Source organism: Carcharodon carcharias, chromosome 5, assembly GCF_017639515.1.
Source record: "Carcharodon carcharias isolate sCarCar2 chromosome 5, sCarCar2.pri, whole genome shotgun sequence".
Taxonomy (NCBI): Eukaryota; Metazoa; Chordata; class Chondrichthyes; order Lamniformes; family Lamnidae; genus Carcharodon; species Carcharodon carcharias.
In genome coordinates, this window is record NC_054471.1 from 180,179,273 (window position 1) to 180,467,630 (window position 288,358).

General features: G+C 42.9%; 2 protein-coding genes across 3 annotated transcripts; one reads left to right on the forward strand and one right to left on the reverse strand.

Moving 5' to 3' along the window:
- Positions 1-26,302: 26,302 nt before the first annotated feature.
- LOC121278106 (structural maintenance of chromosomes protein 6-like) lies at positions 26,303-114,589 on the reverse strand. 2 transcript variants are annotated; one of them, XM_041188179.1, is made up of 28 exons: positions 114,492-114,589; positions 102,466-102,558; positions 95,875-96,040; positions 93,521-93,638; positions 92,939-93,044; positions 92,022-92,158; positions 91,462-91,523; positions 82,421-82,501; positions 82,172-82,273; positions 76,449-76,568; positions 73,891-73,989; positions 73,402-73,548; positions 68,719-68,807; positions 67,717-67,881; positions 65,482-65,660; positions 59,510-59,711; positions 57,963-58,077; positions 50,974-51,134; positions 49,937-50,072; positions 49,755-49,835; positions 49,382-49,552; positions 49,150-49,287; positions 48,007-48,152; positions 44,524-44,649; positions 39,045-39,150; positions 34,776-34,928; positions 32,258-32,355; positions 26,303-26,905 (listed from the first exon to the last, which is right to left on the reverse strand). In XM_041188179.1, exons 3-28 carry the CDS (start codon positions 96,037-96,039, stop codon positions 26,794-26,796), a joined length of 3,315 nt encoding a protein of 1,104 aa, XP_041044113.1. In that variant the 5' UTR covers position 96,040; positions 102,466-102,558; positions 114,492-114,589; the 3' UTR covers positions 26,303-26,793. The 2 variants fall into 2 exon arrangements, with proteins under 2 accessions (XP_041044113.1, XP_041044114.1); XM_041188180.1 differs by lacking the exons at positions 91,462-91,523; positions 92,022-92,158; positions 92,939-93,044; ... (2 more) ...; positions 102,466-102,558; positions 114,492-114,589 and adding an exon at positions 87,649-87,719.
- Positions 114,590-114,796: 207 nt separating this feature from the next.
- LOC121278130 (flap endonuclease GEN homolog 1) lies at positions 114,797-145,606 on the forward strand. Its single transcript, XM_041188222.1, has 14 exons — positions 114,797-114,849; positions 116,662-116,863; positions 118,241-118,433; positions 125,518-125,694; positions 127,666-127,776; positions 128,539-128,612; positions 129,168-129,259; positions 130,737-130,887; positions 132,241-132,277; positions 137,290-137,370; positions 138,247-138,377; positions 138,833-138,894; positions 141,159-141,308; positions 143,828-145,606. Exons 2-14 carry the CDS (start codon positions 116,703-116,705, stop codon positions 145,414-145,416), a joined length of 3,009 nt encoding a protein of 1,002 aa, XP_041044156.1. The 5' UTR covers positions 114,797-114,849; positions 116,662-116,702; the 3' UTR covers positions 145,417-145,606.
- Positions 145,607-288,358: the final 142,752 nt, after the last annotated feature.

Below are 288,358 nucleotides of genomic sequence, written 5' to 3' on the forward strand. Positions count from 1 at the left end.
ATCCTCATTCATCCAACCATGTCATGGCATTGCGCAAAATCTCCCACAAGGAACTTGATTTTCGGCATTGTTTTACATTTGAAAATTACTGTAGGCCTTTAACTTTGTTCCGTCAGTCATGCAGGTTAGCACCAGTGTGAATCTTGAATTTTCATGTCCTGTGGTTTTCGCTAGAACAGTTTTCAAACCTTTCCACTCTGCAGTTTGATTGCTAGGCATATCGAAATTCAGAGCGTATCACCCATGTTGCGGATGCGACTAATGTTTATGGTGCTGTCTGATGATGAATTGCTGGAAGTGGGTAAGTTTGGCATCAAGGTCTTTTGATAGCCTCTGAGTAATTTTGGTCTTCGGCTGAAACACTAAGGCTGTTTTGTTCCATAAAGCGGCTACGCCAACTAGCTGTTGATCTGAAACCTTTGCTGGACTCAGGCTTGGACTTGGCCAGCTTAAGTGTAGATATACATGTTGTATTCCTGGTGGCTATGTAACCACTCTGATGATTTTCGAGGACATTTAAGAGAAAAGATTAGCACTAGTCAAATGAAGAGAAAGTAATTTGACGCAGCTAAAATTGGATTTCAGGAAGAAATATCATGCTTGGCCAACTTGACGTTTAAACAAGATGACTCCTGTGCTGACAGCTCATTGCTCTCCATCATTTTTGCTCCACCTTCATAACACTGCCCTTACAAGGCTGGGAGCCAATTAGGCTCATTAAGAGCCTTGTTAACCAGAAGGAGGCTGACTGAGAAAGGAGGCAGTTTACCTACTTGCAGTGACAGGCAGGTGGGCTAGAGTTTGAAGCAGGTCTACATGCCTGGGTGTGCACTGTAGAGGATAGTGGCCTGACTGCTTTTTCTGTTTTGTATTTAATTTTTTTTTTAAAGTGGATGACAGGGCAATTCCATGTTTAAGGGATCCATCTCAGTTACTTACCCTCTACTGTAGCCTGCTCCTCCTCTCAAGCCGAATGGCCTTCTAGCTTTGAGAGCCCTTTGGTCATCCTTAATTGGACAGGGAACCTGTCTCCATGCCAATTAAGAGGCCGCCTCCTTGAAAATCCCAAAGAGTGACTGTTTCCCTCCAGGAACAATTCCAATCTGTGCTTCCCACCTCCACCCCCCCCCCCTCCCAAGGGGGAAAACCTAGCCCATTGCCTTTCAGAAATCCTTTGACCACCTGCCTCACCAATTGATGAACTAAATTAAAATCCCTCCACCGCAGCCTTAATAATTTATAATAAGTGCAAGAATGTTAATTAGAAACAGGTCGTGCTAGCGTTTATGTTCCACATAAGCCTACTCCCACTCCATTCCATCTACCCCTATCAGCATATCCTTCTATTCCTTTCTCCCTCATGTGTTTATCTAGCTTGGCCTAAAAGCATCTGCACTATTTGCCTCAACAGCTCCTGGTGATAGTGAGTGCTGCATTCTAACCACGCTCTGGGCAAAGAAGTTTCTCTTGAATACTCTATTCGATTTATTGTTGACTAGCTTATATTTATGACCCCTAGTTTCAGGAATGGTATTGCAGAATCAAACATGCTGCAGAATCTGTGGAATTCATGAGTTGTTGTGAGTCACATTTCCAAGTGTCAAACTTCGCGAAAATAAATCACTTGCTGCCCATGGTAGCTGTGCAAGTCTCATCACGTTTGAATACTTCAAAGCTGACATATAGCATGCTACAAGGTATCTGAGAATCCATCCACCTCAATACAATTACATGTAAATGCTACTTCTCATGCTTTGTGAATCTCAAAGTTAACAGATTATAGCTTCAGACACACACGCGTGGCTTCCCTGCAGTAATCTTTGAACAGAGGTGAGTGTCTTTAGATAGTTGTGTGTCTAATTGTACATCTGCTGATCTAGATTTTGTTTAGTTTTTCATGGTTGAGCATCCCCATGAGAAGCATCCATGTTGCAGCATCCTTGCCAAGCCCAGTCCTGCCTCAGCAGTGCTGACCTCCCCCCGCCCCCCCCCCCCCCCCCCCCCCCCCCCCCCCCCCCCACCCCCTCCACCTCCCCCCCCCGGGTGGGGCTGCCGAGACCGAGCTGCCGGCCTCTGACTGGGCCTTCAGGAGCGAGAGTCTGTCTCCTGCCCTTAATAGGAAGATTGCTGGGCCGTTCTCCGCACCGGCAAATGTGGGCTCACAACCCTCATCTGGGCCCAATATCGGGGTTCCGAAGCCTGTGGCAAAATCTAGCCTTAACCCTCTACCCATTTTCAGTGGACAGCGATTGTTATCAGCAGCAATGTAATCCAGGAATTGATGCGGCCGCATTTTGTAAATTACCCCATCTACTGCAAAGTGCACTCAGATTTGCAGCAGGTTAGAATCGAATGCATGTTTTCAGCCGTGTTTTTATGTGATTCTGAGCTAAACTGCTTTAAAAATTTGGATTAATTCAAATTTTCAACTGTATTTTTAAATAGTGTTCTAGACAAATGAGAAGGAAAACACCCAGGTACTGGAGACCTCAAGCCGGACAAAATATGAAAAGGAAGCACTTTATTAGTAATAAAATATGCCCTCAAGTGCTAGGGTACAGAAATAAGTCCTCCAGTTTTCATAATATTTAAAGAAACAAAATCCCTTTGAGCTTTAGTATCTCAGTGGTGTGTAGACTTGGCGTCAGGCACATGGATTGATTTAAGGTGGTATTTAGCTAGTAATGATTTCTATCCACATAACAGTTATTGTAGCAGATACAAAAATCACAGAAACCATGAACATAAGTGGTTTTGGGTGTAACTCACTAATGTTTAAAGTTTTGCGACCTTCTGTGCTAGTTTGGCTGATTCTATCTGAATTGTGGAAATTAGAAATATGATATATATAGATATGTATATATGGAAACTGATCAAAGTTTCGTTTCTCTAGAAACAAATCAGTGGAATGGTTATTTTTAGATGATGACAGCTGAACCTAAAGGGATAGTGGGAGGGTGAAGTACTGCAATAGTGAGAGATGAACAGACAGGTACATAAAACAAACAACCACATTACAAAAATCATGTTAGGCTTTTCATTCAATCTTGCTTAATTAGGGCTCTAATGGAACACTAGTTTATTAGAGTGTAGAAGTAGAACAGAAGTTGCATAATTGGACAACTCCATGGTTCAGTTTGATATATAAAAAAAGAATCAACTCATTAGAAGGCCTTATGAATGGCTTTGGCCATAAATAAATGGTGATTGGATAGGTACAAAGTAATGAAACTTCTGAAAGTTAGCTTTGAAGGTCAGAGATGGAATGTTTCTTAGCAATATGAAACTGGTCATGCAGAACAACCTAGGGTGTGATAAAGAAACTATGATGTAAGGCCTAGGCTTGATTGATCAAGGGCAGAAGATATGTGGGAAGGCTCAAAAGCTAACGGCAGGTGAATGGCATTAAAAGCAGACTTTTCAACCTAACATTTAGACAAAGAACTTGACATTTAATAGGGTATTGCATTTTAATATATATCTTAATAGGGTGAAAAGGCCTTGCAAATAATCCATCCATATGACATGGGTAAGGGACTTTGAGAGGCCTCAGTGTGGTAGGCAGTGGGGAGAAACTCCAAAGAATAGATCCATGCTAACACTCTTGGGTTGTTTGAGAAGTTGCAAATACATAAGCACCAAGAACAAAAGGGAAAGAAGAAGAAAGAGCTGCTTGTGCATGTCAGGCATCCTGCTAAACTTAAACCAGTACTGTCTACTTGTTATGGTGGTATGTTTTTGCTGTATAAGTCATGAGCTATATCCCAAACATTGATTTAATTCAACATCCCACCACATTAGTTGCGGTCAATCTTTCAAACGATTAAAATCACTACAAAACTCGACCCCAATGACTTCTTGTTCTTGTCTATGTCTCAGGTACAGACTGATGCTAAGGTCAGCTTGACCTTGCAGAATATAGTTTGGGAAAATGTACAAATCAAGGACTCATATTTAACCATGCTACAGACGTGTGATCATTTTCTTTTTGATTAGCAACACATTTTGTCCCATTTATTTCTCTAAGATAGATATTAAATGTTAAAAAATGATTCATTTACCAATTTACATATTTAATTTACAAGAAGTTCTTTAAAAGGAAGGAAGGAAAATATATTATCAAAGCATCTGACTTTAGACCATATCTCACAAATTCTTTTGTGGGATATCCTCTGTTTGTGGCAGTAGCTTTCCCTCTAAGCCCAATTATAAGAGCAGTCAGTAAGGCACTCTTTCCACCTAGAGCCAGGTGAAAACAAGAAGTCACTGGAATAGAGTTTTCACATCAGCACAATTCAGGTGTAATCAGTTAAACCAACACAGAAGATGGCAGAGCTTTAAATATAAGTGAGTTGCACACCAAACCATTTACGTTCGTGGTTTCCATGATCTTTTATGCTGGCTCAAGATACAAATTTCCTGAATAAGGCCCCTCTCTCACAAAACTGGCCATGCACCACTCCCCCACCGCCCTCCCCCCACCCACCACCCCAATCGAAATCACGAGATTCCACCAAATGCACTGATTCAGGAAGACTCTACAAATTGTGCTCATATTCCTAGGTGCATAGGCACAAGTACTCATATTTTAAAAGCTTTGTAAGGTCAAGAAAAGTTTAATTTACTATGGAACTGACAAGTGTACAAAAATGTGCCTGTTAAGTTGTTCAGAATAGCTTTTTTTAAAGTCATTTTCAATGATTTTAAATCAGATTACTCACAGGTTGAGAACACGGACACCCTTCCTAACATTGCTTCTTTGTGGTGATGAACCCATTTTCAGCTGTATTAATAAAACTGTGGTTTTCACTCAAATACATCAAGGAATGCATTTTAATGGAACAGAAAAATGCTTATGTTCTATTAGGCTGTCAATTGGTCTGGCTCATGGAAGATTTTATACTTGTGATTATGCAAATGAGTGTTAGCGGACGCTTGAAGCATACCATAGTAACAGAATTGTAGAATGATACAGCACAGAAGGAGGCCATTCAAGCCACAGCCAGTGTCAGCTCTTTTGAAAGGAGATATCCAATTAGTCCGATTCCTTGGTTTTTTCCTCCCTAGCCATGCAAATTTTCCCTTACATCTGAAATAAAATAAGGCTTGAAATACATGACAAAACCATCAGCATCAGAAGGTGAACATCTGCATATTTCCAACATTTGCAGAGTTAACTTTGTAAAAAGCAGCTGGCCAGAGTTGGATAGTGGAATCTGAGGCTTGATCAAGTGAAAATTTCTTTTTGAAATTTGCATCTCATCGTATCTCAGAAATGATCCACATCATCCCACATAACTAATTACTTTGAAGTACAGTCACTGTTATTTTATAGGTGAATGCAATTGCTATTTCGCATGCAAGGTGCCACAATTAGAAATGATATGAATGGCCAGTTCATCTTTTTTGTGATGTTATATGAGGGAAGAATATTGGTCAACTAGCAGAAGAATGTCATGTTCTTCTTTAAATTGTACTACAAAATATTTAATGTGCATCGGAAAGCCAGATATTTCTGGAGAACTGCTTGATTCTCTATATGACTTGGGCAAGGGGGAAATTGTGCAGAATACAAAAGAATGCACTTTAATGTGGATACATTCAATATTAAAATTGTTATAATGTTCGAACATTTGACTTTCAATTCATCGCAACTGATAACCAGGCTGGTTTTCTGGGGTAGTTTGGAAGAGTTACAGTTACAGCTGATATAGGTAGGGGAGGAAAGGCCAGCAGAGTTATCAGTGTGTTACTCCATAGGCCTTATGAAACAACAACTCAAAGAAATAAGTAGCCTGACTTATAGAAGGAATCGTCTGGTCAACAAAATTTGTGAATTGAGGGCTGAATGCAGGGAAGCAAACTCATTGGAACACCACCACCTGCAATTTCGCCTGCAATTCACACACCATCCTGACTTGGAACTATCAGCGGGATTTTCTGCACCCTCCCGCCGCCTCAATCTTCCTATCCGACTGCAAGTCAACGCGCTTCTGGCTGAGGCACTGCCTCGCTCACGGCAGGTCCCACCCATGACAGGGCTGGAAAATCCCGGCTTTTTTTACTGTTCCTTCAATGTCGCTTGGTCAAAATCCTGGAACTCCCTTGCTATCAGCATTATAAGTTTTTTCAACACACGAACTGCAGGAGGTCAAGGAGGCATTTCGCCATGTCCGTCACAGCTCAGTTGATAACACTCTCACCTCTGAATCAAAAAGTTCTGCATTCAAGTTCCGCTCCCAGGCTGACACTCCAGTGCAGTAATGAGGGGGTACTGCACTGTCAGAGGTGCCATCTTTCAGATGAGATGTTAAACAAGGCCCATTTGCCTTCTTGGGGGAATGCAAAAGATCCCGTGGTACTAATTCGAAGAAGAGTTGGGGGGGTTATCCTTGGTGTCTTGGCCAATATTCGTCCCTCAGTCAACATCACAAAAATCATGTTATCTGGTCACTATTGCATTGCAGCATGTGGGAGTTTGCTGAGTGCATATTGGCTGCGCTTTTCCTACATTTGCAACAGTGACTACACTTCAAAAGTACTTAATTTGCCAAAAAGCACTTTGAGATGTCCGGTGCTCATTCAAAGTTCCATGTAAATGCAAATCTTTCTAAAAGGCAGTTCACCAAGGCCAGTGGTGGAGAGGCAATAAATGCTCTCATTGTCAGTGACGCCAGAATCCCCAGAATAGAATAAAAAGAAATTCAATTAAATATATCAATTACTGAACAGTCCGGGAAAAATTGCCTTTATGTAAGCAAAACATGACAGATTAGCATTACCTTAAACTTATCACGAATAGCAAGTGCATTATGCAGAAAGTGCTTAATATACAGTTAGGAAATGGCACAGCTTAAAATTCATTACATAGATCCTATCAAAATTTACAACCCTAGGTTTACAGATCAAAACTGCCTGTGTGAAGATGCAACTTATTGCATCAATAGTTGAAAGGAAAAACATCACAGGACTGCAGCTGATCATTTTAAAAGACTTTTACACTTACTACCATCATTTCCAGTCACAAAGTTCAAATGGGGCCCAAATGTAATTGGTCCAAGGCAAGCATGGCACTGAAGATTTCCAATTAAATACTTTCAATGATTCCCAATTGACTTGCATTCTGAAATAGAGAAACTTATATTAGATGAATCCATGAGTATACATAAGTAAATAAGAGAACACCATTACTCCATGAAGTTGCCATAATATCAACATGTCCGAACAAAGATTTTTCTGTTAAAATCTTTCTTCATTTTCTATCATCCAAACAATGAACATCAAGTTTAGAATAACATTCTGAAAATCACTGTCATTAAGCACGCAGCTAGACTAAAAAACCTCCAAACTTTGTTAAGTACTGCCAGCTGCTGTAACTTTACCTACAGGGGCCTATTGAAAAATGTTCTCCCCCAAAATGACAAGTTCTGTGTAGCTTTTTTTAAGCTACACATCCATAGTATTTGAAATGTATATACAAACCATAGGAAGATCATGGAATAGATGAATGAATAACATAAAGAACAGGTACCAATCAGGCTGACAGTACAAATACATAATAGGCAGGATTTGCACAAGTGGGGCCGAATGGCCTACTTCTGCTTCTATTTCGCAAGATGGTGTTCAGGTCCATCATTCTCACATATCTGAAGCGTACAACACAGTAATATACAGCATGTATTACTGCACTGCTGATGCAATCAATCAGAAGTTATTTAGCATCAACACAATACAAAAAATTCAGAATTTAATTAAATCCATCAATACGAAAAGTTGTGTACTTTACATGTACCTTCATGCATTTATTTTATTCATTCATGGGATATGGCATCACTGACAAGGCCAGCATTTATTACCCATCCTTAATTGCCTATGAGAAGGTGGTTGTGAGCTGTCTTTTTGAACCACTGCAGTCCATGTGGTGTAAGTACACCCACAGTGCTGTTAGGGAGGGAGTTCCAGGATTTTGATCTAGCCGTAGTGAAGGAACAGTGATGTATTTCCAAGTCAGGATGGTGAGTGGCTTGGAGAGGAACTTCCAGGTGGTGGTGGTGTTCCCATCTATTTGCTGCCCTTGTTCTTCTAGATGGTAGCAGTCATGGGTTTGGAAGGTGCTGCCTAAGGAGCCTTGGTGAGTTCCTGGAGTGCGTCTTGTAAATGGTACACACTGCTGCCACTGTGCATTCGTAGTAGAGGCAGTGAATATTTGTGGATGGGATGCATGTGTTATCCTGTTGTCCTGGATGGTGTCAACCTTCTTGAGTGTTGTGGGAGCTGCACTTCTCCAGGCAAGTGGAGAGTATTCCATTGCACTCCTGACTTGTGTCTTGTAGAAGGTGGAGAGGCTCTGGGGAGTCAGGAGGTGAGTTACACACTGCAGGATTCCTAGCCTCTAACCTGCTCTTGTAGCCACAATATTTATATGGCTAGTTCAATTCAGTTTCTGGTCAATGGTAACCCCCAGGATTTGATAGTGGGGGATTCAGCGATGGCAATGCCATTGAACATCAAGGGATGATGGTCATTGCCTGGCACTTGCATGATACAAATGTTACTTGCCACTTGTCAGCCCAAGCCTGGATATTGTCCAGGTCTTGCTGCATTTGGACATAAACTGCTTCAGTATCTGAGGAGTCACGAATGGTGCTGAACATTGTGCAATCATCAGCAAACATCCCCACTGCTGACCTTATGATGGAAGGAAGGTCATTGATGAAACAGCTGAAGATGGTTGGGCCAAGAACACTACTCTGAGGAACTCCTGCAGTGATGTCCTGGAGCTGAGATGATTGACCTCCAAAAACCACAACCACCTTTCTTTGTGCTAGGTATGACTCCAACCAGTGGAGAGTTTTCCTCCTGATTCCCATTGACTGCAGTTTTGCTAGGGATCTTTGATGTCACACTCAGTCAAATGCTGCCTTGATTTCAACGGCAGTCACTTGTAGCTCATATCATCCCATACCCAGGTCTCAACAGATTCAAATATGTCATCTGCCAAGACATCTAGATTTCTTGCTTTTATATTTTATTTAGAAATGTTTCCCCCTTTTGGATTTCCTCCATTTCCTAACATAAACCTTTTCAATTGTGGCTCTGAAATCAGAGACCATGAAGGGTGTAAAAACAATGCGGTACTTCCTATTTCCTACTGAGAAGTGTCCCACCTAGACAGCCTGACCTAAATCAGTGATAAATGTTCACCCAGTGTAAACTTGGATTCTTGCCATTTTGACCACAGGTTGCAGTTTTCTCATTTCTCCTGCTGGCTTCTGTTGTATTAAATTCTTCTATGCTTCCATTTTCTTTGTAGGTACAGTTCCTTCACAAAGATCTTTTGCTCATTTAGACGTAGTGAAGGGCAGGCCCTGAAAATGCAGAAAAGTTGCCAGGTTATTGGATTGGAGGTCGGTTTACATCAATAAGTTGAATTTCTGCATCAATTCAGGTAGGTTTTAAGACCAGGCCTACTTTGAGTTTTCACAGAATCACAGAATTGTTGCAGAAAAGAAGGAGGCCAGTCAGCCCATCGTGTCTGCACCAGCTCTCTGAGCATTTTAACTGAGTGCCAATCTCCTGCCTTTTCCTCGTAACCCTGCACATTGGTTCTATTTAAATAATCATCCAATGCCCTCTTGAACTCTTCAGTTGAACCTGCCTCCACCACAGTTCCAGGCAGTGCATTCCAAACCCTAACTACTCACTGTGTGAAAAAGCTTTTTCTCACCTCACATTTGCTTCTTTTGCAAAAAGCTTTAAAACTGTGCCCTACAGTTCTCGATCCGTTTACAAGTGGGAACAGTTTCTCCCGATCTGCTCTGTCCAGATTTTGGAAACTTCTATCAAGTCTCCTCTTAGCCTTCTCTCCAAGGAAAACAATCACAACTTCTCCAATTTTTCCTCATAACTGAAGTATCTCATCCCTGGAACCATTCTCGTAAACCTCTTCTGCACTCTCACCAATGCGTTCACATCCTTCCTATAATGTGGTGCCCAGAACTGTACACAATGCTCCAGCTGAGGTCTAGCCAGATAATGTCATCATAACCTCCCTGCTCTTGTACTCTATGCCCCTATTAATGAAGCCTAGAATACTATATGCTTTAGTAACAGCTCTATCTCTCTGTCCTGCCACCTTTAATTACTTATGTACATATACACCCAGGTCTCTCTGCTCCTGCACATCCTTTAGAATAGTATCATTTATTTCATGCTGTCTCTCCACGTTCTTTGTACCAAAGTGAATCACCTCACACTTCTCCACATTGAACTTCATCTGCCACCTCTCTGCCCACTCCACCAATGTGTCAATGTCCTTTTGAGGTCCTCCTCACAGTTTACAATTCTCCCAAGTTTTGTGTCATCTGCAAACTTTGAAGTTTTCCCCTGCACAGCAAGATCTAGATCATTTATATATTTCAGGAAAAGCAAGGGTTCCAATACCGACCCCTAGGGAACTCCACTGCAAACTTTCTTCCAGCCCGAAAAATACCCATTAACCATTACTCTCTGGTTGCTATTCCTCAGCCAATTTTATATCCACGTTGCTATTGTCCCTTTTATTCCATGACCTATAACTTTTCTCACAAGTCTGTTATGTAGCACTGTGTTGAATGCCTTTTGGAAGCCTATATACACCACATCAACAGCCTTGCCCTCATCAACCATCTCTGTTACCTTTTCAAAAAACTCCAGCAAGTTAGTTAGACATGGGGCAGAATTCTATGTTCAGTGTGCGGGCACACGCCCGAATATAATATGACACATGATGACATGGAGCATGTGTCCTGACATCATCGCGCACTTGCACGATATTTCATTCGGCAGGAACGTGCTGGAGTCGGCTGCGCACCGACTGATAATTGAAAGGCTTATGAAGACCATTAACCAGCTCATTAAAAATCAAATTTATGCTGCCCATCCAACTTTACGGTTGGCGGGCAGGTGAAAAGACCAAGCGGCCTTTAGGTTTTTTAGGAAGTCTCATCCACGAGCAAATAAACATTAACCGAAAACATTATTTTTGAATTAAAAACATGTCCCAGCTCATGCGACAGAGTCACTAGAGGGGACATGTTTTTTAAATTTTTACTGTCCTCGTTAATTTTTTAAAAAGTGCTTCAATCTCCCTGAGGCAGCTCCGTGCTTCCCGTTCTTCCCCCCTCACCCCCGCCTGCACAGGTAGCGCTCAGCGCTGCTGCTTGTGATCCACGCAGGGTGGGCCTTAATTGGCCCGCCCACATGAAATCGCAGAGCGGAGCCAATCACGGGCGGCAGTCGGCTTCCCGCCCACCCCCCCACCCGCTCCCGCTGAGCCCACCCAACGAGGGAAAAATTCTGGCCATGATTTTCCTTTAACAAATCCATGCTGACTCTTCCGAATCAATTCACATTTTTCCATGTGACCATTAATTCTATCCCGAATAATTGTTTCCAGAAGTTTCCCCACCACCGAAGTTAACCTGACTGGTCTGTAATTGCAGGGCAGATCTTTACAACCTTTTTTGAACAAGGGCATAATGTTTGCAATTCTCCAGTCCTCCGGCACCTCCCCAAAATCCAGGGAACGTTGAAAGATTATTGCCAGTGCGTCCGCAATTTCCACCCTCACTTCCTTCAATATTTTTGGATGCATCCCATTCGGTCCCAGTGCCTTATTAATCTTAAGTACGGACAGCTTATCCAATATCTCCTTCTTATCAATTTTAAATTCTTCTAGTGACTGAGTTTCCTCCTCTGTCACCATGCCCTGGGCAGCATCTGCCTCATAGGTAAAGACAGATGCAAAGTTTTCATTTAACACCTCAGCCATGCCTCTTGCCTCTATGTATAAATCCCCTTTTTGGTCCCTAATCGGCTCTATTCCTCCTTTTACCACCCTTTTATTATTGATGTGCTTATAGAATACTTTGGGATTTCCTTTCATGTTAGCTGCTAGTCCTTATTCATAATCCTTCTTTGCTTCTTGTATTTGCTTTTTCATATCCCTTCTGAATCTTCTGTATTCAGGCTGGTTCTCAATTGTATACACTACCTGACACCTGTCATAAGCACACCACACTTTTTCTTTAACTTAATTTCTATCTCCTTTGTTACCCAGGGAGCTCTGGATTTGTTTGTCCTACCCTTCCCTTTTGAGGGAACATACATTGACTGTGCCCAAACCATCTCCTCTTTGAAGATAGCCCATTGTTCAGCTACTGTTTTTCCCGCCAATCTTTAGTTCCAGTCTATCCAGCCCAGCTCCGTTCTTACCCCGTTGAAGTCCGCTTTCTGCCAGTTGATTATTCTTAATCTGGATTGACAAATGTCATTTTCCACTGTCATCCTAAACCTTATGATACAATACTCACTGTCCCCTAAATTTTCCTCCACTGTGGCTTGATCTCCTTGGCCCATCTCATTCCCAAGAACCAGGTTTAGCAGTCCCTCCTTTCTCGTTGGACTGGACACATACTGCTGTAGGAAATGTTCCTGAACACAATCTAGGAACACTTGTCCCTCGCTGCCCCTTACACTACCACTATCCCAGTCTATATACGGGTAATTAAAGTCCCCCATTATAACTACCATGTGATGTTTACACCTCTCTGTAGTTTCCTTGCAGATTTGTTCCTCTATATCCTTCCCACTAGTTGGTGGTTTATACGTCACACCAAGCAATGCAATTGCACCCTTCTTATTCCTTAGCTCTAGCCAAATCGATTCTGTCCTTGAATCCTCTGACATATCCTCTTTTTCCAGTACTGCAATACTCTCCTTAACCAAAAACACCATCCCTCCTCCATTTTTTCCCTTTCCTATCTTTTCTGAATGCCTTGTAACCAGGAATATTTAACACCTAGATCTGCCCTTCCTTAAGCCAGGTCTCCGCTATCGCCACAACATCATAATCCCAGAAGGCAATCTGTGCCTGTAACTCCCCAATTTTATTAACTATACTCCCTGCATTCATATACATGCAATGTAAAACAAAAATAAAAATACGTGGAAAAACTCAGAAGGTCTGGCAGCATCTGCAGAGAGGGATACAGTTCCTCCACAGATGCTGCCAGACCTGCTGAGTTTTTCCAGATATTTTTATTTTTGTTTTGGATTCCCAGCATCCACAGCTTTTTGCTTTTACATGCAATGTAACCCTGATTTAGACTTCATTACTTGCTCCCTACTCCGACTCCATCTATTAACCAACTATTCTCTATTTTAATGCTATGTGCCTCTCCCCTGCACCCTGGTATTACATTCTAATATTCTCTCCTGGTTCCCACACCTCTGCCGAGTTTTACCATCTTTCAGAGATGTTTTTCCCGAGATTTGGATTGTCAGACCAATCACTCAGACCTGTTTTTAAATTCTACAAGACAACAAAATAATTAATTGAAAGCAGCCGAACTGCTTGATATTCCATCTCATTTGCCAACGCATGAACCTGCCTGTACTTTCCATAATGAAAAAAAAGTTGGCTTGAATTTTAGGGTCATCGGGTGAGCATGATCGGCAGGACCGGAAGAGGCTGTGAAATCCGCTCCTGTCCGCGATTAGCTCTTGACAGCGATTATGCACTGGCTGGCCAGTTAACCGCTGGGTGGGTGCAGGAGGAGAGTGGGTGTCAGAATAAATATAACTGTGGGCAGGGGGGTTTAAAAGCAGCTCCCTGAAGGCTGCAATATATGGAGGAACTGTCATAGAGTCATGAATGTTTCAGAGTGGTTCTGTAATCTTTAAAGGGACAGGCAACTGTACTGCTGTACTGTGCGGGTGAGCATAGCTGCGACACAAGCAATGACTTCTGGAAGCAGAACCTATGCCAGGCGTAGTGGACATGGGCAGAACCTCTCAGTCCCCTGCTTTCTAGATGACTGTTTGCAGGACTTACAGAGGCTGTGAGTGCACGTTGGGAGATATTGCATCCTCGAGATGAAAAAAGGAGGCCTCCACACAACGAAGAAGGCACAGTTGGCGATGGCAACTCTGGTCAGCGGCCATGATGTAGTCAGAGGGACCTGGATGTGCAGGAAGTGGTTCACTGACCTTCTATACTCTGCCAGGGTGAGTATTGAGCCTTCATGCAACCATGGAGAGAGATGTGTCTGTGTGCAACTGCACTTGCTAGGGCTCCCGGATGTGAAACCCTGAGCTTAAACTGGCACATTTTCCTGTGCCCTTAAAGACTGCATAAGAGTATACAGGATGGCTGGCATGTATGGAAGGGTGAAGTACCGCAATGTGAAGGGCACCTAAACCTGCGATTCTGGGGAGGACAATGGAATGTTCTGGCATGTAGAGGGGAGTCTAATGAAAGCGCTATTGTACTTACAGGAAGAAAGGAGTCACAACGCACAGGATCGAGGACAGACAGGTGGTGATATCCCTAATCTGTTGCCGTTAAGTCAGGCGGAGGAGCAGATCCTGGAGATGGCTTGAGCGAGGTCCACTGGTTGCAGAGAGGCAGGGGTTTCAGAAGAGTGTAAGAGTCCAGTGGACAAGGAAGAGACTGGGTGGAGGGGATGAGAGATGTATGTCAGCATTTTGTAAGACTGACATGTGAAATCCACTGATTCTTGTTGCTCATCCATTCAGAAGTCTTTGCTCAACCAGAGGTCCATTCTGAGAATCTACCAGGATGAATGCACTCTGAGTTCTTAAAGCTGTTCAAGACTTGCATATGTGTTCCCTTCCTCAGATGGACCATCCACCAGACCACAAAAAGACCCGGAAGACCCTCCATTGATATCAGAGGATGATCTGTAACCAGATGCCCTCACGACACATCCTCTCTCTGCACCATGCGCCAGCACAGATACATGCACGTCAGCAGGCATGATTGTTCTGGAGCAGATGGTAGTGCACACTGGGGAAGGCAAACTGGCTTGAGGAGCTGGCGGAAGCAGAGAGTCCAGTTAGAAGACTGCTGGAGACCTGAGCCTGAGGCAGATGATGAGCCTCTGGAATTGTCTGTTAAGTAACAAATGCTGGATGTCCAGTGGGATGCATGTGAAAATTTGACAGAAATCCCTAAGGTTTTGTGTGCCATGTCTTTGTATCGAACGAGTCCATGTGGAGCGTGAGCATTGTATTAATCCACAGCTCTGAATGCACAGCATCCTCCATAGAGAGAGAGTGGCAACTGTCGTGGAACGGAAGCAGGTCACTGTCAGTGTGAGACATGGATGAGGCACCTAGTGACTCTACTGGAATCCTGTCCATCGAGGGTGAGCAGGGAGGTTCAACCAGGCCTCATGTTGGTGGACGACCTGGAGCTCACATCTGGGGGCTCCTCTTAGGGCTCTCCTGATGATGGCAGCAGCTCCTCTGGCCCTTTGCCAGTGTTCGTCACATCTGGGGAGACTGTGACAACTGAGGAGTGCGCAGCCAGGGCGCTGGACTCTCCTGCCCAGTCGGGGCCCACACAGGTCCCAGTGACCAGAGGACGGCCACCAAAGCCATCAAGGCTGACAGGGCATCAGAGTCAGCAGCCTGCCTCCAATGCAGCTGCCGGCGAGTGGAAGCACCAAGACGTAGCACACGTAAAGGGAAATTTAAATCACTATGGTCACAGGAGGGGTTTCACAAGTGAACCGTTTCTCAATGTCACTTGTGTAACGGTGTGTGTATATGTCACAAATCACTATTAAAATGTGATGTCATGTCAAATGGCAACATTGTGCTGCTTTATGAAATAGTCAGAGAAGAGGCCTGGGACTCACCTGTAGCATTTCGATTGGGCTGTAATGTTTATGTAAAAGGGAGGGACAGAGAGGATGGTACCAGCCTCGCCGAAAAGTTTGACATCATTTTCAGTCAACAGTGTTCATTTGTACTCATTTGACATCAGTTACACTCGAAAGCAATCGTTTCACTATCATTTAACATTACAAGTAACTGACATCTACTTTTATGTTTCTCTTTACCTCCCCCCCACCTCCCCAACACCACACCATGCCCACCCACTACCATGGCAACGCTGGAAAATCCCGGCAGGAAGGTCTTTCAGTCTTTTGGATTTATCTTGATAAGTGTAAAACTCCAAACCAGAAAAAAACACCCATTTCCTACCCCACAGATTGTAGCAGTTCTCTTCCTCCCTCCCTGATCACAAACTCTCCCTCTCTCTCTCCCATCCCCGTGGCACCCCCCGATCGCCCCCTTGCACACCTCCCTCACACACCCCTCCCCATTTTCCCACCCCTTACTTCCCTCCTTTTCCCACCCCTCACCCCCTCCCCTTTTTCCCACCCCTCACTCCCCTCCCCCCTTTTCTCACCCCCCCCCCACTTTTACCACCCCTCACGCCCTCTCCCTTTTTCCCACCCCTCACCCGCTCCCCCCACCCCTTCCCCCCTTTTCCTTCCCCCACCCTATTTTTCCCTCAGCCACCAATGGGAGAATTCCATTCACAGGACCAGCTAGAAACCAGAAGTGATGGTTTCTGTCCGGCCCTGTTGCAGATTTGAAGCCAGAGCAGGAGCAGCGGGGACTGTTAGGGCGAGGTAAGTGTTGGGGAAATCGGGGTGGGGGAGAGAGGCCCTGTAATAACGGAGAGAGGTCAGGAATTTGGCAGCTCCCAACTCCTGGAGACAGGAGAGAGGGGTGTTGGAGAGAGAGAATCGGGATTGGAAGTGGAGGGAGAGGGAGAGTTTAGACACTGAGACTGGGGTTGGGCAGTGGCTGGGGATAGAGATTAGATCCTGAGATTGGGGAGAGGGGAGAGTTTACAGCCTGAGACCTGGGGGATGGGTGGATGGAAGATATAGACCCTGAGACTAAAATGGATTAAGAAGGGGATCAGGTGGTGCTCTCAAGCATGTACACTATAGCAGAAAAAATTTTTTGGACTAAGTGAGAAACTCAGATAATATTTAAGTAATTAATTTCCTTCAATGCAGCCTCCTAAGCACATTGGGTAGCTTAGAGAATATTGGATAGCGCCAAAAAATGCCATTGGTTCGAGGTGTTCTAGGCTATTTCAGTGGGGTTGGGGGAAACTGTTTCTCTTGTTCAAAAGACCAAACAATGCAAATGTTTTAAAAAATCAAAAAGATTAAAATAAGGCACAGGTAGGGAGAAAATCCAGTAGAGCAAAGATCATGGCTTAAAAATATTTAGTGTACATTGATCCTAGACGAATAATGCAAACAGTTTTGTCATCTTTGGTTTGTTCCTTAGAAGGAGAAAGGTAGGACAAATAAATCTAGAACACCCTAGATGATGAGCGAAATAGAGGTGAAGATGAAAAGGAAGAAATGCGCATATGACAGATGTCAGGTAGAAAATACAATGGAGAATCAGACTAAATATAAAAGGACCAGAGGGGAAGTGAAAAAACTAATCAGAATAGTAAGGAGGGAGCATGAAAAGTGATTTGCTGCCAACATGAAAGGGAATCCCAAGGTCTTCTATAAGCATCTAAATAATAAAAGGGCAGTAAAAGAAAGAGTATGACCAATTAGAGATTAAAAAAGGAGACTTGCATGTGAGTGAAAGGAGGATAAGTGTGAGAGAGAGGGTGGATGTGAGAGAGGGAAAGAGACTTGAGAGTGTGTATATGTGAGGAAAGAGAGAGAGTGTGAGTGTGTTGTGTGTGTGAGAGAGGGTGTTTGACTACGAGAGAGAGAGAGTGGGGGTAATTGTGTGTGAGGGAATGGGTGAGTGAGAGAAATAGAGAGTGGGTGAGAGAGAGGGTGTATGTGAGAGAGAGAGGGTGAGTGTAAGACAGAAGTGAGTGTCTGAGAGAGAGGGAGGTGAGTATGAGAGAAAAGGTAAGTGTCTGAGAGAGAAAGGGTGAGTGTGTGTGTGAGAGAGATAGGGATCGTGTGTGTGTGCATGAGCAAGAGAGTGGATGTGTCTGTGTGAAAGGGAGGGTGTGTGTGTGAGAGAGGGAGAGGGTGTGTGTGAGAGAGAGAGGGTGAATGTGCATGTGAGAGAGAGGGAGAGGGGGTGCGTGTGAGTGAGAGAGTGTATGTGTGAGAGAGTGGGTAAGTGTGTGTGAGAGCGAGGGGTGTCTGTGAGATGGTGGGTGAGTGTGTGTGATAGAGACAGATGGCGTGTGCATGTGTGAGTGAGAGACAGTGTTTGTGCGTGTGTGAGTGAGAGAGAGTGAGCGAGTGTGTGAGAGAGAGGGTGGTTGGGTGTGAGAGATAGGATGAGTGTGTGGGAGAGATAGGGTGTGGGTGTGGGTGTGCCATGAAGATGCAAAGGTATATAATGTTATTGAAAATTATTTTAAATTGGACTTGTAGTAGGGTCTGTGTCAATGGGTGTGAGTGTGTGTGTTTTAATTGGATTAAAGCCAGCTAGTCTGGGTGCTTTAATGTTTAGCAGTTTTCAGATGTAAACAATAAAGTAAAGGGGACATTTGTATTTTGTTGAATAAACCATTCAAAGACTGGGGGTGAATTCTTGCACCTAGCTGGGAGAAACCAAGCAATATGTTTATATTACTAATAAAACTGGTACTATGAAAGGGGTTTTATTGTCAGAAGAGGCAGAGTTCAAAGGGCCTGGTGATACAATGAGAGTTTACATTCAAAGGGAAGGCTAGGTATATACAGGAGAGTTTTGTGTGTGGAAGGCAGAGGCATGTAAGATCCAAGCCTGTAGGCCTACAACTGTGCCTGAGAAGGAACAACTTGAAAGGGACCTCATTTTTGAATTTATAAAATAAAATGTGCTTTGCCTGGTGTCTGTTTAAGCCTATGGGTTATTGTTGTCTTGGGGAAGATTTACTTGGGAGTGATTAGTTTAATAGTTATTATGGTAGTAATTTGTAGATTTGTATATGTTTAATGCCTTGTAAAATTAATAAATGTTTAATTTAATTTATATAAAAAACCTCTGGAGGCTTGGTGGTTTCATTTCTGAATTCAGAGTTACATATCAAACATACCTTGATGTTCAATGGCATTACCATCACTGAATCCCCCACTATCAACATCCTGGGGGGTTACCATTGACCAGAAACTGAAATGGACTAGCCATATAAGTACTGTGGCTACAGTAGCAGGTCAGAGGCTAGGAATTGTGTGACGAGAAACTCACCTTCTGACTCCCCAAAGGCTGTCCACCATCAACAAGGCACAAGTCAGAAGTGTGATAGAATACTCCCCACTTGCCTGGATGAGTGCAGCTCCCATAACACTGAAGAAGCTTGATACCATCCAGGACAAAGCAGCCTGCTTGATTGGCACCACATCCACCAACATTCACTCCCTCCACTACTAACGCACAGTAGCTGCAGTGTGTATCATCTACAAGATGCACTGCAGGAATTCACCAAGGCTCCTTCGACAGCATCATTCAAACCCACGACTGTTACCACCCAAAAGGACAAGGGCAGCAGGTAGATGGGAACACCGCAACCTGGAGGTTCCCTTCCAAGTAACTCACCATCCTGATTTGGAAATATATCACCGTTCCTTCACTGTCGCTGGGTCAAAATCCTAGAACACTCTTCCTAACAGCACTGTGAGTGTACCTACACCACATTGACTGCAGCGGTTCAAGAAGGCAGCTCACCACCACCTTCTCAAGGGCAACTAGGGATGGGCAATAAATGCTGGTCCAGCCAGCGAAGCTCACATCCCATAAATAAATTTTAAAAATACCAATTGAAAATATAGGTTATGATATTTAGTTAAAGGTTCCCTTTGGGATTTTAAACAACTCAGTCTTTACCAACTGCTGTGTCATAACAGTGTGCATGAGAGAGAGAGAGGATGTCTGTGAGAGAGGGTGTTTCTGAGAGAGACAGAGGGTGTGTGTATAAGAGAGAGAGTGAGCATGTGTGTATGAGATATGGTGAGTGTGTGAAAGGGAGAGTGAGAGCACGTGTGTGAGAGAGAGATAGTGTGTGTGGGGAGAGAGATTTTGTGTGGGGGAGAGTGTGTGTGTGTGTCTGAGAGAGAGATGGGCAGAGTGTGTGTGCATGAGCAAACAGATGAATGTGTGTGTGTGAGAGGCAGGGTGTGTGTGTGTATGAGTGAGCGAGAGTGTATGTGTGAGAGAGGGTGTGTGTGCGTGAGAGAGAGTGCGAGGGGTTGTGTGTGTGAGAGAGAGGGTGAGTGGTGAGTGTGTGAGATAGAGTGTGTGTGTGAACGTGTGTGAAAGAGACAGTGAATGTGTGTGAGAAATGAGGTGAGTGCGTGTGAAAGGGAGAGAAAGGAAGTGTGTGTGTGTGTGTGTGTGTGTGTGTGTGTGCAAGAGAGAGGGCGATTGTGTGTGTGTGAGAGAGGGTGTGTGTGAGGGAGGGTGAGAGAGAGAGAGGGAGGGTGAGTGTTTCTTTGTGAGAGAGAGAGGGTGAATGTGTGTGAGAGACAGAGGGTGTGTGTGTGCGTGTGTGAGATATGGTGAGTGTGCGCATGAAAAGGGGAGAGGGGGTGTCTGTGTATGAGAGAGAATGTGCGTGTGAGTGAGACAGAGAGAGGCTGTGTGTGAGAGAGAGAGAGTTTGTTTTTGAGAGAGATGGGGGGAGGGTGAGTGTGTGAGAGACAGGATGTGTGTGTTTGTCAGAGAGAGAGAGGGGGGTGTGTTTGTGAGAGAGGGTGCTGTGCATGCATGAGAGAGAGAGGGTGTGCGTGAGAGATAGGGTGAGGATGTGCATGAGCGGGAGAGAGAGGGTGTGCTTGTGTGAGAGATAGGGTGAGGGTGTGCATGAGAGGGAGAGAAAGGGTGTGTGTGTTCTTTTTTATCCATTCACAGGGTGTGGACTTCGCTGGCTGGGTCAGTGTTTATTGCCCATCCCTAGCTGCCCTTGAGAAGGTGGCAGAAGCAACTGAGTGGCATTTTCAGAGTCAGCCACATTGTTATGGGCCTGGAGGCAGTCCAGGTAAGGATGGAAGGATATCTCTTGGTGAGCTACATTCGTTTTTACAACAAATGTTTCACGGTCATCATCACGGTCAGATTTTTTATTGAATTCAAATTCCACCACCTGCCCTGGTGGGACTTGAACCCCGGTCCCCAGGATCTCTGGATTACCAGTCCAGCAACAATATCAGTACGCCATCACCTTCCCAACTTTTGTGTGTGTGTCCATAAAACGTAGGAGCAGAAGTAGGCCATTCAGCCCATCGAGTCTGCTCCGCCATTCAATGAGATCATGGCTAATCTGATAATCAACTCCACTTTCCTGACTTTTCCCCATAACCTTTGATTCCTTTCCTGATTAAAAATCTGTCTATCTCAGCCTTGAATATATTTAACGACCCAGCAGTCTGCAGTAAAGAATTCCACAGATTCACTACCTTCTGAGAGAAGAAATTCCTCCTCATCTCTGTCTTAAATGGGCAACCCCTTACTCTGAGATTTTGCGCTCTGGTCCTAGACTCTCCCAGAAGGGGAAACAGCCTCTCAGCATCTACCCTGTCAAGTCCCTTAAGAATCTTATATGTTTCAATAAGGTCGCCTCTCATTCTACTAAACTCCAATGAGTACAGGCCCAACCTACTTGACCTCTCCTCATAAGAAAACTCCTCCATACCTGGGATCAACTTAGTGAACCTTCTCTGGACTGCCTCCAATGCCAGTTTATCTTTCCTTAGATAAAGGGACCAAAATTGTTCATAGTCTTCTAGGTGTGGTCTAACTAGTGCCTTGCATAGTTTTAGCAAAACTTCCCTAGTTTTAGACTCCATTCACTTTGAAATAAAGGCCAACATTCCATTTGCCTTCCCTATTTCCTGCTGAACTTGTATGCTAGCTTTTTGGCATTCATGCATGAGGACACTCAAAACCCTCTATGCTATATTTCTGCAGTCTTTCTCCATTTAAATAACATTCAGCTCCTCTATTCTTCCTGCCAAATAACTAGGACTTGTAGCAGAATCTGAAGTAGTGTCTAATGCAGATGAATGTGAGATGATTTCAACTTCAGTCAAGTTAGACTGAGGAGGTAAGACTGGAGTCGACATTCCTTGACTTGGAGGTAACTCACTCGAAGTGGTGAGATCAGGCTCTTCCACAAGAGATGTATCCTTAGATGGTGCTTGGCTTAGCAACAATTGGTCAACACCTCTCTGGCGGGTGAGACTAGGAAGTTCAGGGAAAAGTTGCCATGCATCACCATGACAATGGACAATGTTGGGTCCACTCGTTTTGGAGTGAAGCAATGGGTGTGTTCTCCACGTGTTCAAAGTAGATGTCTTCGTGAGCAGTATCCACAAGGCTGACTGGCTGTGGCAGCCTTGAAAGACCATCCGCATTGCCATGCAAAGTCGAGTTTTGATATTTGATGTCATATGTGTGAGCAGCCAACATCAGCCCTAAGAACAAGTGAAGCTGGCTGGTACTCTGAGGAGCTGGAGCATCCACAATAGCCTTGAACTTGGAGGGTGCTTTTTGAAGCCCAGCAGCTTCAATGATGTACCCCAAATATTCCAACAGAGGGCTGAAAAAGCTCATTTGTCTTTGCGAACCCATAGGCCATACTCTTCTAGACTTTGTAGGGTGGCATCCAAATTCTCGAGATGATCCTCATCAGTCCTGCCCATTACCAAGATGTCATCAAGGTAGCACTGAACTCCAGGCAAGCCACTCAGGATCTGGTCCATAGCCCTCTGAAACAAGGCTGGAGCTGATGTTATTCGAAAAGGCAAGCGGCAATATCGGTACAGTCCCTTGTGTGTTGTGATGGTGAGATATCCTTGACTTCTCATCAATGTGCATTTAGAAGTAGGCCTGGTATAGATCTACTTTGCTGAATTTCTGTCCACCAGCCAGGCCAAAAAAGCCCTCAATATGGGGAAGTGGATAGTGTTCAGCACACAACACGGGGTTAACAGTAACCTTGAAACCTCCACATATGCGTGTGGAGCTGTCTTTCTTGAGCACTGGATTGATGGGTGTTGCTCATTCACTATGGGAAACTGGTACCAAGACACCTATCTTGACTAGACGCTCCAGGTCAGCTTTGATTTTTGGTCATATGGTATAAAGAATGGTTCCAGCTTTCAGAAATATTGGTTGAGAATCAGCTTTGATATTCAATTTTATGGTAATTCCCTTCATGCTTCCCAAATCTTCTTTGAAAACAACAGCATGTTCTTTTTATAACAGCTGTCAGACCAGTTTCTTCTTTTTGTAATGCTGTGTAATTCTGCCCGGTTTAACCGGTCCTTCTCAAGCCATGACTGTCCACCTAAAGCTGGGTAGTTGCCCATCACCACAAACAGTGGTAGCTTAGCAGTCTGTCCATTTAGTTCCACTTTAACTTCCGTTCTGCCCATCATAGGTACCGATTCCCCTGCATATATTTTCAGAACAATTTTTGCAGGCGTCAAGGGAGGATTTTTATGCTTCTCCCTATACACAGCATCTGGGACCAGAGAAACTGCTGCCTCTGTGTCCAGTTCCATACGTATCAGTTGGCCCTCCAGCAGCGGTGTTACCCAGTCAACCACCTGCCACTGACAAGATGCAGTGGGGCACTTCTCCTTCGGACTCTGTCAATCTGGTCCTCCTGTCCCTGCTGTAAGACATGCAGATTTTTCTTCTTGTTACGCCAGACCGCAGGTTTCTTATCCTCTAGTTTCTTCCTCTGATTCACTGCTACTTTTCTCTTTTTACAGGCAAGCTCAATATGTCCCTTCTTGCCAACTGATGGCATTCAAAGTCTCTGCACCAACATTCAGATGGACGGTGACCAGGCTTTCCACAGCAGTGACATTCTGGGCTGCTTGCTATTTTGTGCGCACGCCCAGCTGTCACATTACGCACTCGAGTTGATGCACTCAGCGGTTGAGCTTCTTTTGCAGCCAGCTCCATGGAGACTTCAATCTCAACGGCTTTCTGCAAAGTGAGGTTAGCCTCTGTCAGGAGGTGCTTCTAGATTGCTTCAATATGAAGGTCACACACCAACCTGTCACTGAGAGTTTCATTCAGTGCATCACTGAATTCACAATGTTCAGTGAATGTTTTAAGTACTGCAACATGCCGTGCAATTGTTTTCCCCTCTTCCTGGTTTCTTTTGTGAAACCTAAATCTCTCTGCTATGACAAGTGGCTTAGAGGGAAAATGTGTCTCCAGGACTTTTGCAATGCCCTCAAACAATTGTTTTTAAACCAGATTTGTCAGGCTGCACCAAGCTTCTTAATAATCCAAAAGTTTTAGCTCCCATCACATTTAAGGAAGTTACCACCTTTCTATCATTTTCAATTCCATTTCCAAGGACAAAAAACACAAAGCATTCAGTGTAGGAGCTCCAATGTTCAACCATCTCATCAAAATGTCCCATAGGTCTGGTAAGTGTTGTCATTTCCTGCTTTAAATGTGTTGCTGCTTTAAGAGCTGCAACTCTTGCTTCAGGCTTTCTCTTCAACTGTCAGCTTTCTGTCTTTCAGTTTCCTGCAAGTTTCTTGTTTTGTCAGGCTCCTAGCAAATATCTGCGTTCTTTTTCTAAACCCTTGAAGAATCAATGTAGGAACCTCTTTGACGTCAAGGTTTTTTTTTGTTTTGCTTTTAATCTGCAGGTGTTGCTTTTTTTTTTGAACTTTGGGGGCTGTCTGCAGCTGGCCGGTCCTCTCCCAGTAATTTTCCTGCGCTTTTCGAGCTCAAATGGATCCTTGTAGTTGTGGACATTTTTTTCTTTTAAAACCATCAAAACATTTAAATCTGCAGCAACTCCTTTCTGGGTGATTCTTTTTCTTTTAACTCTGCAGGGCCTTGTTTTTGAACTTTGCGTTTCAGGACTATTGCCGGGTGGGCATTTTTTACGAGTAATTTCCTTTTGCTAGATCTTTCACTTTAGTTTTGCTTTGAGTGGCATTATTGCAAAGGTCTGTTGTCCTTATCACTGTCATGAAGCTGTTAATGTATATATTTTGGAAAATATTTTTCTTTTAAAGCAGAGGTTTAGTCTGCGGGTATGTCTTAATTAGATTAAAGCCAGCCAGTCTGGGTGCTTTGATGGATCCTAGTTTTGATATGGAATAGAGATAGCGTGCATTTGCATTTTTTGAATACAGCATTCAAGAAATGGGGTGAAAACCTGACGCCTATCTAGCAGATACCAAAGTATATGTTCATATTACTAATAAAATTGGTACTATGAAAGAGGTTTCATTGTTAAAAGGTAAAGTTCAAAGAGACTGGTGAGACAATGAGAATTTGAATTGTGGTGGTTGGTATAACTTCAGTAGTTTTCAGGTGTGCAGGGCAGAGGCAATGTAAGATCAAAAGGCAGCTGCAAGCCTCCAACTGACTCCACAGTGAAAATAACCTAATTTTGAATTCGTAAGATGAAAATACTTTGCCTGGTGTTTGGTTAAGTCTGTGGGTTGCTGTTGCCTTAATGGAGATTAGTTTGAGAATTTGTTAAAAGTTATGATAGTAGTAATTTGTAGCCATGTGTATATATATTTTAACCTGTGTAAATTAATAAAATGTTTCAATTAGTTTAATGTAAAGCCTTGAGAACTGGTAGTCTGATTCCTGAATTTAGAGTCGCATCTCAAACATAACACTTAAAATTATAGGTTATGACAGTTGTTTAAAGTTTCCCTCTGGGAATTTTAAATAACTCCGCTTTACCAACTGCATTGGTCACCAATTTATGATGTTTCAATACCGGCACTGCTGATAACTTTTCAAAGATTAATCAATGCACACATAGGCGCGGAGGTGATTGAACATTGCAGCTTCCATTTTTATTTTACTTCAGCAACCAAATTAACAAGATGGATTCTGTGATGCCATAATGCACTGACTTGCAAAATACAGCAAGCTAAACAAGACATACAGTACATACCAACCACTACTCTCTGCTTTCAGTCCCATTAATTTTGCTAACAAGTATGTTATGTGGCATTTTCAAAATGCCTTTTGAAAGAACATCAAGCGCACTACCCTCATCAATTCTCTCCATTATTTCAAAAAATTTGATCAAGTTTGTCAGACATGATGTGCCATTAACAAATCTGTGCTGATTTTCTTTTATTAGCCTGTATGCTTCCAAATGCTAATTGGTTTAAGTCCCAGGTTACTCTCTGAAAATTACCTCACCAATGATATTAGGCTGCCTGGCCAGCAGTTCCTTGGTTTATTACTCATGGCTTTTTTAAGCAGAGGTGTAATATTTACAATCCTCCAAAAAGGACAAGTTTTACACAGTGTCTCCTTTCACCCACTGAAAAAAATCGAAATCTTGAAAAGAGATGACTGCAAAAGCAAGTGTGCACACTTCTCTTCTAAATATATTTTGACCTATATGAAATTAGAAATCATTTTAAAAGATCATTTATTCATTGGCTATTTAAAACTTTGAGCTCAACATTTTTATATTTTGCAATTAATACACAGAAGTTAAAACTTTAAAAATGACAATTATCTTTTATTGTACATTTAATATTGAAGGGTTGAAACTTACAAATGTTATATTTTCCATAGGCTTGACCATGAAGACATTAGTTTATCTGTTCAGGCAGAAGATAATAAAGCTTACCAAACCCTTCCCTTCATGCAGACAATGTATAAAAATTGCTGGTAAAAGTGTGTTCGGTGCAATACCTATGCATTTGTTATGGCTTTTACAAATATCATGAATTAATACACAAGTCATCATTATAAATTAAAAGGTGCTACAAACTGAACCCAAAACAGTTAAAATGAGATTGGGCTAATCTATGAAACAAACAGTGGCAAGGACATATTTCAACATGAAAACTATTCTGGTAGTTTATTTCCACCTTCAAAATATACTACTTCATTATTAAAAGAACAAGTACACATCTACACTTTTAAATAAATGTTCATTCACATAAAAACCACTTAACTATATTTATAATGCATGTTAATAGCTATTTAATCATCTGAATCTTCAGCTTGATCTCGTGAGCGGAAAGGTAGTGTGGTCTGTCCTCTTTCAGGGTCATGCATACGAAGGATTCTGATTAGGCGACTGGAAGGCAAAGAACTGAAACAAAATATTTGTAAGACATGTAGTTATTTAAACAGCATTCCAGCAACCACAAAGCAATGTTTCCTTTTAATTAATGCTAGCGTTGTCATCTTCAGACTCCACCATCCCAATGCTCTCCTAGGTAGCTTCCCATCCTTCACCCGCCATAAACTCAATCTCATCCACTGCTTTGTTGCCAATATCCTATCCTATACCAAGTCCCACTCACTCGTCATCCCTGTCCTCATAGAGCTACATTATTTTCTGGTGGCCCAATTTTAAAATTCTCTGCCATCCCAAAAGGTGTCCCATTGGTTCTTTTCTCCAGGCGCTATACAGAACTCATATCGGCCATGGTGTTAAAAAAATTCAGACGCAAAGAAATATTGAGAGATGAATACAAGTCTGAATCAAAGGTTTGATAAAACTGTAATGGCTTGATGTTTGCACTAAGCATACAGTATTTACACATCATCTATTTTTGATATTTTATGAGGGATGATTTTGTATGGCGTCTTGGCTGACATGAGTAATCTTCTTTGTTTTCTCTATGAAATATTAGAAGAAATCAAGAGGAGTGAATTAATTTAAACTGTTTCCTCCAGAAGCTTGAGAAATTACAGATCTATGGTGATAGTACAATAAGTTGCTAAGAGCTTCAGGATGTTGACAAATACACAAGATATCTAACTTGGGAAAGGATTCTCAAGAATGAAAAAGGTCCATACTTGAGGATATACAGCTATTGTAATCAAAGGAAATTTGACTGGAAGCAAACATGCACAGTATCTGACCATCCGCTTTTCTACATTCTTCTTTATTTGAAGTTGAAGATCTATCAACTGTTAAACCAATTGTTAGCACTCTATGTACAAAGGAACGGTGTTTTTTGCATTATTGCTCATGACGTGGGGAGTTTAGGCTAGGGTCACCTGTGCCAAAAGATGTGGCATTATCTGTTAGTGCAGTGACAAAGAACTGGATTCACATCAGGAAAGCCCACAAGAAACAATTCATGTGGAAGTGAAATCAAAGGCTTCTTTCTAGAAGAACTTCATATCAAAGTGATTCCATCTTCAACACCTACGAGAATGCAGCAAAGCTCACAGCTGGATCTGCAAACTGAAGAAGGGAGGTCAACAAATTGGACAACTAGTTCAGCATTCAGGTAGTTCAGTAAGGTGTCGATTTTCAACTGAATGGAGTTTGTGTCAACCATTGTGGTTATTTTCATAACTGTCTGCCAAAGCTAGAGCTCAAAATAGTTGCAACTGTCTCACACATTTTCACTCAAGGATGCAATGTGCAGCATGACTTAGCTGGTTATTTGGGTAGTCATGCCTGACCTATAACAACTGTGTGACAGTAGAGTCTATTTTTAAATTCCAAGAAACTAAAATTTACAATGGACCCGTTTATTTAATTTCAAACAGGTATATGCTTCAAAGTCACATGTCATGAGATAGTACACTTAAGAGCTGTCACTGAACAGTATCATGGTTCTTGAATCAGCGGAAACTGAGGCAAAGTGATGTAAGGACACTAGTCAATCCATAATTTGATCAATGATTGTAAATTTAAAAACACATTAGAGACTGGAAATTGATACCAATGATTTGAAGAACAATGAATTCATTAGGCACCAGGGAAGAAAATTTTTTTTTGCGTCCACAACATTTCACATTTTAACAGCCAAATCATTTGTTAACACAAATTGATATCTCTGGTCTTCTGAACATCACAATCACAGAATGCGTTTAACACAGGAGGCCATTCAGCCCGTTGTGTCAGTGTCCACTCCCTACAAAAGTAATCAGCTAGTCCCACTCCCTTGCCTCTTCCTTGTAGCCCTGCAATTTTTTTCTTTTCAGATTATTACCAATTCTCTTTTGAAAGCCATGGTTGTACATGCCTCCTCCACACACTCAGGCAGTTCATTCCAGACCCTAACCACTCGCTGTGTAAAATAGCTGCTCTTCATGTCGCCCATGGTTCTTTTACCATTCATCTTAAAACGCTGTCCTCAGGTTCTCAGCCTTTCCAACAATGGGGACAGGTTCTCAGCCTTTCCAACAATGGGGACAGTTTCTCTGTAAACTCTGTCCAGACCTCTGGTGATTTTGAACACCGTTATCAAATCTCCTCTCGACCTTGTCTTTGCTGAGGAGAACAACCCCAGCTTCTCCATCTATTCACATAACTGAAGTCCCTCATCCCTGGAACCACTCTTGCCAATCTTTTCTGCATCTTCCATTGCCTTCACAGATGTTTCCTAAAGTGTGGTGCCCAGAATTGGACACAATACTCCAACTGAGGTCAAATCAGTATTTTTTAAAGGTTCACCATAACTTCATTTGTTTCATTATTCTATGCCTCTATTTATAAAGCAGAAAATCCCACAGGCCTTATTAATCACTTTCATAATCTGCCCTGCCACCTTCAGTAATTTTTGCACATATACTCCCAGGCCCTTCTGTTCCAGCAACCCCTTTAAAACTGTATCCTTTATTTTATATCACTTTTCCTAGTTTTTCCTACCAAAATGATCACTGTCCACTAAATGTTCCCTTATTGACCCTTAACTCACCTCATTCCTCAGAACCAGATCCAGCAATGCCTCCTCCATCCTTGGACTGGAAACATTAATCTAGAAAATTTTCCAGAACACACTTCTGGACCTCTTCCTCCATCATTACGATCCTAATCCCTATAAGTATCCTCCATTTAAAACCCATTCTAATTGCGTGTTTCCATTTTAGCATGGTTTGTAAATAACAGAACTTATTTGAATAGCGCTGCCTCCATTTTCGTTATAATGCAGTTACCATGCCTGCCCGGCCACTTCGCTCACTGCCTATCCTGATCCCCTCACTCCCTCTCATTCACCACTTCCCACTGCCAACCCTCCCACTCACTACTTCCCTCTCCCAACAACTTCCAACTCACTCCCTCCTGCTCACCGCTTCCCTTCCCCGAACCTCCCGCTCGCTGCTTCCCCTCCCGACCCTCTGCTGCCCCCTTCTCCCAAGTCCTCGCTCTGAATAATGAGTTAGTAAGAGCAGCAAATTAGTAAAGAAGTAGAAAGTAGAAAGAGGATTTTTGGACCAGGTTCAAGGTAGCCAACAGAATTTTAATGTAAAAATTTCAGGTCAGGAGTGTAACTCACCGTTATTACATTTTTTTTTAGGAAAGTGATTTTTGTTTAGCATGTTTTCATTTAGCATGCCAGTTTTTAGGAGCAAATTATGAATGCTAAACTAAATATAGCTGTATTAGGATGGTTAAAGCTCTCCATTATAACGACTCTACTGTTTTTGTACCTCTCTAATTTCCTTGCAAATTTGTTCCTCTATACCTTTCCTACTAGTTGATGACCTATAGAATACACCCAAGTAGTATGTTGGTACCCCTTCTTAGCTCTAAACAGATTCTGCCCTTGGCCCCCTCTTGAATTTTTTCCTCTCCCTCCAGCACTGTAATATTATCTGTAATCAACTGTACTACCTTCCTCCCTTCATTCCTTCCCCAAGTTTCCTGAACAGCTCATATCCAAGAACATTTCGTACCCAGTCCTGCCCTATTAGAGCCAGGCCTCATTATCTCCACATCATATTCACGTGTCTATCTGCACTTGCAGCTCACACATTTTATTTACTACACTCCATACATTTACATATGTGCACAAGGAACCTAAATTAGATCTTATTGTTTTCCCTATTACTCTGACCCCAACTTTATACCTGAACTTTAATGCTGTTTTACCCAATTCTTTGTGCACCTTAATTTCCTCTTTAATGTTACCCTCTGGTTTCCACGCCCCTGCCAAGTTAGCTTAACACCCCCAACAGCACTAGCAAACCACCCTGCAAGGACATTGGTCCCGGCTCAGTTTAGGTACAACCTGCCTGGCCTGTACAGGTCCCATCACCCTAGAACAAGTTCCAATGCCTTCTCTCTTGCACCATCGCTCCAGGCACACATTCATCTGCTCTGTCCTCCTATTTCTACATTCACTAGCCGGTGGGACCAGGGGTAATCCGGAGATCACAAACTTTGGAGGTCATGCTTGCTAGTTTCTTCCCCAGCTTCATAATACTGTTGTCTAATTTTCATTTTGGATCACTTGGTAACAATGCAAAATGGCAAGATGCCAAAGGGCATGAAGTGTTGGTCTGAGGTGCAGGAGAAAAAATAGAAGGGAAAACAACTTCAGCCATAAATATTATGAGAAAATATGTATAACCTAGCAGCAGTTTCAACTTAAATGCTATATTAATGCTGGTGGAAATAGAAAAACATAAAAGCTGAAGTGAAGGCAGATTACTGATTTGGTAAGGAAACTGACTGAGGTAGTAGGAGAGTAGGAATCATGGATAGGTATTCAAGTTGGCAGGATGTGAATAGTGGTGCTCATCAAGGACCTCCATTGGTGCCTCAACTATTCACCATATTTATTAATGACTTGGATGATGGGATAAAAGTCTGCTGATGACACAAAGATAGACAGTAATTCAGATGGAAGCATAGCATGTAGATAGCTTAAGTAAATAGGTAAAGCTGTGGACTGGATTTCAATGCAGACAAATATGAGGTCATCCACTTTCGATCTAAAAAGGATAGAGTAGGGTACTTCCAAAAGGTGAAAAGTTAGAAGGAATGGAGGTCCTCAGGGGTCCAGGTACACAGATCATTAAAATGTCATGAACAGGTACAGAAAATAATCAGTAAGACTAATGTACTCTACAAAGACCAGCATTCCAAGTGGGTAGAAGTCATGCTTCAGCTATACAAAGCCCTGGTTAGACCACATCCTGGAGTACTGAGAGCAGCTCTGGAACTATTCCTTAGGAAGGATATATTGGCTTTGCGGGGGGAAGTACAGCATAGTCTACAAGAATTTTACCTGGATTCCAAGGGTTAAGTTACAAGCAGCGATTACATAAACTAGGGTTGTACTCCTTGGAATTGAGAAGATAAGGAATAATTTAATTGAAGCCTGGGACTAGGGGTCATAGTCTAAGAATTAGAGCCAGACCTTCCAGGAGTGAAATTAGGGGACACTTCTACACACGAAGGGTGGTAAGAGTTTGGAATGCTCTCCCACAACGCATAACTGATGCAAGGTCAATTGTAAGTTTTAAGTCTGAGATTTTTGTTCTCCTAAGATATTGAGGGGCAAGGGGATATGGAGTTAGGTCACAGACTAGTCACAGTCTCAATGAATGACGGACCAGACCTGAGGGACTAAATGATGTTTAGTCCTACCCCTAAGCTACAGTAAAATATAATCAAATGACTACTTTTAATATACATAGCCACTTTAGATGGAAGGAAGTATGCAAGTTCATGCAAGAAAAGAGTACATACCTCATGTTCTGTGGAGTAAGAAAGATGAACTGACGATAACGTTGGGAATTTGCCACCTTTAACATCATGTCCATAGAAATCCTACGGTTAACCATATCCTGCAATTGAACAGGAATATAAATGCTAATGTAAAAGTAGATTCACAAGAGCAAAATTCGGAGAAGGCTCCAGATTTAGGCATTTAATACTGAAATAAATCCATAAGAGCAAGTAACTTAGCAGGAAAGCTGTGAAGTGGTGGAGTGCCTTCATATGTAGAAAACAAATTCTCCAATGAATGACTAAACTGGGTTCTCAGCCACTTTTTTTTTTAAAAGCTTTGTTAAAGGAATGTATGGCTTACACATCAAAAAGATATACATGTGTATAAATACAGTACATAATAAATACTTTCTATATATATTATTATATACAGCACACACTGATTATCCCTTTGGTCAAAGGTATTTAATTCTCAGACTTTCCTGAAGACTGAATGAAGTAACACATTTGCTATAGTAACTAGTTAAAATTCAAAGAACACACCATACATCATGGATAAGGTAGATTTTTCAATTGTTTAAAAAAGTCAGAAGTCTGTTTTTTTAAACTTTGTAGCTAGAACTCATGTAAGAAATTTTGCATGTGTACTTTATCACTGAATTTTACAGGTAGTTATTTCTGTTTGGTATTATCTTAAAAAATACTGTTGATCATGATGCCACAAGGTGGTTACAACAGAAGGTAGAAACCACTATACAGTTTAGGTTGGCTGAAAAGCCAAATCGACAACCAAGAGGATTCTTTTGCCCTGGACCCATCTCAACTCCATAGCATTTTAAAATCTTTTTAAATTAAGAACATAACTCACACTTACTCTATCAAATAAGTGCCTGCTCCTACATACAATAGAACAAACCACATTAAGGAGGCAAGTCATGGATCTGATTGAAAACTTCACTGGTTGGTGCCAAAACTGTCTAACATCAGTCACTTTCACCACCTCTCCAAGGAATACTTAACCAGCAAGTTGCATATGCATAATAATATAGAAGCCTGAAAATGTGACCGAACTATGTCTGCAGAGCAAGATTCCCAGGGCTGCAGGACTTCAGGTGAAGAGTGTCGAATGCATCTCAATCCATGGATCCTGGAGCAGTCTGTATAGTGTTCAGTGACAAGGGAGAGGTTCAGGAGTTGACAGACTAACATGCACCACTTGTTCACAAGTCACAATCCTCATTTGGATTGTGATGTGTGTGCACGCATTTTCTTCCCTCATAAGTCAAGTTGATTGAGCTGTTATTGCTAAGGGGAGGGGGTCATTTTCTGGATAAATGATTTGTTACATTTCATCTAGAATATCACAGGGCAAATTTTTACCCTGAAACAAAAAGCTCTTCTTCTAGTAGGTTCTGACAATTTATCAAGACACAGTTCAAGGCAGGCAGCTCATGAGAGTGATGGCAAAATTTTGGAATTATTTATTTCGACAAAAAAACTTGTCCAAGACCCAGGATGTAAGGTACACAATCTTCTTTGTGCATTTTTCCATAAGGCTCAATAAAGTAGCTCAACAGAAATAGTTCAGAAACAAAAGTCACTTGTGTTGACCAAGCAGAGACATGTAGTCTCAGCTGCTTGCTGGATGCATCCCTGACACACTCTTGTTGAGTCACTTCCATGTGCAAACAGTAGTCAGTAAGTCTTTCTAAAGGGATAAAGTCAAGTAAACACCCAAAACTGGGTGATAAATCCATGATAAATCAATTAGCTGATATATAGTCAGGGCACTTGGCATTTAAGCAAACACAGGGAAATCTGGCAGTGCAGGCGCTTAGAGCTGTGAAAATGGAATGTCACATGCGGTCCAACCAAAATCAGTCAGTTCTAATGTTCCCACTCAATATCTGTAATCCATGTGGAATATAATATTAGTTGTATGCTTGTATTATAGATACTCAAGTAATTTCATCAAGCAGTCATTTTGCTCTTTTTTAAAATAAAAGCTAAGTTATGGGAAATTTCACAATAAGAGTTAATAATAATATAGAGTATTAATGGCTGAACATGATGCAATCTTTACCCCAATGGTTTTATACCCACCACTGAAGCACAAGAAAACACAACCAACTTTTTAAAAAAATCTAAAACATGTCAACGTACCACCCTACTTAGCCAGAAGGCTGTTAACTTCCTTGTATTTTAACCAATGCTAGATGACAAATATATTACGGGAAAAAAAACATGCTGTTTTAGAGCTAAAGTAACTTCTATGCATCAGCATTACAGATAGTTAGCAGGAGACCATAATATTAAAAATAAACTTAACAAATACAATTTACAAATGTACATTTAGTTTAATATAATGCTTTAAGGCTTCAGCCCAAAATAATTGCACGCTTGAAATAGAAAAACTCTAGTATTTTCATGCTCTAGGGCTGGATTGTGACCAAGTTAAAAGCTACAAGTTGCAATAAAAGTTACCGTTTTTACTTCTATTAGCTGAAAGATTAACTGAGCCTAAACATAAACGTACCATGTAAACATCAAACTCATCTAGACAACGGAAAGGAGATTCCATGGTGTCCCACAGCGAAAGGATGAAACACACAGTTGAAAACGAACGCTCACCACCAGAAAGGGATCGCATGTCACTGAGTGCTGCCTTGTCGCCCTCTCCAGGCTGAACCTTCAATAAGTAAGAAATTTTCGAGAGTGAAATACAAATAAATCCAGCCAAAATAATAGAAGAGAAAACAATTAAATACTAAACAAACTCTTGCAAGCAGCTCAAATCTGTAGCAAAATGGATTTCAAAATGTATGCCAAGCAACATAACCCTTGTTGGGAAAAAGAAACTGATGTAAAGGTAACATTCCTCTTCCATACAAAAGAAACTTCAATTTGCTTGGCATTTCAAGGATCCCTGTTCAATTAACAGGATCTATTTTTTTTTGAAAACTCTGCAGGATAGTAGCAAAATGCAAATCGGCACAAACAACTAACAAAAATTATAAAGCATGGCTTTCAGATGCATTATATTAATTGTGTTATGTGGCATTTCAAAGGTCATTTTCTTCACTGCTGCAAATACTTAAATATCCAGAATGTTAGCAGGTGACTTTTAGGTGTTGCTGTTCTCAGTTTATTGAAATGGTTTGTAGTTGGGTAAGCTTTTAACTTTCAAGAAAATGATTTCCTCCTGCTCAACTTTCTCGATTATTTTTAATTTGCTACTTTTTGTTCTTCCTTTGTTTTGTCAATTTTCCTACAAAAGTGTTCAAAAGCAGAAATATTTGCAGATCTATTTACATTTGGGGTCTGTATTGCATTCAGTACTTTGCACTGTCAAATATCTTACCCATGCTTTGTCTCAGTTAAGGCTTCCTAATGACTAAAAAGTCCTCAAGAATTCATCTATGGCATTCCTTTATTTTTAAAGGTTAGAAACATCAGGTTTAATAATGGTAGAATGGAACTATAAGATGACACCCATAAGACTCTAAAGTAAACACTGGCCTATCAGTCCAAATACCCATCAGTGTGGTTTCTTCTTTTTCCCCCCTGTGTTATGCTTCCAAAGAGCCAGTTTGGCTATTAACCAACATTAATTACTTCCTACACTCCAGTGGACGAAAGGAGAAAAGCAATGGTCTCATGTCTGATGAGGCATTTCACTAGTTCAGGCCCAAAACAAAGGATGTTTGGAATTTTTCTCTGGTATAAAACCCCTGTCAATAGCTATGGCAATCAACCATTTAGTAAATCTGCCACGCACATGCAGGTGGAAGCTATCTACATGTCCCCAGGGCAATGGACAAAGAAAATCTTATAAATAGGCATTTTTTCCTCATTGCTCAGTTGAAATTTAAACAAAAAGATATTAATATAAATAGTTGTAACATAACGGGATGCAACAAACATTTGTCACACCTCCCACTTCAAATTTCTCAATGCCAGGCTAAATCATAAGTTTGCTTTATGAATCATCCTGAAATAATTCATAGCAAATAAAAACTTCCAAAATAACATTTTAAAATTCCATCAATTAATATAGTATCCAGTGTTGCTTTGGCGCCCTCTGCTGTCTTGAGCTCATCTCTTTTAAACATTAAGTCACACCATATTCCTTAGTTTAAGGCATAGGGGAGTTTGTTTATATGCCATGTGGTTTCGCTTCCCAACTTTATAGATTTACATGGGTAAAATTAGTCCAAAACTACAAAATAATGACTTATGTTAATGCCCAATGACAGTTAGTGGAACTCAAGGAACTAATTTCATAACAACAGGAAGAATTGAATCAGAGGACAAAAGTTAGCCCGACATGTTTTTTAATAAATTATATTGACTGCGTGAAGACTGGAAGAAACTAGTGCACTACATATTTAGTAGCCAACTCTAGCTGAAGCTTTCACACTTTCCTTTGGGTAAAGACCAATATGTAATCAAAGACTGAGCTCTACTAGAGATAAGAACTTTAGACTTTAAAGGAAAATAAAACATTTTTCATCAAGAAATAGAGAAAAACAAAATTAGAAATAACAAGGGGAAAAAAGCATATCAAGATAGTTGAAACAAATTAAAGTAAAACTGACTTCACTGCCCATTCTGTTGCTCTGACCCAACCCAATGAACTTAAAATTTGCATCTCTAGTGTCAGCCAGTAGCTCAGTGGTTAGCACTCTTACCCAAGTCAGAAGGTTGTGGATTTAAGTTCCACACCAGGGCATGAGCACAACAATCTAAGCTGACACTCCAGTGCAGCACTGAGGGGGTTCTGCATTGCCAGAGGTGTCAGATGCAATGTTAAATTTGGGCCACGCCTGCCCTCTCACATGTAAAAGGTCCTATGGCATTATTTTGAAGAATAAAAAGGAGAGTTATCTCTCCAATGTCCTGGCCAATATTTATCCCTCAATCAACACCACAAAAACAGATTATCTGGTTATTATCACGTTGCTTGTTTGCAGTGTGCAAATTACAGCTGGAGTGAATTCATGTATTTGAGAGGTTGCGAATAAGTAGAAAACTACAGGGTTTTAATAAAGAAAACTTTGGGCAGAATCTTTTTGGCGTGTGAGGGCGGGCCTTGCACACCGATGCATAAAATAACACGCGGTGACGTTGGGCGTGTCCCCCGATGTCACCGCGCGTGATTCCAATCTTCAGTTCAGCAGGCATGCGCTGGAGTCAGCCGCGCGCCTGCTGAACTGTCAAAGGCCTGTTAAGTCCGTTAATCAACTAATTAAAGGTTGCGGCCTTCACATTTTTCATGGAACCTCATCCACGGGCAGGATGAGGTTTCATGAAGGGTTTATTAATTCAATAAAATGTTTCATGAAAATTCATAAACATGTTCCAGCTCATGTGACAATGTCACATGAGGGGACATGTCTGAATAACTTCAAAAATTTTTCTTTATATAAATTTTTCATTCTAAACTTAATCTCTCTGAGGCAGTGCATGCGTGAAAGAGCACAGGCTCCAATTCTCCTTCTTCCCCCCCACCCCAGCCCGCACAGGTAGCGCTGAGCGCTTCCGGGTGCACATCACGCTGGGCGGATCTTAATTGGCCTGCCCACGTAACATGGCGGTGTGCGGCCAATCGCGGGTGGCTTTTGGCTCTGTGCCTGCTCCCGATTGGCCCGTCTGACGGAAAGAAAATTCTCCCCTTTGTTTAGAGATTTATGGGTCATCGGTAAAAGAGCAACAGGTTTAGTCAATATGTCAGCACGTGCTACACATTGAGCATGATTTTACTTTTACGGCTCAAGCATAAAGGGTTACAGCTGATGCTTCACAAAGTTCCTAACAAAGGTATGGGGGGACAAAATTTATTACTGCTTGAATCATTAATGGGGATTGTCGTATTAATAAAGAACAACAGAACTTTGCTTTTATTAATAGAGCCACTTCATTTAAATCAGAAGTCAATCTTCACCAGCAGGAAGAATAGTGAAAGCAGGTACTTGCATTTATGTAACACCTTTCATGTCCTAAGGACACCTCAAAGCGCTTCAAAGCCAATGAAGCATTTTTAAAATGTAGTCACTGTTTTGACATGCAAGCAATTTGCACATAAGGTCCCACAAATCGTATCGGGATAAAATGAATAGATCACCTATTGTAGTGCTGTTGATTGAGGGATCAATATAGGCCAGCACAGGAAAAAAGCCTCTGCACTTCTTTTGGTGCCTTGGAATATTTCACACGCACTTGCAGCACAGTCTTAGAACTGTACTGAAGTGTCAGCCTAGATTGTGTGTTTACGGATTGGAGCTTGAGCATACACTTGTCGCCTCATGTAAAGTTTCATCACTGAGTTAAAGTGGTGCCAGTGAAGCCAAATTCACATGGCCACCATGGTCTCCATTCTGCTGTTATACTGTTTGCTCTTTAAGCATTTTCAGTGAACTCCTCCATCAGAAGAGTGACGGACAACTCCCTTATATATGGTGCTAACACTATTGACACATAAATCTCGGTCATCTTTGCCACAGATCCGTGAAACCTATTTTCTGCACAAGTGTAAATAATAAAATTTAATTCAAGATTTTTTTGATGGCAGTTCAGTACTCCATTCTTCCAGCTTTCTAATTATAAGCTCACAATTTAATCGCAGTGTTGTCCAATGTTTGTTCATCCCTTGATAAAAATCCTGAAGGATTTTGCAAAACTAAAAACGAACTGCAACCGTCAATATTTCTGAACACTGCATTTCTGCTTTTGCTCTGGATTTGTGGAGTTAGCTCCTTCATATTTGTTTAAAAAAAGCCACAGAATAAGTTTTAAATAAACTCACTGCAATTGAAAGTGTTGCATTCTTATGATCGAAGCTCATTTTCCCATGGTAACCTCGCTGGGAAAGCATAGAATCAAAATAATACTTGCAACGAAGAGAAATGTATCTATTTAATTCAAGCACAAAATGAAAATAAATGTTACTGACATTTCCATCATACAGCAGACACAAAACATATGCAGCCCTTCAATCATTCCCTTAAGGAGCTCATTAACTGATTGCTAGAATTAGTTAAAAGTTTCAAAATGTGATGGCATCAGGATTTTGCAGGAGCCATCAACATACTATCACAAGGCATTCATCTCTGGATTCTCTCATTTTCTCCACCCTCCTCTCAGTTTCAGCAAGCAATTGCCTTTAGGAGCTGCGACAAGAATGTGGGAAATGAAAAATCAAGCCAAAAGGAACCGTAGATACAATAAGTGAAAACATGAGCCTATAATATTGTATACAATCTATGAGACAGGCAGTTAAAAAAAGCTAATACAGAAATATATCAGAAATACATTTAATAACTGTGCCAAGTGGATTATTTTTAAGTAATCTAGTGTAATACATGATTTTCTAAAGTCATATCATTTCATATGTTTACATCTCATGTGAATGTGTGCACATGAGCATAACAAAAGCAAAGCAATTGTCTGGTTTTTCCCTCTTGCGATTCAGTGAAGTTGTTGCAGAATTAATTTGGTATTAATTTCCTCAATTGTCACAGTAAGTAGACCACTTTAACCCACAAATCATGTTTGCTGCATTATTTCAAATATTATTCAGCCTCTTGTGGTGGTTAAATGAACGGAGCTAAACCACTTGATTCAAGTACAAATACAATGTTTAGATGTGTGCCTGATCAACAGCTTTTCAACATTATGCATTTATATAGCAGCTTTAAATGTAGGAAAATGTCCCAAGGCATTTTGCAGAGACATAGTCAAAAGCTTAACGCTAAGTCACGGGTGATAATCAGGAGGGATGACCAAAGGTTTGGTCAGTGCTAGGTTTTAAGGTATCTTAAAGGAAAATAGGAAGCTGGAGGCGCTTGGGAGGGCTTTCCAGAGTGTGCAGCCTAACTGGGTGGGGAGCTATAGTGAGGGGCAGAGGATGCGCTAGAGAGCAAAGGAACAGATAATCCAGAGACAGGTAATCGCAGAACTGGAGGAAATTATAGAAAAGAGACGCGCAATACCATAAATACAAGGATGATAAATTCTAAATTTGAGATATTGGGGGTGCTGGGAAGTATTTAAGTCAGCAAAACAAGGAATAGCAGGCAAGCTGGACTCATGAGCGATAGAATTCAGGCTACAGAGAAAGGTGTAGGTTGGAAACTGGGCAGGAGAGCATTTCATTAATCTAGTCTAGAAGTGACAAAGATATGGAAAAGGATTTCAGGTGCACTGAGGCAGCAAAGAGATAGGTAATGTTTATAGATGGAACTAGGCAGTGTTTGAAATGCAAAGAATATGGAATTTGATATACAGTTCAAGGTAAAATACATCAAGTTTTTAGTAGTCTGCATTAATCTGAGATAGTGGCTGGGGTGGGGACTTGAGTTGGTATCAAGCATGTAGAGTTGATGCCAGAGGCTGACAGCTTTGATCTTCCAAAACTGAGCTGGAAGAAATTGCAGCTCATCCAAGACTGATGCTTGACAAGTTGTCTGGCAGCAAAGACAGTGGAAGTGATGGGTAGCAGAAGGTGATGGATGCACAGATCTTTAATTGAAAGTTTGTAGATGGGGGAGAAACCCATTAAAAGAAAAAAATGAGATTCTGAATTTTACATACATTAGTAATGAATACAAAAGTAAAGAGCAAATGTGGACAAAGCAATAGTTAGGCCAGTCATAAACTGCATATATTTCTAGGCACAGCCGTACAGAAAGAATACTAGAGGCAGAACATATGTAGTGCATCATAGGGATGGTGTCAAAGATTGGATATTATAGTTATAATAGACTTGAAAAATTAGACTATTAATCAGTGACTGGAGATCTGCTTTCAACATGCAGAATGCTAGAAACAGTGGGTCAGTCCTATTTGTATCACATCTTCCCAGACCTTGTAAACACTATTAAACTTTAATTGAGAATCCATTTCATGAATAAACTGGTTCAATACATTTCATACGAAAACACAAGAACATGTTTTTGAAGAATGCTCTAATGTGGGATTAAAAGGATTCATAAATAAAAACACACTTTGAAGAATGAGGTGTTTCACATGCTGTTGGGAACATGTGCTGCCTGAAATGCAACTGATCAGAGCCACAAGTGTAGGCTGCAGGGCTGCATTAATATTATGAAATTTTGTTTAAATGTGATGAATGGGAAATTTCACAAAGCTTTATCCATGATGCTCCTGAGGGACAGAAGCAATAAATTTGACATAGAGTCAGTAATAGGTATTATTGCACTTAGAATTGTAGGACAGTTGCAGCAAAGGAGGAGGCTGTTCAGCCCTTATGGCTGTGCCAGTTCACTGCAAAAACAACTCAACTAGTCCCAATTTCCTGCCTTTTTTCCCCCATAGTCCTACAAATTTATCTCTTCAATGCTCACCCAATTCCTTTTTGAAAATCACGATTGAATTTTCCTCCACCACACTGAGGCAGTGCATTCCGGATCCTAAGCACTCACCACACAAAATACGTTTTCATCATTATGGCGATGGTTCCTTTGTGCGGTAGCGATTGTGAAAATCCTACTAGTTGGGTTTTCACACCATATTGTCCTCGTCCCACCTCATTAATTATGTATCCTTGTGAAACCCACCGGATTGCTGGTGGGCGGCCTCCTGTTTGCGTGCCCCTATGTGACCTTACCATTTTCTCACTCCAGGCGCCATATTTAAACAGCCACAGTGCGCACAGTTTCAATGCTTGCGGCCTAGGGCAGCTCCCTTGAAGAGGCCCCAAAACCTAAGAAGAGTGCTGCACCCAGGTTTAATAATGATGACTCACTTGAGCGTCTGCTGAACCCCATGGAGGTCTGCCTTGATGTCTTCTACTCTTGCTCTGGCTGCAAGAGGGGGCAGTAATATCATTAATCCAGCTTGGGAGATGGTGGCAGTGGTGGTCAGTGCAAATGCTGCCCAGAAGGTCGGCCATCCGTTCTGCTTGGGTAAGTCAACCGCCTAATCACTCAACTCGAGGCCATCACACATCCACGGGAATCTTACTCACTGCCAGCTCAATGGGCAACACCACACTCACATCTTCATATGGCCTCATCCCCTTTGATCTTGTCCTCATTACTCCCATGGCTCCACAAACTACTCACAAATGCCAGCCATCCTTCTCATCTGCCCTGCCATGCATAACGCTCACACCCTTTCCATTGATCTTTATGCAGGACAAGATCACACAATAAAAGGGAGAGGTCCCAGACTGGGGGGTGATGTGCTGGAACTCAAGGTTCTCCATAATTTCGAGAAGAGCTATCGTGCAGGCGGGAGATGGTGTTAACCATTCCTGCGGCGATGGTGAGGTCGGCGGCAAGCATCCACTTGAGGATCCTGCACCAGACCATCCCTCTGTCAACGCTACTGCGAGTGCATTGTGATGTGTGTTACTCGGATGCTAATGCACTAGTAATCTCCACTTTCTCTCCTAGGCACATCTGCCACGCACCTGGTACCCTCAGGCAACCAGGACCCTGGCTCCAGCCCCAAGAGCACCTCTGATGAGGACCGTCACAGTGCTCACCCACACCATCCAACAGTGCAGAGACATACACCTTGGTGGGGCCTAGATCTAGAGCAGGCTCAGGATCACAACCTGGTGAGCACAGCAAACAATCTGGTTCACAGCAGGTGGATGCAGAGGCATCTGAGGTCGGCGGTACTCAAAGGACTGTGGAGAAAATTCTGCTGAGTCCGAGTCCAATGACTAGCCTCCAGACTTGGTCCTAAATTAGTTTCTGGAGCTCTTGCAACAAGGATGGAAACATTACGTAGGGATTTCAACTGCACTCCTCAAATTGCAATGAACGATGAGGGAGTCCGCCTGCATTCAGTCCGAGGTGATCATGCTGTCATGCCAACACACTGGGGTCAACACTGGCAGGATGGCGGCTGTCATGGAGACCTTGGTCTAGGCCATTAGTCCTGCACTGCTGCGTGGGCTGAACTCCATTGATGAAGCTACAGTTGGCCTCCAACAGTGTCAATGTGGGGGTGGTGCAGGACAGCTTGATCTCACAGGGGAGTTGGTGGTGTAGTGGTATTGTCACAGGACGAGTAATCCAGATACCCAGGGTGTGCTCTGGGGACACAGGTTTGAATCCCACCACGGCAGATGGTGAAATTTGAGTTCAATAATGATGACCATAAAACTATTGTCGATTGTCATAAAAACCCATTTGGTTCACTAATGCCCTTTGGCGGGGGGGGGGTAGAATCTGTCATCGTCACCTGGTCTGGCCTACATGTGACACCAGACCTACAGTAATGTGGTTGACTCTTAAATGCCCTCTGAAATGACCTAGCAAGCCACTCGGTTCTCAAGGGCAACAATTAGGGATAGGCAATAAATGCAGGCCTAGCCAGTATCGCCCACATCCCACGATTGAATAAAAACAAAGTTGCCCTTTCTCAAGGAGTCAGCCAGGGTCCCTCAGGCACCCATAGGGGAGAGCAGCTGCTAACCCTGAGGCGATCCACCCAGTTGACTCTAGGAATGTCAGATTTTTGGTAACATTAGGGGATATATGACCAAAGTGGGAAAATGGAGTTGACATACAGATCCACCATGATCTAATTGAATGATGGGACAAACTTGAGAAGCTGCAAGGCCTATTGTTCATATGCTCCCAAATACACATCAAGACAAGAAATCAATATGAAATACACAAAACAACTAAAGCACTTCAGCTCAGATACTCTACTTTCAGCACGACAAACCAAACAGCGGAAAAAGAACTTCAACTGTTGAATATCTGAAATAAGAACAGCAACCATGGAAATACATAGCAGGTTTACAATGAAATATCAACCTATCGTTTCTCTGTACAAATGTTGACAGACCTGGAGTGTATTGTCAGAACATTAAGACCAAATGCTGGAAAGACTCAGTTTTAAATGCAATACAGCTGAAACTAGTCTTTGTCAAATTTAGGTTGCTCAAATGTCCCATCAACTTACTTAACGCCAGTCTTGTGCCCTGCACCTCCCTGAGCTTGTAGACCAAAATTAGTAAATACTGTTAAGTATAATCAGATAACAAGCATCACACATAAGATCCAGTTTTTATACTCAGTTTTTTCCAAGACCCAGGCCATCACTATGCACCAAAAAGATAATGAATTTGTGCAGAAGTGCCAATTCAGATGAGGGAAACTATAGCATGACTGAGTAGAGCAAGTATAACTCTGCAGGCCTTATGAGAATAACGCAAGTGAAAAGATATTTCATTAAGGAACGAAATGCACCAACAGTTATCACACTCAAAATAAATAGATCAAATTAAATGAATCTGTTACCTCCTAAATATTTTGTATGCTTTGTGCCTTTCCTCCATTATTTTATCAAGCAGCTGCATAAACTTCTTCAGGTTCTTGATCTGGCTTTTGACATTCTTATATGTTTCCAAAACATCAAAGTACTGCCTGATGGAAAAAAAATCAACGAAAAGTTGAATCAATGCAAACAAAATATGAAGTCTCAAGAACACATGTTCATTTGAACAAGAGTTAGAACACACAAGCTTGTTCTCGAGTCTGATACAAACTGGAAATCAATCTATAAAAGAGCATGTGTTACATGTAAACTCATGAATGTTCAAAATTTGCCAAAATGCTCTCTTAATTAGAATAGACACTGCATCTTAAGATTCAAAACATCCACTGGTAAATATTTGTTAACATTAATTTTGGTTTTGCATTATAGAAATGCTGGTGTTGATTTAATTTCATGACCTACTAAAATTCTGCAAAAAACATTATTTTCCCACTGCAATTTTTCAATAATTTTCTGACTTTCAAGTCCCTAACAAACAAGCAGGCAATCTGGCCCTGGGCTTTTGTTGACTGAATTCAGTGGAAACTGCCCACAATTTTCTCTTCGAAGATACTCAACTATTAACAAACCACTTCTCCCAGAAGGTTGCCACCAAGATCAAATTGGCATGCAATTCTATAATTTTTGCACTTATGTCCATAAACACTTGTATTGTCTGAAATACAACAGCCAAGTTGCACACAGCAAGGTCTGACAAATAGCAATGAGATAATGGCTAGGTAATCTGCTCTCACCGCTTGAGAAATAAGTATTGGTCAGGACACTGAAGGGAACTCCATTATTGGTCTTTGAACTGTGCCACAGAATCTTATGTCCACCTGAGAAGGGAGATGGAGCCTAGATTTAACACCTCATCCAAAAACAACGCGTGCAAAAGTGCAGAATTCGTTTGGTATTGCAGTGAAGTGCCAAGTCTCTGGAATGGAACTTCAGACCATAACCTTCTGACATAGAGGCGCGAGTTTTATTAATGAACCACAGCTGACACAACATCTAAAGGGTAAGCATCACCTTTAGATTGAATGAAACAGATTTGGTTGGGGGGGGGTGGGGGGTGGGTGGAGGTGGCAGAACATTGTACATATGAAGAAGATATTTATCTCTATACCAATGTTTATGCTAAAGGCACCTTACAGCTTAATCATCTGCAAAAAAAAAAATAGAAATTGTAATGCTGTGTTCAACTATATCAATTTAAGGAATATGTTGCATATAGAACCACAAAAGGAAACCAATGTCATCTAACATTCGCCAGGATATTTGAGATTCTGAGCTTATGCTATGTTGAAAAGTTACTTGACATAGCTGCCCAAGAATTTATACCTAGTGAGAAGGCACCTTGACAGAGGGTGAAAAACATTTTGAATTTGGAGGAATACTGGATGAGAATACAAATCTTTAGCTTTCTAACATTTAGAAAGTCAAACTAAGCAACATTAACCAAAAAAACAGGGTCTTTTGGAGGGTTATACAAGAAATATCATGACCAATATATCCATGGGATAAAAGCAAAATGCTGTGGATGCTGGAAATCTGAAACAAAAACAAAAATAGCTGGAAAAACTCAGCAGGTCGGACAGCATCTGCGGAGAGGAACACAACTGACCTTTCAAGTCCGTATGACTCTTCATTAGGGCTAAAGAAATAGAGAAATGAGGTGAAATATAAGCTGGTAGATGGGGGTGGGACAGGTAGAGCTGGATAGAGGGCCAGTGATAGGTGGAGGCAAAGATTGCCAAAAATGTCACAGACAAAAGGACAAAGAGGTGTTGAGGGTGGTGACATTATCTAAGGAATGTGCTAATGGGGACATTATGGGTAGCAAGCAGGACAAGCAAGTGGCAGATGGTCCTAATGGGGGTGGGGTCGGGGGAAGGAATCGAGATGGGCTAAAAGGCGGAGATAAAGCAATAGGTCGAAATAAATTTAAAAATAGGTGGGAAAAGAAAAAATACTTTTTTTAAAAATTAGAATTGGAAAAAGGGGGATCGGAAAGGGGGTGGGGACGGAAGAGAGAGTTCACGATCTAAAATTGTTGAACTCAATATTCAGTCCGGAAGGCTGTAAAGTGCCTAGTCGGAAGATGAGGTGCAGTTCCTCCAGTTTGCGTTGAGCTTCACTGGAACATTGCAGCAGGCCAAGGATGGACATGTGGGCATGAGAGCAGGGTGGAGTGTTGAAATGGCAAGTGACAGGGAGATCTGGGTCATGCTTGCAAACAGACCAAAGGTGTTCAGCAAAGTGCTCACCCAGTCTGCGTTTGGTCTCTCCAATGTGGAGGAAACTACATTGGGAGCAGCGAATGCAGTAGACTAAATTGAGGGAAGTGCAAGTGAAATGCTGCTTCACTTGAAAGGAGAGTTTGGGCCCTTGGACGGTGAGGAGGGGGGAAGTAAAGGGGCAGGTGTTGCACCTTCTGCGGTTGCATGGGAAGGTGCCGTGGGAAGGGGTTTAGGTGCCAGGGGTGACGGAGGAGTGGAGCAGGGTGTCCTGGAGGGAACGGTCCCTGCGGAAAGCCTCCGGGGGGGTGGGGGGGGGGGTGGTGAAGGGAAGACGTGTTTGGTGGTGGCATCATGCTGGAGTTTGCGGAAATGGTGGAGGATGATCCTTTGTATGCAGAGGCTGGTGGGGTGATAAGTGAGGACAAGGGGGACCCTATCATGGTTCTGGGAGGGAGAGGAAGGTGTGAGGGTGGATGCGCAGGAGATGGGCCGGACAGGGTTGAAGGCCCTGTTAACGACCGTGGGTGGAAAACCTCAGTTAAGGAAGAAGGAAGACATGTCAGAGGAACTGTTTTAGAAAGTGGCATCATCAGAACAGATGCGACAGAGGCAAAGGAAGAATGAAAGAATGGGATGGAGTCCTTACGGGAAGCGGGGTGTGAGGAGCTGTAGTCGAGGTAGCTGTGGGAGTCGGTAGGTTTTATGGTTTCATGGTTTTATGCATGAGATAAAACTAGTTAACAAAATAACAATGCTGCAACAACCCACATCACTGCAGCAGACAAGCAGAAACCCCACAGTTATCATAAAATATATATATAAAAAAACAAACCTTGAGTGATTAGTCTTGTACTTTTAAAAGGAAAGCCTTGAACAAACAGTAATTCCTCTTCCTTCCTCTAAGTTCTAAGCTCTCAATCAGTTCAATCTATTCTGACTCTGCACTACAGTAACATAAAGCAAGTATGTTCTATATACAATCTCCCAAACAACATAACTAAAAAATCTGGTATCTATCCCATTGTTTGTAGAATCCTGCTGTGTACAAACTAAATTATAATATTGGCTACACTGCAGAAGTAATTGACTGGCTAGCACGCATTTTGGGATATTCTGAGACCACAAAGGGCATCAAGAAATGAATGTTCTTTTCTTATTTGCAAGACTAAAAAAATAGCAATGGGATTGAGAATTTGTTATGCGCATTACATATAGGGTAAACACCTTGTAATTTCTTCTTTGTTCCCATGGCGTACTTGTTCTGTGCTGATTCTCTCTCTTAGTCGATTGATCTCCACATCAATGCTTTTGGGAGTTCTAACAACCTCCAGTCGCTCTGCATAAATCTGCTTGGCTTTAGCAGTATTTTCCTAGGATAAACAAGAACATAAGGAGTTGAGAAAGGAAAATAGGGCACTTGGCACAACAATCTCATCCCAACTACCAATGTATTTCATGCAGCAACACCATGTATAATTTCTGTTACCACATGTACGAGCACGCAAGATGGTAAATTTAAGTCTCTCTACAGCTGTCTCCAACAAAGACAGTCTAACATACAAGTCCGAACCACCCTAATTCCCTTGTTAGTTGAACAATTTCGCCAGAAGATGGTAAATGCAGCATCACATTATTAGCATATTCCATTCAACTAGTGTCCACTTGGTTGTGACATTTAAATGGTCAATAGAAGATCAAACAGAAATTTTTCAAATCACGAGGAGTTTTGATAGCGAATAGGGAAAGCTTATTTTCTCCGGTTAGGGAGGCCATGAAAGGGGGTTCAGTTCTGTTTTGAAACAGAGTTGTAAGAACATGAAATTATTTACTATAAGCTGAGGCAAAGACGACTGCTTTAAGTGAAAATTGGATAAATATTTGGAGCAGTGAATAATTCAAGACTATTGATACAAAGCAAGGCAGCAAGATTAGTTTTGGGTTGCTGCAACAAAGAGCTGATGAACCGAATGGCCTCCTTCTGGGCTCTCAACATCTATGGCAACTTGCCCTCCAGAGAGCTGTCTATGCTCAGGCTAATGATTGCAAATTTCATCTCCATGCCTACTATGCTGGGCTATCGCCTATCCAACAGAAGAACTCTAGGCAGCACCATTTAAATATTTTAGTGTTAAGGGAGTCGTACATTCCAACCTGCGTTCGGAATGCTGGGACTAAATCAGGTTGGAGTGCGCTGTGAAACAATGCAGCCTCAAAGAATCAGGGCAAAGCAAAATTGCTTAAAACAATTAAGGATACAAGTTAAAATTTTCCACATTAATATTTCTGCAATGCTATGACTTTCCTTTATAAAGCTTATAATGATGCATTATCAGATGATCACTGGTAAAAAGAAAAATTTGTATATACCTCCAAAACTTTTTCTTTACTTTCCAGGTTCTCTCTCAGTTTACCTATCCCATCCAAGTGTTCTTTTCTTTTCTCTTCATAATGTCTTTTATGATGTTTACACTTTCCAACTTCTGTGTCAATCTTACTTAGGTCATCCTATTATGAAGAAATGCAGGTCATTTTTAAGATGATAATGCAATTCTGAAACAAACTAAGAAAAGTTGGAAAACTTTACACAATCAATTTGCACCTTTATTGGATCAGCTCCTTCAGCTATTGAATTGATCTTTTCCTTTATCTCTTTATACTTTTGTTCAGCCTCATTCACTATCTTGCGGTGCTCATCCATATCCTTCCTTGCCTGCTCCAACTTATCCTTGCCAGATTCAATTCTGTGCCAGATATCTTGCACTTCTTCTTCCTAGTTTTTTTTTTAAATGAGAAGTTGAGTCTACTAGAAAGGAATCAGTTATCATCCAAACTGATATGAATGACTTATCTTGAAGCAATCACAAGTCACCAAAAAATAACATGAAAAGAAAATTCAGAAGTCTATTTTGTGCACAATTTGAAATTGTAACATAAGAGGTATGAGCTTATTCAAAAAAGATGAAGGCACTCACCAGCGTGGAAATATCCACGGACTGGGGCTCGTCCACATTTTCCAAATCTGTAATTTCTAGCTTTGTCTTTGTCATATTTTCCTGAAGCAAAAAAGTTTTTTAAAGTATATGGGAAGATTATTTCCCTTTTTTTATGTAAAAATACAGTAAAGCATGTTTCTTTCCCATTTTTAAATACACACCTGGATTTTCCTCTTTTGCATTTGTTTCGATTTCACCTGAGATTCATTTATCTGAATTTCTTCTACTATTGACCGCAATCGTTGTTGAAAATGTGATATTTTCGCCATCTTATTGCTCACTTCCATTTCCAGCCGACTGCAATACAAAAAAAAAAGCATACTGACCAAAGTGCTTATATTGCTGGAAAACAAAAAGGTACTTAATATACATTTCCTCGTTTAGTAATAATGCTTTTCTGAACTCTCACAAATGGGCAGGCACCCATTAAATAGCAGACCAGAGTGCAGATTTGTTCCTAATGCTGAATCTGCATACTAGAATTGCATATTCAGTTGCACCAACTCCTTGCATTGATATTTACTGGACAATGTGCATACTTCCTAACGAAAGACTAAATAAACAACAGAATTCTAACAACTTAGCAATATTATATTCTTAAAGAATGGCATTATAAATGGATTGGAATTAACAGGGAACATACAGGAGTTATTATTCAACACTAATATGGCACTCGAGGATGTCATCATTTACACTTTGTTGATTATGATCAGTTTTTCATAAAAAGGGCATAATTTAGTTCACAAGACAAACAAACAAGATGAAATTTCAGTGGGGTGATATGCTGGCATTTTACTTCTCTGTAGTTTACAATTTGTAATGCTAGTGTGCTGCACGACAACATTGCTAAATTCTTTATTCTTTAATGTTTTAGCAAAACTAGCATTACAAACTTTTCATATCAGGTTATAGAACAACCTATTCAATTCAGTTTCTTCATTTGTTACGCCAACCTCTCTCAACCATTAGCACAATTATCACCTAACGATTCAGAATCATACTTGAACATACACCAAGACAGAAGGGAACACTGACAAGGAGGGGGGAAGGAAAGTGACAGGGTGTGGAGGGAGGAGGGAAAAAGGTGAAGCATGTACAGGACTGAATCCCAAGAATATCTTTAAAGACTTACTGCTCCAGCCTGCAAATTTTTGGTAAAGTTGCAATATTAAGATGGTTGACAGAAAAATTTACAAACCTGATTTCTGATTCCACATCACCACCCAAGTATCTTGCCCTGTCTGTTTCTGAGGAGTAATAGCGGTTGAAAAAGACCTGGTCACCTGCTGCAGTAAAGGCTTCTCTACAGTTTGCGGGTGGTTTTTGCTGTTGCATAATTTCACGAGCCCTGCTGTTGCTCTAGAAATGAAACAGCAAATACTTAGTTTCTTGCTAGAATTTGTTTATGATTAAAGTGTTTGAGACAAATTCCAGTACACAGCTACTCAAGATATTACTCATTGTTCTATGAAGGGCAATTAAATAATCTGTTGGCTATATTACCCTCTGGTTACTGTAATAAAAATCACACAATGCAGCCATGTTTATGTGGTGAGTTAGCATTCTGCACACCACTTGCAATTATAGAGACAAAATAGCAATGAACCAGGTTTCCGATTGCAACGAAACCAACTCTCGCTAGACAATGAAATCAAAGCATGAAGTTAGAATATATAAACAGAAATCTGCCTCAAATTAAGTAAAATTATATTATAACATTTATTTTCTAGTAATTTCTACTTTTAACAAATGAATGTTTAGTTTAGAATTTTAAAAGTCTGGTCCTGGTGGGAGGGAAATTCCCCTGACAAGATACAGAACCTGCTTATGATTTTTCAAAACTCCCTAGGTTCTAGAATGGTTTAAGCAGATTGGAAGTTAGTAAATGTAACACCACTATTCAAGAAAGGGGGGGGAAGAGAGAAAATAGGGAACAACAGGCTAGTTAATCTAATGTCAGTTGTCAGGAAAATGCAGCAATCTATTAAGGAAACCTTAGTAATGCTCTTAGAAAATCATAGTATGATCAAAGTCAACATAGTTTTATAAAATGGAAATCATGTTTCATAAATCTACTGAAACTTTGAGGGTGTAACTGGTAGGGTAGATAAAGGAGAACCAGTGGATGTAGTATACTTGGATTTCCAAAAGGTATTCAATTAGGTGTATTGACTTTTTTTGCGGTACAAGATAAGTGCTGATGGAATTGGGGGTAATATATTAACATGGATAAAAAGTTTGTTAACAGACCGGAAGCAGAGAGGGTGTTATCAAGTTGTCAGGCTGTGACTGGTGGAGTGTCACAAGGATTAATGCTGGGGCTTCAGCTATTTATAATCTATAGTTATGACTTAAACGAAGAGACAGAAAGAGTAATGTATCTAGGATTGCTGATGAAACAAAGCTTGGGGGAGATGCAAGCTGAGATGAGGACACAAGGAGGCTGCAAAGAGATATAGATAGCTTAAATGAGTGGGCAACAAGGTGGCAGATGGAATATAATGTGGGGAAGTGAGATCATTCAACATGGTAGTAATGGAAAAGCATAATATTTTTAAAAGACATGAAACTTGTAAATGTTGATGTTCAGAGGAACTTGGGTGTACTCATACAAGGAACACAGAAAATTAGCATGCAGGTACAGCAAGTAATTAGGAAGGCAAGTGGCATGTTGACCTTTATTGCCAGGGGATTGGAGTACAAGAGTAAGGAAACCTTGCTATAATTGTATAAGGCTTTGGTGAGACCACACCTGGAGTAGTATGCAGCTTTGGTTTCTGTACTTAAGGAAGGATATACTTGCATTGGAGGTGACACAGCAAAGGCTCACTAAGTTCGTCCCAAGGATGAGAGGGTTTTCCCACGATGAGAACCCAAGTAAATTATATTTGTACTCTCATAGGCTTAGAAGAGTGAAAGGTGATCTTATTGAAGTACACAGGATTCTGGAGGGATTCATAGGGTAGACACCGAGAAGTTATTTTCCCTGGCTAGAGAATCTAGAACACAATCGCCGGATAAGCAGCCGAACATTTAGGGCTGAGATGAGCAATTTTTTCAAAAGGTTGTGTATTTTTGGAATTCTCTACCACAAAGTGCTATGGATGCTCCATTGCTGAAAAGATTTAAGGCTGAAATAGACAGATATTTGGTATCTCCTGGAATCAAGGGATATGGGGAGCAGTGGGAAGTGGGGTTGAGGCTGAGGGTCAGCTATGATCATATTGAATGGCGGGGCAGCCGCAAGGGGTTATATTGTCTATTACTGCCCCTATTTCATAAGAATGGCTCCGGGGGTGAAAGGCTTCAGTTTCAACAACAGATCGGGGAAGCTGCGTCTGTTTTCTCCAAAGACAAGGTCAAGAGAGATTGAATCACGCTCTTGACTTGTAGATGGTAACAGGCTTGGAAAGTTAAGATGCATTTTATCCACCACAGAATTGCTAGCCTCTGACCTACACCACTCAAAGTGGTGTGTGTGGAATGAGCTGCCATCTGACATGGTAAATGTGGGCTCACTCTTAAGTTTTAAGAATAAATTGGATAGATACATGGATGGGAGAGGTCTGGAGGGTTATGGACTGGGTGCAGGTCAATGGGATTAGTGGAATAATATTTCGGCACAGACTAGAAGGGCCAAATGGCCTGTTTTCTGTGCTGTAGTGTTCTATGGATCTACTCTTGTAGCCACAGTATTTATATGGTTGGTCCAGTTAAATCTCTGGTCAATGGTAACTCCTAAGGTGTTGATGATGGGAATTCAGCGATGGTAACACTGTTGAATGTCAAGGGGAGATGGTTAGACTATTTGTTGGAGATAATCATAGCCTGGCAAATGTTACTCGCCACTTATCAGCCCAAGCCCAAATGTTGCTCAGGTCTTGCTGCATGCAGGCACGGAATGTTTCAGTATCTGAAGTGTTGCAAACAGTACTAAACACTGCGCAATCATAAGCAAACATCCCCACTTCTGACCTTATGATGGAGGGAGGTCATTGAAGAAACAGCTAAAATGGCTAGGCCTAGACACTAACACGAGGAACTCCTGCAGCAATGTCCTGGGGCTGAGATGATTGGTTTCTAACAAATACAAGAATCTACCTTTGCGCTAGGTATGACTCCAAACAGTGGAGGGTTTTTCCACCAATTTTCATGGACTTCAATTTTGCTAGGATTCATTGATGTTATACTCTCTCAAATGCTGCCTCGATGTCAAGGGCAGTCTCTCGAACCTCACCTTCTGCATTCAGCTCTTTTCTTCATGTTTGTAATGAGATCAGGGGCCGAATGGTCCCAGCAGAACCCAAACTGAGCATTGGTGAGCAGGTTATTGCTGAGACAGTGTCTCTTGATAGCACTGCTGACAACACCCTTCACCACTTTACTGATGATTTAGAGTAAACTGTTTGGATAATTGGCCGGATTGGATTTGTGCTGCTTTTTGTAGTCAGGGTATATCTGGGCAATTTTCTACTTTGCTGGGTAGATATCAGTGTTGTATTTGCAGAACAACTTGGTTAGAGATACAGCTAGTTCTGGAGCCCGAGTCTTCAGTATTACAGCTGGTATGTTGTCAGGACCCAAACCTTTGCTGTATCCGGTGCCTTCTGGCACTTCTTGACATCATGTGGAGTGAAATGAATTGTTGAAGACTGACAAGCATCATACTGGGGACCTCAGGACATGGCCGAGATGGAACATTTCATTGGTACTTCTGGCCGAAAATGGTTGCAAATGCTTCAGCCTCGCATCTTGCACTGAAGTGCTGGAATCGAACAGCATTTTGGATGGCGATGGATGTGGAGCCTCTTCCTCCTCTTAGTTGTTTAGGGCAGGAAAAGGCAGAACTACACAGTTTTGATCGGATCTGTTGGCTGTGGGATCGTTCAACTGTTTATCTTGCATTATTCTTATGTTGTCGTCAGGCTGGCACCTCATTTTTAAGTAAGCCTGGTATTCAGCGCATTCTTCCCTGCACTCCTCATTGAGCCAGGATTAATCTCCCAGCTTCATGGCAGTGGTGAAATGAGGGAAACGTTAAGCCATGAGGTGTGGTTGAATACAATTCTGCTGTTACCAATGGCCCGCCTCATGGATGTCCAGTTTGGAGCTGTTAGATTTGTTCTTTCTCTATCCCATCTGGCACGTTAGTAGTGCCACACAACCTGATGGAGGGTGTCCTCAGTATTAAGATGGGAAACTTTGCTTCCACAAGAACTGTGCGGTGGTCACTATTACCATCATTGCCATGGACAGATGCAGCTCTGATGGCTAGGTGGTGAGTGTGAGGTCAAGTAGGTTTTTCTCCTGTTGGTCCTCTCACCACTTCCCACAAACCCAGTCTGGCAACTACGTTCTTCAGGACTTGGTCACCTCAATCAGTAGTGGTGCAGTCTGAGTCACTCTTGGTGATGGACATTGAAGTCCTCCATCCAGAGTACATTCTGTGCCCTCAGTGATTCTTCCAAGTGGTGTTCATTATGGAGGAGTACTAATTCATCAGCTTTTCTTCAGCTGAGGGAGGGTGGTAGGTGGTAATCGACAGGTGGTTTCCCTGTCCATGTTTGACCTGATGCCATGAGACTTCATGGGGTGCAAAGTCAATGTTGAGGACCCCTACAGCCACTCCCTTCCAACCGCCTACCATTTTGCCACCACTTCTGGTGGGTCTGTGCTGCCAATGGGACAGAATATATATATAGGGATGATAATGGAGGTGTCAGCGACAATGGCTGTAAGATTTATAGACTTAGGCGTTTATAGCACAGGAGGCCGCCATTTGGCCCATCGTGTCTGCACTGGTCAACAAAGATCTGACTACACTAATCCCATTTTCTAGTGGTTGGCCCTTAGCCCTGGAAGCTATGGCAACACATGTGAATATCTGAATACCTCTTAAATGTTACAAACGTTTCTGTCTCAAACATAAGATGTACGAGCAGAAATTAGGCCATTCGGCCCATCGAGTCTGCTCCGCCATTCAATCATGGCTGATAAGTTTCTCAACCCCATTCTCCCGCCTTCTCCCCATAACCTTTAATCCCCATACCAATCAAGAACCTATCTATCTCGGTCTTAAATACACTCAATGGCCTGACCGCCACAGCCTTCTGTGGCAATGAATTCCATAGATTCACCACTCTCTGGCTAAAGAAATTTCTCCTCATCTCTGCTCTAAAAGGTCTTCCCTTTACTCTGAGTCTGTGCCCACAGGTCCTAGTCTCTCCTACTAATGGAAACATCTTCCCCACGTCCACTCTATCCAGGCCTTTCAGTATTCTGTAAGTTTCAATCAGATCCCCCCTCATCCTTCTAATCTCCATCGAGTATAGACCCAGAGTCCTCAAACATTCCTTCCTTTCAGGCAAAGAGTTCCAGACTCCCACCAACCTCTGGGTGAAAAAAATTCTCATCAACACCTCTCTTAACCTTCTATCTCTTACCTTAAATCTATGCCCCCTGGTTATTGAGCCCTCTACTAATGGAAAAGGTGCCTTCCTATCCATCCTATCTATGCCCCTCATAATCTTATACATCTCCATCAAATTCCCTCTCAACCTTCGCTGTTCCAAGGAAAACAACCCCAGCCTATCCAATCTTTCCTCATAGCTCAGACCCTCCAGCTCAGGCAACATTCTGGTAAATTTCCTCTGCAGCCTCTCCAGTGCAATCACATCCTTCCTATAATGTGGTGACCAGAACTGCACACAGTACTCCAGCTGTGGCCTAACCAGCGTTTTATACAATTCCAGCATAACCTCCCTGCTCATGTATTCTACGCCTTAGCTAATAAAGGCAAGTATCCCATATGCCTTCTTAACCACCTTATCTACTGCCCTGCTACCTTCAGGGATCTGTGGATATGCACACCAAGGTCCCGCTGATCTTCGGTACTTTCCAGCGTCATACCATTTATAGTGTAATCCCTTCCCTTGTTAGCCCTCCCCAAGTATATTACCTCATAGTTTTCCGGGTTGAATTCCATTTGTCACTGCTCTGCCCACCTGACCAGTCCATTGATATCCTCCTGCAGTTTACGGCTATCCTCCTCACTATTTGCCACCCTACCAATTTTTGTATCATCCATGAACTTCTTAATCATACCCCCTACATTTATTTAAGTTCAAATCATTTATGCACATCAGAAACAGCAAGGTCCCCAGCACAAAGTATGACTATGCCATGCTGTTCCTCGACTAGTCTGTGGAGCAGCAACACCCCCCCCCAATTTTGGCATAAGACCCCAGATGTTCATGTAATATTCTCTAAGGAGGGTAAAGGATTTTTCCACAAGTTGACTGGATAATGATCAAGATTTAAAATAAACACCAGTTTTCCTCTGCCTACAATAGAATTGTTAAGAGCAAACTGTACCACCCCCAGTTCAATTTAGCTAATTTAGCCCAGACTAGGAATTGGAATGATTTAAGTACTACGCCACATGATGCATTTATCTATAAACCTTGTTTTGCAGCTGGCTATCTCTTGCCACACTGACATTCATGTTGAAAACAAGAAATTCAATTATTTAATGACAGAACTAAAAATTAAATAAGCTTCTAAATTTAAGCACGTGTTCTGAATTAAATAAGCAATTCTTCTTCTCAAATGATGCTTGAAAGATTTATGCTAATTGGTTGGCATTTCAATTATGCTAATTACAACCCATTTACAAATTCAAATTGATTCCATGTTACCAATGTCCTATTCTTACTGAGTCTGAAGGGAATGTATTATTTTATTCTGGCATACAAAGTTATTTCTTTTAACGTAATTTAAGAGATTAGGTGGATAGCAAGGCAGGCTCTTGTAATCTGAATATAATGGATTTGAAATTGTTAAGACTCAACCACAATATGTAAGCCTTCAAACAATTCACTCAGCAGACCACTGAAGAAAAGATGAAATTTGCAAATGAATTCTTAGATTATAGATTAATATGATGAAAAAATCAAAGTTTTGATAAGCACACAACTGGTGAAACATAATACTCTAACCACAAGTTACATCGTTGGAATCACAGTGAAGTAATGCACTACATATTTGATTAAACAAGCTTTTTAACAAATATAAAGGCTCAGGTTCAATATGCTGCATGATGCAGGCCAACTCATTCAATTTCCAACTTTTAAACCACGACAGCCACGTGAAATTCTATGAAACTAAAACTGGTAAAGAAGGACTTACACTGATTAGCAGGATTTTTTCTATGCCCCTCATGTCAATCAAACAGTTTGCCACCACTGGGTTACCTATTTCTAAGGCATCAAGAACTGTTGGGAAATCTGGATGATGAACAGCTCTTCAAAGAGAAAATATAAATTTTTAATTATTTCAGTACTGTCTCCCTAATGAAATATCAAACTTTTACAGATTAAGGCAGCTGTAAAATGTTGTTTTCTATTAAAGACAATATAATCATGCAGTTTTTGAAGAATCAAAACAAGAACATTTGCACTTATTTTGACAATTAATCGTTTGGTAGTACAGAACTTGAGTATTGCTGAAAACAAACATGTTATGGAAGCTTTTCATCTTGCACTCATCAGGACAGCTCACAAGAAATTACCAATAGTAAAGGGAACAACAATTTATACTTAATGAAAAGGGAGTGCTGATTGGTTGGTAAGTGGACTCTGATTGGTGGAGGCATTGCCAAGAATACAGCATGGAACAGTTAACTACTCATCTTTGTTCAAATTCAAAGTGGCAGGTTAACTCTGATTGGTCAACAATGGAGAATGAACCAGGGTGTGACTATTCCCCAAGCTTTTGTTTAGTTGAAAAAGGTGCAATGTGTGGACATGTTTCTTGTGTCTGCAAAGGACAGGGCCCTGTGTGTGAATAGATGTGGCTTCTAGAATGTACAAGTGAGCCCCACTGTGAGCCCGACTGACAATCTTAAATTGGTTTTCAGTGTAATTCTTAGCACAATCAAGATTGTTTAGCAGGTACTGTCCAATCGCAGAATCACATCTAATGTTGGACACTACATTTTGAATAGTTGGGTATGGTCAGTACTTTGCCTGTTGCAAACAGCCGAACGAAGAGCTGTAGAGCTGTTTGATAAGATCCGCCAGTTGTTGACCTATATATCTGGCATCACACCAGCACTGAAATTCATATACTCATTTGTGAGATAGGTAGAACACTTTTTTTGGCATGACAGCAACATCCTGTTAGTGGAGAATACCACTCGTGTTGCTCCTGCATAGCAACAGCATGCAACGGTTAGCTTCACCTTTTGTTCAAATTTTGAGCAAAGCTCAAAGCTTTGATAGAATGGCTCTTTTTCAGCAATATTTTGACAATGTTATAAATTTTGCCATAATTTTGTCTGTAACCACATAACTGAATTGCATTATTAATAACAAGTATCTGCACAAAAAATCTTTTCCTGCAGGCTTATCTGTGTGGACAACAGTTTAATAGACAGATGTGTAGCCTGTGGAATAGAGTGAAGGCTGCAGCATAATTCTTTCCTCTGAAATTTATACCAGAGACTCAAGTGGGACTAGCCACAGCTATGGCACGATACCATGATAATAATACCATGAGACAATATGGCTTTTTTAAAAAAATCTTGCTGACAAAAGTAGACATGCACATATATTATACAGGGAACTTAACATTATATTTAGTTCATATTGTTTATCCGATGCTTTTCTGTACAACTTTTTTGTGTGAAAATCTCTTAACGAAAGATTAAACATTTGAGAATTTTGAAAACATACCTGTCTTTTACATTGTATACTTGATTTGCAAACTCACACACATTAATTTGGGGTCGTCTTCCTGAACCGAAATATCGAGACATCAAAGATTGGAGCACCTGCTCATCTCTGTAATTATCGCAGCAAAATGAAAGCAGTAGTCCTTTCAAACAACTTTCAACTGCCAAAGCCAGTTCAGGATATTTCAGTCTGAAGCAAGCACCTAAACAAATAAGTAAAACTTTTACACAGTAATTAACATTCACTATTTCTAAGTTTATACGGCTAAGTCTCTTTTCTACTAAAAACATGTTCCCAAGCAAACTCATCCCAGCCATGACTGTTGTATTGCCCAATGGACAATTTAGTTTGTCAACCACTTAACTCAAGCAGTCATGTCTAAAGCTCCTTAATGGCTCAATGCATTGCATTGTACAACACTGAACATCACACAATGGAAATGTTTCAAATCCAATTTTTGGTCTGTGCTTTTAGCTTGCAATTGGATTGTAATAGGAACCCTATAATTCGCCTCAGCATCCTAAATTAGCTAGTGAAAAATCAATCAGGGTTTTTTCACTGATTATTAAGCAGCAACATATGAAAACATCACGTGAAGCAAGGGTCAGAGTTACTTGCACTACTCCCAATGCCAAATAACCTTACATTCCCAAGCCAAGCACCTGGGCAAGATACCAAAGTGATATCAATGCCCGCAAAAAAAATACTGATGCATTAATCCAAGCCTTTGAAAGGCAAAAAAAATGGATATTAAAAGGAAACAAGAGGGAATCCTGGCCATACACACTTATGAACTGACCATTGTTAGTAATCATAGTTAGAAGCATCAACATAATTTTAAAGTCAGTTAAATAAGCCATTTCAAATGTATTGGCAAATATGTGCTTTTGACCAAAGTGGTAGAGAAGTAAGTGTGTCTAAGCAGGGTAGTAGTGGAAGAAACATTAGTTACATTCAAAATTCAGATAGTAAAAGCTTGGGCATGAGGGGTTAAGTTTGATTAGCTTAATAACTCTTAACCTGTCCAATTGTTAACTAGAAAGCATCTTCAGAAGGACTACAGATCAGCATGCAGGTTTGCTCAAATAAAGGAATAGGTTTCACAGTATTCAAGCTGCATTTCCACCATAGTAAAAGTAAACACTATTTGAAATATGGAAACAGGTCATTAAACTGAATTAGTCTATTACTGCTATCATCTAAATGAGTAGTAGCACTAATCCTACATGCCTGCCTGTTCCCATAACCTTTTATTTCCCTTTCTTTCAACTGGTTGTCTAACCATTCTTAAAAAATTCTTTACCTTAATTAGGAACTCAATGGAAGTTGGCCCTTTGAAGTAGTACATCTGAATACAAGCTTACGGCATTAGTTTACATTAAATATAAACAAATAATGGTCACCATTTTTGTTTTATTCATTCACGGGATGTGGGCTTCGCTGGCTGGGCCATTTATTGCCCATCCCTATTTGCTCTTGAGATGGTGGTGGTGAGCTGCCTTCTTGAACTGCTGCAGTCCATGCAGTGTAGGTATAGGGAATTCTAGGATTTTGACCCAATGACAATGAAGGAACAGCAATATATTTCCAAGGCAGGGTGGTGAGTGACTTGGAGGGGAACTTCCAGGTGGTGGTGTTCCCATCTATCTGTTGCCCTTGTCTTTCGAGACGGCCGTAGTCATGAGTTTGGAAGGAGCGGTCTAAGGAGCCTTGGTGAATTCCTGCAGTGCATCTTGTAGATGATACACACTGCTGCTACTGCATGTCGGTGGTGGAGGGAGTGAAGGTTTGTGGATGGGGAACCAATCAAGCGGGCTGCTTTGTCCTGGATGGTGTCAAGCTTCATGAGTGTTGTGGGAGCTGCACTTATTCAGGCAAGTGGGGAGTATTCCATCACACTTCTGATTTGCACCTTGTAGATGGTGGACAGGCTTTGGGAAGTCAGGAGGCGAGTTACCCGTCGCAGGATTCCTAGCCTCTGACCTACTCATGTAGCCACAGTATTTATATAGCTAGTCCGGTTCAGTTTCTGGTTAATGGTAGCCTCCCAGGATGTTGATAGTGGGGGACTCAGTGATGGTAACGCCGTTGAATGTCATGGGGGCGATGGTTAGATTCTCTCTTGTTGAAGGTGATCATTGCCTGGTACTTGTGGGGCGTGAATATTACTTGCTGCTTGTCAGTCCAAGCCTGGATATTGTCCAAGCCTTGCTGCATTTGAACATGAACTGCTTCGGTATCTGAGTTGTGGTGAATGGTGCAGAAAATTGTGCAATCATCACCGAACATCCCCACTTCTGACCTTATGATGGAAGGAAGGTAATTGATAAAGCAGTTGAAGATGGTTGGGCCTAGGACACTACCCTGACGAACTCCTGCAGTGATGTCCTGCATTCCTGCATCTGAGATAACTGACTTCCAACAACGTCAACCATCTTCCTTTGTGCTAGGTATGACTCCTACCAGTGGCAAGTTTTCCCTGATTCCTATTGACACCAGTTTTGCTAGGGCTCCTTGATGCCACACTCACTCAAATGCTGCCTTGATGTCAATGGCAGTCACTCTCACCTTGCCTCGGGAGTTCAGCTCTTTTGTCCATGTTTAAACCAAGGCTGTAATGAGATCGGGAGCTGAGTGGCCCTGGCAGAACCCAAACTGGGCATCAGTGAACACATTACTGCTAAGCAAGTGCTGCTTGATAGCACTGTTGGTGACCTCTTCCATTACTTTACTGATGATTGAGAGGAGACTGACTGGGCAGTAATTGGCCAGGTTGGATTTGTCCTGCTTTTTGTGTACAGGACATACCTGGGCAATTTTCCACATAGCCGGGTAGATGCCAGTTTTGCAGCTGTACTGAAACAGCTTGGCTGGGGGGGGTGGAAAGTTTCTCGAGCATAAGTTTTCGGTACTACTGCCAAAATATTGTCAGGGCCCATAGCCTTTGCACTATCCAGCACCTTCAGCTGTTTCTTGATGTCACCTGGAGTGAATCGAACTGGCATTTGTGATGCTGGGGACCTCCAGAGGAGCCCGAGATGGGTCATCCACTTGGCATCACTGGCTGAAGTTGTAACAAGTACTTCAGCCTTATCTTTTGCACTGATGTGCTGGACTCCTCCATCATTGAGGATGGGGATATTTGTGGAGCCTCCTCAGTGAATTGTTTAATTGTCCACCACCATTCACAACTGGATGTGGCAGGACTGCGGAGCTTTGATCTGATCCGTTGGTTGTGGGATTGCTTAACTCTGTCTATCACTTGCTGCTTTTGCTGTTTGGCATGCATGTAGTCCTGTGTTATAGCTTCACCTGGTTGACACCTCATTTTTAGGTATGCCTGGTGCTGCTCCAGGCATGCCCTCCTGCACTCTTCATTGAACCAAGGCTGATCCCCTGGCTTGGTGGTAATGGTAGAGTGGGGGATATGCCAGGCCCCAGGCCATGAGGTTACAGATTGTGTTTAAGTACAATTCTGCTGCTGCTGATGGTCCACAGCGCCTCATGGATGCCCAGAGTTGCTAGATCTGTTCGAAATTTATCCCATTTAGCATGGTGATAGTGTCATACAACACGATGGAGGGTATCCTCAATGTGAAAATGGAACTTTGTCTCCACAACGACTGTGTGGTGGTCACTCTTGATGATACTGTCATGGACAGATACATCCGTGGCAAGCAGGTGGGTGAGGACAAGGTCAAGTATGTTTTTCCCTCTTGTTGGTTCCCTCACCACCTGCCATAGACCCAGTCTGGCAGCTATGTCCTTTAGGACTCAGCCAGCTCAGTCAGTATTGGTGCTACCGAGCCACTCTTGGTGATGAACATCGAAGTCCCCCATCCAGAGTACATCCTGCACCCTTGCCACCCTCAGTGCTTCCTCCAGGTGGTGTTCAACCTGGAGTATTGATTCATCAGTAGAGGGAGGACAATATGTGGCAAGAGTTTTCCTTGCCCAAGAGTCGATTTTGAGAACTTCCAGGGCAACTCCCTCCCAACTGCATACCACTGTTCCGCCACCTCTGCTGGGTCTGTCCTGCCAGTGGGACAGGACATACCCAGAGGTGGAGATGTCTGGGACATTATCTGTAAGATATGATTCAGTGAGGATGACTATGTCAGGCTGTTGCTTGACTAATCTGTGAGACAGCTCTCCCAATTTTGGCACTAGCCCCCAAATGTTAATAAGGAGGACTTTGCAGGATCAACAAGGCTGAGTTTGCCATTGTCATTTCTGGTGTCTAGGTCAATGCCGGGTGGTCCGTCTGGTTTCATTCTTTTTTTGAGACCTTGTAGCGGTTTTGATTTCTTAGGGGCATCATGACTTGCATCCCTAGAATGACATCTGGATCACACACCATGATAAAATTCAGGTCTTGACTTGATAATTTGACATTCCTAACAAAGTCAAAATGCATTGCATTTACTAAATCAGGTTCTAGACTAATTGAGCCTTCCCAGGCTACATCTAATATCTTTGTTTCCTTTTCACTATATACTACTACTAACCAAATTAGCTAGTTTGGAAACTTATCACGTAGTATCCAGTCTACCTGCCATCTAGGTGTTCCCGGCAGAACTTACCATTTACCCTACCTACTTTTCCCTCCATAAACATATTAAACCTACATCATCATTCTTGGAGGCTTATCCTGTTCAAGGGTTCGAGCTGCCCAAACAGTCTTGCTATCAGTCATATCCCAAATCTCTCGAGCTTTTCTTTGTATGCATCTCAATAGTTTAACAGTCAGAACATGTCTTATCTTATTTGACCATTCTGGTATTGATGTCATTAATTGACTCTCATTTTTGTCTGTTGGTTTTCAATTCTCTCCATTACCACCTTAAACCCAAACACATTGTCTGACAACCCATCCATGAAACACTGTTATGAAAAAGGTAAAAGAACATAGCATGCCCTATTATTTCCTTCGTTCCAATTCTGTAACTCTTTTTTGTTGCAAAAGTGCCCTACATAATTAAAAACATTCATTCGCCATTTGGATTTCTTACCAGTCTAATTTAACAACACCATGATCAACCTGGCATCTTAACAGACTCAAAGTACATCAAACATTATAAGAGCTGTGTAGAACCTCAGTCATAAATTCCCCCTTTTGAAGTCAAAACATCCATGGGAATGATAAAATATGAAGTCTAAATATTCTGCAATGTTCACAGTCAAAATCTTATCTCAATTAAAGCAGTAATCATGTTGCTGTTTGTCAATTTCTGTTGCTGCAAACCACATTTCTATATTTTGGTATCTGAAAATTATTCTGTAACAAACAGATGGAACTGAATTTGAAGGTGCTTTAAAGGAAACTGAGTACAAACCCAAATATTCTCCAACATTAACAAGCTTGAAATTTACAGTATCTAATTTTAGCTATCATTCATCAAACAAGAATAGACATTGTAGTAGGAGCAAAATAAAGTGGAAACACATAGTAGATATCTAAAAGAATCTAAGTAAATTGGAATACCTTTTCCTTGAGGTGAAAAGGGACAGAAACCAACATTTTAAAATAGCAGAAGTGGACGTTAGGGAATTGATAAACACTTGAAGGGAATAAATTCGCAGGCCTATGGGGAAAGAGTAAGGAAATGAGGCTAATTGTATAGGTCTACCAAAGGTCTGGTAAAAGTGCCATGGGCTGAATGGCCTCCTTCTATGCTTTATCATTCTATGCTTCTATGCTTGAATCAAAATGTACCCAAACCTAAATTTCTAAATTATGCACCTGAACATTCCACCACAATTAAAAACGTATTAGGCTTTAAGACAACTACAATCACCTAAATGTTGTGGCAAAGAAGTTCATCACTAAAATCTAATCAACTTAAAAGTAGAGAGAGGACACAAGACATTAAATCTTGATCATTTACATTAACATATTACAAAGGACACAAAGCAAATCAGTTATGCTTTATTTGGCTTAAATAACCAGGTTATAAACGATTGAAATTTACCTAAAGGACCAACTGGTTTATGCCTGAAACGACCTTGTTTATGTGCTTCTTCTATTCCATCAAGTAATGCAGGCATATTTTCTCCAAATCTTTTCAATTGGTTTGTCCTACTGGCTTTCAGTTCTTCGAGCCGCTCCTTCTTGGATTCAGCAGACTGTTTCACATCTTTTTCTTCTTCGCTATGGATATATAATAGAGCTAATTGCAACTGGCTTATATATAAACTGAATACAAAATTAATAGTTTCAAAGAAAAACTATTTTATTGAAAAAGATTCTAAACTTTAAATTCACCTAATAAAATGGTTGCTTCATTATTGAACATGCACATTTCTATTCATATTAGTATATTGAACTCAAACAAATTGTCTGTTTTCTATCAGGTTTAGAGTATAGATTCGTTGGGATTCAAAGCTTAGCATATTGAGTCAAGGCAATACAGTGGAATTCTTACAGAACATGGGGAAATGTATATTTCAAAAACAGAAGTAAAGAAAACACACCATTCCGGTATTTCTTTAACATAGAAAACGAAGATCACTCAGTCTGTTTTCAGCTGATCAGACAGAACAAGCATGGACATGGAAAAGGTAGGCCTGTGTTGTGGCTTCAACTGTTCACTATATTTATTAACAACTTAGATGATGGGATAGAAGACCACACACCCAAATTTGCCAGTGACACAAAGATAGGTGGCATTGTCAGCATTGTATCTGGAAGCATAAAATTAACCAGATATATTGACAGATTAAGTGAATGGGCAAAAATAAGGCAAATAAATTTCAATATGACCAAAAGTGAGGTCATCCACTTTGGACCAATATTCTAAATGGTGAAAAGCTAGTGGTGGTCCAAAGAGACTAGAGGTTCAGGTACCTTGATCATTAAAATGTCATGAACAGGTCCAGAAAAATCATCGAAAAAGTTTAATGGAATGCTGGCCTTTATGTCTAGAAATTATGAGAAGCGGAGGTGGGGCAGAAGCCATTCTACAGCTACGTAAAGCCCTGCTTATATCACATCAGAGATATGGTAAGTATTTCTGCTACCACTCCTTAGTAAGGATGCACTGGCCTTGGAGGGAGTGCAACATAGATTTTCCAAAATTGTATCTCAATGTTAAGGGTTAAATTACGGGACAAGATTACAATAGCAAGGGTTTATTCCCCGTAATTTAGAAGGCCAAGGAGCAATTTGGTCAAAGTTTCAAGATATCAAGGTGAAAGAATAGGCTACAGAGAGACAAACTACTTCTGCTGCTTGGGCAGTCTAGGACAAGGGGACATAATCAAACAATTATAGCCAAACTTCGTAGGAAATTAGGGGCACTTTACACAAAAAGTGGAACTCTCTTTTGCAAATGGCAATTGATCCTAAATTAAATGTTAATTTTAAATCGGAGATTGATAAAATTTATAACCAAAAGGTGGCATAGGCGAGCATATGAAATTAGGTCACAGATCAGCTATGAACTCACTGAATTGTGGAATAGGTTCGAGGGTCTGAATGGCATACTCCTGCTCCTACTTGCAAGGTATCCTCTTGGAACTTTATTCCTGCCTCAAAACCATATACTTCGTCCCCAGATAACATGCAACATTGAGAAAATTTTTCTATTAATTTAGAAAACAGGTTTCTGCCGGATAGCATCACAGTGACTGACATCAACATCTTAATGATAATGTGCTAACAAGTCTTCAAGCGGAAACGCTTGCAAGGTAATTAAAAGACCAGTGAGAATTTTGTGGAATGAAATATAAACAATTTATGAGTTTCAGCCCTAAAACTAAAAAATTGACGTCTATCCTTGTTGATCAGATTACACTTTTCTTTTTGCTTCCAAGTTTAGTCATTTTCTGTGATTTCAGCTCTACTAAAGGCTACAATGGAAATCTAGAGTGATTTTCTGTTAGTTCATCAGCACAAATTCAATTATCAATGTTGCCACTTAACATTACCCTTTTTACAGTACATTTTCATTTGTGGGTTTAAAATGTACTAAAGCTTCCTAGTTTCATAAATCCAAACATTTTTTGTACTGTCTACACTGATAAGTCATCAATTGTATGTCTGAATTATAGATACAATAATGCAAAAAATATAACCTTAGTTATCAGTTATATAAGATCTACTGAACATATCTTCTTTTTGCCTAAGTTATTACAGGCTCTGATAGCATTACAGCTGAGCAGTTATTATCTATACCGGTGACTTAGCTCTATTTTTAGTTACCAACCCAAGCTTATCCTGTTCATCTCTAGATTTTTTGATTGCATATTGAAACTGTGCCAGCTGCTGGGAGGTTGTGGCCTCTTGGTCCTCCAGTGCTTTCAGCTGTTTTTGCAGACTACTAATTCTTTCTTGCCGCTCTCTGAGGTCAGCCTCCGAACTTTGATTTACACTATTTTGAAATAAAATTGAAGAAAAAGATTACAGGTGACAATATATTTGATTGGGAGAGAACAGTTAAAGTAAAAAAAAAAGTGCTTAGTGTCAAGTACAGAGTTTTTGGCTAAAGTTTGAAATATATAACATGGAAAATAAATTGAAGTCAAAACAAGGTTGGATTTATAGCTCAAAGTTAAAACAACTAACATTTTGTAACATCTTTAATGTGGCAAAATATCCCAGGGTGCTTCAGTATTATCAGATAAAATTTGACACTGATCCACACAAGGCGGTATTAGGACTGGTAACCAAAAGCTTAAGTCAAAGAGGTAGGTTTTAAGGAATATCCTCAAGGAGGAGTCAGCTGTGAGGAGGCAGGGAGGATTAGGGAGGGAGAGGGCTAGACCATGGAGGGAGTTGAAAAAAAGGTGAGAATTTTAAAATTGAAGAATTGGATCAAATGAGAGTCAAGATAGGTCAGCAAGCACCATGGGGGAACAATATTGTGCAAGTTAGGATAAGGGCAGCAGAGATTGGATAAGCCCATGTTTACAGAGGGTGTAATGTGGGATGCCAGCCAGGAGAGCATGGAATAGTTAAAACTGGAGATAACAAAGGGGTAGGTGAGGGTTTCAACAGCAGATAAGTTGATGTTGGCAGTGTTATGGGGAAGTAGGTGGGCATAATGAAGAAGAAGAAAATGGGTCGGAAGATCAGCTCAGGGTCAAATGGGACTCCAAGAAAATAAAAGGCAAACATCTGATTTACTCTTTTTGAAAATCACAATGTCTATTCCTCAGAACGAAACTTGTTGATAATTCTTCCAAAGCGATACAAATAATATTCTGACCTATTTCGCAGTTCTTCAATTCGTCTCTGTAACTGATCATGGTCTTTTTCAAGTTGTTTCAACTGGGTCCTGTAGCGGTGGAATGTTGCCTGCAAGTAATTTCAAACAAATTTGGCTTAAAAACCTAACTCTGTTAGTTGGAAACCTAGGTATGCAAACACAGGCAGAGAGGGAATGGGTGACCACCAGCGTATCTAAGTGAAATAGGCAGGGAGTGCAGGAATTCCCTGAGGCTATCTCACTCTCTAACTGCTTTTCCATTTTGGATTCTGGTAAGCGAGATGGTTCCTCAGAGGACTGTAGTAAGAACCAAGTTCATGTCACCACAGGTGGCTCAGCTGTGCAGGAGGCGAGGAGGAAGAGTGGGAGTGTAATAGTAGTAGAGGGTTCCACAGTTAGGGGAGCAGAAAGGCGTTTCTGTGGCATAGACTTGTGCCAGGATGGTATGTTGCCACCCTGGTGCCAGGGTCAAGGATGTCACCGAGCGGCTACAAGACATTCTTTTGGAGGAGTGTGAGCAGCCAGAGATCGTGGTCTACAATGGGACCAGTGACATAGTTAGGAAAAGGGAAGAGGTCCTGGCAGCAGATTTTAGGGAGTTAGAAAGGGAATTAAAAAAGACATCAAGAGCAGTAATCTCAGGATTACTCCCAGTGCCACATGCTAGAGAGCACAAGAATGGGAAGGTTGAACAGTTCAACATGTGGCTGGAGAAATGGAATAGGACTTTAGATTTCTGAGGCATGAGGGCCAGTTCAGGGGGCAGGTGGGACCTGTACAAGGACAACAGGTTACACCTTAACAGGACTGGGACTCGTCCTCGCAGGGAGGTTTGCTAATGTGGTTGGGAAGGGTTTAAACTAGATTGGCAGGGGGATGGAAACCTGAAGGGAAATTCAGAGTGGAGAGAAGAAAAGCTGGCAGTGTAAAGTAGCGAGTATCAATTGATAATGAGGATATATCAGAGAGTAGTATCAAGGTAGACAGAATATTGGAGGGTTTGATAGAATTAGAGTTGGCAATAGTAAGTCATTAGGGGCCAGAATAAGGGGTGGGGGGGGGGGGGGGGTAAAAAAAGTTTAAATCAGGGCTAATGTGCATGTATGTGAATGCAAGGAGTGTCGATAATAAGATTGGTGAACTGCAGGCAAAGGTTGACAAATGGAATTATATTATTCCTTTAACATTGGCCTGGCTTAAAGAAAGGTAGGACTGGGCATTAAATATTCCTGGGTACATGGTGTTCAGGAGAGACAGGAAAGGAAGAAAAGGAGCAGGGGGTTTGCGGGGAGTGGTAGTATTGATTAAAGATGGCATTACAGTACTTGAGGGAGAGGATGTTCCAGAGGGGTCAAGAACAGAATCTCTCTGGCTAAAGGTAAGGAATGAAAAAGGTGCAATAGCATTGATTGGTGTAGTATATAGACCACCAACTAGTGGAAGGGATGTGGAGAAAGACATTTGCAAAGAAACTATAGAGAGGTGCAAGAATTTTAGAGTAATCATTATGGGGGACTTTAATTACCCACATATAGGCTGGAGTAGGAATAATACAAAGGGACAAGAGGGCAAGGGTTCCTGGAATGAGTTCAGGATAATTTTTCGCAGCAGTATGCTTCCAGTCCAACGAGAGGACATGCACTTTTGGCCCTGGTTCTGCGTAATGAGTTGGCCCAAGTGGATCAAATATCAGTAGGAGAGCCACTAGGGGACAGTGACCATTGTATCATAAGGTTTAGGTTGGCCATGGAAAAGGACAGGGGACAATGCAAAGTGGGGGTAATTAATTGGGGGAAAGCCAACTTCGAAGGGATGAAAATGCATCTGTGTCAAGTGAGTTGGAATCAAATTTTGGCAGAAAAGATGGTGGCTAAACCATGGGCCAACTTCAAAGAAAAAGTATTGTAGGCAAAGAAGGGGAAAGGTAGGACAAATAAATCCAGAGCACCCTGGGATGACAAATGAGACAGAGGTGAAGATGAAAAGGAAGAAGTGCTCGTACGACAGATGTCAGATAGAAAATACAATGGGGAATCAGGCTGAATATAGAAGGACCAGAGCGGAAATGAAGAAGTGAAGAAACTAATAAGAAAAGCAAGGAGAGAGCATGAAAAGAGGTTGGCAGGGAACATAAAAGGGAATCCCAAGGTCTTCTATAAGCATGTGAATAATAAAAGGGTGGTAAAAGAAACATTAGGGCCAATTAGAGACAAAAAAGGGGACTTGCACGTGGAGGCTAGAGGAATAACAGAGGTATTGAACAAGTACTTTGCATCTGTCTTTATAAAGGAAAAAGTTGCTACCCAGGTCAAGGTGAGAAAGGAGGTAACTGGTACACTAGAAGAATTTACAATTGAGAAGGGGGTGCTAGACACGCTATCTTTTCTTAAAATAGGAAGGTATCAGGACCAGATGAGATGTATCCAAGGGTACTGAGGGAAGTGAGAGTGGAAATTACAGAGGCACTAGCCATAATCTTCCAGTCTTCCTTAAACACAGGGGAGGTGCCAGAGGACTGAAGAATTGTGAACGTTACACCCTTGTTCAGAAAGGGGTGCAAGGATAAAGCTGGCAACTACAGACCAGTCAGTTTGACCTCAGTGGCAGAGAAAATTCTGGAAACTACAGTTTGGGATAAAATCAATAGTCACTTAGACAGGTGCAGGATAATTAAGTTCAAGACCATATTCCAATAATTAAGGAAAGCCAGCATGAATTCATTAAGGGAAAATCATGTTTAACTAACTTGCTCGAGTTTTTTGAGGAGGTAACACAGAAGGTTGATAAGGAAACTCTGTTCGTGTATATGGATTTTCAAAAGGCATTTGATACAGTGCCACAAAACGGATTTAAGAACAAAAATTCTAACTCATGGAACAAAAGGGAAAGTAGGCATTTGGATAAGAAATTGGCTGAGTGACGGCAAACAGGAGTTTTTCGTTTTTCAGATTGGAGGAAGGTTTATAGTGGAGTTCCCCAGGGGTAAGTGCTCTTCCTGATATATATTAAATGGCCTAGACTGTGGTGTGCAGCACATAATTTCAAAATTTGCACATGATATGAAGATTGGAAATGTGGTCAACTGTGATGGGGAAAGTCTTGAACTTCAAAAAGACATAGACATGTTGGTGGATTCGGCAGACATGTGTCAGATGAAGTTCAATGCAGAGAAGTGTGAGGTGATTCATTTTGGCAGGAAGAATATGGAGAGACAGTATGAAATAAAGGGAGAAACTCTAAAGGAGGTTCAGGAACAGAGGGACCTCAGTGTATATGTGCATAGGTCATTGAAGATGGAGGGCATGTTGAGAGAGCAGTTAATAAAGCATACAGTATCTCAGGCTTTATTAATATGGCTATGGAGTACAAGAGTAAGGAGGTCATATTGAACTTGTATAAGATACTAGTTAGACCTCATCAAAGTACTGCATTCAGTTCTGGGTGCCCACGTTTGAGGAATGATGTGAAGACATTGGAGAGAGCACAGAGGAGATTCACAAGAATGATTCCAGGGATGAAGAACTGTAGCTATGATGATAGATTGGAGAGGTTGGGACTGTTTTCCTTGGAGAAAAGGCAACTGAGAGGAGACTTTATAGAGGTATTCAAGATCCTGAGGAGTATGGACAGGGTAAATAATGAGAAACTGTTCCCACTCAAGAAAGCATCAAGAACTAGAGGGCACAGATTCAAAATAATTGGCAAAAGGAGTAAATGTGATGAGAGGAAAATTTTTTTCCACCCAGAGGGTGGTTGGAGTCTGAACGAACTTCCTGAAAGGGTGATGGAGGCAGGTTTGATCAAGGTATTCAAAAGGGAATTGGATTGCTACCTGAAAAGAAATAATATGCAAGGTTACAGGGAGAAGGAAGGGAGTGGGAACTAGATGGAATGCTTTTTCAGAGAGCCAATGCAGACCTGATGGGCTGAATAGCCTCCTTCTGCACATGAAGATTCTGTGAATACTAAAATTGAAAACTAAAACAAGTGACATCTGAAATAGGCAGTAACAACAAAAGAACAACGTTCCTCTATTATGCTTTCCCAAGAATAAAGAATTTATTGCCTCTTTCTAGCTGGGTTTCGTGATTTTTTTGAGGGGGTAGTGGGGGAGCAAAGGAAAAAATAGAAGAAATCTTTGTATTCTTTTGCAAGTTTTGACACTGGTTACATCAAGACATTTAAAGCCAGTCACTAGTCTTTTGCCTTTGGGACTTGCTTCCGTGCATTAATACTGCTTGTGAACATGAAACTATCCTGTATAAGATCATTTACTTTGAAGTATTACAATCTATTCCAAAGAACCATCTGAACTCCTGGATCTTCTTAAAGAGGTTGTGAAGTAAACAGGGAAGGTTAGTTGCTCCAACTGTGAGTAATGGCTCAATGCGATCCTTCCTCTTAAGAATTCTAAGGCCAAGGTGAGGGCAAGGGAAAGATTAGAAGCCAGGCCAACAATACACACAGTAAAATTAGAGAGTACAAACTTTTTTATCTATTTCCTAGCTCAATCACTGAAAGTTGATTCAGTGCATCACAGTCTGGACCTGTTCCAATGTACTAAACCTAGATTTGAGATGAAGCTGAAGTTATATCATTTGAATTTTCCTAACATACTGTACATTTATCAAATATAGACACAAAGCATCTACAGTTTTACTGTGCTCCATTAAATCTACTGACCTCAGTCTCTTTGCATGCTTTGTTTTTTCTTTGTACATCTTCTTTTAAAGTCGTACACTGTGGTCGTAATACTTGAGCCTCCTCTGTAATGTTCTGTAACTGATTCTGAATTGCCTTAAATTGTTCTTCTGCTTCATTGACTTTAACCTGCAGTGCAGGAGAATGAAACAGTGGTTTAATTTTACCTTAAAAGAAAAAAATTTAAATTTCTATACTCCAGTAGCAGTAATGCCTAAATGTAGAAATTGATTGTGGAGCATAGAATGAAAAAGCACATGAGGTGGCCATTCAGCCCACTGCATTTGCACTGGCTCTTTGGTAGAGCTATGCAATTAGTCTCACTTCTCCGCCCTTTCCCTATACCTCTGCGAATTTATCACCTTCAAGTATTGATCTAATTTCCTTGGACCCAAGTGTAAAATTAGTCAGTAACACGGAAAAACAAAGTAACTGCCCAAGGAAAAGAATGAATCCAAAAGGCCTACCCACCTGCCATTCCTCTACTTTCTGATCATATTTGACATTGCGGCTTTCTTCGGCTTTCATACGATCTTTTATCGGTTGCAGCTGCTTTTCAATTTCAATGACCTTACAATACAAAATTTAAAAATGTACTTTTTTCCAGTTATAATTTCTAATTAAATTCCATAGGTCACATTTTCTACTGTGCAAAGACCGTTGACAAGCTAAGAAAATTGTCACATGATAGATATTCAAATCCCTGGAACCTATTAATTGTAAATATAACAAGCACTTAATTTTAAGTATATTTAATATGCCCAAAATATGTGTATTTATTCCAAAGCAAAATGTGAGACTGTGAAAGAAAATGCATCTTTAATACAATCAATTGTGGAGACCAGATTTATATTTTGGCTTTCACGTTTGAGGATCAGCACTCAATTCATCTCTAATGGAATAATTTTTATTATTGCCTTATATACAGCACACTCAAATCATTAGGAAAAAATACTTGGTAGTGCTCTTTGACCCTTCATTTCAACCGTTTGCATTTGAGCTAAACCATAGTGAAGTGCATAGCACATACTGGTCAAAGATTGCTCACCCTCTGGTAAGGAAGTCACAGGCACCCAGGTTGCAGAACAATGAAATAAATGCAACAAATTCTGATCTTCCTTGACAAAATCTGTTCTTGAAGAATCTTGGCGAAAGTAATGAGCGTTATGAACAGTGAGAATCACCCCTTGTCTCTGTTGGTTGTGTTCAGGGAAAAGGCTACAATCCCTCAGGATGGAGGACAAATTGGTTCTTGAACTCATTTGTGCCCTTCTCTATAAGAAATTTTATAAGGAGTTGCATAAATGGATGAGGGTGTTCACTCATGACAGGACCCATTTATTTTAATGAACTAGATTTTTTTTCATATATCTTAATTAGAGTTTTGTGATAGGGTATTAACTTTTTAACGAATGAACATTGTACCAAAAACATTGTATCTGTACAGACAATAAACTGAAATCGAGTTGAATATTTCACACTTGTGCATCACATATGCTTGAACTACCCAACCATTATGATGATCACCATTAAAAGTTACAAGTCCCATCATTTGTCAGGTATAAACAATTATGAACAGACATTATGAACAGACATATGAAAACTAAGTCAAACAGTATATATACACAATGAAAATCCATGGTTCAATCGAGGCATTCAAAAGGAAATTAGACTGTTATCTGAAAAGGGTTATAGGGAGAAGGCAGGAGAATGGCATGAAGTGAACTGTTCATTCGGAGAGCCAGTGCAGACATGATGGGATGAATGGGCTCCTCCTGCACTGTAACAATTCTGTGATATGATTTATTTATTTTAAATAGCACAAAATTTAATGATTAAAAGGCACTACTTGATTCGACAAGTTTATAAGGCAAGAAATGGTTACAAGGACATGGCTGCAATGCTTTTGCCAAATTTGCAGATAATCCAACACAAATTCTACGTTGATACATTAAATATAAAATTTCACCTGAAAACAAATAGACATCATCCACTATCAGTATAAGTTTCAATATTTTGTTTATATTAGTGTACAACAGGGAAAGACTTTCAATATTGCCTAATATTGAAAATCATTGGTCTTTATAACAGATTTAAACAGATCTGAGCAGTCTGTGTTTTATTGTTGCCTTGTAACTGGGAGTTAGGTTAATCAGGGGAACTAGAAGGTATTATAGTAATAATTTGTAAACCTGTGTATGTGCATAAAATCATTTTTATTAATAAAGGTTTAATTTAGTTTTGTAAGGAACCGAAAAGACTTGGTGGTCTTATTACTACTGAATTAAAGGCACGCATCTCAAAATATATACAAATTGCAAAACAGTTGTAACAGTTGTTTCAAGTTTCCCTTTGGGAGTTGAGCAGCTCAGCGTTTACCATCAGCTGTGCCATTAGAAAATCACCCTCTCACAAATTCAAGTCTGCGCTGGTGTTTTTCTCCAATTCAGTCACTTATCTGTTCAATACCTGTAATATTAGTTTTTTTTCAAGCATTTAAGTAATTTTCTTTTGTAATACTTCAAGCCATGGTTGAATTTTTGCTTAAAGCTTATAGAACTTGACTCAAATCCACTTCATTAAAGCAAAAGCAGTCATCCACTACCATTGCTACACTAGTGTTACTAGTTGCCATTAATTGTAGCACAGTTGTCCCATGACAGACTAAATGGGCATCATGAATTAGACTGCTTGAAGAAAGTCACTGGATCAAATGATCATCAATCCATCAACACATCAGTAGTATCAGGCCTTTGCAAGGGTCTCATGCAGACATGAAAAAGGCAAATTTATTTCCCAAACCCTACAGAGATAAGTGTCCAACTAATAATGGGCCCAAAAAAGGTAGGAAGCATGAAGTTGGTCCATTAAGGAACAAATACATTTCAATGACTTGCCCCCACCAATATCATTATCATCTGCCATCTTTGCATGACAATTTATAGCAGCCATTTATACAAGATAAGTTGAAGTATAATTCCGATTCTGAGACATTTCTCCAAGACAAAATGTTATTTTATAGTGCTCACCAATGCCCAAGCCATCTGATTCCTAAGTTGCTCCAGCTTGTCCTGTAGTTCATTCAGTGAAGAAAGGCTTTTATAACGGTCTTCCTTTTGCTTAACTTGATCCTTTAGCTCCGATAGATTCTTTTTAAAAGATTGAAATCATACATGATACAAATTACAAAAACTATTTCCTGAAGCATATACATTGAGGGTGCATTTCCAATTCATCATACCCCAGACCACTACTATTGAACTCAAGCATGAATCAAAATGTATACATGTAGGACCAAAACCAATCTGCAGTGGTGTGTAAAGCAATGAAACATGGTGGTGTGAATGTCCTTAGGAACTGCAAATGCAAAGCTGATTTTATTGCTATACCAAACATTAAATCTGACAGAATTTTGGTACGTGGTATTATATCATTCTACATATTTTATTCTATTTTTCTCAATAAGATATTTTATTGGAATATGAAAAACAAAATCAGGCAGATTTAAACAAATTAAAAGTAACCTTTGACAACAAAGTTAATTTTTATTAGTAGGAGAAACATTTGAAATTATTTAGATGGGCGATTACGAAAACATAGCTTATTAAAAAGGACAACTGACATGGATTCAGAAAAGGAAGCATCTCATGCCTGACATCAACCAAGTGCATTTACTTCCAAGGCTCTGCAGAAGCAACTAATAAATTATCCAAAAGCAAATAGCATGAAGTAGGTGGCATTAAGGAAAATACATTTGAATTATTCCTTCTCCAATGTAGGATTTTCAATATCAACTACAGCTGGGATAAAAAGATAGTCCACATTGTCTATTATTAGATTTTTAGGGAACTTTTGGCAATGTTACATGAGCAATTAGCATCTAAGGTAAGGATACACAGAATGAGGCAAAGGATAAATAAGTATAAACAACTGACTTTAAAATAGAGGGAAAAGAGTGTAGCGATGTACAAGATTTTACTTGGTTGAAATACAGCATGAAGACGGTATTGCTGAGAAAAAGACATGTCAAAGCTTTTTGTCTTGCACTCACCAGGACACTTCACAGGAATACCAATACAAGGGGGAAGCAACAATTTATACTGTATGTGAATAGAGTGCTGACTCTATTGGCAAGTGCAGGATAAAGGCTACCCTGATCAGATCATTTTGCGCTCTACATCATGTAAACACATGAACGGGCCTAAGGCCATCACTTTTGGCCCTGAAAACTGCCCAATCTACCTCAGATTACCTGGAAGTGCAAGGTATCTCAAAAATTTGAGCAACAGGTGAAGCTAGCTGTTTCATGCTGCTATGCAGTAGCAACACGAGTGGTATTCACCAGTAACAGGATGCTGCTGTCAAGCAAAAAGGCTTTCTGCCTATCACTCAAATGAGTTATGTGGTATGTGAATTTCGGTGCCAGTGTGATGTTAGGTATGTAGGCTGTACGTCCCAAAGACTGACGGATCGTACTAAACAGCATGTCCCAGCTGCTATTGGCGATGGGCAAGGTACAGAATGTATCCAACCAGCCTGTGCCTGCAAAACTCAAAACAGCGTCCATCATTAGATGTGATTCCACGATTGGACAACATTTGCTAAATAATCCTCTGTGTGCTAAGAATTACCCTGGCAGCCAATTTAAGATCATCAGTTGGCCTCGCAGTATGTCACATGTGCGTGTACTGGAAACTATGTATATTAATACACAGGGTTCTGTTCTTTGCAGACAAAAAACAGCGCCTGTCTCAGCTAAACAAAACAAGTGACAGCCATTCACTGACTCATTCCTCAGGGCAATGCCTTGGCAAATCAGGGTCAAGCCTGGTTTAAATTTCAAACAATGAATGGATGTTAATTGTCAGTCACCATCACTGGTGCATTCTCCATGGCAACGCCTCCAATTGTGTCTGATCAGGGTAACCATTATCCTGCACTTGCCAACAAATCAGCATATTCTTCACATACAGTATAAATTGTTTCCCTTTATGTTGGTATTCTTGCAAAGTGCTCTGATGAGTGCAAGATGAAAAGCTTCGACATGTCCCTTTTCTCAGCAATACTTAAGTTCTGTACTACCAAACAATGATGAAGAGGGTACTTAAGGGAGATCCTTTTGATCCTCAATGATGCCAAGAATATTTTGATCCAAAATTTGATGTTTGACAGCTAAATTTTTAATTTTGAAGAATATCACTATAGGATGCAATATTAATACTACAACCAGAGTCAGCAGGATTAAACTTGTGGTTGACTGTGTCAAAAAGTGCCAAATGCAACTCTTGTGTGTAAATGTCAGGTAATTATGATAAGCACAAATGACTAATATGTTCAAAGAAACAGCGACACAACAAACTGAACAGAAAGAAAGCAATTGATCGGGTTGTGGTGGATAAGTATATGAAAAGCTACCACAACAACTATCACAGGGTTGAAAATAAGACAAGATGACTTTGAGCTATTTTACTGCTGCTTTATTTAAGGGAATACATTCTTTAGGAGTATTACAAGATTAATCTCTATATTTTTCAAACATAGGAGAATGAAACTAACTGAGTAGCTCTCACAGACAGCCGGCATGGACACAAAGGCCAAAGTGATGTAACCACTCTATGACAACAGCTTCCAAACCCACGACCACTACCATCTAGAAGGACAAGGGCAGCAGATAGATGGGAACACCACCACCTGGAAGTCCCCTCCAAGCCACTCACCATCCTGACTTGGAAATATATCATCGTTCCTTCACTGTCGCTGGGTCAAAATCCTGGAACTCCTTCCTAACAGTAGTGTGCGTGTACCTATACCACATGGACTGCAACGGTTCAAGAAGGCAGCTCACCACCATCTTCTCAAAGGCAACTAGGGATGGGCAATAAAAGCTGGCCCAGCCAGCGAAGCCCAAATCTCGTGAATGAATAATAAAAAAGATTCAACTATATTAGGTGAACAATTCCCAGTTTATTACCTGGCAATCTGCCAAGTGTTCAAAGCAGACATTTTCTCATAAAGTGGATGGACAGGTTATCTCAACAAGTTATATCATGTAAGGTACTACAAACAATTCTAGCCAAACAAAGCACACAGTCTTGCAAACGTTACTGGCAGGTGAGAGGACTGGACAGAATATAAAACACAGCAAAGAATGACTAAAAAAATAAGGAAGAAGGAATTAGAGTATGAGAGAAAGCTAGCTAGAAATGTAAAAACATAGTAAGAGTTTCTACAGGTATTTAAAATGGAAAGAATGAATAAAGTGAACGTTGTCCTCTACAGAGTGCATCTGGGGAATTAACAATGGAAAATAAAGAAATGGCAGATTAATTGAACAGGTATTTTGCATCTGTCTTCACTGTAGAGGAGACAAATCCCAGAAATAAGTGCATCAAAATATGAAAGGGAGGGGGAATGCAAAATAATTACAATCACCAGGGAAAGGGTGCTGAGAAAATTATTAGAACTAAAAGCTGACAAGTCCCCAGGTCCTGATGGACTTCTACCTAGGGCCTTAAAAGAAGTGGCTGCTGAGATAGTAGATGTATTTGTTTTAATTTTCCAAAACTCCCTAGATTCTGGGAAGGTCCCTTCAGATTGGAAAATACCAAATGTTAAAGAAAGGAGGGAGACAGAAAGCAGGAAACAACAGGCCAGTTAGCTTAACATATGTCATAAGGAAAATGCTGGAATCTATTATTAAGGAGGTTATAGCTGGACACTTAGAAAATCTCAGGAAATCAGGCAAAGCCAAATAGTTTTATGAAAGGAAAATAGTGTTTGACTAATTTATTAGAGTTCTTTGAGGAACTAACAAGCAACATGGAGAAAGGGGAATCTGTGGACGGAATGTACTTAGATTTCCAGAAGGCATTTGATAAAGTGACACATCAAAGGTTACCATGCAAAATAAGAGTTCATGGTCTAAGTGGTAACACATTAGCATGGATACAGTATTGGTTAGCTAACAGTAAAGAGGGAAGGCATAAATGGGTCATTATTGGGTCAGCAAGATGTAACAAGTGGAGTGCCTCAGGGATCAATGCTGGAGCCCCAACTATTTACAACCTATATTAATGACTTGGATAATGAGATCGAAGGTATGGTTACTAAATTTGCTGATGACACAAAGGTAGATAGGAAACTAAGTTGTGAGGAGCTCATAAGGAATCTGCAATCGGATACAGATAGGTTTAAGTGAGTGGGCAAAAATATGGCACATGGAGTATAATGTGGGAAAATGCGAAATTTGTCACTTCGACAGGAAGAATAAAAAAGCAGCATATTATTTAAATGTGGAGAGATTGCAGAGCTTGGAGATACAGAGGGATCTGGCTCTGATACATCACAAAAAAATAGTATGCAGGTACAGCAAGTGATTAGGAAGCCAAGTGGAATATTGTTATTTATTGCAAGGGGAATGGAATAGTAGGGAAGTTTTGCTATAGTTATGTAGGGTATTGGTGAGACTACTTGTATAGTACCATGGACAGTTTTGGTCTCCTTATTTAAGATAGGACGTAACTGCATTAGAAACAATTCAGAGAAGGTTCACTCGACTGATTCCTGGAATGAGGGGTTTATCCTATGAGGAAAGATTGGACAGGTTGGGCCTGTGCCCATTGGAGTTTAGATGAATGAAGGTGATCTTATTGAAACATATAATTTCCTGAGGGACATTTCCCCTTGTGGGAGAAACTAGAACTAGGGGACAGTGTTTAGAAATAAGGGATCTCCTGTTTAAGACAGAGATGAGGAGAGGGTCATGAGTCTGTGGAACTGTCTTCTCCAGAGAGTCACTGAATATTTTAAGGCTGAGATAGATAAGATTCTTGATTGACAAAGGAGTCAAAGGGTATAGGGAAATAGAGTTAAGGTCACAATCAGGTCAGTTTCAGTCACGATTTTATCGAATGATGGGTCAGGTTTGAGTAGTGATATGGCCTACTCCTGCTCTTAATTTGTATGTCATAATTCTGTTTTATTAAGTACATGGCTTAATTACCGTGTAGAAATTAAGAGGAATCCATGCTACTTTAGTTACCCAAGTTAAGACCAGAAACAAAATCAAAAACACTGGAAACACTCAGCCAGTCAAAAGCAAATGACATGGCAGATGACATTTCAAGTATAAATCATTATGCAGCTGAGTCAACAGGCTTGCGTTTTCTTGACAGATGCTATCTGACCTGCTGTCTCCTGCATTTCCTGCTTTAAGTTGATTTTGACTGTACAATCAGAAAGCTTGAAATAAAAGTCAGTAGCATCATGAGCTTATCTGTGCAGACCAGGTGAACCTTCCCTATATTTTTTTTTATTTCTCCTCCTCCCCAACCTTTCCCCAAACACTACAGGGATACACTTTCAATGTTCTTGTAAAGCTCATCAAGATTTCGAATATTTCTCACTCAAATTAAATCAAATTTGATTTTAAAAAGTACCAATTATACTTCATAGAGTTTGCTTAGCCACTTGTACTGGCAGCATAATTACTTAAAATTGCAGGAGTAAAACAAATAGACAGGATCCATACTAACAAAATATAATTCTAGACCAATAGAAAGAAACTCATTAAAAAGAAAATCATAAATTGAATTATTGGATGGAGTAGAGGCATGAAATACCTTGCAATCATTTAAGACATAATTACCAGAAAGGTGAAAGGAATAATTAAGAGCCAGATGGAAAATGCAGTTATATTTGAGTCACACAACATTTAATAGAACAAAAAGGAGCTATACACACTTTTACTTACTTCATCCTGTTTTTCAATTTTCTCATTTGTTAGTGCCTTCCTCTCCATGATATAGGAATAATCGTCTCGCATTTGTTCTAGCTGAGTAGCTTTCATAAAGAACTTCAAAAAAAATAATATGGTTGGTTTCTTCAAATTAAATTAATGCTTTGATTGATCGCTGAAAATGTTTAGGCTAGGCAGGAGAAAAAAAAGCTTGTTTTGTATTTTCAGCTATCACATTATCTCCACACACTCAACGCAACTTACCTTATATTTATCTGCTTCACTTTTTGATTGCAAAAAATGTTTGCTCATTTCTTGCGTTAAGATTGACACTGGATTGTCTACCTGTACAGAAATAGGATTGTATTACTAAAGTGGTCATCTACACCTCATTATTAAGTTTGCCAAGTACTGTATTTGTGCTTTGCAAAGTCCAACTCCTTACAAAATGTATTTAGTTTTGAGTCTACAGCACGAATTAGAAACCACTGGGAAAATACACATAGCATAACCCTGCTACAGTAATGAATATAATTTTCTTGGTGTTGTTTTAGATGCATTAACACTATGGCCTGTAACTTCCGTGTTCCCCAGCGTTGAATTTGGGGGTACCCCAAAAATGTGCTGGGGGATCCTTCTGAAAAGTTCCCAAATAAGGGTTTGCATGGCAATTGCCCAGAAGTGCACACTTTCTCTGGACAACTGCGCTGGAAACCATCCGAAAATTCACCCCACCCAACCCCCGGACACCAGCACCAGCACCAGGCCTCCTCCAACCCCCCAACACCACCCCCTGCCCCCCACCAAACGCACCAACGCCAACCCCCAGGCACCACCTGCCCACACCCCACCAGCCCCCGGACCTCCCCCCACCGCCAACCCCCAGGCACCACTCCCCCGCACCCAGCCAACCCCCAGGTACCAGCCCCACGCGTCCACTCCCGGGCAACTCGCCTACCCCCCCGTCATGTGGCCCCACCACCAAACCCTGTACACGCGGACCCCATCGCCAACCCCCAGACACGCGGCCCCACTGCCAACACCAGGACACGTGCCCCCCGCCAACCCCCGGACCTATTACCCTTCTTTCTGCCACCTAATCTGTCTAACTATATTATTATTTAAAATCGAATGTAGCATGCGTCGCAAAGTTACTTCAAAAGAATGTTGGCCAGGACAAAAAAACTGCCATTAGCTAAAATGATCAAGTTATAAATATCTGTGCCTTGAGGGTAAAATGATACAAAAATGACAATTGTAGGGTTCATAACACAGTAGAGAGCCAAGCTGCATATGGAAATTAAAGAGGAGGTCTACAAGGGGGAATAATAGAGGGAGGCGGTGGCATAGTGGTATTGTCACTGGACTGGTAACCAGAGACCCAGGATAATGTTCTCGAATCCAGCCATGGCATATGGTGGAATCTGAATTCAATAAAAATCTGGAATTAAGTCTAATGATGACCATGAAACCACTGCCGATTGTCGTAAAAACCCATCTAGTTGACTTAATGTCCTTTAGGGAAGGAAATCTGCTGTCCTTACCTGGTCTGGCCTACAGGTGACTCCAGGTCCGCAATAATGTGGTTAACTCTTAAATGCCCTCTGAACAAGGGCAATTAGGGATGGGCAATAAATACTAGCTGAGCCAACGACACCCACATCCCGTGAACGAATAAAAAAAGTGGGACAAAAAGCAAGTATCAGAATAGTTTGGCAGTAAACATAAAAAGGGGCCCTCTTATTCCATGAGCCTCAATTTTGTTAACGAGTCCATTTATGTGATGCTTTGTCAAACAGTTTGTTAAAATCCAAATAGACAGCATCCATTGCATTCCCTTCAACTAGCTTCTCTGTTACCTCCTCAAAAAAATTCAATTGGATTTGTTGAACATGATTTGCTTTTTACAGGTCCATGCTGGCTGTCCTTAATTAATTCAAACTGCTGAGTTCCCCGATTATTGCTTCTAAAATCTTACCCAGAACTGATGTTAAACTGACTGGTCTGTAGTTACAAAAATGTCCTTATAGACTTTCTTGAAAAAGGGTGTTACATTTGCCATTCTCCAATTTTCTACCCAGTATCCAGGAAAGATTGGAACTTTATGGCAAATCCTTCCACTATCTCCACCCCTACTTCTTTAATCAACCTGGGCTGCAATCCATTCGGAACAGGCAATCTATGTAGCCTGCCTTTCCAATACATCTTGCCCATCAGTTTTCACCACGTCCATTACCCCTGGCATCTCTGTTTCTACTGATATTTTGGCAGCATCCTCTTCCTTAGTAAACAAAGAAACAAAGTACTCATTAAGTGCTCAAGCATATGTCACTCTCTTTGTCCCTAAAAGGACCTGCCCCTTCTCTTATTGCCCACTTACTATTTACATACAAGAAGATTTTTGGGTTCTCTTTTGTTAAAAGTCATTTTATTCTTCATATTCTCTTTTTGCCAGTTTAATTTTCCACTTCAGTTCCCCTCTCGACTTATTATCTCTGGCCTGGTTCTTGCTTTAAGAATTCACCTGACACGCACCATAAAATCATAAGAAACAGTACAATTAGGCCATTCAGCCCATCAAGCCTGCTCCACCATTCAATATCATGGTTGATCATATTGGAGGCCTTAACTTCACTTTCCTGCCTGTCCCCCATAACCCTCAACTCCCTTGTAGATCAAAAATGTGTCTAACTCAGCCTTGAATATATTCATTGACCCAGCCTCTGCTCTATGCGGAAGCAAATTTCAAAGGGTAACAACAGAGAAAAATACTCACCCCCATCTTAAAAGGAAGGCCTCTTATTTTTAAACTGTGTCCTCTAGTTCTAGTCTTCTCCCACAAGAGGAAACATCCTCCCAGTATCTACCCTATCAAGTCCTCTCAGGATCTTATGTTTCATTAAGATCATCTATCATTCTTCATGAAACTCTTTAATGAAGTAAAGTGGGGTGGCAGGGAGAGGTGGATGAGGGTAGTGCAGTTGATTTTGTGCATATGCCTTTCAACAGCAGATTAAAGAGGCAGCATTAATACAAATGGGGAAGCAATGGCGTAGTGGTATTGTCACTGGACTAGTAATCCAGAGACCCAGGTTTGAATTCCACCACCGCACTTTGTAGAATTTGAAATCAATTTTAAAAAATCTGGAAATAAATTCTAATGACGACCATGAAACCAGTGTCAATTTTCTGTAAAAACCCATCTGGTTCACTAATTTCCTTGAGGGAAGGAAATCCACTGGTCTGGCATACATGTGACTCCAGATCCACAGCAATGTGGTTGACTCTAAAAAAAAATGTCCTCTGAACTAATGCTGGCCAGCCAGTGACACTCACATGAGCGAATAAAAAAAAATTGGCTCAGGGACAAAAAGCATTATTCGTGAACAGCAAGACTGCGGGGGGAGGTATACAGTAATATTCACCAATGTTGCCAGTATTTGCCACTACTGCTCTTGGATGCATAATTTCAAAGTTTGTAGATAATACAAAACTTGGAAATGCAGTAAACAATGTGCAATTTAATGCATTTTGGTACTAAGATTGAGACGAAATAAGAACAAGATGGTAACATTTTACTACAAGAGCAGGAACAAAGATAAGAGAGTGAGGTGAATGCACAAAAATCTCTGCAGGTCGCAGGACAAGTTGAGAAGATTGTTAAAGGTGTATAAGGATCTTTAGTTTTACAAACAGAGGAACAGAGCACAAAGTCAAGGAAGTTATTATTCTAATCCAGAAAGCCAGTCAGTGAAAGATGATACTGGTACCAATCATTGCTGAGTCTTATATTTATTAATAGAGAAAACAAACATACAACTCCTAACTTAACCACCCCACATTAATTAAAAGCACAATTAACATCCTTCACCTGCATATAATTAAACACAATTGACTACGATTAAGTTATGCTAAACTGTTATCAAAAAAGGGAGAGGGGGTTAAACCTGGCAACTACAAACCAATTGGAGAAAAACTCGAACTCAAGTTCTGTCGAAGGGTCATGAGGACTCGAAACGTCAACTCTTTTCTTCTCCGCCGAAGCTGCCAGACCTGCTGAGTTTTTCCAGGTAATTCTGTTTTTGTTTTTGTTTTAGAGAAAAACTGTCCCCACTGGTGGCATAATCAAGAAGAGGGTACAGATTTAAGGTAATTGGCAAAGGAAGCAAAGGAGACAGGAGGAAAAACTTTTTCACATAGAGTGTGGTTGGGATCTGGAATGCACTACCTGAGTGTGTGGTGGAGGCAGGTTCAATTGAGGCATTTAAGAGGGAATTAGAATATCTGAAAAGGAAAAATAATCAGGTCTAGGGGGAGAAGGCTAGGAAGTCGCACTTAGTAAATAGCTCCTTCAGAGTCAGCACAGACATGACAGGTAGGTAGCAATAAGAAACAAGGAACCAACATAAAAATTAGGGATAACAAGCTAACATTCCAGCAAACTACACAGTTAAATGGTTCAAAACATTTTTGTTTCAGCCATTACCTTGACTTATTCACCTAATTTTTCCCTCAGCTAGACATCTCTTCACATGCTCATATAAAACACATTCCAAACACTGCCAGCTTCAGTCACCCCATTTCTCCTTTCCTGCCTTAAGGCCAAATCATTTCCCACTTTATTTCATTGGGAAAAAGACATGCATTTATATAATGCTTTCTACGACCACTAGATGTCTCAAAGTGCTTTACAGCCAACAAAATATTTTTGAATTACTGTTATAATGTAGGAAACGCAGCAGCCAATTGTGCAGAGCAAGCTCCTACAAACAGCAATGTTATGCTGACCAGACAATTTATTTTTGTGACGTTGATTGAGATATATATATATATTGGTCAGGTCACCAGGGATAATTCCCCTACTCTTCTGTGAAATAGTGCCATGGGACATTTTACATCCACCTGAGGGGGAAGACAGGGCCTTGGTTTAGTGTCGCATCCAAAAGGCAGCACCTCCAACAGTGCAGTACTCCCTCAGTATTGCACTGTGTCAGGTCCTAGAGTAGGACTTCAACTCAGAACCATTTGATTCAGAGATGAGAAAGCTACCAACTGAGCCATAACTGACACTTAGTGTTGTGAACAGCATCTCCTCCTTTGATTTCTAGCTCATTCTCAACCCAGTACATGTTGACCATTTTGCTCTCCAACCTTCCGACAATATGTTTGAATTCCTTAGTATAACAAAATAAGTCATAACCAGTGTGTAAAACTAACTGAAAGGCAGAGAGAACACAGAAGCTATTAAAAGCAAGGAAGAACAAGACAGAATTGCAGCAGGCAAAAAAAATCAATTGACTAATATAAAAGAATTATTACACCATTTAAGGTGTGTGCGTGTGTGCGCTTAACAGCAAATGTTGTATTTTGGTTCTGCAGTATTTTGTGACTTCATGTAAAGCTAGTACAATACATTGAAATAAAAGCCACTGGGCCCATTTTAAGGTTGCAAAATATACAGCAAAAGAAGCTCTTGTAAGTTATCCCATTACCTTTAATCTGTAAAAAGAACATCGCATCCAATGACTGTCAAGTTGGAGACAGTGTGGACAAAGTGGCGTACCTTTAGTTAAAAGACAATGGCATGGCAATAATCGCTGAGTTAAAACAAAATTTAATTGGAACTGTTCATCAATTCATTTGGGACAATTAGCTTCATCAGGAGGAAACAGGAGACATCTGGGGTACATCCTCCAACATTTTGAATTTAATTAGCCAAGCCCAGCTGTTACCAGTCTTGAAACAATAAGCAGTAATTTGAATTGCCTATTTGTACTTAACTGCTTAATATTTACATGACTTCAAAGCAGCCTTTCCTGTTGTGTTCATATTATATTTATACAACCAGTTCATGCAGCAGCAATTCTTAGGCTGTGAAAGGTATCCTTTTCATAATACAGATTTCAGAGCAGTGGAACAACATGTATGCAAAGCTTGCAGAGTTTTATATTCTGCGCACTATAGCTTCCCCAAATGGCTGTAGACTGTGTGGACTGAATCGTGAGGAAGGAGGGTTCAAGAGGAGAAATTAAATAGAATTACTCCCTCACTTCCAATGCTTCCAGCTAATGAACAAAACCATATTAAAACAGTCCTCTTCCCACCCATTTTGCACCTTTGACTTATTGGAACACCCTAAGGCACATCACAGGAGCATTTAAAATTTGACACTGAGCCACAAAAGGAGATATTGGGGATAGGTGACCAAAATGTTGATTAAAGCTATGGGTTTTAATGAATGACTTAAAGGAGATGAGAGAGGTTTCAAAAACAACTTGTATTTATAATAACACCTGTAAAGCAGAAAAACATCCCAAGTCACTACACAGGAATGTTATCAAACAAAATCTGAAAATGAACCACATAGCAAGGCATTACAGCAAATGATTGGAAACTTGTTTTAAGGAACATCTTGGATGAGAAAGAGGTAGAGAGGCAGAGAGGTTTATGGAGGGAACTCCAGATCTGTGGCCTTAGCAACTGAAGGCACAGCCGTTACCAGTGGAGCAATTAAAATCAGTAATGTTCAACAGGCTAGGTGTGGAGGAGTGCTGAACTCATAGAGGATTCTACAGCTGGGGAGGTTAGAGAGAAAGGGATGTCAAAAGACCATGAAGGGATGAGAATTTTAAAATTGTGATGTGGCTCAACTGGGAGCCAATACAGGTTAGCAAGCACAGGGGTGAAGGATGAACGGAACTCGGAGCAAGTTGGGATATAGGCAGCAGTGTTTGGATGAGCTCAAGTTTATGGAGAGTAGAAAATTGGAGGTCAGTCGAGAGAGCATTCCAAAGTTAAGTCTAAAGGTAAAAAAAGGCATGGATGAGTGTTCTTTACGCAGGTGGGAATAAGCAGCCTGGGTAACAGCAGATTTTATGCTCAGAAGTTCAAACAGGACACCAAGGCAGCAAACAATCTCGTTCATCCTCAGACAATTAACAGGGAGAGAGATGGAGTCAGTGGCTAGGGAGTGGAGTTTATGGTGGGCAATGATTTTAGTCTTTCCGATATTTGGTTGAAGGAAATTTCTGCTCGGCTACTACTGTACGCTATGACAAAACATTAACTGTGGAGGGTTTCAGAGAGGTGGTAGTGAGGTAGAGATGGATATTATCAGCATAAATGTGGAACCTGACTATCTCCAGATGATGTCACCAAGGGACAGCATGTAGATAAGGAATACAGTAAGTAATCAAGGCATTGTGTGCAAAAAAAGATGCATACATTTCACAGAAAACTCAGATTTTTGATGTCAAATGTCACACCTCGCAAATAGAGCAAGATGAACATTAGTTCAGAATGGAATTGTAAAATTCAATGCATCCTGGTTAAGTTTGGAATTCTATCAGCATAGATTGGCAAGTAATTCTTATTCCACTGGCTATCCAATGAATGTCGTGATCAATAAAAAGAAATATATTTACAAATTCCTATTACTTCTGTAGAATGATAATGATTTGTCCCAGGGTCCATGAGAATATTATCCAAATTCTCATATTGGCCTGTCAAACACCTGTCAATGGAATATGCAACAATGCTGTGAAATTGGCTAGGCTTATACTACTCAACTTTGAGGAGTGCCGAGTGGATGATCCCTCTCGGTCTCCTCCAGAAGTCCCCAGCATCAAAGATACCAGTCTTCAGCCATTCGATTCATTCCATGTGATATCAAGAAACACCTGAAGGCACTGGATACAGCAAAGACTATGGGCCCTGACAATATTCCAGCAATAGTACTGAAGATGTGCTCCAGAACTTGCCACGCCCCTAGCCAAGCTGTTCCACTACAGCTACAACACTGGCATCTACCTGGCAATGTGGAAAATTGCCCAGGGTATGTCCTATACACAAAAAGCAGGACAAATCCAATTATCACCCATCAGTCTCCATCAGCAGTAAAGCGGTGAAAGGGGCCATCAACTATGCAATCAAGTGGTACTTGCTGAGCAATAACTTGCTCACTGACACTCAGTTTGTGTTCTGCCAGGGGTAATTCAGCTTCTGACCTCATTATAGCCTTGGGTCAAACACGCACAAAAGAGCTGAATTCCCGAGGTGAGGTGAGAGTGACTGCCCTTGACATCAAGGCAGCATTTGACAGTGTGTGGAATCAAGGAGCCCAAGCAAAACTGGAATCAATGGGATGCAGGGGCAAAATTCTCCACTGGCTGGAGTCATACCTAGCAGAAAGGACGATGGTTGTGGCTGCTGGGAGGTCAATCATCGCAGTTCCAGGACATCACTGCAGGAATTCCTCAGGGTAGTGTCCTAGGCCCAACCATCTTCAACTGCTTCATCAATGACCTCCCTTCCATCATGAGGTCAGAAGGGTTGATGTTTACTGATGATCGCACAATGTTCAGCACCATTCACAACTCCTCAGATACTGAAGCAGTCCATGTCCAAATATAGCAACACCTGAACCATATCCAGACTAAGGCTGACAAGCCACAAGTAACATTCGCGCCACACAATTGACCATCTCCAACAAGAGAATCTGACCATCGCCCCTTGTCATTCAATAGCATTACCATCGCTGAATCCCCCACTATCAACATCCTGGGAGTTAGCATTAACCAGAAACTGGACTAGCCATATAAATACTGTGGCTAAAAGAGGTCAGAGGCTAGGAATCCTGCACGTAACTCACTTACTATCCCCCAGAGCCTGTCCACCATCTACAGGGCACAAGTTAGGAGAGTATTCCATCACATGTGATGGAATACTCTCTGCTTGCCTAGATGAATGCAGCTCCAACAACACTGAATAAGCTTGACATCATCCAGGGTAAAGCAGCCTGCTTGATTGGCACCTCTTCACAAACATTCATTCCCTGCACCACCGACGAGCAGTGGCAGCAGTGTGTGTCATCTACAAGATGCACTGCAGAAACGCACCAAGGCTCCTTAGACAGCACCTTCCAAACCCACGACCACCACCATCAAGAAGGACAAGGGCAGCAGGTACATGGGAACACCACCACCTGGAAGTTCCCCTCCAAGTCCCCCACCATCCTGAGTTGGAAATACATCGCCGTTCCTTCACCGTTATTGGGTCAAAATCCTGGAACTCCCTCCCTAACAGCACTGTGGGTGTATCTACATGACATGGACTGCAGCAGTTCAAGGCAGCAGCTCATCGCCACCTTCTCAAGGGCAGTTTGGGTTGGGCAATAAATGCTGGCCTAGCCAGCGATGCCCACATCCCGTAAATTAATTTTAAAAACTAACAAACCACCGAATTACATTTCAGTACACATAAAAAGCCATGTGTTCATTTATCAAAAGTTGATGAGAAAAACATGCCTGAATATTGAATTGGTCCAATATTATATTGAGTTCTTCTTTCTTCGTGGAAACTAGATGCCCTACAAAAACAGACATAATAGTGAACATGATGGCCCATTGAAACGGCATAATGAGCATATATAGTTTTTCACTTAAAGCTAGTATGTAAATTAGTATATTTCTTGACAAGTACAAAGCTCAACATCTCTACCAATTAATCCACTGATGCAAAGGAGCTGATAAAATGACTATGCAACATCCTACTGCGAATGTATTCTGTAATCTACTTTGAACGTCACCTTATTAAAAAATTACTTGATCAAAAAAGCATTTACATTTCTCCTAATTTTGTCTTATTCTTCCTATTCAACACTCCTATTTTATTCTATTACCCATCTTCCAAATAAGAAATATCCCAGCTGTATAATGAATTAGAAATTAAAGAATCACAATTATTCAAAGTATCTAAATACATTCTACTGCACTAATTTGTTCCAATGGTTGATTTTTCTACTATTGTAAAACAAGCATTATCACAAATAGCAGTTTTGCAGCAACAGTCAGGCTATCTATTTTACCTGATTGACTTTTCAATCTGTACTGTCTTATTCCATCCCCAGAAATACGTTGTTCCACAATGACAGCCTCCCCATATTTATCAGGTTTAAAAGCATCGGGTCCTCTGTTTCTCAAGGTTATTGAAATATCTGCAGAACTATAAATTCAGAATGTTGGGAATTTAGATTAATAATCCTATTAATCACCATTGCTTAAATACTCTTATGACACCAAACCAATTTATTTAATGGGCAATTCAGGTACCACCATCATTTTAAATAGGGTTCCAGAGAATTTATTTTCAATTTTATTTTCACCAAGTGGATCATGTGTAGCATTCCATATAAGCCAGACAAACTAAGAGCAAAGCAAAGGGCCTTACTAATGATAAAATAGAAGCACCCATGTATTACATTCCAAAAATGAACTTTACAATCTTCATAACGTTTGAACCAGAGAATCTCTGGCAGAGATCCTCAATGCCATTCCCCAAACATTACCAAAAATTGTGCTCACTGATGTGGATTTTGGGTGATGTCATATGTAGGGTTTTAGCTGTTGCAGATTTACCTGCTCTCTCCCCTGCAAAGTACACATGCCTGAGGCATGCTGTACAACATACACCTGTTTGGTTGAAGAGTAAAGATTAGGCATCCCTATATTGCACTTCAGGATGCAGAGATTCCCTTGCGTGCAGGAAGCCTTAGGAGGTGCGTGGTGAATGGTGATGTAGTTTGGAAATAAACACAAGAGGGCTTTCACTTGGACATATTGCAGAGTCCTGATTTCATTTGAATTATTTTTTGATCAGATTGGTTTCCATTCCTCTTAGAAAGGAAAATGTTAAATGTGAAAATTAAATATTTCAGTAATCAACTACTACATTCAATCTACAGAAAACTGATCAAAAAGACGAGTAAAATTAATTAAACCTTACTTTTGACCATCTTTTACAAATCCTTTTATAGAATATCCCCTATTCGTGGCAGTAGCTTTTCCACCAAGCCCTACAATGAGGGCTGTCAGTACAGCACTCTTTCCACCTACAGACAGATGGGAACAAGATTTTAGTTAATTTTTGCATCAATTCTGCGCTAATCTATTTCAGAAAGATAATTTCACAACTTCCGTGAGTATACTGCTGTAGAAAATAGCCTGCAAGAGGCAAATGCAAGCAGATATGAGATCAGCAGATTCCTGCCAGTTGCCAGAGGAGCAATCTTATCTTTGATGATCAGTATCACTATTGGAATAGTGCAATATTGCTAAGCATGAGAAGAACCTTAAAATGCTGGAAAATTGAAACAAAAAAAAGGGAACAACACAGCAGTTCATCAGAAAAATAGACTGATGTTTATCGTGAAGATTCGTTGTTACCAAGAATTTAAGCAGGTTATGTCATAAGGCAGTATTGTGTATGGGCAACCGGGAAAATTGGACTTGCGTTATGCAGGTAAAATTTGTTACCCATTTAAAGGCAGAAATATAATTATAACAGAAGCTAACAGTTGACACTTACTTCCATTGTTTCCAACGACAAAATTCACATTAGGTCCAAACTTAAATGGTCCAAGGCAAGCATGGCACATAAAATTTTTCAATGAAATACTTTCAATTATTCCAACATCACCTTCATTCTGAAACAAGAAAACCCAGATCAGATCTCTATAAATTAAACAGCTGGCAGAAATTAATAGAATATTGCTATTACTCAAGATAAGAAATCTACTTTGTGAAGCATGCAGAATACCAATATCGCCTCACAAAATTGCTACAGATCCAGTTTCATCTTCCCTCGAACAATACAAGTTCCACATATCAAACAGAATTTTGAATAGTATTCCATCAACCATTTATTAAAGACAGCAGCTCTGATCATGAAGCATGACAAATTCTGCTGCTGATTAGGGCTTCTTTAATTACTGTCATCTTCCTCAGCCACCAAGTGACCTTGTATTCTTGGCAGCTGGTGGATACTAGTATTACAATGCTGAGGAGTCACGTGTGATTTGAGAAGAAAGAAAGAAAAACACAATTCTCATGTTTCCCCAATTTAACACTTCATTCTCCTGCCAAAGTATGAACTACAATTTGAACTATACCAGTACAATAATAACAGCATCATTGATTCCTTTTCCCCCAAGGCAGAAAACATTAAAGGGTCACTAACTGAATTAGCCAGAACAGCAATGTCAAACAGATTTAGCTCATAATTCTGGATTAAATCTATGTTGCACTTGAAATTGATTTACAAAATATTTTAATACCTGAAGGCAAATCTTTTGCACACAATACCACATGCATCATCAGTACTATTTATCTCCTTCAGACACATTATTAGCACACACAAATGAAAATGAGAATATTCCTGTATATGTATTCTGTATAAAATCTGCCCACGCTTGGAAAGTGCTGTATGTGTCTGTTTCAAGACTAGAAAGTTTTTCCTTTAAATAAGAAAAATGCAGGGATATATAACCAAAGGGAAGATGGCTACTGCCTAGGCAAGATAATAATGATGGAAGAAATGAAAAGGTTAAAGACTCAAGTCAAGACCAAGGAAAGCATAAGTGAATCATTTAAGAAATCAGGCAATATTATCAATTAGACTGAAAGTATTACCACCACATAACAGGCAACATTGGCAAAGGGCTGTAAACACAGCTATCCAATCCTGTCACGAAAAATACACAAAGCATGGTTACGAGACAACAGTTCAATAAAGCGGAGTTATTTAAAAATCTCAGGGGAAAACTTTAAACAACTGTCATAACCTATATTTTTTAAGTGATATGTTTGAGATGCAATTCTAAATTCAGGAATCAGACCTCCAGTTCTCGAGAGGTTTTTAGATCAAACTAAATGAAACAATTTATTAAGTTACCAAACATTAAACATATACACATGGCTACAAATTACTACTATCATAACTTGTTAATTCCCACACTAATCTCCACTAAGGCAACAGCAACCCTTAGATTTTTAAGCAGACACCAGGCAAAGCATTTTCACCTTACAAATGTAAAATGAGGTTCCTTTGTTTCCTGTGGAGACAGTTGTGAGCTTACAGCTACTTTGATCTGACATTACCTCTGCCCTGCACACACAAAACTGCTGTCTGTTATACCAAACAGCCCATCAAATTTAAATTCTCATAGTATCACCAGCCCCTTTGAACGCCACCTCTTCTAACAATAAAACCCCTTTCATAGTATCAATTTTATTAATAATATAAACATTGCTTGGTCTCTGCTAGGTAGGTGCCAGATTTCACCCCAGTTCTTGAATGTTATATTCAAAAAAATGCAAATGCAACTCTACTTCTCTATTTACATCTCAAAATTAGTATACATCAAAGCACCCAGACTAGCTGATTTTAATCCAATTAAGATGCAACCACAGTCTAAACCGCTATTTTAAAAGAAAAATGTTTTCTAATAATATTATATACATTATTAGCTTCATGACAAGCATACAACGCAGTATTAGTAACGCTGAAGTACCACACATTTGCTCATAGCATGTTTCAGAAACAAGCTAATCAGGATTTTTATACCAACTGCTTCTTTCACAAATAGTGCAAATTTGCTCATCCAACATTATACTATATATTTTTATCTCTGGATCTTGATGAACTCCAAACTGAAGCAGCCCACTATATTTGGTTTTACTGCTCTTAAAAATGTCTTTTAGATCACCTCCCCTCTTTATTCAGAGAAAGTAACAAACAAAATGGTAAATCTATCTGGAGTATTGTTCTATTCAGACACCAAGGGATGCACAAAAACAATGCACCTTTACTGACTATCTTGCTTCCTTATGAGGAAGCGTCCCTCTTACACATCTAACCTCTAATAATGATAAATAATTTACCGAGAGTGAATTTGGAGGTAGGCTGTCTCCACTTTGTCCATTAGTTGTCACAGCTTTCCCATTGCTCCTGGTGGCTTCTCCTGTATCATAATCCTTAACGTTCTCAGTTTTGATTCTCTTTAGGGGCACTGTTCCCTCAGAAAGGTCTTCTTTTCGTTTTGACATACTAAATATTCAGAATGCAAAAATATAAAAATGGTGGTAAATCATTAATGTTGTGAACTTCAATGTTAGGTATTGTCTTGGCCCTGTTATAACAAATACTGATTAGATCCAACAGAGGGTGCTGGTGAGAAGTGACTGAAGCATTCTGGGAGAAGTCACTGCAGCCACCACGACTCAGGAGGGAATCGAGGAGAAGGACTCTTGCACGCAACAGGAGGAAGAGCATCCAGCAGAGGGCGCTGGTGAGAAGTGACTGAAGCATTCTGGAAGAAGTTACCACAGCCACTGCGACTCAGGCACCGTGACTCAGGAGAGAATTGAGGAGAAGGACTCTTGCACTCAACAGGAGGGAGAGCATCCAACAGAGGGCGCTGGTGAGAAGTGACTGAAGTTTTGTGTGCAGCTGCATCAAGCTGTGCGTAGACCCTCAGTATGCAAACACCAAGTGTCACCACGTGCTGAGGTTCTACCTGTCCCCGGTGTTGCGAAGGATGGGTCTGGCCACGCTGCCGCAGAACGCTCCAAGTAGTTGGACTATGCCGTACCACCTGTCCCTCGTGGAAAAATTTATGCAGAGAAATACCTTTGACCACAAGTCCATTAGGCAGTGGTCGGCACGTAACGTCTTAGAGGCCCTGCGAGAAAAGGAGAGGGTGGATCCTGTGGGATGGTTCCCCGAGCAGACTGTCAAAGTCATTTGGCAGAATGCCTCATTGCCAGAACTTTCCAACAAGCACTAAGACATAACTTGGCTGGTGGTGAGAAAGGCCCTCCCCGTCAGATCCTTCCTACATGCCAGGAGTCTCACCCCCTCTGCACGTTGCCCTCGACATGGCTGTGGTAGGGACGAGGCCGTTGTTCACCTCCTTGTTGATTTGCCTTTGCAAAGAAGGTCTGGAGAGAGAGATGCAGTGGTTTCTGTCGAGGTTCATCCCGAGCAGTCCTGTGACACAGGACTCTGCGCTCTACGGGCTGTTCCCAGGGACACACACCGAGACAAACATCAACTGCAGCTGGAGGATCATCAACTCGGTGAAAGACGCTCTTTGGTCTGCCCAAAACCTGTTGGTCTTCCAGCGCAAAAAGTTGTCCCCGACCGAGTGTTGCAGACTGGCACATTCCAAAGTCCAGGACTATGTGCTGAGGGACACACTAAAACTTGGGGCAGCCGCCGCAAAGGGGAAAGGTCGCTGTCTAAGACCTTCCTGCCACAGCGCACCGAGAGGCTGGGAACAGTTTAGAGCCCCTCGGGTTGTACAGCTCAAAATGAATGTCTGCATTGAATACTAAGTGTATTATAATTGTATTGAAGCACCTCAGAATGCAACATGATGTATGTTGATAACTCCAATACCTTTGTCTGATTGTCTGCATTGACCATATTGAAATGATTGTAATATGCATTAATTGTATTAATGCACCTTGTGATACATGTGTAAAAGTTGAACCTGATTGTACTTTTGTAATGATAATTTTGAAATGGTTTGGAATGTTCTTCCAGATATTTTATGAATAAAGTATATCTTTCAAAAAAACAACAAAAAAAATTTTGGGAGAAGTCAACGCAGACACCGCGACTCAGGAGAGAATTGAGGAGGACCCACTGTCAAAGAACGGAATAGCCCTAAACATTACATTGCTGTAGTGTTTCTATCCCTCCCTCCTCCTCAAACCTAAAAAAAAAGAGGGAGAGGGAGAGGCAGTGCCTTCAGGAGTGCACCAGACCTGCGAGGGACACTCTTCTGAAAGTGAATTTTAAATAAAAATCAGCTGATTGGTGAGTAAATCTTGGGAGCAGACTCGGAGAGAGGAGCACCGGAGTGGTGAGTATAAATCTAGCTTACCTCGGGGATTCGCGGCCTTATCTCCAGGGAGCAGACTAGGAGGGAGGAGCACTGGAGTACTGACCTTGGGGCACAGAGTAACTGAAGCCAAAACTGAAAAAGTGGCATCACAGGAAAGCTGTGACCTGATTAGTTGGTAGGAAATCTGCACCGAATTTGGAAAAAAAATACTGCAAAGCTAATTAATAAATTAATTATCTAAGTCAAGATGGCTGGGCAAGTGATGTGCTGTAGCTGTATGATGTGGGAGCTGGCAGATCCCATTGCAAGATGCAGTGACCACATCTGCAGTAAGTGTTGGTTGCTGGAGCAACTCCGGCTCAGAATTGACGAGCTGGAGTCTGAGCTCTGGATGCTGCGGCACATCCGGGTGGGGGGGGAGAGTTACCTGGACGCTTTGTTTCAGGAGGCAGTCACACCCGGTACACTAAGTACCTCAAGTTCGGTCAGTGGTCAAGGTCAGCAGGGTGTGACTGCAATTGAGGCAGGTAGAGGGATCCTATGTTCAGGAACAGAGGAGCCTCAGCTCTTGACCTTGTCTAACAGTTACGAGGTACTTGCTCCCTGTTTGGATGAGGAACAGGGCTGTAGGGAGAATGAGCCAGCTGACCATGGCACCGTGGCACAGGAGACCATTCAAGAGGGGTGAGCAAAAAGACAAGTGGTAGTTGTAGGGGATTCTATAATTAGGGGAATTGATAGCATCCTTTGTAAGCAGGATCAAGAGTCCCGCATTGTATGTTGCCTGCCTGGTGCCAGGGTGAGGGACATCCCTGACCGGCTTAAAAGGATATTGGAGAGGGAGGGGGAGGTTCCAGTTGTTGTGGTCCATGTCGGGACAAATAACATAGGTAAGACTAGGAAAGAGGACCTGTTTGGGGATTATCAGGAACTAGGAACTAAATTAAAGAACAGGTCCTCAAGGGTTATAATCTTTGGATTACTACCCGAGCCACGTGCAAATTGGCATAGGGACGCGAGAATAAGGGAAGTAAACACGTGGCTAAAGGAGTGGTGTAGGAAAGAGGGGTTCCATTTCGTGAGGCACTGGCATCAGTATTGGAACAGGAGGGATCCATACCGTTGGGACGGTCTCCACCTGAACCAATCTGGGACCAATGTTCTAGCGAAAAGGGTAAATAGGGTGGTCAACAGGACTTTAAACTAGAAAGGGGGTGGGGTGGGGTGGAGGGAAGGGTAAAACTCCAGGAAGTATGACTAATAGGAAACAAAGCAACAGGTTAGCATGTGGCGGGGGGAGGGGGGTGTGGATTCAACTTCATGGAAAGTTTTGTAAAAACTGAAAAGAAAGGAGAGCCCAGGAGAGGCTATTAAAGTCCCCAGAACACAAAATAGGACAGAGTGTTTGGAAAGGGCTAGGAATCTAACTTCAAACATATCAGATAAAGGGACGACAATGAGAAAGGGGACGGGAAATACAGGATGAAGGTGTTGTATCTGAATGCACGCAGTATACAAAATAAAGTAAATGAGCTTGTGGCGCAGATTGAAATTGGCAGGTATGATGTGGTGGGCATCATGGAGACATGGCTGCAAGGGGATCAGGACTGGGAGCTAAATAGCCAAGGATATACATCTTATCGAAAAGATAGGCAGGTTGGCAGAGGGGGTGGGGTTGCTTTGTTAGTAAGAAATGAAATTAAGTCAATAGCTGGAAATGACGTAGGGTCAGATGATGTAGAATCTGTGTGGGTAGAGTTGAGGAACCGCAAAGGTAAAAAAACCATAATGGGAGTTATGTACAGGCCTCCAAACAGTAGTCAGGATGTGGGGCACAAGATACACCAGGAGATAGAAAAGGCACCTAAGAAAGGCAAGGTTACAGTGATCATGGGGGATTTCAATATGCAGGTAGACTGGGAAAATCAGGTTGGTAATGGATCCCAAAAAAAGGAATTTGTGGAATGTCTAAAAGATGGCTTTTTGGAGCAGCTTGTGGTGGAGCCCACTAGGGAACAGGCAATTCTAGATTTAGTGATGTGTAATGAGGCAGATTTGATAAGGGAGCTTAAGGTGAAGGAACCCTTAGGAGGAAGTGACCATAATATGATAGAATTTACCCTGCAATTTGAGAGGAAAAAGCTGGAATCAGATATAACGGTATTACAGTTAAATAAAGGCAACTACAGAGGCATGAGGGAGGAGCTGGCCAGAATTGACTGGGAGATGAGCCTAGCAGGAATGACAGTGGAACAGCAATGGCAGGAGTTTCTGGGAGTAATTTGGGAGACACAGCAAAAATTCATCCCTAAGAAGAAGCAGCATACTAAAGGGAGGACGAGGCAACCATGGCTGACAAGGGAAGTCAGGGACAGCATAAAAGCTAAAGGGAAAGCATACAATGTGGCGAAAAGCAGTGGGAAACCAGGGGATTGGGAAGCCTACAAAGACCAACAGAGGACAACTGAAAAAGAAATAAGGAGGGAGAAAATTATGAGGGTAAACTAGCCATTAATATATAAGATTGCAAGAGTTTTTTTTAGATATATAAAGGGTAAGAGAGAGGCAAAAGTGGACATTAAGCTGCTGGAAAATGACACTGGAGAAGTAGTAGTGGGGAACAAAGAAATGGCGGAGGAACTGAATAGGTACTTTGCGTCAGTCTTCACGGTGGAAGACACGAGTACCATCCCCAAAGTTCAAGAGAGTTGGGGGACAGAGGTGAGTATGGTGGCCACTACCAAGGAGAAGGTGCTAGGAAAACTGAAAGGTCTGAAGCTGGATAAAGGAAGGTGGTATTACACCCCAGAGTTCTGAAGAAGATAGCTGAAGAGATAGTGGAGGCGTTAGTGGTGATCTTTCAGGAATCACTGGAGTCAGGGAGGGTCCCAGAAGTCTGGAAAATCGCTAATGTAGGCCCCTGTTTAAGAAGGGAGTGAAGCAAAAGACGGGAAATTACAGGCCCATTAGCCTGACCTCGGTTGTTGGTAAGATTTTAGAGTCCATTATTAAGGATAAGATTTCAGAATACTTGGAGGTGCATGATAAAATAGGGCAAAGTCAGCATGGGTTCATCAAGGGGAGGTAATGCCTGACAAATCTGTTAGAATTCTTTGAGGAGGTAACGAGTAGGTTAGACAAAGGAGAGCCAATAGATGTTATCTACTTGGACTTCCGAAAGGCCTTTGACAAGGTGCTGCACAGGAGGCTGCTCAGTAAGATAAGAGCCCATGGTGTTAGAGGCAAGGTACTGGCATGGATAGAAGACTAGCTGTCTGGCAGGAGGCAAAGAGTGGGGATAAGGGGGTCCTTCTCAGGATGGCAGCCGGTGACTAGTGGAGTCCCGCAGGGGTCAGTGTTGGGACCACAACTTTTCACTTTATACATTAATGATCTAGATGAAGGAACTGAGGGCATCCTGGCTAATTTTGCAGATGATACAAAGATAGGTGGAGGGACAGGTAGTATTGAGGAGGCAGAGAGGCTGCAGAAGGATTTGGACAGGTTAAGAGAATGGGCAAAGAAGTAGCAGATGGAATACAACGTGGGGAAGTGTGAGTTCATGCATTTTGGCAGGAAGAATAGAGACATAGACTATTTTCTAAATGGGGAGAGAATTCAGAAATCTGGAGTGCAAAGGGACTTGGCAGTCCTAGTCCAGGATTCTCTCAAGGTTAACTTGCAGGTTGAGTCGGTAGTTAGGAAGGCAAATGCAATGTTGGCATTTATTTCGAGGGGACTAGAATATAAAAGCAGGGATGTGCTGCTGAGATTTTATAAGGAATATTGTGAGCAATTTTGGGCCCCGTATCTCAGGAAGGATGTTCTGGCCCTGGAGAGGGTCCAGAGGAGGTTCGCAAGAACGATCCCAGGAATGAAAGGCTTAACATATGAGGAACGTTTGAGGATTCTGGGTCTATACTCTATGGAGTTTAGAAGGATAAGGGGGGATCGGATTGAAACTTACAGAATACTGAAAGGCCTGGATAGAGTGGACGTGGGGAGGATGTTTCCATTAGTAGGAGAGACTAGGACCCGAGGGCACAGCCTCAGAGTAAAGGGAAGACCTTTTAGAACAGAGATGAGGAGAAACTTCTTTAGCCAGAGAGTGGTGAATCTATGGAATTCATTGCCACAGAAGGCTGTGGAGGCCAGGCCATTGAGTGTATTTAAGACCGAGACAGATAGGTTCTTGATTGGTAAGGGGATCAAAGGTTACGGGGAGAAGGGGGCTGAGAAACTTATCAGCCATGATTGAATGGCGGAGCAGACTCGATGGGCCGAAGGGCCTAATTTCTGCTCCAATGTCTTATGGTCTGTCAACTCAGCTCTTCTAGTTTCCATCAATAGTTATATTGACTTACGCTATAAATTGCATTGCAAAAGCTTCAACTTTTCTCATATTGGAAAGACATCTAGTGGCGCTGCCTTTTTGCTCTTTTAGTTATCAATCGGGCTGAGCTGGAGAACTGAACATGGATGCATAATGCTAAAGATTTCGAGTAACAAGCAGATGCTGGCAAGTATTTCCAAGCAGACACCAAAACAAAAGACATCAAACACACAAATACTACACATATGTTTTAAAAAATCATGTCTACGAATAGTTACTCCAACATACCTTTAGCCTAGTTGGCTCATGAAAAATCATTGATTGCGCTGTATTCAAAGAAGCAGTTGGTGAGCTTGCCAGAAGAGGCAAGTTTAATGAAGCCTGGGAAAAGAACAAAATATGGTTAGGTGTGGAATAAGTTAGAGCAATAAATCAAAATATAAAAGACAAATGCGGCTGAATATGCATCTCAGTTTTGAACTTCAGCAAGCAGTTCCGTTGCTGAAGCCAACATTCTTCCCTAAAGTATCATCAAAACAAATTAAACAGACATGACAGTTGGCATGGGGAGGCAATGGCATAGTGGTATTGTCACTGGACTAATAATCCAGAGACCCAGGATAATGCCAGATGATGGAATTTGAATTCAATGAAAAAAAATTGGAATTAAAAGTCTAATGATGACCATGAAACCATCGTCGATTGTTGTAAAAACCCATCTGGTTCACTAATGCCCTTTAGGGAAGGAAATCTGGCCTACATGACTCCAGACCCACAGCAATTTGGTTGACTTTTAAAATACCCTCTGATGATCAGAAATTTACCTTAGCTGTACAATATCTAATGATAAAAGCAAAATATGTGGATGCTGGAAACCTGGAACAAAAACTGCTGGAAAAACTCAGCAGGTCTGACAGCATCCGTGGAGGGAAAGACAGAGTTAACGTTTCGAGTCCATATGACTCTTCTTCAGAACTAAAGGGAAGTAGAAATGTGGTGAAATTTCAAACACCACCCTGCTCTCGTGCCCATATGTCCGTCCTTGGCCTGCTTCAATGTGCCAGTGAAGCTCAACGCAAACCGGGGGAACAGCACCTCATCTTCCGATTAAGCACTTTACAGCCTTCCGGACTTAACATTGAGTTCAACAACTTCAGATCATGAACTTTCTCCTCCATCCCCGCCCCTTTTTGATCCCCTTTTTTCAAATATTTATTTTTATTTATATATATATATATATATATATATATTTTCCCACCTGTTTCTATTATTATTTTTAAAATTTATTTCCATTCATTGTTTTATCCCGACCTTTTAGCCTATTTTGATCTTTTCTCCCACACCATCCCCTCCCCCCACCAGGGCCATCTGTCACTTGCTCATCCTGCTTTCTACTCTTAATGTCACTATAGCACCTCCTTTAGCTAATATCACTACCATCAACATTGACCTTTTGTGTGTGACATCTTTTGCAATCTCTCCTTCGCCTCCACCTATCACTGGCCTTCTATCCAGCTTCATCTGTCCCATTCCCCTTAAACAATATATATTTCACCACAACAAAAACAGAATTACCTGGAAAAACTCAGCAGGTCTGGCAGCATCGGCGGAGAAGAAAAGAGTTGACGTTTCGAGTCCTCATGACCCTTCGACAGAACTTGAGTTCGAGTCCAAGAAAGAGTTGAAATATAAGCTGGTTTAAGGTGTGGGGGGGGGGGGGGGGGGGGGGGGGAGAGAGAGAGAGAGAGAGAGAGAAGTGGAGGGGGTTGGTGTGGTTGTAGGGACAAACAAGCAGTGATAGAAGCAGATCATCAAAAGATGTCAACAACAATAGAACAAAAGAACACATAGGTGTTAAAGTTGATGATATTATCTAAACGAATGTGCTAATTAAGAATGGATGGCAGGGCACTCAAGGTATAGCTCTAGTGGGGGTGGGGAGAGCATAAAAGATTTTAAGATATTTAAAAATAATGGAAATAGGTGGGAAAAGAAAAATCTATATAATTTATTGGAAAAAAAAGGAAGAAGGAAACAGAAAGGGGGTGGGGATGGGGGAGGGAGCTCACGACCTAAAGTTGTTGAATTCAATATTCAGTCCGGAAGGCTGTAAAGTCCCTAGTCGGAAGATGAGGTGTTGTTCCTCCAGTTTGCGTTGGGCTTCACTGGAACAATGCAGCAAGCCAAGGACAGACATGTGGGCAAGAGAGCAGGGTGGAGTGTTAAAATGGCAAGCGACAGGGAGGTTTGGGTCATTCTTGCGGACAGACCGCAGGTGTTCTGCAAAGCGGTCGCCCAGTTTACGTTTGGTCTCTCCAATGTAGAGGAGACCACATTGGGAGCAACGAATGCAGTAGACTAAGTTGGGGGAAATGCAAGTGAAATGCTGCTTCACTTGAAAGGAGTGTTTGGGCCCTTGGATGGTGAGGAAAGAGGAAGTGAAGGGGCAGGTGTTGCATCTTTTGCGTGGGCATGGGGTGGTGCCATAGGAGGGGGTTGAGGAGTAGGGGGTGATGGAGGAGTGGACCAGGGTGTCCCGGAGGGAGCGGTCCCTACGGAATGCCGATAGGGGGGGGTGAAGGGAAGATGTGTTTGGTGGTGGCATCATGCTGGAGTTGGCGGAAATGGCAGAGGATGATCCTTTGAATGAGGAGGCTGGTGGGGTGATAAGTGAGGACAAGGGGGACCCTATCATGTTTCTGGGAGGGAGGAGAAGGCGTGAGGGCGGATGCGCGGGAGATGGGCCGGACACGGTTGAGGGCCCTGTCAACGACCGTGGGTGGACCGTGGATTTTTCTTATCCTACCTATTTCCATTATTTTTAAATATCTTAAAATCTCTTATGCTCTCCCCACCCCCACTAGAGCTATACCTTGAGTGCCCTACCATCCATTCTTAATTAGCACATTCGCTTAGATAATATCACCAACTTTAACACCTATGTGTTCTTTTGTTCTATTGTTGTTGACATCTTTTGATGATCTGCTTCTATCACTGCTTGTTTGTCCCTACAACCACACCAACCCCCTCCACTTCTCTCTCTCTCTCTCTCTCTCTCTCTCCCCCCCCACCCCCCCCACACACACACACCTTAAACCAGCTTATATTTCAACTCTTTCTTGGACTCGAACTCAAGTTCTGTCGAAGGGTCATGAGGACTCGAAACGTCAACTCTTTTCTTCTCCGCCGATGCTGCCAGACCTGCTGAGATTTTCCAGGTAATTCTGTTTTTGTTTTGGATTTCCAGCATCCGCAGTTTTTTTGTTTTTATATCTATATATTTCACCACATTCTACTTCTCTTAAGTTCTGAAGAAGAGTCATACAGACTCAAAACGTTAACTCTGTCTTTCTTTCGCCACAGATTGTCAGATCTGCTGAATATCTAATGATATACTTGTGTGACCCCAAAGTTCTGAAAATGGGACCCCTTGTTACGTGCACTCTGTCATGTTTTTATAATAATTTCTTTTTAATTAATTCATGGAATATGAGCTGCCTTCTTGAACCACTGCAGTACATGTGGTGTAGGTACAGCCAAAGCATTGTTAAGGAGGGAGTTCCAGGATTTTGACACAGCAATAGTGAAGGTACAGTGATATATTTCCAAGTAGGGATGGTGAGTGGCTTAGAGGGAAACTTCCAGGAGGTGGTGCTCCCATCCATCTGCTGCCCTTGTCCTTCTAGATGGTAATGGTCGTGGGTTTGGAAGATGCTGGAAGTGGCCTTGGTGAGTTCCTGCAGCGCATCTTGTAGATGGTACACACAGACATTGTAAGGTGATGGTGGAGAGAGTGAATGTTTGGGGATGGGGAACCAATCAAGCAGGCTGCTTTGTCCTGGGTGGTGTCAAGCTTCTTGAGTGTTGTTGGAGCTGCACTCATCCAAGCAAGTGGGGAGTATTCCATCACACTTCTGACTTGTGCCTTGTGGACAGGCTTTGGGAGTCAGTGGTGAGTTACTCGCCACATCGTTCCTGCCTGTGACCTGCTCTTGTAGCCACAGCATTTAAATAGTTGGTCCAGTTCAGCTTCCGGTCAATGGTAACCTCCAGGATGTTGTTAGCGGGAGATTCAATAATGGTAATTGAATGGCATGGGGCGATGGTTAGATTCTCTCCTGATGGAGATGGCATTTGTGTGGCATGAATATTACTTGCCACTTGACAGCCGAAGTTTAGAGGTTGTCCTAGATCTTACTGCATTTAGACATGGACTGCTTCAGTATCTGACAAGTTGCAAATGGTGCTGATCAATCATCAGCCAACATCCCCACTTCTGACCTTATAATGGATAGAAGGTGATGAAGCAGCTGAAGGGGATTGGGCCTAGGACGCTACATTGAGTAACTTCTGCAGTGATACCCTGGAACTGAGATGATCAACCCCCAAAAACCCCAACTACCTTCCTTTGTGCTAGGTTTGACTCCAACTAGTGGAGAGTGTTCCCCTTGAGGCCACACTCGGTCAAATGCTGCCTTGATGTCAAGGGCAGTCACTCCCACCTCACCTCTGGAGTTCAGCACTTTTGTGCATGTTTGAACCAAGCCTATAATAAGGGCAGGAGCCGAGTGGCCATGGTGGAACCCAAACTTAGCATCAGCGAGCAGGTTATTGCTAAGCAAGTGCTGCTTGATAGCAGAGTTGATGACCCCTTCCATCACTTCACTGATGATGGAGAGTAGACTGATGGGGCAGTAATTGGCCGAGTTGGATTTATCATGCTTTTGTGTACAGGACATATCTAGGCATTTTTCCATATTGCTGAGTAGATGCCAGTGTTTTAGCTGTACTGGAACAGCTCGTCTAGGGGCACTGCAAGTTCTGGAGCACAAGTCTTCAGTACTATTGCCGGAATATTGTCAGGGCCCATAGTTTTTGCAGTATCCAGTGCTTTCAGCTGTTTCTTGATATTATGAAGTGAATCAAATTGGCTGAAGACTGGTATCTGTAATGCTGGGACCCCCCCCCCCCCCCCCCCCCCCCCCCCCCCACCGATATGGATGCCACTCGGCACCAATACCAATCACTCATAAGGGATTGAATATAGACTCTGGGGTTCATTTAGAGGTTAGGCACGTGAGAAAAAGGTACATGTGTATAAAGCTTGAAGACGCATCAGCAGAGCCATGTGTGTGCGCTCATGTCTAAGCAAAAGTTAACCTAAAAATGGTTTGCATGACACACTTTCTTTCTAGTGATGTCATGCTCCTATTCCCTAAAGGCTTATTACAACACATTCAATACTGCAATATCACATGTGCCCAAACATACAGTGCTCCTACTTTCCAGAAGTTGGACTGGTTACCATCCCATCTCCAATCTCCAATCTCCTTTTCCTGTTCCAAGTCCTTGAATATGCTGGCATCTCCCAGAAAGATGCCCATTTTTCCCCGAACTCCATGTTTGAAACCCTTCAATTAGGTTTCCACCCCACCACAGTGTTGAGTCAGATCTCACTAAAGTCACAAATGACCGCCCGTGTGACTGCGACAATGGTAAACTATCCCTTCTCAACAAGTCTGCAGCCTTTGACTGCCTAACATGTCACCACTCTGGGTGGGACTGCACTCACCTGGTGCCATTCTTTTCTATCCCATTTTAGCCAAAGAATCACCTGCAATGATTTCTCTTCCTGCGCCAATGCCTCTGATGGGGTGGGGCGGTGGGGGTTGCACACCAGAGATTCCCTGGCTTCCTCTTATTTTTCAACTACATATTGTCCCTGGGGGTTTCATCTGAAAACAAGCATCAGCTTTCACATATACATGAATGACACCAGTCCCACCTCTCACCACCTCTCTTGAACACTCCCCCACCCCACTGTCTCTAAATGGTTTGACTAGTGGTCTGACATTCAACAATCATCAGAAATTTCATCCAACCAGAATTGGGGGAGTGCAAATTCAACCTCAAAATCTCAAAGCCCATGAAAAATCAAAAGACAGGGGCATAAAATTTGAAATATTGAAAGAACGGTTGCCCCCATACAAACACTGTAACCTCTCCAATCTAGAACTCTGAACTTTGGAAACGCCAGTGCTCCCGAATTTTTTTTCAGCCAGCCCCGCATTTCTCAGACTCACCACTTGCAGCCCTGGACCCACTGGATTCATGCCAGGGAGATGAGTGACAGCTTGAGACTTTGCTGTGTCGCAGCACTTTGCACTTTGTGTCCAATCCAACTTATCCAGCGTTGGATCTTCTGGGGAACCTCTGCAGTCTCGCAACCGGGTGGCTTACTGTGGCGCTGCTTCTGCATCTTTATGCATTACCTTCCTCCCTTAGTCTGGGCTGTTTGTTGCTGCTCATGTTATTTTTCATTTCATTCTGAGCTGCTGATGGCTCTCTGTCAGGTTTGTTGCCGGGGTCTTGTAGCTTACAGATGAAATTAACATCAGCCGGCAATCAAAGTGCTGTTCATTGCACCCCTCCCTGCCCCCACCAAAGACAATGTGAATGGAGAGAGAACACACACTTCGAAATCTTAAGAATTTGTGTTTGTGTCCAGGGTTTTCTCTCACTCTTTCCAGGATTGCAAGGAAAGTACTGATCTGTAAGTATGTTTGATCGCAGAGGTCTGCTTGCTGTTGGGGGAAGGGAGGTGGGGCACGATTTTTAATTTTTAAAAGAGGCACATCAAAAGACATTGGGAAAGCAGGCAAAGTGAAACAGAGCACAGGTCCGCCTAAAGGAATCGCAACTAGTGGTTCAGGATACCTAAAATCCTGACTTATTTATCTCCCAACCAACATAATTCATGTTACAACATGTGCTGATCCCACAGGCACAAATATAAGAGCAAAATACTGCGGATGCTGGAAATCTGGAATAAAAACAGAAAATGCTGGAAAAACTCAGGTCTGGCAGCGTCTGTGGAAAGAGAAACAGAGTTAACATTTTGAGTCCGTATGACTCATCTTCAAGAAGGACCTCTTCAGACCTGAGTATTTCCAGCATTTTCTGTTTTTATTTCAGACACAAATGTATGGGGTCCCTTCCCTATTGGGAATTACATGGCTTCCTTCCAACAAGCCAAGTTCAAACCCATGCCTAAATCTCTGATACAAAACATAAGCATGGGTGGAAAACTAATTGCAAATTAGTTTTTCCTGAAGCTGGTGCAACATAATTGCCAGGAAACATAGCAGTTTGTACATATTCAACCAATAATAGGTTGTAGGTGCTTCCTGCTGTGCTACCACTAAGTTATAATTAGTAACTAAGCAGCAATATCTTTTGCTATGATGACGAGACAGATCAATCATGCATAATGATTTGTCAAACACATACATTTCCTGTATTTCGAATAAAACCAACTAAAAGCAATCATGAAAACATTCTCCTAGCCAGCCTCCCACCTTCCATAAACCTAAGCTTGCCTGAACTCTGCTGGCCATATCCAAACTCGCACTAAGACCCATTCCTCCATCGCCCTTGTGTTCAATGGCCTATGTTGGCTGCAAAGTTCAAAATGCATGAGGGCTGCAGGCAAATTTGCCCCCGAAACATCACAAGTAGCTCACAAGAAAAAGAGAAAAATTCCAGGCAGGTCACCCCATATAATTACATTATGGCTCCTTGATGGTCCAAGCGGGGCTGAACAATTGAAGGCGTAGGCACTGAGCCTATGCGTCTCATTGGGAGCACTGTTTTCAAGACAGAATTTAAGCGGGGGAGTAGCAAACACAGGAGGGACAGAATTTGAGTAGCTGCTCCTCCAGATTCCTTCCCCCTCACTCATGCTGCTTTTCCAGAGATAGAACATACTATTGTATCTATGGCAAGAGAGGGGTAAAATATCAAAAACGATTCCTGTTGGAAAGGTCCAAGTTAAAGCGAGCACACTGACCCCATAGAGCTTGAATCTTTAGGTAGTGATAGGCCTCAAGTCTACGATGGCAGTAGATCAACACCTCTTGTCTGAATCTCACCAACAAAGCCAAAGATAAAAGTTGATGCAAAGTGTCGCATTGCTGAAAAAGGCTTTTGTCTTGGCACGTTTATCATGGAAGCGAGGCAAACCATCAACGAAATTTGCATCCACAGGTACAGTGTCTCAAAAACGGCAACCTCATGACCAAGGCCATGCCAGATGTCAGGCTGGGCGGTTCAGACCAAGCCAGGTCTGGTGGGGTCAAGAGTCGCTCGGAGCACAGGAACAGACCAGCAAAGCAGATAACTAGCCAAGCGCCACAATGTACCAATGCAGCGCCTAGCTCAATTGTTCAAGTAAGTTTTTTAAAATTTTACTCAATTAAAATTGATGCATGGGACGTTCTAATAATGCCCAGTTTTCAGGCAACTCCAGTGTTTGGACAGCGAGATTTGAGACCGCGTCTGTAGTAATGTTTCAGTTATGCAAAAATCTTCTCAGAACAAACAGTGCAATGTCACTTCAATACCACAGTTATGTTAAAAGTTTCCAATAAATTACAGGCAATTATCTCTGCATAATAAAAAATAAATCCTAAAACAGCCACATCAACCAATTGCTTGAAATCAAAAAGAGAAGTGGAGTTGCCCTGTCTTGAAACACTGCTGCCCAAAAAGATTGTCAGGAAATCGGCACAACAGCTGAATGATTTTATCACCCTCCTTAGCTCACAGCAATAGTTAAAATACAATTGGTCTATAATTTACCAAGGACAACATATTACAATCCTTCAAATCAAACATGTGCACTGTGCCCATGATATTCACAAATTAGCCATCTTTATAACTTCTCAGTCTATCATTTATACATAATCAGACAATTCTGTGAAAGTAGAACAACTGTACTCAATCTCTAAGATAATAGCAAAATACTGCGGATGCTGGAAATCTAGAACAAAAACAAAAATACATAGAAAAATTCAGCAGGTCTGACAGCATCTGCAGAGGAATACAGTTAACGTTTCGAGTCTGAATGACTCTTCATCAGAACTAAGGAAAAATAGAAAAGAGGTGAAATATAAGCTGGTTTAAGGGGGTGGGACAGGTAGAGCTGGATAGAGGGCCAGTGATAGGCAAAGAAGAGATTGCCAATGATGTCATAGACAAAAGGACAAAGCATGATGCCACCGCCAAACACACCTTCCCTTCACCATCCCTGGCAGCATTTCGAAGGGATCGTTCCCTCTGGGACACCCTGGTCCACTCCTCCATTACCCCCTACACCTCAACTCCTTCCCATGGCACCTTTCCATGCAACCGCAGAAGGTGCAACACCTGCCCCTTTACCTGCCCCTTTACTTCCCCTCTCCTCACCGTCCAAGGGCCCAAACACTCCTTTCAAGTGAAGCAGCTTTTCACTTGCACTTCCCTCAATTTAGTCTACTGCATTCGCTGCTCCCAATGTAGTTTCCTCCACATTGGACAGACCAAACGCAGATTGGGTGACTGCCTTGCGGAACACCTTCGGTCTGTCCGCAAACATGACCCAGACCTCCCTGTCACTTGCCATTTCAACACACCACCCTGCTCTCATGCCCATCCTTGGCCTGCTGCAATATTCCAGTGAAGCTCAATGCAAACTGGAGGAACAGCACCTCATCTTCCAACTAGGCACTTTACAGCCTTCCGGACTGAATATTGAGTTCAACAACTTTAGATCATGAACTCTCTCCTCCTTCCCCACCCCCTTTCCAATCCTCCTTTTTCCAGTAATTTATATATATTTTGCATTTCGCACCAATTTCCATTATTTTGAAATGTATTTACATCCATTGTTTTATCTCTACCTTTTATCCTATTTCGATTCCCCCTTACCGCACCCCCACTAGGGCTATCTGTCCCTTGCTCATCCTGCTTTCCACCCTTAATGTCCCCATTAGCACATTTCTTAGCTAATATCACCACCGTCAACACCTCTTTGTCCTTTTGTCTATGACATCTTTTGGCAATCTCCACCTATCAATGGCCCTCTATCAAGCTCTACCTGTCCCACCCCCATTAAGCCAGCTTACATTTTACCTCTTTTCTATTTTTCCTTAGTTCTGATGAAGAGGCATTTGGACTTGAAACGGTAACTGTATTCCTCTCCACAGATGCTGTCAGACCTGCTGAGTTTTTCCAGGTATTTTTGTTTTTGTACTCAACCTCTACCTGGCACTCTCTTCTCTTCCTGGTTTTTATTTCTGTACTCTGGTTACTACTGTGAAAGAACTTTCGCAATATTCTGCAAACATGCACCCATCTTACTCATTTCAAATGCTAACTGACCTCTTTATTTTTAAGATTTTCTTTCACCAGTTTGAGAGTTCTATCATTGTTTTTAACTTTTAATCCGCTGCAAATTAAATAATAACCTGCAGACAGTGTTTTATCGGGTACTTATACACACAAGAAACAGGATTGGCAATACTCAAGCTCATAGGACAACTCAGATAAATGACAAATCCTGGTTTGGAAACCTGTCAACATACACAATAGTGACAGTACTAAGGCAGTTGATTTATTCAACATTATTTGAAAAGGAACAGCGAAGGTCTACACGCCCTATCTTTTTATATTACAAATACTGAGTGATCTCTTAATGTATTTCCAGTGCTTTTTTTTGTTTACACTTCAAGTACAGATTTTGGGCTAAATGTTTTTCAATATTTATAGGTATGCACACTAGAAACAGTAAAAGCTAGACAGAGGTTTCCAAGTTTCATGAATTCGCTCATTTAGCTAGGGTTGACAGAAGTACTATGAGGGGGAACAAATAGGGTAACTAGAGGGAACATATTTCTGCTGGCCGGGGAGTCTAAGACAAGAGACACTAGTCTAAAAAAAAGTCAGATCTTTCAGGGGTGAAATCAGGAAACACTTCTAAACACAAAAGGCAGTAGAAGTTTGGAACACTATTCCACAAATGGCAATTGATGCAAGATCAATTGTAAATTTTAATTCTAAGATTGATAGATTTTGTTGCCCAAAAGTCTTATGGAGCTGGGTAACATAATCAGGCATGATTTCACTGAATGGCAAAATAGGCTTGATGGATTAAATAGCCAACTCCTATTCCTATGTTCCTAATTGGGTCTCAGTGTCCCATGTAAAGTAATGGATCAACTCCCATTCCCACCTTTGAACTGTACAGTGAGTCATGCACATACAGAGCTTGAATGGGAAGAGTTAACCTTAGCTGAGGCACCATCTGCATCTGTTTAAACAGCTTGCAGACACACTCTACAAAAGCTCACACATGAAGCTCATCAGCCACAAGGATGAGAGAGCTCAATGCACCAATAGTCCAGCTACAAGTCAACATCTTCAAAAGGAGGCATGCTGATAAACAGCTGAAACCAATACAAGTAGTCACTGTTGGTGAATGAAATAAAATCCTAAACAAAAGCAGAATTACCTGGAAAAACTCAGCAGGTCTGGCAGCATCGGCGGTGAAGAAAAGAATTGACGTTTCGAGTCCTCATGACCCTTCAGCAGAACTAAAAAAAATCCTGTTTGTATTTAATGGGTTATGAGGATATGCTCAGTATTACACTTTAAGATTTCATCTCTTTGTACCATGGAAACTACAATCCAGGGGGCCAAGATTTTGCGTCCGCTCCGCCTCTGGTCAAATCAGGCCAAGGCACAAATTTAGCCCTCACAGTTGGAACACTGCACAGTTCTAGTAAACATGTTCCAGAAAGGATACACAGGGACTGGTGGGGTAGTTTTAAGACAAAATTTACAGGGGTGACACCTGAATCAAGATTGTATCTATCTCTGGAAAGAAAGAATGACCAAATAGAGATAAATTATAAAAAGATTAGGTCAGGTAAATGTTACACTTGCAGGAGAGTTCAAAACCAGAGGTCAGACAAGATAGACCAGCTTAAATGTAAGACAGTCACCAAGAGAGAATTCAGGAGAAACATTTCTAGCTGGAGTGATGAGACTATGGAACTCGTAATCACAGGGAGTAATTAAGGTGAATCTGGATAAGCACATGGGGGAGAAGGGGCTAGAGGGTCATGTTGATGGGGGTTAGATAAGGAAGCACCTGTGCAGCATAAACAGCAACACCGACCCACTGAGCCAAATGGGATGATTCTGTGCTGTGAATACGATGCAATTCTCCTTCCCGCCTCCAGTTAGCAGCCCCGGAGCCCGCTTTCTGCCAGGTTATTTGCTGGGGCCCGGGGACCAGGACAATTCGGGGCGAACACCTAGCGCCTACCACCAGGGCTGCGTTTCAAATGATACTCAACGCCAGCTCGGGGGGGGGGGGGGGGGGGGGGGGGGCGGCGGGGGGGTTGGTGCCAGGAGAGAACAAAATCCACAGCAACGGTACAACAAACGCCCGCCCATTTGGCCGGAGTGGGGATAGCCAAGACACTACTCACCGCTCCGGCTGCGATCCTCCTCGACTCCAATCCGCCCAAACTCAGTTCAAACTTCGCTACGGCTGTGCGCACGCGCATCCTCAAACGGCTAGCTCTCGCTTCACTTCCGGCTAGAGCTAACGGGCATGCGCGCTGAGGCCTACTCCCTCAGTGACTGACAGTAGGTCTAACTCCGGCGTTTCTTTGCCTCTTGCACATTACGTATACTCAGTCCATCTCGGGGCGGGGGAAGAATGTACCTACTGCGCATGTCCGAGGTAGCCACTGCAATGCGCATGTGTAGAAGCCGTTCCCGGCTGTTAGGCTGTGCGCATGCGTATTTCTTGACTGTCGGATTTTTTTTTCCGTCTCACTTCAGGTTTGTGCTTTTCATTCAAATGCTGCGATGTTTCTTATTGCGACCTGTACCAATTAAATAACCACACTATTTTATGTCCGCCAACTCGTTGTGATTTAATCTCGGGACCAGCGCTCGGATCACATGGAAAATGTAAATAAATACCTTGGAAGCCGAGAACGCGAAATTTGAATGAACAGAAATGGCGGAGAAGATATAAGGACTAAAGAGAGAGAGGAAACTACCCAGGGAGAGAAGGGGGGAGAGTATACCCAGGGAGAGAAGGGGGGAGAGTATACCCAGGGAGAGAAGGGGGGAGAGTATACCCAGGGAGAGAAGGGGGGAGAGTATACCCAGGGAGAGAAGGGGGGAGAGTATACCCAGGGAGAGAAGGGGGGAGAGTATACCCAGGGAGAGAAGGGGGGAGAGTATACCCAGGGAGAGAAGGGGGGAGAGTATACCCAGGGAGAGAAGGGGGGAGAGTATACCCAGGGAGAGAAGGGGGGAGAGGATACCCAGGGAGAGAAGGGGGGAGAGGATACCGGGGGAGAGTATACCCAGGGAGAGAATGCCCAGGGAGAGAAGGGGGGAGAGTATACCCAGGGAGAGAAGGGGGGAGAGTATACCCAGGGAGAGAAGGGGGGAGAGTATACCCAGGGAGAGAAGGGGGAGAGTATACCCAGGGGGAGAGCATACCCAGGGAGAGAAGGGGGGAGAGTATACCCAGGGAGAGAAGGGGGAGGGCATACCCAGGGAGAGAAGGGGGAGAGTATACCCAGGGAGAGAAGGGGGAGAGTATACCCAGGGAGAGAAGGGGGAGAGTATACCCAGGAAGAGAAGGGGGAGAGTATACCCAGGGGGAGAGTATACCTGGGGAGAGAAGGGGGAGAGTATGCCCAGGGAGAGAAGGGGGAGAGTATGCCCAGGGAGAGAAGGGGGGAGAGTATGCCCAGGGAGAGAAGGGGGGAGAGTATGCCCAGGGAGCGAAAGGGGAGAGCATGCCCAGGGAGAGAAGGGGGAGAGCATGCCCAGGGAGCGAAGGGGGAGAGCATGCCCAGGGAGCGAAGGGGGAGAGCATACCCAGGGAGAGAAGGGGGAGAGCATACCCAGGGAGAGAAGGGGGAGAGCATACCCAGGGAGAGAAAGGGAGAGTATACTCAGGGAGAGAAGGAGCTGCAGCCAAAAGAATGACTAGCCTGGGGGAAAGGAATAAAAATAGAAAATGCTGGAAGTGCTCAGCAGGTCTGGCAACATCTGTAGAGAGTCTGTATGACTCTTCTTCAGGTAGAGGAAGTGGGACGACTGTAGCCAGGGAGAGAGGGAGTTGGATGACTAGCTAAGGGGAGAGAGAGTGATAACTAGCTAGGGAGGGAGAGGGATGACCAACCAAGGGGAAAGGGAGAGGGAAGGATGATTGTAGCCTGGGAGAGAGATGGAATCATAGAGAGAGAGAACAGCTCCTAGTGAAAAGACAGAACTGTGCCCAGGAAAAGAGAGAGAGCTGTACCTAGACAGAAAGGAGGAACTGCCCAGAGGGAAGGATGTTTTGCCAGAGCGGAAGAAGGAGTAGTGCCAGAGACTGAAGTAGAGGTAATTGTCAGTGGGTCGGGTATAGGGCTGTAAATGTTGCTGAAAAACAAGAGTTTGGAGTTGTCCTTTAGGATGACCTTGAACCCATGACTTTCTGACCTAGGCAAGAATGCTACCAAACTGAGCCACACTGATCGTGCCTTAAGCATTTCAAAGAAAATCTCCTGTATTTTTAACTATCTGATTATATATTCTTTAAAGTTCAATTTAAGAGCAAGGTTTATATTTTTGCCTTTTTTGTAGGAAGACCTATCAGCCAGTATCCTGAAATAAAAACTGAAATCATGGGAGTGAATGACTTGTGGCAGATTTTAGAGCCTGTTAAAGAATATGTTCCATTACAAAATCTTAAAGGGAAAACCTTGGCTGTGGACATGAGCTTATGGGTTTGTGAGGCTCAAACTGTGAAAGGCATGATGGGAACTGTTATCAAACCGCACCTCAGGTAACATAGAATATTAAGTACTATATATTTTATTCTTTCATGGGATGTAGGTGTTGCTGGCAAGGCCAGCGTTTGTTGCCCACTCCTAATTGCCTTTAAACTGAGTGGTTTGCTAGACCATTTCAGAGGGCAGTTAAGAGTCAACCACATTGCTGTGGATCTGGAGTCACAAAAAGGCCAGACCAGGTAAGGATCGCACATTTCCTTCCCTAAAGGGCATTAGTGAACCAGATGGGTTTTTACAGGAATCATTGATAATTGTCATGGTCACTATTACTGAGATTAGCTTTATATTCCAGATTAATTAATTGAATTTAAATTCCACAAGCTGCCGATGTGGGATTTGAATCCATGTCCCCAGGGCATTTGCCTGGGCTTCTGGATTACTAGCCCAATCACATTACCACTACGTTACCATCTCCCCATTTGGTATATGATGCACACCAATATACACTTTAGGACCATGTTTCAAGGTATGGTTGCTGAGAGTATTGGACCACCTGTGCTACAAAGTAATAACAAGCATGCTTTTGTTGATTTCTTACATGAATAGATTTTGATCTCAGTGTATTATTGGACAGACCTGATGCTTCACAAGGGGAAGGAAAATAAAGAGTCGCCCCCAGGGTATTCTCGATCTCCTAGTGACTGGTTCAAGACAGGAGTTAACATGCACAGAACTTGCTCCATTTGCAGGCAATAATATGGAGATGTGGAAAGAAAAGAAAGTGCTTTTTCTCTTTACTTGCAAGGATAGGCTATTACATAGAAATTGGTCTCCATTAAATTAGGAGAGAAGAGAAACAAAGAATTAGATGAGGGTTAATGGTGCCAGAGAAAAATCAGATTATAGATAGTAAGTAAGGCTGAAACTTTGGTGAGACAGAGGCTGTGGTGTCACTTTAATAAAGCAAAATAGCATAAGAGTAAAACAATTAAGAAACAAATGCAAAAAAGAGAATGGATATCCAATTATTTCCTCCTGCCAATTGCAGTATTCCTTATCAAAGCAACATACTATTGAGATTTCTCATTTCAAAGCAAAAGTTCCTACACAGCCAGGGACTTCAGACTTGATATCATAATAGTAAACATATCATTCTTTACAATAGTTTATATTTGCAGCTTATTTCTAGATCAGAAACTGTTAAGGTACGTATGCCATATTGGTATTATTATTGATGTTGAGTCAAAAACAGAAAACATTGGAAATACATAGATCAGTCATCAGTAAAGGAAAAGGCAAGTTTGCACTTTAAGTTTAACCCTTAATCAGAACTTTTCTGGTTTGATTTGATATTCAGCATTTGCAGTTTCTTTTTCCGTTTTTACTTTTGAGCACTATTTATGTTGATCTATGTTTTGCTTTAATTTTAGAAATTTGTTTTTTCGCATTTTATGTCTCTCTTTGATGGACGTGAGACTTGTCTTTGTGGCAGAGGGAAATGCACCAAAATTGAAGGCTGACACAATGCATAAACGGAATGAGGCAAGACGTGGTTTGCCCAGAAAGCCGAGCAGCTTTACTGTTCGAACAAAAAGATCCCATTTTAAATCTGTTCTTAAAGAGGTTGGTATTGTCTGAGAAGTAGACATTTCTTTGCAAATGAAGGATAAGCTATGGGGCAATTATTTACTATGGGCAGAATTTTCTGCCTGTCGGGCGGGCGGACCCGACCCAATTTCTGGCGGGCGGGGAGCCAATCCCTGCCAGAGAAGCGGGCCGCACTGCCATTTAAAGTGGGCGGGCCAATTAAGGCCCGCCTAGCATGACATCCAGCGGAAAGCGCTATGCGCTTCCTGTGCAGGTGGGGGGATTCCCTAAAAGCGAGAGTGCGCTCTTTCGCGCATGTGCACAAAAGAGCGCACATCCCCCGAGGCAAAGTGCAGCCTCAGGGAGATCGCTTCCACTTTGAAAAAGATTAAAAATAAAAAAAAAATTCCCTAACATGTCCCCCTCATGTGTCAATGTCACATGAGGTGGAACATGTTCATAATTTACAGAATAACTTTATTAAACTTTTTAAAACCCTACATGAAACCTCATCCCGCCAGTGGATGAGGTTTCATGTTTTTTCTATTTGCCACCAGGGCTCCTGGCCTGCCTGCCAACATTAAGGTTGGATGGGCAGGTCCTTTAATTGTTTAAATGATCCTGTCAATGGCCTCAATTGGCCATTGACAGGTTGGCAGGCCCACAGCTGATTTTGCTGCACCCCCGCCTTCCTGAAAATATAAATGGGGTGGTTTGATGTTGGGGGTTCCGCCTGACATCATCCCACGTCATTTTACGAGTGGGCCCCGCCCCCTGCTCACCGACGGCAAAATTCTGCCCTGTAACTCAGTGAAATCAAGTGACGATGCTATGTTTTCATCATTACTCTTTCCTTGGTCTGCCTCCTCTTCAGAAACTGAACTGAACCACCCATATATATACCCTGGCTACAAAGAGCAGGTCAGAGGCTGGGAATTCTGTGGTGAGTAACTCACCTCCTGATTTCTCAAAGCCTGCCCATCATCTACAAGGCACAAATCAGGAATGTAATGGAAGCACTGCTAACTAACTACCACCTTCTCATTAGTAATTTGGGATGGGCAATAAATGCTGACCTAGCCAGCGATGCCCACATCCTGTGAAAGAATTAAAAAAAAAAACAACTTTCTGGCTAGTTTGTTTGCAGTAAGAATTTTTATATACCTATTCTCCAAGGCATTCCAGTATGGGTACATGCGGTCCACTTGCCTCTAGTTTATTCTTTCTAACTGACAGTCTCCCAGTCACACATCTTAACTCTGCATCAGCTGCATCACACCAAGATGGTAAGTTGCTATGTTCGAACCAATAACTTAACATGCCAAGTTCAGTAATTTTCTAATGTCATTGCAGTACGTTGGAAAATCCTTCAAATAACTTTTATGTTTCAGAGCTAGCCATCCATGAGCATCAGCCTTCCTATCATTGTCAGAGTTAGTCAGTTCTGTAATTTGACTTCTGAAAACTGATTTCATTGAATTGATAGATTAAGAAAAGTCATGATTTTGTTTGAACCTCTTCGCAAAATCTAAATTTGATAAATAGAACTTTTTGAAGTAGCCTTGTTTGTTCTGACAAGTACATTCAAAAACATTCCTGAAAAGCTCCTACCTAAGTCTTGCAGTACACCTCAGGTTACTACACAAACGTTAAAACCATACTTCAGATCCCAAGCTATCTATAGGTAACTATCTGAAATCCACCAGCAAAATGTTAAAAGTATTGCATATAGTATGCATTGTAATCCATTTCCTGTAATACAATGACAGAAATTAGATTGAATAGACACCTTGAGAAATTTAATTGGTTTGTTTTCTAATAATTGGTTCAGAATTCTTGAGTCTTATTAATTAGTTTGTAATGATTGCTCAAGCTGAATAATATGCTGTGGCTTGGGGGGCAGGTTCAGCATCTGGAAGTCGGCAGCCTTCCAACTTCTGGACCTGGCCTTTGAAGTGCACCCGATTAAGCACTAACTGGGGCACTTGAAATCGCAGGGTGGTTTTGAGGCTTTCATCCTGCTTATTCAGTGCTGGAGGATGGGATGACTGGCCTCCAAGGTCGTTGGCCGTGACGCAGAGCGAGGTCACAGCAAATAATTTAAAAGGCCCCCAGCACGGGACAGTCCCAGGGGACCCGCAAATGCTGGCAAAGTTCAGGGTTTGGGAGCTCATTGTGACTTCAGCAATTTGCAGCCTTTTAAGGTGAGTGTGCATTTATCTGAGTTCTGCTTTGTCACTGAGCAGAGGAGGCTTTATTTTTGGACCTGTACAAGTTTTCCACATCTTTGCATAGAGGATTGTATAGTTGTTGCATGTTTCCCTCCAGAAATGTCTGAGCCATTGGATCAAGGGGCAAAAGGCCAAACTAACTGCCTGATTTAATGATGGCTCCCTCAGGGTCTGTGCAGTGTCAAACCACTGTGAGCAGCTGATACCATCTGGTGGGATGGGGAAAAACCCGACCACAACACCTGCTGCCTAGGACAAGGTAACTGCAGAGGTCAGCAGTGTTGGGTTGGTGAGGAGAACCTGGTCTCAATGCCAGAAGAGGCTCAATGACCTCATGAGGGCAGCCAGAGTGAGTAAGTCCTCAGCGTGTGAAGTCTTGTGCCATTGTGCTATGGAGTGCCGTCGCAAATGCAGGAGGAAAGTGAGTTTGGCTGGAGCTCCAAGGCAGCATGATGCAACAAAGACATTGCTGTCAGTGACGATGTTAGAGGGTGGGGGATTAGCAGACTCTGCAGATGAGGGATGTGCACAGCATCTAAGCTGCCAGGCACTTTGCTGATACTGCATCAGTTGCATGCCATCAAATAAGCTGACAGTACTTGTGAGTGCAATCTTACACATCTTCTCAGGAGAAATGAGTCCACAATGCCCTAGAGTGAGGCCAGACTGACGGGGATGTGGCGAATCTAGTGGTCTTGACTCCATTCGGAAAAGAGGTGTTGACACTCACTGACACAGAGTCATCCAGGACCATTGGCAGAGGTGAGATTGGAGAAATGGCAAAAGAAAAAAAACAGTACAAAAGGGGTGAGGGCAAGTGGGAGATGGATGGAAGTTAGGCATGATGCAATGAAACTCTGTGATATAGTTCCAACACTGAACCCCTGGGAAGCTTCATAATCAGAAGCTTCAGATGTTGGTGCCATCATGTATTATGTCTGCATAGCCTCATCTCTAATGTTGAACTTGAGTAATGTTGCAAAGCTTAGTGACTTTGCTACTAATGTGGCAAGGTCTGGTGACTCCTAATCCCCTTACTTATGTCTATTTGTCATGGGTGTAACCTGTTCCGCAGACTCTCCTGCGGATGCCATCCTGTTACTCTCCTCCAAGGAGGCGGAAGAACCTTCGGAGAATGCAGCATCACATCCTCTGTCCCAAGCACAAGCGCAGATATGGCACCTCGGCAGGCATCTGCACATCGGAAAGCCTGCAATCCGAGTCTGGTGAGGGCACTTCACAGTCGTACATGAAACTGCTGGAAAGTGTGGTGGAACAAGCCTCGGGCAGTCAGAGGAGTGTCTGGGGTGATCCAGATACTGATTCCGAATCAGTTGATGATCCTCTGGAGTCGTCTGTAAGGCTGCAGATGCTGGTCCATGAAGATTTGGTGGGTATACCGGAGGGGTTGCGTGCTCTGGCCAGTACTGTGGAAATGTGTCCAGCCAGGCCATGTGCACTGTGATTACCCACTCTTCGGAGCACCAAACTTCCTCCTTGAACAGACTGGAGATTGTCCTGGAGGGGCAACTCGAATGTACTGCAGATGTAATCGTTGGCATATGCTCTGACCTGCACACCATTGTCCTGGCTCTGAGCTCAAGGGCCCAGAACCTGGGACCTCACTGCTAGGCAGGGGTGACCAAACGGTCCTAGTGGCAGAGGATGAGCTGCAGCTGCCACCATCTGGAAGCATCTCTCAGGTTACTTCTGATGGACACTACATTTCTTCCGTTCATCAGCCATTGTCCTTGTACAATGCTGCAGTGGCAGGAGACCCTCCTGCCTCTCAGCATCAGTTTTCTAATGTGGCAGGCTGTTCAAAAACGTAGCCAGACAGAAGATGCCCACCGAAGTCATCCAGACCAAGGGAGGTGATAGATCAGCAGCCTCTCTCCAGTGCAGCAGCAAGCAAGAGGGGAGCACTGCACTGGAACACTCATAAACCATGTCAAAAAATCTCCACAGGAGTCACCAAGAGGGATACATGTTGAGTAGCTTATTCCTGTGAACATGAATAATCATTGTACATTTGTAAATAAACCCACACTTCATAGTCCCTCATGCTGATGTTTTTGTACTATGCTGTGCCTGTGGGACTTGTCTTTCTCTCAATACGAAAGCTGGATAATATCGATGCAGGGCAGGATGCCTTGTGTGTTAACATATGCAAATGATAAGTGTGTTGACATGATGGTACCAAGAGTGGCACATTGCACATGGACAAAGGAGTGGAAGCAAAGTGTCCACATGCTTTTGATGCCAGGGCTTTTGAGACTGTAGAAATCTGTCATATTAAAGCATCCCAAGTGTCGTAGCCATCCATGCAATCATGACCAGGACCTTGGACTTGAATGTCGCCATGTTCCCTCACCTCATCCTATGAGAAATGGCGCCTATCTTCTGTGCCCTCACCCTCCAGGGCATCCCCTCTTTGAATAGCAAGGTTATGGAGGGCACAGCACACCACGACCATCAGGGATATATATGAGGGATTGTACTGCAATGTCCCTCCAGATCTGTCAAGGCGTCTGACTCTCAGTTTCAAGAGGCCGATAGTTTGCTCGACAATGGCCTGGTGCTTCAGTGGCTATCGTACCTCCTCTCCAGTTTTGCCCCAGGAACTCTCACAGGCGACATTAGCTGTCCATTCAGGGCTGCTGAATAGATCTGGCACCTGTTAGTTTCAAAGAATGAAGGAGTCTTAGCTGCTGCCCAGGCACTTGGTGCGTACCTGCATGATCCGGCAATGATGATCACAGACCAGCTGGACACTCAGTGAGTGGAAGCCCTTCCTGTTGATGAAGGTGTAGGGCTGTCCAGCAGGAGCCTTTATGGCGACATGAGTACAATCAATGGCTCCCTGCACCCTGGGGAAACCTGCAATCGCCACAAACCCTCCAGCTCTATACAGTTGACTCTGCTCATCCTGTGTGAAGGAGAGGTAATTCCCTGACCTTTGAAACATTGCATCAGTGAAGATGCAGTAGTGTGCAGCAAGTTGCATTATGCCACTGAAGTTTCCACATGCTGCCTGAAAGGAGCCTGTCATGAAGAAGTTGAGCACGACAGTGACCTTCAGAGCTACAGGCATCGGGTTCACCCCAACACAGTGAGCATGTCACAGAATGATGTGATTGTGGCTCTTGATAGCCTTATCCTTCTCTTCCATTGAGTCATTTGCACATAGCTCAGTCTCTGCCTGCATACCTGAGGGGCTGCAATAGACCTTTTACACTTCCACTGAGGATGTAGGATGCTTTCATCACCCTCTGGGTCTGGTGCAGTCCTGGCACCTTCATGCACCACCAGAGCATCCTGGACCTCCTGTTCTGCCCTTCTTCCTCTCACCCTCCTCCTCATTCTACTCTCTTCCTCACTGGAGATTGTGTCTCCCAGTGAGACCACAATGCCCATTTTTCTCAGCTACTTTAATGCCTTGGGTGATAGACAAGAAATAAATAGACACTCAGCAGGCTGATAAAAGGGCTCTAATTAATATAAGTTTTAAATGGAAACTCTGCTCCTTGAATGAAGCACTTTCAGCAGTTACAGACCTCCAAACTGGTAGGATGAGACTCCGGGCTCAGTTGAACCTTTTAAACCTGCCCTAACAAGCTTCCTCATTTTTAAAAAAAACGGGAACCCCATATAGCATAAAATGGGCTCTGCAAGTTTTTATTATTGCTGATGCAACATATTATTGCAGTCAATTATGTCATTAACAACCTGAAATACCCACTTAAATCAAATTTGAACAATGTGGGCAATCTCCTGATTTTTAAACCCAGCCTGCCTGCCTTATTGTACAAAACTGGTGTAAGGACATTGGGAACAGTACAAGGCGCCATCACGCCTGAGAATACATCGGTGAGGCCAGGGAACGCTCCCGATTTGGGAGCCTATTTTTCAGCCTCTTGTTGCTGTTTGGTAGCTTTTCCTGTCTGTAGAGTAATTCGAAGTGGGTTTTGATTTGAGAATATACCTCATTGACTGAATGTGAAGTAATCAAGTATCAATAATTTAATATGATTTTTTTTGGCTTAAGGTCATTTTTCAGATTAAGCAAAACTGTTGGAAACCATATGGTTTACATTCAAAATATTTTTTCCGTTTTTAATAAAATAACTGTTTAAGATTGGCCAAACCTGCCTATTCTAACTTTAGTGATAACTTATAACATTATACTTCATCCTGATTCCATTCCTGCTTCAGCTGATCTGCTGTTGAAACCCTCATTCATGCCTTTGTTGTGTACAGATTTGACTATTCCAACATACACCTGGACAGCCTCCCACATTCTACCCTCCATAAACTTGAGATCATCTCTGCTGCCCAGCTCTAATTTGCATAAAATCTGGCCCACTCATTACTCTGCTCGCTGGCTGCTACGCTGATCCCAGTTAAGCAGTGTCTCAATTTTAAAATTCTTATCCTTGTTTTCAAATCCCTCCATGGCCTCACCCCTCCCTACCTCTGTAATCTCCTTCAGCTCCATAACTGCATGATATCTACATTCCTCTAATTCTGACACCTTTAGCATCTCTGATTTTAATCGCTGCACTATTGGCAGCCATACCATCAGCTGCCTGGACCCTAAGCTCTGTACATTTCCTCCCTAAATCTCTTTGCCTCTACCTCATTTTCATTCTTTAAAACATTGCTTAATACCTACATATTTGACCAAGGTTTTGGTCATCTGCCCTAATGTCCCTTATGTGGCTCAGTGTCAAATTTTATAATGCCCCTATGAAGTGCCTTGGGGCATTTTGTTGCATTAAAGGTGCTATATAAATACAAGTTAATTTAATCTCCCTTATTCCCATTCCTCTGTCTGACAAATTGAAATCCTTACCAAAAATTCCTTGTAACTGTGATTTCCTTCTCAGTGCTGTGAATTGCTGGATTGTTTGGGCATCCCATGGGTTTGTGCAGCTGGTGAGGCCGAAGCTATGTGTGCCTACCTAAATGAAAATGGATATGTCGATGGCTGCATCACCAATGATGGTGATGCTTTCTTGTATGGAGCTCAAATTGTGTACAGAAACTTCACCATGAACACAAAGGTACCTTAAAGTATGATGACATTGGCAATATCATCAGTACCTATTTCTTAAATTACAATCTATTGCACATTAAATGTAATTGCAAGCATTTCTTGTGATGTATTTTCTATCACTGTTATATTTTGTTGATTAGTTCAAAATAAAATGGCAACAATTCAGAACTGAATGGGTAGAGAAATTGAAAATCAAATGTGAAGAAAAAAACTTAAACTACCGATGTGGAACTGCCAAAGATCTATAAAATGATCAATTATGAATGGCTAACAAAGCGAACATACCACTAACATAATGCAATGAGTTTTCTGCTTGTATATGGAAAATCTCTTGGTGCACAGTACAATCTTTTTTCACCACCTTTCATTTTCTATCATTCACCATATCTGTTCTGGTAGGAAACATTTGTCTCCCTCCCTTGCACACAATAGTGCTAAGTTTTGCTGTCTAAGGCATATTTCTAGCTGTTAATGTGCTTTAATTTGAAAATTAAATAATATTTTACTTAAAATAAAATGCCTTTCAGCCAAAACTTGACCTAATTTCCCCTTGAACTGTGAATCCCTCAGCTGTACATGTGAAAATTGCAGTTCTGTTCCTGACCTCACTGCAAGCCCTTTGCTGAAATCTAGTGAATGGAGTGTCTTAAAAATAGGGTCCACATTGGGCTGGATAGTAATATTATATTTACTCAGGACACTTCACTATATCCTCTCTTTTCCATGCCCAGCATCACATTAGACAAATTATGGGCGCAGGAGATGGGCCGGACACGCATCCACCTTCACAGCTTCCTCTCCCTCCCAGAACCATGATAGTGCCCCTTGTCCTCGCTTATCACTCCGCCAACCTCCGCATTCAAAGGATCATCCTCCGCCATTTCTGCCAATTTCAGCATGATGCCAGCACCAAACACATCTTCCCTTCACACCCCCCTGTTGGCATTCTGTAGAGACCGTTCCCTCTGGGACACCTTGGTCCACCCCTCCATCACCCCCTACACGTCAACCTCCTCCCACGGCATCTTCCCATGCAGAAGGTGTAACACCTGCCCTTTACTTCCCCCTTCCCTACCGTCAAGAGCCCAAACACTCCTTTCAAGTGAAGCAGCACTTCACTTGTATTTCCCTCAAATTAGTCTACTGCATTCGCTGCTCCCAATGTGGTCTCCTCTACATTGGAGAGACCAAACGCAGACTGGGTGACCGCTTTGCAGAACACCTTCGGTCTGTCCACAAGCATGACCCAGACCTCCCTGTTGCCATTTCAACACAGCACCCTGCTCTCATGCCCGCATGTCCGTCCTTAGCCTGCTGCAATGTTCCAGTGAAGCTCAACGCAAACTGGAGGAACAGCACCTCATCTTCCGATTAGGCACTTTATAGCCTTCCGGACTTAACATTGAGTTCAACAACTTCAGATCATGAACTCTCTTCTCCATCCCCACCCCCTTTTTTCTAATAATTTTTTTAAAAATAAAAATTTTTTTAAACATATTTTTCTTTTCCCACCTATTTCTATTATTTTTAAATTTATTTCCATCCATTGTTTTATCTCCACCTTTTAGCCCATTTCGATCCCTTCCCCCTACCCCACCCCCACTAGGGCCATCTGTCACTTGCTCATCCTGCTTTCTACCCCTGATGTCACCATTAGCACATTCCTTAGCTAATATCACCACCGTCAACACGCTTTTGTCCTTTTGTCTGTGACATCTTTGGCAATCTCTTCTTTGCCTCCACCTATCACCTCTATCCAGCTCTACCTGTCCCACCCCCCTCAAACAGCTTATATTTCGCCTCATTTCTATTTTTCTTTAGTTCGGATGAAGAGTCATATTTTTGTTTTTGTTTCAAATTTCCCGCATCCACAGTATTTTGCTTTTATTAAGAGACCAGACTTTTCTTTCCACAACTCTCGTCTCTGTTCCTCAAGGAAGAATATTAATTACTTTATTTTCTCGATTTTCTTCAATAGGACTCTCATGTGGACTGCTATAAAATGTCAGCAATTAAATCCAAATTAGGCCTTGACCGAGACACATTGATTGGTTTTGCAATTTTGCTTGGCTGTGATTACTTGCCAAAGGTAAGGGTTAATTTGAAGTTTGGTATAGTAACAGTGAAATGTGTTATGTTGCACTTAAATGTTTTAACATTGATGATTCTACAAAATCAGTGAAATTAAATTTAAAAGAAAAACACAATTTGGATTACATGTAGTGTCTTTAATGGATTTGTTTGACAAATGAGAAGCATGGAAGTAGAGAGCAGATGTAAATGGGAGGATTTAGAGACAAAATTGGTAGTCTGCATTGGTGTTGGAATCACTGTCAATAAATGACTTGGGTGACATAGGGATACTGTTTATATTTAAGCATAACAAAAGAAAACAACAAATTTAGGCAACTTTTATTTTTAGAGTTGTAAAACTGATTACCAGTAAAATGTGGGACAAAGGCAATGGAGGATTTTAAAATAGAATTAAATTAATTCCTTGTTAGTGAAGGATGACTTTAGTGTATATTCAGTTGTATTATGAAAACCTTCACTGATGTTGATAAGGACCCTAATATTATTTCCAGTATTGACATACACAACAAAATGCTTTAAAAGTTTGATAAAACTGTAGATTTAAAATTGTTACCCAGTATCCAAGTGATAAGGCTGTTACACACTCCTAGCCTATTGGCTATTTATATATCTCTAGATTTGCTATTACTATTATACCTTCTTGACCTTCATTAGATTGCGATTTTTCTCTTGAGTATTTTAAAGTTTTCTTTGAAGAAAATGTAAATGGTCTTAAGTTTTTTACATATATATGTTAGTTTTGTTTTTCTGGTCCTAGGGAGTTCCAGGGGTTGGGAAGGAACAGGCTTTGAGGTTGGTTGAGACAATGAATGGACAGAGCCTACTTCAGAGGTAAAATAACCCCTAGACTGCCAGCAGGTTCAAGGAATCCCTTGTCTCCCTGACCAACCTTTCTTTTAGTTTACAAACTGTTGTGCTGAAATAACATTAACATTACAATAATAAGGCTACTCAAACATCAATAATGTCTTTACTCTGATAACCCAAGACTATGAAAGTAAATGGCTAAGCTACAATTATATATAAAATGATGCTTTACCTATGTCCATCATGTTATCCCTTTCCTTCTCCTCTCTCGTCCATTTGCCCAGTTATTCTACTTAAGTGAATCTCTAATGCACCTATTTTCTTGCAGTTTTAGCTTTAAAATCTTCTTCTGTCTCCATGTTCCCATTACCCATTTTAAACAGGTGGAGAGTGGGCTTTCTTTTATTTTAAAGTCTTTCTCACAGTTTTAAAAAAAACTTTATAGTCTGTTTTACAGACAGATTTTGTAGTCTGATATGGGCAAATTATTAAAGATTTTGTACTTGCTGATATTAATTGGCGACAAGTCTAAAGAAAAGTCAAAATATGAAGGAAAGTGACTGTCATTAATCTTTCTAGGTTTAAACTCTGGAAGCTAGAATTTGAGGATGTTGCTACTCGTGATACAGCTGTTGAAAAAAAAGCACACTGCTCAGTGTGCCGACACCCAGGTAGCCAGCTCCAGATTTCATATACTCTTCAAAACCATTACGTAGGATTCCTGGGAAATCGCATTTAAAGGCTAGCAAAATTCATTTATTTTTTTCAGTGAAGCCCAGAAAATTTCCAGGCTCCATATGTTTACTAGCATTAAAACAAACCTTTTAAGGGCTGTGATTCTAATAATTTGCTTAAATGTGGAATTTATCATTAAGTTGAAAGATGCCAATGCTGGAAAATGGAACAGTTACCCATACTTTACAACCAGTGTTGGCTTCAAGCTGTCCCAAACCTGGTACAGTATGGTTTAGCTGTAGTGTAAAGCTCTGGCCGGGGTTTTTTCCTGCCCTGTCGCGGGCGGGACCCTACGCGGGCGAGGCAGCTCCCCAGCCAGAAGCCCACTGACTTGCAGCGGGACCGGAAGATCACAGCGGCGGGTCGGTGTGGAAAATCCTGCCCTCTTTCTGTGACTGTGTCTTAAAAAGATGGGGGGAGCCCACCCACATTCCAGATGTCTCCCACACAGCAGTTTAAGGTTAATTGCTTTAAGGTGAGGCTTCCACCCCTTTATCGGGAGGAAGTCTGTCTTAGAGAGCTGCAGGCCAATTGGATGGCTGGTAGCTCTGTAGTCCCCAAGCGGTGGTCAGGCAGTTCCTTCACACCAAGGAGCCCAGGTCTGGACTCATGGTTGTGGTGAGGGAGTTGGGGCCTGGGTTCATAAAAGCTGGGGGAGGGCTAAGAGGGCAGGGGGTGCCTTTGATGGGCCAGGGAAGCAAAAAGGAGGTTCCCTCTCCTTTACCCAACACTAGCCCGCATAGCTAAAGCTGCCAGGCTGTCGGCATGGCATGGCCTTCCCCCTGCCATGGATATAGTACCGACATGGGGCCCTTGTGACCATTAATTGGCCACTTAAGGGCCTCAGTAGGCCCTAGAGCGGGCATGCAGTCTGATACCTCCCCTGCCCTGTATGAAATTTCAGACAGGCTGGGGATAGGCAAATGGACGGCGTATAGGCCACCTGCTGGATTTTACACACCGAAGCGGACATGGGAGTGTAAAATCCAGCCCTTTATTTATGTTTTCATGGACTGAAACTATTAAATTTTACAGTTATTTAGTTTTAGCTCTGTACTTTGAGCAAAAATAACTTACGTTTCTGTCGCACCTTTATCATAGAAAAATGTTCCAAAATATTTTATTGAGGCATAACCAGAGAAAAATGGACACTGAGGTGAAAAAAGAGACTAAGAGGGTTGACCAGTGAAAGAGATACATCAGAGAGTACAATAAGAAGGGTCTTAAAAGGAATAGAGGGAGGTAGAGGAATTAAGGAGTAAATGGAGAGAATTCTGGATTGTGGACCTAAATTGCTGGTGGCTGAAGCAACTGCACAACTAAAATGTGTAAACCATAGCTTGATCATGCTGTGCATTTCTCAGTTCTATTGCAAAAAATGAATTACATATTTTACTATTGTGTTCCATGTAGGATTAGCCAGGGAGCATGCAAACAAGGGCTGTCGATTATGTGCAAGTGATCGGTGCTGTTTACGGCATGGTAATGACTATCTATGCCCTTGTGATTGGCATCAGGCAGAGCAGAAGAGGAAAGCCAGTTTGGTGGAGAGCAACATCAAAAAGTAAATACCTTTATTCTCTACCAAGATACTGCAGCTCTGAGATATCTCTGGAAATTGTTGCAGGTGACACTCATACAAGTATAGCAGTTCCCAAACATGTTAAAATAGATATTACACAACACCACATTATTCAGTGAGTTGCCTGTCTGACAGTTATCTGATTGTCTATCCATGCACCTGTTTTTTACCCTGACCTCGTGAAGCTAGTTAATCAAATTGCTCAATATTTTTCAAATATCCTTAGAGCCGCTTACTTGTGTTGTGCAGGGCATTTCATGTACTAACAAGCATCAGTATTTTTTTTTAAATATTCTCCAAATTTAAAAAAATCATTCTCCAAGCAACTCTTAGATCTCATGGTACTAAATATAACCTGGTCAAAAATAAAAAATAACAGTTATGTAAATATGCATTTCCATATGGTATAGCATGTGCCTCCATATTGTATGCAAACATAATTGTTAATGTACCTTTTCTAACGAATGCCAAGAAAAATATAATTTGCATCTGTCCTCCTTTACTCAATATTTCTGTAGCAGTATTGAGTGTTGCCAAAATTTTCTCCTTAAATATACAAACTTATCTCAAAATACTGTGCTTCCAGAATTTCCTATGAGTAAATGAACAATGTTGTTCTTGAGTTTTCAGTAGAAACATAAATAAAAGGCAATCGGTGTAACCATTCAGCCGCTATTACAAAAAAAGACTTCTTTTCCCACCTGTGCATTTTCTCCTCAGCTGTGTCCATCGTAGGCTCTTACTGTACTTGGCAAGTGATTGATTTGCTTTAAAGTAACCTCAGAAAACGTGAAGTTGTTTTTGATGCTTTGAACAGAAAATAGTCATAACTTTAATGCTTCTAATAATGGCTTATTTGAGTGTTGAGAGCCGATGACTGGTACTTTTCCTTTCAGTGTCACCTTGCTTTGGCAGTGGTGTCACCCTCAAATCAAAAGGCCGTGCTTTTAAGCTAAAGCATGTACTTGAGCATACAATCTAAGTGGATATTTAAGTGCGGTGCTCAGAGAGTGTTGTATTGATGAGGGTGCCATCTTTTTGATGATTGATTTATTTAAGCCTGCTCAGATGGGTGTGAAAGGTTACATGGTACAATTTGAAGAAATAGGGAGTTCTCCTGGTTACATATCCTCCCTTAACTAATTTCAAAAGCAGATTACCTGGTCGGTCATTTGCTGATTATGGGACCATACTGTTCATAAATTGGCTGCCACACTTGTTTACATCACAGCACATTGCAGAGATAATTCATTGATTCTAATGTGCTTTCTGAGGTTGTGAAATCTGTACAAATGTGAGTTTTCTTGTATAAATTTGAATTCTTTTTTCTTTCAGGAAAGCAAAAGCTTGTGAGCATTTCCCATTCGAAGAGGTAAATGTGAAAATATTTTTGAAATGTTAACTCTTTATGAGACAGATCTGTAGCAAACATTAATTTGCTACTGAAGAAGCTTTAAGCTAACCTGGTCGGGGAAAACAAACTAGGATGTAACATTAAAAAAGAGAAATAAGGTGCACAAAGCACTGGGAGAGACAGATAGCACTAGAGCAAGAAATAGTAAAGCATTCAGTTGGGTCATAGTAAGAGGAAATGCAATAAGGTCTAAATTAGGTTTACAATGCATGTAAAGTAAGTAAGTAATGTTGGTAGGCTGCAGGTGCAGATAGACATTAGGGAATATAGTCGTCTCAATTTCTCTGCTCCTCTCACCCATTCTAATCCATCTCTCTCTGAACTTACTGCACTCCGTTCTCTCAGGTCCAACCGCAACATTGTCATCAAACCTGCTGACAAGGGTGGTGCTGTTGTTGTCTGGCGCACTGACCTCTACCTCGCAGAGGCTGAGCGTCAACTCGCAGACACTTCCTCCTACCTCTCCCTGGACCATGACCCCACCACTGAACATCAAGCCATTGTTTCCAGGACTGTCAGTGACCTCATCTCCTCTTGAGATCTTCCTCCCACAGCTTCCAACCTGATAGTCGCCCAACTTCGGATGGCCCGCTTCTACCTCCTACCCAAAATCCACAAACAGAACTGTCCCGGTAGACCGATCGTATCAGCCTGTTCCTGCCCCACGGAACTCATTTCTCGTTATCTTGACTCCTTTCTCTCTCCCCTTGTCCAGTCCCTTCCCACCTACATCCGTGATTCCTCTGACACCTTACGTCACTCAACAATTTCCAGTTCCCTGGCCCCAACCGCTTCCTCTTCACCATGGACATCCAATCCCTCTACACCTCCATCCCCCACCAGGATGGTCAGAGGGCCCTTAGCTTCTTCCTCAAACAGAGGCCCGAACAATCCCCATCCACCACTACTCTCCTCTGTCTGGCTGAACGTTCTCACACTGAACAATTTCTCCTTTAACTCCTCTCACTTCCTCCAAATAAAAGGTGTGGCTATGGGTACCCGCATGGGCCCCAGCTATGCCTGTGTCTTTATGGGGTATGTGGAACATTCCTTGTTCCAGACCTACTCTGGCCCCCTCCCACAACTCTTTCTCTGGTACATTGATGATTACTTCGGTGCTGCTTCATGCTCTCGTCGGGACTTGGTAAAATTTATTAATTTTGCTTCCAATCTCCACCCCTCCATCATTTTCACGTGGTCCATCTCTGACACTTCCCTTCCCTACCTTGACCTCTCTGTCTCAATTTCTGGCCATGGACTGTCCACCAATGTCCATTACAAGCCTACCAACTCCCACAGCTACCTCAACTACAGCTTCTCACACCCCGCTTCCTGTAAGGACTCCATCCCATTCTCTCAGTTCCTTCGCCTCCGTCGCATCTGTTCTAATGATGCTACCTTCAAAAACAGTTCATCTGAAATGTCCTCCTTCTTCCTTAACTGAGGTTTTCCACCCACAGTCGTTGACAGGGCCCTCAACCGTGTCCGGCCCATCTCCCAAGCATCCACCCTCACGCCTTCTTCCCAGAAACATGATATGATCCCCCTTGTCCTCACTTATCACCCCACCAGCTTCCGCATTCAAAGGATCATCCTCCACCATTTCCGCCAACTCCAGCATGATGCCACCACCAAACACATCTTCCCCTCACCCCCCCTGGCGGCATTCCGTAGGGATCGTTCCCTCCGGGACACCCTGGTCTACTCCTCCATCACCCCCTACTCCTCAACCCCTACCTATTGCACCTCCCCATGCCCACGCAAAAGATGCAACACCTGCCCCTTCACTTCCTCTTTTCTCACCGTCCAAGGGCCCAAACACTCCTTTCAAGTGAAGCAGCATTTCACTTGCATTTCCCCCAACTTAATCTACTGCATTCGTTGCTCCCAATGTGGTCTCCTCTACATTGGAGAGACCAAACGTAAACTGGATGACCGCTTTGCAGAACACCTACGGTCTGTCCACAAGAAAAACCTAAACCTCCCCGTCGCTTGCCATTTCAACACTCCACCGTGCTCCCTTGCCCACATGTCTGTCCTTGGCTTGCTGCATTGTTCCAGTGAAGCCCAACGCAAACTGGAGGAACAACACCTCATCTTCCGACTAGGCACTTTACAGCCTTCCGGACTGAATATTGAATTCAACAACTTTAGATCTTGAACTCCCTCCTCCATCCCCACTCCCTTTCCATTTCTTCCCCCTTCCTTTTGTTTTTTCCAATAATTTATATAGATTTTTCTTTTCCCACCTATTTCCATTATTTTTAAATCTTGTATGCTGGGCTAGTCTTTCCACCCCACCCCCACTAGAGCTGTACCTTGAGTGCCCTGCCATCCATTCTTAATTAGCACATTCATTTAGATAATATCACCACCTTCAACATTTTGTTCCATTGTCTGTGACATCTTTTGATTATCTGCTCCTCTCAGTGCTTGTTTGTCCTTACAACCACACCACCCACCTCGAAACGTCAACTCTTTTCTTCTCCACCGATGCTGCCAGACCTGCTGAGTTTTTCCAGGTAATTCTGTTTTTGTATTAGGGAATATAATGTCATGATAACGGAGATGTGGCTCAGAAACGGGTAGAACTGAGTACCAAATATTCTTGAATACAGGTTGCTCAGGAAAGTTAGGGAAGGAAAGAGAGGAGGAGGTGGCAGTACTGACCAAGATGATATTACTATGCTGGAGAGAGGGGGTCTCCTAGCGGGGTTAAGGACAGAATTTATTTGGTTAGAGCTAAGAAACAACAGAGGTACCATTACACTACCGGGTGTATTGTATAGCCCACCAACTAGTGGGAAAGATATAGAGGAGCAAATTTTCAAGGAAATTATAGAGATGCAGAAATTATCAAGTATAATGGGGAACTTGAATTATATGATTATAGTCTGGGTTAATGATAGTGTAAAGGGCAGTAGTTGGGGGGGGGCTGGGTCGTTGGGGGGGGGAGTTTCCTAAACATGTTCAAGAAAATTTTCTAGATCAGTATATTTTCAGCCTGACATGGAAGGAGGAATTGCTGTATCTAGTTCTGGGAGATGAAGTGGGTCAAATGACAGTAGGGAACAGTGGTCATGTTATGATATAGATTAAATTAGTTATAGAAAAGGACAGGGAGCAATCTAGAGTAAGAACAATTAATTGAAGGAAGGACCAGTTCCAGTGGGGTGAGAACAGATCTGGCTCAGGTAAATTAGAATCAAAGAGTGGGAAGAAAAATTGTAATTGAAAAATGGGCTGCCTTTAATGAGGAAATGGTTCAGGTACAGTCAAGGTACATTCCCACAAGGAGAAATGTTAGGACAAATAAAGCTAGATGAGCTCTGTGGAAGATGAAAGAGATTGAGAATAAGATGAAACAAAAAGGGTGCATATAACAGATGTCATTGATAATACAAGTGAGAACCACGATGAGAAAGTTCAGAGTGGAAATTGTAAAAAGAAATCAGAAAGGGAAGGATAGAATATGAGAAGAGACTGGCAGCTAACAAAAGGGAATCCAAAAGAGAGGTATAAAAAATTGATAAAGAGGTGTTACAAACGTTGGCTGCACTTAAAGTTGATATTCACCAGGACCAGATGGGATGCATCCGAGCATCATAAAGAAAGTAAGGGTGGAAACTGCAGAGGTGCTGGCAATAATCTTCCAATGCCCCTAAGGCACAGGAGTGGTGAAAAGGACTGGAGAATTGCAAATGTTATGCCTTTGTTAATAAAGGGTGTAGGAATAAATCCAGCAACACAGGGCAACCAGTTTAACCTTGGTAGTGATGAAGCTTTTAGTAATGATAATCTAGGACAAAATTAAGTCCCTTGGACAAATATGGATTGATTAAGGAAAACCAGCATGGGTTTATTAAAGGCAATTTGATTGAGTTTTTTGTTGCGGTAACAGAAAGGGCTGCTGAGGGTAATACAGTTAATGTGTTGTGCATAGACTTCCAAAAGGCATTTGTTAAATTGTCATGTAACAGGCTTGTCAGCAAAGTTGAAGCCCATAGAATTAAAGAAATAGTGGCAGCAGAGATACAAAATTGGCTGAGTGACAGGAAGCAGAAACTAGTGGTGAACAGTTGTTTTTCTGACTGAAGGAAGGTATAGAGTGTGGCTCCCCATGGGTTGGTACTAGGACCATTGTTTTTCTTGACTTTTATTTGTGACCAAGATTTGGGTGTGCCTGGCACAATTCCAATATTTGCTGATGAAGCCAAACTTGAAGCCAAGACAATGTCACACGAGATGGGACATATCAGTAATAAACACATAATTTATTAAATTTTTGAAAAACGGACATGAAACTTCATCCCGCCAGTGAATGAAGAATCTGCAGCTTGCTGGGGCTCCTGGCCTGCTTGCCAGCCTTAAGGTTGGCCGGGCAGGGTGTTTTAATAAGGTTAATTAGCCTGTCAATGGCCTTAATTGGCCATTGACAGGACAGCAGGCGGACAACTGATTTCACTGTCCCCCCGCCTTCGTGAATATTTAAAGGGATCGGGATGACGTCGGGGGTTCCTCCCGACATCATTCTGCATCATTTTCCCCTCAGCGAGTAGGCCCCGCCCCCAAATCGCCGTGGGGAAAATCCTGGCCATGGTATTCTCCAAGGCTGGGAGGAGATTTGATAGAGATGTTTAAAATCAGGTTGAGAACCAGAGGACACTGATTTTAAAGTGATTGGCAAAGAGCCAAAGGCAACATGGAGGAAAACATTTTTACACAGTAAGTGGTTAAATTCTGGAATTTACTGTCTAAGGGTGTGGTGGAGGCAGATTTAAATGTGGTTTTCAAAAGGTTATTGGTTAATTATCAGAGAGAAAGTATTTGCAGGATTACTAGGATAAGATGGGGAAATAGGACTAGATGATTTGCTCTTTCAGGGAGCTGACACAGACACAAAGGATCAAATGGCCTCCTCCTGTGCTAACCATTCTATGATTATATAAATATTATTTTCTGTGCTTCAGGTGATCAGAGAATTTCTTATCAGTAAAGACCAGCTGGTTCAAAATGTTCAATGGAAGCGACCAAAATTGCTTTTACTTCAGGTATGCAGTAACATTTTGCAAAATAGTTTACCCAAAGTGTTACTATAATGCATTTAATTGAAAAATCTGATTGAAAATCTTCAAGCTCAGCTGGTAAGTGAACCAAGCAAGCAGCACTGAGCTATACAGACCAGGTAGGTCTTAAGTTTGATCCCTAGTTTTTTAAGTTATCTGATTTTATCTGGGAACTGGTATTACACAACAGTAGAAAAATACTTCCTCAGACTAGCAAAGAAGAAAGATCAACCAGGCTTTCCTCTCCTGATCAGCATCTACCAGGCACCAGGCAGTTACAATAGAGCATCCTTCAAATACACTTTCTTTCTCCTAGCACAAAGGAGCACTTCTGCAAACATGCCCTTGTTTCTCATGAACTGAGATGACTTCATGTGGCAAATGTTGTACATTGAAGCGTGCTTGGGTAGATAGTAGCCTTTTATGCCACTGATCAGCTTGCTGAAAATTGTGTAAGACATCTTGTGTTCTCTGACTGACATGCAAAAACATTCTGAGACCATATAACTCAGACTATAAGCCACAAATCCGATTGATGGAGAAGTAAAATTCAAGATAAGCAAGAGAAAACACAGAAAATGTCACTATATTACCGTGAATGTACATTTTATTTCCCTATGCTTTTTAAAACCCAAACAATAACAGAGAGCAATCAGAAAGTATGTCAGCATAGCAGATAAAATAGGGTGCATAGGCATTGGTTTGGCTAATATAATTCCCTGGTATAAAGTGTACACTTGTAGGACAAAGCAACTTTCATGCAGAGAAAGTATGTATTTCCTACCCAGTTGATCTGGCAATCCCTCGACCAAGATATCTCATCATGCCACATTAACAGAAGCTTTTGCTTCATGCATCTAGAATTTTGCCCTGGATAAAATGGAGTGGCCTAGACATTACACATGTGAGAAGGTGCTGATGTTACTCTCACACCACGATATGATGGAAAGAAAATTGGGAAAAAGAGATGCGTGTCATTTACAACCAATAAGGTACTAATCACTAAAGTGCTTAATTAACTGTTATTTGTATTTCATTTGTTGGTTTAATAATCTTGAACGATTTACTGTTGTTATTTTGTTCACAGTTCTGGACATAACTGAAAGCAGCTTATCTGCTCTGCATAATATTTGATGTCCTTTGCACAGTGTCCTGACAGAGTATACAAATACTTGATTACAAGAAATGGTTGGGCAACCATGCACTTGCACAGTTTTGATTTGTTTATTTTGGGGGGGTCCCACTGCAAATGTCTTCTCATCCTTGCACAAAGGCCAGATAAATAGGAGAGAATGGAGTGCATAAGGTATTTACAATGGCCTGTCTGTAAAAGTACTTTTCATTATAATGCTTTACATCTGGATGTGTTATAATATAGTTTTGCTGCACTACAATCTTTTAGAGCTATTCTGTGGAGTTCCAGACTTTTTTTCTTTTTCTTCTTAAGCATTGTCAAAACAAGAATTCGGAATGGGGTTCCATGTTTTGAAATCCTATGGGGAAAGCCAGGTAATTTGTTTTCAAGTTTTAAGTTTTGAAAGAGATGATGTGAAATAGTAAAACCTGGCTTTGCGATCATAATTTCAGCTTGTATCAATGTTAACCACATGCCATATAAGAGAATTACAAAAGATCCCACAATGGCCATAAACATAACTAATATACAATATTGTCTTTAAATCTAGCCTATGAGTCTGCACAATGTCTTACTGATGAAATCCTTCATCACAGACCCAGTTGTATGCTCCAATCTGGAGGGCCGGCCAATTTAGGTGCATCCTTTCAGATAGGTCCTGAAAGCAATTTCTGAGATATTCCAAACTTTTCTAAACTAAGATTTTCCTCTGAAACATGAATAAATGTCAGATGCATTTCTTACAAGGTTATTATAAAGCTCAAAGTCAGAAATTTGCAGGCGGAATGTTTCTGCCAACGAAGCAAGCTAAAAATATATCAAGTGGGGAAGTCTCAGCAAATCCATTGGCTACAATTGTCTTTGTGTTGCTGAATTTCCTCATGATACCTTGCAGCCCCATCTACTGGCAAGATGGCCCCTAAATTGTTTTCCTGCAACAGATGGTGAGAGTGTATCAAAGAGGCCAGACAATTGTGAATAATTGAACAAAGCTACAGCCCAGGACTGCTTTCATGCCAAACAGCAGAAGCAGCATGTGATAGACAGAACTAAGCGATCCCACAACCAATTAAGCTCTGCAGACCTGTTACATCCTGTCGTGAATGATGGTGGATAATTAAACAACTAACTGGAGGAGGAGGCAACTCCATAAATATCCCTATCCTCAATGATGGGGGAGCTAGTACATCAGTGCAAAAGACAAGGCTGAATCATTTGCAGCTACCTTCAGCCAGAAGTGCTGACTGGATGATCCATCACAGCCTCCTCCTGAGATCCCCAGCATCACAGATGACAGTCTTCAGACAATTCGATTCATTCCACATAATATCGAGAAATGGCTGAAGACACTGGATACTGCAAAGGCTGTGGGCCCTCACAACATTCTGGCCACAGTACTGATGCCTTGTGCTCCAGAACTAGCTGCACCCCTAACCAAGTGCTTTCCAGTACAACTGCAACAAAGGCATCTACCCGGCAATATGGAAAATTGCTTAGGTATGTCCTGTTCACGAAAAGCAGAACAAATCCAATCCAACTAATTACCGCCCCATCAGTCTACTCTCGATCATCAGCAAGTGATGGAAAGTGTCATCGACAATGCTATCAAATAGCACTTCAGCAATAATCTGCTCACTGATGATCAGTTTGGGTTCTGCCAGGGCCTCTCAGCTCCTGACCTCATTACAGTCTTGATCCAAACATGGACAAAAGAGTTGAAGTTGTGAGGTGAGAGTGATTGTCTTTGACAACAAGGCAGCTTTGACTGAGTGTGGCATCAAGGTGCCCTATCAAAATTAAAGCCTATGGGAATCAGGGAAAACTCCCTATTGGTTGGAGTCATACTTGGCACAAAAGAAGATCATTGTGGTTGGAGTCAATCAACTCAGTTCCAGGACAACACTGCAGGGGTTCCTCAGGCTGGTGTCCTAGGCACAATCATCTTCAGCTGTTTCGTCAATGACCTTCCCTCCATTAGAAGGTCAGAAGTGGGCATATTTGTGGATGGTTGCATAATGTTCAGCACCATTCATGACTCCTCATTTACTGTAGTCAGTGTCCACATGCAGCAAGACCTGGACAATTTTCAGGCTTGGGCTGATAAGCAACAAGTAACATTCATGCCACACAAGTGCTAGGCAATCACTATCTCCAACAAAGGAGAACCTAACCATCGCCCCTTGATGTTCAATGGCATTACTATCGCTGAATCTCCCACTATCAACATTGTGGGGGTTACCATTGACCAGAAACTAAACTGGACCAGCAACATAAACACTGTGGCTACAAGAGCAGGTCAGAGGAAATTCTGCAGCGAGTAATTCACCTCCTGCCTGACTCTCCAAACCCTGTCCACCATCTACAAGGCATAGGTCAGGAGAGTGAAGTAATACTCTCCACTTGCCTAGATGAGTGCAGCTCCAGCAACACTCAAGGAGCTCAACACCATCCAGGACAAAGCAGCCGGCTTGATTGCACCATATCCCATAATAAGCATTGTCTTAATTTTGCCTTCAGTCCATTGTATCTGAGCAATTGTTTAGCGGTTAGTTTATATTTACAAAATACTGTATGAATTGAGTAACTAGTAATATCCTAGCAGAAGATGTTTTAATAAATGTTTTCCTTCATTAACTAGAACATTACATTTACTCAAATGATCAATCTGAAGATTCTCAGAACACTGTCACAACCATAGAAGATCAAGTTCCCTTTCAGGCAGCATACCCTGACATGACTGCTCTATTTCACAGGCAGAAAGCTGAAGAGAAGGAGAAGAAACAAAAAAGTAAGTTGCAATATTAAAAGGAGGCATCATCCAGTCTGTTGCCCTAGGAATGCATGTTTTTTAATGAAAGGTTTACATTCCAAAAAGTACATGATGTTTTGACAGATTGAACATAAACATGTCTACTGAGCTTTTGGCAAAAATAAACACATTTTCATGAATGCTGGAAATGTTACTATATTCAAGAATTTTGTTTGTAGTAAATCTATTTGTGTTTTTGAATATTGAGTCGCTCCATTTGTCTCTCTTTTGTAACCTAACTAGCCAGTTAGATTAAGCCAGTGTTGAAGACCTGGGAAACTATATATATGTATATATATGTTTATATCCTATAGTAGGACTGTTTAGCTTTGCATGCACTTGATCATGTATTCTTCATTCTCTTGAAGCACATCTGAAGGTAAGTAAATTCAAATGCAGTGTCACTGACTTGTTTTTGAAAAGCAGTTTTGATATTGAACTTAGCGCTAGACCCAAGGTTTTGTTCGGATCATGGTTAATTTCTGTTGGACAGATTTATAAATCACGTGAGGTAAAGTGAAACATAAGCCAGCATAGGACTTATATATTATGTGGAGAAGCTGGGATTTGCTAAGAGGAGATTTAACAGAGGCATCTATTAAGTAAATAAGGAGGAACTATTTCTAGTGCCAGAAGGGTTGTTAATCCAAGAACACAGCTTATTGGAATAAAAACAGAAAATGATGGAAACACTCAGCAAGCCTGGCTGAGGAGAAACCTGTGGAGAGAGAAACAGAGTTAATGTTTCCGGTAAGGCCCTTGACCTGAAATGTTAACTTTGTTTCTCTCTCTAAGCATGCTGCCAAACTCGCTGAGTATTTCCAGAATTTCCTGTTTTAATTTCAGATTTCCAGCATCTGCAATATTTTACTTTTATTTCAGAGAACACAATTTAAGGTAACTGGCAAAAGAACTGCTGTTGAAAGTGTGGTGGAAGCAGGTTCAATAGTAATTTTCAGAATTATTTTGGATAAACACTTGAAGGATATGGGAAAAGTGGGGGGAGGTGAATGAGATGAACTGGACAGTTCTTTAAAAGAGCTGTCACACAAAGAATGGGCTGATTTGCCTCTTACTGTGTTATATAATTCTATATAAACACAGGAGAAGCATGATGACAATGGGCACAAGTTTATTTAATAGCTCAGCGAATTAAAATGAACTATAACAGGTTCCAGTTGGGAACACTATGGGCAGAAAGGGGAAAACCTGTGTGAGATGAAGGGAGGTCCAGTTGAGGGTGCTTTCCCTGATCTGTATCGCTCCCCCATCTCAAGTTGCTTTCTGACTTGAATATACTCAATGACTGAGCGTCCATAGCTCTCTGGGGTAGAGAATTCCAAAGGTTCACAATGCTTTGAGTAGGGGAGAAAAAATTCCACATCTCAGTCCTAAGTAGCTGACCCTTATTCTAATATTATGACCCCTGGTTCTAGACTCCCCATGCAAAGGAAATATCCTCTCAGCATCTACCCTGTGAAGCTCCTTGAGAATTTTATATGTTTGAATGACATCCTCTCTCATTCTCCTTAAAGCTAGGAAATAAAGGCCGAGTCTACTCAGTCTACCCAAAGTCTCATAGGCCAGTTCCCTCATCCCAGGTATCAGGTTGCAGCTGCTTCAAAATAGCATTGATGGATCAGCAGAGATGGCCCCTGCACTGTTTGCCTTTCAAATTACTATGGGTGCACAGCACAGGGAACCCAAGAAATATGAATTAACCTTAATCTGCATTTAAGCATTCCTGAGATAGTTGGGTAATGATGTTAATTGTACATTGTAAGCTTATGTTTGTCTAACAAAGCCATTTGCTAAAGTGGATCTTGAGTGGATGCATTACCATAGGCTTCACTGTTGGTGTGGTGCAAAATAAACAACTGACAAGGGTTTACACTCTTAGTATCTATGAAAACCCTTTCTTGAAAATACACATAGCCAGTGAGGACCAGCTGTAATGCCCTCCACAGTGTGATAGCCCACTGACACTTGCTTTTGATGTCCACACATGAAGAATGGGCTCCCAGCACCCATGAAGCCATGCCCAGTGTGATTTGCTGCCTTTGAGAGGGAGAAAGGAGAAAAAGGACTAAAAATATTTGTGCATTAATTCTTCACAATAAAGGATTTGTAGTACTGATGTATTACCACCAGGTATCCTAGCTATGCTTATTTACAAAGAGCATTGGAGATCATAGGCATCTCATTCTTTAAGATACGTTATAACTTCAACCCCCAAAACTTAGACTATTCCCTCTCTCCTAATTAGTTACCACCCAGATGCCTTTCCATCCAATTGGCTACTCTTTTTGACCAACACTCAATATAACTGCAGTTTTCAAACTAAATGCTAAATGTCCAATGTAATATCAGTAAAAAGGAAATGGAAGGGCAGCTACATATGTTTTAATTTAGCAATGTTTGCCAAAATATTATTTGAAATGGAAACTAACTTAGCCCTTTAACTTAGATAATTGATGAGTTATATTGTTTTATTTCAGGTAAAAGCAAGAGAAAAGACAGAATAGCTCCATTGCCTGATGAAATCACACAACTACTGGTTGAAATGAAGTTACAACCTTCCCATGAAGGTGAAGTTTCAGCAGGAAGTGAACCTGTTCAAAGAAGTGCAAATCAGGAGGCAAATCTCTCCAACTCCTCGCTTTGGAATCTTTCCATTGGCTTTTCAACTGAAGACTCTCAGGTGTCCAAAGAATTCTGGGGAATATCTCCAAATGAAATTGCACAACCTGCAGTTAAACTCGGTGCAGAAATAGGAAAATCTGACTGTGAGTCTTTATCTCTTACAGAATCAGAAAATAGATTTAATGCCTGTTCACTATCCCCCTCGGTGTCTATGTTAGTTGAAGAGTTGCATTTGAGTAGCATTGACTGGAGTCAATCATTTAGTACACCACTGTCGGAGTGCACTGCAATAACTCGAGCTGAAACACCTGAAGAGGCTCACATGGTCATTAATAAGAAGTGCTGTGTTCCCATGGACTCTACCAGTAAACTGACAGAAGACGAGGCATTGAAGGAAAATACTGCAGTGTCTAGGCAAGATCCTGTTCGAAAAAATATGAGGGAATTAGTTCGTGAGGATGCATCTATGCTGGATGATTTCTATCATCTACCTTTAAAAGACCGAATTCTATTAAAGAACTCATGTCAGTTTTTATCTCTACGTCAATCAAGTACTAATTCCAGTGGAACCAGCTTCCTGCCATGTTCCTCTGGTCATAAAAATGATGTGTCATCTCCTAAAGCTGATGTTGAGTGTCTTATTCAAGGAAAGCTTGCAAATAATATAACTTTTTGGAATAAAGAGGGATCCACTGGTTGTGACTTCTCAGACACTGAATGTCTTCAGCAAGAGCAAAGGGACGTTTGCACTTCTGACCCAACTGCAACTCAACATGCCAGACCGTTAACTGTGTTAGCTAAACGGAATTTAATGGATTCAATGGAGGAGGTTTTTGGAACTCATGGTCCAGCTATGTATTCATACCAAGCTTCAAAGATGGATAGCATCTCTTTTAAACTGAAGAGAAACAAACCAGCCAAACTACACAGAATGAAACTGGTGAATGGAAATGCTTCAACAGTTCAAAAAAAAAGTGTTTGTTACAAACTGTCATCATCCAGCGAAGACAGTGATACTGAGAATTCAAGAATGATACAAAAGCTTGGCGTAAAACCCAGAACTACAGAGAATACTGTGATGCGATCCTGCATTGCAAATCACAGCCAATTATGGGCTCAGCAGACCCAATCCAGATCTGCCATTGGTAGAGCAGGTCACACCAGGGTAGATGCTGGATGCACTCAACTCAAAGTAGTCAGCAATGCTGGCATTGGCACAACTGAACAAACTCAATCAATACATCAGCACAGCAAAGCTCACAGCAAAATTGTCACATCCCAGAAAAATACCTCTGATGCTAAAACAGAGGGTGGAAGCACTGCTGTCCTGCCAAGACCTGATCTGAGTGGTGTGCCAATCCTTAAGCAGCTCAGCAATAATGATGATTCCATCATAGTAATAAGTGACAGCCCCCTTCCATTGTCAGAAAGGCTGAAGTTTTGACTCCAAAGTATTTGAATTATTACTGAAATGCAGGCACCCAAGAACAGGTTCTCTAGTGGCAGAACTTTCCCCCCCGTTGAGGGAGATGTTGAAGAGCGGGCACGCAGAAGCACGCCTCTGATCAGCGCCCCCGATTGAGGGTGCGCTGCCATTTTACATGGGCAGGCCAATTAAGGCCCACCCAGCGTGACGTCCGCACAGAAGCTCTATGCGCTCCATGTGCTGGGGGGGGAATTCCCTCAGCAGAGAGTGCGCTCTTTCACGCATGCGCACGAAAGAGTGCACTCATCTCCTTGAGGCAAAGTGCTGCCCCAGGGAAATCGGCTCTACAATAAAAAAAATATTAAAAATAGAGAAAAAAGATTTCCCTGACATGTCCCCTCATGTGACACTGTCACATGAGTTGGGTCACATCCATAACTTCTAAAAACACTTTGATTAAATTTTTAAAAACCCACATGAAATCTCACCCCACCTGTGGATGAGGTTTCATGCTTTTTCTAATGCTCGCCAGGGCTCCTGGCCTGCCTGCCAACCTAAAGGTTGGACGGACAGGTCCATTAATTACTTGCTACCCTTAATGTCCCCATTAGCACATCCTTTAGATAATCACCACCGTCAACACCCCTTTGTCCTTTTGTCTATGACATCTTTGGCAGTCTCTTCTTGGCCTCCACCTATCACTGGCCCCCTATCGAGCTCTACCTGTCCCACCCCCCTCTACCAGCTTATATTTCATCTCATTTCTATATGTCTTAGTTCTGATGAAGGGTCATATGGACTCGAAATGTCAACTGTATCCCTCTCCACAGATGCTGTCAGATCTGCTGAGTTTTTCCAGGTATTTTTGTTTTTGTCCATTAATTACTTATTTGACTCTGTCAATGGCCTCAATTGGCCATTGACAGGTCGGCGGGTGCACAGCTGATTTTGCTGAGCCCCCGCCTATCTGAAAATTTAAATGGGACGCGGTGACGTTGGGAGTTCTACCCGACGTCACTTTACGCGTCGGTGAGGGGGCCTCACTCAAAGACGGGAAAATCATGGCCTGGAAATTTGTAGTTTCTTTTAAATTAGGTGTGCTATGTTTTGGTTAGTTTGAAAGTCTAGTCTATAAACGTATATAATATATATTTTTATCCCCCAATGTTTTCCAATAAAATGGATAACTAAACACTGTAAACTGCCAGTTGTTTAAAATGTTCCCTGATGTAAATTTTTTAGACGATTGCAAGGTTAAAATCACTTATGGCATTCCTTGTCCTATTCCAGGAAAATGTTCTGTGTGTCATTTATGGAACTGAAACTTAGGGCTGGATTTTAGGGGAATGTTTCTGGCGGGGGTGCGCACATAAAATAAGGTGGATGCCAACCTCACCATCTTCTTACCCACCCCCGAGTTCACCCCATTGTGGGGCGTGGGTGGGCACCAAAATTGGCAGTCTGCCTGTCATATTTAAACAAATAATCAAGGCTCAGTTCAGCTTGTTAACAAGCCAATGGATCCCCCATAATATGTTGCCCATTTCATAATTTGGTTGGCATGGGCAGTCGGACAGGAGTGGACAGGCTGTTTTTTTTACTTTTGAAAAGGCCAGGAAGGAAGGTGGGGTACGATCTTCTGGGGTGGGAGGTGCCCTTTGCGCTTCAAGGACAGCTCCCCTAAGATGGTAGCCCCGTTTTCTTCATACCCACCTGCTCTGTAAAACCCACCACTTTCACACCCCTGCTGCCTCCCAACTTCCTAAACTGCCCAAATCCCCCCCCCCCACCCAATACCCCAGACTTAACTTGCTCGAGAATCCATAGCCCTTTTCTTGGGCCTGCTTTCAGCCCCAACTGCACCCATTAATACACTCTTGACTCTGGAACTGACAGCCAATCCACTTAGCCAGCAGTTCCCAAGGGCGGCACTTCCTCCCCAGTGAGGAACGGAAGCCCCACATCGTACCAATTAAGCCCGCCTGCCGGGCATTATGGGTACGGGCGGGTTGGCAAGGAGCAAGTTGGCTTCATGCCAGCCTTGCTTCCTGGGGTGGGGCGGTGGTGTTGGTGAGCCATCTGCACCCCCCACCCCGTTGTGATATGCACCCTAAGTTTAAATTTTAGAAATGGCGGTTTCCATTAAATATTTTAATTAAGTTTCATGCATTTGTGAGTATTTTTATTGCCACCCTCCCTTCTCTTTTTATGACTCTCTGAATCACGCACCTTCCTTCCCCAGTAAAGAGAACACATCTCAGTGCTGCATTTGATCCAGCTACATGGAAGTGTGGGTAAGCAACTCGGGTGACTTACCAGCTGATTGTCTTATTTCCATTCCTACCAGCATCTCACTCTGAGGATGTGCCTTTTATCTGCATGTTCTCGCAGTTGCCAAAACAAATTCGGATATTTTTTTTTTAATTTCTGAAGCACCTTAGAATTTTTTTCTGTGTTAAAAGGACATTATAAATACAAGTTGTGTTGATACCATATTACAGTGCATACTGAGTTTTATGGAGGTACCAGAAATCATTGTATTTACAGGTTTTATTTTTAATTTGCTGTACCAGTTTCACACTAGTTTTTCCCCAGCCTTTTCCAGATGCACAAATATGCTATGGGGTAGGTTAGACCTCTTTGTGAAGTGGTAGCTGATATCAGAATTTTTGGCTGTGTAAAATTGATGTGCCAATATGACAAAATCAGCTGCGTATTTTTAAGCTGCACATCACAGGTCTTTTGAAAAGTGATTTGCATTTATGTGTCGCCTTTCACAGCCTCGGAATGTCCCAAAGCACTTGGCCAATGAAGTACTTTTGAAGTGTAGCCACTGTTACAATGTATGAAACAGGACAGCCAAGTTGCACACAGCAAGCTCTCAAAACATCAATATAGTAATGACCAGGATATCTGTTTTCTAGTGAAATCGACTGAGGGGAAAATTATTGGTTAGGCCAGTGGGGATAACTCTCCTGCTGTTCTTTAAAATATTACTATGGCATTGTTTATGTGCACGTAGGCCCATGGGATCTCGACACAACGTATCATCCAAACATATCCCCACTCCCTTAGGCCTGCACTGGAATGTCAGCCTGGCTACTTGTGCTCCTGTGTCTGGTGTGGGAGTTTAACCCATAACCTTCTGACTGAGGGGCAAGAGGGCCAACTAAACCACAGCTGACACTAGGTTGATAACTGTCAATGTGAAATTTAACACAGTTATGTTCTTGTGAATAATTCTTTTCACACTTCCACTAGCAGCAGGAAAATGTTTAGCAAGCAGAGTATAAGGGTTGTAGAAGGGTAAGTGAAATAAGGAGGATGGGTTGAATGTAGCAGCTTTGTAGCCTTTATGTAGCGTCCTAGGTCCAACCGTCTTCAGCTGCTTCATCAATGAACATCCTTCCATCATCAAGTCAGAAGTGGGGATGTTTGCTGATGATTGCACAATATTCAGCACCATTTGCGACTCCTCAGACACTGAAATAGTACATGTCCAAATGCAGCTAAGACCATACAACATAAGAGAAATAGGCATTTAGCCCATCGAGTCTGCTCCATGCAATGAGATCATGGCTGATCTGATAATCCTCAAGTCCACTTTCCTACCTTTTCCCATAACCTTTGATTCCCTTACAAAAACAGAATTACCTGGAAAAACTCAGCAGGTCTGGCAGCATCGGCGGAGAAGAAAAGAGTTGACGTTTCGAGTCCTCATGACCCTTCGACAGAACTTGAGTTCGAGTCCAGGAAAGAGCTGAAATATAAGCTGGTTTAAGGTGTGTGTGTGGGGGGCGGAGAGATAGAGAGACAGAGAGGTGGAGGGGGTTGGTGTGGTTGTAGCGACAAACAAGCAGTGATAGAAGCAGAATATCAAAAGATGTCAACAACAATAGTACAATAGAACACATAGGTGTTAAAGATAAAGTTGGTGATATTATCTAAACGAATGTGCTAATTAAGAATGGATGGTAGGGCACTCAAGGTATAGCTCTAGTGGGTTTTTTTTTTATTTTATATAATGGAAATAGGTGGGAAAAGGAAAATCTTTATAATTTATTGGGAAAAAAAAAGAGAAGGGGGAAACAGAAAGGGGGTGGGGATGGGGGAGGGGACTCACGACCTAAAGTTGTTGAATTCAATATTCAGTCCGGAAGGCTGTAAAGTCCCTAGTCGGAAGATGAGGTGTTGTTCCTCCAGTTTGCGTTGGGCTTCACTGGAACAATGCAGCAAGCCAAGGACAGACATGTGGGCAAGAGAGCAGGGTGGAGTGTTAAAATGGCAAGCGACAGGGAGGTTTGGGTCATTCTTGCGGACAGACCGCAGGTGTTCTGCAAAGCGGTCGCCCAGTTTACGTTTGGTCTCTCCAATGTAGAGGAGACCACATTGGGAGCAACGAATGCAGTAGACTAAGTTGGGGGAAAATGCAAGTGAAATGCTGCTTCACTTGAAAGGAGTGTTTGGGTCCTTGGACGGTGAGGAGAGAGGAAGTGAAGGGGCAGGTGTTGCATCTTTTGCGTGGGCAAGGGGTTGTGCCATAGGAGGGGGTTGAGGAGTAGGGGGTGATGGAGGAGTGGACCAGGGTGTCCCGGAGGGAGCGATCCCTACGGAATGCCGATAAGGGGGGTGAAGGGAAGATGTGTTTGGTAGTGGCATCATGCTGGAGTTGGCGGAAATGGCGGAGGATGATCCTTTGAATGCGGAGGCTGGTGGGGTGATAAGTGAGGACAAGGGGGACCCTATCATGTTTCTGGGAGGGAGGAGAAGGAGTGAGGGCGGATGCGCGGGAGATGGGCCGGACACGGTTGAGGGCCCTGTCAACGACCGTGGGTGGAAAACCTCGGTTAAGGAAGAAGGAGGACATGTCAGAGGAACTGTTTTTGAATGTAGCATCATCGGAACAGATGCGACGGAGGCGAAGGAACTGAGAGAATGGGATGGAGTCCTTACAGGAAGTGGGGTGTGAGGAGCTGTAGTCGAGATAGCTGTGGGTGTCGGTGGGTTTGTAATGGATATTGGTGGACAGTCTATCACCAGAGATTGAGACAGAGAGGTCAAGGAAGGGAAGGGAAGTGTCAGAGATGGACCACGTGAAAATGATGGAGGGGTGGAGATTGGAAGCAAAATTAATAAATTTTTCCAAGTCCTGACGAGAGCATGAAGCAGCACCGAAATAATCATCGATGTACCGGAGAAAGAGTTGTGGAAGGGGGCCGGAGTAGGACTGCAACAAGGAATGTTCCACATACCCCATAAAGAGACAGGCATAGCTGGGGCCCATGCGGGTACCCATAGCCACACCTTTTATTTGGAGGAAGTGAGAGGAGTTGAAGGAGAAATTGTTCAGCGTGAGAACAAGTTCAGCCAGACGGAGGAGAGTAGTGGTGGATGGGGATTGTTCGGGCCTCTGTTCGAGGAAGAAGCTAAGGGCCCTCAGACCATCCTGGTGGGGGATGGAGGTGTAGAGGGATTGGACGTCCATGGTGAAGAGGAAGCGGTAGGGGCCAGGGAACTGGAAATTGTTGATGTGACGTAAGGTGTCAGAGGAATCACGGATGTAGGTGGGAAGGGACTGGACAAGGGGAGAGAGAAGGGAGTCAAGATAACGAGAAATGAGTTCTGTGGGGCAGGAGCAAGCTGAGACGATCGGTCTACCGGGGCAGTTCTGTTTGTGGATTTTGGGTAGGAGATAGAAGCGGGCCGTCCGAGGTTGGGCAACTATCAGGTTGGAAGCTGTGGGAGGGAGATCCCCAGAGGAGATGAGGTCAGTGACAGTCCTGGAAACAATGGCTTGATGTTCAGTGGTGGGGTCATGGTCCAGGGAGAGGTAGGAGGAAGTGTCTGCGAGTTGACGCTCAGCCTCCGCGTGGTAGAGGTCAGTGCGCCAGACAACAACAGCACCACCCTTGTCAGCGGGTTTGATGACAATGTCAGGGTTGGACCTGAGAGAATGGAGTGCAGTAAGTTCAGAGAGAGACAGGTTAGAATGGGTGAGAGGAGCAGAGAAATTGAGATGACTAATGTCGCGCCGACAGTTCTCAATGAAAAGATCGAGAGAAGGTAAGAATCCAGAGGGAGGGGTCCAGGTGGAGGGAGAATATTGAAGATGGGTAAAAGGATCCGTTGAACTGGGAGAGGACTCCTGCCCAAAGAAGTGAGCCCGGAGACGAAGACGGCGGAAGAAGAGTTCAGTATCATGCCGAGCCCGAAATTCATTGAGGTGAGGGCGTAAGGGTATGAAACTAAGTCCTTTGCTGAGCACTGAACGTTCAGCATCAGAGAGGGGAAGGTCAGGGGGGTATAGTTTTTATCTCTTTGATTCCCTTATTGGTTACAAACCCGCCCATCTCAGCCTTGAATATACTTAACACCCAGCCTCTACAGCCCTCTGTGGTAAAGAATTCCACAGATTCACTACCTTCTGAGAGAAGAAATTCCTCCTCATCTCTAATTGGGCAACCCTTTACTCTGAGATTATGCCCTCTGGTTCTAGACTCTCCCACAAAGGGAAACAACCTCTCAGCATCTACCCTATCAAGCCCTCTAAGAATCTTACATGCTTCAATAAGGTCACCTCTCATTCTTCTAAACTCCAATGAGTACTGGCCCAACCTACTCAACCCCTCCTCATAAGAAAATCCCTCCATAACGAAGATCAACCTAGTGAACCTTCTCTGGACTACCTCCAATGCCAGTATATCTTTCCTTACATAAGGGGACCAAAACTGCTCTCAGTATTCGAGGTGCGGTCTAACTGTGGCCTTGTACAGTTTTAGCCAGATTTCCCTATTTTTATACTCCATTCCCTTTGAAATAATGGCTAACATTCTATTTTCCTTCCCTATTACCTGCTGAACTTGCATGTTAGCTTTTTGTGATTCATGACCAAGGACCCCCAAATCCCTCTGCTACAGTCTTTTTCCACTTAAGTAATATTCAGCTCCTCTATTCTTCCTGCCAAAGTGCATAACCTCACATTTTCCCACATTATGGCCAGAAATTTCCCCCCATCGGGGGGATTCTGCAGGGATGGGCGCAAACCTGATCGGCGCCGCCATTTTATGTGGGCGGGCCAATTAAGGCCTGCCCAGCATGATGCTCGCCTGGAAATGCTGAGCGCTCCCTGTGCGGGCGGGGGGGGATTCCCTGAGAGGTTCTTTGCGCTCTTTTGCATGCACGCACGCACACACGCCTGCCCAACGTCACTGTGTTCCCGCTTTCGCTCGCCGACAGGAAAATTCTTCCCTATGTTCCATCTTCCAAGTTTTTGCCCACTCAGTTAACCTGTCTATATCCCTCTGTAGACTCTCTGTGTCATCCGAACCACTTGCCTTCCCACATATTTTTGTGTCATCTGCAAACTTGGATGAGGGAAGTGAACGTACTATTACCAAGTCATTAATATATATTGTAAATAATTGTGGCCCCAGCACTGATCCCTGTGGCACTCTACTAGTTACAGGTTGCCAGCCTGAAAATGCCCCCCTTATCCCAATTCTCTGTCTTCTATTAGTTAGCCAATCCTCTATCCATGCTAATATACTACCCCCAACACTATGGGCTCTTACCTTACTAAGTAGCCTTATGTGCTGTACTTTATCAAACGCCTTTTGGAAATCCAAATATATTTCATCTACTGGTTCCCCTTTATCTATCCTGCTTGTTACATCTTCAATGAATTCTAATAAATTTGTCAGGCATGATTTCCCCTTCAGGAAGCCATGCTGACTCTGCTTGATTATATGTAATTCTGAATGCTCTGCTATTACATCCTTTATAATTGACTCCAACATTTCCCCAATAACAAATGTTAAACTAACTGGCCTATAGTTACCTGTTTTTTGTCTCCCTCCCCTCTCGAATAAGGGTGTTGCATTGGCAGTTTTCCAATCCTCTGGGACTTTTCCAGAATCTAAGGATTCTTGGACGATTACTACCAGTGCATCCACTATCTCTGTAGCTACCTCCTTTAATATCCTAGGATGCAACCCATCAGGTCCAGGGGATTTATCGGCCTTTAACCCCACTAGTTTCCCTAGAACTTTTTCTCTAATGATAGTTATTGTATTTATTTCCTCCCCACCCCCTCACCGACTTTTGCCCCTTGATTATTTACTATTTTTGGAATGCTATTAGTGTCCTCTACGATGATGACTGATACAAGGTGTTTATTCAAGGCCTCTGCCATTTCTTGGTTCCCCATTATTATTACCCCAGCCTCATTCTCTAAAGGGCCTATGTTCACTTTGACCTCTCTCTTCCTTTTCATATATTTAAAGAAGTTCTTTCTGCCTGTTTTTATATTACTTGCTAGTTTACCCTCAAAGTTTATTATCTCCCTTTTTTTGGTCATCTTTTGTTGGTTTTTAAAGCTTTCCCAATCCTCTGGCTCACCACTAATCTTTGCCACACTGTATGTTTTTTCTTTCAATTTGATACTATCCTTAACTTCTTTGGTTAACCATGGTTGGTTCATCCCCTTCTTAGAATCCTTCTTCCTCACTGGGATATAGTTTTGTTGTGAGTCATGAACTATTTTCTTAAACATCTGCCATTGTTCATCAACCGTCTTTTCTGCTAAACTCCTTTCCCAGTTCACTCCAGCCAACTCTGCCTTCATTCCTTTGTAATTACCCTTATTTAAGTTTAGCGCAGTTGTTTCTGACCCACGTTTCTCTTCTCAAACTGAATGCTAAATTCTGCCATATTATGGTCACTGTTTCCTAAGGGATCTTTTACTCTGAGATAATTTATTAAACCTGCCTGATTACACATCACCAGATCCAAAATAGCCTGATCGCTGGTTGGACTCACAAGATAATGTCCTAGGAAACTGTCCCGAATACACTTTATGAATCCTTGCTCGTGGCTACCTTTGCCAATTTGATTTTCCCATCCTCCATTAAAATTAAAGTCCCCCATAATTAATGTACTCCTTTTTTTTTACATGTCCTCATTATATCCTGATTTATTCTCTGCCGTACAGTATAGCTACTGTTAGGGGGCTATAGACTGCTCACACCAATGTCCTCTTTCCCTTGTTATTTCTTACCTCCACCCATATGGATTCTACATCTTCTGATCCAAGATCATTTCTTGCTATAGAACTTACTCCATCTCCTACTAACAAAGCTACACCACACCCTCCCTGTCCTGCCTGTCCTTTCAAAAAATCACATATCCTGAATATTTAGTTCCCAGCTTTTATCTCCTTGTAACCATGTCTCCATAATGGCGATAAAGTCATACTCATTAACCTCTATTTGTGCCATTAATTCATTTATTTTGTTCCTAATACTATGTGCATTTAAATAAAGAGCCATTAATTTGCCTTTGTACCATTTTTCCTCTTTCGATCCAATTTGCTGCTGTTTTTTTTCAATGTGTGCACACTCTGGGTATCATTACCTAAATAGCTGCCCTACAATGCTGCCATATCCTTTTGCTTTGTAAGCCTACGTCTCCCCTCTCCAGAACCCTCCCCACCTATTTAGTTTAAAGCCCTCTCTACAGCCCTAGTTATTCAATTCGCCAGGACACCGGTCCCAAAATGGATCAAGTGATCACGGATCAACTCCCTTCTACCCCAGTACTGGTGCCAGTGCCCCTAAAACTGAAACCCATTCCTCCCACACCAATCTTTGAGCTACGCATTTAACTATTTGACTTATTTACCCAATGCCAGTTTGCCCGTTGATCAGGAAGTAATCCTTAAATAATTACCTTGGAAGTTCTACTTTTTAATTTAGCCCCTAACTGTTCAAATTCTTTCAGCAGAACCTCCTTTCTAGTCCTATCAATGTCATTGGTATCAATGTGGACGGCTCCAACTGGGTCCCTCCCCTCCCCTCCCACTCGAAGTTCCTCTCTGGCCCTGAGTAGATGCCCTTAACCCTGGCACCTGGCAGGCAATACTGCCTTCAGGACTCACGCTCACAGTTGCTGAGAACAATATGTATCCCCCTAATTATACTGTCCCCTATCACGTTCCTATTTCTTCCCCCAACTTGAATGGCTCCATGTACCACGGTGGTCAGTTCGCTCATCCTCCCTGCAGCCCCTGCACTCGTCCACACAGCTTGCAAGAACCTCGTAACTGTTGGGTAATTGCAGGGGCCAAGGCTCCTTGAAAATGACCCCCTCGGTCCCCATACCTGTCTCATCTGCAGTTACACCCTCCTGCCCCTGATCACAGACCAAATTTGAATTACCTAATCTGAGGGGTGTGACCACCTCCTGGGGCAAAGTGTTCATGTAACTTTCCCCTTCCCTGATGTGGCACAATGTCTGCAACTCGGAGTCCAGCTCCTTAACTTGGATCCAAAGTTTCTCGAGCTGTAAGCACCTGCAGATGTGTTCGCTTTGGTTCACCTTGGTGTCCTGCAGCTCCCACATGTTGCAGCAGCAACACATCACCTGTCCTGCATTCACTGTCATATTTTATTTAATTTATTAATTACTCTAGTATCCCTGCATTTTACACTTAATTGTCATTTTTTTACACCAGTATCGATCTTATACTTAACAAGCTATTTTTAAGAAAAAGAGAAAAAAAAGACTGGAGACCTAAACACAAACTAAAGTCCTTACTTTTACTTTAAAGACTAAAAATATTCACCAGTCAGCTGCTTTCCCTGCACTTGCATCACCTTGTGGTTCATGACATCACTGCCGCTGGTCTCACTGCAGGTAGGCCTCTCGGTCCGCGCCTTTTATCATCTCCCGCTCACCTCTTGCTCAAAATATACTATTTTGAGTCTTAGGAATAGAATAAACATTAATCACTTGCCAGGTACTCACCAATTACCCAGCTTCTTCTGTAGCAGAACAAGAATCAATTCCTGGAGGCTGAAGAAGTTTTCAGGCAAAAGCAACAAAACACTTCTTTCCCTTCCTCTGCTTAACTCCCTGAAGCGCTCAACTCCGGCACTCTATTGTAAGTTGCACTAAGTTGGCTACTTGCCTGGTTAAGTTCCAACGACACTCAAGCTTGACACCATCCAGGACAAAGCAGCCCGCTTGATTGGCAACCTACCCACAAACATTCACCCTCCCCATCACCGATGCACAGTGGCAGGAGTGTGTACCATCTACAAGATGCATTGCAGGAACTCGCCAAGACTCCTCAGACAGCACCTTCCAAAGCCATGACCACTACCATTTAGAAGGACAAGGGCTGCAGGCACAGAGGAACATCACCACCTGCGAGTTCCCTTCCGAGCCAACATCACATCATCTCCCCTTTTAGCCAAAAGGCCTCGCTGAGTCACTTAATGAGGATCCAATTTCAGATGGTTCTTAATTAAGCTGCTTTTTCACTGGAACCCTTGAAAACACCCTGTTTAAAGCTGGAAACTACAACGTTTAAACTGTAGATTTCAGTTTAATGACGGCTACAAATTAAATTAGGTTTGTACAAAATAAAAGAATAGACTTTTACCCAACAACTGCATGCACTCAGTCCTAATCTGGACTAGATTAGGCTAGATTTCAGCTGGATCTGGACAATATCCATGTTTGGGCTGACAAGTGGCAAGTAACATTCGTGCCAAATAAATGCTAGGCAATGACCATCTCCAACAAGAGAGAATATAACCATCACTCCTTGACATTCAATGGCATTACCATCGCTGAATCCCCTACTATCAACATCCTGAGGGTTACCATTGACCGGAAACAACTGGACTAGCCATATAAATACTCTGGCTACGAGCATCTATGATGGGGATAATCTTGAACTTTAAAAAGACATGGACATGTTGGCAGAAAGGGCAGACAAGTGGCAGATGAAATTCATGGCAGAGAAGTGTGAGGTGATTCATTTTTGTAGGAGAAATATGGTGAGACAGTATAAAATAAAGGGAGAAGCTCTGAAGGAGGTGAAGGAACAGAGGGACCTCGGTGTATATGTACATAGGTCATTGAAGATGGTAGAGCATATTGAGAGAGTAGTTAATAAAGCATATAGTATCATGCTTTGTTAATAGGGGCATTGAGTACAAGAGTAAGGAGGTCATGTTGAACTTGTATGGGGCACTAGTTAGGCCTCATCTGGAGTCGTGTCCAGTCCAGGGAGCCATGCTTGAGGAAAGATGTAAAGGCACTGGAGAGAGTACAGAGGAGATTCACAAGAATGATTCCAGGGATATAGAACTGTAGCCATGAGGAGAGTTTGGAACTCTTTTCCTTGAAGAAAAGAAGGCTGAGAGGAGACTTGATAGAGGTATTCAAAATCCTGAGGGGTATGGACAGGGTAAATGGTGAGAAACTTTTCCCACTCAAGAACTAGAGGGCACAGTTCAAAATAATTGGCAAAAGGAGTAAATGTGATGAGTGAAAATTTTTTCACCCAGAGGGTGGTTGAAGTCTGGAACGAACTTTCTGAAAGGGTGATGGAGGCAGGTTCGATCAAGATATTCAAAAGGGAATTGGATTGCTACCTGAAAAGAGAGAATGTGCAAGGTTATGTGGACAAGGCAGGGGAGTGGGGCGAAGTGGAATGTTCTTTCAGAAAGCCAGTGCAGACTTGATGGGCCAATTGGCCTCCTACTGCACTGTAAAGATACTGTGAAGAGCAATTCAGAGGCTAGGAATCCTGCAGCAAGTAACTCACCTCCTGATGCTCACCCCCACCACCACCACCCCCCCACCCCCTCCCAAGGCAGTCCACCATCTACAAGGCATATGTTAGGAGCACGATGGAATACTCTCCACTTACCTGATGAGTGTAGTTCGAACAACACTCAAGAAGCTTGACACCATCCAGAACAAAGCGTCCCGCTTGATTGGCACCCTACCCACAAACATTCACTCCCTCCACCATCGACGCACAGTGGTAGAAGTGTGTACCATCTACAAGATGCACTGCAGGAACTTGCCAGGACTCCCCAGATAGCACCTTCCAAAGCCATGACCACTACCATTTAGAAGGACAAAGGCATCAGGTACATGGGCACACCACAACCTGCAAGTTCCCTTCCAAGCCAGACACCATCTTGACTTGGAAATTGAAGTGTTTTGTCACTTCTTAACAATTAAGAATACACACACTCTCAAACACAGCTATCTGCTTCTGAATCCCAGTTCCTGTTTAAAAAAACACAAGGTTCCTTTATTCCTTATTCTACACAGGGTAATACATCTGAGATTTAGCACACCCTATTGTCAAGTTTTATTTTATAACACATCTTTTTAACTAAAAAGACCTCTTAAAGAAAAAGCATAAATATTAAACACAAACATTGCATCGCCTCCCCCTTTAGCCAGGACCAAACCAGCCAGGCAGTTTGCAGATTTGCTTTGGTCTGGAGAGGAGTGTTGGCTTAGGTTCCTCAGTTAGTTTGTTTAGAACTGGAAGGTTCTGCTGTTCCACTTGTTTCTGTTCAGGTTCAACAGCTGCAGCTACAGGCGCTGCAGGTTTGTCAGTTGAATCAAGTCAGATTTCATCAACTGGAACTGAGGTTTTCCAGAAATCTTCCACTATGATTGGCGACCCCTGGAAATTTGGCTTCTCTCATCTGGTCAGTGTGTCTCTCACCAGATTCCACAGAAAGATTCAACATCATAGGTCAGTGGTCCTCGACACTTGATAATTCTTCACAAGAGCCACTTTGGTGTCCCACAGTAATTTTGGACCCAAACAGACTGATCCAGATTAAATTCACAAGCTGCTTTAGTTGTGTCTTGTGACCTTTTCTGATACCTTGAACCAATCTTTGCTTTCAAATCCGGACACAGCAAATCCATTCTGGTACGGAATCGTCTTCCAAACATCAGCTCAGCAGGAGATACGCCTGTTGTTGCATGTGAAGTGTTATGATGCATCATCAAAAAGTTCTTCAGCTTCAACTTCTGATCTGTTTGTGTCCTCCCCTTCAATATGGCCATTTTGAATGTCTGGACAAAGTGCTCTGCTTAACCGTTTGAGGACTGGTGCTAAGGTGAGATGAGAATCTGCTTGATTCCATTGTTTTTCAGGAATGTTTGAAATTCACATGATGTGAACTATGTGCTATTGTCAGACACAATCTGCTCTGGTTATCCAAAAGTAGTGAACACATTCTGGAGAGCATCAATGGTCTTTGCCAAAGTAGTCAGCTTCATGGAAATAACATGAGGCTACTTGGTGCGGATATCCACCACAATCAGGAATGTATTTCCGAGAAGTGGTCCGGAAAAGTCCACATGAAGCTTCTGCCGTAGGTGGTCAGGCCAAGCCCACGGATGTAATGGGGCAGTTGCAGGAGAACACTTCATTTCTTGGCATGGAAGGAAATCACTGACTGTGCATCAATGTCTTTATCCAGTGTGACCACCATAAATGTAGACGAGCTAATGGTTTTATTTTGACCATTCCCATGTACTGAGGTGATGTTCTTCAACACTCGCATTTGGAATTTTGGAGGAATAACGACTCTGATTCCCCATAACAAACAACCGTCTTGCAGAGTCAGCTCAAACCTACCCACGTAGTAAGATTTAAGCACAGTAGTCACTTATTGAGGTGCACACCAACCCTCCTGTGTGTACAGGTAAACTTTGGAGAGCACAGCATCCCTCTGTGTTTCAAGTCAAATTTAATCCACTTTAACAGGTAACATGCCTATCTGGTTCACATTGAAAGCAATGACTTCACTTCGGGTTGTGGAGCTGTGATGTAACGGAAATCTGGAAAGTGCGTCCGCATTTCCATGATCCTCAGTCGAATGAAATGTAATTTCATACTGGTAAGCAGATAAGATCAGTGCCACTTTTGTAAACGTGCAGCGGCAAGTGTCGGGGTTTGTGACTTCGGGCCAAGCAACCAGGTCAAAGGCTTGTGGTCTGTAATTAACGTGAATTTATGCCCATACAAATATTTGTGGAACTTCTTGACTCCATAGATTAGTCCAAGAGCTTCCTTCTCAATTTTGCATAATTTTGTTCTGCCTTGGACAATGTGCATGAGGCATATGCAATGGGCCTTTCCCTGCCATCAGAAAATGTGTGGGAGATGACAGCTCCAACACCATATCCAGGTGCATCACAAGCCAGGCTGACAGGTAACTTGTCACTGAAATGTGCCAGGACTGAGCAAAAGTGAGCTCTTGCTTGAGTTCCTCAAAACTTCCCTGACAGGCTTGTGACCAATCCCATTTTGTTTTCTTCTTCAGCAGATTATTCAGTGATGCTGCCTTGGTAGCCAAACTGGAAATGAACTTGCTGTCATAATTCACAAGTCCCAAAAACAAAGCTCCTTAACATTTTTGGGCTGTGGTGCATTCACCACTGCCTCCACCTTCTGGGTGAAAGGCCAGTTTCGTTGATCACATGTCCAAGGTACTCCACTGAGAGCTTCAGGAACGAGCATTTTGATTTCTTACAGCAGATACCCTACTTTTCCAGTCTATGCAGGACCCTGTATAGGTTCTCTAAATGAGTTGGGAGGGTTTTCCCAGTGATGAGCATGTCACCTTGCAAGCAGATTACACCAGGAAGGCCCTGCAGTATTTTGTCCATGGTTTGCTGGAATAAGGCTGGTGATGATGCGATTCCAAATGGTAGTCGTTTGTATTGATATAGACTTGTGTGTGTGCTGATGGTTGTATACTTCCTGGAATCACTTAGCTGCATTTGCAAACACGTCTGTGATAGGTCAAGCTTTGTGAATAATTCACCTCCATTCAGAGCAGCGAACAGGTCTTCAATTTTCGGTAGCAGGTACTGATTCACTTCCAGGAAAGGATTAATGGTGATTTAATAGTCACCGCATATTCTGATGGACCCGTCATCCTTTACTACTGGGACTATGGGAGCTACCCACTCTACATAATCAATTTTCTCAATTATCTGAAAGTTTTCAAGTCATTCTAGTTCCTGCCCGATTTTCTGTTGCATTGAGTAGGGAAATGAACGTAGTTTGAAGAACCTTGGAGAAGCTTCAGCCTTAACAGCAAGTTTGGCTTCAATGCCTTTAATAACTTGAAGACCCTCTTTGAAGACGTCAGTATGCTTGTCTAACAAGGACCGCCACGTGGGGTTGCAATGCACGTTCTTTATTTTTCTCCAGTCCAGCTGAATTTCTTTTAGCCAGTTCCTGCCCATAAGCGATGGACGAGCTCCTTTCACAATGATAAGTGGTAACCTTGCTATTTGATCTCCATATTTAGCTTGAACAGACATTTTTCCAAGTATATTCACAGACTCACTAGTGTAGCTGCTAAGCTGGAGGAGGGTTTTCTCCAATGGGCATTTCTTGAAAATTTTCTCCCATGTCTTCTCTGAAGCAACAGAAACAAATGCTCCAGTGTCAACCTCTATTTCAACCATTTTACCATTTAAGGCAATGTCAACTTTTCACAGAATCGCACGGTGCAGAAGAGGCCCTTCGGCCCATCGAGTCTGTACCGACTCGTGAGAAACACCTGACCTACCTACCTAATCCCATTTACCAGCACTTGGCCCATAGCCTTGAATGTTATGACATGCCAAGTGCTCATCCAGGTACTTTTTAAAGGACGTGAGGCAACCCACCTCCACCACCCTCCCAGGCAGTGCATTCCAGACCGTCACCACCCTCTGGGTAAAAAAGCTTTTCCTCACATCCCCCCTAAACCTCCTGCCCCTCACCTTGAACTTACTTGCACTTGCAACTGACCCTTCAACTAAGGGGAACAGCTGCTCCCTATCCACCCTGTCCATGCCCCTCATAATCTTGTACATCTCGATCAGGTCGCCCCTCAGCCTTCTCTGCTCCAACGAAAACAACCCAAATCTATCCAACCTCTCTTCATAACTTAAATGTTTCATCCCAGGCAACATACTGGTGAACCTCCTCTGCACCCCCTCCAGTGCAATCACATCCTTCCTATAATGTGGCGACCAGAACTGCACACAGTACTCCAGCTGCGGCCTCACCAAGGTTCTATACAACTCCAACATGACCTTCCTACTTTTGTAACCTATGCCTCGATTGATAAAGGCAACTGTCTCATATGCCTTTTTTACCATCCCACTAACATGCCCCTCTGCCTTCAGAGATCTATGGACACACACGCCAAGGTCCCTTTGTTCCTCAGAACTTCCTAGTGTCATGCCATTCATTGAATACTTCCTTGTCAAATTATTCCTTCCAAAGTGTATCATCTCACACTTTTCAGGGTTAAATTCCACCTGCCTATTATCTGCCCATTTGACCATCTTCCTGTAGCACGAGACACTCAATCTCACTGTTAACCACCCAGCCAATCTTTGTGTCATCCGCAAACTTACTAATCCTACCCCTCACATAGTCATCTATGTCGTTTATATAAATGACAAATAATAGGGGACACAGCACAGATCCTGTGGTACTGGACACTGGCTTCCAGTCACTAAAGCATCCTTCTGTCATCACCCTCTGTCTCCTATAACTAAGCCAATTTTGAATCCACCTTATCAAATTACCCTGTATGCCATGTGCATTTGCCTTCTTTATAAGTCTCCCATGTGGGGGCTTGTCAAAGGCTTTGTTGAAATCCATATAAACTACATCAATTGCACTACCCTCATTTACACACCTGGTCACCTCCTCAAAAAATTCAATCAAATTTGTTTGGCATGACCTCCCTCTGACAAAGCCATGCTGACTATCCCTGATCAAACCTTGCCTCTCCAATTGAAGATAGATTCTCTCCTTCAGAATTTTCTCCAATAGTTTCCCTACCACTGACATGAGACTCACTGACCTGTAGTTCCCTGGCTTCTCTCTACAACCCTTTAAATAGCGGAACCACATTAGCTGTTCTCCAGTCCTCTGGCACCTCCCCCATGGCCAGAGAGGAATTAAAAATTTGGGTCAGAGTTGCCTCCCTCAGCAGTCTGGGACACAAATCATCTGGATGTGGAGATTTGTCCACTTTTAAGCCTGCCAATACCTCCAATACCTTGTCACTCCCTATGTCAATTTGCTTAAGAACCTTGCAGTCTCTCTCCCCGAGTTCTATACCTTCATCCTCATTCCTTTGGGTGAAGACAGATGTGAAGTATTCAACACTCTAGCGATGTCATCTGGCTCCACCCACAGATTGCCCCCTTGGTCGCTAATGGGCCATACTCTTTCCTTGGTTATCCTCTTCCCATTAATATACTTATGGAATATCTTGTGATTTTCCCTACTTTTACCAGCTAGAACTTACTCATATCCCCTCTTTGCTCTCCTAATTGCTTTCTTAAGCTCCAGCCTGCACTTTCTGCACTCCACTAATGCCTCCGCTGATTCGCTTCCCTTGTACCTGCTAAAAGCCTCTCTTTTCCTTCTCATCATAACCCGTTGTAATCTAGTTTCAGATCAGACTGAATGCAAAACAATTGCTTTTTTGCATTGTCACTGTTAGTTTCACTTTGTCTCGTCTGGACTCGCATTACTTCTGTATTTTGTTTCCAAGTAATGCGTTTTTTAAACTGCCTGTTTATTTTCAAGCGCGACTTGTCTGTGTGCTCCTCGTGATGTCCTTTTCTTGGCAGCACTGCTTTACTGTGATCAGGCTTTGATCTACATGCACGCTGTATGCGTTCTTTTTTTTTCCCCTGTAGCGACAATCAGCAGTTTTCCACTTACAGGCTTCTGCATCATGCCCTATTCCATTACAGTGGTAACATATTTGAAAGCGAGTATACCCTGACTTTACTATTTTAACTTTGGCATTGTTAGAATGCACTTTCAAATCTCCAGCTTGTTTCTCTGCCATTTCTATGCTTTGTGCAATCTTAAACACTTTCTTCAGTGCCAACTCTTGCTCTGCTAACAATCTATGCTGAATTCTTTCATTTCTTAGTCCACAAACCAAGGGATCATGCAACGCTTGTTCCAGGTAAAGTCACAATATTCCGCTAACTTTTTCAACTCAGCCAAAAACTGGGAAATTGACTCACTGTCATGCTGTCCTCTTCAATGAAACTTGAATCTCTGGCAGTAATTGCTGGTCGGGGATCGAAGTGCTTTTTCAAAACATTCACAAGCTCTTTAAAGCTTTTATCTGCTGGCTTGTCAAGAGCAATGAGATTTCTCAGTAAAGTGAAATTTTTCATTCCAATGACTGTAAGAAACACTGAGACCTGCTTTTCCTCTTCATTCTCGTTTGCAATGAAAAACTGTTCCATTTGCTCGACATAAACCACAAAGTCCATAGTAGCTGGATCAAACACCTCTAAAACTCCAGTAATAATGATCCCATCCTTAAAGCCATTTGAAGTGTTTTGTCACTTCTTATAGTTAAGAATATGCAGACACACAAATAATAAAACCTTTTTCAGCCAAACAACCCAGCATTAAAAGGAAAGACTTTTTTTTAATTTATCCATTCACAGGATGGGGGCATCAGTGGCTAGGTCAGAATTTATTGCCCACCCCTAATTGCCCTTGAGAAGGTGGTGGTGAGCCACATTCAATTTGCATTTATATAACACTTTCTATAAACCCAGATCATCCCAAAACACTTCACAGCTACTGAAATACTTTTGAAATGTGGACACTATTATAAAGTATGGAACATGACAGCCAACTTATGCACAGCAAGATTTCACAAACAGCGATGTGCCAATGACCATACAATCTGTTTTAGTTGAGGTTGCAGGATAAATATTGCTCAGGACACTCAGGGAGAAGTCCCCTGCTCCTTTTCCTGAGAGGGCAGACAGGGCCTATGTTTAACACCTTTTCCTAAGGATGGCACCTCAAACAATGCATTGCTGCCATGGTGCCGCACTGGAATGCCAGCCTACATTTTGTACTCCAGTCTATGGAATGGGCCATGAGGTGTGATTCTGCCACTAAGACTTGGTGACACCTCAACCTGCATCCATTTCTGGGGACAAATGGAAAGGCTCTATTTCTGTTCTCTGCATCCCACCAGCAACCTGACCACCCTCACTGCCATCATCCACTCATACTTTTGCTACAAACCCCTGTATTCCCTACTCCATTTCCCACTCCTTGCTGCTCCTGCCCCTTTTCCCCCCTCACCCAGAGTATTAGTATCTTTTTCCATGCCATCCTACCAGTGGTATTGCAAGATCAATACGTATTGTCCCACTGACCACTGCCAATCAGCTCTAAATAAAATCATTATCAATATTACTTTCACAATCTTCTTCCTGATGCCCCCACCCCTTCTGTCATGTTCCAAGATTCTACCAAAGTCATCCGACTACTCTCACACCCAAAGCTATCTTCCCTCACCAACTACGCCCTCTTACCCACCACACCTTGGGGCTCTTTATCTGATGTTTTAAATTTCAGGCATGTCCTATATTCCCTTTACACGCCTCTCTGTACTCCTACTTTCTCAAGTACCCCAAGCCCTCAGACCAGCTTTCAAACACTGGGTAGCTCCATTGCTCCCCCTCCACCCAATCCACCCCAATCTCCTGCAACATTCCCTCATCCCTAGGTGACCACAAACTGGAGCATCTATCATAGCTGAAACTTCTGTAGGCGTGGCTTTAAAAAAAATCATGAAATAAAATTAACATACCAAATGAACATACAATAATAATCAAAGCCAATAATTCACACTTTTTAAATGCAAATATGCCCATAATCATGAAATTAGACTAGAAAATGCAAATAACTCACAAAACTGCCTAATAAAAGTGAAGTTTGAGTTATTTAATTACTGTAAATCAACTGTCATTTAACACATACATTAAATGGGATAAAACTGTATAACCCACATAGTAAGTATGTAAGATGGGTGAGCTTGTTTTCTTGATAAAAATATGCACCATGCCTCTGTTCTGCACATTTTTGCTGTTCCTCGATCTAATTGTACAAAAGGTCAAATGATGCACTGAAAACCTAACAGTTGCATGTATTTTTTTTTAATTATTTATGATGTCAGAAATATAGCAGTGAAAGTGATGGTGTTTGATTTCTGAAACCATTTTGTAGGATTGAAAATGTTTTGTGATTTGCAAGTTGGAGAAGTGGAGAATATTTGTTGTGCCTATATAAATATCTAAGAGCAAGAAAATATAAATGTAAGGCAAGATCCCTTTGTGGACTTTCATTGAAAAGCTATAGCTGCTTCAAAATAAATTTACTTTACTGTCATTCATATAAAGTTGTGTTTCAGAATTTATTTCTGGTGTACTTGTTTATATATCTGTTTAACTAGATTCTAGTCCTACATGCTCCATTTGTAACGGAGGCAGTTTATGTCACCGTTAATACTTAATCAAAGCATTTCACAAAGATACTATAATTAATGGAGTGTAGTCATTTAAGTTGTTTGTGAAGTTCATTTGCTTTTAAGCTGCAGGAGTCTCTTTGAACTCCTCTTCAGCTGTAAATTGACAACGTCTCACCTCCTTGCTCTCACTGAAGCATTTCTCTATCCAGCAGCTTCAAACTAATTTAACACAAAAATGGACAATCAATTCAATTGGAGTGTTGGCCTCCTACCCCATATTGACATGGGAGATGATTAGGGAATTTATTGCTGATAGCTTCCTGCTCACAGCCCCTTGCATTATCACAGCTTCAATTATTTGGTCCCCCCATTTAGGGTTCAGGGATAAGTGACAGCTTTTCATATTGTGTTTGATAATTAAAGAAGTGCTTATAGGACGTTTTATTTGTTTTGGGAAAGCCATCGTTTATTTTCTCAGAGAATTTTGTTGTAGTACCAGCATGTTAATGTGCTGGCAAAGGCTTGTGCAGTAGATATTTTATCTCTTGCACCATGCCTTGTGCAATGGTGGGGGGTTCATGTTACAACTGGTCAAGGTGAGCAGTGTGGCATGATGTGGCATCTCACAACAAGAACTTATGATAGAATTTTCTAGGCTTGCCAGGATTTGAACATTATCCCTGTGAGGTGAGAACATCTCTTTAATCATCATCCACAACATAATCGTACGAGGAAAGATTGCTACGTGTCCCTAAATACAGAACAAGGTAGATGCATGACGTACTTGCCTTTTGTCTGTGAATTTCTGCACTTGATTGGGATCCCTTTAAGTCAACTAACATGCTAATATCTGAGCAATAAAAATCCCTTGCCCTAATAATCATAACATTATGATATTATAGTATCATTGCATTCTACACTTTCTGCTGAATTAATAAACTTTTTCAGTAATATTTACAGAAAATTTAAGCAAATCCTAATTATGCATAGGGATACAGCTAAAGAAATGCTGCCTTTCTGTTACTTGAGGCAGAGAGCTACTGAACAACCCAAGCCAAGAGGATGCTGGGTTTGGCTAAGATTGTAGGCAAAAAATCGAAGTCATAAAACCCATGTGATAAACAGCTACTTCTTCCCTTAAGATGTGACCAAGCCAAATCCTATCTTCACTCAACATTCATGCATATGAAATTTCAGGAAGGGATTCAAAGTTGGTGCTTGGAATGAGAACCCGAGCTTAGAGACACAACGATTAAAAATGTTGCAACTGCTGCCTACACTGACTCAACTAACTCAACAGATAATGTTCCTTTTGTTCCTACCAGACAGTAATTGTATCATTGATTCTTGTCCCTCTATCTGAACGTGGTAATTTCTCAGATGATGTGGCCATTTAGAAAACACCTTGTATAGATGGAAATGTTATTTTTCAAAATCACACCTCAAGTTTTAATTTATTAAAGTGAATCAAAGGAAAAGAATGTTTGAATGTCCAGTAGACAAATTGCAATGGTTTACTAGAATACACAGCCAGGATTTTCCCTCCGCTGGGCTGGCTAGGCAGGAGCAGGTGGGGGGGGCGGTCACAAAGCCGACCACCGCCCGCGATTGGCTCCGCACCGCGATTTCACGCGGGCGGGCCAGTTAAGGCCCACCCTGCGTAGATCATGAGCAGTAACGCTGAGCGTTACCTGTGTGGGTGGCGGGGAAGGAGGGAGAGCCAGGCCTAGCGCGCAGTTTGCACATGCGCGTGAAAGAGCGCTTCAATTTCCCTGAGGCAGCTCCGAGATTGGAGTGCTTTTTGAAAAAATTAATAAAGAGCAGAAAAATTGAATGAAACATCTCCCGTCTCATGTGACTGTGTCACATGACATGGGGCATGTTTTTAAGTTCAAATGAAACTTTCCATTTAATTTCTGATAGCTTCAGGAAACCTCATCCTGGTTGTGGATGAGGTTTCCTGAAAAATGTAAAGGCCGCTTGGCCTTTTTGCCTGCCCGTCCATCATTAGCAGTGTAAAACTCAGGCTAATTACCTGGATAATGGCCTTAAGAGGTCTTTCAATTATCAGAGGGCGCACAGCCAACTTGGGCGTGCGCCCGCCGGACGAAGTATCACACACGCCCGACGTCAGCGCGTGCCAATTTACATTCTGGCATGTCGGGCACATGCCCGGATGCCAAATTAAAATTCTGCCCCATGTATACTCATCTATAACTTGCAATCACTTCTTATAAGAACACAAGAAATAGGAGCAAGAGTAGGTCATTTGGCCACTCGAGCCTGCTCCGTCATTCAATAAGATCATGGCTATTCCAATTGTGGCCTTACCAACACCTTCCTGACTGTACCCCATAACCCTTAATTGACTTCCTTGTCAATCACAGATCTGTCTAACTCAGCCTTGAATATATTCAATGACCCAGCCTCCACTGCTCTCTGGAAGAGAATTCCAAAGAATAACGACCCTCTTGGAAGAAGAAATTCCTCCTCATCTCAGTCTTAAATGGGAATTCCCTTACTTTTAAACTGTGCCCCCTAATTCTAGATTCCCCACAAGAGGAGATCCCTTAGAATCTTCTATGTTTCAATAAGATCACCTCTTGTTCTTCCAAACTCCAATGAGCGTAGGCCCAACCTTTCCTCATAAGACAACCCCTTCTTCCCAGGAATCAGCCTGGTGAACTTTCTCTGAGTTACTTCCAATGCAACTATATCCCACCTTAAGTAAGAGACCAAAACTACACAATACTCCATTGCAGTCTCAGCAATGGTCTGTACAGTTTAGCAAGACTTCTCTGCTTTAACACTCTACCTCCCTTGCAATAAAGGCCAATATTCCATTTGCCTTCCTAATTACTTGCTCTACCAGCATGCTAACTTTTTTGTGATTCATGTACAAGGCCACCCAGGTCATCTCAACACTGTGAGCTCTTATCTAATGCACTGAACTTTTATGTGACACATTATCTAATGTCTTTTGGAAATTCACATTTCCACTCCATCTACTGGCACCCCTTATTACATTCTCTAAGAATTTCCTACTGCACATTATGTTCTAAAATAATTGGGTAGAAGTAGCCCAAGAGACGGCATTGGTGTAGAACCCATCCGTCTGTAACATGAAGTTTCAGCTCTGACGCTGTAGAAGGCAATAGGAATGGAAAGGTGTGTGGAACAAACCTAATTCCAACAAGGATCCTCTGCTGTTCCTATTACAATAGCAGAAATATAAATAGAGGTTGAGAGAAAGCAAGACTACATTATACTACATCTGACCTGTTCAACACGAAAATAATTCTGATTTTAAAACAAATGTTCTTAGGCTGCTAATAAATAAATGTCCAGTGTAATGGCATCAGAAAAGGTAAAGGTCGGTGCACCTTACTCAAGGAGGAATCATAGTTCTTGATGTCAATTGAATGAAATTTAATTAGGTTACGTTAGACTGTCATGCCAAAGTGAGATGCTGGACTTTCTTCTCGCACATTTTGTGAATCAGGCTATTTCACAAACTGCACTCCCAACTGATATGTGACTTTGCCCAGAATTTTTGTCTTTTCCCACAGAGTTTGGGATCATAGTGCAGTTTGCGAGCTGGTGGGACAGCCCACCTCGGTTATCTGCAACAGTAACACAATTCCTCACGTTGTTAAAAAGTCCTCTCACTACTCACTCCCACTATGAACCCTCCACCAACCCATGCCCCCTCATGTATCCTCCACAGTCACTCACTCAGTAACCATCATGTAAGATCCTAAGATTCCATGTAATACCAATGGAAAATGTTTTATATTCTTTGGGGAAAAATAAATCTCACCATCTACTGGAAGCCTCCATCAAACACATTATCATTGATACTGAGAAAAACATGTAAAAATAACCTCACACTTGTAATTCTATTAGCTTATGTCAACTAACTAGAACCCACAATAAAATACAATCCATTACTGCATTCTCTTAAGACTTTCATTCATTCCCAGATGAATGGCAAACTTTCTGTGCTGAAACCCATTAGCACTTGAAACTCAGCCAAGCATTTATAATCGCCACAGTTGTATCAACAATAGATTACTCTCTAAGATGGAAAGAAGAGAAGGTGCTCTTTCCATTTTGAAGCAAAGTGCCTGTCAATCAATGGACAGGAGTAAGTGGTTGGATTTTTTTCAAGTGTAAAAAGCAGGATTTTTTTCAGCTGGAGCTGTTACTCCATTTAAACCATAGTATAAAAGAGAACAGCACAGGCTGAAAGGACATTTTGTAACATTTTTCACTCCATGATGGTACTTTCTTCAGATTTCCAGCATCCGCAGTTTTTTGCTTTTAGCTCTGTAATGAGAATCAACTTACCTTTAAAGGACAGATCCTGAGGGCAAATCACAGCATTAAAATGCATTTACATTACAATACAGTACCTAATAGTGACATTTGAACGTGTGAAAACACTTCACACTTACCTTTCAGAATGTTCCCGACTCCTCAGCAGGCTTTCCATTTTCTTCATGAGCTCTCAAACCTGGCAAGCGTCAAATGGGCTTCCAAAATCCTGCACCACCAGATAAAAATGGTGCGCAGAAAGAAATTTGTTTATCGTTCCCCCATTTAAAATGAGGAACCTGACCTCACGCTAGACATTCCCAGCCTACAAAATGGCCATAGGGAAATGATGTGGGATCAGGATTGTGGAGAAAAATCAGACTTCCTCTAAAATTTTCAAAGTGTGGCTATTTGCATGTCAAAACTCACCTCTGCACCTAAATTTGGCCTAAGATCTCTGCAAAATATCTGCTCCTAGGCTGTTCCAGACAGCAGTCTTAAAAGATCAAGCATTGCTGACCAGATAACACTGGAAAGTGAACTAATATTTTGTGGGTACAATGGCACAGATGGTATATTAAAATAAAAGTACTCCAGAGGTCTGGACTAACAATCTGGAGATGTGAGTTTAAATTTCATCATGGCATTTTTTGAATTGAGTTCAATTTATTAAATGAAGCTAGAATGAAAAGCTACCATCAGTAATGGTTACCATGAAGCGATTGTATTTTTGTAAACTTGTTTTTTATTCATTGAAGGGTACTGGGAGATAAGGTAGGTCAGCTAGGATGAAATTATTAGCATAGAATATTCACAACGAAGGAGATTTGATCCATTATGCCCATGCAGTCGACAAAGAGCTACCCAGTCAAATCCCACATAAGTCCATAGCCCTGCAGCTCACAACCCTTCAAGTACTTTTTAACTGTGGTGAGAGTTTCTGTCTCTACCAAACTTTCTGGCTATAAGTTCCAGGTCCCTACTAGCCTCTGGGTGAAAAAACGTTTTCTCTTCCACCCTCTAATCCTTCCACCAATTACTTTAAATCGATGCCCCCTGGTTTTTTTTTTCGCTCTCTGCTAAGGTAATTAGGTCATATTTACTCTATCTAGGCCCCCTCATACACACTCAAATAAGTCATCTCCCAGCCTCCTCTGTTCCAAGGAAAACAAAGGCCTGAATTTTTCACTCATCGGACACACATGATTGGCGGGCTTGGAAGCGGAGGGGAAAGGGGCCTCCAGCCACGATCAGGCCCCCAACCGCGATTTCAGGCCGGCTGGCTCGTTGTCGGCCAGCCAGCATGAAACGTGCATTGAGGAATTCTTATCACTGCCAGCGTGGGGTTGGGAAGAGGGCGGGCGTCGGCCTAACTGAGGATGGGGAGTGAGCGCATCTAGCGAGCTCCATGAAGGCGGATAGCTGCCCCGGGCAGTTGCAGACCTCCAAGGACAAAAATGCTGCAAGATATGTCCATGCAGCACAATCAAGCACCTGAAAGCTTACCTCTAAAAAAAAAAACAGCCCCCAGATATCTCTTTATTTTATTTCCCCATGGAGATTTCATCCCACCCTGGTCCGATGTTTGAGCAAAAAACGTGAATGCCGCCTGGGAGAATGGCCCGTCCGCCAACCTTAAATGTGGACGGGCCTCGTAAAATCGCTGTTAATTGCATCGTTAATGGGCTTAATTGCCCGCTGAATTGTCGGTGGGTGCACTTCCGACTGCTGCATGCGCCCGCTGAGCGAAACATCACGCCAGTGCACGATGATGTTGGGACGCTCGCCTGGCGTGATCTCATGCTATTTCACATCCATTCAGGTCTGGCACAGGTAAAATTTTGGCCAAAGTATAGTCAGTGAGGTGATGTGGTGCAAGATAGGATGTGGTCAGCAGAATTAGAGAAGGTAAGGGCTGGGACAGTGGCAGAAGAGCGTTGGAAGTAGCAAGATGTGGGTAAGAGATTGACCAGCTGAGGGAGGAATGGAGACTGGCAATGCCATAGATCTGAAATTAGGTGGTATTGGTGATGGAGATACATAGGGCTGCCTAAAATGGACAAATTCTTGAATCTCTTCCAAGCAACATACCCCATCAGCCAATGTATCTGGCAAATCTGTAGCAGCACAAGCAAAACCTACCAGTGATTGTTACAGCATTTGAGCATGATAGCATGCTCACTACTATCTATGATCAGTCCTTGGGGTGAATGTGTCTTTGTCAAAGAACTACTGTCAGGAAACAAAGAGGATTTGTACATATTTGATGCAAATGCAAATTGAAGTGCAACTAGAATACGCGAGATACGGCCTGACTGATGACTTCATGCCAACACAATAATAGTAATATAATTTTGCACTTATTATTAGTATGTGTAACATGCCTTGTTGGCTGTATATGTTGATTTGGACGTATTTGCATATTTGTAGATAAATGTCTATGTTGTAGTGCAAGGATATAAAATGAAAATACAAAGAAATGTGGCCAACTGAAGTTCATCTGAATTAATGGTTAGTACTGGTTTTATCATTGTGAATTGGTGAATCTGTAGATTCCCAAAATTACAGAATGTGATAGCGACAGATTTGGCTGTTCAAATGTAGCGTAAGAGTGAACATTGTACTTCAAAGGGCTTCATTCTCACAAGTTACATTCATCTTCACTTGTAAGTGTTACTAGAGGCGTTAAAGTGAAGACACTTCTTCATGAATGACTGTTTTTTTAATCATTCATAGAGCATCGTTGGCAACTTATTGTCCATCTCTAACTGCCCTTGAGAAGGCGGTGGTGCATCGACTTCTTGAGAACCACAGCAGTCCATGTGGTATAAGTATATCCAAGCAATTAGGCAGGGAGTTCCAGGATTTTTGACTCAGTGAAAATGAAGGAGCAGCAATATAGGCCTAAAATTTACTGTATCCGGATCATCGGAAACTCAACGTATGACCAGAGATGCTGGTCTGGCCCTGATGGAAGTCCAGATGTGCTGACCCATGCGAGAATTGGCAGGAAGTTTCAAGTTCCAGTAGACAATTCCCCTGCTCCCCAGAGTGCTTCATGAATTTCACTGACTGTGACCCCCCCCCAACTACCTCCGACTATCCCCCTCAACCTTGCAGCTAACTCCCAGGCTTGACTACCACCTCATCCACCTGGCACCTCACCGCTTGCCATCTCACCCACCTACCATCTCACCCCCTGCCACTTCACCCACCTACCACCTTACCCACCTGATACCTCACCCACCCCACCCACCTACACACTTACCTAATCCACCTTACTCATTTACCTCACCTTTCACTCATTCTTCCATTCATTAACATTCATACTGGACCTTTAAATTTGCCATACAGCAGCTATTGCCATAAAAAAGAGGGCATGTCCTGTCTTCCCCCAACTCTTCCCTGGTATGACGGAGCTCTCCGTGGGTTGCTGTGCTTCCCAATTTTGGAGAGCCAGACTTGGGAAAAACTGGCAAGAAATGTGGAGTAGCGTCGAGTAGGTGGAAAGTTTGAGTGGAGCAGCAATCCAAAGATGATTGCTGTTCCTCAGAAGACCCGAGCCATATTTTTATGTCAGGATAAAGTGTAACCTAACGGGAAACATGTAGATAATTGTTGCCCTTGTTTATCGAGGCAGTGGGGGTCGCAGGTTTAGAAGATGAAGAAGCCTTGGTGAGTTGCTGCAGTGCAACTTATGGATGGCATTGAGCCATGGTGCATGGTGCACCAATGATGGAGGGAATGAATGTTTAAAGTGGTGGATGGGGTGCCAATCAAACAGGCTGCTTGTCCTGCTTGGTGTCGAGCTTCATGAATGATTCTGGAGCTGAACTCATCCAGGTAAGTGGAGAGAATTCCATCAAACTCTAAATCTGTGCTTTTTAGATGGTGGAGAGGCTTTGGGTAATCAGGAGGTGAGTTACTGTCTGCAGGATTCTCAGTCTCTGACCAACTCCTGCAGTCACAGTATTTATATAGCTGGCCCAATTAAGTTTCTGGTCAATGGTGACCCCCAGGATGTTGACGGTAGGGGATTCAGCAATGGTAATACCATCGAATGTCAACAGAAAGTTGTTTGATTCTCTCTTGTTGCCTGGCACTTGTGTGGCAAAAATAATACTTTCCACCTATCAGCTCAAGCGTTGCTGTCTATGGACACAGACTGCTTCAGTACCTGATGAGTCGTGAAAGGAAATGATCACTTGCAATCATCAATTAGCATTCCAATTTCTGAGCTAATGATGGAGGGAGGGTCATTGATGAAGTAGTTGAAAATGGCTGGCTCTAGAGTACTACCCTGAAGAACTCCTGCAGTGATTCCTTGGAGCCAGGATGATTGGCCTCAAACAATAACAACTAACGTCCTTTGTGCTAGCTATGAGTCTAACCAGTGGAGAGTTTTTGCCCTGATTCCCACTGGCTTCAATTTTACTAGGGCTCCTTGTTGCCACGCTTGGTCTGATGTTGCCTTGACGTCAAGGGCAGTCATATTCACCTCACTTCACGAATTCAACCTTTTGTCCATGTTCGGAACAATGCTATAATGAGGTTAGCAGCTGAGTGGTCCAGGTGGAACCAAAGTGACCATTGATGAGCAGGTTATTGGTGAGTAACCAGGCCTATGTAACTTGAGCTCTCCCTGTGACCATTCACGTGTACATTTTGGCTTTAGCTCCAGACCCAAGCCTATCACTCTATTCCCTTTTTTTTTCTCACTTTTTTTTTACTTATTTCTTTACCCCTCCTAGACTGCATTCTTCTATCAGCATGCCACCTTTTACTGCCCCCTCACCCTCCCACCCTACCGCCTCACTCTGCCCTCAGTCATTCTCACCATTCCCTCATACCACGCCCACCCTCTGTTCGCTCAGGTATTCTGCCCTCCCAAATCTCTAGCCCAACTTTTCAGGACCCCTTCTTGCTCTATTGTCCCAGCTTAGGCTTGACCCCTGCTCAGATATGCATATAGCTTCCCTCTGTGCCCCTCATGCCATCCTCCAAAAGGTTCATTAAGTCACTGAGTGCAGGCTAATTTCAAGCAGCAACTTCAATTTCGCCATCTTGCTTTCTTGTCAACTTTCCTGTCCAGCACACCCACAATCTTGCCAGACTCCTTTCCATCCAACTTATCCCTCTCACTGCTGGCCCTATAGACTTTGCTAGTGGATCAGCTCTCACCGTCCATCTCCACTTCTCCCCCCAGAATGTTTGTTCATTTGAGTGCAGGACCCTTGATTTCCATGAACTTATTGTGGATGATTGTATTAACATCATGGCCTTGATGGAAATCTGGCTGAGGGGTGATATCACTTTCCTGTTTAATGAAATCTCCCTGCCTGGCTATACCTTCCATCACTTACCCCATCCAGATCATCATGGTGGTGGTGTGGCTCTCATAACCAAATCACATCTTGGTTTGCCTCCTTACTCCTCTGACCCTTTATACCCCTTTGAACATCTTGTTAAGATCCTGTTAAGGACTGTTAACTTTTAAAGAGAAATCTGAACACCCAGTAATTAACCAACAGAACCACACCACAAGATTTCACGTTTTTAAACAAAAGAACACTTTAAATAAGAGGAATTAAACAAAAAAAGCATCATTAACTTAATACTATAATTTATCATTACTTATGCTATGAACTCAGTCCTACTTTTTACTGATGCCTCCCCCCACCCCTGCCAAAAGTTTCCTTATACATTTCAGAAATCTTGAAGGTTCATTCACTTTTCCTGGGACCTTCCCAAAGGTATGCCACAGCCCTCCAGAATGCACTCTAATTCTCCTCAATATTCCAGCTTTCGCTGAAGTATGAAATTTCATGGGGATCCTTCCAATATCTTTTGGCTAAGCAATCGTCCAAATTCTCTTCCAAACATCATTCTCAAAACTAACTTCTGGTTTCCACTATGAGGGTTACTGTAGATTTCTTCCTCTAACTCCAAGTTAGGCAAAACATCTAGCTTCTTTCCCCCCTCATGAATTCCAAATCTCCAAATTAACTGAATTCTGCCGCAAGGCTAACCATCTTTCACTGACATAAGACATAAGGCATAGGAGCAGAAATTAGGCCATTCGGCCCATCGGGTCTGCTCCGGCATTCAATCATGGCTGATAAGTTTCCCAACCCCATTCTCCTGCCTTCTCCCCGTAACCTTTGATCCCCTTACCAATCAAGAACCTATCTATCTCAGTCTTAAATACACTCAATGACCTGGCCTCCACAGCCTCCTGTGGCAATGAATTCCATAGATTCACCACTGGCTAAAGAAGTTTCTTCTCATCTCTGTTCTAAAAGGTCTTCCCTTTACTCTGAGGCTGTGCCCTCGGGTCCTAGTCTCTCCTACTAATGGAAACATCTTCCCCACGTCCACTCTATCCAGGCCTTTCTGTAAGTTTCAATCGGATCCCCCCCTCATCCTTCTAAACTCCATCGAGTATAGACCCAGAGTCCTCAAGCATTCCTCATATGTTAAGCCTTTCATTCCTGTGAGGACATCACTGTGAGGACCCCTGCGGATTTCTTCATCTAGCTTCAAGCTAGGCAAATAATCTAGTTTCCTTTCCCCTCACAAATTCCAAATTGAGCTCAAGCCTCATCCACATTTCATGTGGTGAACAAGAAAGTTAGTATTTTCTCTGCTTAAAGTGCAGGTCTGACTAACAAATATCTCCTCTTGGATCTTTCAATCCAGTGAGATATAGTCCATACCAGAGCAAAGCTCAACTGAAAGCTTTCTGAGAAAACACCCAGGTAACTTGAACAAAAAGACTTTCTACCCCACAGCCCGTCTCTATGACAACATGACATGCTTTGGGATGGCCTCAAACAGAAATGAAAACTTCAACACATTTCTTTGATTTTGCAACCCATATGAATAATTCATATTTCTAATGGATGTAATTTCCCTCTATTTGATTCCCTGCGTCAATGAGGAAATCCCATGTCTACAAAGCTGCTTTCAGCTTCTTTTATTGAGATAACTATCGATACCCTGGCTCTACTGAGAGGCCTAGAGATGGATCATCCATTGTTTCACTCTTTTTTCACTATCAGCTCTGACCTTGTAAGGTAAACAAAAGCTACCTTTATTGCAAAGTGAACCCAGGCTTTTTTGAGTTGCATTTACATCAGAATTGTGTTTACCAGTTTCTTTACTAGATGCCCCCATTTAAGTACAGTTAAAACTTTAATTCCTAAAACTAAAAGTTATATTCTGAAACATTTAAATTATGATCTCGATATTTGCAAAAATCTTACCTTGTTCCATCCGTCTCACCTCTCATTTAAAACCCTCACTTTTTACTGCCCACCCAAGTATAATAAAAATGTTGTCACCAAGAAATCTTCACTGCCAGTCTCTGCATTGAGCAACTTTGCATCCTAAGTGATTTCAACCTCCCTCTCAACCCAGCATGCTCATTCTCCTCTGAATTCATTCTCCCTTAATCTCTCCCTCCTCAACATATATACATGCCCCCCTCCACCGCACCCCCCCCCCCCCCCCCAACTTGACCTTGCCATCTCACATGACATCTCTGCTTCCATCCTGTCATCACTTCATTGTATCACTCTTCAGCATATCCTCCTCCACTTTCCTAACACTACTTCTTCTCGTGTCCATGTCTGGAAAAAACTATACCTCAATTCACGTACAACTTCACTTTCAAAATCCCAGCTGTCTAGTCTTTGGCCCTCAGTTTGCTATGACATTTCTGCAGCCACTAATTTGCTGACTTTTAGTGCCCCAGTCCCCAGCAAAATCATTACTCTCTCTGACCTTGGCCATTCTCCCAGATAGAGCTCTCAACTCTTCTCCCTTAAGGCCAAGGGATAAAGACTTGAATTAATATGGTAGGTAATTGGTTTAGCCATTCACTGCCAGGTCTGGCTGGACCACATAAAGGATGATTGGATCCTGCTCTTGTCTGCTCAGACTGCTCACAGTCACATTGGACGTTATTTGTCACTTTGATAAAAGCCGTTTTGGTATTGTGGCAGGGGTGGAAATCTATCCCTCCTTGTCCTACTGGGCCTGGTTTCAGCCTTTGACATGGTTGACCATGTAATCTACCTCCCACACCTCTCTACCATTGAAGAGCTGGGTGAGACTGCACTCGCCAGGTTTCACTCTAATCTATTTAATCATAACCGAAGTATTGCTTGCAATGGTTTCTTCTCCCCTCCCAGAATGTTACCTCTTGTGTCCTCCAAGGATCTATCATTGGACCTTTCCTTTTCCTAAGTTACATGCTGTGCTTCAGTGACATAGTCTGAAAACAGAACATTAATTTTCACATGTTGCTGATGATACCCAGCTCTACCTCATCACCACCTCTGTTGACTCCTTCGCTGTTGATAATTATCAGACTGCTTGTCTGACATCCAGAACGGGAAGATCAGAAATTTCCTTCAGTTAAAAACTAGGAAGGCAGAAGCCATTGTTTTCAGCCCCCACCACAATCTCAGTTCCCTAGCCATCAGGCGGGATTTTCCATGCCTGCTGGCATTGGGCATGTTCGGTGGCATGAGTGGACAATATGGCGAGAAGGCCAAAAATCGGTTTCACGACATCGTGAAACCAGTTTGCGATTGCCCGCTCAGCCAGTCGATGGTGGGCCATGTTCCCCACCATCGGACATCAGGAACCTCATTGTAATACATCTGCATATCATTTTAAGGCCAGCCCACCAGATACACCCCTTCACTGCTGGATCGTCCATCCACATCACCAGGAAAACACGGCAGTGCAAAAAAAGTCTTGACAACTGTGATGTGCAGAAGTCGGGAGTTAGTGCCAGGGCCTTGCTCACATCGCAGACATCCAAGGAGAAGATGGTGCTGGATCCCAGCAGCAATGGGATTCCGGAGAAACATGCTGGGTGGATGCTTATGGATGTGGCTCTGCTGTGAAGCAGCCCACAGGAGTTGGAAAGATACTGTTGATGCTCACAATGGGTGATGGTGGGAGAGGAAGGTCTAGGTTCGACTGGGAGAGGAAGAGATGTTGGGAGCTGAGGTTGGGAGGGAGGAATGAAGATGTCAGGGGGTGAGTTTGGGAGAAGGAATCAGGGTATCAGGGAGGGTGAGGTTGAGACAGGGAGAATGAAGGTGCTGGAGGTAAGGTTGTGGGGAGGGAGTACAGGGGGAGGAGAGGGTAAAGGGTGAGAAGATGGCAACTTGGGAGTTAGGTGAAAGGGGGGTGAAAGGTGTAAGGGAAGGAGTTGGGAGGGAGGAAGGGGTACGGAGAGGGGAGGGAGTCCAGGGGAAGCAAGGGGAGGGAATAAGGGTGGTGGAAGGATTAAGAGTGGAGGAAGGAATCAGGAAGGAGGAAGGAGTAAGGCTGGAAGAAGAAATGAGGCTGGAGGAAGAGATAAAGCTGGAGGAAGGATCTGGGACCAAGGAAGGACTTAGGGTGGTGGAAGAAGTAAGGGTATCTGAGGGAAGCAGGAAGGGGGAGTCTGAGGGGCTGGGAGGACTAAGGAAGGGAAATGGTTCTGGGGGGGAAGCGATCCAGAGGGGGTCCAGGTGAATGTGATGAGTCCATTACTGCTTCCTGGGGAGCAAACAGAGGGTGGGTGTGGTAAGGGGGAATGGCGAGAATGACCGAGGGCAGAGTCAGGCAGTAGCGGTAGAAGGGACGGTGAGGGTGGTTGGTGGGGACCCGAAGATAGACACGGACCTTGGAGCTGGGAAGGAGGAGGTTGGGGAGGTGAATGTGGATTGGGATGAGATTTTTGGGAAGGAAGGGAACGTGCATATTTACCTGGACATCCCCGAAGGAAAAGGGCTGTGGCTGGTAGATCACAGAGGGGAGGTGGAAGGTGATGCCGGGGGAGTCAACTGTGATGGGGGAAAGGAGGTGGGTGACTGGGGGAGGAGAAAAGATGGGGGAGCAAACAAAAAACTGAATCCAGACCATGCTGTCTAAATTGAAAGTGAAACAAGAATCGTGTTTGGCGAGATCAGGTGCTGCATGGGAGTGTGATCAGTGGATGGGTGGAGATACAGGTCAGATGGACAACTGAAAGCGAACCCCAGCAGGCAGCATTGAAAATGCTCAGGACATTGAGGCGAGTGTGATACATGAAGGATCTGCGTGGGTGGAGAGTGCTCACATGAGGCTCTGAAAGGCCCTGTCACACACACACACTTCTCCCTCCAGAATCACTCGTTGGCCAGCTGCTCCCTTTGCGGTGACAGAGGATGAGGAGGAGGGGCAAAGGGGACTTGGAGGGAGAGGACAGCCTCTGAGATTCCTGAGGGATGACCAGGGGTATCCAGCTGCCGCTCCCCCTCTCTTCGGGTGCCCGAGGGCTCTGACCTGACTTCTTGAGAGGAAGGAGCACCTGGAGGGACATCAAGGTGCCTGTTTCCCTCTCGCGTTGCCACTGCAGGAACTCACTCATGGCTCCTGCAATGCAGTGCAGGTCTGCACATGTCTCTGCGATCTGCTGGGCCAGGGTCTCCATGGAATCCACCATCGTCCCCATGGAGACCTCCATACGCGCACATGTGGGCACCACGTGATCAGAGAGCAGGTGGGCGCACTCCTCCACCTCGCATGCCTGTCTGCTGAGGGCTTCCAATAGTTCTATGTGAAGTTCCCCTGCCTTCTGCTGACTCTCCAGGATGAGCTGAAAGGCCAAATCTAGAGGCACATCATCTGACTCGGACCTCACAGATGTCTGATTCCCAGCAGTGCTCTGAGTGCCGGGGAGCTCACAAGAACCTGCTTCCTGCTGCTCCAGCCATGTATCCGTGTGGTGCCACCAGATTGTGAAACAGAGCCTGCACTAGATTTAGGTTCCACCGAAGACCATGTCTCTGTGCTGGTGCAGGGTGTGGGTAAGCACAGTGACAGGTCTTCCAGGCTGCTCTTCAATGGTGGAGGTGTCCTCTTGGCTGGAGGTGAGGATGTGGGTGGAGCTGAGGGACTGGGTGGCTGAGGGCGTTGGTTGCTTGACAGAGCTCCCTGTGAACCAATGTCGAGATAAGTAGTGCATGGCAGCAGAGTCAAAAGTAGGAGAGAGAGCACTCACAGTTGTGTTGGGAGAGGGATTAGGTGGTGCAGGATCCTCAGGCAGGTGTTCGCGGTTGACCTTACCATCACCGCAGACGCGGTCCACGTCCTCACCAGTCAGCGCAATGACACTCTCCTCAAAGTGAGTGAGGGGCCTAATATGGGTCACTTCATCCCCAGTCTGCGACTTCTTCCTACTGATGTGAGTCAGTTTCTCCTGCAGGAAAATAGATGGAGAGAGTGTGAGCAGGATACATGCACTGCAATGAATAATTTTGTGGTGATCAGAGCCATGGACAAGATGAGGACATGAGCTCGAGAGGATATGAACCTGATGGAGATGTGAGGGTGTGTGTGGGAGTTAGTGGTGTTGTCCCTTGGGGTGTGAGACCCGTGTGGAATGTGTGATAGTTTGTGAGTGTATGAGTTGAGAATGATAAGAAGAGTGAATTACCCTGACGGAATGGATGAGACCATTCAATCTATGCTGGCACTTGGTGGCTGTCATCTTTTGCAGGGCATTGGTGCTGACCACCACTACCACCACCTCCCAAGCCAGATTAGTGAGGTTGCTGCCCATTTTGAGCCAGAGTGGGGGTAGAGGACATCACTGGGAGCCTCCACTGTGTCCAAAAGGTGCTTGAGGGACACGTCATTGAACCTGGCGGCTGCAGTTTTTTTGCCTTTTGGGGCCATGTCTTCTTTACAGCAGTCATGGGCTGAAAACACTGAGAGGGGTGCGCGCAGCTGGACTTTAAATATGGCGCCGGGCGTGATGATAGGGTAAAGTAATGACATGGAGGATGAATGAGACCCCGCCCACCATGGAAACTGTATGTTTTCTGGGAATGCATAATTAATGGGGCGGGTTTGGGACGATACAGCATGAAAAGCCATTGCTGCAGACGGGTAAATCATCGTCTTACTCACCCGCTACCACACTTACTGCAAATCTGGGAAGATTTCGCCCACCGACTCTATCCTTGTCCCTGGCAAATGTCACCACCTGAATCAAACTGTTCACAACCTTGGTATCATATTTGACTCTGAGATGAGTTTCCGACTACATATCCACACTATCACTAAGACCACCTAATTCTATTTCAGTAACATCATCAAACTCTAACCTTACCTCAGCTCATCTGGTGCTGAAGTCCTCACCGCACTTTTGTTAATTCTCAACATGACTATTCCAACATGCCCCTGGCAAGCCTCCCACATTCTACTCTCTGTAAACTTGAGATCATTCAAAACTCTTCTACTGTAACCTTACTCAGACCATATCCTGTACACCCATCACCACTGACCAACAATGGCTCCTGGCTAAGCCACATCTCAATATTAAAGTGCTTACCCGTGTTTTCAAATTCCTCCATTGTCTCACCCCCTCCCTATCTTTGTAATCTCCTTCAGCTCCACAACCCTCTGAGATATCTGTGCTCCCCTAATTCTGGCTTCTTGACCATCCCTGATATTAATTGCTCCACCATTGGCTGCCATACCATCAGCTGCCAAGACTCTTAGCCCTGGAATACTCTCTCTTAAACGTCTCCGACTTTCTAACTCCCTTTCTTCCTTTAAGTTGCTCTCAAAACTTACTTCTTTGACTAAGCTTTTGGCCATCTGCCCTAATCTCATTTTACGTGACTCAATACCAAATTTTGCTTTATAGCACTCCTGTGGAAGATTTTGTTATATTAAAGGCGTTATATAAGTACAAGTTATCGTAATTGCATTGCCTGTAAATAAAGATTGAACATATTGCAAAAGTAAAAGCAATTTGGGCCATGTAGCCAGTTTCTTCCATTAATTATGTACAATTTAGATGGTCAGATATTTTACCCAATTTATTTATCTCACGAGGGACTTCCAAAGCAAAGGTTTGTGAAAATCCTCTGGCCCTTTCTCTGAGGAAATCTAATGATAGCTTTAGCACAGCAACCTACATTTCAATCTATTTTACTTAATGTTAAAATAGTTACGTTGTGCAGGGTCATACCACAGATACATGGTTATGAGCAGAGATGTAAGAAACTGAGACAATTTCCATCCGGCAGGAAAGATGAAGAGAAGATTTAACAGAGGTTTTTAAAAATAGGATAGGGGGTAAAAAAACAAAAACATTTTTATCTGCTTGTAGAATCAGTCACAAGGAGTCATCAATGTAAAGCTTAATTTAACAGGGAGATCCTCTAGGTAGAGAGCTGTGAGTCTTTAAATGCTTTGTTGTGGGGAGAAGGTAAGATAGAGACAATTGCATAATAAACCAAAATTGGGCCACTAAATTTTTTGGTTTAAAAACAGAAAAAAATTGACATAAAATAGTGACTGAAATGGTGCGGCTGTAGCTCAGTCAGGATTGACAATTACATATTTCTTGACGTACCATTTTCAGTGGATTAGGGAAGGGAGAAAGGGAGGAGAGGTCGAAATATCATTTAGAGATAATGTAACAGCAGCAGAACATAAGGATTTATGTAGAGAACTGGGCTCATGGTATCCTGTTCGGTCACATTACTGGAAGTACATTGCAGAAGCTGCAAATAGTGGAAAGGAAATTGAGAATTAAATCATAGATAAGTTGGGTAAGAATGTATCACAATATAATCATTATTGAAGGTGAATTTTTAACTGTCCAAAACAGATTAGAATAGGGAAATGTTTGCAGTGCAAAAGGATTTTTTTTTACAGCATCTTCAGAGTTTTTTTCTGTTAATGTTAACCAACAAGGAGAATGGAAGTATCACTTGTTCTGGTCCTGAGCAAGTAGGCAACCTAAAGGCATTGGAACATTCGGGAAATATTACTACAATATAATTAGGTTCAGTGTAAGAATAGGAAAATAAAAGGCAAGTATAAATCTTTGAGGGAAATAAATCAATTTACAGAGAGATAACAGGGATCTTGCCCAGCTTAGATGTAGGGATAAGTGACAAATAAAATTGAAGATCATCAACAGACATATTTAAACAGGCAAAGCAAAGGTGCAATTCAGGTATATTCCAATAAGGAAAATAATGGCAGTATATTGAAGGCTGGAGCTTTTTCTTAATTCATTCACAGGATGTGGGCGTCACTGGCAAGTCCAACATTTATTGCCCATCCCTAATTGCCCTTGAGAAGGTGGTGGTGATCTGCTTTCTTGAACCGCTGTAGTCTACGTAATGTAGGTACACCCACAGTGCTGTTAGGAAGGGAGCTCCTGGATTTTAAACCAATGACAGGATCGGCGATATATTTCAAGATGGTGAGTGGCTTGGAGGGCAACTTCCAGGCGGTGGTGTTCCCATGTATCTGCAGCCCTTGTCCTTCCTGATAGTAGTAGTCATGGGTTTGGAAAGTGCTGTCCAAGGAACTTGGTGAGTTCCTGCAGCGCATCTTGTAGATGGTACACATTGCTGCTACTGTGCATCGATGGTGGAGGAAGTGAATGTTTGTGGACATGGTGTCAATCAAATGGGCTGCTTTGTCCTGGATAGTGCCAAACCTCTTGATTGTTGTTGGAGCTGCATTCATCCAGGCAAGTGGTGAGAATTCCATCACACTCCTGACTTGTGCCTTGTAAATGGTGTACAGGCTTTGGGGAGTCAGGAGGTGAGTAACTCGTGGTAGGATTCCTAGCCTCTGACCTGCTCTTGTGGCCACAGTATTTATATGGCCAGTCCAGTTCAGTTTCTGGTCAATGATAATGCCCAGGATGTTGATAGTGGGGGATTCAGTGGAGGTAATGCCATTGAATGTCAAAGGGTGATGGTTAGACTTTCTCTTCTGGTGGTGGTCATTGCCTGGCACTTGTTTTACGACTTATCTCCTGGACGAGGTCCCCCAATTTGTTATGATCCTGAACGAGATACCCCAGATTGTTAACTTCTTGAATGGGACCCCGATTTTGTTATGCTCCCAGGCAAGGATGACTGAGTTGGCTCCCCTTCTTTATTCAACCTTAAATTGGTTACAACAAGGCTAATTTAAAAGGGATCCCTTCCATTGTGGAAACCTTCTCCCAGTCCAAATGTATTTATGTTTCAGAAGGAACTAATTTAACCAGGCTTTCTTGGATATGAGAAAGAGTAAGTTTATTAGTTACTAAAAACCCAGGAAAAAATAATAAAAACACAACATACATACATAGATCACAAATGAGAACTTAATCCAAAAATAGAAGTTAAAGATATATGAGTCAGTCTTAAGCTTATCTATGAGGAGCAGATGGTGAAACATTATGGCCATTAAATTGGATGATTCCAGGAGAGCTGACTTTGGCAGTTGAGCAGTTGGTTTCGAGACACCCTGTTTCCTTTTTTACAGTGACTTTGCTGACTTTCTTCCAGTCATAGAGGGAGAGGCAGAGACTTTTACATGCAAGCTGCAGGAATGCCTAGTTGATGTTCTTCTGCTGTGATCTTCACAGCCCACACACCAGAACTAAAACACTCAGATCAGGTCAGCAGTTGGTGTTTGAACCCATTTCCTTGTGTATTCCTGAAAGGGAAAATAAACATGTCCTTCTCCCAGAATTTGCTTTCTTTCAATTCTGACTATTTCCACATTCTGAGATGTAACTTAACAGGACATGGTTTCTGCTGAGCTGTGGTAATTAGTTTTCATTGTCTCTGCAACCACAGGAGATCAAAGAACAGTTTTTTGCATTGCATCTCTTCCTTTCAAGTGTCTCTGTCTGAAGTAGGCCTTGACACCTTTTAGGTGTGACATTCCATGGTCTCTCTGGGCTTGTTGGTCAAGTATAATCCACATAGGAATTTTCCAGCAAGTGGTTCCTTTATATTCTCAGCCAGCTTTTGCTTGTATGTCTTTTTTTAAAGAACACAGGTCTCCCTTAAAATGTTCAATATGTGAGTAAGTGATCCATTGTCATGACACTTGTGTGGTGTGAATGTTACTTGCCAGCCCAAGCCTGGATATTGTCCAGGTCTTGTGCATTTGGACATAGACTGCTTCAGTATCTGAGGTGTTGTGAATGGTGCTGAACATTGTGCAATCATCGGTGAACATCCCCACTTCTGACCGTATGATGGAGGGAAGGCCATTGACGTAGCAGCTGAAGATGGTTGGGCCGAGGACTGTACCCTGAGGAACTCTTGCAGTGATGTCCTGGAACTGAGATGACTGACCAACAACTACAACTACCTTCGAAGGAAGTTCTTCACTCAGAGGGGAGTGAATGTCTGGAATTCTCTACCTCAGAGAGTTGTGGTGGGTAGATCACTGAAAGTATTTAAAGAGGAGGTAGATAGATTTTTTGAAATATTGGGGAATTGAGGGCTATGAGGAGCTGGCATGAAAGAGGAGTTGAGGCCTGGGGCAGATCAGCCATGATCTTATTGAATGGTGGGGGAGGCTTGAGGGGCCGAAAGGCCTACTCCTGCTCTTATTTCTTATGTTCTTATTTTCCTTTGCGCTAGGTATGACTCCAACCAGTGGAGAGTTTTCCACTGATTCCCACTGACTCCAGTTTTGCTAGGGCTCCATGACGCCACACTTGGTCAAATTCTGCCTTGATGTCAAGGGCAGTCACTCTCACCTCACTTCTTGAGTTCAGCTGTTTTGTCCATGTTTGAATCAAGGCCGTAATGAGCTGAGTGACCCTGGTGAAACCCAAACTGAGTGTCTGTGGCAGGTTATTACTAAACAAATGCTGATTGACTGCACTGTTGATGACCCCTTCCATCACTTTACTGATGATCGAGAGTAGGCTGATGGGGTGATAATTGGTCGTGTTGGACTTGTCCTGCCTTTTGTGTACAGAACATACCCGGGCAACTTTCCACATTGCCTGGTAGATGCCAGCATTGTAGCTGTGCTGGAATGTGGCTAGGGGCACGACAATTTCTGGAGCACAAGGTTTCATTACTATTGCTGGAATATTGTCAAGGCCCATAGCCTTTGTAGTATCCAGTGCCTTCTGCCGTCTCTTGATATCACATGAAGTGAATCGAATTGGCTGAAGCCTGGCATCTGTGATGCTGGAGACCTCCAGAGGAAGCTGAGATGGATCATCCACTGGGCACTTCTGGCTGAATATTGTTGCAAAGCTTGAAAGGAGTTTCATGAATGAATAGGAAAATTTGATCATATTTGAAACTAACATTTTATACTTAACAGAGTAGATAACACAGAAAGACAGGACATATATAAATAATACACGAAATAGGGAGATTAAAAAATCATGTTGGTAAAAAGATAAATGATAAAGTGTGGGTAAAGCCAATAAGAAATAAAAGAGGCTCATCTGTAGTGAAGAGTAAAGGAGTGGTAGATGCTGAATTAATAATTTACTATTGTTTTCATGGAGGAAGTAGATACTGGGATTAGTTTTAGCTGGTCGTTAGGCTTAAAATTGCCTTTCAAGTCCCTAAGTGTTTTGAAAAGGGAATTAGATAGTTGCTTGGAAACAAGTATATTAAGGGATATGGGGAATAGGACCAAGGTTAGTTGGCTCTTGTGGAGAAAGCAACATTACAGGGTTGAATGGCTAAATGGCCTGCTTTTGCACTGTAAAATTCTGTGGTTCTTTAAGTCAGAACCAATGATAATGTGTTTTCAGATGTAGGTTGTAAGTTGTCAAAATGCAGCTGGATGTTAAAACAGGAAAATTAGAGTCCTAGAGGGATAAGCTTCAGTGAAGATAGACTTGTCTACGTCCTCTACTTTCTTGTGTTCTTACTTAGTTGCGCTGAGTAAACAAAGTGTTGCAAAGAACATTTTAATCACAATGCAAGAAATATTAAAGCATACTTCACAATCTTTAGTTTGCTGTTGATAAAGATTTTAGAGAAATGCATTGCAAGAATTCCTGTTGAAATATTTCATTTGTATAATTAAGTTGAAACATGGAATTTGTGGCAATGACGTCTGGATTGTTCAGTTCATTCTTTTTTTCCACAGATTTACAGGTATTTTTTCCTCATATTCTTTGTATTATGAAAATAATTTGTCTATGTATCTATACATATTTTACCACTGCTTTGTGATCCCCTCTTACAAAATTATTTCGGACGTTTAGGCACTTTACTGAGAGATGACAGTGGATGAAGTGTGCTAGGCAAAGTGCTTGAAGTTGTTTCGCATTTTAAAACTCAACACTTTCACTCTTCTTTGAACTTGCCTCCTCAGCTGTGAACCACAAGCTGTCACTTCTCCACTCCCTATAAAAAACAGTCCCCTGGTAGTGTTTTCCAGTCATTCACCCTGTATACAGGCTCCGACTATTGGCTAAGATTTTCAATGTCCACAATGGACGATCTTCTGAAAACTCTGCTGGAAATGGATGACAGTTTTGGACTGATTAACGTGGAAATGGTTTCGGACTTTAGCTGGAAAGTTGAAGCGGACAAGTTTGAGGCAAGCCAAGTTCCGTCGCCTTACAGTTTCTCACCGGCATCATCTTTTGAATCCTTCTATTCTTCTCTCCCTCATCTTGCAGAGGTGACAAGCAGTACACCAGAAGATGATAATTTCCTGCAATCTTCCCTGCAAACTTGCGCCATTGAAGAGAATTGTGCACCATCCCGGAGGCTGGCTAAAACAAAGATGTCAGGTAAACGCAGGATGAAAGCAAGTGAGAGGGAAAAGCTGAGAATGAGGAGACTTGCTAGTGCTCTTCACACTCTGCGGAGTTTTCTACCACCCATCTACAGCCAAAGAGGTCAGACTCTCACCAAAATTCAGACTCTGCACTGTGCCATCCAGTACATTTCTGAACTTTCCACTTTATTGGCGCAAGGAAGACATAATGATTCAGCACATAGTATGTAAAAAAACAATGATTTATAAGACATGCCTTAAAGGCAGTTGGACTAGAACCAATGTTTTCTATAATTTTCAGTGAGCTTGATTCAGAATTAATGTATTACTGGCTCCTTGTTTCACTATTTTATATTAGTGTAACACAATTGTCACAAAAGTATGTATTTTTCTGCTTGTACATATAAAATTTTATCGTTAGCTAATCAAAGATGTTGAACGAAAAGCATCTTACAAAAAAATTGAGATTTTTAAATTGAAATTTATCTGACCAAATGTTATGATTACTTAAAGCTTAGTTTTGAATTGTAATAACAATAAAAGCTAAAGCAATGAACTTACAGCAGATGAAATGTCTCTTTTATTCACTCAAAAATCTAATTTTCCCACATTGGTTACATAGCTTACCTCAAAGCCACCAGCGAACTGCTGTTTATACAAATTTCCATTAACATTACTAAAATCATTTCATTTGGCTAGAACTTCATTAGGCTCTGTGTGACTGATAAGGTCTTGGGATTGAATTGTCAGAAAATCATGTTTGCTTTGCATGCTGTTTTTAATTCACATTGCCATTAATGGATGAAAAATCATGTACAATGGAGCATTGACTTTCTGTAAAGCCACCAGCAGTTTGCAAGGCCCAGCCAGTGGCACAGAGCTTCCTTGAGTACTTCCCCTTTTATTTTATTCTAAATGTGACCCTTGCATTGTGCACACTTACAAACAAAGGGGTTGATTTCACTCATCAACATAAGGACCACTCCTTTGATCATTTTTCTGGCACAGGTGTTTCTCGAGATTTTATCTGCAGAAGAAGCAATATGATGTATCAGCCATTGAGGAGTTGAGGACTGGGGATAGGGGGTGTGACATGGCACACGGGCAGTCCCGGGCACCATGCCATCAGCGGCCCACCCGCTCCCGCCACAATTTTGCGGACAGCAGGGAAGGCATCATGTGGGCCATCTGCCTGTGGCTCAATTGAGGCTCTTAAGTGGGAAAATAATTATGAATTAAGGGCCTCATCCTACTACCACTGCGATTTAACATGGGAGGGGCCTGCATCCAACATGTAGCCTGGCAAATTTAATCCTGGGGCCTGCTGAAAGGGGATGTGCTTCACTCCAAGGCTCCCTCTGCCAATTGGAGGCCTCCACTTCCCCATAGTTTTGCCTTTCCATGTCCACCCTTCCCCCCACCATGACCTGCCCAACATGCCCTCCCACCCCTCATGTCAGAGCTTGCCATCCAGGCCCTGGAAAGATCCCAGGCTTAACCGGAGTTGGGGCATCCATGTTTCCTCTTCCTCCAGGGCCTCCCACAATACCTGCAGTGGCTACCAATCCTCTGATTGGAAGTCAGTTCTATGGGGCAATGAGATCGAAGTCTTTCTCATGCTATATGAAGGTCTGTCGCTTGAAAAATTAAAGCAGTGCAATCTGCCAAGCGGAGGCGGACTTGCCCCTGAAATTTATGCTGGGATGTGGGGAGACTGCTCTCAGTGTATAATCCAACCCACGCAGCCCAGCACTAAGCACGTTGCTGAGTGCCGGATGCCTAAACGGGGGCCCGCCTTTATGTAAGGCTTGCACCACTCAAAGATAGCCTGTACTACTTTAAACCCAGCCTGCATCTCTTAAAGGTGAGGTGCATTCTAGCTACAGCAGGGGCTGGATCTGGCTGGGGATGATTCTCTAAGCAGGAAGAGGAGTGAAAAGGGCACAACAGCAGGCAAGTGTGCTCCAAGATTATCAGACGCAGTACTAGAGACCTTCGTGCAGGAGATGGACAAGAGAGGACAATCTCATGTGGCCAGGGGGTCTTCCATGCAGAGAAGGTAGCGGGCGCAGTCAGTGCTCTAAAAATCTGAATGCACTGTATGAAGAAATTGAATTGCCTTTCATCTCAAAATGACAGCATTTGCCCTCTCATCACTGCCACTCTGCATGTGCCCCTTGCTGTTGTCTGCTAGCCAGCCAACCCACACTGCTACAGCCCATGCTCAGGAGATGCAGACTGAAGCTGGGCCCTCAAGGCCTAAAGAGGCTTGATCAGGTCCTTCCAAGTCATCCAACCTTCACCAACTATGCTGAAGCCACTGGGGTACCACGGCCTGAGAGCACTAAATACATATACGATAGGGACTAAGAGAATGCAAGAGGGTTGAATAGCAGCCAAGCCAACAGTCAATAATTGTTTCCACTACCTCAAAGAGCCGCTAAGATAAAAGCAAAAGAACTGTGGATGCTGGAAATCCAAAACAAAAATAAAATTACCTGGAAAAACTCAGCAGGTCTGACAGCATCTGCGGAGAGGAACACAGTTAACATTTCGAGTCTGTATGACTAAGAGTTTTTTTTTATTTTTGTTATAAAAGAGCTTCTGTTGTTCATATGGATGCACTGCAGTGGAATATTTAAATTGCTGAATTCTAGGGTTGCTGGAAGCAACGCACAGGATAAGAAACCTGACCATTATCGCCTTGGTCATTCCAGGAGAGTCGCCCAAGATCTGCCTGATGTGACATTCAGGTGGGCCTGTAAATAGTCAAGCAGTCCAACTGCCTGAAATGGGAGGAGGCTGCTTTTATCTACAAATCAGCTCCCCTACACCAATTCTAAACACTGAGAGAAGACCATTGAACTATAGACAATGTTAAGGCGATATTTACTTCATACATGTGTGCTCTGCCTGAAGGCAGGTCCTTGGCTTATTGTCTGCTGATGCTACATGCTGAGTGGGTTCCTTGGCAGTTTTTGGTTAGTGGTGGCTTGCCATTGTCTTCCACTCTCAGGTGCAGGACAAGGCAGCAGGTCCAAAGTCTACGTCAGCTGGAACGGGAATCAAACCTGTGACGTTTGCATTATTCTGAACCACAAACTAGCCATATAACTAACTGAGCAAACCAGCCCCAGATATTTAATAGACGTGTTCAAATTGTGAGAAGTTTCAACAAAGTAAATAGGGAGAAATTATATCCATTGACAGGAAAGTCGCTGAACAAGAAATATAGATATTTTTATTGTTTGTTTGTTCCTATGTACCTCATTCCCAAAATCCACAAACAGGACTGTCCTGGTAGACCCAATGTTTCAGCCTGTTCTTGCTGCTCTGAACCTACTTGTTCCAACCTTGACTCTATTTTTTCTCCCCTTGATCATTTACTTCCCACCTACGTCCATCACTCTTCAGACACCCTATGCCATTTCAACAATTTCCAGTTTCCTGGCCCTAACTGGCTCCTTTCCAGGATGGGCGTTCAATCTCTCTACACCTCCATTCCCCACCAGAATGGTCTGAGGGCTCTCCACTTCTTCCTTGAGCTGAGACCCAAACAGTCCCCATTCATCACCACCCTCTTCCACCTCACTGAACCTTTGAGATTTAAAGGAGCTAGCAGAAGAATCAGAGGTGAGATGAAGAAAAATTCTTTTATGCAACGAGTTGTTATCATCTGGAATGTCCTGTCTGAAAATATGGTTGAAGCAGATTCATAAGTAACTTTTGAAAGCAAATTGGATAAATAATTAAGGGGGAAAAATTTGCTATGGTTATGGGCTAGAGCAGGGAAGTGGGATTAATTAGACAGTTCCTTCAAAGATCTGATACAAATACAATCAGCTGAATGGACTCCTTCCAAGATGTATATTCCTATAGCTCTATGAATTACTCTAACTGAATGAATTGTATGGGGGGAAAATTCATACCATAGAGTAATGAAGAGTCAACTCATTCACCTATAAAAGATCTATAAAAGGGAATAGCAAGTGGGGAGACTACAGAGATAAATTAAGGTTTTTTTGTATGTTTGGTTAGTTGGCAAACTGCAAAGGCAGATGAAAGGGACCTGTAGTAATAATGGTTTTATTTAGTGTGTAATGTACCTTTAAGAATCATAATTGTTAGGATAAATCACATGATCTGTAGTAGCCAATAGGAGGGTAGCGTGGGCTATCTCAGCAGACAGTGTAGAGATAGAGTTAGAGTTGAAAGCACACATGTAGTTGCTGCTGAGTATATTGTAAATAAACTTAATGAGCAGAATTTTGCCCTTGGTGGGTGTGTGGGCCCCACCAGCTCAGCGGTGGGTGGACTGCTGACCCCCACCACCGAAACGGGGCCCACCGCCATTTTGAGTGAGCGAGCCACTTAAGGCCCGCCTAGCGGCCTGCCCGACAGGAAATGCTATGCACTTCCTGTGTGGGGGGGGAGGGATTCCCCAGCTGTCAAAGTGCACTCTTTCGTGCATGCGTGCTAAAGAGCGCACTGCTCCTTGAGACAAAGTGCTGTCTCAGGGGGAATTACTGACAGTCCAGAAAACTTTAAAAATAGAAACATTTAAAAAAATTAACATGTCCCCCTCATGTGACAATGTCACACGAGATGGGACATGTTAATAAATATCACATAAAATGCATTAAAGTTTTTAAAAACGGACATGAAACCTCATCCTGCTAGTGGGTGAGGTTTCATGTATAATTAAAAGCCCACTGGGGCTCCTGGCCTGCCCGCCAGCCTTAAGGTTGGACGGGCAGGGCCTTTAATTATCTTAATTACCCTGTCAATGGCCTCAATGGGGTTCTTCCCGAAGTCATCCTGTGTCATTTTCCTGTTGGCGAGCGGGCCCCGCCCCCAAATCGCCGACAGAAAAATTCAGGTGTTTTCACTTAATAAGTGTCTGCAGCTCAACTCTATTACTAACAGTAAAACTTGGCCAATTTTATAACAAACTGGTGATGAGGATAAAACAAGATTGAACAGAAGAGATCAAGTTAGGAAGAAATCAGCATTGTGCCTCGCCCAGTGATTTTAAGTAGCGAGCTCCTTTTAATTGAAGAAGTTATCCTCTCTCAAAATGCCACACTTTGGGAGAATTGATCCTTTTGAACCAGGCTCTGATGATTGGTCTCAATACATAGAATGCCTCACGTTCTTTTTTCAAGTGAATAAGATTATGGGGGAAGAGAAGAGGTGAGTGACTCCCTTAGGTACTTGTGGGAGCAAAACTATGGTTTGATTCGAAGTTTGACAGCACTCAGTGCCCCAGATTTGAACAATCTTGGTGAATTGGCAGGAGTCGCGAAGGGTCACTTTCAACCCAAGCCCTCAGTCACGATGCAGAGGTCCAGGTTTACTTTGTGAAATAGAGCCCCGGGTGAGCCAACTGCAGGCTACGTGGCAAATTTGAAGCAGCCAGTGCAACATTGTGAGTTTGGTATGACTCTGAATGACATGCTCAGGGATAATTTAGGGTACGGTGTGAATGAGGACACTATTCAGAAAAATTATTGTCCGAAGTGAAGCTGGATTTCAAGAAGGCGCCAGAGATAGCACTGGCCATGGAAAGTGCTGTAAGTGACCCACAAGCAACGCAGGGTATGCAAAATAGTGCTGTCCTCTACATCGGGCAGGAAACCTCAAGTGAAAGTGATACGGAAAGGCAAGACTCTGCTGAGAAGTGGGAAAGAGCCCCCGCCAGCCGAAGAATGAAGAAAACTAACTTAACAGTGAGATCAAAGAATAATTTTAATAGAGGTGGAAACAATCAGTCTTTTAGCGATTGGCAGTTTAAAAAAAAATCAAATGCTCCTATTGTCACAGAAATGGACATATAATGAGGCAGTGCAAGGACAGATTCAAGCAGGCTTGTAAACAAAAGAAGCCCAATGAAATTTACAATGTAGAAGTGCCTGAAACAACAAATGCTGACACTTATTCGTTTAATCTGAAAGTTGGAAAGACAGAACCAATATTTGTCACCGTGAATGTTAATGTCAAACCTGTTAGAATGGAAGTGGTCATGGAAACTTCCACTACAGTAACTTGGGAACATACCTTCGGATATTTGAATAATGGTGAACATCAATTAAGTTTAGAAGAAATAGCTGCCAAGCTAAAGACATTTACAGGTGAAGACATTCATGTAAAAGACATAAGCAGAGTAATTGTCCAGTATGGAAGCCTATCAGCAAAGCTACCAGTGTTGGTATTGAGAGACAGAGGACCAAGCCTTCTAGAGTGAAATTGGCTAAGGGAAATCAACCTTGATTAGCCATGGAGATTCCAAAAGGAAGCTGGAAACATTCCTGTTTTGAAAAAGGAGTGTGTTAGGACTCAATAACCTGAAGAAATGCAGACTGTCTGAAGCCAAAACCTGGAAGAACAACAGAAGAAACTCGAATAGACCCTACTCAATGACACAGTTCGAGATGAGGTGAGCAACCTTCACAGGGAAAAATAAAACATGTTGAAAGACCTTCACACTCTACAAGATTCCCTCAGGTCAAATTTTGTACCTCTGGAAAAGTATGAAGAGAAATAGAAAGAATTCAGCAGTTCTCTGAACAAACCGAAAAATGAGTTGGCAGAGAAGACACAACAAAGTTCAAGTTTCCAGGAGGCAGCAAACAAATACAAAAAAGAGATGGAAGAGCTGAAGAATCAGCTAAAGGAAGCCAAAGAGGCTTTGGAAGCAAAACCTGCAGAATTTTCCAAGAAGCCGACAGATAATGAAATTTTGGGAGACTCAGCTACTGAGCTCAGACAAGTTGAGCTGGCATCTGAGAGAAGTCTGGCCAATAGTGAAGTCAAAAAGAAGGCTGAGATTAAAGTCTGCGCTAGAAAGAAAGCGGCATGTAGAAAGAAGATACAGAAATACTAATAGGGCATTAATTCTGGCAGCATATGAATACACTTTGGTACATAGGCCTGGCAATCAAATTGCAAACACCTTTAGTCATTTGCCTTTACAAGAAAATGATGAACATGTCCCAGTTCCACAGGAATTTGTTTTACTGCTAAATTTCTTAGATTCCTCACCAGTATGTGCACAACAGATCAGAGACTGGACAAGTCGAGACCCAGTCCTATCTCAAGTACAAGAACAAATGCTACATGGTTGCTCACAGGAGCTCATATCTGATGAAATGAAACTGCACTTCAACAGAAGACATGAAATAACCAGCTAGGATGGCATCTTATTGTGGGGAACACGAGTGATAAATCCTCCAAAGGAGGGGAGCCTCTTTTAAATGAAATACACAGTGCCCATCCAGGAATTTCCTGAATGAACACTGTAGCCCGCAGCTATTTATGGAGGCCAGGGAAGGATGGCGAAATAGAGAGTCTAGTAAAGCATCGTGTGCAATGTCAGCAACTGCAAAAATTGCCAGTGACAGCTCCATTACACCCATGGGAGTGGCCAGGTAGACCCTGGGTGCGGTTACACATTGACAATGGTGGACCTTTCTTGGGAACAATGTTTCTGCTCATTGTCGATGCCCATTCAAAATGGTTGGACGTATATGAGGTGAAGTCACCAACGTCGGGCGCTACAACTGAGAAATTACGTCAGAGTTTGCCATTCATGGACTACCAGAAGTAGTCGTTTCCAATAACAGCATGGCATTTACAAGTGCTGAGTTTCAATGGTTTATCAGCTTCAACGGTATCACTCATGTAAAAACTACACTGTACCACCTTTCCTCAAATGGACTGGCCAAAAGGGTGGTTCAAATGTTCAAGACAGGCATAAGAAAGCTAACTGATGATTCCTTGGCAACCACACTGGTTTCATTACAGGACTACCCCTCACACAACAACAGGTGTCACACCTGCGGAGTTATTGTTGAAACGCCATCTCAGGATGAGATTGAGCTTAATAATGCCGAATTTAGAGGAGAAGGTGAAAAGGGATCACGGAAGAAAGAAAACCAGACATGATTGGCACAGTCATGAGAGGAAATTTACCCTGAGGGAGCCAGTATACGTGAAGAACTTCAGGGGAGGACCAAAGTGGTTACCAGGCGAAATAAATGCAGTGACTGGACCTCTATCTTACCACGTGGAGGTGGAAGGCCAGATCATCCTGAAACATGTGCACCATTTAAGGAGGAGAGAGACAAATCATCAAGATTTGGTTCCACCAGTGACCATGACTGGGTCTGCGTTTCCCGTTGAGGATACTCAACCAAGGACCGACATGTCTGATGTTCCTGTAACAGTTGAGGATACAGAACTGCAAGTGCTCACCAAAGCACCTGGGCCAGAATCTTCAGATCGGCAAGTGGGGGCAGGGCCTGCTCGCTGGTGCGTAAAATGATGCAAGGTGCCATCAGGCGTGCTTTCCAACCTCGCCGTGTGTCATTCAGCTCTTGAGTTCGGCAGGCGAGCACCGGAGTTGGCTGCATGTCTGCCGAACTGTCAAAGGCCTATTAAGACCATTTAAATAGTAATTAAACCAACTAACTGAGCTGCCCGTCCAACCTTAAGGTTGGTGGGCAGGTGAAGAGCCCAAGCGGCCTTCGCATTTATCATGAGCCTCATCCATGGGTGGAATGAGGTTTCATGAAGGTTTTTAAAGTTTAATAAAATTATTAATAAAATTCATTGACATGTCCCAGCTCACGTGACACTGTTATATGAGGGACAAGTCTTAAAATATATTTTTTTCTTTATTAAAATTTTCAAAAATCAAAATAATCTCCCTGAGACAGCTCTGCGCAAAAGAGCTCAGGCCCTGACTCTCCTTCCTCCCCCCTGCCCACACAGGGGGCTCTCAGTGCTTCCGGGTGCCCAAAACACTGGGCAGGCCTTAATTGGCCTGCCCACATAAAGTGGCAATCAGCTACACGCCTGCCCGCTCCCATCCAACCCCACCCCCACTCCGCCCCTGACGGGGAGAAAATTCTCTCCCTGATGTTCAGGCAAATTCGGAAAAGGAGGCTCCTGACAAAGAGTCTGCAATTATGGAGCTGCGACATTCCATACATACCAGGAAACCACCTGAATGACTGAACTTGTAAATTCCTTAATCAGTGTAAATATTATGTTGTCTTGAAAAATTTGTACTTGTAAGTATAATATGTATAGCAGAGCTAAAGGGGAGGATTGTAGTAATTATGGTTTTATTTAGTGTGTAATGCATCTTTAAGCATAATACTTGTTAGGATGGATCACATGATCTGTAGTAACCAACAGGAGAGTAGCGCGGGCTACCTCAGCAGACAGTGTAGATATAGAATTGGAGTTGAAAGCACCTGTGTAGTTGCTGCTGAGTATATTATAAATAAACTTAATGTTTCCACTTAAGAAGTGTCTGCAGTTCAACTCTATTGCTAACAGTACAAAACGGCTACCCTTACAACAGGACCTGAAAATTATTTGCTGAGTATCTGATTGGTTGTTTCACATTGGAAACAGTGAACCAATCAGAAAAGGATACCAAACATGTTTATTTGTTCCTAGGCTCTTGTTTTCAAAGCATTTTCTATTTGGTCAAACACGCTTAGGAAGAATTTCCAAATGCAACTTATTGAGAAACCCATACAGGCAGAGATTTTATTTACCTACAGAGAAGGTGTACACAGGTCTTCTGATATGTGCCCAGCCCAGAGAACTTAGATATAGACTGACAGGAGCTAAGGCCTAAGAGAACGCTGGTGCATAAAGTACTGCTGAAATTTAACAATTGAAACTATACAGCTTAACAGTATAGATTGCTGGTCAGTTTCATGTTGCTTGTCCTGCCAGCTCCATTACAACATTGGCTTTCAGGGTTAGCTATAGCTGAGTGGGAGGAATTCCAAATGCCAATAAGAGGTCTACTTTTCATGTCTCCAAGACTATGCCAATCTGGCTGACCATTAGTAATGCTGCGAAGCACTGCAGATTTGACTGGTTTCGGCATCAGAGCAATCTGTTTGCCATATTTGGTTTGTCCCAATCTCCCATTGTCAGGCACATTTGGATCCCCTTGACCCAAGCACTCTTCACTTACTCCCCCTTTTCCAGAAGGATAGTCATTAGTTAGTCAATGGATAACTGCTAGACACTCCTTAGAGCCCTTGCTAGGCAGATAGCAGGTATTAGGAATTCTTCATGAGTGGCACTATTAGCAGCACAACTCACTACAAAATGCATAGAGTGTACGCCATGACCACTAGTTGGAGGCACTTCATTCTCCATTAACAAAGGCTCTTCCAGATAGAAGTGTGGAGCTTCAGCAATAGCTGCATGCCTCTCTGCAATCCAATCACAGTTTTCCACCATTTCAACACTGAACTATCCATAAAACTGTGAAAACCCAATATTAAATCAATCCAAAAACTCACACGAGGCTTCAGGATCAAAAAATTGGTTCAACAAATTCCTAATTGCAATCCAAAATTATTTTGTTACTGAAAAAGTATTAATCATTTTATTGAAATTAACCATAATCTAGAAGTTCATTTCATCAGTACTTTACAGTCAGAACTAAATAGATGCTGAGGGTAAAACTGTTCTTTGGCAGTAGTATATAATGAGTGAAGACAATGGAAAAAGAATATTAAGTGTGTTGTGAAGCAGGTTGTCAATGTTATCACACATTTCACACTATCACTGAATACCAATTTCATCTGTGTTGTCTCATCAATATTTAACCACTCTCCCTTAATTAGTTGGGCACTGCCGTCATCTCTATCTTTCAGACAGCATAGCATGCATAAATGATCCAATCTTCAAATTTAAAATGCTTTTCTGATGAAAAAGATCAATTTTTTTATATGTTTACAATATATTGTTTGAAAATCTGGTGTGAACATTAGTAAGGAAAGGCAGCTTTGTCACAAAAAGAATTGCTGATAACAATTCAGAATGGATTTCTGAAACTCCATTGAATAGCTTTCTTTTAAAATTCTTTTATCTGTTTAACCATCGTGGAGGCTTGGCTGCTGTGAGTCCAGAGTGAAAATTGCTCACAATTTGGCACTAAATCTGCACCAAGTTGAAACTTCCACTTTGAAATTCCACAAGATTAGTTGGTATGTAAAGTGAAGAAATTCACACTGGCCCAGTTGGGGACTTTCTTTTGAGGTTGGGGTTAAAGATTTATTGCTCAGGCATGAAAGTACTCTGTAGCTAACTCATGCTTTGCCTGACTAGGAATATTTGCTCTTTCTCCTAATGCATGAATTGGAAAGTTATTATATTCTCCGGTACTAATGTCATTTAATAAACACAATTTTTATTTTTTAATTTAGAAACAAAACTGAATAACCTCAGCAGTGATGGAAATATTAACCAAAGTTAAATATTTACAGGAAAATATGCAGTTTGGGTTTGTATGTTGTTCAGAAATTTAAGGTAGCTTTTATTGTTGGATTGTGTATTTGTCACAGTAAGGGCATGGCATAATAGTTATGAGCGTCGCAGTGCTTTAAATCATTTTCCTTAGACTGATAGGAGCTCTGTTGGCAGAATACATTGTGCTATATACACTGTGCTATGTACATCGTGCTATATCAAAGATGTACCTCTTACTGTCTTGTCAATGCTACTGGGATTTTAACCACAACGAGGGAGTGAGCTAGAAGAGAAGGTAACTCTCTCATGCAGCTTTTGTAGCTGATTCAAGAGTAGCCTGGCCTCAGCTGAGAGGCTGTGATTAGTATGTGATATGGAAATCTCTAAAGAGAGAAGAAAATAATATTAACATTTTGTGAATTTTAACCCTGCCAGATGGGGACTTAAATATGAATTTGTTCAAAATCCTGGTAGAATCGTTATTTTCCTGGAGTCACTGTAGGCATTAGCAACAGAGAATACCAAATATTAAGTAAGATGGGATGCCTCCTTCCTGCAGTTTAAGCTTATCAGTCTTGAAAACTAATGAGTTGAGTGTTGAAAATAGCACAAAGTGACCATCTAGGTCCCCTCTCTTATTAAGAACAAGAATCCAGGCTTTAGTATTATTTTTGCAATAAGAAAATGGTTATAATGGCATAGAGTGCAAGTTAGTTGCTTCCAACATGGGCTTGTTGATCATACAAAGCAAAGTTGTAAAAGAGAGTGGAAGCGTATCAGATCATCATTGGGGCACAACTTACCGAAAGCAGTAATTAATGGAAATGGAAGGAATTTTAACCTGCAATATTGGGTGGGTTTGGGTCGGGTGGCATATAAACATATAAACATTCTCAGAACTGAACCTGACTTGCAAACAACCCACCCACTTCCAGTTCTAATGGAGGCTGGGTGGAGGGTTGGGTGTTGTGGGGTTGCTGGTGGGAGGTGCTATGGTGCAGGTGGTTGGCAGGCAACCAACTCATTCCCAGGAGGCAGAATGGCAATTTAAATATTATGATGAGGCTCCGTGCCTCATATTTTCTCACAATTTTAAATTTAAGTCCTAATGAAATGTCATGGACCTGAAAAACTGGGCCAGATTTTTGTGGAGTCATGGAGACTCCGTGGACCTTTATAAATGGTGGACGGGATCTGGATTCAGAAATCCTGCTCCCATTTCTGACAAATCCCATTTTTGCCAGTCGGTGTGGGGCTTGACTCACACTGACTTTAAATAGGCCATGGCCTGAATTTTCCAGAAGCTGGGATCTCGCTTCCCACCATTTGAAGAGTCGGTGGGGAACACATCCCTGCCGACTCTGGGTGCCCTGCACCCATTTCACATTCGAATGAGCGCTAAGCGGCTGCAGGTGGGATTTCTGCCCCTCACTCGGGAGGAAGTCCTGCCTTCGAGAGCTGCCAGCCAATCTGATTGGCCAGCTTCTCCCCAGTCCCTGCAGCGACATCTGCTGCAGTGGACTGAAGAGGAATTGCATGTTGGTGCCTGAGACTAAGGCCAGGATTTTATGGCCCCCCCCCATCCAGAGGGATATTACAGTCCCACCGAACTGAATGAAGATTTAAATGGCTCACCGCATCCACCACTGGGGGAGACACGCCACGGTGGGGACACAAAATCCTGACCCAAGTCTGGGCACTGGAGGACCAGGTAAGTTTAAAGGGTCCCAGGACGGTTAGGGCAGGGAAGGTCTGGGGGTCACAAAGGGGTAATTGGTGTCTCAGGGAACAGATCGGGGAGGAGGGAGGTCAGGAGGCCACCAGTCCTGAAAGGAGGTGGCATCCAACTTCAGAAGGGAGCTTCTGGTGGCAGCACCCCAACCCCCCCTTCCCGCCTGAGATCTAAGTCCATTGATTTTCAGGCTTCTCCCATGCAATGCCAATCCTCCTTCCATTGAGGCTGAGCGGGAATTGGCCCTTAAGTGGCTGATAATTGGCCACTTAAGGGCTACAATTAGGGCAAGGGTGGGCTTCCTGTCTGAGACCTTGCCCGCCCCAGAGTAAAATCGTATGTGGTCGAGGCAGGCAGGGTACCTTGTCCCTTCAATTTCATGTTCCCGCCCCACCTAAAATCACGCCTGTGGGGGACCGTAAAATTCAGGCCCACATCTTTGCTGGAGCAAGGACTTTATCCTGCATTGTGGGAGTCACAAAATTTTGGAGAATATGTAAATGCTCACAAAGGGTTTTTAAAAATTAATTTATGGGATGTGGGTGTCGCTCTGCCAGCATTTATTGCCCCTCCCTAATTGCCCTTGAGAAGGTGATGGTGAGTTGCCTTCTTGAACCACTGCAGTCCATGTAGTGTAGATACACCCACAGTGCTGTTAGGGAGGAGTTCAAGGATTTTGACACAGTGATAGTGAAGCAACGGTGATATGTTTCCAAGTCAGAATTGTTATGACACAGCCGATGATACAGGCTGAGTTGTTCAAATCCCAGAGAGAAATTTGAAACAACTGTCATAACCCATTTTTTGCAATTTGTATGTTTTGAGGCGCAGGCTTTGAATTCATTAGTAATAAGACCACTGAGACTCAAAAGGTTTTTTTTTTATAAGACTAAATTAAACATCTATTATAAAAGGAAGATTGTAAACACATATATACATCAACAAAATTACTGCTATAATAACTAAAAAAATTCCCTAATTAATTTGACGCTCAGTTACACCCATGTTAAGGCAACAATAAAACTCATAGATTTAAAAAGACACCTGGCAGAGGACACCTTGGACAGTCACATTCAAAAAGAATTTCTTTCAGGCCTGGGTCCTTGCAAACAGCAGTTGAGGCTTCTCACACTTATTGTATCTTAAAAATGCCTCTACCTTACACACAATCTCCTTTCTCCTTTATAGATATTTTTCTCTTTGAAAGTAAATTTTCCATTGTATCACAATGCTTTTAACTTTACCTCTTCTAGCAATAACATCCTTTAATTCCACCAATTTTATTAGTAAGCTGAAAAAAAACACATCGCTCAGCGTCTTCTAGCTAGGTGCAAGATTTCACCCTATCTTTTGAATAGCTTATTTAAAAATGCAAATTGCCCCCTTGACATCTATGTTTCTAAGCATCCCCATGTTTATCTAATTATCATTTTAAACCTACTGCTTTCTGTACATCAAAGCCTCTAGGCTAGTTGGCTTTAATCCAGTTAAGACACACAGACACATACATAGACAAAGACACCACTAAGCTTAAAAATAATTTCTAGTAACATTATAGACATTAATCTCTTCATGTCAGGATGGTGAATGGCTTATAGGGAAATAGCCAGGTGGTGGTATTCACATGTATCTGCTGCCCTTGTCCTTCTAGATGGTAGCAGCCGTGGGTTTGGAAGGTGCTACCTAAGGAGCCTTGGTGAGTTTCTGCAGTGTATCTTGTAGATGGTACACACTGCTGCCCCTGTGTGTCAGTGGTGGAGGGAGAGAATGTTTGTGGAAAGATGGCCAATCAAGCGGGCTGCTTTGTCAAGCTTCTTGAGTGTTGTTGGAGCTGCACTCATCCAGACAATTGGGGAGTATTCCACTCCTGACTTATCCCTTGTAGATGTTCAACAGGCTTTGGTGAGTCAGAAGGTGATTTACTCACTGCAGGATTCCTAGCCCCTGGCCTACTCTTGTAGCCACAGTATTTATATGGCTAATCCAGTTCAGTTTCTGGTCAATGGTAGTGCCCAAGATGTTGATAGGGGTGTATCAGCAATGGTAATGTCATTGAATGTTAAGGGGCGATGGTTAGATTCTCTCTTGTTGGAGATGGTCATTGCCTGGCACTTGTGTGCCGTGAATGTTACTTGCCACTTGTCGACAAAAGCCTGGATATTGTTCAGGTCTTGCTGCATTTGGATATGGACTGCTTCAGTATCTGAGGAGTCGCGAATGGTACTGAACATTGTGCAATCATCAGTGAACATACCCACTTCTGACCTAATGATGGAAGGAAGGTCATTGATGAAGCAGCTGAAGATGGTTGGGCCCAGGACACTATCCTGAGGAACTCTTGCAGTGATGTCCTGGAGCTAAGATGATTGGCCTCCAACAACCACAACCATCTTTCTTTGTCCTGGGTATGACTCCAACAGCGGAGAGTTTTCCCCCTGATTCCCACTGCCTATAGTTTTGCTTGGGCTCCTTGATGCCACACTCAGTCACATGTGGCCTTGATGTCAAGGGCAGTCATTCTCACCTCACCTTAGGAGTTCAGTTCTTTTTTCTATGTTTGAATTAAGGCTGTAATGAGATCAGAATCTAAGTGACCCTGGCAGAGCCCAAACTGAGTGTCAGTGAGCAGGTTATTGCTAAGCAAGTGCTGTTTGATAGCACTGTTGATGACCGCTTCCATCACTTTTCTGATGATTGAGAGTAGACTGATGAGGTGATAATTGGCTGGGTTGAATTTGTCCTTTTTGTGTGCAGGACATGCCTTTTTAAAATTCATTCACGGGTTGTGGGCTTCGCTGGCTGGGCCATCATTTATTGCACATCCTTAGTTACCCTTGAGAAGGTGGTGGTGAGCTGCCTTCTTGAACCGCTGCAGTCCATGTGGTGTAGGTACAACCGCTCTGCTGTTAGGAAGGGAGTTCCAGGATTTTGACCCAGTGGCAGTGAAGGAACGGCGATATATTTCCATGTCAGGATGGTGAGTGACTTGGAGAGGAACTTTCAGGCGGTGGTGCTCCCATGTATCTGCTGCTCTTGTCCTTCTAGATGGTAGTGATTGTGAGTTTGGAAGGCGCTGTCTAAGGAGCCTTGGTGAATTCCTGCAGTGCATCTTATAGATGGTACACACTACTTCTACTGTGCTTTGGTGGTGGAGGGAGTGAATGTTTGTGGGTATGGTGCCAATCAAGCGGGCTGCTTTGTCTTGCACGGTGTCCAGCTTCTTCAGTGTTGTAGGAACTGCACTCATCCAGGCAAGTGGGGAGTATTCTATCACACTCCTGACTTGTGCCTCGTAGATGGTGGACAGGCTTTGGGGAGTCAGGAGGCAAGTTATTCATTACACGATTCCTAGCCTCTGACCTGCTCTTGTAGCCACAGTATTTATATGGCTGGTCCAGTTCAGTTTCTGATCAATGGTAACCCCTAGGATGTTGATAGTGGGGGATTCAGTGATAGTAATGCCATTGAACATCAAGGGGCGATGGTTGGATTCTCCCCTGTTGGAAATGGTCATTGCCTAGCACTTGTGTGGCACGAATGTTACTTGCCGTTTGTCAGCCCAAGCCTGGATATTGTCCAGGTCTTGCTGCATTTGGGCATGGACTGCTTCAGTATCTGAGGAGTCACAAATGGTGCTGATGGGCAAGTTTTCACATTCCCGGGTAGATGCCTATGTAGTAGCTGTACTTGAAACATAGAAACATAGAAAATAGAAACAGGCATAGGTCGTTCGGCCCTTCGAACCTGCTCCGCCATTCAATATGATCATGGCTGATTCTTTATCTTAACGCCGTACTCTCACACTCTCTCCCTATACCCCTTGTGCCTTTTGAGTCTAGAAATCCCCAGGATTTGAGCACTGTCCATTTGAGCACTTTAAGATACATTGTGGCTACTGCAACAATAGCTCTTTCAACACAACCTTCTCAACCCGCCATCTCTACCATCCAGAAAAGCAAGGGCAGCAGGTTCATTGGAAAACCATTCACACCAGAAAGTTCCTCTCCAAGCTACACACCATCCTGAGTTGGAAATATATGATGTTCCTTCACTGTCATTGGGTCAAAATCCTGGAATTTCCATCCTAACAGCACAGTAGGTGTACCTACACCATGTAGACTACAGCATTTTAAAAAGGCATTTTACCACTACCGTCTCAAGGACAGTAAGTGTGGACTTGCCAAGGGGCTGACATCCCATGGATGAATTAAAAAAAAATTCAGCCCCTTGAGCCTTTTCCTCCATTCAATTCGATCATGACTGATGTGTAAATCAACTCCATTTACCTGCCTCTATTCTTTACCCCTTGATGACATGGGCCAGTGGTAATGTTACTGGACTAGTAACCCAGAGGCCTAGGCTAACTCTCTGGAGATGTAGGTTCCAATCCCACCATGGCAGCTGTGGAATTTAAATGCAATAAATAAATCTGGAATATAAAGCTAGTCTTTGTAATGGTGACCATAAAACTATCATTGGTTGTTGTAAAAGCCCATCTGGTTCATGAATGCCCTTTAGGGAAGGAAATCTGCCATTCTTACTAGGTCTTGCCGACATGAGACTCCAGACCCAGAGCAATTTGTTTGATTCTTAACTGCCCTCTGAAATGAAATAGCAAGCCACTCACTGCAAGGGCAATTAGGGGTGGGTAATAAACGTTGGCCTTTGCAGTGACGCCCACAACCTGTGAAAGAATTAAAAAAACCTAACAAAAATCTATTGATCGCAGTCTTGAAAATTTCCCTGCCTTTGCCATTTACTTTGTAGTCTGCTGTTATCCCATTGAATCCAGCTGAGGACAACTTAGAAGGTAAGAGCTGTGGATCACATGAATCCAGTCACATGGAAGCAATTCCTGTTGAGCAGGCTGATGCCATAAGAATGGAATCTGAGGACAGCTCACACTCCCAGAGAAGTGTAATTCACCAGCGCTGTTAAATGGTTGAATCAACGACAGGGTCTCAATGGAAAAATATATAACGTGAGGAGGATAGGCGTACAGGTAGCTACATGTCAAATCATAGCGATTATAGTACAGAGGAAACCTTTTGGCCCATCATGCATGTGCTGGTGGCAACTCTTCAACCAGTGTTGTATAATCTTATTTCCCTATCATTTTTCCACATCCTTTTATATTATTCTCCTTATAAATACTTAAGCAATTTAAAATTATGCATTTTTGGCTAAATTTATCAGTGCTCTGCTTCCAGTTATTATAAAGCCATGTTTCTTTTTTAATCTAAATAACTTTATTTATTGAGCTGAAGTTCCCCACCCAGAGTACATTCTGCACCCTTCCCACCCTCCAACATGGAAGATCACTGATTCATCAGCGGAGGGAGGGAGATATGTGATAATCAGCAGGAGGTTTCCTTGCCCATGTTTGACCTGATGACCTGAGACTTCATGGAGTCCGGAGTCGATGTTGAGGACTCCCAGGGCAACTCCCTCCTGACTGTATACCAGTGTGCTGCCACCTTTGCTGGGGCTGTCCTGCCAGTGGAACAGGACATACCCAGGGATTTTGATGGTGGCTGGGACATGACCTGTAAGATATGATTCCGTGAGGATGACTATGTCAGGCTGTTGCTTGACTGGTCTGTGAGACAACTCTCCCAATTTTGGCACTAGGCCCCAAATGTTAGTAAGGACTTTGCAGGATTGCTGTTGTGGTTTTCGATGCCTAGGTTGATGCCGGGTGGCCCATACAGTTTCATTCCTTTTTTGTAACTTTGTAGCGGCTTGTTACAACTGAGTGGCTTGCTTGGCCATTTCAGACAGCAGTTAAGAGTCAACCACATTGCTGTGGGTATGGAGTCACATGTAGGCCCAACTAGGTAAGGATGACAGATTTCCTTCCCTAAAGGGCATTAGTGAACCAGGTGGGTTTTTACAACAATCAGTAATGGTTCTATGGTCATTGAATTATTTATTGAATTCAAATTCCACCATCTGCCATGGCAGGATGTGAACCCAGGTCCCTAGAGCATTACCCTGGGTCTCTGGATTACTAGTCCAGCGACAATATCACTACACCATCGCCTCCTCACATTAGTGGACCACATGGGTTTCTACAATAATTGATGATAGTTGTCATGGTCACCTGATCGTTGTCATGGTCACCGTTACTGAGGATAATTTTCAATTCCAGATTTATTGACTGAATTTAAATTCCACCAGCTGCCCTGGTGGATTGGAACATATGCCCCTATTCACAAAACATCCAGACAGCACCTGTGTGTTTAATTAGATGCAACTATGTTGGACAATGGAACCTGGCTGAAAGGGAATTTCTCCAGCCATAATATAATCATGTTTAAACCATGGACCTGGAATATACTTGCTATGGCCATGTTTGGGTAACTGGGTCAGTTTGTGAGGGGAGATCATGTGATGAGCCAAATAGCCCTCTTTTGTGTTTTAAGAAACTGTCTTTCCAGGCCAGCAGAATGGAAGAAGAGATGCATAAGAAGAAGGATCCTGAGTGGGTAATCTCTCTTTTTCTCCATTCATCCTGCCAACATGAACGCTGCCTTGTCGTTTGATCAACTGTACACCATGGGCAGTGTGTAAAAACCATCATAGCAGCTGCTGACTCCAGGAGATCAAATAGACATTGTCCATCAACATCTTTAAATTGTACCATCGCTGAATTTGGAAAGGCCACTGGGCCTTGTCATCCAAGGCATCAATCTACTGAATCTATATAAACTGACTTTTTTTGGACTTATATAGTACTTAACCTATCTTCCCACTTTGTAAGTTACATGAGTCTGTGTGTGTGAACTCTTGAAAGCAGGTGTATGTGAGAGTCAGCATGTTTTTATTATTTATATTTAGGTTGGTGTTAAGTACAATAAATTTTATTCTCTTTTCTCAAACAGTTAAGCACTCACTGGATTGGCAAGCATATTCTTTTATAAAGCACGTGTTGTCATCAATCGAGGAGTGGAGAAAGAGAAGAGACATTCTACCACTTCCCACCTGATTGTAATATGGTGCTCAAAGGAAATAAACATGGCAGTTACTTTTACCCTATCTCCTACTTTACCATGCTTCTTTTCATAATTATATCATCTTGTTCCTGGCTTGGGAATTTAATTGGATTTGTTCTTATGTTACCGCCCTAATCTCACACACTGGGGTGAAAACTACAAATTGGATTTGCACAACCCTTCTGATCAAGTTATGTTGTTGGGGTGGGAGTGGCCCTGAAGAAATTCTTGGCCTATAGTGTCCATAAATCTTGCCATTTCTCTATCTCTCCCTCTTCCTTTAAGACATCCTTAAAATCTGCAAGCGGAATCATCCGAGGTTTGCACTAAGTAGTGCCAGGCTTTGCAGGCAGCACCACATCACTTTTACCTCACCATTTCCTCACTCCAGATGCCATATCTAACAAGCCGCGCACATAGTTCTCAATGCTTGCAGCCCAGGACTGCCCCTGTGAAAGCCAAGAAGAGTTCAGTGACCTGTCACTGGAATGCCTTTTGGAGGCCCGCCGTGATGTCCTCCACCCTGGCCGCATGAGGTCCAGTAATCTCACCACTCCGGCTTGGGAAGCGGTGGTGGTCAATGCCAACGCTGCACAGAAGAGGTTGGTCATCCAGCACAGAAAGAGGATGAAGTGATCTCAGCTGTGCCACCAGCAACCATCTCAGCACTCTAACCTCACACACTCACAAGGCCATCACACATTCACTGGCGCGCACTCACTGCCAGCTCAAGGGACATCACCACTCACTTTCCCTCATACACCCCCTCACATCTCCATCTGGCCTCATCTCCTCTAGAGACTGCCTCCTCAACCCTCACCATCTTGAGGCCACTTGCATATATCAACATGTGCCCCCACTCATACCCTGGTATAGCCCCCTTCGCCAGCACAGCCCTCGCCCTGCAGCCTCCTCCTTTGCCTGAGGCACTTCTACCCCTTCCCCAAGCAAGCCCTAGCCCTGCAGCCGTTAAAGAGTCACCCCTGTCTTACAACTGGTCTGGGAGGTAGAGTCCTGCCCATGAGCCCCCCTAAAAGTGATGTGGTGCTGCCTGCAAAGCCTGGCACTGACGACCGTTGAGTGTTGCTGGAAAACAGGTAGGCAAACAAACCTCCAAGTCCAGAGCAAAGTGCAGCTTAACAGGTGCACGTTGCTTACGTACAGATATGAAACACATCGGTGTGCAAACTCGCCAGCATGCCCGGATGATCCAGCGTGGGGGCATAATTCCGGTGAGCAGGGCTTATAATGAGTTGCTAAAATATTGAGATTAGTTCCGTGATGTTTCTGATCTGCAATGGCAGGAAATGCGGCCTGACATTGATGGCTGGTGCGAACTTTTGCAAACTGCTTTCATGACGGCGTAAAACTGATTTTTGTCTTCCTTGCCATATTGTCTGCTCATGACCACCCACTGCCAACGAGACCGGACGATTCCACCCTACGTCTTTCACCATGCTTTTTGAGTCTAATTATGGCTCTGTGAAGAACCTTGTGACATTTTATTATATTAAAGTTGATCTACAACTCTTTTAGTTTTGCATCCTTACAACAACTTTAAAATCTTTCCTAGCATGCGGTATCCAGAACAGCATGCTATCGTGCATTTGTAGCCCAACCAATATTTTGTGCAAAATCCCACACATGTTCCTTGACTTGATATTCAATGCCTCTACATTTAAATCTCAGAAATCCATGTTCCTTTTCTTAAGAGCAATCAAAATCGAGCACAATTTATGCTGGAGCCCATTTGCTTAGTGTGTACTTTCAACTCTAATGAAGGCGTTGCACCTGAAAATATTGTGTATGTCCAGCATTATTTTGATTTTTTTAAGAATCGTATCCCCAGGATTTAAGCAACAAATTCCACAGTCTGAAGGAAGAGAGTAGGACGGGGCTTTGATTCCAAAGGAGAGGCTGAATTTGGGGGTTAAACCCAGATTTGCCAGGTTGCTGCCTTATCTTGCATTTTAAAAATTGTGCTGCGGGGATGGAAAAACACTTAGTGTTACAGATGAACTTTGTGGTATATATCTGGAGGCTGATATAGGAATTCTGCTGCATTTATCCTGGATAAACCCAACAAGGTATATGCCCTTTGAGAGCAGATATAGATCCAGTTCTAGGTCTTAAGAAAGCCCTATGAAAGCTTAAAACAAAATTGATCAATTCACTTTACAAAACTGCCTCTCCATTCTTTGAGTGGAGTGAAATTAAATAGATGGGATAAAAGCAAAAAACTGCGGATGCTGGAAATCCAAAACAAAAACAAAAATACCTGGAAAAACTCAGCAGGTCTGGCAGCATCTGCGGAGAGGAACACAGTTAACGTTTCGAGTCCGAATGACCCTTCAACAGAACAAAGTAAAATTATTTTTGTTTTTGTTTTAAATAGATGGGAGCTTTCCCTCAGTCCAATTCAGACTTTCTCGGGTCAGATTGGCAGGGTGCCAGGAGATCCCATCTCTCCTGTTGCATCTCTCTAGGTGTAGGTGCCCTTTACAAATTTTTAAAACCTCATATTACCTAGAAGTTGGCATGGAGTCAGCAGAGAGCAAAGTGATGGGTGGAAGTCTCATTGTACTTCTGAATTCTCAAAGCGGCACCTGGAATTTCTATGCTCTTGTGTTCGTTCTTTTGTTTCTTTATTGCTTTATTGGAGCTAATGGCTGGTATAAACAGAGTTTGTTAATGGTCATACAAAGATTATATTGCGGAGTTCAACCACAGCATTGATCCTCACAGAACCTTATTGTATATTGTTGAATAGATGGCTCTTAATGTTAGCTGAAAAAAATACTCCACTGTAGCATTTCTTTGGTGTTCATCTGGTACTGAAAGATGTCTTTTCTGAGCAGTTTCAGGTAATCATCGAATCATAATTCATATAGTGAAACCTAAACTTATGTTGAATTAGCAGCTTGCACGGGTTTAATTGGTGTGAGGTAGTTAATCCACAAATTCCCAGGATTACAGAGAAACAGTGACAGCTGTTTTAGCATCTACCACCTTTAATTAGGGGTGTCTGGCAGCTCAGCTCGAGCTGGTGTGAAAGGGATTTTTCAAAAGGTTTGTCTCTCACTAATGACTTTCATTGTCATTTGTAGTAAATACTGGAGGACAGGGCAAGTGTTATCCAGGAATTAAATTTGACACATTTGACAACATTTCAGCTTTGCTTAATTGCTTTTACTTAATCCAATATTGTATCCAATAAAGTGCTGAATTTTATAGGAAGGCACTGTAATGCTGGGACCAGAAGTAAGTAATTACATCTTGTAGTGACTTTTGTGGAGGTATGTGAGCCCTTACAACCTAAATAATTATTAAGCACCTCTCAAGCAGGTTAGACTATGTTCAATTTAGGCTAAGTCCCGGGAATATGCAGGCAGAAAGGGTGATAGCAAATCTAAAGAAAGTTGTGTACCTTCAGGGCTGTTTACTTCAACTGTGTTAAAATTAACAAAGAAATATGAGGTCATGGGTTGTTAATAAGATTCCAGTAGCCATGATAGTGGGCATGTTTTTTGCTTTAATATTAATGAATGTTCATGTTGTTAGGCATTACTGTTGTAGACAAAATCATTTCTTTGTTCTTTGTATTGAGTTGAATCTTGACCATATGCAAAGTTGCTCCAAAAGTGTCATTGCTATTAATATTGCATTTGCATTTCATAGCAAAGGATCTCATTATTGATATCTTTTTCCTTCCATGCCCAGCTGTGTGCATGTAATCGGATACTACACTGGAGCTTAGTCAGCTTTTGATTTCTATAGTTGCTCTGTTCTCCTCTCTTCATCTCATCTAGTCTTGTCCCTTTTCACCTTTCCCTACTGCAGCACCAAACCTTCCTCAAACCCTCTCCTCACTTGTCACATATTCTGAACTGACTTCCTTTCCTGCTGTTATCCCAGAGTCGAGTCCTTCTTGATCAAGCCCATTGTCTTCCTCTACCCCTCCTATGGTATTTTCATCGTATCTATTAGGATATCTGCCACTCTTTTTCAATAGTACTTAGGCCTGTACTCCAGTTTACCTCTAATCACCAAATTGCTGTTTCCTCCTTCAATAACCTCATTCTCATGCAGCCCTTCAACGTTTCTCTTAAAATCCTCTTTGTGTTCCACTCCCCCAATCACCATGCTGACTTCCTCACAAAGATGTCCTCTCTTCTCTGCTTCCTTAGCTTCTGCTCTTGAGCAGCTTCCCGATGGTGTAGGGTGTCTTTGCATTCACATTGTTTTGTGGTGATGTATGTCAATTCTGCCATGTTCAAGAACTGAAAGGGTTTCCACTTTCTCAACACCCAGCTGGTGTGTGACCATAGGCAGCGGATCATTCAGGCCATGCCCAGTATCTTGGCAGCATTCAGTATGCTTTCATTCTGCAACAGTGTGCCATGGCAGCTGATTTCAGACATCAAGGGTTGACTGCTCTACTGGTCAACAAGGGCTATTCGCTGATGACATAACTCATAAGTCAGGTTCCTAACCCATGAAAATTTGTTTAGTTTGCATCCAATGAAAGTCATGCTGCCACAATAAATCTAATAGCACAGAGAATTGGCGAGCTAAAAGAACACTTCCATTGCCTGGACTGTGCTGGAAGACCCCTGCTCAAATGGAAGAAAGTATGTTTGGATCTAGTCCTAGGAAATGAAGCAGGGAAAGTGGAGTCTAATATACCATAATATCCACATCATAATTCAGTTTAAAGTAATTATGAAAAAATATCAAAATATCAAAGATAACAATATGCAACTGGGAAAGAACCAATTTCAGTAATTTAAGAATGATACAGGTAGATTGGCAAAGGCAATTGCAAGATAAAGCAGCAACAGAGCAATGGAGGACATTCTGGAAGTCCATATATAAAATGCGTACTGCACTACCTTGATCAGCATTGTTTGTTACTTCATGAAAGAATGCAATAAAGTTAATCAGACACAAGGTACCTTTAACAAATCTATGCTGGCCGTCCTTGATTAATACACGCCTTTCCAAATGAAAGTTTATTTTGTCCCTGATGATGATTTCCAATAACTTGCCCATTAATGTTAGATTGACTGGCCTTTAGTTACCTGGTTTATCCCTTTCCCCTTTCTTGGATAATGGTATAACTATAACAACCCTCCAGTCCTCCAGCCAGTACTCTGGTATCCAATGAGGATCGAAAGAGTGTGAACAATGCCTCTGCTGTTTCTCCTTTTAATTACCTAGCACAGATTTCATCTGAACCATCTGACTTACTAACTTTCAGGGATATTAATCTTTTTGTATGACTTCACTATTATTATTTTAACCATAGCTTCCCACTCCTCTGTTAGTGTAATCTTCACTTTCATTGTGAATCACCCTTCTAATAATTTTGCCATGTCTTCTGTCACCACATGAAGATTTCGCTTTCATTATTTAATAGGCCCAACATTTTCCCTAATAAACTATTTACACTTTATATGTTTAGAAAATGTTTTAGGGTTAAATGTAATGTTGCCTATTCATTTTGCCTTGTAACTTCTCTTTACCTCTTGTATTAATATTTGCAACTCTCCTTTTCCATAATTTTCTTGGTTATGAACTGAGCCTTCTCCTGACACTTGTCAAAAGCTTCGTTTTTCTGTTTTATTTTAACTTTTGTTAGTTTGTCAGCCAGGATGTCATACAGCTTTGGATGATCTAGCTTTTGTCCTCAAAGGAATGTGCCTCATTTGTACCTGAGCTATCTCTGGATAGGCCTCAGCTAGAGTACTATAGACAATTCATGAGCTACACTTCAGGAAAGATGTGAAGGCATTAGAAAGAATATAGTGGAAGCTTGTCGAATGCTACCAAGGATGAGGAATTTCAATTATAAGGAGAGGTTTGAAAAGTTAGGACTCTTTTCCTTGGAGCAGAAAAGGTTATGAGGTGGCCTAAAAGAGGTTCTTAAGCCAATGAGAAGTTTTGATAGATTAAAATGGAAAATATGTTCCCTGTGGCAAGTTCTGAGGCAGGAGGCACTTATACAAAAGGGATGGGTTGCACCTCAGAAGGCCTAGGATCAATGTCCTCACAGGGCAGTTCACTGGTGTGATTGGGGAGGGTTTAAACTAAATTAGCAGCAGGATGGAAACTAGCACAGTGAAGTAGAAAAGAAGAATAGAGTGTATAAAGGAGTGAGAGTGTTGGATAATACTAGAGGAGGTAGTATTACCATATTAGATAGGAGCAGATTAAGAAGGATTACAAGGAATACAAAGACAGGTTTCGAGTGAATGTATGTAAACACACTAAGTGTGGTGAATAAGGTTGATGAGCTATAAGCATGAATAGCCAGGTGAGAATATGATGTACTGGCAATAACGGAAATGTGGCTTAAAAATGGTGAGGACTGGGCACTTAGTAGTAAAGGACACAAAGTGTTCAGAAAAGATAGGGAGTGGAAGTAAGGGAGTGGGGTGGCAGTAGTGATTAGGGATGATATTAATGTTGGAGAGAGAGGATATCTTTGAGGGGGAAAAACAGAATCCGCCTGGTTAGAGTTGAAAAGAAAAAGAGTATAATTACACTATTGTGGATATTTGGTAGGCCTCCATATAGTGTGAGAGAAATAGACAAGCAAAACTGCAGGGAAATCACAGATGAATGTAAGAACAATAGAATGGTGATATTTGGGGGTCTTTAGTATACCCATTGGTATAGTGTTAGAATAAAGGGTAAGTAGGGGGAGGAATTTCTGAATTGTGTTCAGGAGAACTTCCTTGACCAGTGAGATCACATTCCAACTAGGAAGGAGGCATTATTGGATCTAGTGCTGGGGAATTTGGTGGGCCAGGTGGACCAACTGTCTGTGGTTGAAAAGCGTGATTAAGAGTGATCATCACATCATAAAGTTTAGGTTAGCAATGGAGAAGAACAAGGGACTATCAAAAGTAGAACTCCAAAATTGGAAGAGGGCTAACTTCAATGGAATGAGACAGGATTTACCCAGGGTAAAAAGGAATCAAAGGCTTACAGGGAAAACTGTAATGAAACAATGGTGACCTTTAAGGAGCAGATGTTTCATGTAATGGGTAATTACATTCCAGCAACGGCAAAAGTTGAGGGGAACAAAGCCAGGGCTCCTTGGATGATAAGGGAGAGATAGAGAACATGATAAACAAAAAAAAAATGTCAGATGAATTATTCAAATGAGAACCAGGCCAAATACAGTAGGTTGAAAGGGGAAGAGAAGAGGTAAATAAGGTAAGCAAAGAGAGAAATATGAGAATAGAATGGCAATTAACATAACAGAGAATCCAGAAAACTTCTACCAGCATGTAAATAGTAAGCAGGTAATAAGAGGGGGATGGATCCTATTAGGAACAAAGATGATGGTATATCTTGAGGCATGTGGCAAGTCTAGAATACTTAATGAGTACTTTGTGTTGGTTTTCACGAAGGAAGATGATGCTGACAAGAGGGGATGGCATAGGGTAATGGATACATTGAACAGTAATAAGTAGGATTTATTGGAAAGGCTGACTATGCTTCAAGTGGATAAGTCAGCTGGTCCAGATGGCTTGCATCCCAGGTTGCGAAAGGAAGCCAAAATAGAAATTCCAGAAGAGCTTGCTATTATCTTCCAATCTTCCCGAGATACTAAGGAGATGCTAGAGTATTGAAGTGTGGGAAATGTGATACCTTATTCAAGAAAGGGTGTAAGGAAATCCCTAGTTACTACAGACCAGTCAGTTTAACATCAGTGTTGGGTAAAGCTTTATGAACAATATTCAGGGGAAAGAAATCAACATGCACATGGAGAGGTTTGAGATAATGAAAGAGAATTGTAAATGGCAGGCAGATCATTGTTGGCTAATCTAGTCGAATTCTTTTATGAAATAAGAGAGAAGGCTGATGAAGGAAAAAACAATGTGTTGTCTATATAGATTTTAAGAAAATGTTTGACAAGGTATCACGTAAAAGGTTAGTTAACAAAATTTAGGCTGGTAAAAATAGGAAGATCTGTGTCAGCTTGGATAAAAAAAAATTGAAATAAGGACAAGAAACCGTGAGTTGTAGTAAATAGTTGTACGAAACATGGCAGCTAATTTTTCCACAGCAAGTCCCACCAACAGAAATGTGACACTGACCAGATAATCTGGTTTTGTGAGGTTGATTGAGGGGTAAATATTAGCCTTGATTTTTCTGCTAGAATCCTAGGCTGGGACTTAAACCCACAACTTTTTACTCAGAGGCAAGATTGCTACCAACTGAGGCACATGTGACACCTACTCTCATTGGAGGAGAATGCAGGCTTTAAAAGGACAACTTTGAGCAGCCAGCTCAGAGCCTAGGAAGCCGGCTTTTTATATTTCTCGCTAGTTTTCTCTCATACTCTAATTTTCCCCCTCTTAATTATTATTTTAGTTATCCTTTACTGGTTTCTAAAACTTCCATGATCTTCTGGCCTACCACTAATCTTCACAGCATTGTAAGCCTTTACTTTCAATTTGATACCATCCTTACTTAACCTTCTTAGTTAGCCATGGATGGGGCATCCTTCTCAATTGTTTCATTCTTTGATGGGATGTGGGTGTCGCTGGCAAGGCCAGCATTTGTTACCCATCCCTAATTGTCCTTGAACTGAGTTAATTGCTAGACCATTTCAGAAGGCAGTTAAGAGTCAACCATATTACTGTGAATCTGGAGTCACATATAGCCAGATGAGAGAAGGATGACACATTTTCTTCTCTAAAGGACATTTATGAATCAGATGTTTTTTTAAGATAATCAATGATAGTTCTGGCCATTGAAACTAGTTTTCAATTCCAGATTTTGTATATTGAATTAAAATTCTATCAGTTGCCATTATGGGATTTGAACCCATGTCTCCAAAGCATTAGCCTGGGCCTCTGGATTACTAGCCCAATGACCTTATCACTATGCCACCATCTCTATCTTGGACTCATGTTTCTCAATGGAATATATCTTTGCTGAGAATTATTAATTATCTTCTTAAATGTCTGCTACTGCTTCTCTACCTTCTACATTTTTTCCCAGTCCACTTTAACTCTGTCTTCATAACCTTGTAATTGCCTTAATTAAGTTTAAGACACTAGTTTTAGATTCACATTCCTCACCCTCAAAGTGAATGTGAAATTCTATCATGTTATGATCGATCTGGCCTAGAGGATCCTTTACTAACCCTGTCTCACCACACATTGCCAGATGTAATACAACCTGCTTCCTGGTTGGTTCCAGAATGTATTGTTCCAAGAATCTGTCCCAAAAATACTCTATGAACTTATCCTCAAGGCTACCTTTGCCAATTTGATTCATCCAATCTATATGAAGATTAAAATCACCCACAATTATTATAGTCCCTTTCTTAATAGACCCTGGCCTAAATTTGTGTTCTAAGGTCAGGCGTGCGCTTGACCCGGATGCATGTGAAATTGCGCGAGATGACATCAGTCGTGTATCCCAATGTCAGCACACACATGAGCAATATTGAGGTCGGTGGACGTGTGCAGGAGTCAGAGCCATGCCCGCTGACAATTAAAGGGCCAAATAAGGCCATTAAAAAGCCAATTGTACTAAAAGCCATCGCATGGGCAAAACGAGCAAGCGGGTAGCCTGTTTTTAATGAATTATCATCCAAAGGTGGGATAAAAAGGGCCTGGAGCATTGCCATTGTGAGTAGTGAGCAGTTTAGGAGATAGTTTGCTTCTGGTTGCTTAGTGAAACTGGATAGCTTTATCTCTGTTTTGAACTTCAGACTTTGCATTGCTAGCCTTCATTTCAGGATTCATTGGTGTCTCCAAGGCCCCTGGAGGATTTATACCATGTGGACCCTTCCAGTCACCAGAGAGCCTTCTGTTTCTCTGGTAATGGAGATTGCCTACTCCACCAGTGGCACCTCCTCTGAGGAGGAAGAGAGGGACAGGAGAGGAGGCCAGGTGTCCATAGGTAGCATCCAAGGGGATGATCTGTGTGAGGAGAGCGGAGGCACAGGGGTCGCAAGGCCAGCAGGGAGTCCAAGGCGGAAGGGGCTGCAGAAGACACCACTACCCTGCTGCTAAAGTGTACAGACAGTGATGCAGCCACCTCAACATGTCAGAGGTGCAATGCCGAAGGAGGCTTCGCCTCTCCAGGGAGACTGTAACCTCCATATGTCAGATGATTGGGCTGGAGATCACATCCAATTGTGTGGGTGGAAACCTCATGCCAAGAATTGGGGGAGTCGAGTGCCCACAGGACTTGCCCTCCCACCTGATGTGCCCAGCAGGTGCAGATGCCGATGCCATTGCAGCTGAAAAAAAATGTTTCAGCAGACAACTCCAAAGCTACATAGTGTCCCCTGTCAGCCTTCGGGGAGCTGCCTCTGCTCCTTTTAAATCCCCCATCAGGTCGCCATTGGACCTGACCCCCCCAGAAGCTCCCATCCCCACCCAGCCCTTCCAACCACTGAGCAGACGCATTTTATGCTGGGCAGCCCTTAATTCGCCACCCAGCATGAAATTGTGTTGGAAATGCGATCTCGCCCAAGAGTGGATTATACGTTCACTTCTGGGCCTGCTCACTTGGTGTACACACCAAACGTGAAATTCAGGCCCCCATTATTTCTTGACTTATATTCAGTCCTCCAGCACATCTACTGTTAGGCCTATAAACTACTCCAACCAGTGACTTCTTTCCTTAGCTATTTCTTATCTCCACCTAAACTGGTTCTACATCTGGATCCTGAGAACCAAGATCATTTCTCACTGCTGTATTGATTTCATCCTTTATTAACAGAGTTACCCCACCTCCTTGTCCTTTCTTCCTGGTTTTCCAAAATGTCAAATGCCTTTGAATATTCAGGTCCCAGCCTTGGTCGCCTTACAACTCTGTAATGACTATTGTATCATACTCATTTGGACTCATAGACTCATAGGTGTTTACAGCACAGGAGAACATTCGGCCCATCGTGTCCGCGCCAGTCAACAAAGATCTGACTACACTAATCCCATCTTCCAGCACTTGGCCTATAGCCCTGGAGGCTATGGCTATGCAAGTAAATATCTAAATACTTCTTAAATGTTACGAGGCTTTCTGACTCAAATACCCTTTCAGGCAGTGATTTCCAGATTCCCACCAACCTCTGGGTGAAAAAATTTCTCCTCAGCTTCCCTCTTAGCTTTATACCTCTTATCTTAAATCTATGTCCCCTGGTCATTGACCCCTCTACTAATGGAAAAAGTGCCTTCCTATCCATACTATCTATGCCCCTCATAATCTTATTCACCTCTATCAGGTCCCCTCTCAACCTTCGCTGCTCCAAGGAAAACAACCCCAGCCTATCCAATCTTTCCTCATAGCTCAGACCCTCCAGCCCAGGCAGCATCCTGGTAAATCTCCCCTGTACCCTCTCCAGTGCAATCACATCCTTCCTATAATGTGGTGACCAGAACTGCACGCAGTACTCCAGTGGTGGCCTAACCAGCGTTTTATACAGTTCCAGCATAACCTCCCTGCTCTTGTATTCTATGCCTCAGCTAATAAAGGCAAGTATCCCATATGCCATCTTAACCACCTTATCTACCTGCTCTGCTACTTTCAGGGGTTAATGGATTTGCACACCAAGGTCCCTCTGATCTTCAGTACTTTCCAGAGTCCTACCATTCATAGTGTACTCCCTAGCCTTGTTAGCCCTTCCCAAGTGCATTACCTCATACTTTTCCAGGTTGAATTCTATTTGCCACTGCTCTACCTCCCTGACCAGTCCATTAATATCCTCCTGCAGTTTACAGCTATCCTCCTCACTGTTCACCACCCTACCAATTTTTGTGTCATCGTGAACTTCTTGATCATACTCCCTACCTTTAAGTACACCACAAACAGCAAGGGCACCACACTGAGCCCTGCGGAACCCCACTGGAAACAGACTTCCAGTCACAGAAACATCCCAGTCACAGAAACAAAGAAACATTTATTTCTATTTGTGCCATCAATTCATCCATCTTGTTCTGAATGCTGTGGTATTCAGCAAAAGAACTTTTAATTCTGTCCTATTTCCATTTTTTTCTTACCTTATTTGCTTGAACTCTCTGTGCCTCCCTGTCACACTCAGGTTGCTATTACCCATGTCTCTGCCCTGCATTATTGTCTTGCCCTTTCTCTTTAACTTCCCAAATCACCCCTCACATGAATCCTCCTGCCACCGTTTAGCTTAAAACCCTCTCTAAAACCCTAGCTATATGATTTTCCAGGACACTGCCCCAACACGGTTCAGGTGAAGACCATCCCAACAGTACAGCTCCATTTTTCCCCAGTACTGGTGCCAGTGCCCATGAATCAAAACCCACTTCTCCCACACCAATCTCTGAGCCACGCATTCAACTCTCTGATCTTATTTACCCTATGCCAATTTTCTTGCGGCTCAGGTAGTAATCCAGAGATTATTACCTTTGTAATTCTGCCTTTCAATTTAGTCCTAGACTGCTCATACTTCCTTAGCAGTGCCTCTTTCCTAGTCCTTCTTATGTTGTTGGTACCCACGTGGACCAGGACAACCAAATCCTTCCCCTCCCATAAGTTTCTCTCCAGCCCTGAGGCGATGTCCTTAACCCTGGCACCAGGCAGGCAAACACAGCCTTCAGGAGTCATGCTCTTGGCTGCAGAGAACCATATCTATCCACCTAACTACACTGTTCCTTATTACTATGTTCCTTTTAACTTCCCCAATTTGACTGTTCCCCTGCCCCATGGTGCCATGGTCAGTTTGCTCATTTGCTGTCCCTGCTCTTGTCCACACAATTTGCAAGAACTTCGGACCCTTTGGACAAGTGAAAGGGCTAAGGCTCTTTATTGCTACCTTCTGGATCCCAGCAGTCACACCCTCCGGTCCCTGACCATGAACCAATCTGAAGTAACTAACCTAAGGGGTGTGACTGCCTCCTGAAACAAAGTGTCCAGGCTACTTTCTCCTTCATGCCTCGCAGCCCAGACTCCAGCTCACCAACTCTAAGCTGCTTGAGCTGCAGACATTGCAAATCTGGTTTCTGTGCATCATACAGGTACTCACCAGCTCCCACATGCTACAGCTATAACAGTTGCACCACTCAGTCTTGCTTTTTTGTAACCTGACCCATCAAAGTCTTCATCTGAGTCCTCTGCAGCATAACTTGTGTGGGAACTCATCTTCCACGAGCTAGAAACTGTACCTTCTGTGTCCTTGCACTGCTACAGGGGACTTGTGCCCTCAATTGCTCACCACATGTAGATCCCTCCTTTACATGCTGTAAGATACATAGTATCTGAATTGAGGTTTGCAAGAGTGACATCAAGTGCCAGTGATTCTCCACTGTCACTTGTTTCTTGGTTGTCCTTGCCTGCCCAGATGGTACCTGAAATTGGGTATCTGAAAGGAAAAGGGGAGAATGGTAAGGTTGTGATGAGGAGAGGAATAAGAAAATCAAGGTACTTGTTTATCCCATCTGCAGCTTGCATGTCAGAAGAGATTCTGGGATGAGGGAATAGTGCATATGCAAAGGTGGATTAGGTATGAGGATATTGTCACCTTGAATAGATTCAGCCTCACCTCTGGCCTGGGCGTCAGCAACAGCTCTTCCCATAATGGCTACACCTCCTTCATGGGGGCTTGAGCATGCTGGTGCGACCCTCCCCTTCTGGTTAGATTCTGTGTACGGTTGTGAACCACCTTCTCTTACAAGAGTGAAGGAAGAAAGGGAAGCTGAATTTTCGGTTGTATCTCGGATCCAATGCGTTTCTACCTAATTTAGTGACATTTAGTAATTGTGCTGTGAGGGTGGGAGGAACTTCTTAGACTTGACTTCTAGCATAGCAGATGAACATTTTGGGTATATATGGAGGCCGCCCTAGAAATTCTGCTCCATTTGCCCCTGAAAAGCTATGCCTTCTGAAAGCAGGTGCAGACACTGTTCTGGGCCTGAAGAAGGTCCTACTAAAGCTCAAAGCAAAATTGATCAATCACCTTTACAAAAATTGTCTCTCCATTCCTGGAGGGGAATACAAATAAAAATTCTGGACACCTTTCTTTAGTTGAACTCTGACTTTGGGTTCCCCCTCTCAGATTGGCACTTTGCCACTCTGAATTCCATTGCGTCATCAGAGCAGTTGCCTCTGTTGCATCTCTACAAGTGTGGGTGACCCTCAAGAATTCTTAAAAGCTTTTGTTACCTAGGAGTGGGAAGGGAGCAAAGTGATGGGTGGAAGTCCCAATCCTCTGTACTTCTGAGTTCTCAAAGTGTGCTTTTCCTATTGACTTATTGGAGCTGATGGCTGGTATAAATGCGATTTGTTAGTGCACATACTCAGATTAGATTGCAGAGTTTAGCCACAGCATTGACTCTCACGTTAACCATATATTAATTATGTTGGTGAATACATTGTTCTTAATATTATCTGAAAAACAATCAACTATGGCATTTCTTTTGTGTTGCTCTCATGCTGAGAGGTACATCATTCACCTATTCTGATCAGTTTTAGGTAACCGTCAAATCAGAGCTCAGAGCTTACTTAAGGAATAATAATGAAAATCATAATTCATATCGTGAAACCTAAGCTTGTGTTGATTTAGCAGTTTGTAATGGTTTAACTGGTGTGAGATAGTAAATCTACAGATTCCCAGGATCACAGAGTGAAACAGTGACAGCTGTCTCTGCATCTTCCACCCTTAATTAGGAGTGTCTGGCAACTCAGCTTGAGCTGGTGTAAATGGATTTTTCAAAAGGTTTGTCTCTCACTAATGGCTTTCATCTTTACTTGTATAAAATGCTGGAGGACAGGCCAAGTGTTAGGAATGATCGAATGGTATACATTGGTAAAAGGGTTGTAAGGCTGTTTATTACTCAGTTTTGCTCTCAGTTCAGATAGGCAAAACTATAACACTATATTATCTCTTGTAATTGTACCACGACAAAACTTTTCAATTTTGCTTAACTTTTTTTACTTCACCCAACGATATGGAAGAAATTTAAAGGGCCGATTTTAAAGTGCATTATACTGTACAGTAAAGGACACTGTGGCATTGGACGTGAAGTACCTAATTACATATTGTGCCCCTAGAACATGGAGCGATCTTTGGGGAATTATATGATGCCCATTAATTGAAATAATTATTGAGCATCTCCTAAACAGATTAGCCTAGATTCAGATTAGGCTAGGTTCAGATTAGACTGTGTTGGTTCGCCTAGTTTCAGCTCAGCTTGATTCAGGGAATGCACAGGCTGTGAGAATAATAGCAGATCTAAGTAGATTTGAGAAACTTTGGGGCCATTTGCTCTTCTGTCAACATCAATACTCAAGAGTGAAATCTAGGCATAGGTTGCTAATGAAGTTCTGGCAACTATGGCAATTCCTAGGTTGTTTACTTTATCATTAATGAATATTCATATTATATTGTAACTATCACTCATATGCTACCTATGCTAATCATCTTGGAATGTTTTAATCATGTTAACATTGCTATTTACATATGAGTAGCAGTTGTTGTTGTATTCTTGTTGAATACAGGACAATTTAAAACAAAAACAGAATTACCTGGACAATTTACTTGCTTTTTGTATTAAATACTTATATGATTATATGCAAAGTAGCTCCAAAATTGTGATTGCTATTAATTTTGTACTTGCATAATTAAAAGGTATCATTCCCAATATCCTTCTCCTTCCATGCCCAGCTATGTGCACATAATCAGCTACTACACTGGAGCTTAGTCAGCTTTTGATGTCTATAGCTGCTTTGTTCTCCTCTCTTCATCTCATCTAGTCTTGTCCTTTTTCACCTTTCCCTACTGCAGCACCAAACCTTCCTCAAATCCTCTCCTCACTTGTCACACATTCTGAACTGACTTCCTTTCCTGCTGTTTTCCCAGAGTCAAGTCTTTCTTGAGCAAGCCCATGGTCTCCCTCTGCCCCTCCTATGGTTATTTCCATCATGCCGATTATGACACCTGCCACTCTTTCCTTCAATAGTCCTCAGGCCTGTGCTCTTGTTTACCTCTAATCACCAAATTGCTGTTTCCTCCTTCAATAATCTCATTCTCATGCAGCCCTTCAACCTTTCTCTTAAAATCCTCATTGTTCTCCACTCCCCCAATCACCATGCTTACTTCCTCACAAAAGTGTGCCCTGAGCACCTACTTATTTATTGGTGATTTCAGCCTGAGGCTAAACTCCCCTAGGCACCCCACCCCTGCTGTCAGACTTCTCTGCTCTTTTATCCTCATCCAATCTCACCTGAGACATAAGTGCTCCTATCCTCAGCCGTAACCAGATCTCGGCCATTCAATCTCTCTTGTCCCCTCCACTTCATAGATCTCAATCAGTGACTGGACTATCTCCATCCCATTCTCTCAGTTCCTTCGCCTCTGTCGCATCTGTTCCGACGATGCTACATTCAAAAACAGTTCCTCTGACACGTCCTCCTTCTTCCTTAACCGAGGTTTTCCACCCACGGTCGTTGACAGGGCCCTCAACCGTGTCCGGCCCATCTCCCGCACATCCGCCCTCACGCCTTCTCCTCCCTCCCAGAAACATGATAGGGTCCCCCTTGTCCTCACTTATCACCCCACCAGCCTCCGCATTCAAAGGATCATCCTCCGCCATTTCCGCCAACTCCAGCATGATGCCACCACCAAACACATCTTCCCTTCACCCCCCTTATCGGCATTCCGTAGGGATCGCTTCCTCCGGGACACCCTGGTCCACTCCTCCATCACCCCCTACTCCTCAACCCCCTCCTATGGCACCACACCATGCCCACGCAAAAGATGCAACACCTGCCCCTTCACTTCCTCTCTCCTCACCGTCCAAGGACCCAAACACTCCTTTCAAGTGAAGCAGCATTTCACTTGCATTTCCCCCAACTTAGTCTACTGCATTCGTTGCTCCCAATGTGGTCTCCTCTACATTGGAGAGACCAAACGTAAACTGGGCGACCGCTTTGCAGAACACCTGCGGTCTGTCCGCAAGAATGACCCAAACCTCCCTGTCACTTGCCATTTTAACACTCCACCCTGCTCTCTTGCCCACATGTCTGTCCTTGGCTTGCTGCATTGTTCCAGTGAAGCCCAACGCAAACTGGAGGAACAACACCTCATCTTCCGACTAGGGACTTTACAGCCTTCCGGACTGAATATTGAATTCAACAACTTTAGGTCGTGAGCTCCCTCCCCCATCCCCACCCCCTTTCTGTTTCCCCCTTCCTTTTTTTTCCAATAAATTATAAAGATTTTCCTTTTCCCACCTATTTCCATTATTTGAAAAAAAAACCCCACTAGAGCTATATCTTGAGTGCCCTACCATCCATTCTTAATTAGCACATTCGTTTAGATAATATCACCAACTTTAACTTTAACACCTATGTGTTCTATTGTACTATTGTCGTTGACATCTTTTGATGATCTACTTCTACCACTGCTTGTTTGTCCCTACAACCACACAGCCCCCCTCCACCTCTCTCTCTCTCTATCTCTCCGCCCCCCACACACACACCTTAAACCAGCTTATATTTCAACTCTTTCTTGGACTCGAACTCAAGTTCTGTCAAAGGGTCATGAGGACTCGAAACGTCAACTCTTTTCTTCTCCGCTGATGCTGCCAGACCTGCTGAGTTTTTCCAGGTAATTCTGTTTTTGTACTGGACTATCTCTGATCACTTCCTTGACTCAATTAATATCTATATCCTCCTACCTTCCCCTAACCCCAACACCACTGCTATTACAAGTCCTTACTAATCCACTCTCACACTCCTAACTATCTCGCCATCTGCTGAGGAAGTTCTGCCATCGTTGAGCTACACACATCACTGAAACAGCCTTGGCCAACATTATGAATGATAATCTCTGCAACCGTGATCATAGCGCATTATCTCTCTTTTTCCTCCTTGCCCTCTCCAGGGTGTTCAAAGTAATAACTTCACCATCCTGCACAAAATGCTCCTCTGTCCGTGGAACTGGACTCATGTATTTCCCCTTCAGCCTAATGACAGAGATTATTGGCAGATGAGTGATCTGGGTGTGCTGAATTGAACAGCATGTGAGGCTAGTGGTGCAGTTGGTAGGACAAGGCATGTAAATACACATTCACTGATCTTCATCACTTGTGTGAGTTCATTAAACTTTTTATGGCACTGCAACGAGATCCTTGGGGCTAGACCCCTGGCATTGACCTCCGTGGTTATTTGTTCCCATTACCATCTCATTTTGTGTCTGCAAGGCCTCCTACCACCTCCGCACCCCCTGCCACTGCCATCTCCTCCATCCCCATCCCCTCCCCACGTGATATAGGACAACCCTGCTTTGTCCCACCTCCTCCCCGAGACTTCTATTGCAATGTCTAAAAATCTAGGTACTTGTTCTCTCCCACGGTAAGACACTTTTCACTCTTTCCCAGATGAGATTCAGTTGCAATTACAAATACAGGCACCTGTTCCAGCCACAATACACCACCCCTTTGAGAGGTGTAAGCTGGCTTAAAGTAGTGCACGTTATAAGATCAGACTCCCAGCTGATGTGTGCAGCCAACGAACATTGTGGTTAGTGCTGGTTGCATGAAGCAAACACATAATGAGGAGACAGCACCAAATTGATGTGCAGCCTGCATTACATTGAATGGGCATGGTTTAATCGTGCATTGCATTTTCAGGGGATATCTATTTTCACTCCTAGGTTTCCATCATGGACAATGACAAAATATTTCTTGGTTAATTTTTAAGCCTACCTGACTGCTGCTGTGTTGCTGATGCATGGATTTCTAGGATTAGAAATTTGCTCAAGTTTGTTATGGGACCCAAAAGTGGTGATGTGCCCAAAATGCCTTCATTTAACTTGAATTTGGTATTTGTGCCTCATCTAAGTATTGTAGAGTGAAAGGTTCTCAGCAGGCTGTGAGGTTTCTTGTCGTTGAATTTCTGGGAGGTTGGTTCTCAGGTGAACTTGGGGGAATCCTTCTCTCTGTTGGGACCTCCCACCTTATTGCCGTTATTGTTTAGCTGCTTACCGGCTAGCAGCTAACTTGATGGCTTTTTGGTGGAACTCAAAAGCCTGCTAGCAGCTTTTGCGAATTTTAAAAGCAGACAGAGGACATAACCGTCTCATCATTCAACCTTTAACAAGTTCAAAGCCCTTTTCAAATAAGGCAGTGGTTATGTCGTTTGCACATCCTATGTTGTGGGTTTAACATCTTGAGGGTTTGAGACAGCTAGTGTCTTTATGTTTGAGTGAACCGTTACATTTGCTAATACACTTTTGGATTAGTTTGAGGAAAGGGCTTTGATTCAACATCTGTCTGGAATGTTCCTTTTGTTTCCTCTTGGGACAGGGAAGCAGCTTACAGATGAGTGAGTGCCCCTTGATAGTATTGTCAACAATTTCCATCACTTCACTGATGATTGAGGGTTGACTAATGGGTTGGTAATTGTCTGGCTTGTATTTGCCATGCTTTGTGTGGACAACATAATGAGGAGACAGCACCAAAATGGGCAATTTTCCACATTTTCAGGTAGATGCCAGTGTTGTTGCTGTACCAGAACAGCTTGGCTAGGGGCATGGTTAGGTCAGAAGCACAAGTCTTCAGTACTGCTGCTGGGATGTTGTCAGGGACCATAGTCATTGCTGCATCCAGTGATTCAACCATTTCTTGATATCATGTGTAGTGAATCAAGTTGACTGAAATGTGGCACCTGTGATAATGGGGTCTTCAGGGCGAGGATAGGATGGGTCATCCACTCAATGCTTATGTCTAAACATCTTGCACGTCAGTGTTCTACTGTACACTGCCCCACTGGAATCCCTATAGCAAAACTCATCTGTGACTCTGCCCTCCAGGGAGCTGGCACACAAACTGTTCTTCAACCCGACAAGTTACATTCTCAAAAAGCTCTTAACAGCTTTATTTCTCTTCCATAAATCAGTGTTGTCTCTGCCTAGTCATACTATGATTTTCTACGTGCCCTGTCACCATTCTGCCATTTTCCCTATTACTGATGTCAGGCCTGTCATTCCCCATTTTCCCTTTGCCTCCTTTCTTGAATAGCAGGTTTAAAATTGCTACCTTCCCATCCATGGGGACTGTTCTAGAATCTATAGAATACTGGAATGTCAAAACCAATGCATCCACTGTCTCTGCAGTGTCTTGTAAAACCCTAGGATAGAGGCCATCAGGGGATTTGTCAATTTTTCACCTCCTTTATTTTGGCAGTGCTATTTCTTTACTAGTACTAAATTCTTCTAAGTTCTTCATTCTCGCTAGGGCCTTGGTTTCCCATTATTTTCAGAACTTGATTTTGTGTCTTCTAACGTGAACACAGATGCAAAGCATTTGCTTAATATCTCTGCCATCTTCATTTTCCCTATAATTTCTTCTATCTCTGACTTTAATGGAGCCACATTTACTTTCATTAATCGCTTCCCCTTTTCATATCAATAGGAACTTTTACAATCGGTTTTTGTGTCTCTTGCTAGTTCACTCTTATATTCTCTTTTCCCTAACTTTATTAATTTCTTGGCCATCCTTTCCTGAATTTTAAAATCCTCCTAATCCACAGTCTTAATATTGAGTACTGCTGAAAAAAGAGACATGTCTAAGCTTTTCATCTTGCACTCATCAGGACACGTGCAAGAATAACAATATATGGGGAAAACAACAATTTATACTGTATGTGAACAGCGTGCTAATTGGTTGGCAAGTGGCATTGCCATGGAGAATGCACCAGTGATAGTGACCGACAGTTAACTGCCAAGCATTGTTTGAAATTTAAACCTGGTGGTTTGACTCTAATTGATCAAGGCATTGCGCTGAGACAATGACCTTCTCCAACAGGAAAGAATCCAACCATCTACCCTTGATATTTGGCATTACTATTGCTGAATCCCTGATTATCAACATCCTAGGGGTTGCCATTGACCAGAAACTGAACTGGGCCAGCCACATAAATACTGTGGCTACAAGAGCAGGTCAGAGGCTGGGAATACTGCATTGAGTAACTCAGCTCCTGATTTCCCAAAGCCCATCCACATTCTACAAGGCTCAAGTCAGGAGTGTGATCGAATGCTCTCCACTTGCTTGGATGAGTGCAGCTCCAAGAACACTCAAGAAGCTTAACACCATCCAGGACAAAGCAGCCCATCTGAATGGCACCCATTCCACCATCTCCAACATCGTCCCTTGCATCATGTTTCAGCTAACATTGAAAAGTTGCCCTCATGGTACAAGCAAATCTAGGAGTCCAGGTTAGGACAATGCCTGTGTCTGGGATGTGAGTTCAAGATGCAGTCGAAGCTGCTGTCACTCGGCCATGTGATATGGGGCAGTGCTGGGTGTGGCAATAGTGAGCCATCATGTGCACTAATCGCTAGGCATCCATGTGATGGCCTGAAATCTCTGGCATCCTTTAAGGGGCCTTGAGAGGCAGCCGCAAAAGATGACTTGACCAAGAGTGATCATTAGGAGACAATTGCTGACCCTTGCGTCAATCTCTTTGATACTGCAGTGAGGAGACCATCAGGAACATATAGTCTGGTGATCTCACTGTCTGCCTGATTCCTTATGGGCAGGAGAGAAGAAGGAGAAGAATGTGATGGAGACACCTCGCTCATCAAAGGGAGGAGCAGAACCCTGAAGACTAAGGGGTGGCACGGCCTCCTCAGCACACAGAGGATGAACCCCACAGAACTGTCCCTCGTAGGTGCATTACTAGAGCCAGGGTCTACAGATGGTGCTACCTGCAGATGAGCACCAGTGTCGCCCACACTTGCGCATGTCAAGGGAACTGGTCACGCACATATGCCATATGCAGGATTTGGTACCACGGGGACATGGAGGGCATCCACTGCTATTGGCAGTTAAAGTTACCACTGCAATCAATTTCTACAGCAGTGGCTCCTTCCAGGGCTCCACTGGGGACCTTGATGGGTTCTGGCAAGTCTCCACACAAAAATGAATCCAGGAGGTCACAGATGCCCTTTTTGCCAAGGCACAGTGGCGTAGTGGTATTGTCATTGGACCGATAATCCAGAGGCCCTCTGAGAAACCGGGTTCAAATCCCACCATGGCAGATGGAGGAATTTGAATTCAGTAAAAAAAATCTGGAATTAAAAGTCTAATTATGACCATAAAACCATTTTCGATTATCGTAAAAACCCATCTGGCTCACTGATGTCCGCTAGGGAAGGAAATCGGTCGTAATCACCTGGTCTGACCTACATGTGACTCCAGATCCGCAGTAATGTGATTGGTTCTTAAATGCCCTCTGAAATGGCCTAGCAAGCCACTCAGTTGTATCAAACCGCTAAAAAGTAAATAAAAAGGAATGAAACTGGACGGACCAGCCAGCATCGACCTAGGCTCTGGAAATTACAACTGCAAACCCAGCCCTGTTGACCCTGCAAAGTCCTCCTTTCTAACACCTGGGGGCTTGTGCCAAAATTGGGAGAGCTGTCTCACAGACTAGTCAAGCAACAGCCTGACATAGTCATCCTCACGGAATCATACTTACAGATTATGTCCCAGACACCACCATCGCCATTCCTGAGCGATGTTCCTATCATTCTTGATATTCTTGTCCCACCGCAGGACAGGCCTAGCAGGGGTGGCAGCACAGTGGTATACAGTCAGGAGGGAGGGAGTTGCGCTGGGTCCCGGTGAAGTCTCACAGCATCAGGTCAAACATGAGCAAGGAAACCTCATACTGCCCTCCTTCAGCTGATGAATCAGTGCTCCTCCATGTTGAACACCACTTGGAGGAAGCACTGAAGGTGGCAAGGGCACAGAATGTACTCTGGGTGGGGGACTTTACTGTCCATCACCAAGACTGGCTCTGTAACATCACCACAGACAAAGCTGGCTGAGTCCTAAAGCATATCGCTGCTAGATTATGTTACGACCCACCCAGCTGAGGTTCTCCAAAGTTGTTGATCCAACTGAGACCCCTCAATTTATCACTGTCTGGCTGGGACACTCCCAAATTGTTGTGTTGTGGGTGAGGACGGATGAACTGGCTCCCTGTCTTTATTCAGCCCTCCCCTTCTGTTGGTCACAACAAGACTTAATCTAAAAAGGATCTCTTTCACAGATACCTTTTCCCAGGCCCAATTGTTCTGGTTTTGAAGGAGCCAATTTGATCAGGCTTTCTTGAGTTAAAGGTAAGAGCAAGTTTATTAACAACTAAAGGCAAGAAAAGATAAAACGCACGCATATACAGCGATACAGGTTAAAAGTAAGAATTTGAGGTTCCAGTCGAGTTGACTCTGGTGGACGAATAGCCGGTTTCAAGAATGCACTAGTGATGAATTCGGTAGACAGGGAGAGACATCAGGATACCTACAAAATATCGATTTGCAGGGATACTGTGTGTGGCTGTTACTTCTGAGTCAAACTTACAGCTTTTGCTCTCTCTCAGAACACCCACCAACAGACACTGAGGCAGCTTTTCAGCTCAATTTCAACCCCTTCTTTGTATATTCCAAGTGGGAAGCAATTCATAAATCTGTCTGGGCATTGCTCACAGGATTTCTCCATGAGCTGATGCTCATCTCCTATTATGTCCCAATGTCTCTACTGGAGGGAGCAATTAATTTCTTGATGTCTTTAGAAGTACCTTATCTGGCAATAATGGGGGAGTTCCATTACCTGCAGCTTTCCAGCCAGTGGCTTATGTGCATTTTTTAAAAACTCAGGTCTTATTTTTTAAAGTCAATTATTTCCAGACTTAATCTGGTGTTTTCCCTTCATTATCATGACAACTGGGTCTGTGGCAGGTGGTGAGGGAACCAACAAGAGGGAAAAACATACTTGACCTTATCCTTACCAACCTGCCTGCCGCAGATGCCTCTGTCCATGACAGTATCGGTAAGAGTGACTAACGCACAACTCTTGTGGAGACGATATCCCATCTTCACATTGAGGATATCCTCCATCATGTTGTGTGGCACTACCACCATACTAAATGGGATAGATTTTTTATCAGATCTAGCAACTCAAGACCGGGCATCCATGAGGTACAGTGGGCCATCAGCAGCAGCAGAATTGCACTCAAACACAATCTGTAGCCTCATGGCCCAGCATGTCCCCCACTCTACCATTACCATCAAGCCAGGGGATCAATCCTGGTTCAATGAAGAGTGCAGGAGGGCATGCGAGTGGCAGCACAAGGCATACCTAAAAATGAGGTGTCAACCTGGTTAAGCGTGCTAAACAGCATAAGCAGTGAGTGATAGACAGAGCCAAGCAATTCCAAAATCAATGGATCAGATCTAAGCGCTGCAGTTCTGCCACATTCAGTCGTGAATGGCGCTGGACGATTAAACAACTCACTGGAAGATGAAGCTCCACAAAATCTCCATCCTCAATGATGGAGGAGCCCAGCACATCAGTGCAAAAGATAAGGCTGAAGAATTTGCAACAAACTTCAGCCAGAAGTGCTGAGTGGATGATCCATCTTGAACTCTTCTGGAGGTCTCCAGGATCACAGATGCCAGGCTTCAGCCAATTTGATTCACTCCACATGATATCTAGAAATGGCTGAGGGCAATGGATACTGCAAAGGCTTTGGGCCCTGACAGTAGTCCAACAATAGTACTGAAGGCTTGTGCTCCAGAACCTCCTGCGCCTCTAGCCAAGCTGTTCCAGTACAGCTACAACATGGCATCTACTTAGATATGTGGAAAATTGCCCAGGTAATTCCTGTACACAAAAAGCAAGACGAATCCAACCTCATCACCTTATCAGTCTACTCTTGATCATCAGTAAAGTGATCGAAGGGATCATAAACAGTGCTATCGTGTGGCACTTGCTTAGTAATAACCTGCTCACCGATTCTCAGTTTGGGTTCCACCAAGGTCACTCAACTTCTGACCTCACTACGATGGTTCAAACATGAACAAAAGACCTGAACTCCCGAAGTGAGGTGAGAATGACTGCCCTTGACATCAAGGCAGCATTTGACCGAATGTGGCATCAAGGAGCCCTAGCACAACTGGAATCTATGGGAATCAGCGAGAAAACTCTCCATTGGTTGGACTCATATCTAACACAAAAGAAGATGGTTATGGTTGTTGGAGGTCAGTCATCTCAGCTTCAGGGCATCACTGCAGGAGTTCCTCAGGGTAGTGTCCTGGGCCCAACAATCTTCAGCTGCTTCATCAATGACTGTCCTTCCATCATAAGGTCAGAAGTGAGGATGTTCGCTGATGATAACACAATGTTCAGCACCATTCGCGACTCCTCAGATACTGAAACTGCCCATGTCCAAATGCAGCAAGACCTGGATAATATCCAGGCTTTTGAGGACAAGTGGTAAGTAACATTTGAGCCACACAAGTGTCAGGCAATGGCCATCTCCAATAAGAGAGAATCTAACTATCATCCCTTGATGTTCAATGACATTACCATCACTGAATCATCCATTATCAACATCCTGGGAGTTACCTTTGACCAGAAACTGAACTGGACTAGCCATATAAATACTATGGCTATAAGAGAAGGTCAAGGCTAGGAATCCTGCAGCGAGTAACTCACCTCCTGACTCCCCAAAGCCTGTCCACAATCTACAAGACACAAGTCAGGAGTTTGATGGAATACTCTCCGTTTGTCTGGATGAGTGCAGCTCTAACAACACTCAAGAAGCTCGACACCATCCAGGACAAAGCAGCCCGCTTGATTGGCAACACATCCACAAACATTCACTCTCTCCACCACCAACGCACGGTAGGAACAGTGCATACCATCAACACGATGCACTGCAGAAATTCACCAAGGCTCCTTAGTCAGCACCTTCCAAACCCACAACCATGACCAACTAGGACAAGGACAGCAGATAGATGGGAACACTGCCACCTGGAAGTTCCCCTCCAAGTAACTCACCATCCTGACTTGGAAATCTTTTGCTGTTTCTTCACTGTCGCTGGGTCAAAATCCTGGAGCTCCCTCCCAAATAGCACAGTGGGTGTACCTACACCACATGGACTGCAGCAATTCAAGAAGGCAGCTCCCCACCACCTTCTCAAGGGCAACTAGGGATGGGCAATATATACTGGCCTAGCGTTGAAGCTCACATCCCATGAATGAATAAAAATAAAAGTTCAGCTGGTCTGCAACCATAACAAACAGATCTTGTGGGTGAGTCCACAGGGCGTACATCCTCAGCAAGTCTCTGATCCCTGACATCTTCCAGGGATCACACAGAATACAGGATTGGCTCCTCAGGGACAAGGCTACCTACAAAGGATGTGGCTGATGATACCCTTGCACTGACCTCAAACTCCTAGTGAGAGAAGGTACAAAGAGGCACATGCCACAACCCAGAGCTTGGCTGAGCAGACCATTGGCATCCTGAAAATGAAGTTTTGATGCCTGGACAGATCTGGTGGAGTACACTTCCCAGAGGATGTCATGCATCACTGTGGCTTGCTGCATGCTACACAACCTGGCGATGCAAAGTGGGAAGGACCTGGATGATGAGAAGATGCAAGAGCTGCACGTCTCCTCTGATGAGGAGGAAGTTGAAGGGGATGAGAGTGATGAGGTCCTGGAAGGCGAGGGTGCAGGCGATGAAGCCAATGACTAGACAGATGAGGCAGGCGTACTCATGAGGTCCTCATTACCACAAGAGTCCATGAGGATGAAGACAAGAAACAGTGAAGATGCTCCTGAGATCTTCAGATTGCATCTGGAAACGTCTGACACCTATCTGGCTGAGGGCAGTGCACCTACATTCTGTGAAGAGACACTGCTGAGATACAGTGGGCACATGGACTTTCAGACAAATTGATCCTTTGGCAGGCTTCATCATTTGTTCCCCTCAGCACCATACCTTCACCTGTCAGGAATGGTGTCGAGATGGGGATAGAGAGGTGCTGAGAGCACACAGAAAACACCACGGAACCCAGTAACACTTGGGTATGAGATTCTTGCAGCAAACACAAGCCACATGGAGACGTTCGCATCACTAATCTAGAGACTGTCTTTGAAACTGGACAATCGCTGTGCTCAAAAGGGTACACACTGCACAGGGGAGTGGCCCTGGATTGCGATAATACCCTTCGTTTTGTGCAGGAAATAAATTTTTACAGCTGATTGCACGAGCACTGCTCAACGTAACGAGGAGCCATAGACAAGGAGGAATTCTTGGGAGTTTATTTACAATTGGCAATATTAAGTACAAGTGATTAATGCCTGTGCCCACATTGTGCAATTACATCTTCTTGTCCTTTCTAACCCTGCATCCACATCTTGGTGCTCCCTCGTCATCCGCAGCAGAAGTGAAGGCAGCCTGCTGACTGCTACGCCTTCTCTGCGATGACCTTGCTGGGCATCCTCTGGAGGGGCGAGACCTGGAGTGCCCAAACCTGCTTTCGGGATCCTGCCGTGTGGCAGTGGTGCCCTCCTTGGCCTTGGAACTGGAGCTGCTGGGGTCACAAGAAGAGGGCATTCGGATGAGCCAGACACTCCAGGGTCCTCTTGGTGGATGGCACCGGGGTGTACACCTGCTGATCCTCCTCCCTATGGGTGCCCGAGGGCCTCTGGCTGACACCTTGAGAGGAAGTGTCAGTTGCAGTGAGCTTGAAACACCCTGGCTCCTCTTGCGTTGGCACTGATGGATGCCTGCAAGTGCTTCAATGATGGAGTTCAGCCTGTGCAGCTGCGCAGGACCAATGTCCTGGACCAAGATCTCCATGGCAGCCGCCATCCCACCAGTCCCACCCTGATGCGTTGGCATGCTGGTGCTATCACCTCAGCCTGAAAGCAGATGGACTCCATCATGCTTTGCAATCTGAGGAGTGCAGCAGACATCCCTTCCTGATGTTCCTGAACTTACCTTTGCAGCTCCAGCAACTGTGACATGACTGAGTCCAGAGGCTCCATTTCTGACTCGGACTCAGCAGATTTCTGTCCTCCAGCAGTCCCCTGAGTGCCGGACACCTGGGAAACCCTTGATTCCACCTGCTGTGGATCAGATTGTGATCCCGAAGCTATTCTGGAACTAGTTCCCACCGAGGTGTGTGTCTCTGCGCTGTTGAGGGTGTGGGTGAGCGCTGTGACGGGACTTCAATTAGGGTGTCATCAGATTCCTCCTCTGAGGTGTCCTTAGGGCTGGAGTCGAGGACCTGGCTCATGGACCCCCTTGGCTGCTTCCCAGGAGTGCCTACGAAAGCAAGGAAAGATAATTAGTGCTCGGCAGGGAACTGCGGAACAGGACACATCACTCACAGCATTTGTGTTTGATGGATGTTGGACTGCTGAATCCTCACTTGGTTGAGCATTGCTGACCTCACCATCAGCATTGCAATGGCCAAGATTGTTGTCAGCTAGCTGGATGGCTCTGTTTTCAAAGTCCGTGAGGACATTGATTTCAGGCATTCCTCCACCAGTCTGCAACCTCTCCCTCTTGTGCCAGCTTGTCCTGCATGTAGACAGATGGAGAGAGTGTAAGCAGGATGCTAGCCAGGCCAGATGAGAAGGGTGCCTGGCATGTATGGGCTCTGACCGGTGCCATCTATGGGATGAAGACACGATCCGCAGGATAGATGAAAGTGCTTGTGAAAGATTGAATGGTGATGTCCCTTGAACTGCCAGTGATTGAGATTCCTGTGGATGTGGAATGGGCTGGTGAATGTGTGAGTTGAGAGTGATGAGGAGAGTGACTTACCCATGGCAAAAACGGAGGAGATCATTCATTCTCTTTCGGCACTGGGTGGCTGCCCTCTTTTGGAGGGTGTTGGCACTGACCATCACTGCCACTGCATCCTAAGCTGTACTGGTAACCTTGCTTGCTTGTGTTCTCCCAGAGCGTGGAGGTGGAGAACCTCGTGGCGGGCCTCCACTCCAAGTGCGTGCTTGAGGGAGGCATCACTAAATTTGGGAGCGGCATGCTTCCTCCCTTTGGAAGCCATGACTTTCCATCAGTTTTCAATCCCTTAGAAGAGTGCTAGCTCTGTGAATGAGCGCCCTTTAAATATGGCGCCCAGATTACTGAAGCCCTGAGGGTGATGGTGAGGCAGGTGAATCAGAGGCTGCCCTGCCACCGATCCAACATGAAACCCGTGCCTCTGCATTTTTGAAACAAAGCGCCACACAATCCAATGGAAAAAGCCGCCATAGCTGTCGATGGGTAAAACGCTGCTTTCCCTGCTCAGTATCAGACTTTGGTGATTTCTGGGCCGATTTTGTCCATGGTGTTCTGGCATGGTCACGTACTAACTGCATCATCCCCTCATGAACCTCTGTGTCCATAGAGCTTTGTGCATGTAGTCAATGACTCTCTTAACCAGTGGGGATTGCTGAATTGCTGACACCCTGGCAAAACCACGGGCTCACTCTCCCGCCTCTTTTTAGTCGGAGAGAAGTCAATCAAATCCCCTTTTCTGGCATACAGGTCATTGCCTTGATTCAGCACTGGATGGTGAACTGGGAAATATTGGCTTTGTCACCTGACACCCCCCCCCCCCCCCCCCACCCCGCCCCGCCCAGCAGGATCCACTTGCATTAAAGGAAGCAATTACTTTGGTTGGCCATTGGCAGTGCCATCCTTGCCCTGGTGTGAAGCTGCAGGAGCTGTTAAATGAGGTGGCACAGTTCAATGAGCCTGTCCTTGGTGAGTTGTAGGCACCTCTGGAGGTAGGAGAAGTGCCGCCTGAATAGGGGAGAGCCTTCTGATTAGAACCCACCCTCTCTGCACAGCTTCTCCTCTTTGCAGCCAGAGCTCCAGACCTCTGTTGTGCTGTAGGCCAAGTGGACCGCAATTATAGTCCCTATGACTCTAGCAGGCTTCCTATAGGCAGGGTAGAAAGCTCCTCTGATCTTCCTGTCAGTATAAAGCAACACTTTTCAAAATCCACCTCACCTTCACTGGCCTTTTGAATAACACCAGTTGTGAATTTCCACATGGAGCTGAACACATGTGATTAGTGTCACAATCTGCCCACTCTGCGTGCATTCGGTCAGTCAGGGTGTGCCACGAGGGCTTCCATAAGGGCGGCTGCAAGCATTCCTGTTGCCATTATTTCTCTTCAGGGCCTCTGTAGCGCCAGCGCCCGTGGCATTAAAGAGACCAATTTTGCAGCCATAAAATTCTTAAGGCGTTTGACAGGGTAGATGCTAGGGAGATGTCTTCCCTGATTTGAAGACTAGGGGTTGAATTTTACGAGCCACCCACAAGGCTGGAAAACAGGTGGGTAGACCCGTAAATTAGAGCGTTGTGCCATCGGCCGTGTACTCACCACCGCTTCACTTACTCCCACCCAAACACAATTTTACAGGCGGTGGGGGAAGTATTAAAGTGGGTTGCCTGCCTGTGGCTCAAATGAGACCCTTAAGTGGGCAGTTAATGCTCAATTAAGGGCATCATTCTACCATCACTCCGATATAATGGGCCAAGGGGGAAGACTGCACCCAATGTGGAGGCCACCAGGTTTAACCCTGCAGGCTGTTAGTCAAAGGGTTGTGGACAGGAGGTGTTGCCTCCACCCTGAGCCCTCTGTGCCAGATGGCACCTTTGCTGTTTTACCTCCCCACGCCCACCCTACCACCCCACCTCACCCCTGTTCAACATACCCTCATCCTCCCTCTCACTAGGGTCTTTCAGCCTGACACTGGAGACCTCTCAGAATTACCACAATGTCCGGGTTCATTGCTGTCTCTTTGGCCTACTTACAGAACCAGCAGTACCCACCACTCCTGCCTGGTGCTGCGGATATGCAGAGCTGCCATTCTCCGACTGGCTGGCAGCTCTGTGAAGCAGGACTTCCTTCTGGAAATGGATAGATGTCCCACCTCATACTAATTAAAGGGCTATCGTCCAAAAAATTAAAGCAGGGTAAGCCAGCTAGTTGGAGGATGCCTCACTCCTGAAGTTTACTCTGGTGTGCTGGGAGTCTGGCCTCAGCGCAAAATGCAGCCCTGGAACTAGGGGTCACAGTCTCAGAGTAAGACCATTTAGGACTGAGATGAGGAGAAATTCCTTCACTCAAACGGTTGTGAATCTTTGGCATTCCCTACCCAAGAGAGCTAAGAATGCTCAGTAGTAGAGTATATTCAAGACAGAGGTTACTAGGTTTTTGAGTACTGAGGGAATTAAGGGAGATGGGAGTAATGCAGCAAAGTGGGGTTCAGGTCAAAAGACGGTCAGCATGATCTTAACAAATGTCAGAGCAGACTTAATTGAAGGATTGAAAGGCCTACTCCTGCTCCTAGTTCTTATATTGTTATATTCTTATGTTTTTATCTTCATAGACAACTGGTGTTTCTGCATGAATGAATTTCTGGACACCTGCCTTACTAGCAATGGCCTCAGATAAGTGCCAGGAGAAGAAAGCAAGATTAGTAGGGAAGGGGAGGCCAAGCACCTCCCAGATCCAGGTGAAATTTTTACAACTGACTATTCCACATGAGTTGAAGCTGTGCCGAACAAGTCCAGCCCTTGCTTTACTCTGCAGGATATCAATTTCCCCAATGTGTCTGAAAGAAGGCTCTAGGCCCCATGAGTACATTTCTTACTGAGGCCCAGAGACTACCCACTAGAATTAAGAAATTAATCTAGAAAGTTAGTATAATGTTGAAATTCTCCAATAGTGGAACAAGTATTTGCAAAGTTTTATTCAAAATGCAAATGTATTTGCAATTCTTTACATAGCCTATGGTAATTTGATTTTTTTTAGCTTACGCAAGCACACTGTGCCATTGGCTCAGACCTTCAGTTTATTGAATCGTCACTCATATTTGGAAGGAAGAGTGAGTTAGAGTACATTGCCTTTGTTTGGCAAACAGTGTGGATGGAGAATCAGGGATCTGCTGATCTGTTTTAACTAATCTCAAACAAAACTGTGTGGAGTCGCAGAGGAAACCGTGAGTATAAGTTATTCTATTGGTTTTGTTTAATTCTCTATTGAGTTTTTCTCAGATTTTAATCAATGAAACAGGGAGGTTATTCTCTTAAACTAAATAAATAGTTTGATCAAAATGTGATTGAAGAAAGCTCACAACCTGATGCTTTCTTATTTTTAAAATAGAAATTCCCCGTATCAAAATTACAGATATGAAAAAAAAAATTTAAAATAAAAATGTATTGAAACATGCCCCCTTGTGTGACACTGTCACAAGAACATGTTGTTAACGAAAAATTAAAGTTTTTGGGTTTTTTTATTTGCTTTTGGAAATCTCATCCCACCCGTGGACTTATCAAGCCACTCAGTTGTTCTACCACTACCTTCTCAAGGATAACAGGGACAGGGAATAAATGTTGGTCTTTCCAGCCATGCCCACGTCCCAAGAATGCGTAAAAAAAAAATATACACTTGTGCAATATTTTTACTTTACTGGAACTCTTTCCAAATATACTGTAATTTCCTGGAACTAATTTTTTTCCCTTTCAGAATTTAAGTAGGGAATCAGATGCTCAGCAAAATTTGGAGCATATATTAGGTGGGAGGGATAGGCTATTCTGTGACTTTTTCATTAGTACTTCAGCACAATTTTTCTATATGCTTCCACATTTCTAGCAACTACACAGGCCAATGTTTTTTAAGATATGGGCCTGAGAAGCTATGAGCTGCTCATCCCAGCATATGTATCCATTTGTGGCCTTTGGTGCTGACCCTCCATCAAGAGGGAGGCCACCTAATTTGAAGGTACCCCTTGCCACAGAGTGGTGGCAATCTTCTGTAAATTGTTTACCTCTTAGGCGTTTAAGGCACAATCCAACTCGGACTCTCAACTGGGCCCCTCAGCTGATGGATTTTGGGCCTGGTCTCACTTGCCATACCTACCCATTGTTCTTCAGCTGACTGCTAATGAGAATATGGCTAAGTCTCCTGACTGGTTACCTTGTTGGGAATGAGCAGAGCCAAACTCACTTTGCCACTGTTCAGGTTAATGTTTCAGTTTTTTAAAAATCTTTATTCCAGGAAAATCTCAAAACCATGGATCTGATGCTTCTTGTGATTACGGTTTTCCCTCTTTTGATACTACTTTCAAGTTCAAGTAACGTGAGTGACTGCTCTTTCCACTTCATGTTAAACACCTTGTTCAAATGCACTCGTGACCCTTGTTGATTTTCCACAGAGTAACCTAGTATATTTCTGGTGGGCTTCCCATTTCTGCCAGGAATCTGCTGAGGTGAGGTAGAAAGAAATGTCTACAACACAACGGGGTGCCAGTTACAGTGTGGTGTGACTGGTGGCCCCCAGAGCTAGCTCTCAAAAACATTTTTGTTGGAAACATTTCCAAAATACCACATTAGCCTATTTGACTGAATGCTTTGGAGGATATTTAGGGGCAGCAATCACAACGGAATTAGATTTGTTCAGAACACTTTTTTAAATGGAGTGTCAAACAAAATCTGGTGCCCCCTTAAGTTGCTATGCACAAAGATGCACTTGCTCGAGTTTAATGGTCTGCAAGCATGAATGGGGTGAGTATCAGCTGAACACAGATGGGAATAAAGCTCAGAGCGGCAAAATACCACAGTGGAGTTAAAGCAAACAATTACAATCCATTAACTTTTGTGAAGTTAGCAAATAGGAGAATATGCAGAGTTTGAGGGAAACAGTAAAGAAAATGAACAGAAAAATTAAATGGAGTGCATTCTGGTAAATTATATGAAGGAACTAATTACATTATGGTATATGGTATTATATTTGTATGGTATATATTATCTGGTATATATTTGCATATGTATTGCTTTATATAGTACCTAACTTTCTACTTCAGATAATCTTTAAATGCCCTTTAAACAGTTACCTCAAGATATCCATTGACCATTTTGAATTAGTTCATTTGAATAGGTTGTATGAATCTAGAAGGATTCTCTGACTGGCCAGTCGATGAATATGATATTGTTGCATGTCTATCGAAATTAAGCATGAAGAATTGTTACACATTGCCTTGTGATTTGAGCCACAAGAAAGCTATAAAAAAATGACAAGCTTTTGAAAATCATATCCTTTGATCTTAACTTGTTGGTCACATGTCTTATTTGTATGTTTCACAGTGTTCAACTGAAGCACAGCTTGAAAGGAAGAAGGAAGGTGGGAGGAAATAAGTTACATCTGCATGTTTATATTGTCCAGTAATTAAAGTACTGTGGCAAAAGGTCAAATAACTCCATGTTTTCTTAACATCAGCATGTTCAATATCTTATGAACAAATCGAAACATGTTGGACATCCAAAATACGGCACCCTCAGGACTGAGATTTTGCCGGATTTTGGAATTTCTTGGATTTTGGATAATAAAATCTGATAGTAAAATCAAGTAGTAAAATAAATGCATGAATGTGCCTGGGCAGATTGGGCAGTTGGGCCCCCATTGGGCAGCTCAGGCCAGGTTGGATCTGGTGGGGCCAAGCATCGACCGAGTTGATTCAGAGCAGGGGAATTAGACCAGCACGCCACTGTAAACAAGTGGCAAAGCTGATAACTGGTCTCGCGCCACTGAGAACCAGCACCTAGCCAAAGTCAAAAAGGCCTGGCTTTCGGACAGCCAGATTTTGGACGTCTAACCTGTATAAATGAATTATTGTAAAAGTGCTTACAGCATTTCCCCTGGGTTTCCATATACTTAATGTTGAATTTACAGCAGACTGTCAGGATAATGTACTTGGAAATCCCACTCTGTAAATTGTAGATTGTGATCCAGTAGCCAAAATAATACTCCATACTGAACTTGATACAGATCTGTGACTGCCTGGACTTTAATGATTAATTAATGGTGGGCTGAATGGTCTCCTTCTCTAACCATTCTATGATTCTATGAATAAATTTACAGAATGGGTAACCTTAAAAAATGAGGTGAGCTGACTGTAAAAAATCTATGTTTTCATAATTTTAACATAAGAGGATAGAGTACAAGAGATTGTGACCTATGAAAAAGAGTTGGGCTCGTTTGGCTTTTCTCTAAAACTTTTTATTCAACGTAAAAGGAAAGCTTAATTAATTTTGTTTATCTGTTTCCAGTTGAATTACTTAGATATCTACATTATGTATTCCAGTCAAGGGTACATCCAGCTACCCCTTTCAAGTGATATATTTTGTGAAACTAGCAATGTATTTACTGTGGCAATACAATCTAACTTTGGACACTGAAAAAAGGCAAGGCATGATTGAAGTCAAGCAGGAGGTGTTCCTAAAATGGCACTGTCCAGAGATGGGGGTCAGCTAGGTTAATCAAACAAAGTAATAAATTACGATCATCTCATCAGTATGCAAGCTGCATTCTCTGGGTAATCTCTGGATTCTCCTGTTAATTTTAAAATTTCAGGTAACCAATCTATGTAAATAAATATTATGTTAACCTCACATTTGATGGAGCAGAATTTAAAATTTCTGCTGTTACTTACACTAATTCCTTTTCTCTTCGCTTAATGATGCTGAATTAAACATTGCATTGACGGTCAGTCAAATTAACGTTATTAAGAGTATATACAACTTTGATGCCCATGTGCAGATTCACTATACAATGAATTATGCCAGTCAGCTGCACCAGTAATAGCTCAGGCCATTTTTATGACCATGCCCAAATGCAGCAAGACCTGGACTACATTCAATCTTGGACTGACAAGTGGCACGTAACATTCACGCCACACAACTGCCAAACAATGAGCATAGAATCAGAGTCATAGAGGTCTACAGCACAAAAAAAGGCCCTTTGGCCCATTGAGTCTGCGCCAGTGAACCAAGAACCTAACTATTCTAATCTCATTTTCCAGCACTAGGCACATAGCCTTGTATGCCATGGCTTTGCAAGTGCACATCCAAATACTTCTTAAATGTTATGAGGGTTTCTGCCTCTACCACCCTTTCAGGCAGTGAGTTCCAGATTCCCACAATCCTCTGGGTGAAAAAATTCTTCCTCACATCCTCTCGAAACCTTCTGCCAACTAAGGGGAAAAGTTCCTTCCTGTCTACCCTAATTATGCCCCTCATAGTTTTATACACATCAATCATGTCCCCCCTCAATCTCCTCCGCTCCAAGGAAAATAGCCCCAGTCTATCCAATCTCTCCTCATAACTAAAACTCTGCAGCCCAGGAGGCAACCTAATAAACCTCCTCTGCACTCTCTCAAGTGCTATCACATCATTCCTATAATGCGGATTCCAGAACTGCACACAATATTCTAGCTGTGGCCTAACCAGCATTTTATACAGTTCCAGCATAACCTCCCTGCTCTAATATTCTATGCAGTGGCTAATAAAGGCAAGTATCCCAGATGCCTTCTTAACCACCTTATCTACCTGTCCCACTACATTAAGGGATCAGTGGACATGCACACCTAGGTCCCTCTGATCCTCGGTACTTCCCAGGGTCCTACCATTCATCGTGTATTCCCGTACCTTGTTTGTCCTGCCCAAGTACATCACCTCACACTTATATGGGTTAAATCCCATTTGCCACTGATCAGCCCATCTGACCAACCCGTCTATATTTTCCTGTAATCTAAGGCAATCCTCACTATTTACCACCCCACCAATTTTTGTGTCATCCACAAATTTATTGATCAGCCCTGCTACATTCAAGTCTAAATCGTTTATATATACCACAAACAGCAAGGGAACCAACACAGATCCCTGTGAAACCCCACTGGACACAGGCATCCAGTCACAAAAACACCCCTCAACCATCATTCCTGCCACTCAGGGAATTCTAGATCCAATTTGCCAAATTGCGTTCGATCCCGCTCTTACCTTCGTTATCAGTCTCCCATGCAGGACCTTATCAAAAGCCTGCCTGAAGTCCAAGTGGACTATGTCAAATGCATTGCCCTCAGCTACACACCTGGTCACTTCTTCGAAAAATTCAATCAAATTGGGCAGACATGGCCTCCCCTTAACAAAAGCTTGCTGACTGTCCTTGATTAATCCCTGCCTCTCCAAGTGTAGATTAATCCTGTCCCTCAGAATTGCTTCCAATAGTTTCCCCACCACTGAGGTTAAATTGACTAACCTGTAGTTCCCTGGATTATCACTTCCTCCCTTCCTGAATAACGGTACCACATTGGCTGTCCTCCAGTCCTCTGGCACATATCCTGTGGCCAGAGAGGTATTGAAAATTATTGCCAGTGCCCCTGCTATCTCGTCCCTTGCCTCACTCAACAGCCTTGGATATATTTCATCCTGGCCTGGAGATTTATCTGCTTTTAAGCCTGTCAGACCACTTAGAATCTCTTCCCTTTCTATGCTAATTTCTTTAATCATATCACAGTCCTTCTGCCTGATTTCCATACCCATGTCATCCCTCTCACTTGTGAACACAGACACAATGTATTAATTTAGAACCCTACCTACGTCTTCCAGCTCTACGCACAAATTATCACTATGGTCCTTAAAGGGCCCTACTCTTTCCCTAGTTATCCTCTTAGTCTTAATGTACTTGTAAAATAACTTTGGATTTTCCTTTATTTTTCTTGCCAATGTTTTTTCATGCCCCCTTTTTGCTCTCCTAATTTCCTTTTTAAGATCCTCCCCCACACATTTTATACTCTTCTAGGACTTCTGCTGTTTTGAGTCCTCGGTATCTGCCATAAGCCTCCCTTTTTCTCTTTATCCAATCCTCTATATACCTCGACATCCAGGGTTACCTGGATTTGTTGGTCCCACCCTTTATCTTTACTGGAATATGTTGGCCCTGTACTCTCCCTATTTCTTTCTTGAATGAGTCCCACTGCTCTGATGCAGATTTACCTAAAAGTCGCTGATCCCAGTCCATTCTGGCCAAATCATATCTGATCTTATTAAAATTGGCCTTCCCCCAATTTAGAACTCTGAGTTCTGGCCCCCATCCTTGTCCTTTTCCATAACAACCTTGAATCTAACAGAGGTATGATCACTACCTGCAAAATGCTCCCCCATTGATTCCGCTACTACTTGCCTGGCTTCATTCCCTAAAATTAAGTCCAGGACCGCCCCCTCTCTTGTAGGAACTTCTATGTACTGACTTAAAAAGCTCTCCTGGATGCAATTTAAGCATTGCGCTCCCTCTAAACCTATCACACTATGACTAACCCAGTCATTGCTGGGGATGTTGAAATCCCCCACTATTACTGTCCTATTACTTTTACACTTCTCTGAAATTTGTCTACATATCTGCTCTTCTATTTCTCTCTGACTGTTTGGGGGCCTATAGTACACTCCCAGCAATGTGATTGCTCCTTTTTTGTTATTCAGTTCTACCCATATGTCTTCATTTGAGGAGCCTTCTAAGATGTCATCCCTCCTTACTGCTGTAACTGATTCCTTGATCAATATTGCAAAACCCCTTCCTCTTTTACCTCTTTCCCTATCTTATCTGAAGACCCTATATTCTGGAATATTGAGCTGCCAATCCTGCCCCTCTCTCAACCATGCTCTGTGACAGCAATGACATCATATATGCATGTGTTAATTTGTGCCCCCAGCTCATCTGCCTTTTTCGTCAGACTCCTTGCATTAAAATGAATACCATCCAACTTTGCCAAACTCACTTGTGCCTTAACTGGCCTATAATTTCTATGCCTTCCAGACTCACTTTCTCTCTCTTCTAATGTTGGCTGTGCATCTCCCTCTGCTGAACTATCTCTCAGGATCCCATCCCTTTGCCAAGTTAGTTTAAACCCTCCCCAATAACGCTAGCAAACCTCCCCACAGGGATGTTGGTCCCATTCCAGTTCAGGTGCAACCCATCCACCTTGTACTGGTCCCACCGCCCCCAGAAATGGCCCCAATGTCCCAGAAATCTCAAGATCTCCCTCCTGCACCATCTCTCCAGTCACGCATTCATCTGGACAGACCTCCTATATCTATACTCACTAGTGTGTGGCACCAGACGTAATCCAGAGATTACTATGTTTTGAGGTCCTGTTTTTTTAATCTGCTTCCTAGCTCCCTAAATTCTGCTTGCACGACCTCATCCCTCTTTCTACTTATATCGCTGGCACCAATATGTACCACGATCTCCATCTGTTTGCCCTCCCCCTTTAGAATGCTTTGCAGCTGTTCAGTGACATCCTTGGCCCTGGCACCAGAGAGGCAACATATCAGCCTGGAGTCACATATATGGCCACAGAAACGCCTGCCTGTTTTCCCCTTACTTTCAAGTCTCCTACCACTATTGCTCTTCCCCTCTTTTTCCTCCCCCCCTCTGTACAGCTGAGCCACTCACAGAGCTATGAGCATGGCCGCACTGCCCAGAGGAACCGTCACTTTCAACGTTTTCCAACACAGGAAAATTGTTCTCAAGCGAGATTTACCCTGGGGATTTCCTGACTACCTGCCTGACACCTTTCTTCTGACTGATGGTCACCCAATCCCTCTCTGTCTGCACTTCCGTAAGCTGTGGGGTGACCACGTCTAAAAACATGCTATCCACGAAACTCTCAGCCCTGCAGATGTACCTCAATGCCCCTAGTTGTCGCTCAAGCTCCGAAACATGGAGCTCATGTAGCTGTAGCTGTTGGCACTTCCTGCACATGTGGTCAGTCAGAGCGCAAGGAGCATCTAGGACTTCCCACATGTTGCAGGCGATGCATAACACGGGACTGAGCTGCCCTGCCGTGTCTCTAGTTGAAAAAAACCCTTATTTAAGTTAAATACAGTAAAAAAAAGTTAAATTATTTATGTACTTTAAACAAAAACTAGAAATTTTACCTTTCCTTAGCTTAATCTATTTTAAACTGGAGAAAAACACTTACCCACTACTCACCAATCAGCTCTCACCTTTGTGTTGATGTCGCTTTTTGAAGCTTCCCCGCACTCACACTGGTTCTGATCTCTCCGCCGCGCTCTCGTGCTGTCTTGTGATGTCACTCTTGTTAGTTTCAACAAGAACTGACTGCAGGACACTCTTCCCAGACTGCTTCACTGCAATGCTGACTGCAGGACACTCTTCCCAGACTGCTTCACCGCGATGCTGACTGCAGGACACACTTCCCAGGCTGCTTCACTGTGATGCTGACTGAAGGACACTCTTCCCAGGCTGCTTCACCGCGATGCTGACTGCAGGACACTCTTCCCAGACTGCTTCACCGCGATGCTGACTGCAGGACACACTTCCCAGGCTGCTTCATTGCGATGCTGACTGCAGGACACTCTTCCCAGGCTGCTTCATCGTGATGCTGACTGCTGAACACTCTTCCCAGATTGCTTCACAGTGATGCTGACTGCAGGACACTCTTCCCAGACTGCTTCACTGTGATGCTGACTGCAGGGCACTCTTCCCAGACTGTCCCAGCACATCCAACAAGATAGAATCTAACCATCGCCCTTTGTCATTCAATGTCATTACCTTTGCTAAATCCCCCCTATCTACATCCTGGGGGCTACCATTGACCAGAAACTGAACTGGACTAGCCACATAAATACTGTGGCTACAAGAGAAGGTCAGAGGCTAGGAATCCTTCGGCAAGCAACTCACCTCCGAACTCCTCAAAGCCTGCCCACCATCTACAAGGCACAAGTCAAGAGTGTGATGGAATACTCTCTACTTGCCTGGATGAATGCAGCTCCATCAACACTCAAGAAGCTTAACACCATCTGGGACAAAGCAGCCTACTTGATTGGCACCCAATGCACAAACATTCACTCTCTCCACCACTGACGAACAGTTATAGCAGTGTGTATCATCTACAAGATACACCGCAGGAACTCACCAAGTCTCCTTCGTTAGCACCTTCCAAACCCACCACCACTACCATCTAGAAGGACAAGGGCAGCAGATACATGGGAACACCACCACTTGGAAGTTCCCATCCAAGTACTCACCATCCTGACTTGGAAATATATCGCCGTACCTTCACTGTCACTGGGTCAAAATCCTGGATCTCCCTCCCTAACAGCACTGTGGATGTACCTGCACCACATGACTGCAGCGGTTCAAGAAAGCAGCTCACCACCACCTTCTCAAGGGCAATTAGCGATGGGCAGTAAATTCTGGCCTAGCCAGTGACGTTCACATCACGTAAATTAATACTAAAAAAACATGGTAGTGACAAACTACGGACACTGTCAGGCAGCCTGGAGGGGGAACCAGCCAACAGCATGGTCAGTATTCCCATGGGTATGCCTCAATTGTCCTTCTAGGTTGGAGAGACCACAGGTTTGGGGGATGCTGTCAAAGGAGCCTTGATGCATTACTGCAGTGTATCTTGTTTATGGTACGCTCTGCTGCTTTGGTGCACCAGTGGCAGAGAGTGTGAATGTTTAATATGGCGGATGGGGTGTCAATTAAGTGGGTTGCTTTGTCCTGGATGGTGTTGATCTTTTTGAGTGTTGATTGAAGTGGGCTTCTCCAGGTAAGTGAAGTGTATTCCATTACATTCCTGACTTGTGCTTGCAGATGGTGGGCAGGCTTTGGGGACTCAGGGGATGAGTTATGCAACAGAGAATTGCCAGCTTCTGAAATAGTTATGTAGCCAAAGTATTTATGTGCCTCATCAGTATTTATATGGTTAAGTTTCTGATCAATGGTAACCCGCAGGATTTTGATGGTGGAGAATTCAATGATGCTAATGCTGTTGAATGTCATGGGGAGGTGGTTATATTCTCCCTTGTGAGCTGGTCATTACCTGGTATTTGAGTGGTATGAAAGTTATTTGCCGCTTATCAGCCCAAGCCTGAATGTTGTCCAGGTCTTGCTGCATGTGGGCATGGGCTTCTTCATTATCTGAGGAGAATGCTGCTGAACACTGTGCAATCATCAGCGAGCATCCCCAGTTCTGACTGTATGATGGAAGGAAGGACATTGATGAATGGTTTGTATGTAAGCTGAGCATGGCTTGACACAACCCTGAGCAACTTCCACAGCGATGCCCTGGTCTAAGTTGGTTGGTTTCCAACAACCACAATCATCTTCCTTTGTGCTAGGTATGACTCCAACCAGTGGGTAGGTTTCCCCCTGAATCCCATCAACTTCAATTTTACCAGGGCTCCTTGATGCCAAACTTGGACAAATGCTGCCTTCATGTCAAGGATAGTCATTCTCACCTCACCTCTGGAATTCAGCACTTCTGTCCACATTTGGACCAAGGCTGTAATGAGATCTCAAGCTGAGAGGCCCTGGCGAAACCTAAACTGAACATCAGTTTATTGAATAAGTGCCACTTGATAACACTGTCAACGATACCATCGATCCATCACTTTGCTGATGATTGAGAATAGACTGTTGGGGTGGGAACTGGTCAGATTGGATTTGTCCTACTTTTTTGTGGAGAGGAGATAGCTGGGCAATTTTCCACATTGTCAGGTAGATATCAACGCTGTAGCTGTATTGGAACAGCTTGGCTAGGGGTGTGGCAAGTCTTCAGCACTACAGCTGGGATGTTGTCGAGACCAATAGCCTTTTCTGGGTTCAATATGCTCAGTCATTTCTTGATATTGTGTGGAATGAATTGACTTGCCTGAAGACTGTTATTTGTCTTGCTACCTTTCTTAAGCCAATTATTGACTTAGTTGCCTTTGCGAAATATCTGGAATTTTTAACTTGCTGTTTTCATACGCTTCAATGTTTCAGAATTTGAACAAATGAACTGCTGCTTGAAATGGAAAGGAGATAAAAATACATTTTGTTCCACTGCTGTCTGTCACAATGGTGGTAGGTTATATTTATTGCTTTACAAAAGAAGACTTAGTTTAATTTACTGACAAACCACTTCCCTTTTCTTTATAGTTGATTGTTATGTGTCAGGTGCCACCTTAAGATAATTAACTTGAACAACTCAAACTAACCACTGATTGGGTGCTTCAAATGGCAGCAGATTAATATGTAATAAATGTTAAAATTTGCAGCACTCTGTAGTTGCATCAATAAAAAAGAGAAGAAACTTATCATTTTTGCGGGTCCAGATCGGACACACCGCCAACCATTCCTCCGTTCCTGACCCTGCACTGCAGCGTGTCAGTCTAATATGCCTCTTCACTCCATGGCCGGGATTTTCTGCTCCCGCTTGTGGCAGGCATCATTGCGGACAGGAATGGAAAATATCGGGAGATTGCAAAAATCAGTTTCACATCATCGTGAAACCAGTTTGCGATCATGCACTCTATCCGTCAATGGCGGGGCCGCGTTTCCCACCGCTGCACATCTGGAACCTAATTTCAATACTTTATGATAAGGCTTGCTTGGCAGAATCATTCCCCCAAGCTGGATTTTGAGCTCATGTTGGTGTTTCACAATGCTACATAAGCGACGTGCACCTGGTGAACTGCAAGGACTTCGAGGTTTGTTTGCCTACCTTGCTTCAGGCAGCACTTGCAGTCATCAGCGCCAGGCTTCACAGGCAGCACCACATCACTTTTAGGGGAGCTCATGACAGGCCTCTTCCTACCAGTCCAGCGGTAAAGTTGGGGGGTGGTTTTTCAATGGCTGCAGGGCTGGGACTTGCTTGGTGAAGTGGGGCCCACAGATACCTAAATAGGCAGTCAACTATTTGTCTGTAATTTAAGATAGATTATTGAGTTTATTAAGAAACAACAGTTTAGATATGATGCATTAACCAATTAGACAGAAAAAGCAGGTATACGACCCATAACAACTTGTAATAACAACATTCCGCTCCCTAGTCGAAGTGTTAGGAAACTCTTCCCTCGATCTCTCAACCCTTCTTTCCCCTCCTCTGGTCCATCTTCCACCTGAAGAAGGCAATGGGCTCACGAGTACTGCCACCTCAGCAGCCCCTCAGTAGCCCCTTAGCAGCACCTCACCATCATCTCACCAGCACCTCACCATCACCTCACCAGCACCTCACCAGCAGCTCACCATCACCTCAGCAGCCCCTCACCAGCACCTCAGCAGCACCTCACCAGCACCTCACCAGCAGCTCACCATCACCTCACCAGCACCTCACCAGCAGCTCAGCAGCACCTCAGCAGCCCCTCACCAGCACCTCACCAGCAGCTCACCATCACCTCACCAGCACCTCAGCAGCCCCTCACCAGCACCTCACCAGCAGCTCACCATCACCTCACCAGCAACTCACCAGCAGCTCAGCAGCACCTCAGCAGCCCCTCACCAGCACCTCAGCAGCCCCTCACCAGCACCTCAGCAGCCCCTCACCAGCACCTCAGCAGCCCCTCACCAGCACCTCAGCAACACCTCAGCAGCACCTCCGCAGCAGCTCAGATGGTGGGCAGGCTTTGGGGACTCAGGAGATGAGTTATGCAACAGAGAATTGTCAGCTTCTGAAATATTTATGTAGCCAAAGTATTTATGTGCCTCGTTAGTATTTATATGGTTATGTTTCTGATCAATGGTAACCCACAGGATTTTGATGGTGGAGAATTCAGCGAAGCTAATGCTGTTGAATGTTAAGGGGAGGTGGTTATATTCTCCCTGTTGGAGCCAGTCATTACCTGGTATTTGAGTGGAATGAACGTTATTTGCCACTTATCAGCCCAAGCCTGAATGTTGTCCAGGTCTTGCTGCATGTGGGCATGGGCTTCTTCATTATCTGAGGAGAATGCTGCTGAACACTGTGCAATCATCAGCGAGCATCCCCAGTTCTGACCTGACAATGTGGAAAATTGCCTCTCCACAAAAAGCAGGACAAATCCAATCTGGCCAGTTCCCACCCCAACAGTCTATTCTGGAAGGAAGGAAGGACATTGATGAATGGTTTGTATGTAAGCTGAGCATGGCCCGAGCAACTTCCACAGCAATGCCCTGGTCTAAGTTGGTTGGTTTCCAACAACCACAATCATCTTCCTTTGTGCTAGGTATGACTCCAACCAGTGGGTTGATTTATTTCGATCTATTGTTTTATCTCCACCTTTTAGCCCATTTCAATCCCTTTCCCCCACCTCACCCCAACTAGGGCCATCTGCCACTTGCTTGACCTGCTTGCTACCCTTAATGTCCCCATTAGCACATTCCTTAGATAATATCACCACCGTCAACACATGGTTGATTCACATCAACTTCAATTTTACCAGGGCTCCTTGATGCCAAACTTGGACAAATGCTGCCTTGATGTCAAGGATAGTCATTCTCACCTCACCTCTGGACTTCAGCATTTTTGTCCATATTTGGACCAAGGCTGTAATGAGATCTCAAGCTGAGAGGCCCTGGTGAAACCTAAACTGAACATTAGTTTAATGAATAAGTGCCACTTGATAACACTGTCAACGATATTATCGATCCATCACTTTGCTGATGATTGAGAATAGACTGTTGGGGTGGGAACTGGCCAGATTGGATTTGTCCTGCTTTTTGTGGAGAGGAGATAGCTGGGCAATTTTCCACATTGTCAGGTAGATATCAACGCTGTAGCTGTATTGGAACAGCTTGGCTAGGGATGTGGCAAGTCTTCAACACTCCAGCTGGGATGTTGTCGAGACCAATAGCCTATTCTGGGTTCAGTATGCTCAGCCATTTCTTGATATTGTGTGGAATGAATTGAATTGCCTTAAGACTGTTATTTGTGTTGCTGGCTTTATTAAGCCAATTATTGACTTAGTTGTCTTTGTGAAATATCTGGAATTTTTAACTTGCTGTTTTCATACACTTTAATGTTTCAGAATCTAAACAAGTGAACTGCTGCTTGAAATGGAAAGAAGATACAAATACATCTTGTTCCTTTGCTGTCTGTCACAATGGTGGTAGGTTATATTTATTGCTTTACAAAAGCAAGACTTAGTTTAATTTACTGATAAACCACTTCCCTTTTCTTTATAGTTCATTGCTAAGTGTCAGGTGCCACCTTGAGGTAATTAACTTGAACAACTCAAACTAACCTCTAAGATAAAAGCAAAATACTGCGGATGCTGGAAATCTGAAACAAAAACAAAAAGAGTTGGAAAAACTCAGCAGTTCCGAAGCATCTGCGGAGACGAACACAATGATGTTTCGAGTCCGTATGACTCTTCATCAGAACTAAGGAAATAGAGAAATGAGGTGAAATATAAGGTAGTAGAGTGGGGTGGGACAGGTAGAGTTCGATAGAGGGCCAGTGATAGGTGGAGGCAAAGAAGAGATTGCCAAAGATGTCATAGACAAAAGGACACATATCACCACGTGTTGACAGTTGGTATAGGGAATATGCTGATGGGGACATTAAGGGTAGCAAGCAGGTCAAGCAAATGACAGATGGCCCTAGTGGGGGTGGGGTGGGGGGAAGGGACTGAAATGGGCTAAAAGGTGGAGATAAAACAATAGATCAAAATAAGTGGGAAAAAATATATATATATTTTTAAATTATAAATTATTGGAAAAAGGGGGATCAGAAAGAGGTGGGGATGGAGGAGAGAGTTCATGATCTGAAGTTGTTGAACTCAATTTTAAGTCCGGAAGGCTGTAAAGTGCCTAGTCGGAAGATGAGGTGCTGTTCCTCCAGTTTGCGTTGAGCTTCACTGGAACTTTGCAGCAGGCCAAGGTCGAACATGTGGGCATGAGAACAGGGTGGTGCGTTGAAATGGCAAGCGACAGGGAGATCTGGGTCATGCTTGCAGACAGACTGAAGGTGTTCCGCAAAGCGGTCACCCAGCGGAACACCTTTGGTCTGTCCGTGGAGGGCACTGCTCTTCACGGGCTGACAGATGGGCGTCAGGTCTGGGATGAAGAATGCAGCTGCCCGAGTGCACTACCACCTCAGCAGCACCTCTGCAATGCCTCAGCCTCCTACCACCAGTATGACACCAATATATACATCATTTTTGGGGGGGGGCTGGTAGCTTACCCAGTGTCAATTATGCATCTAACTATTTTGACCAATGGATACAGGACAGGTACTCAAAACGTCAGGGTGGTTACCTTGTGCATCAACTCGCTGGAGGTCAGCCTTAACAGTTTACACCTTGCTGAGAGTCATATCCTGGTCCTTTTTAAACAATTGCACAGATAATGGGGTACAGAAGGTGCCATCAGACTGTTTAAAAATTGTTTCCTTTTCAGAAAGTTTTTAAGGTGTGTTATATTATGCAGAAAATATCTGTTTATTAAAGACCCCAATTTCTTACACTCGAGTGTGTGTGTGTGTTGGGGAGGCACATGTTGATTGGTGCAAGTAGCCACAAGATGGTGAGGGTTGAGGAGGCAGCCTCCAGAGGACATGAGGTCAGATGGAGATGTGAGGGTGCGTGTGAGAGAGTGAGTGGTGATGTCCCTTGAGGTGGCAGTGAGTGAGATGCCAGTGAATGTCTGATGGTCTTGTGACTTTTATTTATTCATTCACGAGATGTGGGAGTCGCTGGCTAAGCCAGCATTTATTGCCCATCCCTAATTGCCCTTGAGAGGGTGGTGATGAGCTGCCTTCTTGAACTGCTGCAGTCCATGTGATACAGGGACACCGACAGTGCTGTTAGGGAGTTCCAGGATATTGACCCAGCGACAGTAAAGGAATGGTGATATATTTCCAAGTCAGGATGGTGAGTGGCTGGGAGTGGAACCTCCAGGTGGTGGGTGTTCCATATGTCTGATACCCTTGTCCTTCTATATGGTAGTGGTCATGGGTTTGGAAGGTGCTATCTAAGGAGGCTTGGTGAGTTCCTCAGTGCATCTTGTAGAAGGTACACATCACTGTCACTGTGTGATGGTGGTTGAGGGAGCGAATGTTTGTGGATGGGGTGCCAGTCAAGCGGATTGCTTCATCCTGGATGTCATAAAGCTTCTTGAGCATTATTAGAGCTGCACTCATCCAGGCAAGTGGAGAGTATTCCATCACACTCTAGGTGGAACTCAAACTGAGCATCAGTGAGCAGGCTACGCTAAGCAAGTGCCACTTGATAGCACTGTTGATGACTGCTTCCATCACTTTACTGAGTGTATGAGTTTAGAGTGATGAGGTGGTTGCCTTACCTTGGTGGCACAGATAAGATCATTCATCCTTTTTCTGCACTGAATGACCAACCTCTTCTGTGCAGTGTTGGCACTGACCACCAGTGCCATCGCCTCCCAAGCCGGAGTGGTGAGATTGCTGGACCTCCTGTGGCCAGAGCGGAGGTAGTGGATATCACAATGGGCTTCCAAAAGGCATTCTAGGGACAGGCCACTGAACATTTTTTGGCTTTTGGGGCATGTCTTCACTAGAGCAGTCATTGGCTGCAAGCATTGAGAACTGTGCATGTAGCTGCAGTTTAGATGTGGCACTTGGAGTGAGGAAACAGTAAGGTAATGATGTGGTAGACGACTCAGAGGCCGGCCACCAGCAATATGGCGTGGTTCCTGTGCCAGCATAATTAATGAGGTGGGAAGCGGACAATACAGGACAAAAATCCACCCTTGCGGCTGGCAGGCAAAGCATCTTTTTTCACACCCACCACCAATTCAGTGCAATTCAGGGAAAAATGTGCCTAATGGCTCAAAAGTTAGGTAGAACAAAGGGCATATCAACTCACTTGGAAATCATTACCCTTCCACATCAGTGGCCATGTTTTGAGCAGGCAAAGCCTTCACCTTCCCCCACCCCTCCCAAACAAGATGATATAGAACCATAGAACCATAGAACACTACAGCACAGAAAACAGGCCATTCGGCCCTTCTAGTCTGTGCCGAAATATTATTCCGCTAGTCCCATTGACCTGCACGTAGTCCATAACCCTCCATGACATGAAATTCATGCACAAGGCCTGGGGTATCTGGTTCCCAGTGGTGTTTACGATTGCTGTAGCAGACTCCATTAAAAGCCAATATGGCCAATTTTGCTGCTCAAATTGTTTGCCCAACAGGAAGACCCTTCTGATTAAAAGACTATTGCCTCCTTTTAAGTAGCTGCAGTAGACTCGATATCCTTCTCACAAACTGTGACCTCTTAGTATTCCCTGAATAGAGCTGGCTTGGAGTGAAAGTCAACTCAGTTTGATTGACATTGTACTTTTGAAAGTTAAATAAGTAACATGTGATCTTAGGAGCGACAGAATAAATCAGCAAAGTAATTTCTAACTTGTAGTTTCACTAAAAGCATTTTCATATCTCACACAGATGCTTTGGCGCCCACTTCAATGTTTACAAGTTTCTTTGACATTGTGACAATAGTGAGTGCTGGTTTCTTTCACCAGGTAACTGCATTCTATGTATTGACCCTGGCTATGGGGTAGTCGAGGCAGAAAGTACGGCAAGCATAAATTGCTCAAATAATCTGAAGGGAACATTGAAGAGAAGGTGCCACTCAAATGGGAAATACGGTGCAGTAGAAGACTTTTGTATACCAGCTGAACTGAACAAAATTCTAGAGGTACTACACATTTTAATTCATTCAGTTCTTTCTCCAGCGGGCAATATTTCAGAATATACTTTGATTTAACTCCCTTTTGTCATGACAGTTGATAATATAACAGTGGTCAATATTTCTGTTTCAGGCTTTTTATTTAAGCTAGAAAGTCCCTTGTAGCTGGTCCCAGTCCACTTGTGTACTTTTAATGTCAAAGCCGTAGTTAGACCAAACCTGGATTATTGTGTAATGTTTTGGACACCACACCTTAGGGAGGCAATATTCACCGTGAATGGGGTGCAGCTTTGATTTGCCAGAACAATACCTGAACTCCAAGGGTTAAATTACGAGGAGAGATTGCATAAACTGTGGTTGGATTCCTTGGAATTTAGAAGGTTAAAGGTTGATTGAAGTTTTCAAGATATTAAGGGGAACTCAGGGGAAACAATTTCACTGTTTAGGTACTCGAGGAGTAAGGTGCGCAGCCTGAAAATTAGAGCCAGGCTATTCAGGAATCAAATTAGCAAACACTTCTACACAGATAAAGTGTTTGGTACTCTCTTCCACAAGCAGAAGTTGATGCCAGATCAGTTGTTAATTACAAAACTAACATTGAAGGATCTTTGTTAATAAAGCCATATTGGGATATGATGGTGTTAAGTCACAGCTTAGCCAAGGTCTCATTGAATGGTGTAAGAGGCTTGAGGGGTGAAATGGCCTACTCTTGCTCCTGTGTTCCTATGTAGTAAAAACAATGCTTTTTACTCTGGCATGTATTGGACTGACGGGTGAGTTTGCAAACTCATCCTATGTATGATAAATGACCTAGGCTATTTTAACTCGCAAGCCTGATTATATTTCACTGCTCCACCTCCTGCCTGAAACAACTGGGGAGTAAGCAGGAATTATCTGCTGATCCAGGAAATGGTCATCAGCTGGTATGCAGGTAGATGTGAAGGGCGATCTGAGAGGGTATTGTAGGAGGGAATCACAGCAGGGAAGGCCTAACATTTATTTGTGAGAACTGGAGGGCAGATACTCTTGGGCAGTATATTTCAGTATTCAATATTCTGTGAAAATATAATATTGACAAGACATGAAGTGAAGTTGTTTGAGTTGGAAGGGAAAGAGTCAAGCATTGTTCCTCTTTATAAAGGATCTTTATAAAACATTGGTGCAACCTCCACTGGACCATTGTCTCCTATTAATTTAGGAGAGATATGAAGGCTTTAGAGACGTGCAGGAAGATTTACCAGAATGGTTCCAGGGATGAGGGATTTCAATTAATTAGATAGACTGGAGAAGCTGAACCTGTTCTCCTTAGAGAAGAGAAGATTGAGAGGAGATTTGACGGAGTTCAAAATCACGAGCGATCTAGACAACATAGATAGAACAAAACTGTTTCCAGTGGTGGAGGGCCGAGAACCAGAGACACAGATTTAAGGTGATGGGTGAAAGAACCAATGGTGACATAAGGAAAAAACTGCCTTCTGCAGCAAGTGGTTAGGATCTGGAGAGCATGGTGAAGGCAGGTTCAATTGTGGCTTTCAAAAAGAAATTGGATGAGACCCAAAGAGAAATGCTTTGCAGGGCTTTGGGGAAAGAACAGCGGAATGGGACTAGCTGATTTGCTCTTGCAGTGAGCCAGCACGGACAAAACAGGCAAAATGACCTCCCAGCTATGCTGTAATCATTCTATGATTCTATGATACTGGTGCAAAGGATGTATATTGCGAGAAAATTCTAGACCACAGTTTGTAGGATTGCAAAGGCAGCTTTCATCATAATATAATTAATCGTCATTCATCATTATAATTGGCTCTGGTACTGTACTTCAAATTAATTCAATATATGCACATAAAACTGATTGGCAAGAAAGAAAGAAAAACAACTGGTTCAATAAGTCTGCCCCCTTGCACGACGGTTACATCATCATGACCAACATTTCCTCTCTACACTCTTCCCCCTCCCTCATACAGCCAGGTAATTTCCTGGGTGATGCAAAAAAGAAGAAAAAGCCCAGGGACAATACTGGAAAAAGTAATCTGAAAAAATCCTCTCCACCCTCTCAGGCGATCAAAACCAGTCCAGGAGGTCACATGGACCAAGTGTTATCTATAAAGACACTATAGTAAATACTGTAGGGGTGAATTTGCATGGGAGTTGTCCCAGCCGTCTGCTGTTTTCTCCTGAGATTTCCACAGTTCTTCAACCCAATTTACCTTGGATGGGTGGGAAACCTGTTCTCTGGAAATTTGCTCCTGGACAGCATTTCTGAGATACTTAATAAATATATGTAAGAATCCTTCATTTCCAATTTATGCCATATTGTAACATTGATTTTCCTTCTAAATCCTTGATTTAGTCTGTTCAGAACACATCTGAATTAAAAAAAAGTCTTCCCAATCTGATTGTGAAATTAGCCAACATTTCACAGGCCCAAGTTTCAACGCCTGGAAGCCTCCAATCCACAAATGAGATCGTCGAAGCTTTTTCATCCGTGACAAATGTTTCTATTAACGAGTCCACAATGCAGGTAAGAATTATGCATTGCATAGATCAAAGGTCAAAATGCCCAAATATAGTGTCAATTATTGTTAAAATTCATTGAAAATAGTGACAATCATTATATTGTGGAGGAGCATTGATTCTGCTATTTCAACCTTAAATCTAATGTTCTTCTTGTGATCATCAACATGGCCACCTGTTTTTGGTGACTTCCTGTAACAATGAGAGGCAAAGTAGGGGAGTACTAAGTTGCTTAGACCTCCACTGTTCACCCACATAAGATGTGGAATGTACCACAACTGTGCTTCAGCCTTGAAGCCACATTTCCTGTATAGGCTTCCCACCAGCAAGTTTTGCACAGTACTCTGTAGCTGTATGACAAACAGGAAAGCAATATTTTGCTCCGGCTTGAAAGATTTGCAGCAGCTAAAAATCCCAGAATCAATGTTAATATTCTTCCTTATGACAGGTGCCAAATAGGTTGAGGAAATGCAAGGCATCAGACAAGCATTGCAAAAACTATTTTAACATTTGTAGCCTGCTTTGCTGTTAACACTTGAAGTGAATGTCAAATACAAACAACTATTCCAAACGTCAAATTTCAATCCAGCAACAGGTATTTAACCCTACCACTCAAAGGGCATCAATGAAACAGAATTGTAAGTTAGTTGATCATATACATTTAAAAATCAAACTATCATTTTATAGGGATGCATTCTTAGGGTGGCATCATCCCAGATTTGCACTAAGTTCGGTACCTGGCGTGAAAAAGGAAGTTTTGCCCACCCGCCACAATGGCAGATTTTTGTGCCATATCATCCCCATCCCACTTCATAAATTACGCAGTCACAGGAAACACGGTGGATCACTGGCGGCCAGCCTCTGATTTTCCAGCCATGCCATTACCTCGCCTCCTCGCGCCAGACACCATATTTAAACTGCAGCCACACGCACACTTCTCAATGCTTGCAGCCCAGGACATGGCCCCAAAAGCCAAGAAGAGAGCAGCTCCCCTGATTCAGTGACGCTTCACTGGGATGCCTTTTGCATGCCATGGAGGCCCGTTGTGATGTCCTCTACCCTCGCTCTGGCCTAAGGAGACCCATCAGTCTCACCACTCCAGCTTGCGAAGTGGTGGCAGAGGATGGTCAGTGCCAACGTTGCACTCAAGAGGTGGGCCATTTAGTGCAGAAAAAGTATGAGTGATCTTATCCATGCTGCTAGGGTAAGGCAATCATTTTATCACTCTAAACTCACACACTCACAGGCCATCACACATTCACTGAATTCGCACTCACTGCCAGCTCAAGGGACATCAACACTCACTCTCTCACACACATCCTCACATCTCCATCTGGCCTCGTCTCCTCTGGACATCATCTCCTCAACCCATCCATGTCTCCACTCAGCACACATGCATGCCTGGTATCCTTCTCATTTGGCCTGGCCAGTGCCTTGCTCACACTCTCTCCATCTGTCTTTGTGTAAGGCAAGATTGCACATAATCAATGGGAGAGGTCCCAGACCGCAGTTGGAGTGCAGGACATCAATATCCTCACTCCATTCGAGAGTCGCACATTAGAGCTGGCTGGAGAGGACGTGGAACCATTCCTGCGGCGATGGTGAGGTCAGTGGCAAGCATCCACATCAGGATCCTGCACCACATCATCCCTCTGTCAACGCTACTCTGAGTCAACTGTTCTATGTGTAATGCAGCTGCCAAGCACTAATAATCTCCAATTTCTCTCCCAGGCACATCTGACACGTGGCCCTCAGGCAACCTTGACTTCAACCCCAGCACCGAGGGAACCTTGGATCAGGACATTGGGCAGCACCATTGAAGACCCGTTACAGGGCTCACCCACACCCTTCACCAGCACAGTGACACACACCTCGGTGCGACCTAGATGTAGAGCAGCCTTGGGATAACAATCTGGTGAGCACAGCACACAATCTGTTCCACAGCAGGGGGAGGCAGGGATATCTGAGGTCACTGGCACTTGGAGGGCTGCTGGAGGCAAGGAATCTGCCGAATCCAAGTGAGATGATGAGCCTCTGTACTCAGTCCTCAATCAGTTGTTGGAGCTGCAAAGACAATCACGGGAACAAAGGGAAGGAATATCTGGTGCACTCCTCAGATTGCAAAGGATGATGGAGGAGTTGGTCCGCCTTCAGTCCAAGCTCCATCATGCCGATACACCAAGGTCAACACTGGCAGGATGGCAGCCGCCATGGAGACCTTGGTCATCGCCCCTGCACTGCTTCGTGGGCTGAGCTCCATCGCTGACACCATAGTTGGCCTCCAACAGTGTCAACGCAAGAGGGATGCGATGCAGCTCAATCTCACTCCAGCTTCTCCTCCTCCTCAAGGAGTGAGCCAGGGGTTGTCACACACCCATAAGAAGGAGGACCAGCAGCTCGACACCCCAGGGCTATCCAGCCAGGTGACTCCGGCCAATCCAAATCCCGTCTTCCTATGACCCCATCATCCCCAGCTCCATAGGCCGAGGAGGGTGCAGCTGGTCCACAGCGGAAAACCCAAAGCAGGCCGGGGCCCTCTAGGTCTCGGCCCTCCAGAAGACACCTGCCAAAGCCATCAAAGACAACAGGGTGTAGCAGTCAGCAAGCTGCCTCCACCTCTGCTGCAGGTGTCAGGGAAGCACCAGGATGTAGCGGCAGGGTTAGGAAGGTTAAGAAGAATTGGTTGCACAGCCTGGGCATAGGTGTTAATCATTTGTACATAATGTTCACTATTGTAAATAAACTCCCAAGAATATCTCCATGCCCATGGCTCCTTGTTATGATGAGCAGTGTTTGTGTCACTCAGATGTAAAACCTTGGTTCCTGCACAAGATAAAGGCAGGTGTCTCAGACCAGGGCCTCTTCCCTGTGCAGTGAGTAAGCTTCAGAGCAAAGTAATGGTCCAGCTTCACACTCACTGGACACATTACTGATGCCTGCACCTTGATAGTGCTGGTCATTGCTGTGAAAATATTGTGGGCAGGCATCACAGAGTTCCCTCATTCTCTCTGTGTGCTCTTAGCACCTTTAAGGTGGGGTTGGCTCCCATCTCTTCAGAATCTGTGTCTGCTGACAGTGTGGTCCTGAAGGAGATGGGTGCTCAGGCATGACAGGACCCTGAGCACAGAGGGTATGTGTGCTGCCATCAGCCACACAGGAGTCAAACATTGACAGATGCAAGATGAGGCTGTCAGGATTGTCCTCACTGCACCTTGTCTTCATCCTCCACAAATCTTGCGGTTGTTGGGGCCTCATGAGCGCGCCAGCCTTGTCTGGCCAGTGCATCTTCAGCGGCATCCTTGCCTTCAAGGATCTCATCAACCTCATCCCCTTCTATGTCCTCCTCATCGGAGGAGATGTGCAGCTCTTCCATCTCCTCCTCAGCCAGGTCCTCCCCTCACTGCAGCGCCAGGTTGTGGAGGACGCAGCAAGCTACGATGATGCGCGACACCCTCTGGGGACTGTATTGGAGTGCTCCACTCAACCTGTTGAGGCACTGGAACCTCATTTTCAATATGCTTATTGTCTGCTCCACCAAAGTACGGGTCGCGGTATGAGCCTCATTATACCATCGCTCTGCTGCAGTCTGAGGCTGTCACACAGAAGTCATCAGCCACATCCTCTGTGGGTAGTCATTACCTTCGAGGAGCCAACTTTGCAGTCTCTGTGGACCCTGGAAGATGTCAGGGATCTGAGAGTTGCTAAGGATGTAGGAGTTGTGGACACTCCCTGGGAATCGTGCGCAGACCTGCAGCATGTGTTTGTGGCAGTCACTCACCAGCTGAACATTCAGTGAGTGGAAGACTTGCGATTGATGTAATGGACTACTTGTTGCCATGGTGATCTATGCACCATGTGAGAGCAGTTGATGGCACCCTGCACTTGTGGAAAACCTGAGATCTGCGCAAATCCCAGTGCTCTTGCTTCCTGGCTTTCCTGATCCCAGTCAAAATGCATAAAGTCTGTGCCTTCACGTATTTGGCGTCCATGTCCTCCTGGATACAATTGTGGGTGAAGGCTTGTGAGATCCAGCACAGATCACCCTGTGTAACCCTGGAAGGAGCCACTGACGTTAAAATTGAGTGCAGTGGTCACTTTTAAGGCCACTGGCAGTGGATGCCCTTCATGTCCCTGTGGCGATAAATCCTGCAGCAGTTGGTATATGTGACCAACCAGTTCCCTAGACATGCACAGTCTTCAGCAACATTGGTTCTCAGTCATCTATAGGAATGATAGGCACCATCTATAGACCCTAGGTCTAGCAAGGCTGTTACAACCGACAGCTCACTATGGATCTTCAGCTGTGTGCAGGACGCTCTGCTGCATCTTCATCTTTAGGGTGGTGTTCCTCCCATTGGTGAGCCAGGTACCTCCGTCGCACTCTTCCCCTTCTTCCTTGCTCCCTGTAAGCCATGAGGCATACTGCTAGATCACCAAGTTCCATGATCCTGATGTTCTTCTCTTGCAGGATCAAAGAGAGAGACGTGTAGGTTAGCATATGTGCCCTGAGGACCTCTCTTCATTAAGTCTCAAGGTCCCTTCACGCATGCCAGTGTGCTGGCCACTACTTGGACGGTCAGTGTGTAATGCGCCTCATGGCTGTCCAAAACCCCACCCACCTCGGCCCCACCCCACTTGACCGATTGGCGGCAGCTTTGCCCATTGGACTGCATGCTGTGCTCTCAGCTCAGGCGCAGGCATTCTCCTAACCCGCACTGCAAGGCAGCACTGTTAGCTTGAACCATAATGGATACTGGTCCAAACCTTAATACAGATATTGCAAGAGGCTGTGAGCGCCTCCACCAGTGACTGCGCCACGGTCAGCATTAGCAAGGGGATTCTACAACTTGCCCAGTTGGCCAATTGCTCTGCTGCCCCCTAAAACGCACATTGATTTGCAGCCTGTGCCCGAGGGGAGAAAAGCTCTGGAGCATTTCGTGGCAATTTCATGCTCTTACGTTGCTCCAGTGGACAGAAAAGCTTCAGAGGCCCGACTGCAAGCATGTCAATGGAGCTGCAGCTGAACGGTCTCAGCTGCAGAATGTTCACTTTTGACAAACTTTTCCAAGTGGCTTCCCTCACCCTCTACCCGTTCCCCCCAGTCCCCCAGCATGTGCTTGTGGTTATGCCCCCTCCTGGCCCCACCCGCACTGGAGCCCTTGCCCCAGCACTGCACTGAAAACCAGCTGGGAAAAAGCGACTTGCCTGTGCCCCCGCAATGTATGGCGCCTCTTCCTTGATGCCCTATGAACGATCCTTGCAAGCGCTGCACAAGGTTCTGTACACTCACTTCTGACTTTCCCTCACCGTTCAGCTTGCTAGAACTTGCTAAATCACACCGTTCTGAGGTCACACCGACTTGGGAGGTAAATTTGATGTGGGGGTGGGGGGTGGGGGATGATTCCAGCATGAGGCCTCAATGATGAGATGCAAAAGCATTAAAATTAAGTTCCTGACATTGGATGGCAGGAAGTGTAGCCTGCCATTGACGGGCGGAGCAGACGATTGCAAACTGGTTTCACAATGGTATAAAACCGATTTATGACCTTCTCACGCCCACCGTGATGCCTGATGCCAACGGGAGCGGAAAGTTCCGGTCTTAGTCTTCACCACTTGGGCAGTAATCTGGCAGAATCGATCGCCGCACATCATTGTGTCTGCTCAATTTTTATTCCATTCAAAGTTCTGCTCATGCTCTTTGTATAAGAAAAGCCCTTGGACCATAATAAACATGCAGAGCGCAATTCCCACTGTTACAATGAGATTGCACCCACAAATACCCTCAAGTGCTGACTTCGTTGGAGTATGCAACGTTAGTGGAATTGCAGCCAGGAGCTGCCTGGACCACTGCATTACAGAATCCTGCCTGCTCCACTGTAGCTGGCAGCTTTGAACATATCTGATGCCCCACGCAATTCTTGGACTTTTTCAGTCTCCCTACAAAGGGAGCTCGTGTTACAATTTTTTTAAAAAAAAGACCGAGTTTACATGCAGGGTCCCATAATAGACCAGGGAAACTTCCAACATTTGAAATCCCCACCTTCAGCCCTATCTCTTGTAATCTTTTCAAGAATGAACAGGAAATCTCAGTTTAGATCTAGATCAAGATATAATAGCCCAGGCCTTTCTCTGGTTAATCTGTCAGACTCCCACCAGAGTAACCAAGGAACTCAGCCTGCACTAATTTTGATTACTGAGCATAACAAAATACCAATTGACTCAGCTACAAGAGCATCAAAAACTCATAGATCAGCTGTTAAGCTTATTAGCTAGCTTGATTTATGATTAAAATTGAAAGCAAAACACTGCAAATCATTCTGTTTTTGACTGAAAGTTATCTTTAATTTCGTTGGTTAACAGAATTCCATTAATCACAGAGTACTGAGGTTTTAAATAGATCAGAAATATTTGGGGACTCGATTACCTGAAAATAAACTGGGGGTAAATTTGCTTAAACGACAAGGTGGATGAAGGGAGGTACAGCAGAGCTTTCTTAAACAGTAAATCTCTAGCCCCAAATGGAAGGAAGCAGTGCTGGCTCCAGTTCTAGGAACATAGGAACAAGAGTGGGTCATTCAGCCTGTCAAGCATGGTCCTCCATTTAATTAGATCACAGCTGATCAACGACCTCAATGCCACTTTCCCGCATTATTCCTATATCCCTTGATGTTATTATTCTTCAGAAATATATTGGTTTCTGTCTTGAACATGCTCAATGATTGAGCTTCCACAGTCCTCTAATGTAGATAATTCCAAAGATTCACCACCCTCTGAGTGAAGAAATCACAGCCCCAGCTTGCCTGCCCCTTAATCTGAGATTATGTCCCCTGGTTCCAGGGAATCAAATACAGCAAGTGGAATGTTATTAAGTGGCAGAATATCTGGGTAACAGTGATCATAATATAATTAGGTTTTGGCAGAATATCTGGGTAATAGTGATCATAATATCTGAGTAATAGTGTTCATAATAGGTTTAAATTAGTCACAGAAAGTACAAAAGAATAATCAAAAGTGAAAATACCTAAATGGAAGAGAGGCAATTTCATTAGCGTTTGAATTATTCTAACTGATCTAGAAACAATAATTGGCAAAGATATCAGTAAATGAGCAATGGCAGGCCTTCAGAGTGGAAATAGTTTGCATTCAAGCCAAATATATTCCCAAAAGCAGGAAAGATTGGTATCCACTGCTGGAGTTCCCTGAATCACAAAGGCAATAGAGATTAAAATAAAGCAGATAAAAAGATTTATGACAAACATCAGATAGAGAATGCAATAGAAAACCAGGCAGAATAAAAATAGTGCACGAAAAATTGAAAAAAGACAGTAGAAGGATGTAATGACTTAACAGAGTGGACAGGTTTCAACAAAAAATAGATCAACTTTATTACAGAGAGCTTTTCAGGTGCTACATTCGCAATCAGGACTCTTGTCTGGAAGCTCCCCACCCCCCACCCCCCACCCCCCCCCCCCCTCCCCCCACCCTCCACCCCGACCCCCGCCGGCCCCCGGATTGCCCGCTTTTAGGGCTTATTGGTCTGAGCCTCCAAGAACATCACGTGACTCCTGATAGACATCAGGAGAGGCTGTACTTTCAGTTAGTACATTTCCTCCCCCTTTAGTTTTTTTACAGTTTCTATTTACAAGGAACATTTAAATATCCAACAACATATACATATATACAACTTCAGGTGATTAAAGATTAAGTCTCTGAGGTTCTCTCCTTACATGGCTAGAGTGGCGTAGCTTTACCACTTGAGGTTCCTCAGCAGGATTGACGTGATCAGGAATGGCAACATGAAACACATCATTAGAAAGTGGCAGTTCTGGGTTTGGCAACTCTACAGAAACATTGGGCATGTCTATTCTAGGCCGATCAGTCACCTCAAGGATTGATGGTTCAAGCTTAATCACAGGCGGAATAGTTGGTTATTGGAATGTCTCTCTATCATGAGTATGGTTATGTGCTTTTGAATGATTCTATCTTCCACTTGCACTTGGAAAGATAATAGACCAGTTTCTGAGACAATGGTTCCAGGAACCCAACAAAGTCCACTTCCGAAATTTTGCATGAATACCTTGTCACCTAAACTGAATGTGTGAGCTTTGCTGTGACTATTGTGATTCAATTTTCGATTACTCTGATTCCTCTCTACCTTCCCCTCTAAATTTGGAAACACCAGACTTAACTATGTACGTAGGGGATATTTCATCAATAATTCAGACGGTGTTGAACCCATAGTCAAATATGGCGCTGTATGCTAACTGAGAAGGAAGCGAGAAAGTTCAGTTTCTAGAGTATCTTCTGATAACCTCTTCATACCAGACTTGAAAGTTTGCACTGTTCTCTCAGCTAAACCATTTGAAGAACGATGGTAAGGGGCTGTTTTAATATGTCTGATTCCATTCAGATTCATGAATATCTGAAACTCTGTACTAGTAACGACTGTACCATTATCAGAAACGACAATTTCAGATAGGCCATGAATGCTAAAACAATGATGCAGCTTCTTGATAGTTGAACTCAATGTTGGCGATTGCAATTCCTAGAATGACATAGAATTTAAAACACAGAAACAGGCCATTATTCCAATAGGTCTATGCTGGTGTTTATGCTCCATTTAAATCTCTTCATCTCTTACATCATCTCACCCTGCCAACATATCACCTGTTCCTTTCTCCATCAAGCATTCATACCACGTGGAAACAAGTTCCACATTCATGAATGCATGAGTCCATGAGATTGTGCAGTACAAATAATGACAACCTGTGCACACATACACAGATGCATGTATGCACAGTGTAAAACTTCAGGGCTGCCTGGCACATCCTGGTTCACCCTGATTCATCAACGGCTCTATGTTGGGAGCAGTGAAAACAGAGCAATTATTTCTGATGAGGATGTCTGGGCCAGAAGTGCCTAGTGGATGATCCATCTTGGCCTCCTCCTGAGGTCTCCAGCACCAAAAGAAGCCAGCCCTCAGCCAATTCGATTCACTCCATGTGACATCAAGAAACAGCTGAAGGCACCGGACACTGTAAATGCTATGGGCCCTGACAATATTTAGGCAATAGTACTGAAGACTTGTGTTCCAGAACTTGCAGTGCTCCTAGCCAAGCTGTTCCAGTGCAGCTAAAACACTGGCACTTACCAGGCAATATAAAAACTTGCCCATGTATGCCCTGTGCATAAAAAGCAGGACAAATGCAAACCAGCCAATTACTACCCCATCAGATCACTGTTGATTATTAGTAAAGTGATGGAAGGTGTCGTCAGCTGCTTTCAAGTGGCACTTACTCAGCAATAAGCTGCTCACTGATACTCAGTTTGGGTTCTGCCAGGGCCACTCAGATCCTGACCTCATTAATTGATTGGTTCAAACATAGACAAAAGAGCTGAACTAAAGATGTAAGGTGAGCATGAGTGCCCTTGACATTAAGGCAGCATTTAACTGAGTGTGGCATCAAGGAACCCTACCAAAACTGGAGTCAATTGGGAATCGGGGGGGGAAACCTTCCAATGGTTGGAGTCATTGCTAGCACAAACGAAGATGGTTGTGGTTGTTGGAGGTCAATCATCTCAGTTTGGGACATCGTTCCACAGTTCCTCAGGGTAATGTCCCAGGCCCAGCTGTCTTCAGCTGCTTCATCAATGACCTTCCTTCCATTATAAGGTCAGAAGTGTGGATGTTCACTGATGGTTGCACAATGTTCAGCGCCATTCATGACTCCTCAGATACTGAAGCAATCCGTCACCATACGCAGAATGACTGGGACAATGTTAAGGTTGGGCTGATATGTGGCAAGTGACCTTCATGGCACAGAAGTGCCAGTTAATGGCCAACACCAACAAGAGAGAATCTAATTATTTCCCTCAACATTCAATGGCATTACCATCACTGAATCCCCCACTATCAGCATCCTGGGGGTTACCATTGACCAGAAACTGAACTAGACCAGCCAAGTAAATGTTTGGCTACAAAAGCAGTTCAGAGGATGGGAATTCTGTGGCAAGTAACTCCCCAAGGTCTGTCCACCATCTACAAGGCACAAGTCAGGTGTGTGATAGAATGCTCTCCACTTGTTGGGATGAGTGCAGCTCTAACACTCACAAAGCTCAAGACCATCCAGGACAAAGCAGCCTGCTTGATTGGCACCCCATCCACTACCATAAACATTCAAAACCCCCACCACCAACACACAATGGCAGCAGAGTGCACCACCTACAAGATGCACTGCAATAACTCACCAAGGCACCTTAGACAGCACCTTCCAAAACCTCGACTTCTAGCATCTAGAAGCACAAGGGCAGCAGATGCATGGGAACACCACCACCTGCAAGTCCCCCTCCAACCATACACCATCCTGACTTGGAACTGCATCATCATACCTTCACTGTCACTGGGTCAAAATCGTGGATGTTCCTTCCTGAACAGCACTCAGCATGTACCTACAACACATGGATTTCAGTGGTTCAAGAAGGTGGCTCACCACCACCTTCTCAAGGGCAATTTTTAAATTTGTTTTCTATTCATTTTTACAGGACGTGGACGTCGCTGGCTAGGCCAGCATTTATTGTCCATCCCGAAGCACCCTTGAGAATTTGGGATGGGCAATAAATACCATCCAGCGATGTCACGACCCATAAAAGAATAAAATAAAACGCACTTAAGTCAGGTAAAATTGCATGACAGCTAAGGTAAGGATTAGGCACACTTGTCTCATGATAACTTGATTATCCTGTGTACAGGTCAATGCTAACACGTGTTAGTATATTAATTCAGGGGATAGTTAACAGGGGGTCACCTCTTCCAGACATCAGTGAGCTGCAAAATAGGCAGTAGGATGTTTTGATGTTTTTAAAACTTAACTGTGCCGCAGGGGTGATATCTCACAGTGCACTAGTAACAAATCTATTGATGTATTCTTATAAAATCATCACTCAATTTAAGTGAACTCACTAATGGATTTTAAATAGTGAAAATGTGAATTCATATGAACATGCTAACAGCTCGTTAATGATAGTTCACAGTGGGATTTCAGATACGGCATGCACACTCTGATAGTAAGAACCCAGAACACCATGTTTCCCTCAGGTTAATCTTTAAGGTGATCCTTACTTGTGCTGATTAGAAAGGTTGCTGTTGCAGTTTGATGGTTTTATTTCAGCTGTGCAATTTGCAGAATTATGCAAAATCATTCAGCAATCAAAGAGGCAGTGGCCTATTTTAAGACAAAGCAAAATATTGCAGATGTTGGAAATCTGAAATAAAAATAGAAAATGCTGGAAATACTCAGCAGGTCTGGCAGCATCTGTGGAGAGAGAAACAGAGTTAACGTTTCAGGGCAACGACCTTTCATCGGAACAGCTAAGTTAGAAATATAATAGATATAAGCAAGTGAAAAGGGAGGGGTGGGAGAAAAAAATAAAGAGATTGCGACAAGGTGGAAGACAGGAGAGGCTAAGGCCCGGAATTTCTCTAAGTTGGGCTGACTCTAGAGGCCTTTAAGAATAGCAGGAGGGACCGAGTTCCGGGATTCCTGGCCGCATCCCTGTTGCCATCAATTTTGCCCAGTGGGGTAGAAGGGTGCAGATAGCTAGCCTGCACACAGCACTTCCATCCTTGTTGGCTTCATTGTGGGATGGGCAGTTCAAAATCCCCTCTGCAATTTTGATGGTCTCATGCATGTTCTGTTAGTATACATGATTCATGGTTTCTAGGGAACCATGGGGGATCCCTAGGCCTAAGTGGGGAACCAAAAAAAAAAAAGCATTCTTAAACCTTTAAACTACATTGTCCCTCTTAGTTTCTCATAAAGCCATAAATCGCAGCCATTCATTTTATCAATGACAAAAAGCTATTATCCATTTCACACCTCTTCATAAACACACAAGTATTGAAAAAAATGATTCAAAGAAAGATCTGGTAAAAATATGTCATTAAAACAAAGCTAATACTCCCCTCTGCAGCAGTGTAAACTGAACCTGCTGAGAGTTAACTAGATTAATTGTTCTTGGAGTTCTTAAAGAGGCTACCTGGCAACTGCATCAACAGAAACAGTTAGAACAGAATTCCTTTTCAGCTCGGCTGCTGTCTTGGGCCTACCTCCAGAGGTGGTGTGCCTGAGTCCATCTGTCCCTGCCTCCCCAGAGGTGGGGGCCTTCTTAATTGAGATGGTCTCTGGAGTCAGGAACTTGTCTAATTCTCAATGTCCATTTCCTTTACCAAAATCCAGCCCTAAATGCCAAAATGTTTCATTATGCAAGGGAAAAGGGAATGGTAATTGGGCACAAAACAAAAGAGGTGTGTCTAGACGGGGTGTGAAAGGCAGAGTGATATACACCTGTCATCCAAAAGCAAACATAAGAGGAAAATGTCTCAATACCAACACCTGCAAAGAGAAAGGGAGCAAAATAGGGTCAGAGGTTATGGTCTGAAATTGTTGAACTCAATGTTGAGCCCAGAAGGCTGTAAAGTGCCTAATTGAAAAGTGAATTGCTGTTCCTTAAGCTTATGTTTAGCTTCATTGGAACAGTGCATGAGTCAGAAGATTAAAAGGTCAGAGTGGGAGCAAGGTGGAAAATTAAAATAATTAGGAAAGCTAATCAAATATTATCATTTATTGCAAGGGAAATGGAATACAAAAGTAGTGAGCTAATGCTTCAATTGTGCAGGGCACCAGTGAGGCCACATCTGGAGGACTGTGTACAGTATTGGTCACCTTATTTAAGGAAGGATGTAAATGCAATGGAAGCAGTGCAGAGAAGGCTTACCAGACTAATATCTGGAATGGGCGGCTTATCTTATGAGGAAAGGTTGGACAGACTAGGCTTTTATCTGCTGGAGTTTAGAAGAGTAAGAGGTGACTTGACTGAAACATATAAGATCCTGAGGGGTCTTGATAGGAAGGATGTGGAGAGGATGTTTCTTCTTGTGGAAGAATCCAGGACTATGGGTCACTGTTTAAAAATAAGGGGTTGCCCATTTAAAACAGAGATGAGGAGAATTTTTTTCACTCAGAGGGTCATGAGTCTTTGGAGCTCACTTCCTGAAAAGGCTGTGGAAGCAGAGTCTTTAAATATTTTTAAGGCAGTGGTGGATATATTCTTGGTAAGCAAGGGGGTGATAGGTTATTGGCAATAGGTTGGATGCAGATTTCAGGTTACTATCAGATCAGCCATAATCTTATTAAATGGCAGAGCAGGCTCGAGGGGCTGAATGGCCTACCTCTGCTCCTTGTTCATATGTTTGTAAAATGACAGCTAACTGGAAGTTTGGGACAGCAAAATAGTTACCCAATGTGCATTTGGTATCCTCTTTGTAGAATAGATCACATTATGAGCAGGAAATACAGTGTAATAATTAGAAAGAAATACATGTAAATCACTATGTTTCACCTAGAAACATTGTTTGGGGCCTTGGATGGTGAGGAGAGAGGAAGTGAAAGGGCAGGCATTACATCTCTTGTGCTTGCTTGGAAAGGTGGCATGGGAAGGGATAGGGGTGTTGGGAGCGATTGAGGGGTGGACCAAGAGGTCTCAGAAGGAATGGTCCCCAAGCAATGCTGAAAAGATAAGGGAGGGGGAAAAGAGGTGTTTGATGGTAGCGTCACACTGGAGATGGCAGAAATGATGGAGGATAATCCATTGAATCAGGAGTCTGATGGGGTGGAAGATGGGGACAAGAGGAACACTATCATGGTTCTGGGAAGGAGTGGGAGCAGAAGTGAGGGAAATTGGGCAGACCTGGTTGAGGGCCCTGTCAACCATAGTGGCTTGGATAGGAGGGGAGGTTGAAGGCAAATCTGGGTTGAGAGAAAAGGAAGACATATAAGAAGCACTGATATGGGAAGTTGTATCATCAGAACACACACGATGGAGATGGAGAAGCTGGGAGAATGAGACAGAATCTTTCAGGAAGAAGAGTACGAAGTAGGATAGTCAAAGTAGTTGTGGCACTTAGTGGGCTTATAGTGCATATTTGTTGATGGCCTGTCCCCAGAAATTGAGACAGAGTAGTCAAGGAAGGGAAGAGAAAAGCTGAAGATGGACCATGTGAAGGTGATGAAAGAGTGGAAATTGGAAGCAACCTTGATGAAATTTTTCATTTCATGACTGATACAGTCATCAATGTACTGGAAAAAGGAGTGAGGAAGGGGTCCATATAGGACCAGAGCAAGGAATGTTTCACATATCCAACAAAAAGGCAGCTATAGATAAGACCCATATGAGTACCCATAACAACACCTCTTATTTGGAGGAAGTGGAGTTAAAGGAGAATTAATTTATTGTGAGAACAAGTTCAGTCAGGGAGGGGAGGGTGCTGGTGGATGGAGACTGGTTGGGCCTCCTGTTTTAAGAGCTGTCTTTCTCAAACTGCTTCTATTTTGTTCCAAAAAAAATTAATGAATTATCTAATGAAGGTACATCTTATGTTTTCAGGATTTCTTTACAACGATAGATACTTTAGTTGCTGATAGCGCCGTGTCAACTTGGAAAATAGTGGAAAGAGAAAATGGCAGATCCATCTCCCAATTATTGAAATCTATAGAACTATTTACCAGGTTATTGTCTCCAACTAAAGACACTTTCAACATCACAAAAAACAATGTTCAAATGAAGGGGAAGAAAGTTCAGCCCAATTCTAGCCTCCTTAATTATGCTATGGATTTCAGTGATTTAAAAGTCAGAAATAAATCGTTAAACGGGTCTGTGATCATTGACCAAAAGGAATTGTTAAAGTTTTCAAGTAACTCCCTTGTTATCAGCATTGCGTTTGCAACAATGATTGATATCCTTGGTCAGTCAAGCAACACAAATGGTGCCACATTGAATGGTCTTCTCCTAACAACAACTGCAGAAAGCAACACAATTAATATTAAGATGAATTTCTTGCCACTGAACACCACAGATCAATACAGTTCTGAATGTGTGTTTTGGAAGTATTATCCTAATGGGACTGGAGGATGGAGTTCTGTGGGATGCAGTTCTGAAGTAAATGGGAGTAATATTGTCTGCAAGTGTAGCCACCTGACATCATTTTCTTTACTAATGTTTCCCTTTCCAATGAAAGAAAACCGAGCATTGACCAAAGTAAGCCTCGTTACAACTGCGATATCCATGGGGTGTTTGGTAATCAGCCTTATTATAGAAGGAATTGTATGGAAGCATGTGAAGAAAAATAAGACCTCACAAGCCCGTCATTTAATAATGCTGAATATTGTTCTATCTCTACTGACCGCTGATGCATGCTTTCTTGTATCTGGAATTCTGGAACCAAATGAAACAATCTGCAAGGTGATTGTTTTCTTCACGCAATTTTTCTTTCTCGCCTTGTTTTTCTGGATGTTCACTCTAGCCCTGCTGCTCCTTTATCATTTGATTTTTCTTTTCAAAGATTTCAGCAGAGCAGCTATAATGATAAGCTCACTTACCCTGGGCTACCTGTGTCCATTAATAATTTCCATCAGCACTTTTACAGTTGCCTATTTCAGAAAGCATTACATAAGACAAGATAAATGCTGGATCAACACAGACGAGCTCTACCTTTTCCTTTCTTTTAATGTGCCACAATTGACCATCGTTACAATCAACATCTTCATTACATTTGTAGCCATATCTAAGATGCTGCGACCAACCATTGGGGAGAAGCCCAGCAGCCATACAAAAGTCAATATGATCAAACAGATTGCAAGAAGCATTGCTATCCTAACCTCAATCCTAGGTCTCAGTTGGACACTTGGATTCGCACTTTTGGACAAAAAGGCCAATGTTGCCATCCATTATGCATTTAATATCCTCAATGGACTCCAGGTATATACTATATAATGCCGGTAACTTTTATTATTTTGCTAGTTAGTTTTATGCATGTTATACATGTAAAATATTATTAACTGAACATGTTGTAAAGCTATAAATATGTAATGGGGCAAGAGTTCAACCAGGGTAGGTCAACATCAGCGTAGAAGTAAGCAAAGGCCCATTACTAGAGTCTAAATTTTGCAGTGTTTACATAGTTAAGTTTGCACATGCCCAAGACATAGGAAGCACCAATGCTGGGCATAGGATGTGTCATGCACAGAGAGGTGCATCATAAAACTAATAGGTTAGCTAATTGTGCATTCAGACTCATCAGCTGTAATTAAAAGAAGGATCCTTGCTCTTAAAGGGGAATCACATTTTTGCTGTACAGACCAACATTTAAAATGTAGGACTGTGGCTGGAAAGGTCATGGGCAAATGTATCTCATTCAGTCTTGGAATCCTGAAGGGAGCTCTTTTGGAGGGCAGAGGACAACTCTCCTGTAAAAGCGATATCTCAAACTCTCTGACAGAAAGTAGAAGAGCAGGTCAGCATGATGATAATGATCAGGTGGACTCAGGATCAAATTGAGAAAAAGCTCAGTGGCAAGATAAATAGACTTTTCATTGCACACATGCTGCCGTCTCAAGCCATGGGTGTATGCAGCACACAGGATTAGTGGGCACCCTGGCAGTAGGATGAGAAGAATATAGGTGAAATCTTGTTGCAGTGTCAGGATCTTGCCTGCTGGCTGGAGAGCCGGTGAGAGACTGACACTGCCTCTTTTCTGGAAGGCCTGCTGAACCACAAGCCAATCAGGCAATGGTGAGGCCAGCATTTTAAAAGTGCACAAGTAGTTTGCTGGACCCCCCTGATTATAGTTCTAAAAAAAAACAAGTACATGGAATTTGTCCTGTGTTAGGAGGAAGCAGAATATCACTGCTGACTTTCTTCTGACATTTTAAACGAGCCAATGGCGTGCAGAGCACTGCAGGTGGGTACAAAATCACATCCTTTGTAGGATGGCCTCAATGCAACTTGCAGTAAGAGAAAGTTTGCTGCACTACCCTGGTCTGTTTATCGCGTTTCACTAGTGTACTAGTCCAAAAGTAGTAGCCTCAACATAGTTGAAGCTTTATTTTCACTGCAGAAAGGAATGTTGAGGAGAACTTCATTCAGGTATTTAAAATTTTGAGATGCATAAATAAGTTAGATAAAGACAGCGTACTTAACATGACTCAGCCACTTGGTTCTTTCCATTTGCTTTATCCATTTTCAGAACAACAATAATGGTGGTGTATGGGATTAGTTATTTCGTGCTAAAACAGGACTTTTAACTGCCAGCATATTTATTGGATATTGGTAGGTAAAATCTATTGTTTGAGATTTTACATCTAATTCCACGCTTTGCAGTAGCATTCTGCTACTGGTTACCAAGGCATATTCTACCAGGGCTACACTCATGGAAGTATCCAAGTAATGAGTTCCCATAAGACATAAGGAATAGGAGCAGGAGTAGACCATTTGGTCCATCAAGCCTGCTCCACCATTTGATTACAACATTGCTGATATGATTATGGCCTTAAGTCCACTTTCCTGCCTGTCCTCCATAACTCTTAACTTCCTTGTCAGTCAAAAATCTGCCTAATTCAACCTTGAATATATTCAGTGATCCAGCCTCCACTGCTCTCTCTGGAAGACCTGTGAAAGGCATTGTGTGCATATCCACGTATTTGATTGGAAGATCATCTCATGCTGCCAAAATTGATTATCAGCTCCCTGTTTAGCTGCTGGCAATCTCACCAAACCTTCTGGTTGCTCACTGCAGTTTATCACTGAGGTGCTTTTTTTTTTAAATTAACAATAACATTGTGCAAATATAAAGTACCTTTAATATAATCAAGCATTCAAAGCTGCTTCAGGAGCATTATCAAACTAAATTTGATGTCAAGGTATATAATGAGATATTACTTCAGATACATGAGATATTAAGTCTGGTCAAACAAGTGGGTTTTAAGGAGTCTAAGGAAGAGAGAGAGGTAGAGGAAAACTAGAGATTGGAAAAGAATTTTATTATGGTGGCTGACTGATCCATTGGCGACTCCTTATAATAATCTTCAAATGATAAGCAAAGTACCTCCCTTATCAGATTGGAAAAGTATTTAGGGTAGGAACACTTTTCAGCTAATACATAATAATGCTACATACAGTTCCTGGGCAAATAGAAAAGCTATAATTCAAGAGCTAAGAGATGTTGTTAGCAATGGGATGGGGGAAAGCATAGCAGGATAAACAGTGGACAAAATTTATTATCCCATCTACACCCATGCTGGCTACTGCAGTTTGGAAAAGCTTGTGAAAATGTATTACTTATTCTAGAGTAAAGTGGACAAACAATGCAAACCATCTATCATTGCTCGTGTTCTGTGTGATTAGTTAAAAGTTTGTTTATCCATTTACTGATACTTTTCTTTATTTCAGGGATTCTTAATTTTGGTTTTTGGCATAATTATGGACAGTAAGGTAAGTTGCGATCACCAGATTCCCCAACTTCATCTGTTTTTCACATCACAAAAATTTTTATGCTCTGATTATTACATCAGGTACAAGAAGTCCTAACACAGAAGCTCCCGTGGTCGTCAGTTCCTTCCCAAAAGTTGGTAAGTTTGTTTTCAGTGTCTGTCAAGAATGCAGCTCTCCACATTCTAATTTTGATGCTACATATCCTAGATAGAAGACAACCTTTCCTCCTAAATTCCACACACCTTCTACTTAGAGAACACACTTATCAAATAACCATGACTGTTGGAAAGATTATGGCCAATAGTGCACCACCAAATTTGTTTGTTAATTGTGGTGCATAAATATATTTGCTTTCTATACTTGCTCACTTTCCATCAGCTGTTGATCCGCTGTATGACAATGAAATAAGTAGTTAATCTCCCTCCTAACTAGTAATTGGCCCCACTAGTAATTCTAAATCTCTTCTCTGGGAGCTTGGTTGTCACCTAAGCCATGGCCAGACGGCATCTGGAGTACTGAGAGCAAATCGGCGCACCACACCTTCGGAGTGATATATTGAACCAGCAGGCATTGCAGTGTTGATTTATTGTAATGATACTTAGATGCAAAGAGTGAGATTGCAAGGAGAGATTACACAAGTCAGGGGTGTATTCCCTGGAATTCAGAAGTTTAAGGGACAATTTGATCGATGTTTTCAAGGAATTAAGGGGAACAGGTAGGGTGGATAAAAATTATTTCTACTGGTTGGAATAAATAAAAACAGAATGTTCTGTAAAAGCTCAGCAGGCCTGGTATTATCTGTGAGGGAGAAACAGCAGTGAACGTTTCCAGTCCAACATGATTCTTTTTTGGAACAAGAACTTGATTTCTGGAAATTACTTTATTCATCATATTACTTTATTAGTTTCTTTAATGTTGCTGGAGCTGCCTTCATCCAGGCAAGTGGAGAGTATTCAAACACACTCCTAATTTGTGCCTTGTAGATGGTGGACAGTGTTTGGGGAATCAGGAGGTGAGTTATTCACCACAGAATTTCCAGCCTCTGACCTGCTCTTTGTAGCTACAGTTTTTATATGACTGGTCCAGTTCAATACCTTGTGAATTTTAACTCTCAGGATGTTGATAGTGGGGGAATTCAGTTGTGTTAATGCTATTGAATGTCGAGGGAAGATTGTTATATTCTCTCATGTTGGAGATGGTGATTACCTGGCACTTGTGTGGCACAAATGTTACTTGCCACTTATCAGCCCAAACCTGAATGTTGTCCAGGTCTTTGAACATTGTGCAATCATTAGCGAACATTTCATTTCTGACCTTATGATGGAGGGAAGGTTGTTGATGAAGCAGCTGGAGATGGTTGGGCTTAGGGCACCACCCTGAGGAACTCCTGCAGTGATGTTCTGCGACTGAGATAATTGACCTCCAGCAAACCATTACCATATTCCTTTGTGCTAGATATGATTCCAACCAGTGGAGAGCTTTCCCCTGATATCCATTGACTTCAATTTTGCTAGAGCTCCTTGATGTCACACTCGGTCAAATGCTGCCATGATGTCAAGCACAGTCACTCTCAAGTCACTGCTTGAGTTCAGCTCTTTTGACCATGCTTGGACCAAGGCTGTAATAAGGTTAGTAGCTGGGTGACTCTGGCAGAATCCAAACTGAGCATCATTGAGCAGATTATTACTGTGTAAGTGCCACTTTATAGCACTGTCAATGACAACCTTCTGTCATTTCATTAATAACCGAGAGTAGGCCGATGGGGCAGTAATTGACTGGATTGGATTTTTCTTTGATTTTTGTTGACAGGAATTACCTGGGTAATTTTCTACACTGTCAGGTAGATGCCAGTCTTGGCTACTGGCATGGCTGGTTCTGGAACACAAGTCTTCAATACTATTGCCGAATGTTGTCACGGCCATAAACCTCTTCAGTGTCCACTTCCTTCAGCCATTTCTTAACATCACATGGAGTACATGGAGTTGTTGGAATACTGGCATCTGTGATGCTGGAGACCTCAGGAGGAAGCTGAGATGGATCATTTACTCAGCACTTCTGGCTGAAGATGGCGGCACATGTTTCAGCCTTGTCTTTTCAATTTATGTGCTGGGTTCCCCCATCATTGAGGATGGGGGTATTTGTGGGTTGTTTAATTGTCCACCACCATTCATGACTGGATGTGGCAGGGCTGCAGAACTTAGATCTGATCCATTGGTGGAGGGATCGCCTAGCTCTATCACATGCTGCTCCTGCTGTTACGCATGCAAGTAGTCTTGTGCTGCAGCTTCATCAGGTTGACACCTCATTTTTAGGTTCACCTAATACTTCTCCTGGCATGCCCTCCTGTACTCCTTATTGAACCAGGGCTGAGTAGAGTGAAGGATCTGCCGGCCATGTGGCTACACATTGTGGTTGTATACAATTCTGCTGCTGCAGATGGCCTACAGCACCTCATGGATGCCCTACAGCGCCTCATGGATGTCCAGTTTTGAGATGCAGGTTCTGCTCTGTATCTATTCTATTTTACACATTGGTGGTGCCACACAACACGATGCATGGTATCCTCAGTGTGAAGATGGGACTTTGCCTTAATGAGGACTTCATGGTAATCACTCTTACTGATGCTTTTTAACCGTTTTCTCTATTCATTCAAGGGGTGTGATCTTCGCTGGCTGAGCCAGCATTTAATGCCCATTCATAATTGCTCTTGAGAATCACAGAATCACAAAATCACAGAGCAGAAGAAGCCCTTCGGCCCATCATGTCTGCACCGACAAGTGAGAAACACCTGACCCACCTACCTAATCCCATTTACCAACACTTGGCCCATAGCCTTGAATGTTATGACATGCCAAGTGCTCATCCAGGTACTTTTTAAAGGATGTGAGGCAACCCACCTCCACCACCCTCCCAGGCAGTGCATTCCAGACTGTCACCACCCTCTGGGTAAAAAAGATTTTCCTCACATCCCCCCTAAACCTCCTGCCCCTCACCTTGAACTTATGTCCCCTTGTGACTGACCCTTCAACTAAGGGGAACAGCTGCTCCCTATCCACCCTGTCCATGCCCCTCATAATCTTATGTTTATGAGATTAAACATCATAATGTTTATGATGTTTAATCTCATAAACATTATGAGATTACACCTCGATCAGGTCGCCCCCTCAGTCTTCTCTGCTCCAACGAAAACAACCCAAGTCTATCCAAACTCTCTTCATAACTTAAATGTTTCATCCCAGGCAACATCCTGGTGAATCTCCTCTGCACCCCCTCCAGTGCAATCACATCCTTCTTATAATGTGGCGACCAGAACTGCACACAGTACTCCAGCTGTGGCCTCACTAAGGTTCTATACAACTCCAGCATGACCTCCCTACTTTTGTAATCTATGCCTCGATTGATAATGGCAAGTGTCCCATATGCCTTTTTCACTACCCCACTAACATGCCCCTACACCTTCAGAGAGCTATGGACACACACGCCAAGGTCCCTTTGTTCCTCAGAACTTCCTAGTGTCATGCCGTTCGTTGAATACTTCCTTGTCAAATTACTCTTTCCAAAGTGTATCACCTCACACTTTTCAGGGTGAAATTCCATCTGCCACTTATCTGCCCATTTGACCATCCCATCTATATCTTCCTGTAGCCCAAGACACTCAACCTCACTGTTAACCAGAGAAGGTGGTGGTGAGCTGCCTTCTTGAACTGCTACAGTCCATGTGGTGTAGGTATACCCGAACTGTTGTTAGGGAGTGAGTTCCAGGATTTTGACCCAGTGACAGTGAAGAAACAGCGATATATTTCCAAGTCAGGATGGTGAGTGATTTGGAGGGGAAATTCTAGGTGGTAGTGCTCCCATGTATCTGCTGCCCTTGTCCTTTGAGGTGGTAGTGGTCGTGGGTTTGGAAGGTGCTGACTAAGGAATCTTGGTGTGTTTCTGCAGTGCATCTGTCATGGATAGATTCATCTGTGACAGGTGGATTGGTGAGGGTGAGGTCAAGTGGATTTTCCTCTTGTGGCTCTCTCACTACCTGCCATAGGCTCAATCTGATAGATATGTCCTTCAGGACACAGCCAGCTTGATCAATAGCGGTGCTACTGAGCCACTCTTGGGGATGAATATTTGAATTACCTCACCTCGGGTATATTCTGTGCCCTTGCCACCCTAGGTTCTTCTTTCAATTTGTGTTCATCATAAGTACTGGTTCATCACTCAGAGAGGACAGTGGGTGGTAATCAACTGGAGGTTCCCTTGCCCATGTTTGACTTGATAAAATAACTGAGGGGTGCAGTGATTTTTTGTAAAATTTTTCTCAGTTTATAAACAGAAGTTTACATCCACGGACTGAATGACAACACTTGAAACACAAGTTTTACTGATTCAAATATTACCTATTACATAAAATAAAGTTGAAAGCCGGTTGGACACATCTTATAAAGGCTCACCAGCACAATCCCCCTTCTGTTGCAGCTGCTGGTCCTGTTGACCCTACTCCATTTGGGTCTTCTCTTGATGATGCTTTTATGAATTAATAGTTAACTTATCACTTTCCATGTGTTTTTTATTCCCCTGTTGGAATCCGTTCCCTCACTTTACATGTGTTTTGAGCCCTGAAATTCTCCAGGACTTCTGGTTTTGAATGGTGACTTAGGGAAACAGCGGAGAACCGCTGCTTCTCCGGGTTAACCCAGGTGACCTCTGTTCCCCCGAGGGCTTTCTGATCTCCAGCCGAAGTTATGACAGGGAGCTGGGACCAACCAATGCAGCCTCTGTGCCCTTTAGCTCTAATTGTATCTATGAATGACATACTCATTGCAATCGTCTCACTGTAGCACATTCCATTACGGCACACAGGCCACTCCTACTCTTTACATCAGTTAGTCTCGTTCACCCTGCCCTCCCAGCTGATACCTATCCTTATGCGGCTTATGGCCTCGCCTAACATGTTTAATTCAGCTATTTCCTGTTAAAAAAAGAAAGACTTACATGGCACCTTTTATGATGTCGGTATGCCCAAGCACCTTATAGCCAATGAAATACTTCTGAAGTGTAGTCAATGTTGTCAGAATATTTAGTCAGACAGAGTGTGATTCATATTGAGCTAACTGAGTAACCAAGATGCTACTTTAAAAGATTCACAACTTCACTTCGAATTATTCTGATTTTTTTCTGATAGACAGAGTAAAAAAGAACAAATAAATAGCTTCATTTGATAAGAGTCAATTCTGCTTCTTTTCTTAGAAACTACTGACCAATTCAACTTCACATTCGTATTGAACACCTGGCCATCGGGAATTTTTGAAGCATAGGTCAGTACGATAATAAAATAAGCATCCTGAGTCGAAACATGGGGGAATGTTGGGATATAAATTGAGGGCAAGAAGAAAATTGGTGACTTACTGCTGGAGATCAGCCCATTGTGATTTTCAGGTGAACTGTCATATAGGTGACAAGCGGTTTTGCCACAAACAGGTGAAGAGTCTAACTGAAATTTCCAATGACATTGTTAGGTCCCCTAACACACTTTTCTTGTGTTAATCAGCACTGCCACCGATACTTCCTTCACCCATCCAAAAACAATGGAAAATAGAAGTTAGCAAGTAGTCATTACAGTGCTATTTAAATGGATACTCATCTAGTCTCATCTAAAATATTGCAAAGGCTCAGGAGACATTTTACTTGTAGCCAGTTAATGGGGTTTGGCTATGTAAACAACTTGAAGTGTTTGTAGTGGCTACTCAACCCCCTGAAACCTTTAAGAGCTTCTGCCAATTTGATGTGCTGAAGCTTATATGCCCCAAATTGTGCAAGAGATAATCTCTAATGCATGAGCAACCTTAAAAGAAAACCAGCTATGAGAAAGGAAATAAGAATAAAAAACACAAGCAGAAATTTTGATTTACATAAAATATGAGAATAACTGACTGAATGTGAGTATCCATTGTTTAAAAAATGCATATCACCATTGTGAATGACTGTGACATAAACATATTGAGGTATTGCAAATCACCTGAGTTCAGTTTCAGAAGGGACTTTATACCATTACACAGCATTTTCAAAATGTTAGCCAATATTTCTGTACTATGCAAAATGGCCTTGTCAATGACCCAATGGTGTCACTGTATTTTCTCCAATCTTTCTGTACCGCCCATTGTCTCAGGATTCTCCTTGCTTTCTAACATGGTAAAGAGGCAAATGCAAAGGAGTAACATCAACCAGGCCATGAGTGTGGCATCAAGTGACAAGCATGATCAGGGTGCCCGCTCTCCTCCTGATGCATCTCACAGTGCCTGAACTGATCAGTCACCTGAACCAAATCAGACAGCCTCCTTTTAATGAGATGCTGGCAGAGGCCTAGTTGCAGGTCAGGCTGGAGATGGCGAATGGGTGCAAAGAGGGGGCTAACATGATGCTAAGGTGGGGCAAGGCCAAGGTGGCAGCTGCCTACATTATTTTTCTGAACTAGGAAAGCACTCCTGCTCCTTCCAGCTCCATAAGCTAGCATTTTAAAAAAATAGTTCTTGCCATATGTTTATTGGAACACCACTACTTGTGGGCATTTACATCTCTTAAAATTGCAATCAGGTCCTAACTGCTGTACATCAGTAAGACCACAATTCGCACAAGAAAGAGGCGTAATGCTGGTTCCAGGCTGGTGCTTCAGCCACCTAGTGGTCGGCATCTGGGAAAGACAAAATGGGCCCTTTGCAGGATGCCTTGGCAGCTAATTCTGACTCATGAGATGATGATTTATGCTGTAATGGTCAATTCTGTATTAAACATGGCCTGGTATGACTCAGGAGCTCCACTCTAGCATGATAGTCTCTAACACGCTTGCTGCAGATGAAGACAGTGGGCTGGGATGTGCAGGATTCGCTGACCTCTGTTTTCTCTGGGCCCTCTTCTCATCCAGCTGAACTTTCTGTTCTCCTTTGCCCTTCCAGTGCCCCTTCAAACAGTCAGCCTCCAGGCATCATGGCCATTGGCCTTAAAGAGGTTATAGATAGATTTTTGAAATATCAGGGAGATGAGGGCTATGAGGAGCTGGCACGAAAGAGGAGTTGAGGCCTGAGCCAGATCAGCCATGATCTTATTGAATGGTGGTGCAGGCTTGACAGGCCGAATGGCCTACTCCTGCTCCTATTTCTTATGTGCTTATTGGCGACCGTCTCCCAGTTGTCAGTGTCAATGTCTGTCATCCCCGTATCTCAGTCACAGGCGTCTTTGTCACAGAGGTATAGACCCCCGGCAGGTTGTAACCTCATGGCTAGTTCACTGTATAGAAGGTCTTTAGGCATACGGATATCATCCATCCGATGAACGTAGCTGAGTCAGCGCAGATGCCATTGGCTTAGCAGGGCAAATGGATGGTAAGGCTCCTGACTGAAATTTGGGCCCTTATCACCATCCTCCCCTATTTAAGGTATAAGAAAGAATTAGGAACAGGAGTAGGCCTTACATTCCCTCTAGCCTGCTCCATCATTCAATAAGATCACGGCTGAATTTCTACACCAACTCTAATTTACTGCCCTATCTCCATTTTACCGATTAAAAATTGGCACTACATTGAACTGATTGTGAAATCAAGTGAACTTATTCACATTCTCAAACACTTCAGAAATGTGGGTCTTGCTGAGTAACTTCAGATATCCAACCATATGCTGTGATACCTGATTCCTAATTGTTCCCTGATCCTTGTTTTTTTTTCCCCTACAGGATCCTGGAATATTACTTAGCATTTATTCTAAAGAAATCTTCGTAGGACACTCTACTTATATATGAGAGATTGGCATTTATATCTTATAATTGGGGGTATGAATCAATTATAATCATGGCACACACATATTCCAATATGAGCACTGAGCTACCATCTTTGAGTAGATTTTGAATATGGGAATGGATACTGCAGTGAAATCATGTGAAAAGCACAAATTTGCTACACCTTGAGACAGTACAGCAGATTGTGAAGATAATGTCAATGTACTTCACTGCCTCCACAGTTTCCAAAGCACATTGGATATTTTTTTCTCCATGGTTTGACAACAAGGGATACATTGATACTGTTGCTTAATCCCTCATGGGAAAACCTTGCCTCAAAGTAATCATTAACATTGTTCAAATGTCTAATGACAAATTTTCTGAAATACCATGTCCAGCCAATGTCTGAATACGGGGACACATTGAGGAAAGTCGATCTTTCAGTTATTCCAGTTATTTTGTTTGCAGATTATTTTTTCAGATATATTATTAAACATTCTTGCTTTGAACCCTGGCAATTGTTTTTCTTAGCTGCATATAGTAGATGTCTACAGAAATGTGTGTTTTTCTTTAAATAAGGGCATTGGGTTCAAAATAGTGTTCTGGTTAATTTTAACCTGGAAAACAATACAAATCTGGAAAATGAACCTAAATCTTTGATTACAATTTTTAAGCTGAAAAGCACCCTCCTGCCCAGGACTGATTTCACACAAGGTTACATACGTAAGAGCATAAAAATGTATGGGTACAAAATAATAATGGGTATGGTAGCATAGTGCTTATGTTACTGGACTAAGGATCTGCAGCCATGAGTTCAAATTCCACCATGACAGATAGGAAATTTAAATTCAATTAATTAAATAAGTCTGGAAATAAAAAGCTAGTGTGAGTAAATTTTTTTATTCATTCATGTGATGTGGGCATCGCTGGCTAGGCCAGCATTTATTGCCCATCACTAATTGCCTTTGAGAGGGTGGTGGTGAGCTGCCTTTTTGAACCGCTGCAGTCCCTGTGGTGTAGGTACACCCACAGTGCTGTTAGGGAGGGTGTTCCAGGATTTTAACCCAGTGACTGTGAAGGGACAGCGGAATATTTCCAGGTCAGGCTGTTGAGTGGCTTGGAGGGATTTTCCAGGTGGTGATGTTCCCATGTATCTGCTACCCTTGTCCTTCTAGATGGTAGCGGTCATGGGTTTGGAAGGTGCTGTCT

Excerpts from the sequence above, each read along its gene's own strand:
- LOC121278106 (XM_041188179.1), bottom strand. The coding sequence starts at position 96,039 with ATGTCAAAACGAAAAGAAGACCTTTCTGAGGGAACAGTGCCCCTAAAG. Across the intron at positions 51,135-57,962 it reads AAAAAATCCTGCTAATCAGT|AGCAACAGCAGGGCTCGTGA; the intron begins GTAAGTCCTTCT and ends TTTCATTTCTAG. Across the intron at positions 26,906-32,257 it reads CTTACTCCACAGAACATGAG|TTCTTTGCCTTCCAGTCGCC; the intron begins GTATGTACTCTT and ends ATTTTGTTTCAG.
- LOC121278130 (XM_041188222.1), top strand. The coding sequence starts at position 116,703 with ATGGGAGTGAATGACTTGTGGCAGATTTTAGAGCCTGTTAAAGAATAT. Across the intron at positions 127,777-128,538 it reads GCTGTGATTACTTGCCAAAG|GGAGTTCCAGGGGTTGGGAA; the intron begins GTAAGGGTTAAT and ends TTCTGGTCCTAG. Across the intron at positions 138,895-141,158 it reads AATCCTATGGGGAAAGCCAG|AACATTACATTTACTCAAAT; the intron begins GTAATTTGTTTT and ends TTCATTAACTAG.